This window comes from Cornus florida, unplaced genomic scaffold (genome assembly GCF_030987335.1).
Source record: "Cornus florida cultivar Cherokee Brave unplaced genomic scaffold, ASM3098733v1 CherokeeBrave_3.0.0_Hap2_Chr03, whole genome shotgun sequence".
In the NCBI taxonomy this organism is placed as follows: domain Eukaryota; kingdom Viridiplantae; phylum Streptophyta; class Magnoliopsida; order Cornales; family Cornaceae; genus Cornus; species Cornus florida.
This window is the reverse complement of record NW_026775573.1, coordinates 57,940,271-58,220,998: the sequence shown is the minus strand read 5'-3', so window position 1 is coordinate 58,220,998 and position 280,728 is coordinate 57,940,271. Positions and strand designations below refer to the sequence as shown.

General features: G+C 36.1%; 5 protein-coding genes and 5 pseudogenes across 6 annotated transcripts; 5 read left to right on the top strand and 5 right to left on the bottom strand.

The window, feature by feature from the left end:
• Window positions 1–33,568: 33,568 nt before the first annotated feature.
• On the top strand, window positions 33,569–33,669 carry LOC132302054 (small nucleolar RNA R71; annotated as a pseudogene).
• Window positions 33,670–62,634: 28,965 nt separating this feature from the next.
• LOC132302053 (small nucleolar RNA R71) lies at window positions 62,635–62,733 on the top strand (annotated as a pseudogene).
• A 23,470-nt stretch (window positions 62,734–86,203) lies between these two features.
• On the top strand, window positions 86,204–87,754 carry LOC132301639 (uncharacterized). The gene is made up of 3 exons (XM_059798877.1): window positions 86,204–86,402; window positions 86,760–87,049; window positions 87,125–87,754. The coding sequence occupies exons 1-3, from the start codon at window positions 86,204–86,206 to the stop codon at window positions 87,752–87,754; spliced, it is 1,119 nt and encodes a 372-aa protein (XP_059654860.1).
• A 5,008-nt stretch (window positions 87,755–92,762) lies between these two features.
• On the bottom strand, window positions 92,763–101,743 carry LOC132300601 (disease resistance protein RPV1-like; annotated as a pseudogene).
• A 592-nt stretch (window positions 101,744–102,335) lies between these two features.
• Window positions 102,336–102,860, top strand: LOC132300600 (protein OXIDATIVE STRESS 3 LIKE 4-like). Its single transcript, XM_059797768.1, has 2 exons — window positions 102,336–102,439; window positions 102,535–102,860. Exons 1-2 carry the CDS (start codon window positions 102,372–102,374, stop codon window positions 102,749–102,751), a joined length of 285 nt encoding a protein of 94 aa, XP_059653751.1. The 5' UTR covers window positions 102,336–102,371; the 3' UTR covers window positions 102,752–102,860.
• A 91-nt stretch (window positions 102,861–102,951) lies between these two features.
• On the bottom strand, window positions 102,952–121,902 carry LOC132300599 (SUMO-activating enzyme subunit 2). Of its 2 annotated transcripts, XM_059797766.1 has the most exons (11): window positions 121,640–121,902; window positions 121,457–121,546; window positions 109,624–109,707; window positions 109,322–109,540; window positions 106,963–107,064; window positions 105,995–106,453; window positions 105,651–105,880; window positions 104,900–104,993; window positions 104,608–104,790; window positions 104,433–104,530; window positions 102,952–103,542 (listed from the first exon to the last, which is right to left on the bottom strand). In XM_059797766.1, the coding sequence occupies exons 1-11, from the start codon at window positions 121,670–121,672 to the stop codon at window positions 103,203–103,205; spliced, it is 1,932 nt and encodes a 643-aa protein (XP_059653749.1). In that variant the 5' UTR covers window positions 121,673–121,902; the 3' UTR covers window positions 102,952–103,202. The 2 variants fall into 2 exon arrangements, with proteins under 2 accessions (XP_059653749.1, XP_059653750.1); XM_059797767.1 differs by lacking the exon at window positions 121,640–121,902 and having other exon boundaries at window positions 121,453–121,546.
• Window positions 121,903–133,846: 11,944 nt separating this feature from the next.
• On the bottom strand, window positions 133,847–175,565 carry LOC132301638 (uncharacterized; annotated as a pseudogene).
• Window positions 175,566–212,931: 37,366 nt separating this feature from the next.
• LOC132301637 (uncharacterized) lies at window positions 212,932–218,835 on the bottom strand. Its single transcript, XM_059798875.1, has 5 exons — window positions 218,500–218,835; window positions 216,272–216,390; window positions 216,039–216,126; window positions 215,579–215,653; window positions 212,932–213,030 (listed from the first exon to the last, which is right to left on the bottom strand). Exons 1-5 carry the CDS (start codon window positions 218,833–218,835, stop codon window positions 212,932–212,934), a joined length of 717 nt encoding a protein of 238 aa, XP_059654858.1.
• Window positions 218,836–238,573: 19,738 nt separating this feature from the next.
• On the top strand, window positions 238,574–238,672 carry LOC132301884 (small nucleolar RNA R71; annotated as a pseudogene).
• Window positions 238,673–242,225: 3,553 nt separating this feature from the next.
• Window positions 242,226–243,129, bottom strand: LOC132301635 (uncharacterized). Its single transcript, XM_059798874.1, has 2 exons — window positions 242,845–243,129; window positions 242,226–242,570 (listed from the first exon to the last, which is right to left on the bottom strand). Exons 1-2 carry the CDS (start codon window positions 243,127–243,129, stop codon window positions 242,226–242,228), a joined length of 630 nt encoding a protein of 209 aa, XP_059654857.1.
• Between the last annotated feature and the right edge of the window lie 37,599 nt (window positions 243,130–280,728).

The window sequence follows — 280,728 nt, the reverse complement described above, 5'->3', positions numbered from 1 at the left end:
TTTTTTTGAAATTTTACGGATAAATTTTTTTCCGTTTAATTTTCTTTTCTGAGTTCTGTTTCTCGTCGTTTAGTGTCGTCTCGAGTGCTTAGAAATGGTTTCTGAGACTCTTTCGTGTGGATTGACAACTTCCTTTAAGGACCGAGTCATTTCCACATTTTCACGTTTCGGACACTATGCATTTTTTCGTACTTTTCCCTATTTCATCTTATCTCCGTTTGTCACTTTTTGGTACAACCTCACTTTTCGTACTCGGATTTAGTTTTTGACTTCACGTGCCTTCATCTTGAGTGGTTTTCACGAAATACGTATCTTTACTTTTGTAAGAAAGTACTCTGGTTGCTCCCGGTATCCATAGGGGCATGGATGCACAGTTCTTTGGAATCTTTTTCTTTCTTGGGGTGTTTTTCGTAAATATCTTTTAAAGATATTTTATTTTAGGGGTTTCTAAGAAAATATCTTTTAGAAGATATTTTCATTCTTGGGCAGTTTTGTAGTTAACCCTTTTTGTAGGGGCCATTGTGCAATTAACGAAAGTTATTGCAAAATACCTCGTCTGAAGCCTGGATCCTCTTACAAGATTCATTTTCACATTTCGTTGTGTTGTGTGCTCATAGGATTTCGTTCTGGTCATTTTTCTCCAGTTTCAGGGTTTTTGGACCCCGTTGTCGCCGAACTTGTTCAGGGCATAACTTTCTGCTTGGGATTTAGTTTTTAACGTTGTTTCTTTCGTTGTTCATATTTTATCATTTTGAACCTTTTTTCATTCATAGAGTTTTGCCGTTTGAGCGCGTCTGCTCAAAATCCACTTTTCCGGACCCAACGGGACCCCTTCGGGGCACTTTTTGAGATTTTCTATAAATAGGGGGGTCTTAAGTCAAAAAGTCAGATCTCTCTCTCTCTCTCCTCTCTTCTGGCTGGAATCCATGGTAGCCATGGCTGCCACCTTCTCTCTCCTCCTTTGAACTACTTTTCCTTGGCGAAAAGTCTTCGGCTTTAACGTTTAATGCTTCTCTTGGCGATGCGCATCTTTCACCCTTATTAGAACCTGTTTTTGGCCAAATTTTGAGTTTTGATTTGAAGTCAAGTCATGATTTTCATGGGGCTTCTTGGGAATTCTTGTTCATCGTGTTGTCCCCAACAAAACCCTTCGGTATCGTCGGATTCAGAGCACTTTTTTTTCGGTGGGCCTTTGAGGTTTTCATCTCAAATTGAGGTAGGGGTGTTATAATTTACTTTCTTGTTATATAGCATGCTATGGATGCTTATACAACTTGTTTACATGCTAGGATATTAAATCTAGAACTTTTGATTATTTATTTTCTAGTATGAGATTTAGTTTTTCCGGTTGCTCATAGCCTTGTTTAAACATGTGGCATGATATTAAATTAACCCTTGACGTGATTATTGACATATATTAAATTGAGAGCTTTTGGGCAAGTAATGAAGTTTTTATTTAATATTTATCTTAAGTGAAAGATTAATTCATGTGGCCTTAACTAACTTGAAATCAATGTGTGTTAGCATATTATATTAGGCCCTAACATGCTCTTCAACATAGATGAATTTGAGAGAAATCGGAGATGTTTTGAAATCTAGTAATATTTAATTAATTTATTCCGAGTGTACTATTCACTCTATTGGATTTTCGGCTTCATTTTATTGATATGCATGCCATATGGTTTCACATATATTTAATCTAGAATATTTGATTAGGTTTTGAAACCTTTCATTTATTATTTTTCTAGTATTAGAGTTTAATACGCATGGTCGTACCTTGCATGAAATGTACTTGTATCGTGTTCTTAAATCAAGTATTGACATGTCTAATAACATACATTAATTTGAGATTAATTGGATAAGTTTCAAATTCTAGAGATTTTAATTAAAGGAATTAATTAAAATCCATTCAATGGTTCTAAAAGCATGATTAAGTTTCTAACTTGATATTGAACTTGTCCTTGACATGATCCTTGACATAACTTGTTCGTAGAACAATTGGACTTGCCTTGTAACTTTGACAATTTAATCCCTTTAGTTGATTAAATTTCCATTCATGCTTCCATCGAGTTAATTGTACCTTGATCTTGAATCCTTGTTAAACTCATGAATTTGACTTGTATTACATGGACTTGTATCCCTTGTATCTTAATCTCATTAAGGTAGTTAATGAACTAGTATGATTGCCTTGGAATGATTTATACTCATGTGTTGTTTAATAAGTAATTGAATCATGTATCTTATACTTGTGCTATACATCTTGGTTTTGATCTATATAGATACATACTTTGAATTCTTGACATTTCACATGCCATTGTAGTTAAGAACTTATGGCATGACTTGTGTGTTCTAAAATCTTGGTTGTGCATGAAATGTGGCTAATGCATTTACTTGTATCTTGATACTATCTTGATTTGCACAACTTGTTGATTTTGGGACTTGGAATATCAATCAAGAATTGACATGGCTAGGATTTGGTTCTAATACGGGGGAATGTCCCTCTACAACCATAGTGCGCACTAGGGGAAAGGTACCCATGGGTCAGTAGCCCTAAAGTGATCTCAAGAGTACGGTTTTAATCCGAGCGATATCTGAGTTTTCCACATTGGTTGATTTCACTCTTTAAATTTCAAGTTGCTATTCCTTGAAGATTTAAAGTTGTCATGTATGTGAAATGCTCCAATCTTGTTTACTTGCATAGATATTATGCCTTGTTCTTGATTTCATGTATAACTCTCTTCGTGTTTCATGGAATGTTCCATCTTTGTTTCATTTCATAAATATTATGTCTTGTTCTTGATTTCGTGTATTACTCCTATCGTGTTAATTAGAATGCTCCAATAATGTTAATTGCATGGATAATGTAATTCTTATTAACTCATATCCATGTACACTTCTTGTCATGTTAAATTGGAATGTTCCAATCATGTAAATTGCCTTGACAATTTGATCTTCGTATTCTAGTATCTTCTTGTTGTGTTCCTTGGGTTATCCCAACCTTGATTCGTTTCATAAATGTATGTATATCATGATTCTTGTTGACGTTGCTCTATGGTAGCTTAGGATGATCCCTGAGTCTCATCTTGACGTAGACATTAGGTAGTATGATCCTTTTAAACTATTTCATGTCAGTCTAAAAATCTCTAAAAAAATCGAGTCAATGCATGCTCATTCTCTACGAGTAAACTTGTTTACTCACCCTGAAGTTACTGGGGGTTTTGATCAGGTACAGGATTCAAGCTTCGGAGATTTGCACTAGCCTTTGGTGCTTTGGAGATTTGAAGTTTCTTTAAATGCATTCTAGTTCACATGCAAATGTTAGCATGCTTGATTTTTACTTTTAAAGTTATAATTCATAGTTAGGTCAAAAATATTATTTTTGCCTTAAGACTTGTAACGTGTGCCTCAGCACACTTTTTGATGTTCATTTCGTGTATATGATATGTGGCCAAGGGCCAAACTTCATTTGAAATCCATGTATATTGAAAAATGTAGAATTCTGCCCTTAATGAGAAAAGTATGAAAATTAGGGTATTAACATGTCATTTTTGTACCGGAGCGTGCATTGTGTATGAAATTCAGTATTTGCCATTCATTTACCATGTGTGAGGTGTGGCCAAGGGCCAAACACCATTTTGTTTCCACTTTTGTATTCTTGTTTCACATATTGCATTTTTGGGGCTAAATAGTATAATTCGAGCCTTTAAGGGTTCATTTTCAAATCGGGTGGCGTAACGTGTGTTACAGCACATCCACTAGGACCTATTTCATATGCATGAAGTGTGGTCAAGGGAAAAATGGTAATTTCCAATCATTTGTTAATTTTGGTTTTCAAAATTTCCATTTCAAGTTTATTTTTGCCTTTTTGGCCGTCGGGGGTCGGATTTGGTATCGGCCATTTTCGGGAGCCATGGGCCGTCTTCGCACGCTCAAAATCGCTTATTACATTTACGTACATGTTCGTTTCAGCTTAGAAGTGCATTTGGGGTCAAATGTATGCTTAGTCCAAAGTTGCATTTTCGCCCTTTTTGAGCCTAATCTGGTCGAGGGGCATCTTAGACATTTCATAGTAGTTTTTTTTGTTTCCGTTCACATGGTCGTGTAGAAAACATGATTTTGGGGGGGAGGGGGGGGGGGTGTTTCTTCTTTGTGTTTTTTTCAAAAAGGCCCAGAAAGTCCTCAAAATCACATATCAAACTCAGAAATTTGCTAAGCCTTTAGCAGAACGAGCGCTCGTACATGTCGCACGAGCGCTCGTAAATGGGGCAGTGGGTTTTTACCCTGGGGTGTGTGCTGCACGAGCTCTTGTAGCCTCTCATGAGCGCTCGTAGTACTGTTCATGTGTGTGTGTATGTGTGTGTCTTGGTTCAGCACTGCACTTCCAACTTTAAGTTATTGTATCTTCTTCGTTTTAACTTCGAATTGGTTCGTTCTTGAGTCTAAATTAACCGCGTCAAAATACGATTTCCAATGGTACCAATTTCAGCTTTATATTCCACTTGTAGCTTGAGATATTCAAGTTTTAGTGAAGTAGTGTTAGTTTTTGGTTCGAACCGGGATAGGGTTTCCCTTCCTTCGACTTTAGAACTTGATATCTTTGCCATCCGGACTCCGAATCAAGTGATTCTTGAGTCCATCTTGGTTAATTTTTCGTTGTCTATCTAATGGTGTACACGGGGTTACCCATTTCAGTTGGAATTACCATTTTAATCTTTTAGCCTTAAGTGTTCGTCTTTTTTCATCTTATCGTTTCTTTTTCATCCAGACTCCGAATCATGCGATTCTTAAGTCCGTCTTGATTAGTTTTTCATTGTATTTCTAGCTATGTGCTCAGTGGCATCTGAATCCATATTTTCAGAAATGACTATTTTGCCCCTGGGGCTTAATTGTTATATTTCCGATCTTTTGCTTCCGCGTCAGTCCTTATTGAGTTCCACGACCTCATGGAAGGTCATCTTAGGGTCTTAAAGGTGTGTTATGCCTTGGAAGACCATTGTCTTGCTTCTTGCTTCTGCATCTGGATCCATTATCGGGTCAATCCTCGGTTCATCACTGACCCACTGGGTTGAATCAAAACCCGGGTCATTACATATCAGGGCCCAAATGACTCTGCGGAGGTACCAACAATCAGGGATATTAGCCAATTCTTCTCTCGTATCGCTGCGGAGTCACCAACGAACGGGTTATATTAATAGTTTGAAAAGTGATGGATTTGGATTTTGAAAATGGGGAGTGACATACATGGCATTGCATTTCACGACATGAAATTGTTCTATTATGACTTGAGTTTGTATGGTATTTTCCCCGGCATAGTATAACCCCGTTACCTTATTTCTATTCATTGTTTGGATTCACGGGATCATAAGAGGTGTGTCTTAGGCACCTCCTATTGAGCTTTATGCTCATCCCTTTATTATTAACATTTTTCAGGGTATGGCAAACTAGTGGCGGACGATAATCCACCACCGATGTAGACAGGTTAACGGACTTGGACTCTTTAGTGCTTAATGTTTACTTCACCCCTTTTCATTGTAAATAGTATTAGGGATCATTTTGTATCTTCTACATGATTAGAAATAGTCTTAAGACCATTCTCTTGTATTTTGTGGTCTCATTAGGATTTCAATATCCATGTAAGGCTTTAAGGCTATATTTTTTTATTTATAATAGATTCGCTTAATTTTAATGATGTATCGGATTAGAGTATGGCCTTATTTAAATTCATTATCATCTAATTGTGTTAGTTTCATCATCAAATGGAAGAATTGGGACTGGTTTGGCTTTGTATAAGGTCACCAAAGAACCAAAGAAGTGCCAAGGAGTATAAGATTTCAATTTTTGGCTGTTTGGGGCGAATTTGAGGTTCTAGGCATCTTGAACCGGTTCAGCCCCATTAAACCGGTTCAAGGGGGGTCTTTGGGTTCAAGAATGAGCATTATACCCATCTTGAACCGGTTCAAGATTCTTGAACCGGTTCAAGTCCCCCAATGCACTGTGTTGTTTTCTTCAATTGACAGCTTGGAACGTTTGACTTCGGACAGTCATAACTTCTTCGTTCGAAACCCAAATATGGTAAATCTTAAGTCCATTTTCAAGGATTTTGAGTTAGATTTCCAATGAGACCAACCCCATCCTCAAAATCTATCCATGTTGGGAGTTATAACTATTTTAGTCGAACAGTGTTAGAATTTCCTTTGAACCGGGTAAGGGTACTTTTGGGAAATCACATCCAATGACTGTAGAACCTTTTCAAGTGTCATGAAATGATTAAGAATGATTATTTTAAACCTAATTTGATTATTTTAAGGATAGATTACCCTCTTACAGTGTAAAATGACCTATTTGCCCCTAGTGTGTCCTCGGGTTTGGTTAAAGACCCGGTTAGCGAGTAATATTATGAGTTATTTACCTGGTATGGGTGTTATGAGGAAATTAGAGATCTCTCGTGCTGGTAGAGGATTGTGATGTTTGGTGCCGTGTTATTTTTAGCTTGTTATGAGTTATATGATTGAGGAATGATTGAGATTCTTAGTGCTGGTATGTGATTGTATAGTTGTTAAGGTTACATATAGCAATGGATGGATAGTGAGTGGATCTTATGGTTGTTTTGTAGACTGTGTTTGAGGTTTGGACCTGAGGATTGGAATGATGTCTGTGTCGAGGTTGGATTGAGGATAAGAATGGCCTGGCCAACCATTTCTCCTGAATCAATCCTTCTTTAGCACGATGCCGGGTCAAAAGTCAATGATTGTTTTGAATTGTCATAAATAGTGAGAGTATGGTATTGAGTGTTATGTCAGTGTGATGGTGTGGATTCAGGAAGTTGACTCGGGTGACGAGGTGTGTTAGGTGGGACCAAGTGTCCAATCCGCTTGATTTTTAAAGATCTTGTTTTGAGTATTTAAGTCCTGGGCACATGATAGTACGCTTTATTGGCTTGGTGACTCATGATTGTATAGTTTTTAGGAGATTCATTATTTAGTTATCTTGAGATTGATCAGTATAATAATTGCCGGTTGGTGGTCGTTGTATGATTATGTAGTGGTATAGCCGTGTGTTGGATGGACAGTGTTGGTCTGACTAAGAGGTGTAGATTTGAGTTTGAGCTTGATTGTGAGATGGACAGGGTTCCTTGTTTGGGGTCTTGTGTGTCCCTTAGAAGATGAGTTGAGTTTGGACGTGGTCATGTTCGGTGGTTTGACGACCTTTTTTCTTTCGGGCATTGGAGCCTTTTGTGACACCCTAGAGTAGACTGATGTCCATTTTAAGTCAGATGTAAGGTCTAGTTGGTTTTGTGTTATGATAAGGTGAGAGATTGGTACCCGCATTAGGTTTTAGTGGCAATGGTATGTGATTGCCTGGTGACGTTTGGTGTCAAAGGCAATAATGTCGGTGAGTTCATGGTCTTGGGATTTTATGAGGTTTTCTTTAGAAGGTTTGTGGCCATGAACCTCTTTCTTTTAAGGGGGGTAGATTTTAAGGACAAAATCTTTTAGGGATAGTAGATTGTAGTGATTCCAATTTTTGCTATTTTTCATTTTTTGGAATTTTCTGATTTATTGAGGGTATTTTCGTCTTTTTTCGTTTTATGTGTTAGACACCGTGAAGTGTGCCAATGGTGTCTGAGAGTTGTTTGTGGCATTTCATTGAGTTCAGGACTCTTTGGAATGCAAGGTTTGACATTCTAGCATTTTTCAATTTTTCGGGCCGGACGGTTTGATGTGGGACCCGCTACCGAAACTGTTACATACGGGGGTATTGGTTGGGTCCAATTGCATCATGTTCATTTTTATTTAAGGTGTTGCATGTGGTTGTGATTTAATATGTGACTATATTATAGTTAGTGTATATATATATAAATTATGGTGTGAATTAATAAGAAAATATAAAAGGGAAATAAATTATTTTGGTGGGGCCCACCATTAGCACCTTTTAGAGTCCAAAAAGGCATTGAAGCCTCATATATTCTCTCCCTCTCCGGCAAGTCTCCCTCTCTCTCCCATTCTAGACTTTTCTTTTTTCTTCTTTTGGTTACAAAGCTTCAAAGTTTGATTTCTCCCTCAATTCTTGGAAATTTTGAGTGCCGTTTGCGGTAAATTAAAGATCACGATGAGATCTACAAGTTGATCGGAGCAATTCCTTGATTGGTGCACTCTAGGAAATTCAAAATCTAGGGCATTAATTTGGGAATTTTTGCTTGATTTGAGGTAGGGGTTCCTAATCTACAAAATTTCTTATTCCTTTGTGAATTTTCTTTGTTAATTGTTGCCTAGTATGCTTATTTTGTGTTGATTACCTCTAAAATGATTTATTTGATGTGTATGAAGTTCATGAATATGTGGACAAGTTGATTTATATGAGAATCTTGCTTAAATGTTAATTTTCTATGCTTATTGTGTTGTCAACTTGCTACAATTGCTATATGAAAGCATGTTGTAATTTCCTTGGAATTTCTTACAAAGTATGTTATGTAGGTTATGTTGAATTAATTGTAAAATTATGATTATTGACATAGCATAATGCATTTTTGTATAAACATTGGGAAGAAAAAGGGGAAAATTGTTTTGAAATGAAAAAGGGGAATTCTTGGGACATAGTTTTGATAAAAAGAGTTTTGAGAAAACCCGGACACCACAGGGGTACCAAAGGTCCGTGGAGTTAATGTAACCTAGAGGGAACTGGGGAAATCACCCTAGCGTGGTTAAGCTATCTGGGCCCAAATGACGCTACGGAGGTACCAAAGGTTAGGGACAGCAGCTAATTCTTCTCTCGTGTCGTTGCGGAGTCACCAACGGACGGGTTATATTAATAGTTTGCAAATTGATAGATTTGGATTTTGAAAATGGGGAGTGACATACATGGCATAGCATTTCACGACATGAAATTGTTCTATTATGACTTGAGTTTGTATGGTATTTTCCTCGGCAAAGTATGACCCCGTTACCTTATTTATATTCATTGTTTGGATTCACGGGGTCTGTAATACCCCTAGTTTTCAAAAGGATACAATGGGAATTTAAATTTGATTTTATTGCATTTTTATTTCATTATGTGATTTATGTGCTCATTTGCGTAATTGTTTAATTGTTTCTTTATTTTAAATTAATTATGTATTTGTTTTTGATTCTAAATTACTTGTTTATTTGTTTTAAAGTAATTGTTTAATTTTAATTATTTAGTTGTCTAAATTAATTATTTTATTTGGTCTTGTATTTAATATAGGATTAGGGTTTTATTTTTATATGGTTTGGACGCCAACTTAGGTTAGGTTTTAATTAAACCTGGGACGGCTATATATATATTCTTAAGTCTGCTAGGGTTGGGAACAATCCTACTCCCGTAATATTTATGAGAAGGAAAATAGAGGCTCTAGACTAGTCTTGAGAGAAACATAGAGGGTCTCAGGTGATTTTCTGTGAGGCTAAAGGAGGAAGACTGGAGGAAGAACAGAGGGGTTGCTTCTGGATAGAACCAAGAAGCAATAGAGGAAGGGAACTGTGAGCAGAGCAGAGGGGAAACAGACTTAGAGAATTTTGAAACTTAGAGACAACGCTTAAGGTTTCAAACTGGAATCGTGAGGCAAGTTTCAGTCTATTCCTCTCCTGTAAACTTGTGTTTTGTGCATCTTATATAGACTCCAAGAACTTAATTAAACGTTTAAAAATGGACTTTATGCATGCTAGATGATTTCGGTAATCTGTTCTGTGTTTTTTTTAACGTTCAAAATTATTCTTGTATAAGCTGTTGTGTGTAGTTTAAGTTTTTTGTCAATTGGTTCACACTGGAATAGGAGGAGTCTCTAGGGGTTTAAGAGCTTTAATGGAACCCTAATAATCTTAAAAAGGTCTGGAATAGGACACTAGACTTCGCCGGAATCACAGACGACAACCGGACGAAGCAGAACGAAGCAGTTGAAGCAGATGAGGCTCTCAAAGAGAGAGAGAGCCGGCTCTAGGAAGCAAAGAGCCGGCTCCCCCTCTATTAGAGCCGGCTTTAAGGGTTATGGGAGCCGGCTCTATGCAGGTTAGAGCCTGCTCTATGTTTCTAAGAGCAGGCTCTGTGATTCTATGTACTTATTGGAGTGGTTTGTGCGTTGTTTGGCTCGTTGGTGATTTTTCTGAGCTGTGTTTGGGCTAGGCAGATGAAGTTATATATTAATTCATGAAATATTAGAGCCCTAGGATGCATTAATTTATTTATATGCTAATGTATTAAACGGTGGGAAAATCTAAGATAAGTCGCAGACTATTTACGGACATAACGGATTGTAAAGGTTTAATTGCTTAAACTGTTTCTAGCAATTAAAAGAGTTGGAACATGGATTCCAAACATTACACCATGCTATATTAGAGCCACTTCTAATAAATTAATGTCTTAGTACTCATGGAATTAACTGTAGGGAAGTATACAACGGTACAAGGTAAAAATATGCGACTTTGTACGCTGCTCACGGATAGGAAGGACTAATTCGCTAAGTCTTGTTTTAAAAATTTAACGGACTGTTGCATGGTGTCTAAATAGGATATTATGCTATATTAAGACTCACAATGCATAATTTATTCTAATATGCTAAAGGTTTTCACAGTGTGGGAGTTTTAAGTAATGACGCACATTGTTGGTGTTTATAAAGTATCTAGTTGTGTAAACTTAATTTAGCAACTTAGATGACTGGAGGATGGTTTTGAAATCTATGTTGGGTACAGAATAGGGTCATGTGTTTGGTAGACCTTATTTGTGCATAGGTTGGATTTTAATTAAGGAACTAATAAATTAGGTTTCATTAATTAAATGGAGATCGTTATTTTAATTGTTGAACCGTTCTATCTGTTCCAGCAAATATTGGTTAGAACTGTGGATTTTCTGAGTTATAGTTTGTCATTCTCAGATTTATAATTGACACTTTACTATTGTTAATGTTGCCAACTGCGGGATTGTACTATGGGTTAGCTGAAATTTCAGTTAAATGAATTAAATTGTCAATGACATGGATGGATACTGGATCTTAACTTGATGAATTATTAAACTTTGTCTCGTTAATCACATGGATGGATTCTAGATTGCAAGTTGATGAACTGTTTAAACTCTGTATATCAACTATTTGGATTACGTGGGTATGATTTGATGAACTGTTGAAAATGTTGCATCATTCAAGGATCATTTGCATTATATGTACCGGTATGGGACGGTGACATATCAGGGATGGATTAGATTAAAAAGCTAAGTCCTACCCCTTCATACATAAGGAATGGATTAACTAAAACAGTTAAATCCTACATAGATGCATGTCCTGTCAACTAAAACAGTTGAACGACATAATGGATATTTGTTTTATCTTTCTGCACTAGGAAGGAATTTATATATATATTTATGGTACCGTGATACGAGCTTGAGTCTCCTGATCACGGTTAGGATGCGTATATCTCAAAGGTTGAGTAGCTGGATATAGCTAGTGTACCCTGGTAGGTCTAGGTACTTGGCCGCTGAAAAGCGTGTTTTATATGTCACCTTATACCCAGGCTGAACTATGTTATAGGCTAGTGAGCATCCTATAGTATGTGTATATATATATATATATATATGGACTATTGTAGATATTGCCGAGCTATCTAGGATGTATCTGTGTATCGGGTTTATGTACGGATTGTAGTAGATTGGAACTTGCATGTGGGCCTGACCCACTCCTATTTTTCATGTATTTGCCAGTACCAGGCTTAGAGTTTGTTCGTGTTGATGCAGATACAGACACTCACTCTTCCGGTTACATAGGGTTTCCTTTCTATTTTGGTTTTGGATTTTAATACTGTAAATTTATTCAAGGATTTGGGATCAGGGGTCCGCTAGGTGGATTCCCGAGTTGTACAGATTTGAAGAATTTAAATGTTATTAATTTTATTATCTTAAGTTGAGGTTTTTTTTTAGAATTCTTTCAGCTTTTTGTTATTTTAATCTTAATTCAATTTTTTATTCCTGCTTGTTTACATATTAATTGTCTGATATCCCTCGGATCTGTGCTCGGACTTGATCACCCGTGGCTCTAGAATCGAGGGGTATCACAGTTGGTATCAGAGCACTCCAGGTTCTAGTGTCCTTAGGAGTGTCTTTTGTTAGAAGTCTTCCGCGTTGCGTCTCTTAAAAACTTAGAGCCATATTAGGATTCGTTGTACTCTTTTACAGTTCATTAGGAGGAGCTCCTGATGTCAATTATATTCCATAATTATGGAATGGTTGACACTAGAAGGAGGATGGGGTCTGCGGCGACAGCAAATCAGACCGAAGGAGTAGAGGAGTACGTTATCGAGTTCTCTATCAGAAGCAGAACTTGGGATTTAAGGTTTAGTTTCGGTTGGCACTACTTTTAGAAGTATAAGCCAATGAGGGATATAGGAGTGTGTTTTAGGTCCCCATATAAAGGGACTAACACGATTTTAGTTATTCTCATAAAGGAGACAACCGAGGAATAGGAGTCCAAAGAGGATTCTAGTGGAGGAGATTTCAACAAACCCAAGAAAGAGGGTATTAAATGTTGAAAATCAAGGATCACGTGAAAGTGATCTTGTTCGCTAATAGTATAGTGAACGATACTCATAGAGTTGAGGTGGATAGTTAACCTTGTGTATTACCTTTAAACGAGGTAGATAAAGGGAACTCTTCAGGGGTTTGGGAATCGGATGAAGTTCTTCTCAGAACGAAGCAAAGATTATATAGCATGTTCTGGGGAGTATGGGGATTAGGTTTTGACGATCTAAGTTGCTTTATACAGCTACATTAGACGGTTTGTATTCTGTGTATAAGGAGGATGAAGGTTAAGCCTTTGGCATTTGCTGAGGCAAATGGAGTTGGTTTTGAGCTATGTTTCGAGGTTGGATGATTACCTCTGAAACTGTAGAAAGGAGATTGTGAACCAACCGGGTAAAGTTGATTTCTAAGAGATATTTTTTTTGCTAGGAGGAATGATGTTTTTACGTAGGATTCTATTGTGTTTTATTGTGTGTGCCTTATGTGTTTCTTTTTCGTCAAGTATTCAGGATTGGGAATGCGGTTTAGTTGGGGACACAAGTGTGTGGTTAGCCAACCACCGTTTTGGAGGAATAGTGTTAATTACGCTAGGATCTTGGGCATGTGGTCATAGGATTGGGTAAGTATATCTAACTTTAGCCAATCTAATGAACCTAGGCATGCGTGGTTATAGTATGTGTTCAGGATACGATAAGTAAACCAGCAGTTTGAGTCAAATGATATAGATTCATTTGATAAGCTGTAACATCATGCTGGTTTATCGGAGGAACTGGCTTGGTTGAATATCTTCTAGGAAATTTTAAACAGGTGTTCCCAAGTCAGTGGGAGGATTTTGTACTGGTTTAAGTACTTAATGGAACGTCACCGACTGAGGATAGTATACGGATTAACTATTCATCAGTTTATCTTTAATTAAGAATTTTTTTTCATGAGGGGGTGTCATTAGGAGGAATTGCTGGAGGTGCATATTGAGGATGAAGCAAAGTCTTTTCATTGGCATAAATAATGTGGAAATTTTTTTTTTTTTAGGTCACAATTCGCAACAAATAGTTGTTGCTCAGAATTGTTGACTATTTGGAGGATGCAAGGATTTCATATGCGTTTACAGTTAGGCAGGATGTCTCATAGACACTTACTTGTGTTAGAAAAATAAGATGTCAAAGACTTGGAAGATGAGACTAAACATCTAATTATGGAAGCTGGTGTTACCAGACTAACAATACTTTCATTAGACAAACTGGAAGGAGGATGAAAGGTCTGAGGTTCACAACTCTTAGTTCTTTAGGGGTCTTGGAGGAAACGTGATGTTTCGCAAAAGGAAGCAGATGTTTGGAAGACAGGTAGGAGGAGGGACGTGGTGATTTGTCTTGAAGTCTGATATCTGGTAAATAATCTAGATGGACCGTCAGAGATCATTAGATCCTTGCGGCCACTTCTCATGCTAGAGCGGGACTGACAGATTACTGATTCTACAAAAGGGTCAGGATTCTGGTTGGGATATTGTTGGCTGATAAAATTAAATCAGCTTTATTTTGTCTATTTTGGGAACTAGTAAGATATCAGTTCCTACGAATAGCACAGATCATGAGACGGCTTAGATGGATAGATGTGGTGATTCACACTTTGCATTAAGCTTCGTCTGGTGAAAGTAATAGGGACGAGGGTGATCTTATCAACCGATATGGTAATTGAACATTTGGTGGTTATTGCGCAATTCGTTGCGGTTTAACATGTGAAAATTATAACACCCGCTGTTACCAGGGAAATGGAAGTGGTCAACTTAGAATATTTGAGCTGACCCCACAGGAGGTAGTACCTTCCTCCGATGAGTTTAAGGTACTGAAGGAGGATTGATAGTGGTCTTTCTGCTTCTAGGAAGGTCGGAGTGACTGAGATGTAAAATTCCTAACTTTTGCAGTGTAGTCAAATGGATAGGAGTTACAACACGACATGCCAGGTTCGTTTTGGTGAGCCGGTACGGATAGGGACAAGTATATTACTGTCTCCAAGTGTCACCTGTTAACAAGGTGGAAAGTTGATACTTGGATATCATTGGAGGTTTTAGCCACTCCCTATCTCAACACGGAAGTAGGATTCATCAGGAGGTGGATGGTTGGTAGACAGTACCGTCATTGGTTGGAATTTTAATTCCATATGGATTAAGAATCGTGGATCAAGCAAGTTCGATTGTGGACATTATTGTTAGTCGAGTTTGTTTTGACGCGTTGTGTCAGTTCTACATTACGCTGCTAATGGAGTTGTAGTATGTGGTTATCTCTTATAAGAGTTAGACACTGCTATGTCAACGGAGTTTTTGAAGGTGTGGGAGCAACAACTATGCTTCACATCTCTAGATAAAAAATTTGATTGGGATGTAAATTTTGATCATGGCAAATATGCTTAGGATATATATCTTAGGATGGTATGGATAATTAAAAGCGGTACTTAGCTTTTCCGTATTATCTGTGCTATTGTCGGTACAAGGAGGTTAGTGCGACAATGTTTGGAATTTTGGATAGTATGTTGTACAGATCTCGCCCGGGTTGGTCTGGCACGGAAGCAAGGTTATATAATAATACCTTGTTTTTAGTAAGGGTACATTGGAGATAAATACTCTCTTTTGGTAATGATTGCGCACGGTTTGGAGGCAGCAGTCGGATTTTGTAGATAGTTGAACTCGTACATGAGCGTTTTCTATCAGGAAATGGTTGTTGGGAGGACTTTCGTATTGGAAACAATGTTTTTAGAGGAAGGTCAGTTTTATGTATTACACTGACTTTTCCAGGATGTTGTCTCTCGAGTTAGGCTGTAGCCTATTGTTTAGCGTTACTAAATAACTAGCGCTGGATGCATGGGAATTTTATGCGTCTGTTCTATGGAACTTAGAGGCACAGGGATGGTTACCCTTCGTTAACTATTGGGTAAGATTGGATCGTTGATCGATACAACCTAAGAGTTGTACATTTATGCTATTGCTTATACATAAACACTTAGTACATGGTTAGACATGTTGGAATCTGGTGGGGCTCATCTCAAGAGGCTGTGCCACATGAAAACTGAAATGAATTTTGCAAGGGCATTAGTTCAGAATTTCGTGAATTCCGAGGACTGAATTCCTTTTGTTAGGGGGGAAGACTGTAATACCCCTAGTTTTCAAAAGGATACAATGGGAATTTAAATTTGATTTTATTGCATTTTTATTTCATTATGTGATTTATGTGCTCATTTGCGTAATTGTTTAATTGTTTCTTTATTTTAAATTAATTGTGTAGTTGTTTTCGATTCTAAATCACTTGTTTATTTGTTTTAAAGTAATTATTTAATTTTAATTATTTAGTTGTCTAAATTAATTATTTTATTTGGTCTTGTATTTAATATAGGATTAGGGTTTTATTTTTATATGGTTTGGACGCCAACTTAGGTTAGGTTTTAATTAAACCTGGGACGGCTATATATATATTCTTAAGTCTGCTAGGGTTGGGAACAATCCTACTCACGTAATATTTATGAGAAGGAAAACAGAGGCTCTAGACTGGTCTTGAAAGAAACATAGAGGGTCTCAGGTGATTTTCTGTGAGGCTAAAGGAGGAAGACTGGAGGAAGAACAGAGGGGTTGCTTCTGGATAGAACCAAGAAGCAATAGAGGAAGGGAACTGTGAGCAGAGCAGAGGGAAAATAGACTTGGAGAATTCTGAAACTTAGAGACGACGCATAAGGTTTCAAACTAGAATCGTGAGGCAAGTTTTAGTCTATTCCTCTCCTGTAAACTTGTGTTCTGTGCATATTATATAGACTCCAGGAACTTAATTAAACGTTTAAAAATGGACTTTATGCATGCTAGATGATTTCGGTAATCTGTTCTGTGTTTTTTTAACATTCAAACTTATTCTTGCATAAGCTGTTGTGTGTAGTTTAAGTTTTTTGTCAATTGGTTCACACTGTAATAGGAGGAGTCTCTAGGGTTTTAAGAGCTTTAATGGAACCCTAATAATCTTAAAAAGGTCTGGAATAGGACACTAGACTTCGCCGAAATCACAGACGACAACCGGACGAAGCAGAACGAAGCAGTTGAAGCAGAGGAGGCTCTCAAAGAGAGAGAGAGCCGGCTCTAGGAAGCAAAGAGCCGGCTCCCCCTCTATTAGAGCCGGCTTTAAGGGTTATGGAAGCCGGCTCTATGTAGGTTAGAGCCTGCTCTATGTTTCTAAGAGCAGGCTCTGTGATTCTATGTACTTATTGGAGTGGTTTGTGCGTTGTTTGGCTCGTTGGTGATTTTTCTGAGCTGTGTTTGGGCTAGGCAGATGAAGTTATATATTAATTCATGAAATATTAGAGCCCTAGGATGCATTAATTTATTTATATGCTAATGTATTAAACGGTGGGAAAATCTAAGATAAGTCGTAGACTATTTACGGACATAACGGATTGTAAAGGTTTAATTGCTTAAACTGTTTCTAGCAATTAAAAGAGTTGGAACATGGATTCCAAACATTACACCATGCTATATTAGAGCCACTTCTAATAAATTAATGTCTTAGTACTCATGGAATTAACTGTAGGGAAGTATACAACGGTACAAGGCAAAAATATGCGACTTTGTACGCTGCTCACGGATAGGAAGGACTAATTCGCTAAGTTTTGTTTTAAAAATTTAACGGACTGTTGCATGGTGTCTAAACATGATATTATGCTATATTAAGACTCACAATGCATAATTTATTCTAATATGCTAAAGGTTTTCACAGTGTGGGAGTTTTAAGTAATGACGCACATTGTTGGTGTTTATAAAGTATCTAGTTGTGTAAACTTAATTTAGCAACTTAGATGACTGGAGGATGGTTTTGAAATCTATGTTGGGTACAGAATAGGGTCATGTGTTTGTTAGACCTTATTTGTGCATAGGTTGGATTTTAATTAAGGAACTAATAAATTAGGTTTCATTAATTAAATGGAGATCGTTATTTTAATTGTTGAACCGTTCTATCTGTTCCAGCAAATATTGGTTAGAACTGTGGATTTTCTGAGTTATAGTTTGTCATTCTCAGATTTATAATTGACACTTTACTATTGTTAATGTTGCCAACTGCGGGATTGTACTATGGGTTAGCTGAAATTTCAGTTAAATGAATTAAATTGTCAATGACATGGATGGATACTGGATCTTAACTTGATGAATTATTAAACTTTGTCTCGTTAATCACATGGATGGATTTTGGATTGCAAGTTGATGAACTGTTTAAACTCTGTATATCAATTATTTGGATTACGTGGGTATGATTTGATGAACTGTTGAAAATGTTGCATCATTCAAGGATCATTTGCATTATATGTACTGATCGGTTGGTCAATTATACATCAACCTTCGCAATAGCACAAATCATTGTAAAATAGGGCTATTGGTCGGGTAAGTCGAACCACTGGGACTGCGCTAGTCTATGGCAACCTAAGAGTCTAGACTACTTTTAGAATGATGAGGGGGTATATAGAGTTTTGTTGGTTTGTCACTTATACTATGAGTTGAAATATGCATTAATGAAAAACTTGCAAGAATTTAAGAGATGAAAGATGAGCAAAGAAGACTAAGGAAGTGAATCCGCCTCCATCCCTATACACATGCTAGATTAGACCTAAATTAGGGGAAAAACAACATATGATGGTCAAAAACTACATAGCAACACATAGTTGCCATGTAAGTAATCAAGAGGTACATTAGGTCTCAAACAAGTATAATCCATCAAAAGGGTAAACATGTTGAGACTACCTAACTAAGGTGTAGCTTATACACGTTTACTTAAATGAAAGACTATCAAATTCTTGACAAAATGATGAAGCACATGGAGCTAGAGATTAAGCATACACCATCAAAGGATTTCCTAAGCAATGGTCTATCAAAGTCACCTATCAACATGCCATTAAATCATTTCATAACCTTGTTTCCATTCTCACCATGTAAACTCAAGCAAAAAGATTAATACAAGACATCACCTAACATAAGATAATGAGCTTGAAGAAATCATCCATACTTATATAAACATTCATTACACCAAATGAAGTGCTCTTAGCTATGAAAAAAACCATAAATATACATTGCAATCCCCCAATATAGACTACCCCAGGACATGCTTACAAGGGAGGGACTTCATCACCTCCCTAGAGAAAGAGTTAGTTACCCATTGCTAAGCTAGAAGAAGGAAGAAGCTCCATCTTCATGGCCATTTTCGTGCAACCTTCTTGGAGCTTGAAGAACACCCCTCTTTTGCTCTCTTCTCTCTCCTCTAATCTTGTAGAAAAATGTAGGATAGGAAGTGTGTGGCCTTTGGTAGCTTTTTATTCTCCAACAAAACCCTCTCTCTCCTCCAAGGAACACCTTCAACCACTTCATAAAGAAGGAAGATGGCATTGAGGAAACCAATGTGCAAGTGGCTGAAATTGAGCCATTTCCGAGTGCAATCTGCCTGATTTTCGAGCACTCGAAAAGTGGTCTCGAGCACTCTAAATTAGTGCAATGTGCAACATGCTCTTCTTGCTCAGCGCTGACCTACTTTGGTAAAACTACTATAACTTTGTGCCCCAAACTCCGAATGATGATCTGTTTGAAGATTTGGAGAGCCGATTCAGTGCTTTAAAAACTTCATGTTTTGATGAAGACCCAATTCTCAAGTCTGATTGGTCGAAAATGGGGAGAAAGGCAGTACTTCAGTGCTGCCAGGCAGTTCTGCGCACCTCTGTTACGAAGATCATAACTCTCTGCTCCGAACTCCGAATGATGAACCGCTTGAAGATTTAGAAAGCTGATTCATAGATCTAAATCTTTCATGTTATGATGGAAGTCCAGTTCTTGAGTTTGATAGGTCGAAAATGGCGACAAAAGTCAGGATCACTGCTGCCAGAAATTCAGAAATGGCATCCTTTTTGTTCAAAATTCCACAAGGCATCATTTTTGCTTCCTTTTTGCACTTTAACCTGAAAATGCATAAAAACATGCAAATGGAGTTAATCTACATAAAATAATTAATAACTGGACTTTGTTAATGTAATTTAGGGCGCTTGAATATACAGTATTTAGCGCTTATCATGTACCGGTATGGGACGGTGACATATCAGGGATGGATTAGATCAAAAAGCTAAGTCCTACCCCTTCATACATAAGGAATGGATTAACTAAAACAGTTAAATCCTACATAGATGCATGTCCTGTCAACTAAAACAGTTGAACGACATAATGGATATTTGTTTTATCTTTCTGCACTAGGAAGGAATTTATATATATATTTATGGTACCGTGATACGAGCTTGAGTCTCCTGATCACAGTTAGGATGCGTATATCTCAAAGGTTGAGTAGCTGGATATAGCTAGTGTACCCTGGTAGGTCTAGGTACTTGGCCGCTGAAAAACGTGTTTTATATGTCACCTTCTACCCAGGCTGAACTATGTTATAGGCTAGTGAGCATCCTATAGTATGTGTATATATATATATATGGACTATTGTAGATATTGCCGAGCTATCTAGGATGTATCTGCGTATCGGGTTTATGTACGGATTGTAGTAGATTGGAACTTGCATGTGGGCCTGACCCACTCCTATTTTTCAGGTATTTGCCAGTACCATGCTTAGAGTTTGTTCGTGTTGATGCAGATACAGACACTCACTCTTTCGGTTACATAGGGTTTCCTTTCTATTTTGGTTTTGGATTTTAATACTATAAATTTATTCAAGGATTTGGGATCAAGGGTCCGTTAGGTGGATTCCCGAGTTGTACAGATTTGAAGAATTTAAATGTTATTAATTTTATTATCTTAAGTTAAGGTTTTTTTTTAGAATTGTTTCAGCGTTTTGTTATTTTAATCTTAATTCAATTTTTTATTCCTGCTTGTTTACATATTAATGGTCTGATATCCCTCGGATCTGTGCTCGGACTTGATCAACCGTGGCTCTAGAATCGAGGGGTATCACAGGGTCACAAAAGGTGTGTCTTAGGCACCTCTTACTGAGCTTTGTGCTCACCCCTTTATTATTAACATTTTTTATGGATGGGAAAGTAATGGCGGACGATAATCCACCACCGATGTAGATGTGCTAACGGACTTGGACTCTTTAGTGCTTAATGTTTATTTCACCCCTTTTCATTGTAAATAGTATTAGGGATCATTTTGTATCTTCTACATGATTGGAAATAGTCTTAAGACCATTCTCTTGTATTTTGTGGTCTCATTAGGATTTTAATATCCATGTAAGGCCTCAAGGCCATACATTTTATGTATAATAGATTCGCTTAATTTTAATGATGTATTGGACTAGAGTATGGCCTTATTTAAATTCATTACCATCTAATTGTATTAGTTTCATCATCAAATGGAAGAATTGGGACTGGTTTGGGCTTTGTGTAAGGTCACCAAAAAACCAAAGAAGTGCTAAGGAGCATAAGATTTCAATTTTTGGCTGTTTAGGGAGAATTTGAGGTTTTGGGCATCTTGAACCAGTTTAGCCCCATTGAACGAGTTCAAGGGAGTCCTTGGGTTCAAGAATGAGCATTCTACCCATCTTGAACCGGTTCAAGTCCCCTAGTGCACTGTGTTGTTTTCTTCAATTGACAGCTTGGAACGTTTGACTTCGGACGGTCATAACTTCTTCGTTTGGAACCCAAATAAAGTAAATCTTAAGTCCATTTTCAATGATTTTGAGTTAGCTTTCCAATGAGACCAACCCCATCCTCAAAATCCATCCATGTTGGGGTTTTATATTTATAGAAGCCACTACTACCTTTCACTATAAATATAGCTAGGGTAAATAAGGATCGTCCCAAGGGATTGTGAGGGTCGGACAAGGTTGTGAAATCGCTATTAGGGCTATTAGGTCGAGTAATCAAACAATTGGTTGGTTGGTTGGTTGATTAGAGAGCAACTAAATTGAATTAAGTAATAACAAAAGAATGCAACTAAGAGTAAGTAAGAGAGAGAAGAGTCTTGGGGTTTAGAGATCACCACCAAGCAATGCATTTCTATACCGTTGACAAGTGACTAACGAGGGCAAATGGTGTGTTGCAATATTGGTGTGTGTGTGTTTGGTTGATTCAACAAGCAAGGATGACTATTTAAGCATGTATTGTCTAAACATCATGTAAAAGGCACAATATATCTAAGTAATGAAGCATATATTGTCTAAACAACATGTGAAAGGCACAATAGATCAAAACAAGTCATTAATCCTTTCATTAAGCTCACAATCCAAATACAACACAAGGTTAGAGACATATGCTACTTGCATTCAAAAGCTTGGATCATCAAACAACAAGCATGGATTGTGCTCCTATTTAACACTATGCTATAACTACACTACATCTACACTACTAGCGTGAAAATAAACTAGGGGAGAGGCACAATCCATCAAGGAATAAGTATGAACCATCAAGAAAATCACAAGAGCATTCTTTTAAGTACTATATTTTGACAATCTCTAAATCTATAGCATCAATACACATAGACATGCATCAATAACACAAAATCTAGAGACAAGCACATGAACATCTATTCTAGCATACATAGACATATGGATAGAATGAAATGATCAATTGGAAGCATTAAACCACATAAATCATTGAATAAACAAGATCTATATATATCCAAGTGTCAAAACATTAATTACAACACTAATCCCTCAACAATACACAAGATTAAGATATAGAAAGCATGCTTGGGGCTAACTCTAGCCCCAATAGGATGTCTAACCACTCATGGTGATGTTACTCCAACCCTCAAGGGCTAACTCTATGGTTGAAATCTACTCCTTGTTGATGAAGAACTCCAATGGTGTCTCTAGCCTCCTCCTCTTTTCTTCTACACTAAGAATAGCCTCTAAAGTTGTATCTACCAAATGCTAAAATCTCTCCCCTCAAATAGTGCATCATATTCCTTTTATAGGTAGGTCAAGTGACACACCAAATGAGCTAGGGTCGTGCAAAGAATATTCTCTAATTATTGTATAGAGGACGGATTAAATAAGCTAGCTTTTTAACTTTTTCGCACTAGAGAAAGTTCGATCGATCGAACCTTGGACTTGGATCGATCGAACTTGTTGAGATCCATCGAACTTAGGCTAGATCGATCCAACTGGGTGAGCTTTTTAGGAAAAGACAAATCCGAGATATTTTGAGAGATATTTTTGGGAAAAGGACAAAAGTGGTTAGTGGGTGGTACAACTGTGGATATGATCAATTATTTGGATAAGGACAAAAGTGTTCAATCGATAAAAGGGTGGTGTTGGATCGATCGAACTTTGGACTTTATGCTTTGGGTCAAGGTTTGGATCTATCTTGAAGTACTGAGATCGATCAATGTTCGATAGATCGAACCTTGAAGTTGGATCGATCGAACTTTGCTGCTTCCCACCTTTGGCTTCATTTGCTTCTTTCTTTCTCCACTTTGCTCATTTCTTTGTTTAATCCCAGAATTGCTTCAATTAAGCTCTTATTTGGCTGAGTTAGCTTATTTTCGAGATAAGTGCCTGAACATAGAAATAATTCGAAATCAATCTAAAACGCTAAAGTAAGATAGATAAAGATACTAGAATACTTAAGCTTAAGGAGTTTAAATACGCACTTTTCAGCGCTCATCACACCCCCAAACTTAAATATTACTAGTCCCTAGCAATGAACTAGAAAGTAAAGGAATGAAATGAACAACTATACAAGTATGAATCTAGAAAACAATAAATGGATAACGCCACTTTTGTAGGGAACACGATTGCACTTAACACATGCAACAAGCCTTTTAAACCCCTAGGTTACTCCTAGTGGACAAGTGAAGTCTCGTGAGGATTTCTAAAAATGGTACCCACAAACATTAAGCTCATTCTTTCAAAAGAGGTACCAATATTGCAAACAAGCATTGGGAGAAAACTACCTCAAGTATGCAATGTTCCAAATATTTTTGAGCAATCTCCTAAAATCTCAACATCAAGCAAGCAAGTATGGTCCTCCACACATCAAGACAATGATCATGCAAATCAAAACAACTCTAGAATCATTTTTGAGTGGACCAGCATCAAATATGTTACTATCTTAGCCAACTAGAGAAATGATCACATCCTTACCCTCTAAAACAAGCACACAAATCTAGTGCCGATCATCAAGACAAAAAGTGGACCTTTTATTAAAGTTTTATTGTTCTAGGTGCGCTTATTCTTTTCACTCGATTTTTTTTATTTTTTATTTTATTTATTTATTTTTTTTTATAGGATCAAAGATGGAAGCATGGTGCAATGTGTTGATCTATTAAGCTTTCTAGCGATCCATGAGGTCGAGCGTTAGGTCAATGACTCCCAAACCAAATGATTTTAGGGCATTAGGCATTCAAATACCCCTACGGACTTACAAGCTCAAATCAACTAGGTTACAAATCAAGACAACCTCCATCTAATCATTTCCCACTTCTCACCTTTTGGGAGAAATCCTCTCTTTTTTATTGCTTTTTCAACTTCTTCTTCTTTTTTCTTTTTTTTTTTTTTTTTTTGAATCAAGTTCAATTATTAACCTAGAGTTTGGGCCCTCCACCTTTCGGCGCGAGAAGTTCAATGCTTGATGAGGCTAGAATCCCAGCTACTTAGTGAAAAGGGGTTGTTATCCACCTTTATCAAGAATGAAAGCTTTCAATACATTACTAGTTCAATTGGGATATAACCAATTCAATAATCAACAAAGCATGTACCCCACAAATAAATGCTAGTGTGCGCCTGTGCTAGTGTAGAATATTAGAGTGAATCTCAAAACAATCACAAAATCAGGATGATGTGGACCACAAGTGCAAGCAAGATATCAATTTTTTGAAAAATTTACTCCTAAATGGCATCCATAAGGCATACAAGGAGTATTGGACTCTCAAGTCAAGCAATTTTTAAATTTTAAGCAATATAGTCCTCAAAAGATCAAAATTATAGCTAGATATGGACCAATCATAGAAATATCCCTCAAATACACAAGTCATGCTCAAAATCTTGAAATTTAAGGCTAACACTGCAAAGCACCATTCCCCCCAAACTTAAATGGCACAATGTCCTCAATGTGCAAGAGAACAAAGGAAAGAGTATACTAGTGCAACTAAGCAAGAATGATCGGGACTGAAGTATCCAAAGTGGGTGGCATGGCCCCCCCAAACTTGGGATGAACTATGGTCCTGAAAATTGGCACTTGGATAAACTCATCAGATAACAAAATGGGATAATTAGTGCACAGTGGACATGCAAGTTTAAATGGGATAATGAAATAAAATAGGAAGAGAGATATAAGGGTGGTCTTGAAAATTGTGAAGTACTCTCTCACTGAAGTCACTGTGATGCACCTGATGGAGTCAAACATATAGATATGAGAATATAATATATGACATCCATAGCAAAAACAGATATATATATAAAACAGATAAAGTGCAGGTACAACAGAAATATCAAAGCCGACAGACCGGCTGCAAAAATAATATTATTGTACAGTGACAAAAATAAAGTATCAATAGAAGAGAGGGATCATAAGATAGAAGGAACTGGGAACTCAGGAGGATGAGGTAGGACGAGCAGGTCGAGCTCCGCAGATATCTCTGGATAGATCTTGGAACATAGTCGCGACGTCCATGCGGAAGGCAGCAAAATCAGCTCTATGGGCTATAAGATCAGCTCGTATGGCAACAACAGCATCCTCAAGAGTCTGCAGGCGTACTCCAAAGCCGGGGGTCAGATCTGGAGCCTCAGGTATAGATGAATCAGAAGAAAGCTCCTGAGCCTGCTCCTGCTCGTGAATGGGCAACCCAGCTGGAGAGTACTGCTCTGTGTCATCCGTAGGGCGCTCTAAGTCAATATCTATATGCTCGGCTGTGATACCCCTCGATTCTAGAGCCATGGGTGATCAAGTCCGGGCACAGACCTGCGAGATATCAAACAATTAATATGTAAACAAGCAGGAATAAAAACTGAATTAAGAATAAATTAATAATACGCTGAAAGAAATCTAAAATAAAAATCCTCAAACTTTAAATAATAAATTATTGTCATTTAAATCCTTCAAATCCGTACAACTCGGGAATCCATCTAGTGGACCCCTAATAATTCCAACTGATAAAACGTTTACAAAATTAAAATCCAAAACTAAAGTAAGAAAGAAAATCCTATGTAGTCGGAATAGTGAGAGTCTGTATCTGCATCAACACGATCCAGCTCTAAGCCTGGTATTGGCAAACACCTGAAAAATAAGAGTGGGTCAGGCCCACATGCAAGTTCCAATCTACTACAATCCGTATATAAACCCGATACGCAGATATATCCTAGATAGCTCAACAATAGCTAAAGTAGTCCATATAGATATAAGTACAGACTATAGGATGTTCACCAGCCCACATAATCCGTCTCAACCCGAGTAGAACAACCATGGAAACATCAGTAGGCCTAGTTATCCATCCTAGGTGATATACGCACCCTAACCGTGATCAGGAGACTCAAGCTCGTATCATGGCATCATAAGTATATATTTAAATCCTTCCTAATACAGAAAAGTAAAGCAACCATCCGTTATGTCGTTCAACTATTTTAGTTGACAGGACATGCATCCATGTAGGAGTTAACTGTTTTAGTTAATCCATTCCGTATGTATGAAGGGGTAGGACTTAGCTTTTGGATCTAATCCATCCCTGATATGTCACCGTCCCATACCGGTACATATAATGCAAATGCTCCAATAAAAGATGAACACACATTTGGACATCAAATCCATCAAAAAATAAATATAATAGAAATCTGATATATGTAAGGTTCTATTACACCTCCAGTACAATCACAAGTCCTCCTTTTAAATTGTTAAAGTAATGGCAAACAATTTAAACCATCTATTTCCATATAATTGACAGAACAAAAATTATAACAGTTCAGCAATTAACAACCATAGCACGATATAATGCTAAACAAAATTGTAACTAAACACATTATACCAAAATGCAAAAAAAAACAATACGTCCATATAGGTCCATGTATTTTGCTAAAGCAACCCTAGCAATTAAATCCTCCTCAATCCTTGACGGCATGCAAATTAATATTCAAATTTCATAACGTCATTTAATCCTCAAATATAAATCCAGAGCATAATATATTGAGACACAGAAGTATAAACTGAACACATTATATTTGAATGCCAAAACTACCTCCATACTAGTCCATTTAGTTTTCTAAAGCGAGACTAGCAATTACAACTTCCACTACTCCTGACAGCATATAATTTAGTATCTAAATTTCATGATGTCTATAACTATAGTAGAAACCAACATTCCTGGGACTTAATAATGTTATATAAATTATTGATATAAAATCCCAAAATTACCTTTCAATTCAGTATATTTAATTTGCTAAACAACTAGCAATTAAATATTCCTCCTTCTTTGACAACATGAATATTATTTTTCTATATTTCATGATGTCCATTCCCATAGCCTACACCAATAAGCCTAGGTCTTCAATGTGTTATAAACATCATTTAAGAACCCCCATCAAAGTTCAGCACTGCCTTTTAGCCCATGGAGTAACAAAAATCCCAAAAATCCACGTACTAGGCACTTACAAAAATTGGAGTCGCCTCCAATTTTAAGTTGAGCCACCTCAACATTTTGTGGAGCCGGCTCCACTTCTCCAGCCATCGTTTTTCCTTCTCTGCTTCCTCTGTGTTACTTTCTTCGCGTCCGGCCAAGTCTCAATCCTCTATCCCAACTTTGTTAAAGATTTTTAAGCTTCAAATTAAGTCCTAACAAGCCTAGGAATGTATTTAATTCCAGCATGAATTACTTAGCAAAAGCTTAAACCATGATCGCAACAGTTTATGTTTTCTCCGTTTGTCTTCTTCGCGTCTGGTGAAGTTCAACCCTCCGTTCTAGAATTTTTCTTAAATTCCTAGGGTTCAATTCAGGTTCATTCAATCCTAGAAACTCTTCAAATTCCCTTGTGAAAATATTGACAAAAATTTTAAACAAAAACACAACAGTTCATAGTTTCAAAAGCGAACAGGGATTTAAAATTGTACGGAGACTCTATCACACCATTTTGATAATTAAATTAGATTCCTGGAGACTACAGAGAATGCACAGAACACAAGTTTACAGGAAGGAGATAGAATGAAACTTGCCTTTAGGTTTCGGTTTGAAACCTTACAACGCCGTTTATGGAGTTTCCGACGAACTCCTACTGCTCAATTCTATCTCACAGTAACCATACCTTCCTCCTTGACATGAGCTTCAATCCAAAGCCCTTTCCCAGTTCCCTTCATGTTTTCCCCTCAACCTCTCTATTTTTCCTCTCTCCAGACACTACGTGAATACGGTTTTCTCAAACCCTTGCGGACACATATATTGTTCTATATATAGACTTTTATTTAAACCTACGTCTAATTCTAATATGACTTAAAAGTCGGTTAAACCTAACTTCTTAACCCAATATGAATACATAAAACATAAAACCCTAATTCAAAGAGGTAAATAAAACAAAGAAAATAAATAAACAAATTTTATAGCTACCAATTAAACACTTCCAAATATAAGCTACCAAATACACGTCAAATAAAACATCAATAATCAATTAACAATTAACTTAGAACAAACTCAATTTAAACAATTAAACTAAAATAAATACACCCTTAATTAATTAAGCAAATAATAAAAGAAAAACCATTAATCAATTAAGAAAACAAAACACAAAAGTCATATAAAAACAATGCAATAAAAACCAAAATTTAATTCGCATTCCCATTTCATCCTTTTGAAAACTAGGGGTATTACATCGGCAGCTGGATCGACTGGTGCGTCGTCTATTGCAAGATCTGTTGCTGCTGCCTCAGTTGCTGCCTGAGCTACTACCTCTGCCTCCTCAGCCTCAAGCTCCTCTGCAGCCACTACTGCGTGGTCCTGCAGTCTAGTAATAATGGCGTTGTAGCTCTTGGTCCAGTCCTTCTTCAGAAAGTGACAGGAACCTCTCTCGGGGTGCTCCCGAGGATGAATAGGGTAGTGCTGGTCAATAAGAATCTGGGTGATGAGGTGGCTGAATGGGAGAGACTTAGCCCGTTCGGGCGTCTCATTGCTAATATACTCATCATATAGCTTCCTCATCATGCTCTAGATGAGCGCGGGAATGGACACCCAATGGCCGGTGTAGAAGGCGTAGAGGGCTGTCAAATAATCTCCCCTCCTCTGAATCTTGTGCCCTGCCATATAGATGTTCCGGAAGAGCACGGAATCAGTGAACCACAGGTTATCTGAAAGGAATGTCCGGGTGGCGAAGGTCTCGCCAGCGGCATGGTGACCTGTAAGAAAGACTGCCATATCGGTATAAGAAGGCCTGTATAGCCTCGGATATGTCTCTTGAAGCTCTGGAGGACGGCGGTGTAGGTAGTAGCAAGATCGGGCTAGCGAGTCCACTGTGATAGTGATCTGATGGCCATCTACAGAAGTGACCAACTCTGTTATGGTACGCGGGGATGGTTGGAGGTTCTGGTAGAACAACCGTACCAGTCGCTGGTAGACTGGCTCTGTGACTGGGGCAAGAATAGCTGTCAGGCCCCTTTGAATGATATCGTGGTAAGCTGATCGGGTTAGCACCGATCTGGAGAAAAAGGCCATGTCGAACACTGACTCATGGTCGACCACCTTATACGCATATCTAGGCACGGGCCTATCACGCTCCTGAGCTGGCTGGCGTGGTGGAGATGGTATGGGTGAATGCTCAGCTCCAGCACGTGGTGGAAATAGTGATGGTGTAAATGCAGGCGGAGCTGCAGAGGTGGATGAAATATGATCAGCCTCTGCCTTAGCCTCGTGAGATGGTGACTAAGGTTAGGTAGCCTGTGCTGGCTCCTGCTGTGCATGAGAGGGCTCTGCTGGCTCCTCTATCCGTGGTCTGATATAGCGCTGAGGCCCGTGTTGCCTGTTGGCAATGGTCTTCCTCTTAACCATGGCCTGTAAAAAGAAAAAGAAAAACTTGCAATGCGAGTTAGTGCCAGAATAAGAAATTTTAAGCACAATATAGAAACATGCATGTCAGATAAGATAGACAAAACATATATGACATGTATCTATGCAAATGGCAGGATGTGAAGCATGCTAAACAATGTAAGTATGAAATGCATCCAATGTGGAATATCATAGGCATTGGGCATATATGAGATAGCATGAACATAAGATATGAAGAATGAAGTGTGTGTGTGAGATCTGTGAAATTCGATTGATCAGAAAAAAAAAAGTGAGATCGATCACAAAAGTTGGATCGATCGAAAATAAGTGAGATCGATCTCACAACTTCGATCGATCTGAGACATGAGTTTGATCGATCTCTCAAGATCGATCTGAGATACAAGTTCGATCGATCGAACTGTGTGATAAATATAAACAGTCACAGATCTGTGACTTTGGAAGCACGGGGTCCACACAAACGTGTTCGTGGGCCCATCAACACAACACATCAACAAATATCATCACCCAATCATGGCCCATCCTCCCAAAAATAGATCAAACACACATATATATATATATATATATACGAAGCATATACATATATATATAAACATGTAAACTCAGTGCTTCGAAGCTTCAAAAATGGAGATTCAATCATGTATGAAGCACGAATGTAACATATAAAGCATGTAATCATCATATCGAAGCTTAAATCATATATAAGATCTCAGATTTTACCTCAAATCGAAGGGAGAGAAGTGGATGCGAAGATTGGATGAGAAATCCGAGATGAGGGAGAGAGTGTAGCTTGGATCTCACCGGAGATCTCGCCGAAAATGAGGAAGATAGAGAGTGGATGTGGCGGCGATGAGGGAAGCAAGGGTTTGGAGGGTTGGATCGATCTAAATGATCAATTTTGAAACCCTCCAGGTTTAATTTAAAAACATTCCCGACAGAATTCGATCGATCGAACTTCAACTGAGATCGATCGAACTTTGATGAACTCTCCTTAAAGTATTTTTGGATTTTTGAAATTTTTGAAAAATGCAAAACTAAAATTAAAAATTGTAAAATAAAATAAAATAGAATAAAATATTTTTGGATTTTTGTTTTTTGTTTGAAAAATAAATAAAATAAAAAAAAAATCTTTTTGTATTTTTGAAATATTTTTGAGAAATAAAATAAAATGAAATGAAATGAAAATAAAATAAAGTAAAATAAAAATAAAAATATTTTTGGATTTTTGAAAATTGAAAAAGTCAAAACAAAGTCAAGCATTGAAATGGAGAATTGAGATCGATCAGAACAAGAGTTCGATCGATCAGACAGAGGGCAAAAATATGCAGGTTTATGGTTCAAAAATTTGGCTAAGTGTTGGAACATGAAGATCGATCGAACTTGGAAGTTAGATTGATCGAAGAACTTCAGATCGATCTTGAAATGTTTCGATCGATGAGACATTGAGCAAAAATATGCAGGTTGATGCAAGCTCAAAATTTTTCTAAGTGTTGAATCATGAGATCGATTAAACTTTGAAGTTGGATTGATTAAAGGTCTCCTGATCGATCTAAGAATAAGTTCAAACGATGGGACAGAGAGGTGATTTGGATGCAAGTTTCTGCAGGTCGAAATTTTTTTCTAAGTGTTGGATGCAGAATGGAGTTCGATTGATCGAACTTAGGTTTGAGATCGATCGAACTATACAGAATGCTCAATAATGACATGAAAGCTCATGCAATCCTCACCAAAGTTCCTTGCAATGCATATGAAAACCAAAAACAAGTATCTAGACTTCACAAGAAATGAAATTTAAGATAAAATGAGGGAGGAATAGGGTTTTGACACCCTACGAAATGTTTTGCTAGTCTTTAACGTCTCTAGCAAGACATTGGGCTCTTTTAGCTCGGATCAAAGATCTTGTAATGCATCCCCTCCTTGTTGGGGTGATAGATGTTTTAAACTCCACCCAATAAATGGTTCTTTGAAGAACATGTTGGATTGAGCTCAAAAGAAACTTTTGATCCTTTGTCCATGCAATCACAACCTTTGGGCTTCCATGCCCTTTCAAAGCAAGAATTTGAAACAACACCTTGAGAATTCAAGGTTAAAGATGATCATTTGCAAGTTTTGGTCTTACACAAAAACTCACTTCCTTGACATTGAAGATCATGACATTTATCTACAACATTAACCTCTCCTTTATATTTGGGTGTGGGATTAAAGATATTCAACTTCACCTTCATGTGGCTAAATGAGATCTTCATTATCCCCATCCTACAATTGATGTTGGCATTAGCGGTTGCCAAGAAAGGATGGCCAAGGATAACGGGAATTTGGCTTTTAGGATTGGGGACCGATTCCATGTCAATGACAACGAAATCAACCGGGAAAAAGAATTTATCAATTTTAATCAAAACATCCTCAATTATACCCCTAGGGTTCTTGATAGATCGGTCGGCAAGTTGCAAAACTACCGACGTTGGTTTTAGTTCACCTAGGCCCAATTTGACATAAACCGAGTATGGAAGAAGGTTAACACTTGCTCTTAAGTCAAGAAGCACTCGATTAATGATATGATCACCAATAATGCATGATGTAGTAGGTGAACCAGGGTCCTTAAACTTTGGCAAAGTGTTATTTTGCAAAATTGAGCTTACTTGCTCGGTCAAAACCACTTTTCTTAGTGCTTGGCTCTTGTTCTTTCGCTTTTGGGTGCACAAGTCTTTCAAGAATTTGGCATAAGCCGAAATTTGCTTGATTGCATCCAGAAATGGAAGATTAACTTTTACTTGCCTAAACATTTCCATAATTTTATTGGTTTTTGCCTTTTGCTTGTCTTTTGAAAGGGATCCTTTTAAGGCATCCGGAAATGGAACTTTTGGTTCAAACACTTTTTTAGAATTTTCTTTTGAACTCTCTCCAACACAAAAAGTTTTTAAATCACTTTGTTTCAAATCATTTTTCAACAAAACTTTTTCAACATCATTTTTCAAAACTTCTTTTTCAAACACATTTTTCAAGACTTTCTCATTCACAAGATCATGTATATGTAATGAAGGAGGAATGGGATGTGAAACGGGACGGGTGACAACTTGAGGTTGCACCGGTTCACTCTCTTCATGGGACCTTTCAACTTGATTGTCCATAATCCTACCACTCCGCAAGGTAGTCACCGCATTAACATGTTCAATAGTGTGGCCTTCCGATGAGGAATGGGTTTCCACAACACATTGTTGCTTAGGTAGGGCATTAATAGGCATCTTTCCCTTCTCTCTTGCATTAAGAGTGCTTGTTATTTGCCCTACTTGGGTTTCTACCTTAGCAATAGATTGAGAGTGAGAATGGAGCAATTGTGTGTTAGCCTCTAAAGTGCCCAAAGCATTCAAAACTTTTTCTTCAAAGGTGGGACTTATAGTATTTCCTTGGGAATAAGATTGGTTGGGAAAATAAGAATTAGTAAATTGATTCCCTTGTGATTGATAAGGTCTATAACATTGGGATCCTTGGTTTTGAAGTGGAGGTGGAATGTACTTCCCTTGAAAACCGTCTTGGGAAGGGTTTGAGCCCTCTCCTTGGTTTTTCCAAGAGAAATTCGGATGGTTCCTCCAACTTGGATTATAGTGACTACCATAAGGATTGTTCCCTTGGTTCACAAAAGCTGCATTGACTTGTTCATTAGGTTCATTTTGGACTTGTCCGTGAGGACAATGAGAAGTAGAATGAAGAACACTAGAACAAGTCATACATATTTCATTTGATGCACGATGAGAATGGTTAGGGAAAGAAGATACTTGGTTCGCCGAGTTTTGGTTAATCAAAAATTGATCAAACCTTTGAGATAAAGACTTCATTTCAGCGGCTATTTCATTTGAATGGTCGACTTGATGTAAGCCAACACTCTTCCTACCTTGTGAATTTCTACCATTCTTGGATGATAATGTTCTATGCAAAGAATTTTCACTCATACTCTGGTAAAGACGCCACACGTCATCCTCATGCCTATCAATGTATGAGCCATCCATGGAAGCATCAACTATACCCTTATAGTTGTCCGATAAGCTCTCAATGAAATATTGAACTAATTGTCATTTGGGCATGTCTTGATGTGGACACTTCCTAAGTAATTCATTGAAGCGTTCCCATGCCTCATGAAACGTTTCTCCATCCCCATGTGAAAATTCTCGAATTGAGGTTCTCATGGCATTGGTCTTTGAAACCAGATAGTACTTCTTTAAGAACTCTTGTTGCATTTCTGCCCAAGAAGTGATTGAAAAAGGCCTAAGATTGTTAAACCAATACTTTGCCTTGTCTTTTAAGGTGAATGGAAAAATTTTGAGTCTTAAAACCTCTTCCAGCATGTCCGTATATTTTACGATGGAACATACTTCAAGAAACTCATCCAGATGCTTGTAAGGTTCTTCACTTCGAAGTCCACGATAGTTAGGAAGCATTTGAATGGTTTGTAGCTTAATTTCATAATGATGTGCTCTAAATGGAGGCAATTGGATGCATATAGGTGCATTATACTCATTAGGCACATAATGGTCTCTTAAAGCAAGAGGTGGATTAGCTACTTGAGGTGCAACATGAACACCTTGGTTTTAAATTCCTTGATTGATGATGGGAGGTTATGGAGTATACATTGGCCTTGTTGTTATGGTGGTTGGTGAATGAATGGCCTAGGCATGCCTAATGGTACTTGTATGTTCTCATTGTGCACATTAGGATGAAGAATACCTTGTTAGTCTATGTGACAAGGTCCTCAACATGATCATTATTATGGTCATCCATTGATAGATTGGTTCTATTCGAACTTCCTCTTCCCTTAGGATTTCTAATTACGGATTCAAGATACAAATCAAGAGGGACAAGAGTTGGTCTCAATGAACGACGTCTATGCATGCATAATGCAAAACACAACAAGCACAAAGAATGACAAACACTATGCCTTCACAACAATTTCAATGAAACTTCCTCCACAAACATTTAATTCATACTCCCATGCTTTAACAACAATGATGCAAAGAACAATTAAAAACAAGCCTCCACGTGGGCCGACGATTTAACTAAGTAATTGAGTAAATAAAGTCTCACAAAGGTCCTTTAGCACTTCAACTCCAAATTTAAAGCTTAGCTAGGCAAATTTTTAGAATTTTTAGCTTTTTTCCTTGCTTGCTTAGCTTGAATGCTCCTTTGTTTGCCTCCTCTCCAACAATGCACCTAGTCAAGTAAGAACAACACAATAAGTAACCAAAAAGAAAAATAAAAGTAAAGTAAAGACACGATCAAAAGAGTACTAATCCTAATTGATTCCACAAATCCAATGTTACCAAATCAAATCGATCAATCCCCGGTAATAGCGCCAAAAACTGATGGACGGAGGCCGCACTACCACCAAGTTTGAGAGTATGAAATTTAAGGCGAGGGCCAAGAGTTTTACATTTATAGAAGCCATTACTACCTTTCACTATAAATATAGCTAGGGCGAGTAGGGATCGTCCCAAGGGATTGTGAGGGTCGGACAAGGTTGTGGAATCGCTATTAGGGCTAGTAGGTCGAGTGATCAAACAATTGGTTGGTTGGTTGATTAAAGAGCAACTAAATTGAATTAAGTAATAACAAAAGAATGCAACTAAGAGTAAGTAAGAGAGAGAAGAGTCTTGGGGTTTAGAGATCACCACCAAGCAATGCATTTCTATACCGTTGACAAGTAACTAATGAGGGCAAATGGTGTGTTACAATACTGGTGTGTGTGTGTTTGGTTGATTCAACAAGCAAAGATGACTAGTTAAGCATGTTTTGTCTAAACATCATGTGAAAGGCACAATATATCTAAGCAGTGAAGCATATATTATCTAAACAACATGTGAAAGGCACAATAGATTAAAACAAGTCATTAATCCTTTTATTAAGCTCACAATCCAAATACAACACAAGGTTAGAGACATATGCTACTTGTATTCAAAAGCTTGGATCATCAAACAACAAGCATAGATTGTTCTCCCATTTAACACTACGCTATAACTACACTACATCTACACTACTAGCATGAAAATAAACTAGGGGAGAGGCATAATCCATCAAGGAATAAGTATGAACCATCAAGAAAATCACAAGAGAATTCTTTTAAGCACTATATTTTGACAATCTCTAAACTATAGTATCAATACACATAGACATGCATCAATAACACAAAATCTAGAGATAAGTACATGAACATCTATTCTAGCATACATAGACATATGGATAGAATGAAATGATCAATTGGAAGCATTAAACCACATAAATCATTGAATAAACAAGATCTATATATATCCAAGTGTCAAAACATTAATTACAACACTAATCCCTCAACAATACACAAGATTAAGATATAGAAAGCATGCTTGGGGTAACTCTAGCCCCAATAGGATGTCTAGCCACTCATGGTGATGTTGCTCCAACCCTCAAGGGCTAACTCCATGGTTGAAATCTGCTCCTTGTTGATGAAGAACTCCAATGGTGTCTCTAGCCTCCTCCTCTTTTCTTCTACACTAAGAATAGCCTCTAAAGTTGTATCTACCAAATGCTAAAATCTCTCCCCTCAAATAGTGCATCATATTCCTTTTATAGGTAGGTCAAGTGACACACCAAATGAGCTAGGGTTGTGCAAAGAATATTCTCTAATTATTGTATAGAGGACGGATTAAATAAGCTAGCTTTTTAACTTTTTCGCACTAGAGGAAGTTCGATCGATCGAACCTTGGACTTGGATCGATTGAACTTGTTGAGATCCATCGAACTTAGGCTGGATCGATCCAACTGGTTGAGCTTTTTAGGAAAAGACAAATCCGAGATATTTTGAGAGATATTTTTGGGAAAAAGACAAAAGTGGTTAGTGGGTGGTACAATTGTGGATAGGATCAATTATTTGGATAAGGACAAAAGTGTTCAATCGATCGAAGGGTGGTGTTGGATAGATCGAACTTTGGACTTTATGCTTTGGGTCAAGGTTTGGATCTATCTTGAAGTACTAATATCGATCAATGTTCGATCGATCGAACCTTGAAGTTGGATCGATTGAACTTTGCTGCTTCCCACCTTTGGCTTCATTTGCTTCTTTCTTTCTCCACTTTGCTCCTTTCTTTGTTTAATCCCAGAATTACTTCAATTAAGCTCTTATTTGGCTGAGTTAGCTTATTTTCGGGATAAGTGCCTGAACATAAAAATAATTCGAAATCAATCTAAAATGCTAAAGTAAGATAGATAAAGGTACTAGAATACTTAAGCTTAAGGGGTTTAAATACGCACTTTTCAACGCTCATCAATTATTTTAAACCTCATTTGATTATTTTAAGGATGGATTACCCTCTCACAATGTAAAATGACTAATTTTTCCCTAGTGTGTCCTCGGGTTTGGGTATGGACCCGGTTAGCGATCCAGATCCCCGGTTTGGGTGGTCGTTACAGGGTAGCTCGGGACTGACCCTGTGATGAATTTTGGGTATGGTCTTGGACCTGCCTATTTGGGAGTGCACTACCCTATTATTATGGCCATTGGGTTTTATATGCCCTTATTGTGTGAACGTGGTCCGGGATCATTTGGGAAGTAGACGTACAACCCAGCCACACGTGTATTTTCAGTAATCTGGAATTATACGATTCACACCACTTTATTGGAGGGGAGCTCAGGGCTCATGTGAGATATATGGATTTAATAAAAGTTAAATGATGGTTATTGAGTTTATATTTATTAATTGGAGTAATGCATCTTTGATTAATGCACTTATTAGAGTTACTTATATATATGGGAATACAAAGTAAGGTTAGCTTACTGAACGAAGATTATGTTTAGCATTTCTTGTTGAGCTTTTAAGTACATGTTGAGTATGAAGGTGATAGGATCACATGAGGGCGATGGATTTTAGCTCATTGCGCTTTTATTTTCCTTTAGCTTAACTTTTCTCTATTATGATCATTGTAATAAGGATTATGTTATTTTGTGGAACTATATTTAGTTGGCCTAAAGAACGTAGATTTATTTAGACGATGTTAGTGTATCTCAGAAGTTTTTATATAATAAATTGTTAGATGGAGGTTCACCTCGATTTATTATTTATTGTGGATGATTGTTAAGAATTGATGCAAGTTAAACTTCAAATTTTTTATACGAGACAAAGGGTTCTTGTGTTAAAATTTGGGGTGTGACAAGCACTCTTATGACCCAATTAGTAACCGCCAAATATGATGGTATTTGTGGTGTGCGTGAGTATATCTTGAAAATGACTGTTATTACTTGTCAATTGAAAAATCTGGATATGGAAGTTAGTGATTTTTTTTTATTATTATGACTTCTCTTCCTGCGTAATTCGATATTTTTAGAACTACTTATAACGCGCAGAAAGATAAGTGAAAATTAATAGAATTAATTAGTATGTGTGCATAAGAGGAAGAGCGAACTCGACACAATAAGCCCTATATGGTACACATTGTGGATTAGAAAACAGTTATGAAAATAATAAGAAAACTGGGAAAAAGGGTAGAAAGGTTAATGATGTTAGACCTAGGTTAATGATGTCGGACCTAATCAGGCACATAAAGTGGGGAAAAAGAAAGTTCAATGCTTCCGGTGTCACAAGCCAGGCCATGTCAGCGAGGCCATGTCAAAAAGGAATGTTTTGGTTACAAAAACTGGTTAGCAAAGAAAGGTAACACGCATTGTTTAGTGTATTCAGAATCTAATTTAGCCATTATTCCGCCAAATACTTGGGGGATTAATTCTGGTGCTACTATTTATATTTCTAATTCCTTGCAAGAAAACTTCCAACTCAACCTGTGGTGAACTCGAAAGGGCAGTATATGATTGATGAGATCACTCCTCCGAGTGGATCAAATCTTGAGCAAGTTCAAGCAATCACCACACTTCGGAGTGGAAGAGTTGTGGACAATAAGGTTGATGAAAAAGCTAAAATTCTTGCTCTCAGGGATTCAACTTTTTCATCCAAAAATCTGAAAGATAGTCCAGAAATTCTAAATTCGCCAATCCAAAATATTGAGACATCTTATGAGCCTAAGGCTCCTTTTCCTCAATGCCTTATAGAGTCCACACATTTTGGGAAAAGGGCAATAAAATTCAGGATATGTTTGAAGTCTTTAAGTAAGTAAAGATCAACATTCCTCTCCTTAATGCCATTAAGCAAATTCCACCTTATATAAAATTTCTTAAAGATTTGTGTACTCAAAAACGCATTTCTAAAAGCAATATTCTAAAGAAGGTGAGGTTAACTGAGTAAGCAAGTGCTATCATTCAGCATAATACACTTCCAAAGTTTAAGTATCCGGGTGCTCCGACAATCTCGTGTGTCATTGGAGACAACAAGATAGAAAAAGCCCTCCTTGACTTAGGATCAAGTGTAAATCTAATTTCTTACTCTATATACTTGTAACTTGGCTTAGGAGAACTCAAATCCACTTCGGTTGTCCTGTAATTTACGGATAGATCTGTAAAGCAACCTCGTGGTATTATTGAAGATGTACTTATCAAGGTGGACAATTTCTACTTTCCAGTAGACATTGTGGTTCTAGAAACCGAACCAGTTCATAATCCAATAAAACATATTCCTGTAATCCTTGGTCGGCCTTTCTTAGCTACAGCTAATGCTTTAATTAATTGCCAAACCGGGGTGATGGATATTTCTTTTGGAAATATGAAGGTGAAGCTTAACATCTTTAGTGCTTCTCAACATCCTCAAGGGGAATATGACTGTTTCTATCTTGACATCATTGATGAAATGGTTGAAGAATCTCTCCCATTTATTTTTAAGTCAAGATCCTCTTGAAACTTGCTTTGCTCATTTTGACTTTGAAAATTATGATATTGATCAATTCATTTGTGAAGTCAACACTTTGGTTGAAGCCAATGTAATCTTAAACTTTCCTTCTTGGAAAGTGCCAAAGGAACCTCTTCAATTAATTTCCAGCACTCCTCCTGTCCCTTCATTGAAATCTCCACCTTAACTTGAGTTAAAACCGCTTCCGGTCAATCTCAAGTATGTATTTCTTGGTGTAAACAAAACTCTTCCGATCATCATTGCATCAGATCTTTCAAAAGATCAAGAAAGTAGCCTTGTAGTAGTGCTACAAAAGCACAAAGAAGCTATTAGTTGGTCAGTAGCTGATTTAAAAGGAATTGACCCTTCCATTTGCATGCACCGCATTCTTTTGGAGGAAGAAGCTAAACCTTCTCGAGAGGTGCAGCGTCGGTTGAATCCAAATATGAAGGAGGTTGTCATGAAAAAGGTAATCAAGCTATTAGATACGGGAATCATTTACCCTATCTCGGATAGCAAGTGGGTGAGTCCCACTCAAGTTATTCCAAAGAATTTTGGCCTCACCGTTGTTAAAAATTCAGTGGGAGAACTCGTGCCATAACGTACTACCACTGGTTGGCATGTGTGCATTGATTACAGAAAACTAAACTTTGTAATTAGGAAAAATCATTTTCCACTCCCATTCATTGATCAAATCCTAAAGAGGTTAGCTGGTCAGAGTTACTATTATTTTCTTGATGGTTATTCTGGTTATAACCAAGTGTCTATAGATCCTCAAGATCAAGAGAAGACCACCTTCACTTGCCATTTTGGAACTTTCGCTTATCGTCGCATGCCCTTTGGGTTGTGTAAGGCGCCGGCCACTTTTCAAAGATGTATGATGTCCATATTTTCTAATATGGTCGAAAATTTTCTTGAAGTTCATAGATGATTTTTCTATCTTTGGATCTTCTTTTGACTCTTGTCTCCAAATCTATCACTCGTCCTTCAAAGATATAAAGAAACCAATCTGATTTTAAGTTGGGAAAAGAATCACTTCATGGTGCAAGAAGGGATTGTCCTGGGACATATTATCTCTAAAAGAGGGATTGAGGTTGATAAGGCAAAAGTTGAATTAATTCATAGCCTTCTCCTCCATCTTCAATGAGACAAATTCAATCATTTCTTGGTCATGCAGGCTTTTACCGCCATTTCATTAAAGATTTTAGTAAGATATCTCAGCCTTTGTGCCACCTTCTTAAAAAGGACACTAATTTTAACTTTGATGAAGCATGTTTGGAAGTTTTTAAGAAGCTCCGTTCACTACTCTCTTCTGCGCCAATCATGAAACCACCTAATTGGTCTCTACCCTTAGAGATCATGTGCGATGCATCCGATTATGCATTAGGTGCTGTTTTGGGCCAGCGTGTGGATAGAACTCCTCATGCTATCTATTATGCTAGCAAGACTCTTTTAGATGCTCAAATGAATTACACAACAACTGAGAAAGAATTACTAGCGGTTGTCTATGCCTTGGATAAATTTCGTTTATATCTTCTTGGATCCAAGGCCATCGTTTTCACGGATCATGACGCGTTAAGGCATCTACTTGCGAAGAAAGAGACCAAACCTGGTCTTATTCGTTGGATACCCTTACTCCAAGAATTCAACATTGAGATTAAGAACAAGAAAGGAACTGATAATGCAGTTGTAGACCATCTTTCTAGGCTTTTAATTGAGAACACTTCTGATTTTTCTCCAATTCATGACTCATTCTCGGATGAGCAACTATTCCAGATTTCTCATGAATCACCTCCTTGGTTTGTTGACATTGTCAACTATCTTGCAGTTGGGAAAATTCCATCAAAATGGTCTAAAGCAAAAGAAAGGCCGGTTCTTTGCTCAAATCAAAAATTTCTTTTGGGAAGACCCGGAATTATTCAAGTACTGTCCGGATCAAATAATCCGGAGATGTATTCCTGAATCCAAAGTCCAAAACATATTGAAATTCTACCACACTCTTGAATGTGGAGGACATTTCAGTGCCAAAAAGACTTCATCTAAAGTTCTTTAGAGTGGATTTTATTGGCCTTCATTATTCAGGGATGCCTACAACTTTTACAAGTCTTGTACGCGATATCAAAAGCTTAGGGCCATGTCAAAAAGGGACATAATGCCATTGAACTCCATTTTAATCATCGAAATCTTTGATGTCTAGGGAATAGATTTTATGGAACCATTTCCATCTTCGTATGGTAATTTTTACATTCTCCTAGCAGTGGATTATGTATCTAAATGGATAGAAGCTTAGGCGACCATAACCAATGGCCATACTGCAGTGGTCCAGTTCATTTAAAAGAACATATTCAGTCGGTTTGGCATATCTCGAGCACTCTTGAGTGATGGAGGATCTCATTTCTGCAATCGTTATCTTCGATCGGTTCTACTTAAATACTTTGTCAGTCATAAGCTTGCCACACCTTACCATCCTCAATCGAGTGGTCAAGTGAAAGTTTATAATCAGGAAATTAAGCATATTCTTGAAAAAATGGTTTAACCAGACCATAAAGATTGGTCTTTACGACTAAACGATGCGCTTTAGGCCTACCGAACTGCGTTTAAAACGCCAATTAGCATTTCACCATACCGGATTGTTTACGGTAAAGCATGTCATCTTCCAGTTAAATTAAAGCATCGTGCATTTTGGGTCATAAAGCGGTTTAATTTTAATCTTAATCAGGCCAGCTCTAATAGAAAATTACAGCTCAATGAGCTAGAAAAAATCCGGAATGAGGCTTATGAAATGTAAAAATTTATAAAGCAAAAACTAAAGCATTCCATGATATTCATATCATCAATAAGTCTTTTACTTTATGTCAAAAGGTTGGCTTTTCAATTCCAGATTGTAACTTTTCCCAGGAAAGCTTCGATCACTATCTTGACGGATCCAATATATGAGGACTAAAAGGATTCCCATAACGTCTAGCTATCGACGTTAACTTTAGCACTTTAACGAAGTAAATTCTTTCCATTCCAAGCTTCCTTAATTGCTTGTAGTAAACCAAAAATCTCTAAAAATGCCTATTTAGAAACTCTACTTTGCATTCTTAAAGAATCATTTAGATTTCCATTCCAGAGATCATCGTGGATTTTTTATAAATCATAAAAGGTTTTGGTAACTTTTTCAGCAGTTTATCAAGCAGGAATCAATCTAAGGTACTAGGCAAATGTCGCGTTTGGACGCCACTTTCGGCGTCCAGATGCCATCACCTGCTTCATGCTGCATCCGGATGCCATTTCCGGCGTCCGGACGCCATCGCCTACTTCATACTGTGTCCAAACGCCACTTCCGGTGTCCGGACGCCGTCACCTGCTCTCTCTCACGTCTGGACGCCACATCCGGCGTCCAGACGCCATTATGCATATGCCAAATCCCAAACCTCATTGCTGCTAGATTTTACACCCCGCTACAGTACACGTCCGAACGCCATGCCTTACGTCCGGACACGAAGGCCCATGAAGCCAACCCGAGCCTAGCTCGGGATTTTATATCCTCTACTCTTTTCTTCCTCATTCACAACCTACACCTTCCACTTCCTAACCCTACCTTTCCAATCCATATCATAATCATATTTCACTCTTTCCATCTCCATTTTTCCTCTATCCATCATCTATAATCATCCTTATCCATCGTAATCATAATCTTTCAATCAAAGAAGGTAAATTTTCAAACTCCAAATTAAGGTAAGTTCTTTTCTCTTCTATATTTCAACTATTGATTATTTCATAGAGATTAGAACTTGATTTTGTGGGGGATTAATTTATTTAGTGAGAAGTTGGTGTGTTTCAATTTTAGATTCATACTTGTTGGATTCAAATAATCTAATCTTCACAAGTGTTCTTTACTTTTCAATCTTGCACACCACGTGTTCGACAAAAGTTTTAAACCAACTTTTATCACTCGAATGGCATCTTCTTCCACTTTTAAGCACCCTCGCACTTCCGAGGGGTCTTCTGAGGACACTCCTACCTCGGATTGGACTGACTGTCCTATTGAATATGAGACCGAATTCACAATTGAGCATGAATTTGAAGACCATTCGGAAATGGTTTGGTCTATTTTAGAGCTAAAAAATCGTGGTCTTGAAGCTTTATTTAATCCATGCGCTCGTGTTTTCTTTCCGCGGATTGTCCGGTAATTCTATGCCAACATGTCACACTCTTGTGCTGAGCCAAATGTGATACGGACAACAATTGATGGCACACCCTTCGCATTCACCATTACTGACATTGCTACAGCTTGGGATGTTCCTATGACTTCTCCCTTGAATGATGATAATGAGCCAATTTATGGTGTTTGTCCGGATACAATTACTTTGGCAGACATTATGCGTGAAATTTGTCACAATAACTTTACATATCGTCAATAAGCACCAACAAATCCTACATTCTATGCCAGATTTGGTTCTTAGACTCTGTCCTTACTCAGAATGTCTTTCCGATTGCTAGGCATTTAGAAAGAAAAGGTGTGCTTTTCTAACTACCCTTTATGTTACCGAAAGAGGTTTTTGGTTTTGCGTTCCACAGCTCATTTGGGATCAAATCCTGAAACTATATCGTGATCTCATTGTCAAGCAAATGGATAATGCTTTGACATGGGCATTTCCATTTCCTTATTTGATCACAAAAATACTAAAGAAAAAGGGACTTAAAGTGCCCCGAATGGAGGAGAAATTGGAAGATGTGTATCTCTATAATCTCACTGAATGGAAGAAGAGTCGTTCTCAATTGAAAAAGGGTAGACAACTACGCATTGGTGATGAGTTCAATTAGGTTGATGTGAATATTCCTCTGGAGGCTGAGCATGATGACCCTGTGCCTGCTGGTCCAATGCCACCTGCAATGACTAGGGCAGAGTATGACTCTCTTAGCACTCGGCTTGATGCTTTTCAACTGCAGATCGGTAACATAGAGGGAAATCTTACGAATTTTCGTAAGGAAACAAGAGAAGGACAACAACTTCTGCAGGCTATGATGTAGTCACTTATTGACCGTGGTGGTGCCGCTTCGGGTCCATCTCCTTCCACCTTTATGGAGGATTGAACATTGTGTTGCTCTTTAGTTTATTTAGTTCATGCTATTTACTTTTGTTTTGTGTGTTTTGAATAATTTTAGGATTTGGGCCATGTTTGGTATGACAATTATGGGTACACTTTTTGATGTGCACATATTTTGGTTTTCTTTCCCAGTTTTGAATAAAGCATGACATATTAATTCATATTAATTCATATTTATATTTTTATATATGTCTATGCTTTTATGCTTGGTATATAGTTTTTGTGAACAGATTATCAGGTCCAAGTTTGGGGGAAGAAATTTCATTTTTTCACTACGATTGGTGATGAGCGTTAAAAAGTGCGCAATTAAACCCCTTGAGCTTAGGTATTCTAGGACCTTTATCTATATTACTTTCCCGTTTTAGACTAATTTCATGTTATTGCCCTTTTCAGGCACTTATCCCAAAAATAAGTTAATTCAGCCAAATAAGAGTATTAAAGAAGCTAACTCAAGCTGGATGGAAGAAAGGAGCAAAGTGGAAGCAGAATGTAGCAAAGTGTGGAAATCAGAATGTTCGATCGATCTTAGAAATGCTTCAATTGATCGAAACAACATCAATCTGGACACATCAAGATGGATCCAAGCCTTTGTTCTTATCTAAAAGAATCCACCATGTTCGATCGATCCAACTTCTCTTCGATCGATCGAAAATATTCGATCTTATCCACACCTACCACTTTTGTCTCTTTCCCAAAATATCTTAGAGATTTGTCTTTATTCAAAAAGGCACCGCCAAGGATGGATCGATGGATCTCAGCACAGTTCGATCGATCTCAGAATAGTTCGATCAATCGAACTTCCTCAAGTTCGAAAAAAAATAAGTTCCAGCTCATTAAAAGTTGGCTCATGGTACAATCATTGCAAGGACCCTAGTGCACGAATCCAGACCATTGGGTGTGACACTTAACCTACCTATATAAGGATTTTGAGCCTCTTTTGCATCATATATCTCATATATCATCTCATAAACTAAGAGAAACATTCTTAAAGAGGAAGAAAAGAGAGGAGGAGAAGCTAGAGACACATTCTTGGGAGTTCTTCCATTCTTCTAGGGTTTCCATCAAGAAGGAGGTCATTCTTACCATGGAGATAGCCCTTGAGGGTTGGATGACTACTTCAATAAGTAGCTAAACATCTTCTTGGGGCTAGAGTTACCCCTAAGCATGCCTTCTAGACTCTAATGCTTTGTATTTTGAGGGGATTTGTGTTGTAACCTTGTCTTGACACTTATTTTATATATGAATCTTGTTTATTCAATGATTTGTGTGGTTTAATACTTCCAATTGATCATTTCATTCTATCCATATATCTATGTATGCTAGAATAGATGTTCATGTGTTTATCTCTAGTTTTTGTGTTATTGATGCATGTCTATGTGTGTTGATGCTATGGATCTAGAGATTGTCAAGGCATAGTGCTTAATAGAATACTATTGTGGTTTATTTGATGGTTCATACTCATGTCTTGATGGATTGTGCTTCTCCCTTAGTTTCTTTAGTTTAATTTTCATGCCCTTAGCTTAGTTGTAGTGTAGTTGGCTTAGTTGTTAGATGGAAGGACAATCCATGCTTGTTGTTTGATGTTCCATGCTTATGAATGCAAGTAGTATTATTCTCTAACCATGTGATGTGTTTGGATTATGTAATACCCCTAGTTTTCAAAAGGATAAAAATGAAATTTATTTATTTATTTTATTACATTTTATTTAATTATGTGATTATATGCTTACGTGGCTAGGTGTTTATGTGGCTACATGATTATATGCTTATTATCTTAATTGCTTATGTGATTTATTTGAATTAATTAGGTGTTTGTGTAGTTAATTAATTGAGTGTTTTACTTGCTAAATTGATGTGTGGTTTAATTGTAGTTATTATTTATTTTATCTCTGGGTAAAGTGGAAAAAATTAGATATATCAAGAATGTACAAGAAAACAACAAGGGCATCCCCTTGGACAGCACATCACAATGTAGCTACAAATATGTACTACGAAGTGTAGAAAACATAAGCCAAAGAATGAAAGAAGAAAATAAATAAATAAAATTCAAACATGCAAAGAAGTTGCCCCAAATTCCCCTAATTCCATATCTGAAAGAAGTAAAACCTCTCCACATATAGCTTGAGCAATGTGTACGGCAGATCTCTGATGTTCCTGATGCAAACGCTTATTCCTTTCATCCCATAAAAACCACAATGTTGTAACACAGATTCGCTTTTGAGCTTTGTGCTTTATTCTCTGCTGGACAAACCAAAAAATAAACTGTGCTAATGTATCGAACTGAGGCATGTTCCATCCTAGAAGCACAGACAACCACTGCCAAATATCTCTCGCTAGACAGCATGTAACAAAAAGATAATCCAGATCATCCTCAGCTTTCATGCAATTATGACAGATAGCTACAGTCGGGATTCCCCTTCTCTTTAGATTAACAAAACACAACAGCCTATTCTAGATTGCTAGAACATAAATCAGCGACGCCCTTGGTCTGGAGCCATTCCAACATTCCACAATTGGATTTTGAACTCTCCATTTGTCCCAAACATTCCGAAGAGAAAAACAACCATGTCTCCATTGTACTCACATCCTTGTTTCAAATTCTGAAGCAGCAGTGCTTATAGGGAATTGCCATTGCCTATTTTGAAGAATTCTAGAAATGAAGGATTGTTTGGGGATTCCAAAGTCCCTATAAACTCTGTCTCCCAATTTAGTTAACATACACTCACCTTGAATCCAAGGATCTGTGAACAGAAAAGTCGAAGCTCCATCTCCAATTTGGAAATCAACATTAGTTAGTAAGAATTCCCTCATCTCAATCATCCTCCTCCACAGCAAGGAATCTGTGATTTTGTAATGGTAATTCCAATAAGACACTCTTTTAATATACTTCCATTTGAACCAAGCCACCCATAAACAATCTTTTGAATGTAGAAATTTTCAAACTGATACACAAGTAGCTGTTTTGTTTATATCCCCAATCCATCTCACCCCAAAACCAGTCTCTGATTTAGGTCTTGTCACTCTATTCCACCCTAAGGCATGCAATTTTCTTTGTTCAGTAGTTGATCCCCACAAGAAGTCTCTCATTTTCTTCTCCATATATTTAATAATAGCCTTTGGAAGAGTAAAGATAGAACACCAATAATAAACAAATGATGTAAGAACTAATTTCACAAGTTCCAGCCTACCAGCCACAAAAAGGCACTTACCATTCCAGGCATTAATTCTGGAAGTGAATTTGTCAATCAAGCTCTTGCAATGGATCCTCCTTAAACTTGTTGGAAGAAGTGGCAGCCCCAAGTAAATGATAGGAAAAGATCTTATATAGCATTGAAACAACCTCCTCAATCTTCTTCTCCCCCTAACAGATTTACAAAAGAAAACTGTGCTTTTTTCTTTGTTGACTTTCAATCCTGAATTAGTTGCAAAACTCCCAAGAGCAGTGACTAAGTTCCTAGTAGTTCTAGGATCAGCTTTAAGTACAACTAATAGGTCATCAGCAAAAAAACATGTGTGAGACATGCATACCTGCTTTAGAAATTCCTTTATACAGAATAATCCTACCTTCCCTCTCCAGCTTAGCCATTTAAGTAGAGAATTGTTCAGTGATTAAAGTAAATAAGAGAGGAGAGATAGGGCATCCTTAGCGCAGACCTTTTCTTGGTTGGAAGAAGCCATATGGTGAACCATTTATAAGAATGGAGAACCATGCTGAAGACAAACATTCCAGCACCTATTTGATCCATAAGTTTCCAAAACCATAAGACAGTAACAATTTCTGCAGAAAATCCCAGTGCACTGAATCATACGCCTTCTTCAAATCCACCTTTAAAGCAAATAGTGGGGAGTAGTTCTTCCTAGAGAAACCTTTAAGCATTTCATGAGCAAGGATAACATTATCTTGAATTCTTCTGCTCTTGATAAAAGCAGATTGTTCCCCTCCCACAAGCTTATTTAATACTCCACACAATCTAGTAGCCAAGATCTTAGTAATCACCTTATACACGACATTACATAAAGCTATGGGTCTGAAATCCTCCACCCCAACACTTTCATTCTTCTTTGGAATAAGAGTAACGAATGAGCTATTAATTGATTTTGAGAGTTTTGAATTCTCAAAGAAAAATTGTACTGCCTGAGTGAGGTCCTTACCAATAACATGCCAATAATGTTGATAAAACCTAGGGGGGAAGCCATCAGGACCTGGAGCCTTGTCTGGCCCCATTTCTTGTAAAGCCTCCTTCACCTCTAACTCTGTACACTGCCTCTCTAACATCCCAGCTTCTTCCATAGTTAAAGTTCTTCTAGGAGTTTCAATCTGAATTTCCTCTTCTCTTCTGTCTTCAGCAACAAACAAGCCTTGATAGTAATCCACTATCATAGTTTTGATAAAATCTTGGTCTTGAATCAGTTCACCTCCAGTATCCTGAATCATTATAATAGCATTTATGGATCTGTGTTGAGCTATTCGTTTGTAAAAAAATTATGTGCAGCTGCCATTCTCCTTAATCCATCTGATTCTAGATTTTTATGCAACTAATATCTCCTCATTAGCAAGAGCTAACTCCATATCTTTCCTAGCCTCCTCCTCCTTTGCAATCAAATCAGTGTCCAAAGGATGTTGTAGCAAATCCATTTGTAGACCTTCCAAATGATGTCTAGTTGTAGTTACTTTTGCATAGACAGAGCCAAATTTATTTGTGTTCTAGACCTTAACTGCCTCCTTATTGTAAACTTATACATAGGATCGCCCCCCATAGCTGTCTGCCAAGCCTCAGTTACAATAGCTTCTAAACCCTCTTGCATCTGCCACACCTTTAAAAACTTGAAAGGTTTAGGACTAGAGGACATCCCCACACCTTGTTGAACTATCATAGCATAATGATCAGAAATAGATGCAGCTGTAAGGAAAATTTTGGAGTTTGGGTAGGCATCAAACCACTGCAAGTTCCCCAATCCCCTATCCAATCTAGCATAGATTCTACGCGTAATATACTGTCTATTGCACCAAGTTAAACTGCCATTAACAATGGGAAGGTCGACCATTCCAACTTCATGCATTGTATCATTAAATTCATCCAAGATTCTCTGTGGAACTTGATTCCCCCCAATCTTTTCCCCATGTTCTCTAACAACATTCCAATCCCCCAAAGTGAGCCATGCACCCCCAACAAAATTAGCATATTGCTTTAGGGTGGTCCACAATAATTTCCTTTCATTCTCAATATTCACTGCCTATATTGGAGATAACCATGATGTAGTGAAGGACTCTAGGTAATCTACTTTTAGTAGCATAGTCTGAGCACTAGCCTCCACCAAAGATATATCAACCTTACTTGGATCCCATCCAATCCATATTCTTCTTAGATGATGGTGAGAATAATTATGTAACCATTTCCATCTATTGTTAATCCTCCTTGAAATGACATAAAATTTTCCTACCTTAACTCTCGTTTCAAGCAAACAAACAGCAAAAAGAGAGTGGTGTCCCATCCAAAACCGCACCTCTTTTTGCATCTTTGGCCTATTTAGGCCACGAACATTCCAGTATCCAATCATAGAACTGGTGGGTTGGAAGTAAACCCTTCCATGGCCACCATATTTCGTGTCACTCTTTGGGACACTTGTACCTCTATCTTTTTCCTCATCCTCTTCATTTTGCTTACAGAAGTTAGAGCTGAGTCCATTGGTTCAGCATTGTCCTCCACAGCCACCACCTCATCTTCTAGCAAATTAAAGGAATTATAAACCTGTACCTTCAGAGACTGGGATCGTTGGGCCATAGCATTCACTTATATAGAGTCCACCACTGAATCTCTTTCCATAGAGGTTTCTACATTTTTGTCTTGGCTAATTGTATCCTGTACACAATTTTTAAAAGTACTTCCAGAATGTTGAGTAGTCCTTTCTTCAATCTGATTTGGTCCCGGGTTCCCATCAGCCACCGGCACATCATTTCCTACTTCTCGGTGAGACTTTAGATCAAGCACTTCATCTGCATCCACCAATTTCCCCTTCTGCTTAGCAACCCATTTATTGACAGTCTTCTTTGTCTTAGTATGCAGAGTTTGCTTTGGGCATTTAGCTCTCACATGGTCAATTTGCTGACATAGTGTACACACTTGAGGTTTCCATTCGTATTCAAGGACAACAGGGCAGTCACTCCCATGAATATCAACCACCATTGAATCTGGTAGTTCCTCCTTAACATCTACCTCTACCATGACATGCACAAATCTGCCTTTATCCCTCTGTGTAGATGATTCATCCATTTATATTGGTTTAGCAAAGTTTGAACAGACCATCGAGATCACTTGTGATTTCCTACAGTGGAATGGTAAATCATAGATCCGTAGCCAAATTGATAACATCTCCAAAACCTCTTTAACTAAATTCGCATTCTTATTCCACCGTTTGAGTATAATAAGTCTACCCTCAAAAGTATAAATACGGGATAATACATTCATGACTTCAGTCTCATCTGGTAATCGTACCAAGAAAAACCCATCTTTGAGATAGAGTAGAGTTGAGTCCTTAGACCATCGGCTATCAACAAATGATTTGAAATGATGATAATATGGTTTCTTCCCCATAACATAGCCTACTACCGAGGATTTCTGATGAGCACTGAAAAGTGTATATTTAAACTCCTTAAGTTTAGGCATTCTAGTACCTTTATCTATCTTACTTTACCGTTTTAGATTGATTTCGTATTATTTCCATTTTCAGGCACTTATCCCAAAAATAAGCTAACTCAGCCAAATAAGAGCTTAATTGAAGCAATTTTGGGATTAATCAAAGGAAAGAGCAAAGTGAAGGAAGAAGGAAGCAAATGAAGCCAAAGGTGGCAAGCAGCAAAGTTCGATCGATCCAAGTTCAAGGTTCGATCAATCGAACAATGATCGATCTCAGCACTTCAAGATAGATCCAAGCCTTGACCCAAAAGCATAAAGTTCCAAAAGTTTGATCGATCCAACACCATCCTTCGATCGATCGAACACTTTTGTCCTTATTCAAATGATTAATCCTATCCACAGCTGTACCACCCACTAACCACTTTTGTCCTTTTCCCATAAATATCTCCCATAAATATCTCAAATTTGTCTTTTTCCAAAAAGCTCAGCCAGATGGATCGATCTAGCCTAAGTTCGATCGATCTCACTTACTTTCGATCGATCAAACTTCTTTTAATGTGAAAAAGTTAAAATTTCATCTCATTGAAAGTTGTCCTTTATCCAATCATTAGGGAATATTGTGTGCACGACCCCATCTCATTTTGGGTGTCATTTTGACCTACCTATATAAGGATAAGGATTGTTTTTTTCAAGGGGAGCCAACATTACTTTCATATCATCTCTTGGAGAGGAAGCTTAGAGGATGAGGAGGCTAGAGACACCATTGGAGACTCTTCATCAACAAGGAGCAGATTTCAACCATGGAGTTAGCCCTTGAGGGTTGGAGTATCATCACCATGAGTGGCTAGACATCCTCTTAGGGCTAGAGTTAGCCCCAAGCATGCTTTCTATATCTTAATCTTGTGTATTATTGAGGGATTAGTGTTGTAATTAATGTTTTGACACTTTTATACATATAGATCTTGTTTATTCAATGATTTGTGTGGTTTAATGCTTCTAATCAATCATTTCATTCTATCCATATGTCTATGTATGCTAGAATAGATGTTCATGTGTTTACCTCTATTTCTTGTGTAATTGATGCATGTCTATGTGTATTAATGCTATGGATTTAGGGATTGTCAAAACATTATGCTTAAAAGAATGCTCTTGTGATTTTCTAGATGGTCCATGCTCACTTCTTGATGGATTGTACCTCTCCCTTAGCTTAGTTAGTTTAATTTCATGCCACTAGTTTAATTGTAGTGTAGTGATAGCATAATTGTTAGATGAAAGGATAATCTATGCTAGTTGTTTGATGTTCCATACTTTTGAATGCAAGTAGCATATGTCTCTAATCTTATGGTGTGTTTGGCTTGTGAACTTAATGGAAAGATTAATGACTTGCTAGATATGTTGTGCTTCTCACATGGTATTTAGACAATATATACTTAATTGCTAGATATATTGTGTTTTTCACATGTTGATTAGACAATGTATGCTTAAATTGGTCACCCCTGCTAATTGAATCAACCAAGCACATACACACAAATATTGCAACACACTTTACCCTTTTTAGTCACTAGTTGGAAGTGTAGAAAAGCATTGCTTAGTGGTGATCTTTAAACCCCAAGATCTCTCTCTCTCTCTCTTGCTTACTCTTGTTACATTCAATCACTTAGTTTAATTTAGTTGCTCTCTAGTTTACTTAACCAACCAACCATTTGTTGATCACTCAACCTACTGACCCTAGTTGCATTTTCACATTCAAGTACGACTCCAATCCCTTGGGACGATCCCTTCTCACTCATACTACATAGTATAGGTGTTAAGCGGTTTATAAATTTAACTGTGATGCCCACTTGACACTAATTTCCAATCTCAAGGTGTTGTGCATTATTTTGTGCACACCTAGAGGAAGAGCCATCACCAATTTTTGGCGCCGTTGCCGGGAATTAGGCAATGTTGTATTTATGGAATCAATTAGGAATTAGTACTCTTTTGATCGTGTCTTTACTTTGTTTTTCCTTTAGATTACTTATTGTGTTTGTTCATCTTTGACAAGGAGTACTGAGCTAAGAGGCAAGCAAAAGAGCTAAGCAAAGAAAGGAAAAGTACTAAAATAAATAAAAAAAAATTGCTAAGCTAAGCTTTAAATTTGGAGTTGAAGTGCTAAAGGACCTTTGTGAGACTTTCTTACTCAATCCCTTAGTTAAATCGTCAGCCCGCATGGAGGCTTGTTTTTGAATTCTTAGATAAATCGTGAGCCCGCGTTGAGGCTATTTACTTTACTCTGCATCATTATCAAAGCATGGGAGTATGGGAACATTGTATGTGGAGGAAGTTTGTTGATTGTTGATTGTTGATTTGTGCGAAGGAGGAGTGTTTGCTTGTTTTGTGGTGATTTGTGTGTCATTTGTAGCCTTGTATAAACCTTGTCCTATCATACATTCTAGGCATTCACATGGAAAATCTAGAGGGTAGTCTTGGCTACTTAGACCCACGTTTCATGCAAAACCCACCTCTTAATCAACATGGCCCTGGAGTCCAAGCTCCAATTCCTCCAATGGTTCTTCGTAATCATTATAATCTTCATCCATACCATATACCTACTTGCATTGTGTTGCCTAATTTTGAGGCTAATCAATATGAAATTAAGCCCGAAACCATTCAAATGTGTCCACTCTTTTATGGCTTAGATGAAGAGGAACCATATAGGCATCTTAATGAATTTCTTGAACTATGTTCCACCGTGAGGTACATGAATGTCCCGGAGGAAGTTCTTAAATTACTCCTCTTCCCTTTTACACTTAAAAATAAAGCAAAGCATTGGTTCAATACTTTAGGGGTGAATTCAATAACATCTTGGGCACAAATGCAAAATGAGTTTTTAAAAAAAATTTACCCCGTAAGTTTGACCAATGTAATGTGTGCTTCAATTAGAAAATTTTCTCAAAGGGAAGGAGAGTTGTTGCATGAGGCGTGGGAGAGATTGAATGACTTGCTAAGAAAATGTCCACACCATGGTATCCCAAAATGGCAAGTTGTCCAATACTTCTATGAAAGCCTATCCGACATGCAAAAGGACATAGTTGATACCTCATGTGGGGGTTCATATTTTGAAAAACATGAAGATGACATTTGGCACCTCTTTGAAAAAATGAGTGAAAATTCTTTGCACAAATATTACACTTCTCGGCTTGACCATGGTTTTACTAAAAAAGAGGAAAGTGTAACAGTGTGTCAAATTGATAATTCAAAGGAAATTGTAGCCGAGGTTAAAACTCTTTCTCAAAAACTTGATCAATTCTTGTTGAATCAAAAACCGGCTACCAATGTGTCCCCTTTTCACCATACAACTCATCTTTGTGAGCCTTGCATGACATGTTCAAGTGTTTTGCATACTACTTTCAATTGTCCCCATGGACATGTTGTTAATGAACGCTTTGAACAAGTTAATGCCACATTTACTCACCCTTATTCAAAAGCATATGTTCCCTTGTGGAATGAAAACCATTATCAAGCTAAAAATCTCCAAAGAAAATACATTCCACCTCATAAAAGAAATGGAGGTTCTCAAGGGTTCGTTTCTTCTTCTTTTCATCATCAAAGAATGAATGACTTCTCACATCCTCAAATGTATGATTCCCAAGTTGGCTTTCATTATCTTCAAGCACTTTTTAGTAATTCCACATTTGAGGATAAGGTCTTGATGGCTTTAGGTAGCTTAGAAAAGGATACCAACTTGTTGCATTCCCACTCCCAATCTATATCAAAGCTTGAATCCCAAATTGGGACCATAGCTAATGCATTGAATGCAAGAGAAATTAGGAAATTACCTAGTCAACCTGAGGAATCCAAAGGCCCAATTTTTTGTGGAAGCAAACCCTACATCGGGGTATTCCTCCCAAGCTCAAGCGCAAGCCATCACCACCTTGAGAAGTGGTAGAATAGTGGACAATAGGGTTAAGCTACCGAAGGAAGATAGTGAATCGGTGCAACCTAAAGTTGTCACCCATCCAATTTCCAATTCTACTCCTAGCCCTTTGAATGAAAATGAGCCTAATCGGAATTCTCAATCTTCTCCATCATCCTCTCAAATCACAAAGTCTTGTGAGCCAAAGGCTCTATTCCCTTATGCTTTAAAGGAAACTTCGCCTCATGGGAGGCAAGAAGGGAAAACTCATGACATGATGGAAGTTTTTAAGCAAGTCAATATCAATCTTCCTCTTTTGGATGCCATTAAGCAAATACCACCCTATGCAAAATTCTTGAAAGATCTTTGCACACAAAAGAGGAAGAGCAAGGGACCAAGCCCTAAAAAAGTGTTCCTCACGGAGCAAGTGAGCTCCATTCTTCAACAAAACACTCCACTTAAGTTCAAAGATCCCGGTGCTCCGACTATTTCTTGTGTAATTGGAACACATGAAATTCGTAGAGCTCTTCTTGACTTAGGTGCTAGTGTCAACTTGATTCCTTACTCCGTATATGTCCAATTAGGGTTTAATGATTTGAAGCCAACCTCGGTGGTACTACAAATGGCCGATAGATCCGTCAAAACACCTAGGGGCATGGTAGAGGACATCCTTGTAAAAGTGGATAAATTCTACTTTTCGGTTGATTTTGTAGTTCTTGATACCGAGCCGGTTGCCAATCCTTCCACCCACATCCCAATCATCTTGGGAAGACCATTCCTTGCCACTACAAATGCAACAATTAATTGTAGATCCGGGATAATGGACCTCTTTTTTGGCAATATGATGATCAAACTTAATGTTTTCCATGCAAGTAGACATCCCATGGATGAGGAGGAGTGTGGCCTTGTAGATGTGTTAGATGAGGTTGTTGAGGAAGCAATTCCAACAATGGTAATGAAACAACCAATTGAGGATAGTCTTTCATCTCTGTTATCCGATGATCCTCTAGCCTCTTGCCTTCTTGAAATGTATGGAAGTTGTGGATTTGATAATGAAAATTCAATGAATGAGGTAAGCAATCTCATGGAATCTATGGCAAGCTTAGATTTTCCATCTTGGAAAACTCCAATAGAACCTCTCCCTCCACTCTCTAGCACTCCACCGGTCTCATCTTTAGTCTCTCCACCAACTCTTGAGCTTAAAACTCTACCTTCCAATCTCAAGTATGCATTCTTAGGTCCAAAAGAGACTCTTCCGGTAATCATTTCTTCAAGTCTTGAAAAAGATCAAGAAGAGGCTCTCTTAAATGTGCTTAAAGAAAATAAGGAAGCCATAGGATGGAGTGTGGCGGATCTTAAGGGAATTGACCATTCTATTTGTATGCATTGCATACTTATGGAAGATGAGACAAAACCCTTTAGGGACACCCAAAGGAGATTTAATCTAAACATGAAGGAGGTAGTCAAGAAGGAAGTAGTCAAACTCTTAGATGCTGGAATCATTTATCCAATCTCCGATAGCAAGTGGGTGAGTCTAACTCAAGTAGTTCCCAAAAAATCGGGGATTACGGTGGTTGAAAATGCAAAAGGTGAGGAAATCTCTAAGCGTACCGCCAATTCATGGCGTGTATGCATTGATTACCGTAAATTTAATGCCGCCACTAGAAAGGATCATTTTCCTTTGCCATTCATTGATCAAATTCTAGAGAGATTGGTCAGGCAACAATATTATTGCTTCCTTGATGGTTATTCGGGGTACAATCAAGTAGCCCTCGACCCATTAGACCAAGAGAAAACCACTTTTACATGTCCATTCGGCACATTTGCTTATAGACGAATGCCTTTTGGTTTGTGCAATGCACCCGCCACATTCCAAAGGTGTATGATATCAATTTTCTCAGATATGGTGGAAGAGTATCTAGAGGTCTTCATGGATGATTTTTCTATTTTTGGATCTTCATTTGATGCATGCCTCAAAAACTTAGATCTAGTGCTTAAGAGATGTCGTGAAACCAACCTTGTACTTAGCTGGGAAAAGAGCCATTTCATGGTTCAAGAAGGTATTGTTTTAGGTCACGTTATCTCAAGGAGAGGAATAAAGGTAGATAAAGCGAAGGTCGAGCTTATTTCTGAATTGCCTCCACCTTCAACGGTGAGAGAGGTTCGCTCCTTTCTAGGTCATGCCGGCTTCTATCACCATTTCATCAAGGACTTTAGCACAATTGCTCGACCCTTGTGCAATCTTCTTGCTAAGGAAACTCCTTTCGTCTTTGATCAAGCATGCCTAGACGCTTTTCATAAATTGCGTGAATTATTATCATCTGCTCCTATCATGCAACCTCCAAATTGGTCATTGCCATTTGAAATCATGTGTGATGCTTCTGATTATGCCATGGGGGTAGTTTTGGGACAAAGAGTGGGTAAGCTTCCTTGTGCCATATACTATGCAAGTAAAACTTTCTCAGGAGCTCAATTGAATTACTTCACTACCGAGAAGGAATTACTTGTTGTAGTATATGCTCTTGATAAATTTCGTTCATATCTCTTAGGGTCCAAGGTTATCATTTATTCTGATCATGCCGCCTTGAGGCACTCCAGGTTCAAGTGTCCTTAGGAGTGTCTTTCGTTATTTGACTTCCGCGTTGCGTCTCTTAAAACTTAGAGCCCATATTAGGATTCGTTGTACTCTATTTACGGTTCGTTAGGAGGAGTTAATGTCAATTATATTCTGTAGTCACAGAATGGTTGGCACAGGGAGGAGGATTGGGTCCAAGGTGAAAGTGATAATGACTCAAAGAAGTAAAGAAGTACGTGCGATACCCCCGGATTCCTGGATACGGGTTGGCAAGGCCCACGCCCGATTACCCGAGGATATCAAACCAATTAGCAATAAATGAACACATAATACAATTAAGAAAACAGGAATAAATAAATTGCTAAAAAGAAACTAGAATGATAACCCAAATACCGAAACCTCAGAATAAAATTTTATTAATAAAGAATTATTCTGATACATCCAAATTCTCCATTTCTAATACAACTCGGGAATCCATTTGGTGGACCCCTAATAAACTCCAACACTGAAATCAACAACTGAAGAACTCCAATGCTAAATCCCGAAGAAACTCCTACGTCGTCGGATGAGTGAGTGACCGTCTCTGCTCAGCACGAACAAACTCTAAAACCTGCAACTGTCTGATACCTGAAAAAATAATAGTAGGTCAGGCCCACGAACAAGTTATATCCTAACTACAATCCAAGCAGAGACCCGATACGCAGATACACCCTATATGTCTCAACCATATCAATATAGTCCGTAAAATATATATATCCACACTAAGGGACATTCACTGAGCTACAATAGGGGTCTTAACCTGAATAGAAGGCAACATGCGAAAACGCACCCAAAGGTAGGCATGAGTACCTAGACCTAACAGGGTACACCTCAACCTACTATAGCCATCTACGCATCCACTGCATATACGCACCCTAACCAACGATCCTGAGACTCAAGCTCATATCGCGGTATCGTAAATACATATATAACCTCCATCCAAATACAATATCGTACCGGTCAACTATTCGTCGCTCAGATACGACATATAATTAGGATTTAAATGATTTAATTAAATCCCTATCCTTCCCAATACAGAAATATAAACAACCAGCCGTTATGTCATTCAACTGTTTTAGTTGACAGGACATGCATCCATATAGGATTTAACTATTTTAGTTAATCCATTCCGTACATATGAATGGGTTGGAATTAGCGTTTTGATCCAATCCGTCCCTCCGTATACCACCGTCCCATACCGGTGCATACCATGCATATGATCCGTAAATGATGCAATAACTCAATCAGTACATCACATAAATCCACATAATCCAAATAGTTAATAAAACAAAATTAAAACAGTACATCAACTATAATCGCAAAATACCATCCCTGTAATTGCTAAAATAGTTTTATAGTCCAGCAATACAAATCTAAATCCATAATCCAAGTAATTGCATAAACAGTTTAATAATCCAACAATTAAAATCCCAACATTTAATCCAAGTAATTGCATAAACAGTTTGATAATCCATCAATTATAATCCGAGCATTTAATCCAAGTAATTGCATAAACAGTTTGATAATCCAGCAATTATAATCCAAGCATTTAATCCAAGTAATTGCATAAACAGTTTAATAGTCTAGCAATTAAAATCCAAATCCATAGTCTAAGTAATTCGCAGAAAAGAATAGTATTTCAACTATTAACATCCAAGATATGCATAGATCAAACTTGTTAATTAAATGATCCTAGCATGCAACCTAAGTAGGATTTATAAATATATACACACTCTGTGAAATTGCAAAAATTAAATTAGGCAATTAAACTCCTTCCATCCGTTAACTGCCTATACCGTTGTATACTTTCCTACAGATAAATCCATGAGTACTAGGACCTTAATTTATTAAAGGTGGCTCTAATATAGCATGGTAATATTGTTTGGAATCCATGTTCCAACCCTTTCTAATTTCTAGACACAGTTTGCACCATTAAATCCTTCCGGTCCGTTAAGTCCGTAAACTGCCTCCGACTTGTTTTAGATTTTCCTACGGTTTAAGACATTAGCATATAAATAAATTAATGCATACCATCACTAACCAAACACAGTGGAGAAAACACAGTTTGAAACAAACAACTCACAAACAGCTTCAGTACACACATAGGATCACAGAGCCTGCTCCCAAAACAATTGGAGCAGGCTCCAACCTGCCTAGAGCCAGCTCCCATAACCTTGGAGCCGGCTCTAATAGAGTGGGAGCCGGCTCTTTGCTTCCCAGAGCTGGCTCTCTCTCTCAGAGAGCCTTCTCCGTCCATTTTTTTGCTCTGGTGCTCCGTCTCGACTATCAGCTTCGTCTTCGACCATTCCCAACCTTTGGTTCATCTTTAATACTAAGTTTAAGAGTCCTATTTACACCCAATATCATCCCCATAACTTGTTCACAATAGTTTAAATCAATTACAGTGATTAAAGTCGTTACCGATTTAACATGCTTTTAAAGCAGAATAGAACACAAAGATACAAGAACTATAACAGAACAATTCTATGCATACAGATATCTAATTTAGCATATAACAAGCATGTAAATTTTAATTAATGATCAATTAAAACCCTAGAGACAGTCTAAGGATGCACAGAACATAGGCAATGGGAGAGAGAAAGGAAAGAACTTGCCTCTATGGTTTTTGAATAAAAACCTTATCGCCGTTTTCCTAGATTTTCCGACGATGTCCAATTCACTGTCAATCTCCTATTGCTCCACCTTCCCTTCTCCTAGGTCCATCCTTTAATCCGCAGCCGAACATTGACGGCAACTCCCTCTGTTTTCCTTACCATCTCTCTCTTTGTTTTCTCTCTATAACTCTCTGTTTGTGAACGAGTGTTTGTGAATGAAGTTTTTATTGATTCCTAACCCTAAGCCAATGTCTAATGATATATTTATAGGTTTAGAAAACTAAAACCCTAATTCTAAGTTTAATCCGAGAAAGAAAAGAATAACCACAAAAGTTATATTCTCAGTCGGCTAAATACATGAGAATATACGTAACCCTAAAATTATAACATATATTACATTATGATTAATAAAACAAGTTTAATTATTAATATATACCAATAATTAAAACTAACTCTAAATACATATATACCCATATATATACATGGATATACCTCCATGGGTAAAAGCTGCACCCATTTACACTATCCAAATAGTCCGTTAATCCTATCCAAGCCCAACCTCGTTTTAAAGATAATAACTAAAATAACACATTTAATTCCACATTCAAATTCCACCTAAGCATATAATTCAATTAAAACAAACAATTCAATTAACCAATTAAACATTTAGACAATCAAGCAAATATTTAAAATTGTAATTAAAAAAAATTAAACAATTAATTTAAAAAAAAACACTTAAGCACACACAAACAACTAAAATACAATAAAATAAAATAATTAATTGCTAATTATATCCTTTTGAAACTAAGGGTATTACAGTACGTTATTGATTTCTTTGCTAAAAGACAAAATTAGGGATCGAAGGTTTAGTTTCGGGTGGCGCTACTTTAAAGTGTAAGCCAAGGATAGATTTAGGTGTATGTGATAGGTCACTGCATCTTGGGTCCTACACAACTTCAATTATTCTCAAAAAAGAGAAAAGCGAGGAGGAGGATCCCGAAGAGGATCCTAATGGAGGAGATTTTAGGATATTCAAGAAAGAGGGTACTGAATCTTGAAAATGAATGATCGTGCGAGGGTGATTGGTGCTTGGCTCTTGTTCTTCCACTTTTGGGTGCAGAAGTCTTCCAAGAATTTCGCATAAGCCGGAATTTGCTTGATTGCATCCAATAGTGGAAGATTAACTTTTACTTGCCTAAACATTTCCATAATTTCATTGGTTTTTGCCTTTTGCTTGTCTTTTGAAATGGATCCTTTTAAAGCATCCGGAAATGGAACTTTTGGTTCAAACACTTTTTCAGAATTTTCTTTTAAACTCTCTTCAACACAAGAAGTTTTTAAGTCATTTTGTTTCAAATCATTTTTCAACAAAACCTTTTCAACATCATTTTTCAAAACTTCTTTTTCAAACACTTTTTTCAAAACTTTCTCATTTACAAGCTCATGTACATGCAATGAAGGAGGAATGGGATGTGAAACGGGACGGGTGATAACTTGAGGTTACACCGGTTCACTCTCTTCATTGGACATTCCAACTTGATTGTCCACAATCCTACCACTCCGCAAGGTAGTCACCGCATTAACATATTCAATGGTGTGGCCTTCCGATGAGGAATGGGTTTCCACAACACATCATTGCTTAGGTGGGGCATTAATAGGCATCTTTCCCTTCTCTCTTGCATTAAGAGTGCTTGTTATTTGCCCTACTTGGGTTTCTAGCTTCGCAATAGATTGAGAGTGAGAATGAAACAATTGTGTGTTAGCCTCTAAAGTGCCCAAAGCATTCAAAACTTTTTCTTTAAAGGCGGGACTTCTAGTATTACCTTGGGAATAAGATTGGGTGGGAAAATGAGAATTAGCAAATTGATTCCCTTGTGATTGATAAGGTCTATAACCTTGGGATCCTTGGTTTTGAAGTGGAGGTGGAATGTACTTCCCTTGAAAACTGCCTTGGGAAGGGTTTGAGCCCTCTCCTTGGTTTTTCCAAGAGAAATTCAGATGATTCCTCCAACTTGGATTATAGTGAGTGCCATAAGGATTATTCCCTTGGTTCACAAAAGCTGCATTGACTTGTTCATGAGGTTCATTTTGCACTTGTCCGTGAGGACAATGAGAAGTAGAATGAAGAACACTAGAACAATTCATACATGTTTCATTTGATGCACGATGAGAATGGTTAGGGAAGGAAGATACTTGGTTCACTGAGTTTTGGTTAATCAAAAATTGATCAAACCTTTGAGATAAAGACTTCATTTCAGCGGCTATTTCATTTGAATGGTCGACTTGATGTAAGCCACCACTCTTCCTACCTTGTAAATTTCTACCATTCTTGGATGATAATGTTCTATGCAAAGAATTTTCACTCATGCTCTCATAAAGACACCACACGTCATCTTCATACATATCAATGTATGAGCCACCCATGGAAGCATCAACCATACCCTTATAGTTGTCCCATAAGCTTTCAAAGAAGTATTGAACTAATTACCATTTGGGCATGTCATGATGTGGACACTTCCTAAGCAACTCATTGAAGCGTTCCCATGCCTCATGAAACGTTTCTCCATCCCCATTTGAAAATTCTCGAATTGAGGTTCTTATGGCATTGGTCTTTGAAACCGGATAGTACTTCTTCAAGAACTCTTGTTGCATTTTTGCCCAAGAAGTGATTGAAAAAGGCCTAAGATTGTTAAACCAATACTTTGCCTTATCTTTTAAGGTGAATGGAAAAAGTTTGAGTCTTAAAACCTCTTCCGGCATGTCCGTATATTTTACGGTGGAACATACTTCAAGAAACTCATCCAAATGCTTGTAAGGTTCTTCACTTCGAAGTCCATGATAGTTAGGAAGCATTTGAATGGTTTGTGGGTTAATTTCATAATAATGTGCTCTAAATACATGTAGGTGCATTATACTCATTAAGCACATAATGGTCTTTTAAAGCAAGAGGTGGATTAGCTACTGGAGGTGCAACATGAACACCTTGGTTTTGAATTCCTTGATTGATGATGGGAGGTTGTGGAGCATACATTGGCCTTGGCATTCCATATGGAACTTGGCCTTATTGTTGTGGTGGTTGGTGAATGAATGGCCTAGGCATGCCTAATGGTACTTATATGTTTTTATTGTGCACATTAGGATGAAGAATACTTTGTTGGTCTATGTGACCAAGGTCCTCAACATGATCATTATTATGGTCATCCATTGATAGATTGGTTCTATTTGAACTTCCTCTTCCCCTATGATTTCTAACGATGGATTCAAGATGCAAATCAAGATGGACAAGAGTGGGTCTCAATGAACGACGTCCATGCATCCACAGTGCAAAACACAATAAGCACAAAGAATGACAAACACTATGCCTTCACAACAATACAATTAAACTTCTTCCACAAACATTTAATTCATACTCCCATGCTTTAACAACAATGATGCAAGAACAATTAAAAACAAGCCTCCACGTAGGCAGACGATTTAACTAAGGGATTGAGTAAAGAAAGTCTCACAAAGGTCCTTTAGCACTTCAACTCCAAATTTAAAGCTTAGCTTAGCAAATTTTTAAATTTTCAGCACTTTTTTTTTTGCTTGCCTAGCTCCTTTGCTTGATTGCTCCTTTGCTTGGATCCTAGCTCAATGCTCCTTGTCAAAGATGAACAAACACAATAAGTAATCTAAAGAAAAATAAAAACAAAGTAAAGACACGATCAAAAGAGTACTAATCCTAATTGATTCCACAATTCCGACGTTGCATAATCAAATCAATCAATCCCCAGCAACGGCGCCAAAAACTAATGCGGTCTGCCACACTACCGTCAAGTTTGAAAGTGTGTGCATTTTAAGGCGAGGGCCAAGAGTTTTACATTTATAGAAGCCACTACTACCTTCACTAAAAATATAGCTAAGGCGAGTAGAGATAGTCCCAAGGGATTGTAAGGATTGAACAAGGTCGTGGAATCGCTATTAGGGCTAGTAGGTCGAGTTATCAAACAATTGGTTGGTTGGTTGATTAGAGAGCAACTAAATTAAACTAAGTGATAACAAAAGAATGCAACTAAGAGTAAGTAAGAGAGAGAGATCTTGGGGTTTAGAGGTCACCACCAAGTAATGCATTTCTATACCACTGACAAGTGATTAATGAGGGCAAATGGTGTGTTGCAATATTGGTGTGTGTGTGTGTTTGGTTGATTCAACAAGCAAGGATGACCAATTAAGCATGTATTGTCTAAACATCATGTGAAAGGCACAATATATCTAACCAATGAAGCATATATTATCTAAACAACATGTGAAAGGCACAATAAATCAAAACAAATCATTAATCCTTTCATTAAGCTCACAATCCAAATACAACATAAGGTTAGAGACATATGCTACTTGCATTCAAAAGCTTGGATCATCAAACAACAGGAATAGATTGTCCTCCCATTTAACACTACACTACATCTACACTACTAGCACGAAAATTAACTAGGGGAGAGGCACAATCCATCAAGGAATAAGTATGAACCATCAAGAAAATCACAAGAGCATTCTTTTAAGCACTATGTTTTGACATCCCTAAATCTATAGCATCAATAGACATAGACATGCATCAATAACACAAAATCTAGAGACAAGCACATGAACATTTATTCTAGCATACATAGACATATGGATATAATGAAATGATCAATTGGAAGCATTAAACCACAGAAATCATTTGAATAAACAAGATCTATATATATCAAAGTGTCAAAACATTAATTACAACACTAATCCCTCAATAATACACAAGATGAAGATATAGAAAGCATGTTTGGAGCTAACTCTAGCCCCAAGAGGATGTCTAGCCACTCATGGTGATGTTGTTCCAACCCTCAAGGACTAACTCCATGGAAGAGATTTGCTCCTTGGTTGATGAAGAGTCTCCAATGGTGTCTCTAGCCTCCTCCTCCTCTAAGCTTGCTCTCCAAGAGATGATATGAAAATGATATTAGCCTCTTTTGTAAAAAGCAATCCTTATCCTTATATAGATAGGTCAAATGACACCCAAAATGAGTTGGGGTTGTGCACACAATATTCCCTAATAATTTGATAAAGGACAACTTTCAATGAGATGAAAATTTAACTTTTTCACATTAGAGGAAATTCGATTGATCGAACCTTGGACTTGGATCGATCAACTGGCTGAGATCCATTGAACATAGGCTAGATCGATCCAACTGGTTGAGCTTTTTGGGAAAAGACAAATCCGAGATATTTTGGGAGATATTTTTGGGAAAAGGGCAAAAGTGGTTAGTGGGTGGTACAATTGTGGATAGGATCAATCATTTGAATAAGGACAAAAGTGTTCGATCGACCGAAGGGTGGTGTTGGATCGATCGAACTTTTGGACTTTATGCTTTTGGGCCAAGGCTTGGATCTATCTTGAAGTGCTAAGATCGATCATTGTTCGATCGATCGAACCTTGAAGTTGGATCGATCGAACTTTGCTGCTTCCCACCTTTGGCTTCATTTGCTTTCTTCTTTCTCCACTTTGCTCCTTTCTTTGTTTAATCCCAGAATTGCTTCAATTAAGCTCTTATTTGGCTAAGTTAGCTTATTTTTGGGATAAGTGCCTGAAAATGGAAATAATACGAAATCAATCTAAAACGGTAAAGTAAGATATATAAAGGTGCTAGAATGCCTAAGCTTAAGGGGTTTAAATACGCACTTTTCAGCGCTCATCAGTGATCTTAATTGCTAGTAGTATAGCGAATGATACAAGTAGAGTTAGTGTTGATCAATCTACATATATCTAAATTTCTTATTATCTCTAAAAGAGATATATAAGAAGTACTTTTCAGGAGTTTGGGAATCGGATGGAGTTCTTATCAGAACGAAATACATAATTTTATATCACGTTCAAGAGAGCATGTGGATTATGCTATGACGTTCTATTTGTTTTATAAAGCCACGTTAGACAGGTTACATTTTCGTGTGTGAGGAGGATTAGGGTTAAGCCCTTGGTATTTGCTTAGGAAAACATATGTCGCTTTTAAGCAATGTTTAAAGGATAAGTTTCGAGGTTGGAGGATTACCTACGAAACTATAAAAGGAAATTATGTAAAACAATTTTTTCAAATTGATTTCTGAGGAGATTTTTCCCTAAAAAGAACGATGTCTTAAGTAGGAGTATATTTTGTAATATTGTGTATGTCATACGTGTTTTATTTTCGTTAATTATTCGGGATTTGGTATGTGGTTTAGTTGGGGACATAAGTATATGATCAGTTAACTACTGTTTTTCATAACATGGAGTAATAGCGCTATTTACGCTTAGATTGTGAGCATGTGGTCATAAGATTTGGTAAATGTATATAATTCTAGCCAATCTATTGGACCTAGTTAAACCATCATTATGAGTCAAATAATCTGGTACGATTAGTTTGATATTTTTACGCTAGGTCTGGGTACGTATCTTATTACAATGCCATGATAATGGTGGTTGTTAATGTTTCGGTATTCGTGAGGTTGTGGTAAATAAAGACCACTGTAACACCACAATGGGTTATCAGAGGTGCCAGATTTACTAAACATCCTCTTAGAAATTCTAGGAGTTGTTACTAAGTCAGAATGAGGATTTAGTACTGGTTTAGGTATATATGGGAATGACGCCGAATGAGGATCGTAGACTATACGAACTTTCATCAGTCTATTCTTAAACAGGAATTTATTCATGAGAACGTGTCATTAGGGTGAGTTACCGGTGTTGCACATGGAGGAGGAAACTAAGTCTTAATCACTTGCGTAAATAATATGAAATTTTTTTAGGGCATAATTCGCAACAATTAGTTGTTGCTAGGAAATTGATGACTTATTTGGAGGATGGAAAGGTTTCATATTCATTTAATGTTACATAATAAGTCTGATTGACACTTACTTTCGTTAAAGAAACAGGGTGTGTCAAAGACAGGAGGATGAGACTGATCACCTATATATAAAGAAGAGGTGCACGGTGTGTATGGAAAGGTCGTGGTTGTTGACTTTTGTTGAGTGAAAATGATAGTTAACTTTTGATAAATGGAAGTACTGATTGACTTTCAATATCAGTAAGGTTATCATGGATTAGTAGCGGATAGATTTAGTTGCAGAATTAGCTTTTGAAGATGCTCCACTTTAAACACTGGGTGTAGACGAAAGCTGGTGGTACCGGACTAACGGTACTTTCTGCAGACAAATTAGAAAGAGGATGCAAGGACTGAGGTTCGCAACTCTTAGTTCTCTATTTCATATAGGTAAAGATATGATGCATCACGCTATGAAGCAGATGTTTAGAGCACATGTAGGAGGAGGGACATAGTGATTTTGTCTCCAAGTCTACTATTTATTAGATAGTCGAGATGGACCATCAGAGATCACTAGATCCTTACAGCTATTTCTTATACTAAAATGGAAATGACAGAGCATTTTCCACGAATTTAGTTGAGGGATTGCTGATGTTACATAAGGATCAGGATTCTAGTTGGGATATTAGTTTGACTGATAAATTATGTCAGCTTAATTATTGTCTATTTTGAACTGGTATGACATCAGTTCATACGAATGGAACGGATCACAAGACGGCATTGATGGATAGAAGTGGTGATTCACACTTTGTATCAAGTTCTGTCTAATGGAAGCAAATTTAGAAGTGGATGCTCTCAACAACCGATATGGTATTAAATCTTTCGGTTAGTTGTTGAGTTATCAGTTGAGTTTATAGCATGTGTAATAATGACACTTGCTATTACCAAGGTAATTAAGGAGGTCAACTTAGAATTTCGGAGCTGACCTTGGAGGAGGTGTTACCTTACTCAAATAAAGCTTAAGGTACTGGCGGAGGATTAGTAGGTTTTGTAAATGATGCCTGAGTGACTGAGATGCAAAATTTGTGATTTTTTCTCGGTGCACTCAGACGGTTATAAGTTACATCAAGACATCAAATGTCAGTTTGGGTGAACAAGAATGGGTAGGGACATATACAAAATTATCTCTAAAAGTAATGCCTGTTAGAAAGGTGAAAAATTGATAATTGGATATCATTGGAGATTTTTACCACTTCATATCAAAGTGGGAGTCGGACTAATCAAGAGTGAATAGTCGGTAGGAATTATCAACATTGAATTGGAATTTTAATTCCATGTGGGTAAAGAGTGCTGGATTGAGCAAGTTCACTTATGGACATTAATTGGGGTAATGTTCATTTTAGAGCTTCATATCAGTTCTACATTGCACTGATAGTGGTGTTATAACATGTGGATATCCATTATAGTGGATGAAAAATGCTATTTAGAAGGAGTTCTCTGAAGATTTTGGAGCCGCAACTTTGCTTCATATCTCTAGATGGAGGACTTGATCGAGAAATTAACTTAGATTGTGGAGGATATGCTTAAGGCATATATCTTAGGTTTTCGTGGACAATTTGAAAGCATTTATTTCACTTTTCAGGATCTTGTTGCGATGATGTTGGCACAAAGAATTTGGTGTGACAATTTTTTTTAGGTTCTGTATATTACATGTGCAAACCTCTAATTTGTTGGTTTGAAATGGAAGTAAGGGGGATACAATTAGACCTTGACTTCATTTATAGACACGTCGAAGAGAAATACTCTCTTTTGTAGTGGGCTGTGCGCGGTTGGGAGGCGGCGGTAGGTTTTGGAAGTAGTGGAACTCATATAATAGAGTTTTCTATTAGGACGTAGTTGTTCGTGTTGTTTTCCATATAAGAAGCAAGGCGCTTTTTAGAGGAAGGTCAGTTTTACTTATTAAATTGACTTTTTGAGGATTTTGTTTATCAATTGAGGCAGTAGCCTATAGATTTGCATTACCAAATCATTAACGCTGAGTGCATAAGAGTTTTGTGCATATATGCTATGAAACTTGGAGGATTATATATCATTACCCTTGACTAAATATCGGGTAAGATTGAGTTGTTGATAGATACAATTTACATATGGTAAGGTTTTTTTTTGGGTTTCTTAAAAAATAGGAATCATAAATTTTTATTGGATGCTTTGGAATTCAGTGGAGCCCATACACAGAGGTAGAGTCCATGTGAAATGGAAATGAATTTAAAAGAAATATAATTCAGAATTTCGTGAATTCCGAGGATAGAATTCCTTTTGTTGGGGGGGAAGAATGTAATACCCCTATTTTTCAAAAGGATATAAAGGAAATTTATTTATTTATTTTATTACATTTTATTTAATTATGTGATTATGTACTTACGTGGCTAGGTGTTTACGTGGCTACATGATTATATGCTTATTGTCTTAATTGCTTATGTGATTTATTTGAATTAATTAGGTGCTTGTGTAGTTAATTAATTGGGTGTTTTAATTGTAGTTATTTATTTGGATTAAATCATTTAATTATTTTGTGTTGTATTTTATTTTAAAGGAGTTGAATATAAATAGTAGTAATAGACCAACTCAATGGGTCACATGGACTACTTGGATAGGAGTTGGTTGGGTACGAATGTTTACCCATGGATGGATGTACATATATATATGGGTATATATGTATATAAAGATTTTATATTCATTAGTATTATAAATAGTTAATAGTAATTTAACTATAATCAGATATATATTATATATATAGTTAGAAGGTTATATAGTATATATATATATATATATATGTATATATGCTTATTCACGTGAGTTTTATAACAGACTTATATATATATATATATATAATTATTTTTATTTTCCTTTTTCCTGATTTTTTCCTTAAGGCAAACTTAGGGTTTGATTTGGATTACGGTTATATTGGATTACTATTTATATAATAGTATAGGTCTGTGGGAGGCCAGGTTTTCATATACGTGATATATTTTATACTTAGAGGCAGAGAGATACATAGAGGAAAACGTGAGGGGAAAGAAGGAGGCTTTGGCCAAGGGTTCAAGGCCAAACCCTATGAGGAAGAAGGAGAGCATGTTCGTGGGGTTAGGACTGAGCAACAAAAGGTTCGACAGCAACCAAGGTCGCCAGAATCAGAGGAAGAACACAGAGAAGGAAATTTGGGATTTTCAATCTGAAATCCTAAGGCAAGTTCTTCTCTTACTCTCTTCCTTTGATTTGTATTTCTATACATGCCTAAGATATTCCAGGAGACTTAAACAATTAAACTGAAGTATTATGCATGCTTAATTGAACTAAAACAAAGGATTGTATGTTTTTAGTTTCATATTCTTGTTTTGAATGATTCTGGAATTTTTGATGCATAATTGATGTTTAAGTTTAATCTTTACATGTCAAAACATCTAAAATAATTTAGTATGGATGTATGAGACTTAGGTTGAAGCTTAAAGGCTTCAACTATGGAGTTTTAGGGTTTACAGAGGCTGAACAGACGAAAAAGACGACTTCAACACCAACTCAGCCAACTAAGTTGGGAACTCAGCCGACTAAGTTGGGAACTCAGCCTGCTAAGTTAAGAACTCAGCCTGCTCAATTGGAAACTCAGCCTGCTCAGTTGGAAACTCAGCCTACTCAGTTGGGAACTCAGCCTGCCTAGTTGGACCACGACCTGGATGTTGGTTTTAATTGCCTAAAATTATTTTTAAACCTATTTTAATTAATTTAAATGGGTTAAATGGACTTTGGAAGGTTCTAGAATGCATAATACACTTCATATGCTTAAGGAATTAGACAATACTGATTTATAAATAATTTTTATAAATTATTTAATGGATGATTAGTTATTTAATTGTTTTAACAATTGAATTAAATGTTTAAAGGACTTTATTCATGATTAGGAGTTTATATTATTTATCTGAAATGTAGGTTAATTACGTGGAATGTAAGTTAACTACATGCTATTTAAATTGTTGTATTTGCTTAAATAAATACAAATGGTTATGTGTATGATTTATATCATGCTAGGTATGGATTAATTGGTGTACTAATTTATATTTACATCATTTATTATGGATGGATGGATTGTATGCACCGGTATGGGACGGTGGCATAATAGGGACGGATTAGTTTTAAAATACTATATCGTACCTATACGGAATAAGTGAATGGGTTATAAAGATAGAATCCTACTTATATTTAGTCTGTGCAGTTGAACAAGCTGAACGACTAACTGGATTTCCTCTGGATGTTTAGTCTGTGCAGTTGAACAAGCTGAACGACTAACTGGATTTTCTCTGGATGTTTAGTCTATGCAGTTGAACAAGCTGAACGACTAACTGTATTTCTTATGGATGGATAGGATAGGATTTTAAATATATATTTATGGTACCGTGACATAAGCTTGAGTCTCAGTGTCAACGATTAGGGAGCGTATATGCAGTTGGATGCGTAGCTGGCTATGATGGTAGAGGTATACCCTGTTAGGCTTAGGTACTCATGCCCACTCAGGTGCATTTTGCATGTTACCTTCTATTCAGGTTGAGACCCCTTTGTAGTCTAGTGAGAGTACCTTAGTGTGGATATATCTATGTACGGACTATATAGCCATTATTGAGTTGATTAGGATGTATACGTGTATCGGATCTCTGCTTGGACTGTAGTAGAGTAGAACTTGTTTGTGTGCTTGACCCACCATTATTTTTCAGGTGTTCGTTAGGAGTAGAGGTTGTTCGTGGTGAGCAGGGATCAGTCTACTTCATTCTTCCGCTTCCATTTAGAAGATTTGTTTATGTTTCTGTTTTCAGATGTAGACATTATTTCAGTTACTTATTTAGTTTGGATTTCTAGGGGTCCACATTGTATGGATTCCCGAGTTGTATATTTTTGGAGGATTAGTTGTATCAGAAGGATTTATTAATCAATGAAAATTTATTCTGAGGATTAATTATTGGATTATTATTTTAGTTTCCCTTCAGCATTTTATTTTTAATTTTTTTTTATCATATTTGTACTCTATGTTCATTTATTACCGAATTATTTTTGATATCCTCGGGTATTCGGACGTGGGCCTGGCCAACCCGCATTCGAAAATCCGGGGGTATCACAGATTGTGAGCTTAAAGGAAGGATTAATGGTTTAATTTGATGTATTGTGCTATTCACTAGGTTGCTTAGACAATATATGCTTAATTGGTGATCCATACTTGTTGAAACAATCAATCACACACTCTTAAATTGCAACACATGTACATTGAATATCTAGAATGGTGATGTTTAGTGGTGACCTCTAGACCCCAAGACCTCACTCTCTTGTTTTCTCTAAATTTCATTTAAATTGTTTATTTTACATTGAACTTGTTTAGTTTAATTCGTAGTCTAATCAACTAAACACACCACTCTTTGATCACTCGACCTACTAACCTGATACATTGTTTCCATTACAAGTACGCCTAAAAATCCCTTGAGACGATCCCTACTCACCCTAGCTATCTTTTTAGTTAGAGGAAGTAGTGGCATTTATAAATTTAGAACTTGGCCACACTCTTTTGCACAAATTTGGTTGTACCCCACGACAGGCCACCAATTGGTTGCACTGAAGTTATCATATCACACTCAGTAGTCTCTCTCTTTTTACATCTCTTAGCTTGCTTAATTTCTATACATGTTTTCATACATTCAGGACAATGTATCATTTAAGTTTGGGGGTGTTAAGAGTTAGCTATTCACAAGTAGATTGTCATTATTGAATAAGGTTGAATTGTTTATAGTTGAATTGATTTGTAAAAAAAATAAATAAATAAATAATAAAAATAAAAATAATAAAATTGTATGTTTAGGCAAATGATTTTTGGCGTTGTTGGAACTAAGTTTGGGGGGAATTTATGTGATTAATACAGCTTGTATGCTTATATAGGATATCAAGGAATGATTGAAAGTTATCAGCATGTTTGTTCAAATGAAAAAAGGTCCATTGCATGATTTAAATGTTTTATTTTGGAGTCTTTTATCTCTAAGTGACTTCACAATGCACATTGAGCACACCGAAAATTGCATTCCATTCCTTGTGGTTTTACTTAATTGACTCCCTGAATTGGTAGGTCGGATGAATGAAATAATCCTTGGTATTAAAAAAAAAAAAAAATGAATAACACTGCATTCTTTCAACATATCAACTGATTAAAAAGGAAGACAAGGAAAGAATGTAAGATGTATGATTAGTTTGAGTTCGCAGCCTAGCCATTCCGAGTCATTACACCCTAGGAGTGTCTGTACACTTAACACCCTAAGACCATCTGGTTTGGGAGTCGTTGGCTCAACGCTTGTTACGTGGGGTGGTTAGAGAGCTTAAGGAACTTGGACATTGCACATGGTCATACATAAATAAAAAAATAAAATAAAAAAAACACAAAATGTGTTCAAATAAATGTATGCCTTGGATTATGATTTCAAAAGATAGATTAAGGATGGGAAAATGTTGAATGGGCCATAAAAGGGTTAAAAGTGCATTTTAAAATAAAATGAAATTTCGGTTCACTTCTAAGGAACTTAAGATGAAATTCTATTATAAATGAGATGTTGAAGATCATATATGTGGACTAGTTTGTTGATGCATGAGGGCTGGGAATTGAATATTATTTTAAGATGTCACTGTATGCATACTTGTTGTAGTCTTCTTGATAGAGTCTTTCCCCAAAGTCATATATTTAATGTACACTAGAATGAGCCTTGTTGTTTAGTGTTTGTGGGTATCATTTCTGGTAAACCCTCACGAGACTTCGCTCGTCCTCTAGGGATACCTAGGGGTTTAAAAGGCTTGTTGCATATGCTAAATGTAATCGTCACTTCCACGAAAAAGGAGAAGTCTGTGTTTCAATTTTGTTTTGCTAAAGGACTAGTAAAATGTAAGTTTGGAGGTCAGATAAGCGTCAAATATTGCATATTTAAGCGCCCTTAGTTGTATTAGTTAAGCCCATTATTTGCTCTATTCATATATATTAACTCCATTTTTATGTTTTTGTGTTTTTGCAAGTCTAATTGCGAAAAAGGAATAAAAATAAGGTTTTAAAGGGTTTTGAAGTACAAGTCATTTCGAGCTTACATTTCAAGTAATCATCAAAAGGAAATGACATGAAGAGGCGAAAGATGCAACCGGAGCTAAAGAAATGATTCTATGCCAGAGTAGCAAGCCTGGCTTCCGAATGCAAGAACTGGCGTCCGGACGCCACCTTCCATAGAGCTTGCATCCGGACGCATGCTATGGCATCCGAACGCCACATCATCAGGGGCTTGCATCCGGATGCCGGTTCTCGCATCCGAACGTGAAACCACGGGCCCCCATGTTATTTTAATCCGATTTTGTCTATCTTAAGTGGGGGATTTGAATTTTAAACGTGGGATTTTGTATTTTGAACTCACGGGAGGATAAAGAGGGGGAAAGGCTAAAGGAGTCTATGTCTTATTTTTGTTTTGAAAAGAAATACAGAGAGAAGGGAGGATTTTTAGGGTTCTTGGAGGCTAAGCTTGCAACAATGGTGAGAGAGGGAATTCTATTCTCTTCTTCAATCCTGGAGGTTGTAGCCATATTCATAAGAGGCTAAATCCCTTTTCTAGGGAGTTGATGTAACCTAGACCAAGTAAACATGGTTTGATTTGTATTTCAATTTGGGGTTTTTTATTGTATATATTTAGTTTTATAAATTAGAAGTATTTTCATTAACTTGATGTTCTTTACATTGAATTGATGCATGTGTTTATTATATGAATATATATATTTGTGTTGATTTGTTATCTTGTCTTAAAAATCATATTGATACAAGTATTACACTTGATTTCCTATAGTGACAATGGGAAAGAATTTATGGAATGGTTATATTAGCATGAAGTTGAGCATTTATATAGGTTATACCTAAGAAAAATGGACCATGCTACACCCTTAGATTAATGTAGTTAGGTAGATGGTCCATACAAACTAAAAATAATCTATGATATTTAATTGATTTCATGTGCTGCAACATACTATTGAAGGACCTTGATAGGCCATGCCTAGGGAAGATCGTTCATATCACAATCTAGTTTAGGTGGATGAACCATGCTAACCAAAGATGGGTTATTACTTAGTCCTGAATGTATAATCTTCTTGACAATGTTGTGGTAGTTTTATGCTCCTACACATCATTTTATATATATAATTGTCAATCCCCAAGTTGAGTGCAAGTTCTACATGTTTATGAGGTTGAGGTGAAGTCAATTCCCTAGCCTTTTCTTTATAAATTCAATCCATCTTATTCACATTATTTACTGTTTTCTGAAAGTTAAATTCGTAGGTTAAATGACAAACCAATCGATTTATCATTTCTTTTATCAAATAGAGAAAGTAGTTTTATAATTCTGTTTACCATAAACTAGCAATCCTTGTGGTTCGACAACCCCGTACTCTAGCATTAATCTGCAATGATGAATGTGTTATTGTTATAAGTGGTATTTTTAAGTGGTACACATTTGTGCGCATCATGTTTTACAAAATTTATTTTAGTCTATTATGTCAAATTTTTTTATATATATTCAATTTTTATTTGCAATTATGCATGATACTGTCTTGAGAAAGGAAGGTTGTAGCTGTCTCCCTTAATTGGGCTTCTACTAGTTCTCTTAAATAGTTGTCCACCATTGGAATTCCCTGGTAGTGCTGCCAGCATGCATGGAAAATATAATCCTTCCAGAGGCATCATCGTCTGAAAAGGAAGAATATGCTATCCCTGCTTAAGCCTGAAAAGTCACTCCTAAAAGGTCCATAGGCGCTTTATTACAAGCCAGTTGTTTCTTAAAATGGAATCTCCCAGCTGTTACTTGCTTCTTCGAGGTCTCTACGTCAATTTTCAACCTAGTGCTGCAATGGTCTTTTAACTGATAATATTGTTAAGTTTTTTACAATAAAGTTTTTAAAACTTCTTTAATCATAAAATGTTTGAATGGATATGAAAAGTTAATGGTGAAAAGTCTTTTGAGAAAAAATATATCTTTTCTTGAATAGGCATGTAGTAGCCTATAAATAGTAAGAGTATTCCAACAAATATACGAGATCTTATTCCTCTTGTTTCTTTTTCTAAAAACTCACTCCTTCATTCTTCAACCAAATATTATATATATATATATATATATACATCTAAGTTTATGGCAACGTGACACTACAAGACTTGGTGATTGTCACTCTGTGAACGTGCACATGGAGGACATTGGAGTTGTATCTTGGAGCCTTTCATAGTCATCACAACCTGCACGTAGGGAGGCTGTAAAGTCTTTAGGACAGCACAGTATTGCGTGCCTTTCCATTAAACAGGCCAGAAGTTTCTTACTCTCTACTACTTTAATGTGTTTGTTATTATTTTACTCGCTTATTATTTTAGTATAATGTTTTATTTATACTATATATATTGTGATATGATTATACTGTAATTTGAATATATAAGTGTTTCAGTTCAAGTGAATTTTAATAAGATTATGTGAATGGAAGATTGTATTAAAATATCCAAAAGCCCGAACAATTTAAAGCCTTTATTAGTCTTTAAAGTGTTTATATATTATTGCATGATTATTCTGTCCTATTTTGTTTTATACAAAATTGTTGTTTGTGTTTTTGAATCTCTGCCCTGTTTATTTATTTGAATAGCCATTTGGAGACACTATTTATTTTGAAGTAAATTACTTTTAAAGTAATTGTGAATTTTGTGTCTCTAATTTTGTGGAAAAATTAATTAGAGTTGGAGGCCGAATCTAATCAATCTATCGGTTAAATACCAAAAAATAGATAATCTATTTGTACATGAAAAATAAAGGTCAGATAATAACTAGAATAAAATAATATATATATTTATATATTGATTTCGTGTATATATGCACACAACACTCTGAGAGTTGTTTACTCATGTTGAAATTGTCCTTTACTAAATTTTTATATTCGTGAAACTGATTCTTCTTTAATATATTAAGAATTTAAGACTTCTTACCTGAATATATTAAGACTTATTAGTTAAAATCCTTGATTGAGTATTACAGTACAAAACCAAGTAACAATAAGTGGATTGAAATCCAGTAAAACCTACATATATACCCTTCCACATAAGAAGTACATACTCATTCAATTTCTTCTTCATATAAGATGACGCCCTTCCCGGAGTACTCTGAAACTAAATTTCAATTGAAGAGGTATGTCGTTTAGAAGAAAGTCGTTAAAATTGTTATCATTGTAAATATTAATAATAATAATAATAATAATAAAATGATAGGATAATGTATTGCATTCATGCAATGATAATCTGAGTGATAATATAAGTATATTTCATGTGTATTGAATCTTTTTTCAGTCATTGCCTATTATGCCTCATATAGAATTGAATTAATACATTGATATATGTTACTGTTAATTGTTCCTTGTTTGAGCATTTGTTTGATATGTTGTATTGAGTAAGGTACGAGTAAAAAAAAGAAAAAAAAGCCTTCAGAGCCATTATATTGTCAACACTATAATGTCACGTTGTTGTTGTTTATTTTTATTTTTTATTTTTCTATTTTACAAAAGAGTTGTATAAAGTGTCCTATTAAATAAAATTATTGTCTTTTAGAAAAGTTGTATAAGGATATAATCTGGAGACAGTTTACTTCTAAATTTTTAACGTCCTTATATGAAAGAGTGAAAAGTCACGTCTCTTTGCACAGACGTATAACCTGATACTCTTTCTTAAATCTAGAAGAATATTAGAGAAAGTTTGGTTTGATATATCTATTGGATCTCTATATAGTTATTTAATTTGATTAAAATTAAAATTGTTTTTATTATGAATAATTACAACGTTATTGAAAGACTGACTCTGAGCAGCGTTGGGACTTGGGAGACACATAGTATAAATTATTTTTAAGATCGTTTTTATATTCTGGTATCTACCTCCCTGATAATTTTGTTAACGGTTAGTTGAAAAATAATGAAACGTCGTGTCTTAAAAAATACAATAAGCAAATTGTATAAATTGATATTAATTCAGGAAGTTTATTACCATTGTTAAAGTTAAAATTTTATTGATTAATTTTTCTTTTAAAAAAAATAATAAATAAAATAAAATTATATACTGTCTCACATATAAATAGAATTACATTTGAATGAAAATCAGTCTTTATCTTTTTAGTCCAATAGTAGATGAAAATGTAAATTTGTAGTCTAGTGTTAGTTTATGTACGCGTGACATTGACTTTTCTAAATAGTTCAATTTTTTTGTATAGACTTGAATACAGAGAAAGGCTATGCTTCTTCTGAAATCTTAAACATATCTTGTAATGATTTTACAGTGGTCATAGTTACATAATGTCAATTTGAGGTTAATTTAGTTATAACATGAATGACAGCGAGACTATTAATGATGTTAGCAACTTGACAGTATTTAATCATACTTCCTTCATACATATATGAAAAGGTAGACATATATGTATATATATAAAAATACATATATATAATAAAAAAATGATATTTGTTATCTGTATTATAACTGTGAAATGTGGGGGTAAGTCCAGTGGGAATTGTACATAATTCCATTTGAGAATGCATTTATGTGACACAACTTAGAGACATTATTTCAATGCCTTATTTTATGTGGTAGAAGTGATGGAGGTGTCACTTGAAGAATTCAGAATTATTTATGGTATACATCGGCATATAAATATACAATTACACTTCTTTATATTATTTCAAAAGAAAATTCTATGTTTGAGTTAACCCCTATTTTGTTTTAAGCCTTTAAGACAGGTTAAGTCAACGGCTATTGATACAAGTTGAAAGTTTGCATGCATTTCAAAGATTAATTAAAATAGAAAGACCAAGTGTCTTTTCCCTCTAAGAGCGTAGTCCTAGAATTATCTTGAGAAAGAAAATTATAATGAGACCGGGGATGTCTTATTTTTCTAGGAGTGTAGTCCTAGAAGTGTCGAGGGGGATGGGCCTAAGCCCCAAGGGAGTCACCTTCGGAAGTAACCCGTCCTTTGTGATTGGAGATCCCATGAATTAGGTTCAACGGGTAGAAATAATCCGCACTGCGTGACTTATTTATAGCACTATCTTTTAGGAGGTTTCTCATGAAGATCCACTCCTACCCATCCCTGTGGCACTAGTGCTGTTTAATGTGATGTTAGGAAGGGTTTTGCCCTGAATGAGCCCGAGGCAAGCAAACTCTTGCAAGGTATAGGTCACATGTATCTTTGGAGGACTCACCTAAGTGAGAGATGTCGTGAGGCCGCAACTATGAGAATTGGGTTGTTCTCTAGTAACTCTCATGAGAATCAAGATACCAGCGCATGGCCATTAATAACGCTATACCACTAACCAAGTCTTAAGTCAATATTATATGTGTTACATGTTGAAGTCTGATTAAAGGGGCCGAGTTCAAAACCTAGTCTCTCAGGTTCCTCAGATAGAGATAGTAACACTAAGTGCAAGTTCAAGTCGGAAAGATTCTTGCACCTATTGCATAGTATTCAGTTGCCCAATTATTTTATTTCTTATATACTTATATTTACATTTAAATCTCCAAGTGATTTTTCTTAAAAGTTTTAAAAACTTGTGGGGGATTGTTAAGTTTTTTACAATAAAGTTTTTAAAACTTCTTTAATCATAAAATGTTTGAATGGATATGAAAAGTTAATGGTGAAAAGTCTTTTCAGAAAAGACAAGTCTTTTCGTGAATAGGCATGTAGTAGCCTAGTAAGAGTATTCCAACAAATATGCGAGATCTTATTTCTCTTGTTTCTTTTTCTAAAAACTCATTCCTTCATTCTTCAACCAAATATTATATTATATTATATATATATATATATATATATATATATATATATATATATATCTGAGTTTATGGGCAACGTGACACTACAAGACTTGGTGATCGTCACTTTGTGAACGTGCGCATGGAGGACATTGGAGTTGTATCTTTGAGCCTTTCATAGTCATCACAACCTGCACGTAGGGAGGCTGTAAAGGCTTTAGGACAACGCAGTATTGCGTGCCTTTCCATTAAACAGGTCAGAAGTTTCTTACTCTCTACTACTTTAATGTGTGTTTGTTATTATTTTACTGCCTATTATTTTAGTATATTGTTTTATTTATACTATATATATTGTGATATGATTATACTGTAATATGAATATATAAGTGTTTTAGTCCAAGTGAATTTTAATAAGATTATATGAATGGAAGATTGTATAAAATATCCAAAATCCCGAACAAATATTGCTCAAATCTCACATTTGAAGAGGTCAAGTGGCAGTCTCATGCCCATAAAAGAATTTCTCTTAAAAGTCTTAAACGAGGATATACTCATATAGAGCACGAACATCAAATTCTCTATGATAAGATGTTTTGTTGTCCTCTTTTATATAGGTATTTTTACTTGTTTCCTTTCTTTGGGTCCGTGTTTTGTGCTAGTGAATTTCAGCATGGTATCGGATCAATTCATGGATAAATGAATCTTTTTCAAAGTTATTAGTAAAGATTATCATCATAGATTCATATAGCTGATGTAAATAGTCGGGATAAAGTTCTATTTAGTATTTTTGTAAATTTATATAATAGATAACAATGTCCATTAATTCCCTACACCCACGCTAATATGATCAAACAGATGCCCTGGCAGAGAGATGGGTTTGTTTTAAGAAAACATTATGTTACATAGTTACACCTTCATCAATTTTTGGTTCTTTATTAAAACAGCTGTGTTAGGTGCTGAATGTTATACATTTTAGCACCTTTACTTGCATGTTTTATTCTCTTAGTAGTAGTTTACTTGTGATTTTATATTGTTTTATTATTTTTATTTATTTCAGGGCTTTAATTATAATATCAGTCAAAACAAGTGATTTCAAGCTTTAAAAGATGACATTCCGTGGGACCGAACAATGTTGAAGATCCAAGTCCAATTACACTTAGAAAAGAGTCCAAAAGAAGCCACAAGGTGATGAGAATGGAAAAAAGAAGAAAAGGAAGAATCCATCTCTAACTAGGAAACTTTCTCCAAAGTTGATAACTTGAAACCGTTTTGGTAATCTGCCTTTATGTCTCTCCTCGAGTATCAAAATAGCTAAATTACCACTTATGTTGATAGGAAATTCGAAGTTTTATAACTTTTTATTTCACAAGAATTTCATAAAACAGCTGTTTACCTTGTTAAAATTGGGCTAGAAGTCTGTACAAATTTTGGAGTCCTTATTTGGCAGAATTTACATATATGTCTTTTATGTGAAAAATGGAACTTTAGAGCCGATTACTCTTATTTAAAGGGAGTTCTCTACGTCATTAGAGCATATCATATACAGAGGAGATTGAGGTTGAGATCAGAAGAGAAGCATTAAGAAGAAAGAAGGGATCAATCCATGGCGGTGAAGACGTCTTCCTCAACCATGAAGAATTCTATTCCAAAGATGCTCGGCTAAACGCTTTGCTAGGGTTGTGATGTAGCCCTAGCTTAGCACCACTGGTTTGATTATATTTATTTATTAGAGAACATTTATTATCATGCATGATTGTGTATTCTATAGATTTTTTAATTGACTTTTCAATAAAAATCGGATTTAAAGTTTTAATTCAATTACAAATATTTTTCTCTATTGTCTTTGATATTGGAATTTTGTGATTGAACACAACTCATTCACTTCTTGTAGTTGTGAATGAGATGATTATACAATGGTTTTTCTCTGAATATAATGTTAGAGATTTGATGGATTATGCCTAGAAAAGATAGACCATACTACACCCTAGAGTAAAGTAGTTAGGTAGATACTTTATGCGAATCGAAGATAGTCCATACTTAACTTTAAATTATATTATCTTCTAGCTGAATTAATATGTGTTTATAGCCATAATTAATTTTTCTTTGCATGTTATATGTTATATTTCCAATAAATTGATGCAATTGACTTGTGGTGCGACGTTAGTGGTGAAGTCATTCCCCTAGTCCTTGCTCTCTATTTTCTACATCATATTTATTTAATCATTGTTCTTATTTTATTTTCCCACTTAGTTAATTTAGAATAAATCATCAAAATCTGATTATCCTACTTTCAAGTTAATTTAGAATTTAAGAAATCTATTGACAAACTTATTTTACACAAGTCCCTTGGGTACGACACCCTTACAAGTAAGCCCTATCTGCAAAGATTCGTACACTTGCGAGTGATACATATAAATCTCACAACAAGTTTTTGGCGCCGTTACCGGGGACTTGTTTTAGTTCTTGACAGCTTATATTAAATTTTACAATTAATTTCAATTAGGATCTTAGTAAGGATTTTATTTTATTTTATTTTTATTTTTATTATGCTGACTATTTCAAGTGACTATTTCAAACACTTGAAGAAGGATTTTGGAGACCTTGAAAAGGAAAAGATGGCGGATAATTTGGAGAACAACAGGGCTGTTGTAGGAGCAGTTCGCCGTTTAATAGATCACTATGAACCAGGTACATATAACTCTTTATCTGCAGTTCGGTATCCTAAAGTAAGGGCCTATCACTACGAAATTAAGGCTAGTACTCTTCAATTACTGCCTTCTTTTTACGGCCTATCAAAAGAGGATCCATACCGACACTTGGATGACTTTGCACAGGTGTGCAGAACAATAAAAATCCAGAGTTTTGATGATGATGTGCTCAAGCTATACTTTTCTCCTTTTCATTGAAGGACAAGGCGAATGACTGGTTTAATTCCTTTCCAACAAACTCCATCACTACATTGGCAAAGTTGAGACAGAAATTTTTGAACAAGTACTTCCCCATGGTGAGAACTACTCAATATCAAGATGCCATTACTAGTTTTGCTCAAGGGCCTGACGAGCCTTTTCATGAGGCTTGGGATAGATTCAGAGACCTCCTTTGAAAGTGTCCTCATCACGACATGCCAAAATGGCAGCTTGTCAACTTCTTTCATAAGGGGCTCAATAAGGCACAAAGGTATATGGTGGATGCATCATGTTGTGGAAATTTTATGTTAAAAAGTGAAAAGGAGGCATGACAGCTCTTCAAAAATATATTTGATAATTCTACACAACATGTCTTACCTCCAGTAGTAAGGCCTCCTACCATATTAAGGAAAGCAGAAAGTATGAATGAAGCAGGAGTAAATCAATGGCTAGTGAGCCAGATGGAGTGTGATACCCCCGGATTTCCGGATGCGGGTTGGCCAGGCCCACGCCCGACTACCCGAGGATATCAAACAAATTAGCAATAATCGAACACAGAATATAATTAAGATAAACATGAGTAAATAAAATTCGCTGGAGAGAAACTAAACGAAAATCCTTTATTGAAAACTTCAGAATAAATCTTATAAATAAGAACTAGTTTGTTACATCCAACTTCTCCAATTATAATACAACTCGGGAATCCATCTAGTGGACCCCTAATCAAAAGCCAATACTGGAAAGCGAACAACTAAAAAGAAGTCCACTGCTAAACCATGAAGAACCTCGGACATCGTCGGTAGAATGAGTAGTCGTCTCTGCTCAGCACGAACAAGCTCTAAGACCTGAAACCGTCCGTTACCTGAAAAATAATGGTGGGTCAGGCCCACGAACAAGTTCTATCCTAAGTACAATCCAAACAGAGTCCCGATACGCTGATACATCCTAGACGTCCCAATCATATCTATATAGTCCGTAATAGATAAATATATATCCACACTACAGGACTCTCACTAACTATGCTGAGGGTCTCAACCTGAATAGAAGGTAACATACAATACGCACCTGAGTGGGCATGACTACCTAAGCCTAACAGGGTATACCTCAACCAACATAGCTAGCTACGCATCCTACTGCATATACGCACCCTAACCGTCGACTATGAGACTCAAGCTCAAATCGCGGTACCATAATTTATATATATAAATTCCCATCCAAACCAATGTAGTGCCGCTCAACTGATTCATTGCCATGACACGACATAAAATTAGGATTTAAATGTTTTAATTAAATCCCTACTCCAATTATATATATAAGTTCCTTCCAAATACAATGTTGTGCCGGTCAATAGTTCATTGGTCAAGACACAACATATAATCAGGATTTAAACGTTTTAGTTAAAACCCTATCCATCCTAACGCAGAAATATAAACAACCATCCAGTATGTCGTTCAACTGTTTTAGTTGACAGGACATGAAACCATGTAGGATTTAACTGTTTTAGTTAATCCATTCCGTATGTATGAATGAGTTGGAATTAGTGTTTTAATCTAATCCGTCCCTCCGTATGTCACCATCCCATACCGGTACATACCATGCATATGATCCGTAAATGATGCATCATTATAAGCAGTACATCAAATAAAGTCCACATTATCCATATAGTTGACAAACACAGAATTTAAACAAGTCATCAACTAAATATCCAGAATCCATCCATGTAATTAAATAAGACAAAGTTTACTAATTTGTCAAGTTAAAATCCAAAATCCGTCCATGTAATTAACGAGACAAAGTTTAATGTTTCATCAAGTTGAAATACAGAATTCATCCATGTCATTGATACTTTAATTTATCTAACTTAAAGTTCAACTAACCCCTAATACAGTCTAGCAGTTGACAACATTATCAATAGTAAAGTGTCAATTTATAAATTTGAGAAGGAAAAAAAATATAACTCAGGAAATCAACAGCTCTAACCAATAATTAAATAAACAGAAGAACATTTCAACAATTAAAATAACAAACTCCATTTAATTAATGAAACCTATTTTACTAGCTCCTCAATTAAGATCCAACCTATGCGCAAATAAGGTCTAACAATTACATGACCCTATTACACATCTAAAATAGATTTTAAATCATAAATTAGTCATTTACATTGCTACATCAACTTAAGCAATTAAATTATCTCCATTCGTTAATAGTATACAACTTGTTCTTAATCTTCTATACTGTTCAAGATCCTTAGCATAAAGTTCAAATTATGCATCCTAATGGTTTTAATACATCATGACTTAATGTTTATAACTTTGATAACATCCACAACAAATTCTGGAACCCCATTTGTCCCAACAGTACGCAAAAACCCCTAGAAACACACTGAAACAAGAGAGCCTGCTCTCAAAATTGGAGAGCAGGCTCACAAAAACCATGGAGCCGCCTCCTAGAAAGGTAGAGCCGGCTCTATCTCTCCTAGAGCCGGCTCTACAATGGGGGGGAGCTGGCTCTTTGCCTTCCAGAGCCAGCTCTCCCTCTCTGCGAGCCTTCTCTCTTTCATTATTGCTCCGTCTGACTACCAGCTTCGTTTCCGACCATTCTTGACCCTCTGTTCACCTTAATACTGAACCTAAGAGTCCTATTTATACCCTAACTCATTCCCATGACTTGATCACAAAATTTCAGATCAATTACAATGTTTAAATCCTTAACCGATTAAACATGCTTCCATTCCAAACTGGAAACCAGAGATACAAGAATCATAACCGAATAATATCACACATATAAACATCTGATTTAGCATATAACAGGCATGTATAATTTAATTAATGAACAATTAAAACCCTAGAGACAGTCTAAGGATGCATAGAACACAGGCAACGGGAGAGAGAAATGAAAGAACTTGCCTTTACAGTTCTGGATTCAAAACTCTGTTGCCTTCGTTCTAAGTTTTTCCAGCGATCCAACTCACTGTTAAATCTCCTATTGCTCCATCTTCCCTTCTCCTACGTCTGTCCTTCAAGCCACGGCCAAACCCTCACCAAAGTGGCTCTATTTGTTTCTCACAACCTCTCTCTGTTCCTCTCTGTTTTCTCTCTCTCAACTGTACGTGTATAGGGTTCTAAACCCTTTTGAGAGTATAACAGAATATATATATATAAGCACCAAGGAACCCTAAATCCTAACCTCCGATGGAAAACCTAATTAACCCTACAATTTAAAACACTAATAATATAAACCTAATTAACTCATTCAATTAAAATAACAAATAGTTTAAACAATTAAAAAAAAAACGAATATAATTCAAATAAAGAAAATAAAACTACAATTAAGCAATTAATTAAAACAAACCATTTAAATAAAACAATTAATTAAAACAAACCACTAATCAAATTAAAATCTGACACCTAAGCACATATCCATAAAAATCAAATTAAAATTTCACATAAAATAAAATTTAAATTCCAATCGTATCCTTTTGAAAACTAGGGGTATTACATGGAGGCATTGACCAAAAGAGTTGAACAATTGATGACTTCACAGTTAAATTTTACTCCTCATTCGACTAATGCTCAAGGCTTTGAAGTGTGTTGTTTCTGTTCCAGCCCATCTCACCATGTGTCCATTTGTCCAAATGTAGCTCAATATTCAGAAATTCCACAAAAGCAAGTTAATGCTACCTATGGAAGGCCCGGAGGTAATATATTTTCCAACACTTATAATCCGGCTTGGAAAAACCACCCTAACTTATCATAGAGAAGTCCAGCCACAGAGCCATTAGCTCCTCCACCTTAAGTACCTCAGGTGCAAGGCAACTTTCAATCTCAAGTTCAGACTTCAAATCTTCAAAGGTTCACTCCTATGAATGCCTTCAGTCAACCTCAACAATTCTTATTAATGCTCGAGGCAATGATGGCAAAGCAGTTATAGCCAACTAATCAACTTGTGCAGTCTCATTCTCAATCTCAATCCCTTGCCAAGTTAGAGACTTAAGTTAGCCAACTAGCGCAAGTCTTGAATAGAAGAGAAGATGGCAAGCTTCCTAGTCAACCAGTGGCTAATCCAAGAGGTGTGCATATAATTGATGACATTACTGGCCAAGAGGTTCACCATGAACAAGTGCAAGGAACTACTGCTCTAAGAAGTGGTAAGAGAGTTGAAAACAAGGTGGAAGAAGAAGAAGCAAAGAATGATGAAAATTGGAAGAAAAGAGTTGAAGAAAAGAAGGAGCGTAATAAAGAAGCACAAGAAACACCTCCAACTACTAGGCCATCTCCTGAGTCAATGCATGCAATTGTGCCATTCCCTCGAAAACTACAAGCAACATCAAAGATGGGGGAGCAAGCAAGCAAACTTCAGGATATAATGGAGATATTTAAGTAGGTGAAGATTAATCTCCCGTTGCTTGATGCAATTCAGCAAATTCCAGCTTACGCCAAATTTTTGAAAGATATATGTACTCAGAAGAGGCGTTTAAATAGTCAAACTCCCAAGAAGGTACTACTAACTGAGCAAACGAGTTCCATAATCCAGCACTGCAATGCTCCAAAATTCAAGGATCCAGGTGCTCCAACAATTTTATGTACAATAGGGAACCATCAAGTGGATCGAGCTCTTCTAGATTTGGGTGCAAGTATAAACCTTCTTCCTTATTCGGTTTACTTGCAACTTAGATTGGGAGAATTGAAGTCTACCTCAATTATTATCCAATTGGCAGATAGGTCAACTAAGCAACCTCATGGGATCATCGAAGAAGTGATCATCAAAGTAGATAAATTCTACTTCCCGATGGATTTTATTGTGCTAGATACTAAGCCAGTTCCAGAGCCAAGGAGGCACATTCCAGTAATCTTTGGTCGTTCTTTCCTTGCAAAAGCAAATGCAAGCATAAATTATAGGACTGGCATCATGGACTTATCTTTTGGCAATATGAAGGTTCGCTTAAATATTTTCAATGCCATTCAATTCCCTTCAGACAATAGTGATTGCTTTCTTGTCTATGCCATCGACGAATGTGTTGAAGAGGTGGCTCCATTTGCCTTAACATAAGATCCGCTGGAAGCATGCCTATCTTACTTTGATGCAGAGTCATTTAATGTGGAGAAAAGCATTGAAGAGGTGAATGACATACTTGATGTAGTCAGTATGCACAACATTCCACCATAGAAGATTCCTATTGAGCCATTTCCACCATGGTATGATGCTATTATGAATTGGAAGGTGTCAAGAAAGAAGATAGTTCGGTCGGATCGGAAGGATTGGTACAATGAAGATTCCGTGCCTACGAAAGGAGTTGAATCCGTCACTTTGACGGATCTCATCTACTCCACCTAAGCATCCAGGTACCTCGTTGCCTACCAACGTTAAATGTAGGAATTGTAGATAGGATTTTTTTTTTTCATTTATGTATTTTTTTTCTCTCTTTAATTTCATCTTTTGTTTTAGTAGATTAAGAAGATTTAATGTGTTTCGTAGGATTTTTTAGTTACTTGTGTAGGATACAATGATGGACATGATGCACGCGCTTATGATTTATAACGGGCTTAATCCTGATGCTCCACCTCTTCCATTTTCGCTATCCTATCAGGTGTTTTCATTCTTTGTTTTTATTTTTATTTTTTTATTTTTTTGTTGTTATTTTTCTTGCTTTTGATTTTTACCCAGTGAGAACACTGTCCAATTCAAGTTTGGGGGCATGGAGTCTACTCTAGTTGCTTTTTTGAAAAATAATAATAATAATAAATACATAAATAAAATTTCTTTGGCATATTGACTTTAATTCAAGTATTTGAGCATTGTTGGGGGGATTAAGACACTTAACTAATTTTTAAAATTCTTTTTTGAGATCATTTTGAATCCCTACTATTTGTGATTTATCTTATGTGGGTCCCATTATCTAGTATGATAGGAGTTCTGGTATTTGCCAATCCCTGATGGATTTCACATGCACGCTAGAATTTTATCTATGGGTATTTATATTTTTGGTTGAATTCTGATAACTATGGATGGATATGAATTGGTGAACTTTGAAGGTTACTATGGCATATATAAAGTTTAAAAAAATTAAATATCTAAACCCTTTCATGGAGTAATTGGGCCTCATGTCTCATAAGCATAAAGTGTTCGCATGAAGAAGTAGGGGGTAAGGAAAAAAGAAAATTGAAATAAATTGATTTGGTTTGTCTAGGTTTGTAGCCTAGTTAACTTGAGCAATTAAGTCCTTAGGGGTGTCTTTACACCTAATGCCCTAAGATTGTCTAGTATGGGAGTCATTGGCTGAAAGCTTGCTACATGAGTCTTCTAGAAAGCTTAATAGATAGGACATTGCACAACCAATCAATACAATGTGTGTGAAAAGAAAAAAAATAATATATTTTGCCATAGAAAGATAACTTGAGAAGGGATCTGAGGAATTGAAATTATAGAAGTTGGATTCAATTGAAAAGACATTACTACATAGGTGATTTGCTAGTTCACAAATTTCACAACATTGGGGATTGATTTTTGTTATTATTCTTGTTATATAAAGTGTGTGGGAAACATTGAGATGAAGTATGAAAATAGGGACTAAGGAGTATTGTCAGTTTATAAATTTTTAAAGTACTTTTGTGTAGTCTTCCCCTTGATAATTATGATGATATAAGAATAAGTCGATTGTCGGAGGATTGAATTATTTTGTATGTTTGTGGGTATCATCTCTGGAAACCTTCATGAGATTTCACTGTTCCACTAGGGGTAACCCATGGGTTTAAAAGGCTTGTTGCATACGCTAAATGCAATCGTGATTCCCACGAAAATGGCATTTTATGTTTCTTTAGTTTTATTACTATGGGACTAGCAATATGTAAGTTTGGGAGTGTGTTAGGCGCTGAATGTTATACATTTTAGCCCCTTTACTTGCATATTTTATTCTCTTAATAGTAGTTTACTTGTGATTTTACATTGTTTTATTATTTTTATTTATTTCAGGGCTTTAATTATAATATCAGTCAAGACTAGTGATTTCGAGCCTTAAAAGATGACATTCCGTGGGACCGAACAATGTTGAAGATTCAAGTCCAATTACACTTAAAAAAGAGTCTAAAATAAGCCACAATGTGATGAGAATGGAAAGAAGAAGAAAAGGAAAAATCATTCTCCAACTAGGAAACTTTCTCCAAAGTTGGTAACTTGAACTTGTTTTGGTAATCTTCCTATATCTTTCTCCTCGAGTATCAAAATAGCTACATTCCCATAATGGTTGATCGGAAATTTGAAGTGCTACAACTTTGTATTTCATGAGGATTTCATAAAACAGTTGTTTATTTTGTCAAAATTGGGCTGGAAATCTGTACGAATTTTGGAGTCCTTATTTGGCAGAATTTCCATATATGTCTTCTATGTGAAAAATGGAACTTTAGGGCTAATTTCTCTTTTTTAAAAGGAGTTCTCTACATCATTAGAGCATATCATATACAGAGGAGATTGAGGCAGAGATCAGAAGGGAAGCATTAACAGAAAGAAGGGATCAATCCATGGCGATGAAGATGTCTTCCTCAACCATGAAGAATTCTATTCCAAAGATGCTCGGCTAAACGCTTTGCTAGGGTTGTGATGTAGCCCTAGCTTAGCACCACTGGTTTGATTGTATTTATTTATTGGATAACATTTATTATTATGCATGATTGTGTACTCTATAGGATTTTTAATTGACTTTTCAATAAAAATCGGATTTAAAGTTTTAATTCAATTACAAATATTTTTCTATCTTGTCTTTGATATTTGAATTTTGTGATTGAACATAACTCATTCACTTCTTGTAGTTGTGAATGAGATAATTACACAATGGTTTTCCTCTAAATATAATGTTAGAGATTTAATGGATTATGCCTAAAAAAGATAAACCATACTACACCCTAGAGTAAAGTAGTTAGGTAGATGGTTTATGCCAATCGAAAATAGTTCATGCTTAGCTTTAAATTATATTATCTTCTAGCTGAATTAATATGTGCTTGTAGCCATGATTACTTTTCCTATGCATGTTATATGTTATATCTCCAATAAATTGATGCAATTGACTGGTGGTGCGGCATTAGTGGTGAAGTCATTCACATAGTCTTCTCTCTCTATTTTCTACATCCTATTTATTTAATCATTGTTCTTATTTTATTTTCCCACTTAGTTAATTTAGAATAAATCATCAAAATCTGATTATCATACTTTCAAGTTAATTTAGAATTTAAGAAATCTATTGACAAACTTATTTTACACAAGTTCCTTGGGTACGACACCCTTACAAGTAAGCCCTATCTGCAAAGATTCGTACACTTGCGAGTGGTACATATAAATCTCACAACAAGCTGTCAACATTGTTCCAAAATTAAAGTATGTTCAGCACTTGATATTGTTTTCATTCAAAACTTTTTTCTTCTAACTTGGCTTCTAATGCCTACAAGAACTTGTATTCTTTTTGACAGAGCTTCAGGCATCTCGGCTGAAACTGTCCATCGGCTTATTCCGGATCATGCTCGAAAGCACAATTTGTTCATGGCTCTGAACGACTAGCAACTATTCGGTATTTCTCGTCTTCTACATGCCTTGCAGCAATAGCCTATCGGCCTTGTGTCATATGTAAATTGTAAAATTAGTTTCTCCACGTATTTATCTTTCGAGTAAAATTTGCAAATGGAGTAACCAGGACCACCACAAGAAGTGAGGCTCTGAATTTGAGTGTTAATGATTGTTTTTCTTTTTCTTTGTCCATACTACAGGATGAGAATGTATTTATTTTCATCTTAGATAATGTACTATGTTTTAGCAAATCTTTCTCGTACCCTGTGTAGGTGGGACCGGCTTTAAACTGTTGTTATGTTGGTTATTAAGAAAAAAGTTAGAAAGTACAGAAATCAGGGTTGAGTGGATAATCAAAGGTGGATGGGATTAAGTTTGGCTCGTGTGAACATGAACTCGTATAAACTCGTTTATGTTAGTGAATATTAGCTCGTATATGTTTATAGGTCTCAAGATCGATTCCTGTTTGGTGCAAACAATTCATCTCAAGAATACCGTATATGTACCATGTATGTAGTACTCTGGCCTAGTAAATATGTTTAAGTTGGGGGTACTCTATAATTGGTACCACCCTAGAGTATTTAATATTTTTTTCTCTATTAGGTTATTACATGTTCATGAATAAAATAAAACCTATCTCGAGATTTATCTTGAAACACAAATATGATATCAAGATTTATTTATTTTATTAAAACAAAATCATTTTAGCCAGGTCCGCCAATTTCAAAATAATGATGAGCCGAGTTTGAGTTCAACTTTTAGAGTCCGTTCTGATCAACCACAAAAAGCCCAGATGTGGCATCCACTTAATTCAAAAGTTGAAAACTGAAGTTTCAAGCTCATCACAATTATAAGACCTTGTCTCATCAATGGATATGGTTGCATTTGTGAGTAATGTGCCCAATGGTCCTTTTATGATTGATGGTGTGCTGATAGCCGTTTTATAATGGACACAGCAATTAGAAATTCAAAAATCAAGAAAGTCGAGAATGAAGTACCTTACGAGTATAATACAGATAAATCAAGAAAGTCGAGAACGAAGTACTACTTTACGAGTACAATACATCTGTCTCAATTAAGAACATTTTCTTTTTGCTGAGAAGTAGTTATTTATGTGTGTGTTGTTCTCTAGCAGTCAATATTCAACAACATTAAGTAAGGGTCTATTTGGTACCCATTTTGTTTTTGTGTTTTCGTTTTAATCCAAAACAAAACAAGCGTTTTGTTGTATGGTATTTTGAATAGTATTTTTGGAAGTAAAAACATACAAACATGTTTGGTAAAAAAAAATTTAAGTTTAAAAAATATAATAGTTAGTTTAAAAAATTCATTTAAGAGTTTAAAAACATACAAACATTCACAAGGTGGAGAAAAAGTTATCCTTAGTATCAAAATAAAATGGTTTTTGTGTTTTAAATTGTTGGGAAAAAGAATTTGGTCCATATAATCAACTAAGTTTGTATAGTTATAAAAAAAATTATTGACAAATTAATCATTATGCCGTTAATATCATTCGTTAAAAACGAGTAATGGTATATTTAGCTATTTTGCAATAAACAAGATAATACAAGAATAAGTAATGGTGATTTACGAGTGGCCAATTTTTTTAATGACTAAGCAACATCTGACATGTGCACCCATCTTTTTCGTAACTCTAAATACTTGAGAGGGGTTTTTCCTCTCAAGTATATATGTCTTGAGATTACTTATCAAAAAAAAGTATATATGTCTTGAGAAGTCTCCGGCTCTCCAAATATGAAGTCATCCGAAGCCCAGAACGGTTTATAATAATGGCAGAGGAAGTATCGACCTTTGGAAACCTGGTATGCTGATAAATCAGGACAAGAAGTATAGTTATTAAGCTGGGTATCCTTCTCCTCTTCTTCATACACAATGTCCACTCCTAACTCCTTTACTTGATATCCGACACGTATGGCTGCTGAAACATCCACTTCATCACCAACTTCCAACTGATTCCCAATCTTCCAATGGCTTGACCATCTCATACTTTCCCCCTCATCTAGAATCCCTACACACACCGGGTCATAGGCCCACTTCACATCCTTGGTCTTGTTGATGATTGTAATCATACATGTATTGAATATATTGTACTCCTTATTGGTGGCAGGCTCGTCTTCATAAACAACGCATACATTCAAGCCTCGGATCTTGAGATTAGGAAGTGAAGGAACATTGAAACGTATGGAGGACATTGTAGTACTCTTTTTGCTGAACCAACATGGACCCTCATTTCCAGGATGAAATATGCTGACTATTCCGCTTTCATACAGTGCCTGATCCATGCAAATCATCATAACTTCAATTACAATAGGAGAGAGCGAGAGACAGATATATATATATATATATATAGAGTGAGAGAGAGACAGCACCTGGATGGGACCAATATTGCGCTGATCTATCAGGCGATTGAACAATTTCACCTCAACCTTTCCCATGGATTCCAACTCAACCAATCCCCAATTCTTGATCATTTCCGCATCAATGTTACAAATAGGTTCTAACCTGAACAAGTTCTGAACCTCTACTAGTTTTTCACATCCAAACGCGTTCATGGACAGTGATCTAAATAGATTTGGAAGATTTATCATTACTTCCAGTGACCTACAATCGGCTAAATGCAATATTTGTAAACTCATTGGTAGCTCTGGAAGCATTTGGAGTCTTGTGCACTCCTCTAACTTAAGTCTGTGGAGCATGGTGAGACCCTTGATGCTCTCTGGAAGTCTACTGATTGGATTTCCCCCTAGATTCAAGTTCTGCAACAGGGACAGGCTACCAAGATCCCTCGGAATGGCATTATCTGACAAATTGCAGTGTGCAAGATTCAAGCTTACTAATGAGCGTGGCAAGCAAACCAATGAAGAACTGATCGATTCTGGAGATTTTCTTGGTCTAAGAACCCAAGAGAACCAGCGTGAATGCCATGATTCTATGTCACTGCTGCTATAGGGTAGTAGTTTTATTGCAACACCATCGGCAAGAACCTTTAAAGGTTCCATGTTAAGATTTGAGCAACCAGAGAGTATGAGTTTCTCAGGAGATTTTAGCTGACCAATTTTTGTAGGAAGATTCCTGAGATTCTTGCAGCCTTCTAGATTTAACAGAACAAGTCTCTCTAATTTTGCAATGGATTCGTGAACCTCCATCAAATTTATGCAATCTTTAAGAAACAATCTCTCAAGATTTGGGACTTCTGAGAAATTGGGCGTATTTGTAAGGCCATGGGAATGGCTAAGGTCGAGGATTCTCAATGATGGGAGCACCTGTTGTCAAAAAGTAGGAAATTGATTAAAATGAATATTTACATCAATCCTTCAGAAAAGGAAAAAGATAAATAAGTTAGTATTATACCTTGATTCCCTTCCAAACTTGTTTCAAACAGCTATATCGCATATCGAGAGCGACTAGGCTCTCTAAAATGAACTCATTGGGTATCGATTTTAAAGGAAACCCTTGCCAACACAACCATCTTAACTTCCTTGGAAATTCTTTGTAATCACCAGTTACAAATGCATTGTTGAGATGGAGTATTCTTAATTTGGGCATCCTTGAAAATTCATCAGTTTTTAAGTATACTTCCTTTGATGTGGACAATGATTCTGTCGAGGCAGAGTTCGTGGGGAACCAAGAGAAGATGCCTAAACGACGGCGCTCTGATGAATTGCTTCCACAAGAAAATGTTAATTTGTCAAGAAATCTTCAGAATGACGTCCTTTTGAATTATCTAAACTAAATAAATTATGAGCAGGCCAGTCTTGCCTGGACACATGCAAATTTAGGATGAGGCCTTCAATCTTTTCCGTGCCCTGATCATAAGAGAGGTTGATAAGTAACAGACTAGTAAAAAAATTTTAAAAAAAATAAAAATAAAAAAGACATGAGAGGCATGTTTCTTACAGTTTTTTCTCTTAATAAATTTAAGGCATCCTTATGGTGCCACACTCTGCTACGCTTCCCAGGTTCCTTCGGTGATTCTTGGCGTACAATCTCTCTTCCCATATCTCTAATCAACTGATGCATTGTCAACTTGTTTTGTCCATCGATTGTTTAAGAGACATCTATCGATGAGATTCTGAATCCCAACCTTTGTGCAAAAATCACATTCATCTAATATTGTAATTATGAAATCTTTGTCCATTCTAACAAAGAAACAAGAAATGTCAAGAAATAAATTTTTATCATGGTCATCTTGTAAAGAATCAAAGCTTATTTTGAACTTTTTTAGGATCTGGCTGTCAGGAATTGCTTCCAGTTTCTTTATTGCACTTTCCCACACATCTACACTTCTCCCACATAGAGAAGAACCCAAAATTTGAAGAGCTAAAGGATGCCCACTGCAGTACTGGACAACCTTTTTTGTGTGCTCCATATATCCTTCAATGGGGTGGTCTTGTCCAAAGGCATGCCAATTGAAGAGTTGAAACGATTCATCATCAGTTAAATCCTTGACTTCATACTGAATTTGCAGTTCATGTGCCCTGAGCAATTGTTCATTTGTAGTTGTTATGATAATTTTACTTCCTTGTTGAAACCAACTCCTCATTGTGAGTAGAGCATTTAATTGGTCTCGGTCATCCACATCATCAAGAACAAGTAAAATTCTTTTGCAGCAAATAGCTTCTCTTATCTTTATGATTCCTTCATCAACATTGCTAATTTTTATTTTTTTCCCCTTTAAAATATCTGAAAGAAGTTGTCTTTGTAAGCAGATCAGACCACTGGCTTCTTCTGATGTTTCTCTTACATTTGCAAGAAAACTGCAACCTTCAAATCTGTCAAAGTTTAGGTTATATACAATTTTTGCAATGGTTGTTTTCCCTATTCCACGCATCCCACAGATTGCCACTATTCCGACTTTGTTTGATCCATCTTGCAACCACAAATTAATGTCTTTTATACGAAAATCTAATCCAACTGGATATGAACAAACACTCAATATTGTGCGATTCAATTTGCTTCCAATATCTTTAACAATTCCTTGAATAAAATTTGACTCATACCTAAAAATTGCAAACTCCTTGTCAGCTGAAAGGAATCAAGGAGTTAATGAAAACGCAAACAAGAGATAATAATGATTCCTTGGATAAAAATTGACTCGAACCTCTAAATAACAATTGGAATGGGAAAGGGAACCAAAAGAAAGAATACAAACATAATGTATTTTGAAATGAATCAAGAAGTTAAATGAAAATGAAATATTTATACACACACAATAAATTTCATGTTGTTTAGTTTAGCCATTACCACTCAAATATATTCATGCAGCATGTTAAATATTCTAAAATCTTGAATTAATAGAATTACATAGTCAGTGATTGTTAAAGATATTTATCAGAAAGGGAAAAAAAGTATTTGTAGCAAAATGCAAGAATATCCACGAAATTCCGAATCTAGCTTGAGAAAGGAATTTCAAGGGCCTATTTGGTGTTTGTTCTACCATATTCTGTGTTGTTCCCTACAGTGCTACAGTAGCCCATTTCAGAACACATGTTGTTTGGCCCGTCTTGTTATGTTCTCAACAGTAGTGGAACACTTTCAAAACACATCCACTATTTGGCCCAAAAGGTGGAACAACAATTTGGTATTCTATGTTGTTCCAGGCCCATCTTTTTTACTGTAGCGGAGATAATTTTTATTCGGGCAAATCATTTCAGCCTCCCAATCACATCCGTTTCTATTATCGTTCTCAACTCTGGAACTTGCTCCCTCTCTCTCTATGCAACTGCAAACACAAAATCTACAAGGATCAAAAGTTCAAAACCCGCCCCCCCCCCCCCCCCCCCCCCCCCCCTCTCGCTCTCTCTCTGTGCAACTGCAAACTACAAAATCTACAAGAATCAGAAGTTCAAAATCTAAAATTTTTTTGAACTCTGCAATTTAGATTGTGAGTATGGGTTTTGTTTTAATTTTTTTTAGGGCAAATCATTTCAGCCTCCCAAACGCCTCCATCTCTATTCTCGATCTCTCTCTCTGCAACTACAAACTGTTATGGGTTTTGTTTTATTTTTTTTTAGGGAAAATCATTTCAGCCTCCCAAATGCCTCCATCTCTATTCTCACTCTCTCTCTCTCTGCAACGGCAAACTTGTATGGGATTTGTTTTAATTTTTTTTAGGGCAAATCATTTCCACCTCCCAAACGCCTCCATCTCTATTCTCGCTCTCTCTCTGCAACTGCGAACTTGCATGGGTTTTGTTTTATTTTTTTTTTAGGGCAAATCATTTCAGCCTCCCAAACGCCTCCATCTCTATACTCATTCTCAACTTTGCAATATTTTTTTTAGGGCAAATCATTTCAGCCTCCCAATTGCCCTAGTCTCTCTCTCTCTGCAACTGCAATTCTGTGTGTATGGGTTTTGTTTTAATTTTTTTTCTAACTCAACTAATCAAGCTCTATAATTCTTGTTTTGCAAACTAATCAAGCTTTGTAATTAATTTATTTTAATCATCAAAAAAATAATAATAATAATTTCTATTCCAAAATTCTCACTCTAGGGTTTCGTATTGTTCACAAACTTAAACAACATTTCCATTCTTAAAGTTTAATCTTCTAATTTCTATTTATTAATTATTGACTTTATTCTTCCACGTGGTTTCATGTCATTTAAAACATCTAGATTTGATTCATTGAAGCAATTTAAATTCATGTTTTCAAAGAAATATTTTTTTAAAGAATAAAAAATGTGAGTCCTACAATTTATACATTTTGTAGTAGTCTCTTTCAAAAGTTAATTTGAAAATTGGTCTTATTTTGCTAACCAAACCATTACTCTAATGAGTACCAACTATTGATAGAAGAGAGTTAACAGACTTAGTTAATTGATTAAGAGTAAGTATCTAAAGCTGTTAAGATTTTGTGACTCGGGACCAAGCCTATTGGGCTTAAACTACTCTGTGGACTGATCCAATAAAAATTATCACACCGAGGCCCACGCCATAGGTTGAAGTAAAATCAGGTTATTGGGCTTTAACTTCGATCCATGCTCTTCCAGGCTTGTAGTCGAACTCAATTATAGGCCTAGAAGGGGCTACAACCTATCTCAAATTGAGTTAGTTTGAACCAATAACATCCAGACTAAGTTAATTCAGACCAATAATAGTCCTTTATTGAGAGTAATTCAGGACATATAAATATATAAATAGACAATTGTGTTTAATTACTTATGATTACCTAGAAAAATATATTTGTAGATTCTTAATTACTACGATATATATATATATATGATTAATAAGTTAGTACTAGTATACTTATATATTGAAGTATATTTAATACTACCAAGTATCATATTTATTAGGTTTTGATGTAAATATTTAACGTTATTATAGTTTCACCATGTTGATCTTAACCAGTGATAAGGGGTTGGAAGAGATCCGGTGTCTTAATAATAGATTGTAAAAGCACACCATACGACGACTTTAAGACTGTATAGTCTTTGTAAGTTTATGGTAACGAGAAGTGAGTTATTTGGATCCCTACCATAGTGAGGAAAAAAAAAGACGGGGGGCTTTCTAACCGACTTGGGTACGTGTGTCGAGTGCAGGTATATATCCACAAGTCAGAATTGTCAAATTTCAAATAAAAGGACCCATGCTAAATATTTATATTATTTACTATTTTTATTTTATTTTCTTAATAAAATAATGTCTTTATGTAACAAAGTGTTTAGTATAGGCATTTCACTCATTTTGAAGCAATAATATAATAAAATTAAATTATTGGACATGTTTTTTTAAGACTATGTCTAACCAAAAGCATTGGACACATATCCCATACCCATGTCCAAATAATGTATGTCGCAATGGGTACTTCACCTACTTTTAAAGAATCCATGTACCATAGTTTCGAACATCTCAATAAAAGATCGTTTAGCAATGGTGTCTATTTTTTTTTTTTTTTTTGATAAGTAGTTTGGGAACGTTCAGAAGAGCACGATGACTCTTTTAACAAAGGCCAAATGGTCCTTTCCCTGTCCACCTTTCCATTGACTAGGGAGCCAAAATAGAGCTAAATTCGGTTGCGTCTAGAACAAGATCAATTGGGCTTTAACCCAATCCAAACCAACATCAACACCTAAGTTCCAGCCTATTAATTTATTGGGTAGGTTTGGGTTTTGGATCTCGGGCCTTTTAAATTGCTAAACAAGTTTGTTAAAAAACGAGAATCACTCCTAATTAAAATTTTTAAAATGAATCAATATAAAGATGCATAAGAAATTGCACACAAATTATGTTTAGGAAATTATATAGATATGTAGCTTTGAAGTCCTCATTGCTTTATACCGTATTGTTAACATATGATGTACAATTCCCCTTATATTCTAAGCAATTTCTAGTTTTTCAAGCAATGTAGAAAAGTTCCTGATCATATAAGAAGGATTGCACACCATATGTTAGCTTTGAATCAATAACTTTTCTATAATCAATTTTCCAACATTAAAACATCTAAAATGAGTGAATTTAATTTTTTAATGTAAGGTGCTTTTGTAAAATATCTGTCAACACTTATAAATAAGATAAGAGGAATGGATAATAATGTAAGCATCTAAAGACATGCAGCTAATGAATTGAGTAGCAATGTATATTCAATTTTATGAACACTTGAATCAAATGATGTCAAAGTAAATGAATTAGACAAGCTTACCTATCTCCTAAAACATGCCCGGCCAAATTTGCAACTTCTGTCAAAGCTTCCTTCCACTTCTTTATCTTGTTCATTCCCTGCTCTTTTCTTTCATCGGACTCGGACATAAAGTTCTCTTCACGTTTAACAAATGCTTTTGCAAAACTTCCATTTTGCTTTCTAACATGAGATGGATCTACATGGTAGAACACGGGCACAATCGTATGACCAACACTCTTCTTGCGTTCAAGGATCTTTAGAAGTTCATCAAGGCACCATGTTGAAGATGTATAGTCTTTTGAGAAGACAATTATTGAAATCTTCGACTCTTCAATTGCCTTTATCAGTTCTTTGGAGATATCATCTCCTCTCGCAAGTCCATCATCATCCCTAAATGTGCGTAATCCAGCATGTAGCAGAGCTGTATAAAGGTGATCGGCAAAGGTCTTTCGGGTGTCTTCACCTCTAAAGCTCAAGAAAATATGATAAGAACACCGAATTGAGGACGGTTCTTGGGATCTTATAGCAGCCATTGAACAAAATCAAGGAGATGAATGAACAAGGTTATATGCAATCTGTACAAGCACAATAAGTATTTTTTTAAGAATTCAATAAATAAATAAAGGAATAAACTATAGGCCAAACTTCTTCTTTTTTTTTCTATATATATAATAAAAAATAAATAAATAAAATAAAAAATAAAAAAAAGCCCTTACAATATTGTAGATAACCCCTAGTGTGACAAATACCCCCTAAATAAATCCTGACTTCCAAGGTTTTGTTATTTCCACATTTTGCTTTTCTTCTTCTAATCTGGAGAGGCATAGAGATTTACGGGGTTTGGTGTGTTCTATTTTAATTCTGATCTATCACAGTGTGACCTATGATCTCTAAATCTCTTCCTCCCTATTCAATGGGTTCGTTTGTGAAGATTGGGGGAAAAATAAGTTGTAGATATATATATTTTGATCATGAACTTCGTATAGGTATTGCATCGTTGGGAGCGAATATCTGTTCCCCGATTTTATGTATTCGATTCAGAGTGTTCATATCACCGGAGCCCGTCTCTTTTGTATCTAGTATCTACTGATGATCATGAAGATTCCTTTGCATAGCAGCTTTCTTAAGTGATATATATGTATAACATATGATTGTTCTCCCAGATAGATTTACTATTACATATACATATGATTGTTCTCCCAGATAGATTTACCATTACATATATTAACTTTATGGTTTCTCTTACACAACAAATTGAAGTAGAAAGAAGACAAAACATACCAATAAATAAATAATAATAAATAAATGTGTAATGATATATATGTAATTAACTTGTAATACAGAGCAAGTGTGTTGCAAAGGTAGAACTTTGTACCTGTAATTCCGGAAGAAATTAAGATTCCTCCTTCCTTGATCAATTAATCAGTTGACAGACGGAGAGGGGCAGAGCTTAGTGAGCCGATATAAATAAAGAAAAGAGGAAAATGTTCTTCCTTGTAAATGTTCTTCACACTTTAACAACAAATAAACACAAATATTGAAGTTTGTACTTTACCCAGACCTTGGAAGTCAAAGTTTGTGTGCTGAATTTTATTTTATTTATTTTATTGTTTTTTGCCCCAACCTTTTTCTTCTTTTCTTACCATCTTCCGTGGCAAAATTACATTAGCAGGTCCACTAAATTAGGCCATGTTTGATAATTGTTTTTGTTTTTTGTTTAAACTCAAACACAATGAGTATTTATATGTAACTTTTGTTTATCGATAAATACATATATTGTTTAATAATGTAAATGTTTGTCTTATTTTAAAAATAATAAACAGAAAAACATGTTTGTTAACATTAAATTATTTTTAAAAAATTTAACACTAATTTTAAACAAATAATAAAAAATAAAAATAAAAAGACTTCAATACTGGAAAGGATAAAGTTATGTTTTTGTTAATACTATTCCAAAAATGTATGCATTCAATGATGAAGAAGCATGAAAAATGCAACAATGTAAATAATTTCATTTAATTATTCACAAAGACAACCACAATTTTGTATCAAAACTCAATTATTTAACCTTTCTTTAACGTTTTTCCCCTTTTTATCTTTTCTTTAACTAAATTAGACCAAAAATGAACCATCAACTTTGATCAATGCTTGTGGTCTCATTTTAAAAAATAAATAAATAAAACAAAAATATTTTAATCCAAGCTACATAATAATGTGATGTATGCATTATTTTTTACCTTAATAAATAACCATGAGGTCCACCTCGAAAATACTACGATTTGTGGATAAGTTTATCAAAACCGTGAACTGAAAAAACAAGCATAGTTTTAATTAGATGCTCTGAACCAATTCATATTTGTCGCGTGAACCCTTATCCCTATCATTATCATATTCCCTATAACCGTTAATAACCCCGACTTTCATCCCCATTCAAACATACTATAGACCTCTCTCTCTCTCTCTCTCTCAACACCAGTATGGAGAAAGAAGCTGATGACATGAGGACCTTCGACATGGGTGCTCTGAGGACCAACCTTCCACAAAAGTAAGAATTATTACAGTCATTGATATGTTTTTGATCCTTTGATTGTGAATCCATTTCTAGTAACACAACTGTAATGGAACTCTGTTGTTCAGCAGAAGAGGCTTGTCCAGATACTACTCGGGGAAATCCAAAACATTTAGATGCATCGCTGACGCTCACTGTATGGAAGATCTCAAGAAACAAGAACATCACGAAGCGAAGAGGAGGAAGAAGCAGCACACGGACCATCAGAGAACGCTTGTTCCTCCTTTGTCGTGTCGGGAAGTGTCAACTAGCACCCAGTGTGCTTCACCTGCTGTTGTTGGCATGTAAACACAGAAGGAGAAGCAATTTATGATACTTCCTAGTTTGTTTTCAGTGAATTATGAGACATGTTGAGTTATGTATTCAGAAATTATAAAACAAGGTAACAGACAGAAATTTAGAAGCTTTCATGTGTTAATAAACATTGTACAGCAAAGCTTTCCTGAACTTCTATCATTACCTTAAACTTTCCAGAAAATCCCCTGAAAGAATAGAAACAGTTTAATCTACTTTCCAACAAAATGTTCTGATAATTACAATGTTCAACCCAACTGTTAAACTAGGACGGCTACAAATTGTTGCTATGCTTGAACTAAGAGTGAAAACAAAAACAATTACATGTATCTGACTGAAGATAATGTAACAATCTAAGTTACAAGCATCAAAAGAATTGTCAGTCTCTATAATGGTACAAAATTAGGATGTGAGAGGCCGTCAAAAGTCAATGTGCGAGCAATACCTATAGCGACCTCTTCTTGATCATGTTGGCATTCCCATCATCGTGCACGACAACAGCATCGTCAACGTCATCTTTATCAGAAACAGTGGAGAGATCAGAAGTGACGGTGGTAAAACTTGCAGGCAGCTTTCTTTTCTTCCCAGCGAGAACATTCGTGGTTTCTGTTGGCATTATTTCTATGTCCCCGTCTTCTACGGTCTCGAGTGAAACCACTTGAGATACATTTGATGTGCTTCCACCATTGTCAGTAGATACATCATTCTTCTTCTCTTTCGCAGGAACTTGAGTCCATCCAGAAAGAATCATCTCATCCGGTTCCTCCTTTTCATCAAATTCCTCCCTGTAAAAATTAAAAAGCAAATCCACTTTTTAATTACTGAACAGTAAAATGATTCCTTATTGCTAATTTACCAACTTCGATGATGAAAAACCTTGAATCAATGAATACGACAAGATGATCATGAACCTACACTACACTCACCTCAAAAAGCATGATAAAACTGCGCCGTAGAAAGAACACATGTACATGAATATGGGACGTATGTCCAACAAATATGGTTGGACACGCACATAATCCAATAATTCAATTTTTAATACTATTATATGAAATCTTCTATCATGTTCCTTTTGCTTCAAAAATGAGTAAATACATTGTTTTTCTTTAAAAAATAAAATAAATAATAAATAATAAGAATATTACTCTTGTCCCATGTCCTTAGTTTTGGAAAATTGATATATACAACACCTAGACAAATTCTAGAACCCATCACGCGCATCCGAGTCCATATAAAAAAATAGTTGATTGATTAGAAACTCATCATCCACAAATTGCTTCCAAATGGATACCAGAGTTCAACTGATGCAGCTAAGTGAATAATTTTAGACAGAGGTTCCGGTTACAAAATTCCGCAATCAATATAGAGTTCAAGCAATACTCAGAAGACAACTTCCAACATCCTTTTTTTCATATAGTACATTAAACTGTTTGGCTTTAGTAAGGAATGCTCCAGTGTCAATCCCACACAAAATATTCGCAAATTATAAATTGGTATAAATTTGCAACAGGTTAGGTCATAAATACTAAAAAAAACAGCAAAAAGAAGCAATTCAATAAACAGCAACACACTATTGACTCCAGCAATCTCAGGTGCTTGAACATTTTTTTTTTTTTTTTTGTGAAATTAAACTTGCTTAAAACCAAAACCCAAGTAGTAAATTGCCAAGACAAACCTATGTTTGATATTGATATTGCACTTCAGTTCTTGCTGAAGATCCTCAACTGTAAGCATCGTTCCACCAATCACTGGAGAAGGAAGCTCGGATAGCACCTAAGGAAAAGACATCAGCACTCGACATAGAATATCCCAAAGAATAAAACCATGACAACACAGAGCGAGACATGTACCTTCTCAAAATTTGCTGCATAGTTGGCTACCATATCTTCATCAAGATCATCACCAACCTCATAAAGAAGGGCAGGCCCGTGCATTATCAAGGGAAGACTCATACCAAGCTTCGCTTTAACAATCTTTTCAACGAAATCCCTCAACTTTGAACGGTGAGTATTAACCTCAAGCAATAGAGGTGTCTATTTCCAAATATATTGCATAAAATCAGAAGGCAGTTGTGGACCAATACTTGGAAGGAAAAAAAAAAAAGGAAAGAAAATACAGGAAAGAAAAGAATGTTAAACACACCTCAGAACAAACATAACATGATTTGTTTGGCTCAAAAGGCTCCACTGGCATAAGAAGCATCTTTTTTGATGGATGTTCAAGACAATATGTCATCCTATACACATTCAGAATTAGCCACTTAAAGACTCATAAGAATTTTGAGCTTACTGCATTATAGATACTACTCAGAAAAATTAACTTCCCAATCTCATGAAGTTTTGCAGACAAAAACAATCTAATGACACTTCTAAGAAGAGAAAGAAAGAGAACAGATAAATTATTTTGATATAATGAAAACTTGTTTATCAATCAGAAACATCCAGCATTCAAATCTAAGTCTCCATATTGACTAATCAAGGAATCAGAACAATTGTGCCCATTAAGGAAAAATTGGACAATAGATTTAAAGATCATAAGTTCATAAGAGTACAGCCCGTATATGCAACCCAATTGAATCCACATTTTGTATAAAAAAAAAAAAATGACGCCAGCACTAGTAAAGAATCTCTCATTTAAATAAAAAGGACTGGAATTTCAGATTCTAAGTTCAAAATTAAAGCAACCATCCTGTTATGTTTCAGTGGCTTCAGAATTAGCATGGAAAAGTACACTGGCCAACCATGAAATTAATGGAATTCCAGTAACATAGACTGAATCACGCATTAAAATGCATAAGTTAACTATATCTACTGGAAAGAAGAGGTTCAGAACATGATTCATAAAAGAAAATACAGTCCACAGCTCATATAAAGGTAAAGGAAGTGAGCCCCACCTATAGCTGTTTATATCCTGTTGCAGCACCTTAATTGCTTCAATAACAATTAACCCAGCAATCACAGCATTTGTTGTTGCAACAGCATGTACAATATTACCAGCAATACCTTTAGCTTCAAAAAGGCTATGCAAAGGAATCCCAAAAGAAGAAGCACGAATATTTGCAGCGGCTGCTACGAATTCTACAGCCAAGTGATCATCCTTATCAAAACTCAAGTTCCCAATCTCCTGCCAGAGAGAGAGAGAGACTTCAGTGTCCTATGGATTTAGGTATATAAACAAACAAAAAATTCAAGGGCTGTAACTGTAAAAGAACTTGGAAAGCAAGGGGCCCAATGAAACCTTCTCTCTTTTAAGAAAAAATAGCTTCAGCGCTTCAAGAAATATTTTTGAATTCTCAACTAGGCTCCATACATCTTGAGGATTTTTCAGACCCAGAGATGCCATTGCAGATACAGATGAGGGATCATCAGATACAATAATTTTATCGGCGGTACCATTAAGCTGAGTCATTTCAGCAGGCAGGACATCTTTAGTATATATAGGCCTTGGCCTGTTACGGTTTTTCCATGTCTCTTCATTAGATAAAGCTACTTCAATGTTATGACCAAAAACATGGTCATATATTCTCCTTCCATATTGCTCAATTTCTTCATCCTTTTTACGTACAAAAACATCTTCAGCATGTTCTGATGAACTAGAAGCATCACTAGAACGCACATTCAGATCATTTTCCTGATTCTTATCCCCAAACAGCTTTGCAAAGAGCAAGTCCTTTGCCCATACAATACAGTGAACAAACTGCAACATCAAAACTATAATGTCAGAGCAGAAAGTTAAGGAACTGCAACATTGAAAAAATGATCTCAAAGCATACAACTAGTGGAATAGGAATCATCTTCAAAATGAGGCAGACACCATGTACTCAAGTCTGATGACTAATGGCATTCTCTTCAACTTCTAGAATAGCAATTAAATATCAATAAAAATTCTTTTAAAAAAGTGCAAACTTGATGCCCTTCCAAAACATACACAAAACCAACCAAGATGAACTCATTAGAACACAATTTCATGTGCTATCGTATTTTGAACTAATTAAATTTGAACCCAGTTTAAAATAACTTATCCATCTATTTTATTGGTGTGCCAGATATATGAACCATCTAATTATAAAGCAGTAACCACACAACTAAAAGGACTCACGGTCTGGAGCATACTTAATCACAATAGCATATAGTCTTAGTAAAGCTCACATGGGACTCTTCACACAGGAAAAATGGAGACAAGACAGTACATCTAGATGCCAATACCTTTGATGGAGTACTTGTAATAGTACACACAGGATAAGTTTTTGGAGCCGGTTTTGGCTGGCATTCATAACATTCTGTTTTACCCTTCACGTGTACAGTGACCTGCATCCCAAAAAAAAACAAACAAAAAAAAAGGAAAAAGAAATGAATAAACAGAACTTTATCACAACCAACCATAGAAACCAATTAGGATAGGTGAAAACAAAGTATATATAGTCAGAAGAAGATGCATTAGAGTATTTCAATAATATCTGCAACCGGAGCTAAATTAATAAGGTACAAACAGGAAGAACTGTATTGGCACTATAAGCACAGGTACATCAGGAGGGACAGACCCAAGAAATTATGAGGGGGGCAATAGGGGGATTTTTATTTACAAATATAGGGATATTCTTGACAATTTGATCAAGATGTCGACTACAATGTCAAAATGGACACTACGAGAAGTTTCCTATCCAAATTTATTATTCTCCCTCGATCATTATACAATAGCAGGAGCTTTTTCCCCTCTAAGGTAGGCTGGGAAGATAGATGTCGCAGTCACGGAAGATATTGTTCAACGAGCAGTAGTTGACTAGATCATTCAATACAATTTAGTAACTCATATTGCACTACTTATATACCAATAGAAATTTGCAGAAATTCATCTTGCTGTCGACAGGTAAATACTCAAATCACAGACTACGCATATCCATCACCAAGTGAGATAATCCTAGAAAGCTTCATTTTTCAACATGCTGTCAGAGAAGCTGCCATCTTCCAAATCAAACAAAAATCCTGTAAGGCCGGATAAGAAGTTTATACCTTAATAAGATCAAGCCATTTCTCACTTAAATCCTTTTTCCAACTTGCATTTCAGATTCTGGTTCAAAATTTTCCCTACCAGACTTTCGAGATCCCAGAAGTTCCATGATTGTTTCCTTCTTCGTGCTTGATGCAGAAAGCAAAGGAAAGAACCTTCCTACAAGCTTTTAATACCAAATCCGTGTAACCGCTTGCAATTGGTTTTATGGTGGTCTTGGGTTATGGAAAGCTTGTAGAGCTAGGGTTTTAGAAAATAGAACAATAGGTATTCAGTTGTTAGATGAAAAAAAAGCCGGAATTCGCTTGATTAAGAAAAGATAGGTTGCTCAACCTTTAGAAAGAAAGCTCATGAAAACTCTAAACAACTAATGATAATGTTTATGTTAAACTGAAGAAAAAAAAGTTCTGAAGTTTTGTTCAAAGATATGCATTTTGGAATTCACTTGGTTAAGAAATTGATAGGTTGCTACCTAGGACCTTCAAAACTAATCTAAAATAACAACACTTCAGAACTTTTTGACCACTAAGAATATTCTAAACTTACCAAGGCCAAAAATAAGACCCAAACAACAAAACTGGACCCCAATTACAACCCATGAACTATGATCCCAACCAAACTCAAAATTAGCAACATTACCCCGACTCCTAAACCCTAATAAAGTATAGAAATAATATAATACCAGTAGCATACCTATTCAAAATAAACTTAAATTAAATTTGAATAAAAAACTTGAACATAGAATGTCCAATATACATTCCATATAAAATTCCCAGTTCGTCCCTTCTCCTGTTATAGAAATAATATAATAGCAGCAGCATACCTATTCAAAATAAACTTAAATTAAAACCCGTTTGATTAAAAAACTTGATCATAGAATGTCCAATATACATCCCATATAAAATTCCCAGTTCGTCCCTTCTCCTGTTCAAATTCTCTGCATCAGTGTGGTTATCAGCAGCGGAAAATCTTGAAAATGGTCCGTCTTATATCCAAAGACGGATTATCACTATGAGTTGATCAAACATAAATTTAGCATTGAGACAATTCTCCGAGTCTCATTATTTTGCCCAGGTCCTAATAGGCCAAACCACTTATCTTTGTCTGTTTGTTCAGACAAACAAAATAGCAGTCACACATTAGAAACAAAAAAGTCAGTACTATTTTGTGTTTACTGTTTAATTATAACATTCTCCCATGTTTGGTTCTCGACAAGTATGCCTTTTAGGTAAATAATGCACAATTATTACTATTGGTAAGTAATAATGCACAATTATTACTATTGGTAAGTAATAATGCACACTTATTTCAGTTATGGATAGACTCTTAAATAATTATCAAGGGAGCCTTGAAAATCAGTTGACAGTATTGCCCGCTTCAAGCAGCATGCTCTTTTAGCCAACAATTTAATGAACATTATTAATGCATAATTGTTCAAAGTTGTAAGACATATATGAATAAATACTTACAATGTAATGATATGAAACATAGATAGAACAACCATCATTTATGAAACATAGATAGAACAACCATATGCAAGTTGAACTTGGAAATCACCTGACCCAGAAACCCTGTAGTCCCACTCTCAACCAATGGAACATCAGCCGCCAAACAAAGGCGGTTCACATGTCGCCTTGCATCTAAGTTGTCGAGTCCATTCAAAACAACATTGAATTGCTTGAAAAAGTCCACATTGAAGTCAGGATCTTTAACATTTGCATGGTAAGGTGTAATGCTAATATGGGGTTTAAATCTTAACACAGCATCCCGTGCAACCTGTTTGGAAAGTCAGCAAAATCAAATCAAGAGACCAAACTGTACATATATCAACAATGAATCTATGAATATTATTTACTCACTTTAGCCTTAGATTGACCAACATGCAACTGTCGGAACAAGAACTGTCTATTAAGATTACTCACTTCTATTGTGTCCATGTCAATCTGCAAAAGGAACCAAGAATTGTTTCAAACAAAAATTAAACCACCGAGAGAAACCCCCAAAAAAAAGATGATAAAAATAAACACCAAAATACTAGCAAATACAATATATGAAATTCACAAGTTCACAATAAATAGGGTGGCAAAATTTGACATAAACCATCAACACGACTAGAACTCAATACGAAATTAGCAGGTCATACTCATGTCAACTTGATCAACTCGCTAAAATAAACATGTCATTTTTTGGGTTTGTAGACCCAACCCTATTATAACCTAATTTGCCCCCTTCACTTTAACTAATTGTGCCAGATTAACCTCATTGGCCTGTTTCAATCTATATATAGTAATATGTTTAATTAGTATCTTAATATAGTGAAACCCTAGTTGAGCTAAAATTAAAATTCTAGTTATTAAATATAATTTAAATCAATGTTTAAATTTCCCTATTCTATTCACATTTTGAGATTAAGAAAAAAATAGGAAATAGAAAATCCGAATAATAGACAGAGTGTTCAGATTGACCCATATAGCATGATACCCGTCTTGACACGACGCAAACATGGCCTGTTAACACGAATAGACTACATTGTTAACATGATCTCAAGAAATGCAAACAAAACAATAGACGATATCAAAAACATAATTTAATTAAAAAAAAAAGAGGAGGAATGGCGGCAAGACTCAAGCAGACTCTCTACCCGTGGCAAGTGCCTATTTTGCTTTAGGATGTACCAGAGCAAAGTTTTGGGTAATCCCTTCCAATTTCTTCTAATTCTCTTCTTGCGCCATATCCAAGGTTGACTGTAGTAATGGTGGACATATATTTCTTGACAACCAGAATCATTTAAGCTGCTAGTTGGATTTTCAAAATAGTACACTCTACAATAACTTATTTTGGTGGGTCAAGACTCAAAAAATTTTAAGGTTTGCAAAGCTGGAAAGAAAGTATCATGGCTTGTAGATGGAAGAAGGTTAGAAAACAATAGGTTTGATAACGCTTCCTTCTTAAATTCCAGAAAATTTCTTATTAAAAACCTGTGTAGTTCAATGGAAAAACAAATGTGAAGAAGAATTAGCAGAAGAATGCAAGAAGACAGAAAAACACCAATTATGTCAATTTCTTCCATCAGATGATCGGCCGCAAAGCGTGAGATGCAGGTACAAGTCTTTCAGCCATCATTTTCAGTAATTAATCCCAATATTAATGTCAGCATCCATTATGCCCCTTCCAGCAGCCATGAATAAAGACTACTCCAGGTACTACATTTTTTTTAATTCCACCAGACTAAGGCTTCCATCAACTGAATTTTCTTTCTTCACCAGGTTAAGACTAATTTACGTACTTCGCTTCAACTCATTACAGGAAGACAATACGCAGTTCTGCAACCCATTACTCATTACTTCTTGTATCAAAAAGGATTGGGATCTTAAAAAGGAACACTAATTCGCATCTAAGGAAATGGCGTGGGCTATGATTGATACAATGAAGAATCCTTTATTCTGTATTCCCTAGTCCTTTCCACTAGCTTGCACAAACACTTCAACATCAATCTCAGTTCCCTAGTCCTTTCCACTAGCTTGTGTACAGGTCTCCGACTGATTTTTTCAGCAATTTCCCGCCTGAGGCAGGGAACCCGCTCTCCACTTTTTTGTTCATTATTGTGATGGAAACTCTCCGTAGGTTGATGAGGAGGGCAGTGGAGCTGGGTTTCATCAAAGGCTTTAGGGTAGGCAGTGACTCTTCCAGTTAGTTGGAGATATCCCACTTGTTGTTTGCAGATGACACCTTGTAGTTCTGTGATTTCTAATGAGTCTCAAATGAGATATTTCAGGTGTGTGATTTGCTTAGCTTTTCAGACATTCTTCAGCCTAAAAATCAATGTGGATAAGAGCATGTTGCTTCCAGTGGGGGAAGTTGCGGAGATCTCCGTAGTGACTGACATCCTTGGTTACAGTGTTGGATCTTTCCCTATCACATATCTTGGTCTGCCGTTGGGATCGCCTTCGAGGAGAGCGAGTAGATGGGATCTTTTGGTTAAGAGGTCTGAGAGGAGGCTTGCAGGGTGGAAGAAGCAGTATCTTGCAAAAGGTGGGAGGATAGAGAGGCGGAACTTTCTATGGGGTGGTATGGAAGAGGAGTTCAAATACCATCTTGTTTGCTGGGAGCAAGTGTGCAGGACGATTCAATCGGGCAATCTAGGAATCAAGAGGTTGGTGCCTTTCAATTAGGCGCTCCTAGGGAAGTAGTTGTGGAGGTTTAGGAAGGAGAGGCATAAACTTTGGAGGAGGCTTATTTCCAACAAGTTTGGGAAGGAGAGAGGAGGTTGGTGCTCTTTGGAGGTGAGGAGTCCCTGTGGTGTAGGTGTTTGGAAATTCATCCAGAAGGGGTGGGATGAATTTTCTAAACACTTCATATTCAGAGTTGGGGATGGCAGGGGCACTCGTTTTTGGGAGAATACTTGATGTGGTGACCGTTCATTGGCATGCACCTCCCCCGCACCCTTCTGGATTGCTTTGGATAGACGCGCTTTGGTTGTCGACTGTTATCAGCTTGATAACAGAAGGATGACTTGGGATGTGAGCTTTTCAAGACATTTTCAGGATTGGGAGTTGGATGATGCCATTGGCTTCTTGGAGATGCTTTATTGGCAGTAGGTGGATGGTGGCAGGCCTAATTCATTTGTGTGGGTGCCTTCGCCTCAGGGGAGGTTTGACGTTCACTCTTTCTTTAAGAGTTTCTTGGATGTCTTGGGGCCTGCCTTCCCGTGGAAGGCTGTTTGGCGCACAAAGGTCCCTCTTAAGGGGGCCTTTTTAGGTTGGACGACTATTAAAAGGAGGATTCTTAACTCTGGACAATTTGACGAGGAGACGGATTATTATTGATGGGTGTTGCATGTGTAAGAGAGATGAAGAGTCATTAGATCACCTTTTGTTGCATTGTCCAGTGACCTGGGACAGTTGGAGTTTGCTTTTGGGGTTGTTTGGGGTCCAGTGGGTCATGCCTCTTTCTGCTAGAGGCTTAGAGAAGTTGTATGATGGGTCTCCAAGTCCATGAATTTTGGAGGGTGGCGCCCTTGTTGAGGGAACGGAATAGGATATCTTTTGATGGCGAGGAGACTCCTATTGGGGCACTGAAATTCTCTATTCTTAGCTCTCTTTTTTCGTTGGGTTCTTAGGATATATTGTAAATCCATGGGGGGATAGTAGATTCTTTTGACATATTAGAGTTTAGGGGCCCCATTTGGCCCTTGTGTAGTTTTTGCGGGATGCGTTCCCCATTTGAACACTTTCTAATACAACCTTAATTATCGGAGGAAAAAAAAAAATGGTACCTTATAAATGAATTTAGCCAGCCCCAATTATATATACCTCTGCCCCTCCTAGCAGCCTCAGATTGGGGTCTACACAGAACTAAATTTTCTTTTTAAATCTTTATCAACTGAATTTTCATTTTCTTCACCTGCTTAAGACTAACATAGCTGCTCCGCTCCGATCAGATACAAGAAGACTAGGAAGCACGGACACTCCAAAATAGGCGAAGAATCCGTGTCCGACACGTGTCGGACACGCCCCAACACGTGTCGGACACGCCAAAAAACGTGTCTGGAATTTTTTTATTTGTTTTAATTTTCGGACACGGCTCGGACACGGCTCAGATAGCTCGGACACGGCTTGGACACGGCTTAGACAGCTCTGACACAGCTCGGACACGGCTCGGACACACTTTTCTGGATTTTTTTTTAAAAAAAATTTTTAATGCTGATATGTTAATTTTTTTTTATTTTTTTTTTTTTTTAAATTTTTAATGCTGATATGTTCTATTTTTTGTTTTGTACTACCCTAAAGATGCTGATATATATATATACTATCCTAAAGATGCCACAATTCGCCGTGTCCGTGTCCTAAAGATGCTGATATATATATATACTAACATATCAGTGATATATATATATATTCCAACCTAAACATATCAGTGTTTTTTTTAAAAAATTATTAATGCTGATATATATATATATATATACTATTCGCCGTGTCCGTGTCCTAATTTTTTTGGATTTGCCGTGTCCGTGTCGTGTCGTATCCGTGTCCCGTATCCATATCCGTGCCTCTTAGCAAGAAGACCATACCTGATTCCGCGACCTACCACTCATTACTTCTTATATCAATAAGGATTGCAATCTTAGAAAGGAACGATGTCCTTATTCTGCTACCAAATGGAGTAATGAAGACTGTTTTCTCGCGGTCTTCTTATACTCAGTTCATTCTAGTTTTGTTTTTTGTATAATTGGACCCTATAAATAAACTCTAGGAAACTTCCTAGATAATTCTAAAAGCAGAACTAGAAATATTAGAGACCGGGAACAAAAATAACCTTCAAAACCTATAGTATATTAAACACTACTTTTTGAAGCCAAATCAACAGCTGGTGAAACTGTTTTTACACAAATCCAAATGTCTCAAAACCAACACAAGCAACTTGTGCCTATGTAAACTTGTAGAGAAGAGTATCAGAAAAGTACAACTAGATTGCAAAATATGCGAAAGTAAGGAAGAATGGAGAAAAGGAAAAAGCATTTCAAAGAAAATGAATACTTTGTGAAGTGATACATTTATCACAAAAGCTCACAAAATAATGCCCTTTTTGCAATGGAAGATTTCTTGTTGCGAGAATTCTATATTTATTTTTTTAATAAATAAAAAAATAAATAAACAAAACTATTTGTGAAAAATGATATTCATCCCAAAAGAGTTTACTTATGCAATTATTGCAACAAAAAAGATATTGTCACAAAAAGTGTATTTCTTTTTTAGTTCACAATATAATAAAAACACTTTTCACGTGATGAGACTTTGTCACAAAGGTAAAAAAAGATGTTTAAATTAATAAAATTGATATGCTACGATATGTATAATATATGCAACAAATTTGTTTCCAATTGGCATGAAATAATTTGTTGCAAGTGGACTACTTCTGATGATCGGTTTTGGCATTAAAAGATTGAGTAGTTCCAACGATATTTTGCTCTAATTGCAAAATACCATTTAAGACCAGGTACTTGCAACAACATAGAAATGACAAACATTTATCTCGTAAAATAAGTTCCTTTTTGAGAAGTTGCATCAGGAGATTACCCATGTCATGTAGTGCTGGGAAGAAATAATGGAAGCAAGCATAAGCTTTCACATTATTTTGCACAAAATAGTTGATCTTAAGACTTGAACATGCTTAGATTGGCATAATAAGCTTTGACCATTATACTAAGCAATGATTATTAGCCCTTCATAAGATTATTAGGCCTTCCTGACAAATTAGGTGGTTGCAAAATTGCCTTTTATGGCAGTAGTTGTAGCAAACATTTTTTGATATGGGTAAGAATGTAATTTTATTTTTATAACTTGAACCCTTGACAATAGAGACAAAGAACCCACTTGGATACCAATTGGTAAAGAAAGTCTATTACGCAGTGCTAATTCATTTTAATCGAGGATGCTAGTAGGGATGTACTATGTATAAACCTAACCTTTAACATTATTTATAAAAAATAAAATTTAAAAAAAAAAACGTACAAGAAACTTTACAACCTGATCTTTTTCCCTTTTTTTTTTTTTTTTTTGATAAGTAATAATCGATTAGAAGAGCGTTCGAAAGGGGAACGCGTCCCTAATACAAAAACGGAAGCTGAACCTAAGGACCCATAGAGTCCAAAAGATCAACTAAGTCAGCAGTAGAGGAGCAAGTGCTTCCTTTCACATAACAAAAAGTTTACAACCTGATCTTTAAGCAGTGGACAGGCAATGACCACTGCTTACAAAACTAATCAGTGTAGACTATAGGCTATACCAGGGCTAATTAGTGACCCGTGTTCAAACTTGGCGTACACCATATGAAACCTTATTTATTTAGAAATAATGTTAAGTACTTAACATGCAGATAAAGGGATGATCAGATTTCTTGATTGACTTTATACTTACAAACAAGTCACTAAGGTTTTGTTCTTTATGCACATCTGGTTCAAGATGAAGAATGGGAGGCAGATAAGGTTTTGGTTGGATGCTTGGTGTGAGGATAGACCCCTTGCACATATCTTCCCTAGATTGTTCAGTTTGGCGATTAACAAACATAGCACGGAGGCCGACTGCTAACGCCTTGCTAATGGTGCGCTGACATGGGATGTTCAGTTTGCCAAGTCAGCCAGGATTGGGAGGTGGAAGAGGTTATAGCTTTTTGTCATTGATGCATCGGCAGCCGGTGGACATGGATGGGTGGGGCTTGAGAGGAGAAAGGCAGGATGACTTTGCGGTCAAAACATTTTATCAAGCACTTGGTGATACGGATATTGCTTTTCCATGGAAAGCATTGTGGAAGACAAAAGCTCCTCTCCTCTCAAGGTGGTTTTCTTCGAATGGACAACTTGAAGAAACGACATCAGATTGTAGTCAATTGGTGTTGTATGAACAAGAGAAACAACTTATCCCTTATAGCATTGCCTAGTATCGAGGGATGTTTGGGCTATGTTCCTATCCATTTTCCGGATACAGTGGGTATTACCGGCTACCCCTGCGGAAGTTTATGAGTCTTGGAAGGGATGTATAATGGTCAGCCAGAATGAGAAGCTTGGAGGGTTAGTCCGTTATATATTTGATGAGGTATATGGAGGGGAAGGAATAGGAGACTTTTGAGGGTGTGGAAGGACCAATTTGGGTGAGCGTTCTATTTTGAATTTTTTTTCCCCTTTTTTTTTGGGTGGGGGGGGGGAAGGGTGTTTAAGCAAACCCGTAGAGGATTTTGTTGATTTTTTGGATAGCTTTAGGGTATAGGGTATGGTGCTTTCTTTTGTGAAGTTGTACCACAGGTTCACTCCCCTTTGAGTTTTCTTTAATGATAGTATAGATGAGCTTCTTACCTTGAAAGAAGGATGAGTAGAACGATAGGCTTTTTACCGAGCAGGACGCTTGCATGACTGTAAGCTTGCATCACAGATTTTACTTATCAATAAAAAATGTCACTGAAAATGATTTGGTCATAGGTCTCTTTAAATGCTAAATTGTCATTAATCATACTCATATACACTATCAATTTGCATATGTATGCATTAAACTATATCAGTTGATTGAAACAATTCAACACATATAATACAAAACTTGTTAAAAAATAAAAAATAAAAATTTCTGGAATATCAACCAAGGGAATTAGGTAAATCAATGTTTACATATCTTTTAATTTTGTACTTGCATCAACTATATAAAAATACCAGTGTAAATGTGCAACGATAGAAGGTATAATAATGTAGAATAAGGAGGTGATGGAGACCATATGCTATTTCCATGAGCATGGGCAGTTTGAGAAGAACACTAATGCATTTTTCATTGCTTTAATACCACAAAGGGAGGAGCAATAGAGGCATAGGACTCTAAGCCAAACAGCCTTTTGGGCAGTGTTTACAAGTTAATAGCCAAAGTTCTTACTTCGACATATTAATCCCCTGCAAGTTTCTTTAGTAGCTCTAGACGATTGATACAAGGCAGCCCTTTGTCACCACTCATTTTTATTGTGGTGATGGATACGGATGATAAGGAGGGCAGAGGCTCTTGACTTCATGAGGGGGTTTGGGGTGGGAAGGACAATCACTCAGCTAGAAGTAACACGTCTTTTTGCAAATGATACCATTGTATTATGTGAAGCGCTTGAGGACCAGCTGAGGTATTTGAGATGTGTATTGGTGTTGACCCCAGCAATGTCGAGGCTGAAGATAAATATTAGAAAGAATGAGATTGTTCCTGGTAGGGGAGGTAGACAACATACCAACTCTTGCCAGCATTGTAGGTTGTTGTGTTAGGGCCTTCCTAGTATCATATTTGGGTTTACCTTTGGGAACTTCATGGAAGGTGTTATCAAGGTTCTAGAAAAAGCTAGCTGGGTGGAAGAAACAATATCTTTCGAAGGAGGTTTACTCTAATCAAGAGTACCCTCTCAAACCTTCCAACATTCTTTCTCTATTCCAAATTCCCTCATTATAGTAAAGATTGAAAGGAGGCAAATATGTGCGAGAAAGGGGAGTTGAATTCAAATTCCACTTGGTGAATTGGGAGAAGACGAGAAGGATTGTAAACCTCTTCAACTATGAAGAGTGGGTGTAAGAAAATCTAACTTGTTTAACCAAGACTTGATGGGGAAATGGCATTGGAGATATGGTCTGGAAAGAGAGAGATTGTGGAGGAGAATTATAGAGATAAAAATTGTAGAGGACAGAGGCAGGTGGTGCTCCAAGGAAGTGAATACCCTAGTAGGAATGCACTTATGTGAAAAAATCGTTAAGGGTTGGACTGAATTCTCTAAGCATGTTCAGTTCAAGGTGGGAAGTGGGAGACAATCGATTTTGAATTTATGTTTGTCATGGGGACAAGCCTCCCAAGACTGTTAAGATTGCGGTGGACAAGCAAATCATGGTGGCCATCTGCTATCGTCATACTCTGTTATCGTCTTGATAGTGGGAGGGTGACATGGGATGTGCAAATTGGGAGGCAAATTTTTATTATTATTATTATAAGTACTTTGGGAGGCAAATTTAAGACTACAAAATGGAGAATATCATATCTATCTTTGGTTTGCTCTATTACCAGGCATGGAGGATTTGTTGTGAGATATTTTTATCAAGTGTTACAAGGTAACCAGACAGCATCTTTCACGTGGAACGCGATTGGAGAACAGGATTCCACCTCAAGGTGGCTTCTTTTGCATGAATATCCGGGAAGGATATTGGCGCTTGATAATTTGAGGAAGAGGAAGCAGATTGTGATCGAATGGTGTTGCAAAGGAGATGAGGCATCGGTGAGTCGCCTTCTTTTGTATTGCTCAGTTACAAGGGATGTTTAGGATCCTATTTGCAGTCTTCGGGGTGCAATGGGTATTCTAACTTCATAGAGGGCATGTTTGAGCCTTGGATAGTATGGTTCAATGGGAAGACAAGTTCAAGAAGCATGGAGGCAAGTCCACTTTGTGTTTGTTGGGGTCTGTCGTATGAGAGAAATAGGAGGTTTTTTTATGGTATGGAAGCTCCGATATGGATGATAAAGAATTATATTGTGAGCTCTCTCTTCTTTTGGGATTAAAGGGAGTTTTTGTAAATCTGTAGAAGATTTTGTTGATTGTTAGGATAGTTAAAGGATGTATAATTGTATTCTTTTATGCCATTGTTTCATTAGGAGTGCTCACCCCTTCGAGCGCATTTTAATGAATTATTAAAAAATGTGTTGTAAAAATATGCTCTACAAATATTCATAATAAAGCACAAGACACATATGATTTAAGCAGTCAACATAAGCCCATGAATCCAACATTAAAATATCTATCATAAGTAAAATAAATGAACTATCACATAAGCTAAAACATGATACATGCATAGCAATCAATGGTTGTTGAGAGAGAGGGGGGAGAGAGCTGACAGGTGATTAAAACATCAAGATGCAGTTTTTTAGCCAATAGGCTGCTCAAAAGCATTTGTTTAAGGGATTTACAGTTGCTTAATTGAACAGGCATCTTGCATAAAACAAGGCGTTTTAGTTGTCTTAGACATGCCTTTAACAACTACAGTTCAAACTACACAAAAGAGTAATACAGACTAATAAACACTTCTCTAGAAAATGTCAATAAATAGTTTTTTGTAAAGAAAATTAGATGATATCTGTTCTATTCAAATTTGCAAATTGACCAAGTGTTTATAGCAGTAGCGATATGAGAAATGGAATGTAGAGGCCAAGCAGTCTCCAATATAGCCCAAGAATCTCAACTGTCTGACATCTGTTATATTTGTACCTTAAACAAGCTCCGGTGGGTTTTAGGATTCATTCTTAATAACTTGATGCTGATTTTTTTTTACAGAAAATCATAATTAAATGGTGGATCAATTTAAGTTCCATATTAATTCAAACTTTTTTCAAGTTATTTTGTTCTTTAGTCGTGTCAATATCCCGATTTATTGATGAGAATTGCTCATCCAAGATTCTAAACAAGCAGCATATGATCACAATTTGAAAAGCATGAGCATTGCTGCTATCAAAGGCTCCACAAACTAAAGGACACACCACAGACTTAATTGTGTCAATTTCAAGTAGTACACAACACAACTTAAGGTCAAGAGAAGATTTGGAAAATTAAAAGCCAATGAAACTAGTCCTATCAGAACTCCAGAAGTACAAAATCCCACATACAAAAGCATGCATTAACTATTAAAAGAACCACGAAAATGAATATTATAATAAAATAAACCAATCCATCTGCAAAAAACCTTCACAAAGACCATGCACATCTAGAAGACAAGTAGAGCATACAAAATGCCTCGTTCAAAATAATTGCTGCCCACAACAAGAATGCCAGGTTTGCATCAGGGAAGTATAATGTCATTCAGCTTACAACACAAATCAATAGTCTAATAAAGTTATCATGTTAAAAACTTGACCTTTATGCACAGATGTAGAAATAGCAGAATTCCAAAACTGGATAACTTGACGCTTCATTCAATTCTTACCCCTCATGTGGGAAGGGGAATCAAATTTGTAATGGATAAAATGAATTACTCATTACATTCATTGAGGGCAACATCAAAACAAGTCATAGAGCACCAGAATAAGACACGAGAACATGCTAAGGGATGAATAGCTAGTAAGGGCAAACTTTCTACCAATGAATTACTAACTAAGTGTTCAGACCAGTTCCAACAATTGCAGCAAGACAATCAGTCAGCAACAAATACACAGATGCATTTTACATGCTGGTGTTGCAATTGGAGATAAAAGGCAATGAAGAAGTGCCAGTGCATTATACAATTAGAGTTGACACCAAATCCAACCAGCCCCTCCACCCATCTATCAACAGCAAAAAATAACTAAGGAACCAATTCTCCCTTACGCACTAGCACAATAAAGTGAAGGTGAGAAGAATACCCATGATACCATTGCATTCCACCCTAAAATGGACAAGCATGACTTCTGAACAGGGGAACATAAAAAGTTCTATTATTGCATATAACTAACCTTAGAATGTCCTAGCCATCAATTTGCCTTTCAACAGTAGAGACTCTATGCAAAAAAAGCTAATGGTCAACGGCTAGCAGGAATTTACCACGAAAAAACCCCTAGTGATTGTATCTGCTGCAATTTCTTTCAATTTAACCATAGCTGCAACTTAAATCAACCCCGCATATAACTTGATTTTAAAATAAAATGAACTGCAATCAATATATAGAGCCATTATTATCATGGTTTTGAGCTTACATGAACTCGAGAGTGATACACTAACTCCATGATAAATTTCCCCAATTAGAAATACACAAAAGCAACTAGGAAAAAAATTACACACAAGTAGGTACAAAAATGTCTGCATGTTTGAAGAATCTTCCACTATTTGTTTGTTTGTGTGTGAATTTCCCCCAAAAAATGTTATTTTCCATCACAACAAATGGGTTTCAGGTTTGCAGCAGTAACAATACAAGTTCATTAACAAACCCTTAAATCACAATTAGTCATTCATAAACACTTCAATTAGTCAACACTTTAAAACCCTTCAAACTAGCATTAGTTAAATCCTAACCTCAAACCCTAGGCGTAAACCCACAAGCTAGAACCGCAGAAACCCTAGTTAAAAACCTAAACTTTCAGGCTAATCACGCATGAAATTGGTGAGAATTTCTGGCTGCAATAACCATAAACAAGTGAAAACTGAAGATATAAAAGAGATTAAAGGCGTACTCACTATGTGAATGTCTTGAAAACCAGACAAAGCAAGCGTTTTGAGAAGCTCACACCCGATACCGCCAGCACCAACCATGAGCACTTTCGAGCCCTAAACAGCAAAAAATTGCTCAATAGCAACTAAATCAAGTGAGAATAGGAAACTAAAGCGAAGAAAAATAGGGTTTTTGCGAGATTTATATACCATGATTGCAGATAATTGTTGCTCAGACGCCATTGTAGAGAGAGAGTATGTGAAGAGAGTAATTATATGTTCGAAGATGTGTGTATATCATATACGAGGTAAGAGAGATATAAAGAGTTGTGTGTTGTGGGGAATCGAACACGGTATGGAAAGAGAATGGGGAATCTCGACGGTCTCCGCACCCGACGACGTCAAGGAAAGGGCGCCAAAAAGAACACTTTCTCTCTCTAAAATGCGCTCTCTAAGCAAGAAGCAACCCTTTTAACGGTGGTTTTGGGTATATATATATTAACTATAAATAAGAAAAAGAAAAAATATACTACTCCCTAATTAATTGGGGTTACAAGAGGAAATAAAGAAAATTATAGACAATTATAACTTTTTTTTGGGTAGAAAGAAAATTTAATAGTGGCCTCCAAAATATGATAACAAAAAATAAATTTGGGCTTCAATTCACAAAAAAAATTTCGAAAAGGAAAAATGGAGGTAAAAACAAATTATGAATTCATTAGTTATTAAAAGTGGGGACAAATTGGGAACTTATTGGCTCTATTATTCTCTCTCCCTCTTGTGTTTGGATTGAGAGAATCAAAAGAAAATGGGTGAAAAGATTAGGGAGTGCTTGTTGTTTCTAAAAAGGTGAAAGAACAGAAGTACAAGTATGAAAGAGAGTGACTAACTACTTGAATAGTAAATTCACCATTCTCCAAACTCATGCCCAATTTAAGCAAATGATGTAATGCCCATTTTATGCCTTCATTTTTCCTTATTTATCAAACTCATGACACCCACTTTTTCTTGAGAAAAAGTGGTTAAAATCTTTAGACAAATCCATCTATGTTGACCCAATTAAATTCTTAAATTATTTGACCTAATTTTATCCTCCATTAATTTAGCCCATATATAAATGTTGATGTCTGACCTTTAAACAAGTCATGTACATTACACATGACACATGAATTAATCATTTTTGACAACATTACCCATACAAATGCTCATTGTACCATGTCTAATTGATTTACCAAAAGACATGATATTTCATGGAGTTTAGAGTTTCTCCATTATTCATGGTGAACAAGGTGAACAATATTATGGACGGATTCAATATAGATAAATATTACATTTTTTTTTTTAATAGGATAAATATTATACATATAAGTTAAAATAAGTTAACTTTGATTTTTTTAATCTCTCTTTATAGGTTGTTGTAACGAGTAGGCGCTTACTCATTTATCCAAAATCTTAATTTTTTTAGTAGTGCTACATACCCACCCATTTATACCTAAATACTTTCTCATTCAAATCCGATGTGGGACAAATGACCCTTTTTACATTCTCACCCACCCAAACTTACAACGCCCTCGTTGCTGCTCGGGCCACCCTGCCTAACCGGACTAGCTCACCCGAACGCCTTTCAGGTCGGGCACTTGGCGTGACACCGGATCAAGGATTGGATCTAACTCTAATACCAACTGTAACAAGTGAGCGCCTGCCCATTTACCCAAAAGTTTAAACTGTTGGGTTGTACTGTATACCCACTCATTTATAGCCAATCACTTTTCCATCCGGATCCAATGTGGGACAAATGACCCTTGTTACAGTTATCCACTAGGGAAAGACAGGTGAAAGAAACATTTACTTTTATGTCGTGTTCAGTGTGCAAGAATTGAATGAAATGAATGCCCATTTCAACCATTTATTTGTTTGGTATGCAATTTAAAGTAGGAATGACCATTCCATTAGAATAAAAATTAATTATTGTGAATGAAAAATCATTTCACAATTAAACCTATGGAATGGTTATTCAATTCCCAAATAAAGTTTATAAAAAAAAAATCAAGTTCTTAAAAAACTCTCATGTTCTATGTCCAAAAATAACCACCGTCGCTACCGCCGCCACCACCACCACAACCACCGTCACCTTTCACCAACACCACCTACATTGCCTCTCACCACCATAACTACCACCACCACCGTTGTTGTTGTCTTCATCCACCATACCGCCATCGCCTCCATTGTCTTCCGCCACCGCCACCACCACCAACTTCCACCATTGCTACCATCTTCCACCACTACCACATTCCACCACCGCAACCTCCATTGCCTTCCACCACCGTCATTACCACCACCACCATTGCCACCGCCATCACCACCTACACCAAAATCACCTTCCACCACCACCAACACACTGCCGCCGCCCTCACCACCTACACCAAAATCACCTTCCACCACTACCACTACACTGTCGCCACCATCACCACCTACCTTCCACCACCACCACCACCACACTGCCGTCGCCTCCACCGCCTTCCACCACCACCACCACCACTGTCGCCTCAACTGCCTTCCACCACCACCACCACTGTCACCTCAACTGCCTTCCACCACCACCGCCACTGTCACTTCCATTACCTTCCACCATCACCATAACCACCACTTACGCCACTACCACATTCCACCATCACTGCCTTCTACAATCATCGCCTACCCCACTAATGCATACCGCCACCACCTTCCACCAACACCACTGTTGTCTACCACCACCGCCACCTTCCAACATCACCTCCTCCACCTACACCACTGCCGCTTTCCACCTTCACCACCACCTTCACCACCATCTAGCACCACCATCTTTTCTTTTAAAAAAATTATAAAAGAATATTATTTTGTTAATTTCATTTATTTATCTCTAAGAAGGGTATTTTAGATAATTAAATTTAAATTTATTCCATTCTAAATTTTAAATTGGTGGAATCAAATAGTAGAATGGTTATTATCATTTTATTTATATACATTTCATATTTACAACCAAACAATAGAATAAGAATGATTAGTCAACTCCCATTCTCATTTCATTTCTACTTGCATTTCATTTCATTCCTACACACCAAACACAGCATTAAGGGATCGTACATCGTGGCCAAATCTACTACTTTTGTGTGGATAAAATTCCCTTAATAAGTAATTAATAAATTAAAATGTTATTAGACATATATAGTTATGCATTATATGTATACATTATACATATATGTATATATATGTATGTATATATATATATATATATATATATATATATATTATTCTGTATAAAAATTAGTTTCATTGGTACTTTACTTAGAGCATCTCCAATAGTTGTTTATTTATTTATTTAAAAAATTTAGACTAATTATTTTTTGCTCCAGCCATTGTTTTATACTTTTTGCGTAAAAATATATATGTCAATAACAATCAACCATGTGACATGCCCAAGACCCCACATAACTTTTATAAACCTGATTTGATAATGAAATGAGAAAAATGGAGGAGAGAGAAAATATGTTGATGTAGCTGTGTAAAAGGATTATACAAAATACACAATAATTTTACACATTGGTAGGTGGCAATGTATTTTAACATACTATTAGAGATAATAATAATAATAATAATAATAATAATAATAATAATAAATAATAAAATTTACACATTATGTATATTTTTACACAAAAATATCTTTTAACACACTGTTGGAGATGTTCTTGTATGTCCACTAGTTTTGTTATACAGAAGTGGGTTTTTGTTATGATTTTTTTTTTCTAAAATATTTATTTATTTATTTTAATTTAATTTCCTTATTATGGGTATTTATGTAAGTTTGTTTCATCCTTTAATGGCAATTAATTCTTCATTAGCCCAAGAGGGTAATTTGCAATAATTTAGTGTTCCCCCCACCCAAAAAAAAAAAAAAAAAAAAAAAAAAAAATTAGAGGATGGTATTGTGCAACTTTTTCAAACTCCAGACCGAGCAAATAAGATTTAAAGACTCCGAAAAAGAAAAAAAAAAAAAAATGGATCGAAAGACATTTGAGGAGATCAAAACATTCAAGAGGGATTCAACTGAGATCATTTATGGAGAATTCTAGAAGATTTCTAGAAAAAATTCAGTAAGCAAAAAACATTTCAAAAATTATTTTGAAGAAAGAAAGTTTCATATTCTATTTTGAAAAGAAATCTAGAGGGAAAGTTCTGAAGTTATCTTAGTAAATCCCCCAAAGCTTTTGACTCAGATAGTAAAATTAATACTTAAAATTCGTCATTTTTGTATCATAAGAAGTTAATGAAAAGTAATTAAAGTTAAGAGTTTGTCTTTAAGTATAATTCAAAAAAATTATTTATAAAAGAACAAAAATTCAAAAAAAAATTTTGCACTTTACCTAAATTGTATCAAGAAAATCTGTGTTGGACCATAATGCAACACAAAATTGTGTAATTTGAAAGATGACACAATAACGTTGTCCATTAACTAAAATAAAAGTTTGAAATCACTTAGTCGTTTGGCATTACAAGGGACATTAAACCCAAAAATAAATAAACAATATTAAAAACTAGACCCCATCATGACTTTAATGGTCATTAATGAGTATTTTAATTTTTTCAGGTAAACAACTAACAACTTAAACCCATTCGCACCTACACAATTTTCAATTTTGTCGTAGGTGATGCTCAAACATTGCATGTGCCCTTTTTGGAAATTAAAAAAAGGTTAAGTGCATAAAATCTTTTTTTACTATTAATATAGTTCATATCAGTCCTCGTGGGATAAAAAAAAAAACCCTCTATATTATCAATTTGGTGCGAAGAGGTCCCTAAATGATGTAAAATGATGATAATACCCTCACTTCAGTTGAATAAATTAATAATTATAAATACAGGCCATATAAAATGATCATTTTGTCCAAATTTGTATAAAATGGGGTTTGTTTGGCAGAAGGATAAAATAAATCTCAAATTGTATAAAATAGGGATAACCTAAACCTGAATATAATTAAATCTAAAACCAAACATGCCCTTTCATATTTTAAAATATAAATAAATTTGTCATATATATATATATGTGTGTGTGTGTGTGTGTGTGTGTGTGTGTGCACATCATATATCATTAGGGCATGGATGATGGGTTTTAAGGTAAATCATTTCAGCCTCCGCCTCCATCGTTGTCTTCATCCCTTCAAACCCATCCACTATCTTCATCTCTCAAACCCATCTACTTCAACTCTCTGATCCAAATGGGTCTCTTGCTCTCTCCGTCCGTGAGAGTTATCAATTCTCCCTCCCATCCGTGAGGGTTCTCTCCGTCCGTGAGAGTGGGTGGGTTTTTCCTTTCCTTCCTTTGTTTGCCCGGTGCTCGTGAGTTTGGTGTTCTGAGCTTCCTGGTGGTGCTGGTGTTGTTCCCCCTCTGTGGTTTTGTGCTTATTGGGTGTTGCGGTTGTTCTGCTTTTGGGGTTAATCGGATGGGGTTGGTTGGTGGTTGGGTTTTTGGTACCTATTCTTTGGGTTTTCCTTTCGATCCCGGTATTTGGGTGATTTATTTGGCTTTTCTGGTCGTCCTCCTATTGTCTCGCCTTTTGCTTGTTGGCGTAGGGTGGTTGTCTGTGCTAATGCTTTCTGTGGCCCAGACTTTTGGGTTTTGGTTGGATGCTGCAAGGGCTATTCTGTCGTCGAGTTCGCTATTTGGGACCGTTGCGTTGTTTTCTTGGTCATGCGTGTTGGATGTTCTCTCCTGTTTCGGGTTGTTGTGCGTTGGCCGTGATATTGAAGCAGGTTCACTGCTCCTTCTTCTTGCTCTGTTCAGAGCTACCTCGCTTCCGGCCGCCATTGACTTTGGGTCGTGGCTTGTTATTGCCGGTTGTCGTTATGGGGTTGGTTTTCCTTTGGTGCTTTGGTTATCGTGCGTTTTTCATTATTAGTGGTGTTTTGTTTCCGACGCTGTTGTCCTTGCTCGTGGTTCGCCGGCGCTTAGTTCCTTCCCGTGTTCCTCCTCGGTGTTCTGGGTCGCTACGTCTGCTCTCCATCCTTCTGCCGTGTGTTTGGCCCGGTTGCTTTTGCGTGTCTGGTGTTCGTATGGTTCGCGTGTTTTGCTGGGCTAGTGTTTAGGCCTTGTGGTGCTCACTGGGGTGTGGTTTTTGTGGTCTTCGGTTGTTTGTTTGTTTGTGGCTTTTGTTGGTTTGGTGGGATCTAGGTTGTTTGTTTGCTTGGGATGTGGTTTGTGTCTAGTTTGCTTTATCTCTTGTAGGTGCCGTTAGGCTTGTGTTTATCTATGCTAAAAAAAAAATTAAAAAAAAAAAAAAAAACTCATCTACTTCGTTTTAATTTCTCTTCTGTTTTAGATTCAATGATCCCTAAATTGTATGCCCTTCAAACCCATCCACTATTTTCATCTCCAAGTCCATCTCAACTCCCACAAATCAACACTTATATACTGTAAATTACCTCATAAATTCATGTGGGCTAAGTCCAGAAGTTACTATTTCAGCTTCCAAACACGTCAATTTTAAAACCCTAGATAGACCAGATTCGGTTCTCAACTTATTCAATAGCCATGGATTCAGCAAAACCCAGATCTCAACTCTCACCAGAAAAATCCTGAAACTTTTCTTATCGGATCCCAATGAAACCATTTTGCCTAATTTTGAGTTCTTTTACTCCACTAGCATTTCCAGCACTGAGCTCGCGAAAATAATGTCCAAAAGCCCAAGCATATTGGAACGTAGCTCGAAGAACCAAATCATACCGTCTTTCAATTTGTTGAAGAATATATTTCATTTAGATGATAAGTTTATGGCTGCCTTTAAACAATTCCCTGTGATGGTAAACCGTGATCATAGTGTTATTACAAGTCCCCAACACCGAAATTTTGAGACAACATGGCTTTCAATTTGTTTGAGGAACTTATCCATTTTGAATTTGGATAAGATATTAGATTTAGATAAGATTCTGGTATAAATTTGATTGCATGGTCTAGCACATAGAATTGAAGCAGACATGGAGAGAGAGAGAGAGAGACGAATTGGGCTTAGGGGTGGGGGTCTTATATGCACAATTGGTGAGGGCCTTATATGCACAAATGGATGAGGGGCAAAATGGGAAACAAAATGATAAAATGGGGTTTCCAGTTTTACTTTTTGTAAAAAAGTGGTCAGAAGAACTAGTTCTGCACCATTTTTTTAATTTTGCGGACTTGTATGCACATCAGGGGAGTTTTTTGCACTTAACCCATTAAAAAATTATACAACTTAGATATATAACCAATTGATAATAGTCATTTCAAAGTTAGATTAAATAATATACATATGATTACACTCTGAAAATTTGTTCATAGCATATGAACTAATTATTGCAATTATATTTTTAGAAAGTGGGGATGAGGAGAAAATTTTAATGATTTGTTATTACACCTTATTAGATATTTAACAGTAGTGATAAAAATAAAGTGCTTTTTATTTATGTAACATTATATAATTGGTTGATGATACAGACAACAACTAATATTAAAGATGCAAGGAAGTCTTTATTGGGAATGAGTTATGAATAAGACAAAGAGTAGTGATACTCACACCATAGATTTAGATTGATTATTTATGCTAAATACAAGTAAGTAGAAGACCTCAATGGGAGCGATTTTGAGGAACCGATTATGTAAATGGGACAGGGATGGAGGCTGCTTTGAAAAACCCAAGGAATTTTGGGGCTGTTTAGGAGAATGGTTGCCCCACACCGAATATAATATAAATTTATTAAATTACCCTTACATATTATGATATATTACTAAAATAGATTAAGTATATATATTAGGGATAACAAAAATCACTACCCCGACGGAACCTGTCCACTTTGGGGGCGATTTTGAGGAACAGATTATGTAAATGGGGATGGGGATGAGGATGGGGATGCTTTGAAATACTCGGCAAGTTTTGGGGTGAAAAAATTAAACGGGATGGAAATGGGGATGGGTTCGGGGATGGGGATGGGGAATGAGATCCCTACCCCAAATCACCACATTGCCTTCCTTACGCCACTGTCTTATATTCCCTACCCCACTCTTTTATTTGTTATATAAATGACTAATTACAAAATAGTAAATTTAGTAATTCGGTGCAATTAAACAAAAATTATTTTTCTAAGACAAATATTAATTATTATTTATGAATAAAAAGAGGGTGGACCTCGCATAAAGACCCGAATCTTATCCCAAAGGTAAAGTTTCACATATCAACATCTACAACTTTAATTGGATTAAAAAATTAAAAGTTTTGAATCAAAAGGTAAGAAAATGAAATAAGAACTTAAGGTTATAATAATAATAAAAATAAAATAAAATAAAATAAAACAAACCATTAGATTTCTAACAACGAGAAAAATATTAAAGAAAAGATATATAAGATAAATTGTTGTCCAAAGTTCCATACTTGCTGGTGCACCAGAAATGTGACTTATAAAGAAGAAATATAGTGGTGGAATAGCAAAATACAATAAGCACTTAATAATTTTTTTTTACTAATTTTTAAATAGCCTTTCCACATTCTTTTTTACCTAATTTTTCACTCAAAAGATCTAATGCTTTTAAAAAAAAAAATTTATTTACTTAGATTTTTTTGTTGCGCCAGTAATGCCCCCAAACCGGTTTGTGGGTGGTCAGAAAGTGATATTTGAGTGTGAAAGGTCAATAATATTCTTATATTATAATAATATATTATATTATATTTTAATCAAGAAAATGGTAAAATTAATATTTTTAAACATTTTTCTGTTTGATCTTCCATCTTCCTCTTTCTCAATCGCATGTCTTCTTGTTCCATATATTTCGATTGGACATTAATGGGGGTGCTTTCAACTTTTGTAAGTGATTTCTACCATCAGGTTTTCTTCCTTCTTGACGAAACCGAAGCCTTCCAACTTCTCTTTTAGTGGAGAGAATTTCACGCTTCCACTAGTCGAGTTACTCCTCAGCTTCTTGGTAGCCCAGGCTTCTCCAGTAGCAGCTCCTTCAAGTACCTTATGTGCTTCCTTATCTTCCCTTTTAGTTTCTAAAGCTCTCGGTGATCCAATGTCACCTTTGGATTTACGCTTTCTTGAATTCTTGTTTGGGTGCTCATCAGAGGTATGTGTCTCATTATTCTGCTGCACATTTTCTGCACCTTTGCCAGAACCTTGTTGCTGAGTTTGGAGCTTATCTTTACGGAGCTTCAACCTTTGGACATTATCAACAGCACCCAAAAAAAAAAAAGAAAAAGGAGAGGATGGTACTGTGTAACTTTTTGAAACTAGAAGGGGGGTTTAATGTACCACGGGCCTATATTTTATCTGCAAAATTATATTTGTTACTATTTTATTATATTTTATTTTAATTGTTAAATGAATTTTTATATTTTTTTAGGTTATTGATAATTTTCACAAAATAAGATATTATTTAGGTCATTTTAGTCACAGAAAACCAATTGAGCAAATAAGATTTAAAGACTCAAAAAAAAAAAAAAAATTAAAAGACATTTGAGGAGATCAAAACATTCAAGAGGAATTTTTTTTTTTTTTTTAACAAGCAACGGAAGAACATTTTATAGAGAAATTGAATTAAGGTCAACAATAATGAGATTTCAATATCATCTAAAACTGTAATATTTTAAGAGAGTAAGTAATTCTATAGAATTATTTGTAAAAGAACAAGAATTGAAAGGAATTTAAATTTTTTTTTTTTTTTTTTTTTTTTTGTACTTTACCTAAATTATATCAAGAAAATCTTTAGGTAATTTAAAAGATGACACAATAACCTTGTCCATTAACTAAAATAAAATTTTGAAATCATTTAGACGTTTGGCAGACATTAAACCCAAAAATAAATAAATAATATTAAAAACTAGACTCCATCATGACTTTAATGGTGATTTTTGAGTACTTTAATTTTTTCAGGTCAACAACTAACAACTACACACATTCACACCTACACAATTTTCAATTTTGTCGTAAGTGATGCCCAAACATTGCATGTGCCCTTTTTGACAATTAAAAAATTATACAACTTAGATATATAGCCGATGGATAATAGTCATTTCAAAGTTAGATTAAATAATAACAATTCATATATACATATGATTACACTCCCATATGAACTAATTATTACAATTATATTTTTAGAAAGTGGGGATGAGGAGAAAAAATTAATTGCAGATTGTATTAATGACGGGTTATCACGACAAGATTAGATATTTATATGTAGTAATATGATTCACTTGGTTGATGACACATGAAAGTTTTTATCTTGAATGTGGTATGAATAAGATATTTGCAGTGAATTGTCTAATGGAATAGTTTGATACTCACACCGAAAATTTACAGTGAATTGTTTAATCGAATAGTCTCAAATGGGTTATTTATGCTAAATACAAGTAAGTGTAGGATCCCACTTAGGGATGACAAAAATCTCCAGTTTGGGAGCGATTTTGGGGAATGATTATATAAATAAGAACATGGATGGAGACTGCTTTGAAAAACTCAGCCGTTCGGGGATGGTTGCCCCACCCAAATATAATATAAATTTATTAAATTACTCTTGCATATTATGATATATTACTAAAATAAATTAAGTACATATATTAGGAATGGTAAAAATCGCTACCTTGTTGGGCGGTCCCGTTTGGGAATGTTTTGGGGAACCGATTATGTAAATGAGGATGAGAATAGGGGCTGCTTTGGGGTGATTATGAGAGTGAAAAAATTAAATGGGGATGGAGAATGAGATCTCGCCCCCAAACTGCCACATTGCCATCCCTATGCCACTTTTATATTTGTTCCATAAATAATTAATTAAAAAAATAATAAGTCTAGTAATTCAATGAAACTACTAACTCCAAAACTCATTTTGTTTACACATATATTAATTATTATTTATGAATAAAAAGAGGGTGGACATGGCGTAAATACCCTAATCTAATCCCAAAAGTAAAGTTTTACATATCAACATCTACAACTTTAATTGGATTAAAAAATTAAAAGTTTTGAATCAAAAGCCAAAAGGTAAGAAAATGATATAATAACTTAAGGTTATAATAATAATAATAATAAAATAAAACAAAACATTAGATTTTTATCAATGAGAAAAATATTGAAGAAAAGATATATAAGATAAATTGTGGTCCAAAGTTCCAAACTTGCTGGTGCATAAGTAAGAAGTGTGACTTCTAAAGAAGAAATATAGTGGTGTGGAATAGCAAAATACAACAAGCACTTAGAATTTTATTTTATTTTATACTAATTTTTAAATAGCCTTTTCACATTCTTTTAGTTGAGTTGGATAAAGTAATTGATATTATTAGTAACTGATATTATTAGTCCGGGAAGCATTTAGCAAATATCAAAACTCCGTTGAGTCATTCAACTCCTTCAATCTTAATGGTGATTATAATTTTTCTTTTTCTTTTTCTTTTTCTCTTCTCTTTGTATTGTATGCTTTGAGTTTAATTTTGGGATTTTATTTATTTTTTTATATTTTGTGTTGTTTAAGTGACTAATTTAAGAATATCTCTTGAAGTGTGCCTTGTTTTGATAAAAATTCTATCTGTTTTGATAATAAAATCATAAGAATAAGATTTGGTAAAAAAAAATAAAAATAAAAATTCAATTCAATTCTATTAATGTTTTTAGCTATCTTTATATCTTATGCAACACTTCAACTTAGAAGTGGCAATTCGTGTTAACCAGTTGTGTCAAGACATGTGTATCTTATTTTTTTTAGATTTTAATATTTTTGTTCTTTGTAAATATTTTACGACAATCAAATACCAGAAAACACAACAAATATTTTTTGAAAAATATTTTAGGCTCAAACAAACAAACGGAGCATAGCCTTTTTCAATCAATTATTTCTAACAATTGAGTATGAGTCGTCTTTTCTTCTTTTATTAATTTTCCAGTTTGCATCATTTTCAGTGGTAACTTTTAGGAAGATACATCAACAGATTGTGTGATTGTATTCCGTTAATACAACGTGGTTTCTTACTTTTTATTGAAAAATATTTGATACCCAAAATTAAAGTTGATATATGACTGATATATTTGATGGCCTTTATGCAAATTTTACGGACGAAAAAAGGAAAGAAGAAATGGGCACAAAAGATCAGCGAATCATATAGTTGGGTGAAAAGTTTCAAATCAGTTCAAAAATTTATTAGTTGGGACTAACACCCAATCCATTCAACGCCCTCCTTACAGTTAGGCTAGGAGGGAGGCACGCCCGGACACCTCCGGGCCAGATGGTTAGCGTGAACCTCTGCCACCTTCCCTGAAGCTAGCCTCTGTAAAATCCAACCTAAGAAATGAAGCCCAAGCATTCAATGTACACAGACAAAAGATTGTATCATTGCAAAGTACCCAAAACTATTCAAAATTTTGGAATCCACAAAGTGAAAAGTACATGCATTATCAGCTCATCTTATATAAAAATTTAAAAAGTCAATTATGAAGCTACAAAACTGTAACAGTGAGTTTGTCCTGCTTAGTTTTACTGCTGTAACCAATGATTATTAGGCCACTCCTGTAGATCCTTTTACAATATATATACTTTGCTTCACTTTCCGGCCCAAAAAAGAAAAAGAAAAAAAAAAATCGCTGTAACAATGTTAAGATTGGAACCATCTCCTGATCTGTTTAGAACCTTGCTTCTCATCGTTAGATTTACCAGAAGTTGTCCGCTGTGAAAATTTGGATCTATATTGTTCGATCAGCACGTCAAGTTTGTCCACCACATCTCGCCCTAAAGGGTCTTTATTCTTTTGTGTCTTTTTTCCTTTCTTTGACCTTGAGTCATCTTCCTCTTTCTCAATCGCTTGTCTTCTTGCTTCATATATTTCGATTGGACATTAATGGGGGTGCTTTCAACTTTTGTAAGTGATTTTCTACCATCAGGTTTTCTTCCTTCTTGACGATTCTTTGGCTTCGGTTTTGAGCCTTCCAACTTCTCTTTTAGTGGAGAGAATTTCACGCTTCCACTAGTCGAGTTACTCCTCTGCTTCTTGGTAGCCCAGCCTTCTCCAGTAGCAGCTCCTTCAAGTACCTTATTTGCCTCCTTATCTTCCCTTTTAGTTTCTGAAGCTCTCGGTGATCCAATGTCACCTTTGGATTTACGCTTTCTTGAATTCTTGTTTGGGTGCTCGTCAGAAGTATGTGTCTCATTATTCTGCTGCACATTTTCTGCACCTTTGCCAGAACCTTGTTGCTGAGTTTGGAGCTTATCTTTACGGAGCTTCAACCTTTGGACATTATCAACAGCAAACTCGACAATAGGGCGATGCTCAGGACCAAAAGTTTCTGTCAAATAGTAGAAGATTTCAATAAATTAGAAACATGAAAAAAAAATAATGGCCAAATTAGGTAAACATCTGCCAAAGTATATAAATGCATTTAACATTTTTCTGTTCTGAACCGCCAAAATAAAAGTATGACAGGTAATTATTTGGTGTACCAAAATGCTACCAATAACTAGTATGACAGGAGTTTGTGGAGTTCAACTTGCTAAAGAGATACATTACCAGGGTTATTGTTAAGCACTCTCAGAGCCACAAGTGCATGTTGATGCTCTGTAAACTCAACAAAAGCAACTCCACGTGAATAGTTATTTGTGACGACCTTTCCTTTCTTTGAATCCTTCAAAAACTTTATCTGCAAGAGCAGCATCGAAGTTGGGGGAAGTACACTATTAGCACAGAGGAAGTTATACAACTTGTTACGGACAATGACAACCAACCTGCCGAATTACAGGTTTTTGCTTGGTCGCTCGGGAGGTAACGGCATCAATTAAACGCTTCTAAAGTTGTTTTTCAGTCATTGACTTCGGTATATTGTATATAATGAGTCTAATCCTTGAAATGTGGAAATTTGGAGATTGAAGCTTGGTCGTCTTTCTCCTTTCCAGCCTGCAAAGCATCTCAATGGCATTAGAAACCCATGCAAGGAAAAGTGAAATTTCACGAAAGAAAACAACCACCAACATTTGGAAATGGAAATTCATCATTATTGCCTTTGTTACAACCATGATAAAAGATGCAATAAATGGATAGGACAGCCATAATATCGTTATTACATCTCTCTTTCATGGTAGTCCTCAGGGGTACTCTCAAGAGGCTTCTTCTTCTTTTTTTTTTCAAAATTTTAATATTCTATGGTTGCAATTGTGAAATTCTAGTAGTCCATAAGAACTCTACCCATAATAAAATTGGAGACACTTCTAAATAACTTTACTAAGGAGAATCCGATAACCAAAATAAGCATATTACAAGTAGAACTAAAAAGATGCACATGAAACTTGCATAATACATAGAAATTTGATTAATTTATCTAATTTGACGTACTAATAGTATGAATGGTTTTAAACTCGATAAATCTGAGGACCGTTACCCAAGGCTCTGAAAGGTTAGAGTACACGACTACGCGCTATGAACTAGACCAGGGGATGAATAGGTCTTATTCATATTATTTTGAATCTAACTAGTGTTTTGAATCTCTATTGATCTTTGTTAAATTTTAGTTAATCCATTCAAATATATATATATATATATATATGTACATGTATATATATGGAATGCATCTACATAAACATTAAAAAAATAAAAAAAGAGAAAAAAAAAAACACCAGATGTGTACGTGGAAAATCCTAAACAGGGAAAAATCATGGGACCTCGTCCAACCATGAACAATCCACTATGAGGAAGAGATTTTACAAACAAGTTATCAGATGCCCACCTAAAATCCCCTAATAACCTTAACACATTACACACCAAACTCCCACTCAAGTCTCCAAGTTGCCCGCTTTGTCAACAGATTCACTCACGCAATCTAAGTCTCCAAGGTTTTTTCAATCCTTCGGCTCTTGATCGATTAAATTGCTCTTTGATGATAATTTGATAATCACCTTGTTTAAAACTCTCGATCACATATAATGGTCAAACTCTATGAAATCCTAGATTGAGAAACAAGGCTCTCTCTACAATATAGATTCTCTAGAATATGCAGACTTGGTTAGAGATCCTAGACTGACTATAATCCCATATTTATAGCCAACATGGAGACCATGTAGTGCGGTAAGTTGAATTTAATTAGAAAGTCTGACTTGAAAGAGTTTCCAAAAATAAGTTTCAATAAGATTCAATTGATCGAGCCTTTGGTCGTCGACTCACATTGAACGTTCTTAAATTGATTGAGCCATCAGTTGAAGCATACTAGTTTTCAAAATACTCTTTACTAAGGACATGTCAATTGATCCACCTATCAATCAAGGCACACTATGTTCCCTTGAACGATCAACCTATCAATCAAGCTATTATGTTTTGTAAAAATCTCCAATTTTCAAAACCACTTGAGAAAACTTAAAATTAGAACCCTAAATGAAAAACTTGATCAAAACATAATTTTGGGCAAATTTAAGATAAATCTAAGTCAAATATGGTCTCTAAGGTCTAATTTACCTTTATGCTAAATGTGATTGAGTCATGAGAGATTAGCGTTGTGTTCTTCGTTGATCTTCATCTATATCATCGTCTAAAGTTGTAGACGAATAGCTGATGACACTTAGACACTAACCCAAGTTTTGAGTAAAAATACCAACACATGACTTAGAATACAAACGGAACTTTTAGGGTCCATTGGTTAATGCAAAGGTTAAACTTAGAGCTTACGAGCATGAGAAATCAAAAATCTAAACTAGTCACTCTTTTTGAACCCCGACCTTTCGATTCAATAGTTGAACCCAAATTATTGAAATGGACTGATCTTGAAATCCCACGAAATTGGTTATTCGAAGCTCTCAATCCTGAAAAGAAAGTGCAGTTGCTCGAACCAACAGTTACTACTCTTCAAGCATCTGGACCTAATCTCTATATTACAAATACAGAGAAACCTCTGCTGCAACGGTCTATTTCAGCCCGACAGCCTCGAGAACCGACAGGATGGGATAAGTTAATTCCCCCTAGACTGTCGAATGCCCAACTTTGGATTTACCTCCTCGGCGACGATACACTGAGGCCGAAAAAGGAAAGTATCCTATAGGAGCACCAATCCTTCCAGGATCAAATCACTCTGCTAAAGCTGCAACATTTTTTCATATCAACCCTGGAAAAGATGAATTTCTTCTTGCTCCATCACAAGGGAAAAAGAGAAAATATACTTATGTTAACGGTATTCTTAATTTCAAAGGTTATAAACCCTATAGTCTTTGTGTTCTCATTGATAGTGGAGCTACCACTAGCTGCTGCAGATATAATGCCATACCAGCAGAAAAATGGAGACAGATGAAACATCCTATAGGAGTTCAAGGTATCGATGCGGAAGCACTGCATACAATTATTCAATTTAAAGCAAAAGACATTGCTATTTGGCTTAATGACAAAAAATTCATTATTCCCAAATTACTCTGCTTTCCATTCATGCATGGTTATTTCATATTAGGATGTAATTTTATTTACACCTATTTACCTTTGCATTTAGAAGAAAAAACAATCTCTATCACTGCAAAAGACAATACAGTAGTTGCTATCCCCATCCAGGAAAATTTAGCTGTTGTATGTGATAGCAAATTTTCACCACCAAAACGTGAAAACAGTGATGTTTTTGTCTTACATGATACACACTGGTTATATTCCATCTTAAGACAAAATTTCTCTGAAAACCCGTTAAATCTCTGGAAACGAAGTCCTCGGTTTTGTAGATTAAAACTTAAAGATTCTAGTGTTATCATCAGAGTAAAACCAATGATATATCTTAAAACGATATAGATGAGTTTGATGATCAGCTTCAAGAACTTCTAGAAAAGAAGCTTATTGAACATACTAAAAGCCCTCATAGTAGCCCTGTTTTTATGGTACAAAACCATAGTGAGGTCAAAAGAGGCAAAGCTCGCATGGTAATCAACTATAAGCGGTTTAATGAACATTTAGTTTTTGATGGTTATTTTATTCCTCGAAAAGATGTTCTAATTAATCAAACTCGCGGAGCAAAAATCTACAAGAAGTTTGATTATAAAGCAGGATTTTGGCAATTAAAATTAAGGAAAAAATCCAAGCCATTAACTGCTTTTAGCACACCACGAGGTCATTATCAGTGGACTGTAATGCCATTCGGTCTCAATACTGCACCTTAAATATATTAACGATGGATGGATAAGATCTTTAATGACCTTAAAGATTTTGTCGTTGTTTACATCGACGATATTTTGGTCTTCTCTAAAACAAGGGAAGAACACAAAAAACATCTTCAACTTCTCTCTGACAAACTAAAAAAGCATGGAATTATTTTATCACCTAACAAGATAGAAGTTGACTAAAAAACTATTGACTTCTTAGGCCTAGTTTTAACCCAAAAAGGGATAAAACTACAGGATCACATCATTATAAAAATCCGTGATTTTCCTGATGATATTCAAGATAAAAAGCAACTTCAAAGTTTTCTCAGTATCTTGAATTATGGTCGTACTTTTATTAAAGGTTTGTCTCAAATAGAAATTCCTTTAATAAAGAAACTTCAAAACGATAAAGTCTTTGAATGGACTAATGAAGACAAACGCACTGTTCAACAGATCAAACAAGATCTTGTGAACATCCCTGAAGTTTATTTTCCTCAAACCGGAGATAAACTTATTCTAGAAACAGATGCATCATATTTATGTTGGGGATGTGTTTTAAAAGCCATTCCACAAGAAAAATGGACTGAAACAGTTTTCACAAATCACCAGATACGAGCCCGAACCGCTCCTATCCCAAAAAAACTTCAAAAAGAAGAATTGATTTGTGGTTATAATTCAGGAAAATTTAAACTAAATGAACAAAATTATATTATTTATGAAAAAGAACTTCAGGCTATTAAATTAGTAATAAAAAGATTTCATATTTATCTTGTACCAGAAGATTTTATTATTCGTACTGATAACCAAGCAGTTAAAGACTACCTTACTAGGGAGCACGGACACTCCAAAATGGGTGAAAAATCTGTGTCTGACACTTGTCGGACACGCCCCGACACGTGTCAGACACACCAAAAAACGTGTCTGTAATTTTTTATTTATTTTCGGACACGGCATGGACACTCCGCGGACACGGACACGGCACGGACACTCCGCGTGTCTGGAATTTTTTTTTTTTTTGAATGCTGATATGTTCTGTTTTTTGTTTTGTACTACCCTTTTGGTATTGTAAATGGTAAAAGTCCTAGGTCAAATGATGGATGGGAATAGGTGATAGTACACTGACTTGTTTTTATATCTTTTTTGTGGACTAGCCTTTAGGTTGTTGTGAATGTTAAGTGCTAACAGTAAAGTCCTGAATGTTAAACAGTCATAAATGTTAATATTCCTTTCTGTCTATGCTTTTGTATTTGGAGTAAAGTTGCAATGATGATTAAATGATACTAGTTATTATTCTAATGTCTTGTTTTTTATTTGGTTTTATAACTCTGCAACATTGTTCTTTTATAGTTTATTAGTTATGAGTTATGATTTGTGTTTTTTTTTCATTGTGAGATTGATAAAAAAATAATAACACTCAGTAATTTTTAAAGTACTATATCATATATATATATATATATATACTATTCGCCGTGTCCCTGCCGTGTCCGTGTCCTAATTTTTTTGGATTTTCCGTGTCGCCGTATCCGTGTCGTGTCGTATCCATGTCCCATATCCGTGTCCGTGCTTCTTAGCTTCCTTATCAATACAAAGAATTGTTTAGAAGGAAGACGTTTAAAATGGTATAATGTTATTGCTCAATATTCCTTTGCTATTGAACATATTAAAGGAACTAATAATTTTCTTGCAGACTTTCTCAGCAGAAATTACACAGAAAAAAATAACAGTATTTCTGTTTCCACAGATGAGTGATTGAGGTAAAAAACCTCAGAAAGAAGGTTGGACTACAGTCGTTAAAAAAGGCGACTAAACCACCTGTGCAACCAACACAACTATCACAACAATGGTATGTAGTCTTTGCAGGATTCCAACCAGGCATCTATGCATAATGGTATGACTGCCATACTCAGCTAAAAGGTTTTCATGGGTCATGCTTCAAAGCTTACGACACACTTGCAGAAGCTCAACAAGCATTCTACAATGTGGGTAAAGCTTCACAAAATATTTTTGCAAATTTTGCAAAACGCCAGGAAACTGTAGACGTAAAAGACTTTTACAATCCTGGACTTCCAACCTATATCTATGATGCAATAAATGGGGTATGGAAAATGCATCAGTTAGACTGCAATAAGAAATTCAGGCAACACCTGAGTGCTCTTACTTCTCTCATTGCTGAACAAACAACTATGACCGAAGAGCTTAAAAAGCTTTGCGTCCAAATATGTCTAACAATTGACTGGGACAAAGATTTTTCTTTAACTCATATAAATTGTTTTTTAAAGCTTGCCCAGTTAGTTGGCGAAAATGATTTTCCACAAAACACTTCTGCGAAAATCAATAGAATATGTCTTCTTGAAAAAGCAAAAGACATGTTTCCTCCTAAATTGGTTAAAATAATCCTCTCCAAAATAGATGATCATTTTAACACAATTTCATCATTCTATCTCAATAATCATGAAGAAATAAACCATTTTGACATGATTTATAATCGACAATTTCCAAAACTCACTCTTTTTATTGTCCCTGGTTTTGAATGGTCAATGGACCCTGTTGATTGGGGAGTAATTAATAAATTACCTTCTCCTCTCATGACTGCACATCTTGGAATGCTTTCCCAGCAATGATAAAATCCATGATTTACAAGACTACAACTCATTGGAAATTCAGTCGCAACATGACATTCTGGATCTCCAGCTCTCTTGGTTCGCGAGAGAAAACAAAATTTTTTTAGCCTTACCAAATCTGGTTTCTCAAAACCATAGAAGATAGTGAATTCGATCATCATCCATTATTGAATTCATCTCAGATTGCCGACAAGATTAAACCATTTGAGTTGGCGATTAAAAGCCTTTTGCACCTAAAGCATAAAGCTAATATAGTCCGCATCTCTCAAACAGAGGATATCTATCTGCATACTGTCTGTGACGGAAGAAGACTTATTGTCACCCAGCTCTTTATGGACTATCCAGAATATGGTCCTGCACAGCGTCTTGAGGCCTCTGAATTTTTAAAACAAATTCAGAATTTTGCCCTCGACGTACACCCTGACGTCATCATGGTTGCCGAAAAAAATGAGAATGACTGGAACGACCAGTTTGCTCAAAGCCCAGTCAGCAGCCCTCCTTTAGATGAGTATGAACTCCATAATCTCATCAATGCCATGGAAGATTGACATCATCTTCTTAATGATCGACTACACATTACTTCAGCACACGACAAGAAGAAATGTCAGATTTACTACTCATCAACAGTGAAAGTAGACGACACACTATTCTTCAACAGTGAAAGGTGCCGACATATCACTATTCATGAACAGTGAAAAAGAGATTCTATCTTATCCAAACACTATTCATAAACAGTAACATGTACTTTTAAGTTCTTTTTAAACTGAAGCTCCATCGAGCAATAGGTATCGGTTTTCTATCTGAAGTTTATCTGAAGTTTTCATTTTCTCTTTGCTCTTTCCCTCTTGTAAAACATTCTCAGTTTCGATCCACCCCTCTTACTAACCTATCTAGGAGGTATCATGATGCGAATTTATGTAAATATGTATAGGGAAGAATGTTAGGTAGTTATGAAATAACATATGCATAAAGCGAGTAGTGGAAATACGAATGTGAAGATTGATATGTAGTAAGACTAGAAAGTAGAAATGGTCACATTCGTGAGATGGTTGGAGTAGCGCCAGTTGGAGATAAAATCAAAGAAAACCGGTTAAAATGGCTTGGACATATACAAGGAAGACCTTTAAGTGCCCCAATTAGAAAGAGTGACACAAGTCCACATTGAGGGTAATACTATGGAAAGAGGAAGGCCAAAGTTACCATGGGTTAGTAAGGAAGGATATGGAAACATGCAGTTTGACAGAGGCCATGGCCTTGGACAAAGTGGAATGGAAATATAGGATTCATGTAGGCGACCCCAAATAGTAGGGAAAATTGTTGTTGTCATTGTATATTCTCACCTATGCTATTACTGAACTTTTTTAGACATAAATCAAACATCTCAAGAAAAGCACTTTGATTTGATTAGGGCATGTATTGCCCTACAAGATGAACTCCATTCTACTAATTCTGCTTCGGCAACTTGTGCATTTCAGCAAGATGAACACCATTCTGTTGTGTCAAGGAAAGACACATATTTAAACTAGTATAATGACTTTTGCCAAAGGACAAAAAAAAAAATTAAAAAAAATAAATAAATCAAAGGCTTTTGCCATCTCTACTAATTAAAACTGATATCTTCAATTAACGATGTTGCCTAAACAATGACTCAAGAGGGGGGTGAATTGAGTCTTTAGGCAAACTATTGTAGTTCTTGGCCTTTTTCTCAAACACTTGGTGTGCAATCAAATATAGTAATTAAAATGAGCAACTACCAAATGTAAAAGAGATAGGGATAGAGAGATGTAAACACCAGGACAAGCGATTTTCTGTGGTTCAGCCCCTCGTGCCTATATCCACGACTCGAGCACCACTCTCGAGATTTTCAAACCTCAGCTATTAAGACCCTTACAAAGCTTCACAAGCTTGTTTCTTCTTTGTTAAGTGAGCACCTCCCACCTAGACTTCAAGGGTTCACCTACCCTTTTACAGCAATCTCAAAGATATACAAGTTTGAGAATTGAGTACAAGTTGTATTCTCTTCAAAGAATCAACCTATACAATCAAAACTCTCTTTCTCAAGTAGTAGAAAACTCAACTCTAGATGATTGTGGCTAAATTGTAAAAGATATACAAATGTGTATCACACTCTAGCAATGATCTCTCTAAGAATATGAATGAGATTGTAGAGATCTTTGGCTCTCTTTAGCTTTCAAAGAATGAGAATGAATGAGCTTAGCTTTTCAAAATATTTCAAACGTTTTCTCAATGCTTGGATTCTTCCCGAAAGGATAGAGTGCTCTCTTTATAGCAGGAGTGAGAAATATAACCATTTGGCAACATTAGAGTATGTTTGAAAATTTTATTCTGAAATCCTCAACAACCATAGACGTCTTCCTATGAAGCATAGACGTCTAAGAGACTTTGAGCCAAAATACGCACTCTCGGTACTTTTGAAAAAACACGAAGATATAGACGTCAATCCTGAAGACTATAGAAATCTCTCTTCTAGTTCTGAAATTGTCTCACTCTCGATCATTTCTAAAATCACAGAGCCATAGACATCTGTCCTGAAACAGAGCCGCCCATCTATACATTTTCAGAAAAGGTGAAAGGATAAAGTTGCTTGCTCACAGACGTTTCTCATAGGTGTCTTACCTTTATCTGAAAATACTATCTCGGTACTTGGCCAAAACGCTAAAACATAGACGGCTGTCTATTTTCATAGACATTTGTTCTTCTAGGATTTTACAATTTTAAGTCCTGAGGCCATACAGACATCTCCTTGACATCTTAGTCACTTGCATTCTCTAGATATGAGCTTGTATAAGCACATAGTGACTGTCTCATAGTCAAACAACTATCTTCCCCTTAAGATATATTTCATCCAAGTCTAAGGATCAACTGATCAAGTCATCCTAGGGTCCATGTATGAAATGCATATATAAATAATTTTAGTCCTAATTCAATTATACTGCCCTAGACTACATTTACCACTTTACAATCAAGTCCTAGCACACACCCACCTATACTACCCATGTCTTGAACTTTTGTGCTCCTTTGTCATCACGATTTGACTACTATGTCATTCACAAGTAAAAGACCTGAAGCCCACGATTATGTAACAAAATCCATTAGCCCAAGAATACATATTATCACATACTAATCAAAATAGAAAAAGAAAAAAAGAATACATATTATCAAATAAACCCTAATCTTTTATTAGCCCAAGCAAATAATATCACACAACCCTAAAGTTCACTTTAGTTCATTGTATTCTGTTCCAGAAAAGACATCATAGTGGCAGTGCAGTCTCCAACGCAACAACCACCACCAACCTCATTCACCGGTGATCGCAAGGATTTCACCCTCAATCAATGCCGACAGCGGGGACCAACCTTACTCGCTGATGACTACCACAGCCTAGTCATCCAACAAGCTCTCTCTCTCTCTCTCTCTATACACACACACACATCGTATCCATCTCTCATCTAGTTTCTCCTCTCATATCTCACATGTCAACATCATTGAAGAATCACAAACATCCTGATGGAGATTGGGAATCAATGAATACCGTGTCTACGAGCTCAAGCTCACTGAAAAATTGTCATGTCAAGACAAGCTTGAACTTGGTTATGATAAGCTCGTCCAAACACAAGGCGAGCCTAGACACCTCCTTGGCTCAGCCGAGCTGAGCCAGAACATGGAGCTCAGTTTGACTCAGCACATCTGCAGCTCTACTCCTCTAGCCCAAACCTACCATTGAAGTCCATTTCCATAGTTTACAGTGAAAAGAGTTAAAACACTTCTGATTGATCATTTTCTACATTCACACTCGAGAGTCCTGTATATGCTGTTGATCCTACATGTAAACTCAGAAGTCGTGTATATGCTTATTTAGCCAGAAAGGGTCTATAATCAATTTATGTGTTGTGTATGTTCATGGAACCTTCTTTAGATGGAGACACCATCATAAGAAGAAGCAACAGTTTCATGTGTCTACAAGGTTGTTTGAACCAAATGGGAGCAATTATTCCATCAAGGAGGGATCAAACTGCATGGTAAGCAAGCAAGAATTCCTGTTTTGTCCAAACTGTTGATTATCTGTTTTTATTTATTTATGTATTTATTATTATTGTTATTGTTGTTGTTATTATTATTATTATTATAATTTATTTTCCTTTCATTATCTTTGTAAACCTACTACACTAATCAACTATTTCCATCTTAATACCAGCCCTAATTTTCCAATTAAATGCCCCTCCATAATTGAACTCACTAACTTTCCAATTAGACAACCTACTTTACCCATTAGTTAGTGTCAACACAACAATATCATTAAAAATTATATAAGGAGTAAATTCATCCACAAGTGTTATGATTAGATTCAATCTCACAGAATGGAAAAACCAAACAACAGGAGGCAATATTGAAACCTTGAATACAACTGACCCAGTGAGCAGAGTGGCAGAACTCGTATATGACATGCCCTAACCAATGTTTTGTGATTTACAGCACTAAAAAATACCAAAAAGTTAATGTCTAACAGCTATAAAGAAATCCATTTTGCTATATCAAAATAAAAAATAAAAGAAAAATACAGGAAGGAGCACTCCTTACCTGCTGCTTCAGAAAACCATTCAATTTAATCAAAACCTATGTTACATGGAAACATGCATCAGGCACATGTGTATATTTAAGTGTCAGATCTAAAATCCCAAACATAAAGACATATGAGGGCATGGTTAAATTTTGATACTAGTTAATATTCTTCTTTTGTTTTCTAGAGTAAAATAATGTTTTTATGTAATATGCAATGTTCAAAATAGTTATTTGACTCATTTTGAAACAATAATGTAACAAAAAGAACACAACAAGAGGGTTTTATGCACAATTACATAATAAACTTGACTTATTCAATATTCTTGACAAATGCATGTCCAACTTGAGGTGTCTGACACTTATCCCATAGTCATGAACAAGTATTATTGGTCATAAATGAGTACTTATCATTGGTAGTAAATGAGTTCTTCCTGCATTTTTAAAGAGTCCATGTAAATAGATCTTAGCTAATTATCTAACTTTGGTTCTATCTCCATTTAGAACAAAAAGAGTTTGGTTCCGTCGTGTGTTTGGGATTTTGACAAAACAAATCTTCTAGTAAGGACCCATTGTATAGTCAGTCTTAAACCTGTCCTATTTTTACAAGATATAAGCGACAGAGAGCATAATATTACTTCTATATATGAATTTTTCTTCTCATACTGAATTAGATACTTACATTTGGCGCTTCAACATATCATTAGTCGAAACACCTTCGGCAGCCGGGGTCCTCTCAACAATAAGACCTTCCTATTAGAAAAACAGTATAAAGGTAAACCAAACAAGAAATGGATCGTCTACAAGCACATCAAATTGCAAAAACAAAAAAGAAAAAAAAAAAAAAATTAATATGATAATGATAATAGAAATGACCTATACATCATTAGAAACCTTGCTCCAAAATGAAAGACTGGTTGGGGATTTAATAAACCAACCTTTGCGAGGTAAAGGTTCCTGTGATCATGATCCTCCTTTTTGGTCTTCTCCACTTCCTTATCATGAGCTGATTTCTTGTCCAAAGCCTTCAAGACTTTCAATTGCCTACCTCTTAGGAAGATTCCCAAACCAGCTGCAGCATTGGCTGCTGAAAATGCAGCATCAGCAGCATCCACTGTTTTAAATTTGAGAAAACCAGTTCCTCTTGGCTGCCTGCCCACATGTACAACAAGATCATATGGAAATATAGTTAATCAACAGAGGTATTATAGTCTGTAAAGCTATAAATTATCCCATACTTGGTCACTTGATGAGGAACTGAGACGAGGGATTGTACTTCTCCAAATCCAGAAAAACGTTGTTTCACTTCTTCATTATCGATATCAAAAGGAAGGTTTCTTATAAAAATTGTTCTCCACAAGTCATCTTCTCCTTCTTCCGGTTTTAGATCTGTTGGATCACTTTTGCCAGAGCTTCCAGGCTTTGTTATACCTAATACTATCTATAGATGTACAATTTCGCCCATTCACCCAAAAGAATAAAGACAATATATTATATTTGAGAGACCAAATATGAGACTCTTCCCCATAAAAAATCTCCTATTTCTCTCGCGCCACAGACCCCACCAAATACAAAGGGGAGTGGCACTCCAAGCATCTTTGACTTGGCTCTCCACTATACACCCTTTCCAAGCCTCTAATAAATCAACCGTTGACTCAGGAAACACCCAAGCCACCCCAAAAGCAACCAACAACATAGCCCAAATAGGGCAGTGAAGCAGAAGGTGGTTCAGAGATTCCCCCGACTTCTTACACATACAACACCAGTTCACCACAAACTGACGTCTCCTTCTGAGGTTGTCGAGAGTGAAGATGCTTCCAAGGGCAGCAGAGCATGCAAAGAAAGCCACCTTCAAAGGGGCTTTTGTCCAAACAGCTCTCCAAGGGAAAGAGGGGCCAGGTCTCCATAAGACTTTGATAAAAGGATCTAACCTCAAACACCACCTCTCAAGGATCCCTCCCACACCATCTCATCCATATCCACACCCTCCACCACCTGGTTGTATATCAAGGCAAGGAAGTCTGTAACCTCCATAAGCTCCCAATCATGGAACTCTCTGCAAAACTGCACATCCCAAGTCACCCTTCCATTATCAAGCCAATAACAGTCAGCAACTGCAGCATGTTTGTTCACAGAAATTCTGAAGAGGCTAGGAAATCTACGAGACAACACAAAGTCCCCCCACCATGGCCCTCCCAAAATCTGACGTGCCTCCCGCTCCTAACTCTGAACTGGATACGTTTGCTCATCCCAGCCCTTCGGAATAAGTTTCCAAGATCCCACCTTTTTAAAGTCTCAATCTCCATTCATACCCATTTTAAATTAGAGCTAGAATTTTGCAGCTGTATCTTTGTTCAGAAATTGATTCTTTTACGAAAATATTTTTAAAATATTCAACATGTTTAATATTTTATTAGAATTGATTTTTTTGTCAACTTTTAAACTTTAACTGTTAAATAATTAGTCCATTTTCTAAAAATATAAGAAAATTATTCAAATTTTCAAATAAAAATCACTATTGTTTATAGAATAAACGAAAACTTTAAACAGGATTCAAATTGATTCAGTATATCATAAATTGAAAATATAAAGGGTTAAAATCACAAAAACTCCCTCTACTTTCAAAATCATGCATAAAAGCCCCAATAAAATTAAAAAAAACCCCTGAATTAACAAAACTTATCAAGTTACCCCCAAACCCGGGACCGACCCATTAAATGGGTTGTAAAATTTTCCCAAGGAAAAACCATCTCTCAAGTACCAAACTAATCAATTAGGGTTTTTATTTGAGCATTCAAATCTTGTGTCGTTGCGATGAGGAGACAGTGGATCACCTTCTGTTGCATTGCAATATGGCCAGAGATTGTTGGGATTTGATGATTGGGTTATTTGGGGTTCCCTAGGTTATGCCCTGTTCCTCTAGAGGGTTGATTGAGCCTTAGAGAGGTGTCTCTGTTGAGACGCTCATCAGGGATGCTTGGAGGGCTACCCCTCTCTGTGCTTGGTGGTGCATTTGGCTCGAAAGGAATCGAAGATACTTCGATGGCAAGGAGAAACCCATTTCTATGCTTAAGTTCTCTATTATTTCTACTCTCTTTTGTTGGGTCTCAGGGAGAGATTATCGTTCTGTTGAGGAGATTGTTATTTTTTTGGTCTCTTTGAAGGCTTGAGGCTCTTTATGGTTTTTTTCATCTTGTTTCCTTGGGTTTCGCTCCCCTTTGAGCGTTTTTTTTTATAAAATTCTTAATTATCAAAAAAAAAAAAAAAAAAAATTTGAAAATCAAGGTTTTTTTATTTTTTATTATTTTTTATCAGGGCATTCCATCAATTACTCAATTGACCCTGTTAATCATTCCTTTCCGTCAGAGTTTGACCGACTGACCCAATAGATAGACCGATTGAACATTGCAGAAAGAGAGGAGGGAAAGAAAGCAAAAGTATCAAATAAATACGTGATACCAAATTTAACCTTCAATTATATATAAATATGGAACGAATATTTACTTTTTACAAGTTTCAAAAATGTTTGTCTTTTTTATGTTCCTAAATTTTTAGATTTATTCACTCAAAAAAAAAAAAGTTTCAATAATGAGGGTATACTGGTAAAAAAAAAAAACATAAAAACTCTCCTTTCCTTCTTTCCAACCAAATAAAAAAAGGTGTCACCCCATCTATTCTTTCCATTCAACCAAACAAAAAGTGAGGAAAATACCTCCCCTTCCCTAGGTATGCCTCATCCAGCCCTCCCCCTCCTCACTTCCATCCATTTTTCCATCCCTCCAACCAAATGGGACATAAAACTCTAATTCTTTCAGCCCATAAACATATATCATTATGAACATAGGAGCATTATTGCATCCTTAGAGAGCATACAGACTATTGTGAGTGAATTCTCTCTCTTTTTTCACCATATTGCATTAGATGATGAGAGAAACCTTGTCATGTTGATATATTCAATTTTGAACTTAAAAGAGTCAACAACAATCTTACAAACAGCAAGAAGATGGATGGCTAGCAAAAGGAGAACAAATAAGGAAAAAGAAGCGAATCACGTGAGGAAATATTCGTTGTCCAACAAAAACAAAATTCCAGTTAGAACATCTGAGGTAAGTCTATAACAAAGGTAGCTTATGTGATTCTGAGATATAAGAATCTGAGAATTGTTAGTGGATTGTTTCTGTCTGGCCTAAGGTCCCACGGTTTTTCGTTATTTGAGTTCTACATTAAAAAATTGTTGTTCTTTGTTTGAATACTCTATTTAGTTTTTGTTCGTACTCATGATGAGATAGAGAGAGAGAGAGAGAGAGAGAGAGAGAGAGAGAGAGAGAGACAAAATGTATATTCTGTATATTTCCTTCAGCCCACACATGAGGCTTATATAAAGAACAAGAGTTATACCCTAATTACACAATATTGCTTAATTACACAATAATCCTACCTATTATGGGTAATTACATAATGACCCAACATTATAGAGGATATACATTCTAACCCTCCCCCTCAAGCTGGAGAATATATATCAAATAATCCCAGCTTGAAATAGATAGTCCTTAACCGATTATGACCCAGTGCTTTGGTAAACATATCAGCTAGTTAATCTTCAGACTTCACAAATGGAGTAGAGATGCTACCACTTAATATTTTTTCCCGAATAAAGTGACAATCAACCTTAATATGTTTGGCTCTCTCATGAAACACAGGATTCGATGCAATGTGAATAGCTGCTTGGTTATCACAGAACAATGGAGTAGGAGTTTCAACTGTCAACCCAAGTTCCTTTAGAAAATGTTGTATCTATGTCAACTTACTAGTGGTATGGGCCATTGCCCTGTACTCAACTTTAGCACTAGATCGAGTTACCACCGTTTGCTTTTTACTTTTCCACGTAACAAGATTTCCTCCTACAAATGTACAGTAGCCTATAGTAGATCTCCTATCTGAAGGAGAACCAGCCCAGTCAGCATTTGTAAAACCTTCCACCCTGAGATGACCATTTGATTTGTATAGTAACCCAAAACCTGGAGCTTGCTTGAGATATCGGATAATCCGAAGAATAGCAATCTAATGTGGCATTCTAGGAGCTCCCATAAACTGACTTACAACACTAACTGCATATGAATTATCAGGTTGAGTGATAGTGAGATAAATTAATTTCCCAACAAGGCGACGAAATCTGCCTGGGTCATTAAATAGATCACCCTCATCAGACACAAGTTTTGTATTTGAATCCATAGGAGCATCAACCAGACGACCACCTAACATACCCGTTTCTTCTAGCAAATCCAACACATATTTGCATTGAGATAAACTTGTACCTTCCTTGGATCTAGCAACTTCAATACCCAAGAAGTACCTAAGTTTACCTAAGTCTTTAGTGTGGAATCGATTTTGCAGAAACAACTTCAACTTAGCAATGCCTGCAGAATCATCACCTGTGATCACAATATCATCTACATACACCACAAGAAAAATGAAGCCAGCTTTAGTGCTCAAATGAAATACCTAATGATCGGTTTGGCATCTGTTAAGACCAAATTCTAATGCCGCCTCAGAGAATTTTCCAAACCAAGCCCGTGGAGATTGTTTCAATCCATACAGGGCCTTTTTAAGGCGACAAACAGTGTAACGATACTCCCCTTGAGCAACAAACCAAGGTGGTTGCTCCATATAAACTTCTTCAACCAGATCACCATGTAAGAAGGCATTTTTGACATCTAATTGGAACAACGGCCAATTACAATTGGCAGCAATGGAAATAAGAACCCGAATAGAAGAAATCTTAGCAACAGGGGGAAAAAGTCTCATCATAATCAACACCATAAGTCTGAGTGTACCCCTTTGCCACTAGACGAGCCTTCAACCGCTCAATAGACCCATCTTGAAGGTATTTAACTGTGTAGACCCACTTACAACCAACCGGTGTGGAGCCCGGAGGTAAGGGAACAAGATCCCATGTTCCATGAAGGGCATCCATATCATCCACCATGGCTTGTCGCCAACCCAAATCAGAGAGAGCATCCTGCAAAGTCTTGGGAACAAAAGTAGCAAATACTTTGGATAAAAAACAAGATAAAGAGGATGAAATATGACGGTAGGAGACAAAGTTAGAAATGGGATGTGCAGTAACACACGACCGAATACCTTTACGGAGAGCAATAGACAAATCATCAAGTAAAGGCGTCGGATCCGAAGACTCTGAAGGAGATGGAGGGAGTGAAGTAGGCGGTCGAGGTCGTCGAGTATAAACCTGCAGTGGGACAGCAGAGCGAGGAGGTGCGGAAGTAGGAAACTGAGATGGAACAGTTGGCAAAGGTGGCTCAGAAGTAATATCGAGAGGAGTAGTAGAATTAGAAAAATATGGGAGAGACTCAAAAAATGCTACATCAGCACTAGTGAAATAGCGTTGAAAATGAGGACTGTAACAACGATAGCCCTTATGAGTGCGTGAATACCCAAGAAAAACATATTTAGTGGCACGAGGATTGAGTTTATCAAGATCAGGTCCAAGATTATGGACATAACACACACAACCAAAGATCCGCGGAGTCAGATTAAACGATACGGAGTCGGGAAATAGAACGGAATGAGGAGATTTTCCTTTGAGCACTGACGAGGGCATCCGATTAATAAGATGATATGCCGTAAGAACATCATCACTCCAAAAACGTTTGGGAACATGCATATGAAATAAAAGGGCACGACAGACTTCCAGAAGATGACGATTTTTACGTTCAGCTACTCCGTTTTGCTACGGAGTATAAGTACAAGAGGATTGATGAATGATGCCTTTAGCATGAAAATAAGTCTCAAAGGGTCCGAGAAATATTCTTTGGCATTGTCAGAACGTAAAACTTTAATGGAACACCCAAATTGAGTTTTTATTTCTTTGTGAAATATTTGAAAAATAGAAAACAACTCAGAACGATTTTTCATTAAAAACAACTAAGTCATCCGAGAATGATCATCCACAAAAGTCACAAAATAACGAAATCCATTAATAGAAATATGTTTTATTGGTCCCCATACATCTGAATGAACTAATTGAAAAGGACTAGCCACACGATTATTAGCTCTTGGTTTAAAAGATACACGACAATGCTTACTAAGCTGACATGTGTCACAAGACATGGACTCAACATGACTAAGACCGAGAACTTGATGCTGCAGAATTGATAGTGAGGGATGGCCGAGACGACAGTGCCACTGGAAAGAAGACAAAGATGATTGAAGAGCCGTGGGAGATGGTGCAAGATCGAAGTAATGCAAGCCACCTACTTCATGTCCCGTACCAATCCTCTTCTTCGTCTTGAGATCCTGAAAAAGACAACATGTGGGATAAAATGTTACAGAACAGTTAAGAGATTTAGTAATTTTGCTAATGGACAACAAATTAAAAGGGAATTGAGGAACATATAACACAGAGGAAAGGGACATAGAAGAGGTAAGAGGAACAGTTCCCAAACCCAAAACTTTAGTTGATGATCCATTAGCAAGAGTAACACTTTGAGAGGAAGGAACAGATTAAACCTGTCAATGGAGCGGATCCTGATCCGGATCCGATCCGATTAGTCGGATATAAATTGAACAAAAAATCTGATAACCCGGTTACGATCCGAATCCGATAATCCGTTAGCTTAACAAATCAGATGTGGATTATGCTGATCCGATCCAATAAAAATTCGATCCGATCCGATTGAAATTATATATATAAATAATTATATATATAAATAATTATATATATATATATATATATATATATAATTATTTATCAATAATTTTACACATATATATATCAACACTCCTATTAGAATTGTATTAAAGGTAACCCAAAAATCCAAAATAATAATAATGTTATAAAAAAATATTGTGGTGTTCTCATCTACATGGTAATAAATCTCTTAATACACATACTAATAAAATCATACTCTTTATAATTATATATGTTAGTAAATATTAATTTAATCCGATTTCGAATCCGATCTGATCCGAGTTCGAGCTAAATAGGATATGGATTGGGACATTCAGTCCGAGAACCTGTTAGTGATCCGAATCTGATAATCCGTTTGCTTAACAAATAGGATATGGATTTGATCGATCCGATCCAAATCCGATCCATTGACAGGTCTAAAACAGACTGAAAATCAGATAAGAGATGAGAACTACCAGTCATGTGATTGGATGCGCCAGAGTCAAGAATTCAGGGACTTTGACTAGAGGACAAAAGACATGCAGGGGCACTACCTAATTGAGCCAGGGACCCCATGGAAGATGAGGTGGAAGTCCGTTGTTGAGACAAAAACTGAGCATACTCATCACGGGGAATCATGACCAGAGCAGTCTTAACAGCCACATGTGGAGCAGTGGATGTGGCAGAGAGAAGAATCCCCATCATTAGAATTTACTTGATGTGCATAGGAAGAAGATGACGGTTTTCCATGAAGATCCCAACAGTAATTGACAATGTAACGACCACCACCGCCACGAGAAGACTGAAAGCCACCCTAGTTCACAACTAAGGCAGAACGTTCACTGTTAAAAGGTGCAGTGACACCACTGGAAGCACTTCCTGAAGCGCCACTAGATAAAGTGGCACGCTGGAGTCTGGATAACATATCAGGTAGAGAGGGAAGTGTAGGGCTACCCAAAATCTATGCACGAACAGGTTCATACTCTTGTGACAATCTTGTGAGAACCCGAACAACATTAAAATCCTCACGTTGCTACTACATGCTTTTCACATCAGAGGTGATGGGTTGATACATATTCATTTCTTCACACAGTCCCATTGCCCGTGAGAGGTATTCTTCTAAACTTTGATTCCCTTGCTGGAGGTCAAAAAATTGTCTACACACCTCATAAACTCTGGTTATATTACCAGCACCAGAATATAACTGCTGGAGTCGGGTCCATATCTCCTTGGCAGTGTCGAGATATAACAAGTTGGAGCTAATATGAGGTTCAATACAATTCAGCATTAAGGAGATGATTTGAGCATCCCTTTGTTCCCATGAACTAAAATCAGCATCACTGCTTTTGGGTTTATCCTGAACCAAATGAGCGCCAAAGCCTTTGGCTTTCAGGAAAATGGCCACTGACTTGGCCCATAAAATGTAATTCTTTCCATTAAGCTTGACTGAAGTCATGGGAGGATTGAAGGAGGCGGTAGATGGGAGATTTGAATTGGAAGCCATGGAGAAGGTAAAAAAAAAACGAACCTGGGAAAAAAAAAAAATTTGCAGAATCGGAACCGGGTAGGATCTGGAACCGGGCCGGATCTAGGCTATCCCTGGTTTAGTAAACCAGAATTGGAATAGTTATCCCAGGTTTAGTAAACCAGGGTTGGGATAGCATAACCGTGTAGCCAAACACAGGTCGTCTTCTTCACACCTTCACAAACACCGGTGAACAACGCGGCGGAGGCGACGGCAACCCAATCACAAGCAGTGGCCGAATCAACAAGCAGCGACCGCTGCAACTTTCGGCCAAAAAACCAACCTCACCTCTGCAAATCAAGATGGTAGATGTCGGCAAGCTTGCTGACGACCACCGCGGCAACAACACAAGCGATCAAAGGGGCTTCAGATCTGACGGCGACAAAGGAGGTTGCAGATCTGACGGCAACGAAGGAGGCTACAGATTTGACGGCGACAACTACAAGTGGTGTTCTTAACCCGCCGGCGACAAGAACTTCTGGCAAAGACACCCAACGCGACAACACACTCACGATTCCAATCTCATACAAGGGCAACACAATTGTTGTTTCCCACACCCATGAATCCATATTGCTCTGATACCATGTTCGTACTCATGATGAGATAGAGAGAGATAGAGAGAGAGAGAGACAAAATGTATATTCTACATATTTCCTTTAGCCCACACATGAGGCTTATATAAAGAACAAGAGTTATACCCTAATTACACAATATTGCTTAATTACACAATAATCCTAACTACTATGGGTAATTACATAATGACCCAACATTATGGAGGATATACATTCTAACATTTTTTCTACCCTATTAATTGCTATATTTGATTGATATATTTATAATTTTTTAAATAAAGTTAGTGTTCGTTAAATTTTTAAGACCTATTCACCTTGACTCTTGTTTGGGCTTAGCATACTCTAATGTATCAAAGCCTAGGGTCTCCTCCTTTCAATTCTAAAGAAAACATATATGATGCATCAGAGTTACCCTATGTCTAAAATATGCAAATGACTAGAGGCTGAGCTTTGGATTGCCCTAGGTCTAAAGAATTTTGACACAGGCAGCTCAAAGATGACTTGATATTGTTCAGCCAAGCAGCTTGGACTTGGCTAAGCTCAGCCCAAGCTCATTTGCATCACATACGTTTATGTTTTTTATATATATTTATATAGTGAAATTTGAATGTGCTTATATATATATATATATATATATATATATATATATATATATATATATATATATATATATATATAATATGTACATGCATATAATAGACCATGTATAAACAGATAAGACAGTTTTTGTTATCACATGCCCAATGAAGAGCTTCATTCTCTGTGAAACCCTTGGTGGCATCAATAATACTGGATATAGTATATGAGATGCTGGGCAGGAGAAAGCAGACATTGTCTATGCCAGAAGAGCAGATGAGATTTGAAGGTTGCATGCTGATGACTGCGATCTCTTCCATGAAACCTAGGGTACTGGTGTCAATAATATCGGATAGAATATATGACGGTGCAGGAGAAGGCGGACAAAGTCTATGCCAGAGAGAAGATTGCAAGCTGACGAAATAGAGATCATAAGAGAAGAGGAAGAACTAGGGTAACATAATTAATGAGTGAGAGATAAGAATGGCTAGGGCACCATTCTTTTCTGTAGGGTTTAATTGTAGCCTTTAGATTGTATGAAATTTAATGGTCAACAATCACTCTTAAAATCCTGACATGATGTAAGCCTTTAATAAATAAGTTCAACAGAATATACGCCGTGTCTAGATTTCCTTATTCTGAAATTACCTAAGGAATATTAAGTGATAAACCCAGATATCTCATACGAGTTGTAAATGTTCATAAGTTTGGCATACCGAGCTTGGGTCCATTCAATCTCGGTTCACTTATGAAATGAGCTTAAAAATTGTGCTTGATTTCGGCTTATAACTAAATTCAACAAGCTCATGAATTAGTTGAGCTTGTGTCGTCCATGACCAACTCTATTCACTTGCAGCCATAAATATCACTAATCATATATATGGGGGATCACAACATAACTCAAATTAGAATTATTTGGTTATTCTGATTAAAACTGTTTTTGGCCAGTTGGAATGTTTCAACCATGCTTCCAGCTGCCATTTTTTCTCTTAGCCACAATGGCAGGCATGAGGGAAGGTAGAGGTATTGTTAACTAAACCTGTACGTCAAAGTTCTCACTATTTGGTTTGCAAAATCAACTGCTAAAACAGGATAAGCACTTATCAGATTAGTAATGCAGCAGTCCACTTTCGAAGAAAAATAAGAGGAATAATGGCTCAAGCTTCAAGTTACGAAAGATCCAAAAAGGAATTGTAATAATAAAATAAGCTTACATCCACAGGTAATACACATTACAGCGAAATTTCTACTCAAATTCTGACTCTAGTAAAAGGTCTTGCAAAATTTCCTTCAAAGTATCATAGTTGTCCAATAGTGGAAGAACAAAAACATTAGCAACTAACCACTAAAGATAAGGAACTGAAACTTTAAAAAAAAAATTAAAATTAAAAAAAGGAAGAAGTAGAAAAAAAAAAAAAAAATTAAATTTACTGGAAGACAAATTTACAATGCGAAGGAAACAATTACCATCTTTTGAAGGAACAATATTATGAGCACCAGTCGCAAAAAATTTCTTCGGAACAGCCCAATCAACTGCAATTGGCCTTTTAACAAAAATTTTCCCATTGAACTTCTCGATGGCCTGAGAAGGGGAAAACAGAAGATGAAAAGGCAAAAAAAAAAAAGTTGCAGAAAGAGTGATCTGATCTGACAACACTCAAATGCTTTCACCATGCTTCATGTAAAGGATTACATTCATACATTTTCAGCATCTTGCTTGCACGTGAATTTAACAAATGCGAATCCCTTAGATAACCTGCAAAAGAGAAAATCGCATGAACATACAAAAATATCACATTTCACTGGTTGAAAAGAATGGTGATGGGATATCGAAATACCCTGTCTCAGTATTTTGTGGAATAAATACATCCCATACAAAGCCTGCTGATGAGAACATATCTTTTATCTCATTAACTTTAGCCTGCATTCAAGTTTAGAAATTAATTCCGAAGTAGAACTTCCCCCAATATATATTTATATATTTGTATGGATATATTAAAATGAAAAAGTTGTCTTAATGGTACCGTCGACAGAAACAACCTTGAAAGGAAGATTTCTAACTATAATTTTCCATTTCCGAGTCTTCGATCCCTGGTCAACACATTCAAGCAGAAAGAAAATGTCTTAGACTCCCCCAAACACACAGATGTGTGTGCACGCACAAACACATATATAAACCAAATAATGTAAGTGCTCATGGCAGATGTTTAACTGTACGAACAGAATATGTTCAAAACAATTAGCCTGGTCTGAGTGATGGCTACACAGACTCCTTGAGATCTTTTCTTCTCCCGAGTCCCAATAGACTAGTCATTTTTTTTTTTTGATAAGTAAGTCCCAATAGACTAGTCATGGTACATGGTAGATTTACTATTGCTAAAATTATAATCAATTGACATTTAAACAATCTGATATCAAACAGAATGTATTACAAGGAAACTATTCAAAACCTGTTTTGCTGAGAACAACAAATAAAGCAAGAAATCAAATGGAAAAGCATCAGAAATATGAAACAAAGATGGGTTCCCTTGGGGAAACCAAGGAGAAGAGGGGAGGAAAAAAAAAGGAAAGAGAAAGAGAGAGAGGAGAAAAGGGGGTGAAACACAAGGTATGCTATTGATATCTAGCCTTAATAACAATAATGACGGCAATTTAGCCATAACAAGCAAAGTGAATTGGGAATTCAGCGCTGACGGCCTGACTAAGTTTTTTCACCATGCTGTTAGAGATGGTTCATTGACAGGAATTAGTGTAGATGCTCAGCAGTGACTAGTGATACGCTTTTTGCTGATGATTTCCTACTATTTTGTAGATTTCAAATAGGGAATTAATTCAGTTGAGGGGAATACTTGAGATAGATATGAAAGCTTGACCGACGGTTTATTTATTTATTTTGATAAGTAAAAAAGCTTGACCGACTTATAAAAATAAAATAAAAATAAAAATAGATATGAAAGCTTGGCTGGTCAAGTTGCTAATGTTGATGAGTCTTCGATCATGTTTAATTGGAATGTGAGTGGACATGAAAAAGGAAAGGTTGAGTAGAATTTTATGAATTTCTATAGAAGGGAGACATGACATATTCCTGGGCCTGCCTCTTAAATTGGTAGAACGAAGAGGCAGCTCTTTAGATTTTTGGAAGAAATGGACTCCAGAATTAAAGGGTGGAAGACTTCCTTCTTTTCTACAGCTGGAAAGGAGGCATTGGTGAAATCAGTAGTGCAAGCAATCCCTACTTGCACCATGAGTTGTTTCAAGTTCCCACTTGGTGTTAGCAAGAAGTTAAGAAGAAATATTATAAAGTTCTGGCAGTCAGGCTCTAGTGAAGACAATAGAATGTGTTGGGTTGGATGGGATTCCATTTGTCTAGCAAATCAGAGGGAAGGCTGGAATTTATAGAGAGCTGGAAGCTTTTACTATGCTTTGTTGGCCAAACAAGGGTGGAGGATGGAAGGTGATGATGCTAGTCTTCCGGTTAAAGTGTTCAAGAGAATATTTCCCAAAAACCTCGCTATTGGAAGGTAGAGTGAGGGCTGGATCTGTTTGGGGCCTGGAAGAGCATCTGTTCAAGCGAGGAAGTTGTGAAACAAGGGGCGAGATGGAGGGTTGCCCAGGGGAATTTGATCAACATCCATCCGGACTGATACCTAGATCCTAGATGCCATTGATTTCAAGATCACCTCTCATATTTGAGTGGGTTGCCCTCATAGTCCAATGAATTGTTGTAATGGGTTCTTGTCCCGCATCGGATCTGAATGGGGAGGGTCTTGAGCTTATAAGGGCGGGTATGCAGTACACCTAACAACTCAAGTTTTTGGGTTGGATGGCAAGCACTCGGTCCGTTACAAGTGGTATCAGAGCAGGTTCAGTCCTTGATCTGATGTCACGCCAAGCGCCCACACGAAGAGCTGGGTTGAAACCAGGTCCTCTTGCTGTTAGGGTGGATGGGTAGGCAGCAGGATGGTCTGACCATAACGAAGCCGTTGCGAGTTCAAGTGGGGAAAAATGTAATGGATACACATCGGATCCGAATGGAGACCTTGGGCTTATAAGGGCGTGTATGCAGCACCATCTATCAGCTTAAGCTTTTTGGTCGGATGGCAAGTGCCTAGACCATTACAATTGTCCAGTTCAGAAAGCAATTGAACTAGTGGATTCACAGACTAATATGTCTCTCTTTTCCAATGGCAGAGGAAAATTATCACAATATTCCAAGAATTCCAATTGGTGAGTTTTCCAACAGGGGCAGGAAGGTGTGGACATTCTCATGTGATGCGGATAGTCTTGTAAATCAGCTTATAGAGTGGCACTTCAAGTTATCAAATCTAGAAGGAACATTCAGAATTGTGCTGAGGCAGGACCTATTACTGATGTTATGGAAAATTCAAGGGGAAAGTTAAGAAATAATCAAGCTAAAAGGAAATTGTTTCATTTCTTATGGAGTTGTCGCAAGGCAAAATTCCTTTTTTTTTTTTTTTATAAGCTTGAAGAACAAGGGGATTGAGGTCGATGTGGTGTGTAAAAGATGTGGACTTGAACATGAATCAACAGAGCATTTGTTACTGAAATGCCCGGTAGCTTTGAAGGTTTGGAAATTGAGTCCAATTCAAATTGATGTTGAGAGTTGTTATTTTTCATCTTGGGCACAGTGGTTTAAAACTTTGCTATTATTATAAGATAAATCAGACCTTTCAAAAACAAAAACAAAAAAAAAAAAAGAAAAAAGATGAATCAGAAGATAAATAAATTTTTTTTGATAATTAAGATTGGTCTAGTGGCATATATTCGTTGGAACCATTGGAAGAGCAGAAATTAATTTATGTTTGAACATGGGTAAATTGAGATCAACATTCTTCCAACTCTATCAAACAGTAGGAAGAGTTCAAAGAGGTCCTTCTGGATCAAAAACAGCTGGTGATAGGATTGTAAGTTCGGAATATCTCCACTAGGTTCCCCCTACTGCTGGTTGTTACAAATTGACCTTTAATGCTGCAAATAACAGTCAAACCATGGAGGATGCTGGGAGGGTAGTGCTACGAGATCACTGTGGTCGTATAATTAAAGCAGCCATGTGCTTTTTTCAAAATGATTCAACTGCAATTATCACTGAACCCTTGGTTGCAAGACAAGCATTTATTTGGCTACTTAAGGGGATTTCCATATTACAGAAGTTGAAGGGGACAGTTGCACAGTTATCCAAACCTCTAACCTCATATTTCAATTGTTGTGATATTGGAGGACCTACAATCTTTAATTGTTCAGTACCATGACTTGAAGTAGAGGTGCAAAAAGTTCGGTTTGGTTCAATATAGAGGGTAAATCAGAAATCAACTGATTTATAAGCGCTCCAAAAATATTGGAAACAAACTAAACCGGTGGAACCATCTAAACTGAACAATCTCAAACAGTACAAGATTGGGTTGGATCGATTGCGGATTCAGCTTTACTTACGAACATAATTCAATCATAATTAAGTTAGCTTAAATCAAGCCTTATGCCCAATTGAACCAATGACTTACGACTATTTCTTAGGACCTATGATGTACATAAAGTTTTCTTTATTGCCTACCCAATATTGCATTTCTAGTTTCAAATATATATATATATATATATATATATATATATATATATATATATAGTTTCATCAGGTACGTACTCACACACACTTTTGCTTTTTCATTTCAAAACTCTCATTTTCTTTCAAAGTTTCTAACTTTATACATTAAAACACTCTCGTCACTTCAAAGGTAAAGAATAAGGTCATTTTTAATTCAAAACTCTCATTTTCTTTCAAAGTTTCTAATTTTATACATTAAAACATTTTCGTGACTTCAAAGGTACCTTGAATAAGTAATTTATAATTCAAAACTCTCATACTTTCAAAGTTTCTAACTTTATATATTAAAACACTTTCTTCAAGGACACTTATCAAAAAAAAAAAAACACTCTCTTCGAGGATGGGGAGGTTATACCATTAGGCTAGAGACCCGTTGGTTAGTTTCAAATATATATGTAATAACATAGCATACAACAACTATAATACTATTTTATTAATATGTTTATGTAAATGGCGGTTAAGGTTAGGAAAATGGATATATATAAACTTAATTCAATGTGATGTAATTATTGACGGATCAAATGAAAACAAATATTCATATACTTTAATATTACAGTTTGTTCATTTTTTTAAACATCTAAACTGTGAACCTAACCAATTTTAATGATTCCACTACTTCTGGAACCAGAACCAAACCACCATAGAACCAACCAAATATTTGGTTTTGGATCACATTGATGATTTCAACAGATTTGTGTGCACCACCAACTTTAAGCTGGTTTGGACCAAGAGAGAAGGAACTGGTAGCTCATGGGTTAGCCAAACTTGCTATCCAAAGGAAAGTTAATGTTGTTGTTGATGGTACCATTCCTTTGTCTACAAAGGAATTGGCTCTTCCTGATTGTTCTGTTTGACATTGTTTTGATGAAGTCTTTGCATCTTGCCTTGGAAAAAAATGTCAAAATTCTATAAGTAGCTGATAACTTAAAACCTCAAGGTAGGTCTAATTACCAAAATCTTGATGATATTTGTATAATATTATCCGCCACATGTGCAATTATCGGTATAAAAGATATAATATTAATCAGAGTTTTATATTTGCCTTAAACAACATATGTAACCAACAAAATTCATATTTATATATTGCCATGTCCACACTGTGTCCATATCCTACTTTCTTAAGATTTGACGTATCAACTTTAGTATCATATCCATGTTTGTGCTACATAGGGTAAAAATATGTGTCATAATAAAATTGTCAAAGACACATAGGAAAAGTAATGAAATTACTACAAACATTCAAATTTATTATATATCCCACTGATCAAATAAATGTAGTACAAGAGTAAGTAATGAAATTCCTTCAGACACTCAAATTTATTATATATCCCACAAAAACTTTACCTCTCCACCAAGCTGGCGCGCCCAAACAAGTCCCCCACTTATCTCTTTTTGGTGTAACATCGCAACACAAGCACGGGCTGATTTGACACTAGTATAAAGTACAGATGAAGCATTTACTTCGCAACCATCTTGAGCAAGCCCTGATACAATTTCAAATGTTTGTGTCCTAGTAAGTATCCCATAATGAACAAAATTAAATGCACAAGAGTATGTAGATGAATGAAACTCCAACTGGGGAACCATCTGCTTAACATTTCACACAAACTCACTTTTCCAGCTTGCATATCAGATAGTTCCTTTTTATTTTTATTTTTTATAAGTAAAATTTCATAAAGAAAGCACAGAGGGAAGCGAACTCTAGAACAATTACACAAAAGCTATAGCTATAAATCTCTATATTCTCAGCCATCCAAATATCAGAATAGTTAGTATTAAAGTTAATTTAAAACAGGAAAAACAAAACAAAAAAATGTAAATATTGGGTTTTGATAGATCCCAGGCAGCAGATCAAGGACAGAGGAAGTAAGCACCAAAGCCTCTGCGTTGACGACCTATAACAGCTGCTTTTAGAACCATAAAATGCCAACAAGAAATGACATAGAATCCATATGGAAGCAGCCAACATAGCCAGTTTCCAGACGTTTGGAGTTGTGTTAATTGGCTACTACAAATTTATGTTTGACATGGTAAAAGATTAAAAATTAACTTCTCCCTTCTTTTTTTCTTTTTTTTTTTCCTAGTTGAAATTAACCTCTCCTTTCCTATATATATTTTCCAATCTTGACAACGTGTCTTATTTGTGATTATAGTGAGCAAAGTCACTGAAAGAGACGGTAAACCTGAATTGTGGCATGAAAAAGAGTGGAGACCAGAAGATAATCAGAAGACGTATAGCCACATACAAAATTGGCCAATATGCTATACTGGAATAATAGAACTTCCCGGATCATTGAATGAGAAACCACAGAAAATTTAGACGTAACTAACCGAAAGGGCAAAATTGAAGTATGTTTGATCAAGTAAAAAATAACAATACTTTTTTTTTTTATAAGTAAAGATTGTAAAAAAAGTGTTCAAAAGGGGAACGTATCCCTCAAAAGCTAGAGATGTATGGAGCCTGATTCTTTCCATTTTGATGTTTAGTGGGTTATGCTAAGACCACTAAGAATGCTCTTGAATTTTGGCAGACATTCTCAATGCGGGCTCATGTTCGGGAGGCATGGAAGGCAGCTCCTCTTTGCCTTTGGTGGAGACTTTGAAGGGAGAGAAATTGGAGACGCTACAATGGTGATGAAGATCCTATTTGGGCAATTAAATTCAATATGCTTATTTCTTTATTTTTTGGGTAATATGGGAATATTTGTAAATCAATGGGGGAGTTAGTAGATTGTGTGGATAGTCGGGAGGAATATTGTTTTTTTGGGCCTTGTGCTGTTGTTTCAGGATGTAATACCCCTAATTTTAAAAGGATAGTCTCGGTATTTATTTATTTGTTTTAATTGTATTGTTAATTATTTAATTGATTATTTGACTAATTGCTTATGTGTTTAATTAAATTAGGTATTACTTGATTATTTGATTATGTGTCTATGTATTATTTGTATTTTTCTATGTGTTAATTGTTTAATTAGATTATGTGCTTAAATTGTGTTTTGATTAATCGTAAATTAAATGTTTTCTTTTCTTTTATTATTTTATTTTTTTTTTTTTTTTTATGGTTATGGTTAGTAGTAATGGGCCAACCAATTGGGTCCCACGGACTACTTGGATAGGAGGTTGAATGTGTATGGATTATTACCCATGATTAGTTGTGCATGTATATATATAGATATATATTATATACATATATAACATATTTTATTTACCTTTTTTATATTTTATTTTTTATTTTTTAAGTTGACTTGGATTGGGAAAAGGGTTAGGATTATTTTATTTAGCCTATAAATATATAGCTATAGGTTGTAAAAGGGGTTAGAAATATTCACGTGATATATTCTAGAGAGAGAGAGAGAGAGGAGAGTTAGAGAGGGAAGGAGGAAAAATACCCTGTAGAGAGAAGATCAAGGAAGAAGAAGTTTAACTTTCGATCCGAAAGTTTAAGGCAAGTTCTTCTTCTATCTTTTTCCCTTTGATTCGTGTTTCTATGTATGCCTAGGAAATTCCAGGATTTATTAAACACATAAAATTAAATAATTATGCATGTTTAATTAGATTAGAACATAGGTTTTATGAAATTGGTTCATATTTGTTCTTGTGTTATGAATTGATAAATGCATGATTTTGATGTGATTTCCGGTGTGAATTTTTATATGTTTACATTATGTATTTTTCATATCTGTGGAATGATGGAACGTAGAAACATGCCTAGGATTCCTGAACATTAAATAGGAACTAGGCTTGGGTTTAAATAAATTTAAATAGACTCAATCATAATGATGCTTGCTATTTGAATGTTTTAAACAAACGAATCGATTTAATCTTTTAAAATGTTTTAGCAATTGAGATTAAATGTGTAGGATGAATTGGATACGGAGAATGCTTATTTGACGGTATAATAAAATATCATCATGTATAAGATTCAGTTTGTGTAGGACATATGATATAGGAAGCTTAAATAAATAATAAGTCATTCCTATTTTGTGATAACTTGATATCATATTATCATAATTATTTCTGGATTGTTTGATGTATTTCCTTAATCGTTACATCAATTGTTAGATTGTGTGGTTTAATGCACCGGTATGGGACGGTGGCATTCTAGGGACGGATTAACTTATCAGTTAAGTCCTACCTATTTTATATAAGGGAATGGATTAACTAAAATGTTAAGTCCTACTTATATTCAAGTCAGGTCAACTGAACAAGTTGAATGACTTATGGAGGATTGATTTATACTGGATAGGATGGTTACTAAATTATATATATATAAGTATGGTGCCATGATATGAGCTTGAGTCTCAGGATCAGTGGTTAGGGCGCGTATATCGCCAGGGATGTGTAGCTAGATATAGTGTAGTTGTGTACCTTGGTAGGTATAGGTACTCATGCCCACTATATGTGCATTTTGCATGTTGCCTACTATTCAGGTTGAGACAACCTTATAGTTTAGTGAGGTTCCTTTAGTGTGTATATATATATATATATACGGACTACTAGTTACTGTTGGATTGACTAGGATGTATACGTGTATCAGATTTCTGCTTGGACTGTAGTAGAGTAGAACTTGTTTGTGGCCTGACCCACCATTATTTTTCAGGTGTTCGTCAGGAGTAGAGGTTGTTCGTGCTGAGTAGGGATCAGTCTACTTCATTCTTCCGATGCTACATAGGAGTTCCTTTATGATTCAGTTTCTTGATTTAGACAGTTATTGTTGTCATTTGTTTAGTTTGAATTTTCTAGGGGTCCACACAATATGGATTCCCGAGTTGTATTTTGGAGGATCAGTTGTATCAGAAGAGTTTATTAATTAATGGAAATATATTCTGAGGTTTATTATTAGATTATCATTTTAGTTTCTTATCAGCATTTTATTTATTCTTTTTTATTCTTTTGTACTCTGTGTTCATTTATTGCCGATTTGTTTTTGATATCCTCGGGTATTCGGGCGTGGGCCTGGCCAACTCGCATTCGGAAATCCGGGGGTATCACACAGGATGCACTCCTCTTTTGAGTGCCTTTCCATGAAAATTACAAGGAGAATGAAGCATAAGAGTACATAATAATTTAATTTAATGCCCACAATGAAGTTCTTAAAAAAAGGAAGATATACTAAAATCCTGAAAGCAAAGTGAATGTTGAGGCCAAGTCAAGCAAGTAAACATATTGTATTCAAAAGCAATCTATAAGGCTACAAACACACACACACACACACAAAGTCAGTATGTTAGAATCAAGCAGAGACGGAAGTACAATTACTAAGTTACGCAGTTATAAACTCAAGGGAAAGCTATGACTTATGCATAAAAATCTAACATGACACATTGTAAAATATATGCAAGCAACCAATTCAATATACATGAAAGTCTACTATATTACAATTGAGTAATTTCTATTGTTCTTTCTAAAACATTTAAGCATTATAAAAAGCAAGCAGAGAAAACTCAGTTGAATCCGTTTGGAAAATCATAAATAGGAAGGAAGAAGAAAATTTTTATCATCAGGGGGTAAAAAAATAGAATTGTTCTTACCATGGTGTTCAAACGCTTCTTTTGGAAGAGGGTAAGATACAGAACAGACAGTCCCACATTCTCTAGCATGACGATGAACATTCTCCGCCATATCAGCATTAAGAAGCCCACCAAAAATGACTGTCCTAGCAACCCTTTTTAAAATGAAGAGGAAACATAAAGTATATTTAATAACTGTTAGCTCTGGAAAATGTAACAGCTTCTAGGACTAGAAGTCAGGACCTAGAAACATAGCACATCCACTTATTAACATCCATAAGAATTTCAGGAAAAGAAAAACTTAAAGAGGAGAAAGTTTTATGAAATTGGTTCAATCTCAAGGGAAAACCTACTTAATAATGCCCCTTGATTTATTTGTTTGTTTATTTTTAATTTAACTTTATGTGATGTTGATTCAGTTCTATAGATGATTTATCTAGATTTAGGATCATGGCTATTTTTAGCTTAAAATTTTCTAATACAGGCTGCAGTGGTGGCCCACGGAAATTTATATTTGGTCATATTATGCCAATGGGTCATAAGTATTTCTATAGTAGGTTTAGATAAATTTGATTATTCAAAATCTTAAATTTCAAATTTTGGAGTGATCTAAATCCTAATTCATGTAGGAAACCTCCAGAAGCCTTATTCACATATGTAATTCTTCAAATTCAATAGAATAATTAAAATAGAGAATTTTGTCAGAGCTCTTTAAGCCTTCAGCAATTGTGTGATGGAACCCTAAATTGTATGAAACCTAGCTTCTTTAAGGTTGCATCATTCTCCAACCTAGGATAATTATATAATTAATAGAAACCTCAAGGAAACAAAACTTAACTACATGAACAATTTTGCACAACAGTCAACTTTAAGGCGGAATCCACTTGGGAACTCTTGAAACTGAATTCTAGTTTGATTCAGATCTTACACTATATTTTGCACAATAGTCAACTTTAAGGTGGAATCCTCTTTGGAACCCTTGAAACTAATTATAGTTTGATTCAGATCTTACACCACATCTTCTTTAAGTTTATATAATGCTGGTTCTTTTTTATAGCTGATCTATTTCGGTTTTTTTTTTTTTTTTTCATTATTTCAATATTTAATTTAGGTCATATTATGCTATTAGGTCATACCATATGGTCTTCAATTGGTTTAGATGAGTTTTCTTACTCAAAATCTTAAGTTTCTATTTATACAGTTATAAAGTCACAGTCCTAATTGATTCAAGATATCTGCAGTATCCTACATCTTCATGTGTCTTTCTTCAAATTCAAAAGAGATCAATTTTGAAATACATCAGAGCTTATGAAGCATTTTTATTGTTTTATCCAACCAAACCATAGTTGTGATGCTTAAAGGAATCTAGAAGTGGTTTATTAAATTCTTCTTCTTTTCTTTTGTTGTCTGCAGTTCTATGCTTCTAATTAGATCTTCTTAACTATTTCTTTCAAAATTACAAACCCTATTTTGAACAGCCCAATTATTCTTTGATCCAATATTAAACCCTTGAAACCCCAAAACCACAACAAATCAAAGTCACTGTTCATGGGACAAGCTCAGCCACAAAACCCTTCTTTTCTATTACCAAAATCTTATCCAACCATTCGCTAATCAACTTTAATCCTTCCCCTAAAAGCCTTTTTGGCCTTCAATCTAGCAACTAAACCATAAAATGACCACTATATAGAATTTCAGCAATGTAATTCCAAATTCTAGCAACTAAATTATTTTAGAAAGAAAGTCAGTTCCAGTCTAGGAAGCATGGATACTTCTAGGAGAGCAACGTACCCATATCGGATACGTGTCGGATACCGATACTCCACGGATACATGTCCGATACTTCTTAAACGTATCCATAATTTTAAAATATATTTTTTAATTTCTAACACATATCCAATACTTCTTAGGTATTTCAATTGCGTATCCGACACTTCTCAGACACGTCATAACACATTTTTAACAAGTTTGAACATTAAAATGCATCTTTTCCAACAATAATAACATAATATAATTGTTAAGAAAAGTTCAAATTTTATTAAGTGATGACTAGGGATGCTTGTTTTATGTGTTGTGAGACGAACTTCTATGTTATATTAATGATTGCATTAACATTCATAATATTTTTTAAAAATAGATCAAAATTTTATTTTATATATATATATATATATATATATATATATATATATATTGCTGTATCCTGTCATACCCGTATCTTGTTTTTTTGAGATTAGCCGTATTGCCATACCTGTTTCATGTCGTATCCGATCATAGCAAGAATATGAGGACAAATATTTGGACCACCAGACCTTCCACCAAGGAACTTATCTTAAGCTCCATACAGTGATCTAGCCATTGATTGATTGAAATGTTGAAGAAGACTAAACAACTAGGATGGTAAACTATGGACTCAAATATCGTTAAAATGAAATGTTCTTAAAACCTCGGATCTGCCTCTTCAAGAGGCCCATTATCTAATACAGACAAAACTCCAAATCTACCAGATTTTTATATTTTTTGTTTGGAAATTGTGTCTCAAATTCCTATTCTAATTAGGTTTCTATTTTAGAGTATTCTGTAAGGAAATTTCTTGTTAAGCAAGTAATCCTTGTCCAAAAAGGAATTGGGTTTTGAAATCTATAAATAGATACCTAGGTTTTGGGTTGAGACTTATGAGATTGAGAGAGATGTAGCCTCAAGAGGGAGTTGATGGGTAGAGGTAGTTTATGGGCTGATAGAGTAGGGAAAACACCGACGACACTCCTAGCGAGGAGATAGGTTCGTGGAGTGGTACATAGTAAAAAGACATGTACGTGGTGTTGATACTCTAGTGTTATATTATCTCTACGAATCATAGCGGAATCTCTTCCATCCATGGATGTAGCCCCGAGTTTGGGTGAACCATGTAAATCTAGTGTTTGTGTGTGATTGCTTTGTTGGCTTTCATTGGATATTTGTGCTCGCGCACTTCCACTGCCCCAACATTTTTTATTCCTAAAATTCTATCTTCAAAAAGCTGAACTGCACTCGTCATCAAAGCTCATCTAAGTTGCTATAAACTGCTCTTTGCAACCGTGCAAAACCTCCAAAAAGGAAAACTAATGGTTTCAAAAAACAAACATAGAATAACATCCTAAGTTCGGATCCTCTTCGGTGCAAACAATTCCTTGAGAGGGGGGGGGGGGGGGGGGGGGGGGTGGATGGAGAGTACCAACTAGGGGGAAAAAAAGAAAAAAAGAAATAACAATATGAATAATCTTCCTTTCTCTTAATTATGTTCAAAGCACCCATAACCTAAAGTACAATGAAGCACATAAGCCACCTGAAGAAAACCCAACAAGTCTAGATAGACAATTCGATACCTCTGCTTTTGCGAACAATTTTTTTCATCGGCAATATCCTTGCAAACCTTTGTTTCTTTCCTGGGTTCCAGATATTTATCTACAATAAAATAGAAAGGGACAAAAAAAAAAAAAAAGAGTTAACAATAGTAATAGCAAATAAATTAAAAATACAAACATTTTTTGACAGGAGAATCATAGTTCAGAACCTATTTCTTGATGGTTTGAAGCCTGTTCATGCTTGACTTCTTCGGTGGGAAAACCACCCTCGTCATTCTTTGTGTTAATACTGGAATCTGAGCGAACCACCATATAAAAAGATTACGAGGAGAGAAATTATAGTGGTAACATGAATTTGCAAAATGTGTGCTTATGTTTGAGCGGAGGTGATAAAAGTGCAAAACACCTTGAGTTCCTTTTGATCGACGCTGCTCAAGAGGAGCACGATGCATGGCATGTTTAACTCCAATTTTCTGACCACCAACAGGTGAACCATTTTTCAGCTCAATAGCACGGTTTGCATCTTCAGTAACGGCACTACAATTGAATGCAAAATACAATGGAGGTAAAAGTGATAAGCCTAATTATATGGCAATTGAAGATGAAAAAAACAATATATCAACAAGAATTTTCAAAATACAGCTATGTGTAAACAGATGCTACATAATTTGTTCAACTAACATTACATTAGACAATACAGAAATGCACTCTAATGCATGCACTTGCAATATAACCAATGAGAAACCAACAAACTTGAAGGTGAACTGAAAACTGGGGCATAGTTAAAAAATCAGACATCAAGAAAGAACAAAGAGATTAATCTGCTCCAACCAAACAAGTTATTTTTCCAATCCACATCAGACAACTACATATAGTGCATTTTTCCTTTTTTTCTTTAAATAAGCACAACATAGACACCTGCGTTCTGATAGGTGCATCTCACCCTTGGAAGTGGGAGGAGCTAAGCTAACAGCTGGAGGCACATCCAATGCTATATAACTCAGAAATGTCGAAAGAAGCAAATTTTGTATCCTAGCTGCCAGACCCATGGTTATATCTTATTTCCTAAGTGAAAAATGGAAGACCAAAAAGAAAAGGAAGAATCCTACTAGCCTAATACATTGTTTAGTGATGTTTCCTACCGCATGTTACTTTTTAATAAATGTAGTTTTTTTTTTTTTTTTTCATTCGAATATATTTATTTTATTAATTTGTTTTATAATGAATTTTAGGCAAAGGAGGCCTAACTAGTATACAAGTGAAGTATGCAGGAGCTACAAACCTAAGCTCCTTCTATACAGCTCAAATATCTTACAACATCTGAAAAAGAGTATAGAGTCTAAAATTCCTCCATACAACCAAAACTAAAAGGAATTCAACACCATAATCTTAACCCCTACGAGCCGGCTAGTCCACATCCACAAATGTAGGTCTTGTCTGTTCCCTCCTCACACACGAGTCAAAGAAGCGCGACCTACCAAGCCAAGGGAATTCTTTTGGGGACACATCCTTCAGCCCAATAGTCAACCCCTTTACCAACCAAGGCGTGACCATAATTACACTCAACATGAGAAAAGAATATGCACCTCATATGCCGCTGCATACTGAAAGAAATTATACGTAGTTTCCTCTACCTTTCTACACATGCATTATCAATGTAAAAATATGCACCCTCAATGTAAATTATATGCACCCTCACCCAAGATTATCCCTAGTCACAAATATCTCCAACTTAGCCAACCTAACGGAGATGAAAAACTTCCGAACGCCTTTTATCCTTCCAACAATCCATTCCAAAGGAACTTAGTACTCTCCCTGCATATAATACCTTGTAAAACGATCCCACTACAAACTGACTACTCTTATCAGAACACCACCTCAAGACATCCCATCTATCCCCATATATCAATAAACCACATAAAATCTCAAAAAATAAAAATAAAAATTTGTATTTGCAGACACTTACCTCCCAATCCTGAAAAGCCCACAAGAAGCATGACTCCCTAACAATGCAACTCTCCATGAACCTCTCATAATTCGATGGAAGTGCCGGGACTTCCAAAGGATCATTCCACACCATCTATCATGCTAGAACCTCAAGCTACTGCCAACATACCTCACAAAGCCCAGATATTTGGAGATTCCTTCCAACCTTAACGAATCGCATCCCAGAGCCCAACCTCATAAGAGCATGTAACATCTCTCAATGTCCACCCTCTATTCCTAATCCTTGGATTTTCTCTTCACCAGTCCTTCACATGCTAGCCATTTCCACTACACATCTTCATAACGATTTGCCTAATAATGCCTACATGAATTGTCTGAAATTCCTCGCTCCAAGGTTCCATCAAGTACAAAAAAGAAGAAATAGAAGATCCCAAGCCACAAGTTGATATTTGAATTCCTCGCTCCATTTTTTTTTTTTAGTTTATGAGTTCCTGAAATTTATGTGGTTTATTTATTAATTTTTTTCTTATTTATTTTATGTTATATAGACTTACTTATTATTTTTCTCTATAACCATAGTAATAATTATTATAAGTTCTAAACTAAGAAAGTTTGAAACTTGGAGTATGTATAATCTATTCATCTTAATCTTTTAATAACTAAATAGTAGACAACTAAGGGGAATGCTTGGGAAACAGCAAAACCAAAACTAAAATGGGTTAAGATATTACGGAAATATATGATACCAGGTAGCTTAATTGAGATTATGACCTTAGAGAGAAGTTGTGAAACAAGATTTATGTAACCAACTCAAAGAGTTGGGAAAAAGTTTTGTTGAGTTATGCAGAATGTATTTGTGTGCATAAAATGAGAAAACAACAAGAATTTAACTCCATCCGCCATCAATAAAAGGAGAGGAGGGAAACAATCTTTTAATATTAGGCTTCATGAATTTAACTTACGTATATACATATTCATGTACATATAGTACGCTGGCAAATGTTCTCAAATTTGCAGTATGATTTGAGATACAAAGGACAGTGAATATAAGTATAGTGTAGGGATTCACAGTCTCAACAGTGAGCATATATTAAACAATTGATTTATTAATGTCAGAAATACATAACTTGAAACTGAGCAAAACACACACTGAACATACAATGCAGAAAACGAAAAATTGAGAAGCGAAATAAACTTACAATTGAACAAAACCAAAGCCACGGTGTTCAGCTGACCCTGCGAACATGAAAAGACTTTTAAACATAAAACAATATCTAGCATAAATGATAAGAACTAAAGTCAAGTCCAACAACACAATAAGGCTCTGCTTGGTGGCTGAGAAAATTTAGGAAAACAAAATAAACAAATTCAAGATATTGAAACACCCAATTCAACTCCTTGGCTCAGTTTCGTTGAATTCTCAGTTCTAAGAAACAACATGAAAAACTGAAATTTCTTTTGTTTTCTTTCCTCCTCATCTATTCTTCTTAGCAACAATGTTTTTTTTTTTTTTTGATAAGTAAGAAATATATAAAAAGGCATTCAAGAGGAGAACGCGTCCCTTATACAAAAGTGGAACCGAGGGCTAAGGCCCCAAAGAATCCAAAAAAATGATTAAATCATCGAAAGAGGAACAAGAACTCCTCTTCACATAATTGAAAAGAGAGCAAATAATATATAGTTTCAGCGTCGCCATAGACGACTCCTTCCCTTCAAACATTTTGTTATTTCTCTCCTTCCAGATGCACCGCCAAATGCAATGTGGGACAATTATCCAGTAATCGCGTACGCCTCAGGAGCAATGTTAACGAAATAAATATACAAATTGGGCATAAAGAGCTAAGAAATCTGAAAAATACATACAATGGAAGCTCGAAGTAGCTTTTACTGAAACAAATTGACACTGTTTGATTCATAGACTCACCTTTCTGAGTTACCATAAAGCATGTAATCGGGACTACATCACTGAATGTTTCTTCGAGCTGATATATCAAGGAAGCAGTCGATAATATTACATTCTTTTTTAGACATTATATAACATAAATATATATATATATGCGTACATACAAGAAAGAGGAGTACCTGAGAGTTAGTGAAAGAGTAGGGAAAAATGGAGACGAAGACAGTGGAAGGACAGTGATTGCTTTTGCTACCCTCATCCGCCGTCGTTTTCTTTTCTCCCCCATTTGTCCGGCTCTTGCTTCAATTTGGCTTCTTCGATTGCGTTGGTAAAAAACTGATTGCCTCTTAATTTCAAATTTGTTGGGTACAGAGTGTAGGGTTTCTGCAACTTCAGTTTTTGAAGAAGGCCGTGGATGGAGGTAGAAGGAGGTGGCAGGTGGTGGTGGCGGTGGTGGTTGAACACAGAGGTTTCGAAGAGGGTTTTGGGGGCTTTGCGAATGTGGTCACTGGACTCAAGTTCCTAACCGTTGAAGTAGCGGTCAGTTTGTTTGCCTTATGGTTCAGTTGTGTGCGCCCTTATGGCAGTTGTTGGGCATCCATGTTTTTGGGCTGTTCTTTTTGAGGGGCTAAAGATAATATATTGGGTGTGCTCGGTGCACCGGGCAATTAGAGTTTTTTGTGCTTAGGGATGACAACAGAGCGGAATTGGAGTGAAGTTGGCTCAATCTTACTCCGTCCTGTTAAAAAATTCGTCATATCAACTCCGTCCCAACTCCATGACGGGTTTGTAATTGTTATACCATTCTCATCTTACTCCAACAACGAAGTACCGACTCTATCCCACGTACTCTATTTAATTGCGGGGTGGGGCCGATTATGCTACTTTTATTATTTAATATAAAAAATAGCCCAAATTGGGCTGATAAATAAGCTGGCCAGGTTTTAAATTACTAAGTAGTGAATATTAATATATTAATTCACACTTCCGGAGGGTCTTAAAATTATTAAATATATATGTATATAAAAATTTTAGAGGTACATATATAAACGGGGTGGGTTCATCACTAAATTCACCCCGTCCCAAATCTGCTTCGAATTTTCAATTGTTTTACCGTACCTGTCCCAAACTCATTTAGGGGACTATCAAATTCGGTCCATTAGGGGCGGGGCGGATACCCGCCGAGTCGGGAGAAATTGTCATTCCTGATTATTTTTGCATTATTGTGTACTCGCAGCACGTGTTGTACACAGACGACTCTGATATGCCCTGTGCACGGTGCACCAAGCATACAGAACACCTTCTAATGGGATAATCCTTAGTTATGCTTTATATTTTGTGGGTTGGGCTAGTTATCCCTCCCCCAGTCTTGTAATATGGGTCCTTGAGCCCTTATACATTTTTCATACTATGTATAAATAATAAATAAATATTTGAAATTAGAAGTATTGGATTAATTATACCATGATAATGATGTCGGTCTCTACTAATATGAAATTAATCAAATTTATGTGACTGCCATACTCACTATCATTACTCTTTATAAATGGCTTAACTTTCAAGAAAAAGAAGAAGAAAAAAAAAATAGAAGAGAGAGAGCGGTCGAAAGGGATTTGGGTTTTTTTTTTTCCTAAATAATATAGTATATGATAGCAAACTGATAAAATCATACAAAACAAATACACGAGACGCTAGGGTGTTCATAGTAATTGTTATAAGTGGAGATATGTCCCACATCGGATCCGAATGTGAAGTGAAACGGGGTATATATATGGGTTAGGTGTTGGTCTTACACTTAATAGTTTAAACTTTTGGGCCAAATCGCGAAATACCCGCTCGTTACGGTTGGTATTAGACTCAAACTCAGTCCTTAGTTCGGTGTCACACCAATCCCCTATTCCAGAGGTGTCCAAGTGGCCAACCCAAGTAGACAAAAGTGGCCCGACCGCAACAAGTGCGTTGCGAGTTCGGGTGGGGGAGAATGTTACAAGGGGAGATTTGTTCCACACCGGATCCGAATATGAAGTGAAAAGGGTATATATAGGTTGTTTGTTACGCGTTTTATTTTTGTGTTTTTGTTTCAACTTGAAACAAAACAAGTGTTTTTTGTAGAATGTTTTGAATAGTAATCGGAAGCATGTTCGGTAACATCTGTTTGTTGTAAAATTTTTAGAAGCAAAAACAAGAAAACATATTTAGTAAAAAAGTATTGCAAGTTTAAAAAATATAATGATTAGTTTTAAAATGTCATTGAAGAGTTTTTTATTTTTTTTAAAAAAAATGGTCATCATTACAACACCCGTTTGTACATTGCACAAACATATAAAAACACCTAATTGGTGTTTCGAATTTTGGCTACTATTCACGAAATGTCTCGGCACTATACAAAATAAAACATTTTTTTACCAAACGTGTTATTTTTCCAAAAACATTACTATGGTACTTGACCTAAAACAAAAGCACCAAAAATAAAACGTGCACCAAACAACCTCATATGAATAAAGAACTTGACCTGTACTTCTTTTTAAGTTTATTAATATTCAACAAAATGCGTACCAACAACAGTACTTTAAAAATTGAATAAAGAACTTGAGTTGTACTTATTCAACGTTTATAACTAGTTTCCTCTTATAAATGTCAAACTAATATAGTACTCGAATCGTATGATCTCTTACTATTTTTACAATTTAATTGTCTCTTTTTTTTATTTAAAAAAGAATTTAATCACAATACACAGCCACTTAAGCAACCCTCATAAAGATTTCATTTTGTTTCAAACCTACCATACCCAACTATACACATTCTTAAGCTATTGATGCATGATGAAACTGAGAAACTAAAATAGCATAGCCTAAGTTATAATTAGTTTTATGGTGGATGTTAGTTAAAGACCAAACTTGCATGTTTACAGTCTTAAGAGGTAGAAGAAATGTGGTTGAGTTTTTTTTTTTTTTTTTTTGATAACCGGAATGTTCGGAGTTTTTCCCTGATTAATCCACGGGACCCTTGCAAGGCGCCCTTCCCTACACAAATTGGGAAAAAATGTGGTAGAGTTTGTTAGTTGGAAGGTTGAAATTTTTGGGATTATATGCCCTACAAGCCAATTATTTATTATTAATTCGAAATTTTATTAATAAATATGATATTCATGCATTGGGCTTTACATATATTTGTATGAGATGTATTATTGTCCTCAAGTTGCATTATAGGTGACTTAAGTGTGTAAATAAGATTTGCACGAAGGAGATTTGGGCTCACCGGTTTTCTTGCATCTTGGCATTATTCGCAATCAGTGATAAAAGTTGGGCATTTTTATCTGTAAGATTGTAACACACTTGACTTCTATAAGATAGGATGGTTTGTCTCGACCATTGGGGTAGTTGACTCAAGGCAGTATGTTAGTGTGGTTGGAGTACACTGAACTAGATCACCGTAAGTTCACACCATACAAATTACTGTTATTATTTTGGTGTGATTCTTATCTACTAGATACATTAAGCTCTAAATCTTGAGAGGTTTAATGGACTCAAGTTTCAGTATTGGTCACTTTGATTTACTAACGTATGAGATCTTTTAAGGTTAATACCATAGTATCTTAGGTGGCTAATGTTGGAGCTCTGGGAACACAAATGCTCAACATGGAATCCATACTTTATAAGAGTTAGAATATCCCCTTGGTGTAATTTAATAAGTTTGATCACTGGAACCTGGCCAGGACATTTTAGTAAAATGTTTACTAAATTAATTTTCTATTATTTATTGAGAAAAATATTTATTTTGAAAAATTCTTTTATAAAAGAAATTCAGTGATTTACTCAAGGAATATAAGAAGTAAGCATGCCTTAGGTAGGACAATATTTATTTTTCTTGGGGCTACTTATGGATATTCGGTAGTGGAGGGACTTATTTGTAGTTATTTAGTATGACAGGGCCTTGTTGTAATTTTTGAATCCTAGAGTGCAATTACAATATTATTGTGGTGCTTATTGTAATTAATTAGATATGATAGAGTTATGTCTAATTAGAGCAAGGATAAGAATCCCTTTTGATCCTCATCTCTAGCCCTATCTCTATACACGATATATCTCTTAGATTGAGATTCAGGAATTCACACACAATCTTATAGAATATAGAATAATGAGAGTGAGAGATATAGGGTATCCACAAACTTATGTATTACGGGGATATAGAGGTGACGGTTTACTGGTGTTCAAGGCCAAAGGAGGACTAATCTAATTCACTGTTATTCTCGGAGTGTTGACGATTATTCAATCATCCAAAGGTATGAAATCTTTTACAAATACTCCAGTTATTAATTTGGTGAAATATCATGTAATTATGCTCCTAAAATTTTATAGTCGCTTCCATTGTGCCTTCAGAAATTTACTAAATGAGGTTTCAAAGAAAGATCATAACCCAAATTTTGTTTTACAAGTATTAAGAGATTTAATTCCATGGCTCAAGGTATGTGATCTATTTTAGGCGTTATATTTGTTACATTTGGTATCAAAGTGATACCTTTAAGCTATGTTAACGTTTTGCTTATATGGCTGTAATATTTGTTTGGTGGCTATGTTGTCGTTCTCTTTCTCTGGCATGTAACTCTCTGGTATGTAATCTTTCCTTGGTATTTCTGTTTGGCCTGTATTATTTTTGGTGAGTGTGGTTTAATTCCTGTCTGTAATATTTTCTGGTACTGCTTTATCGTTTTGATTACTTTGGTCGGTAAAATGTTTTGGTTACAAAATGAAGTGATAATGGAATGTTACACCTAAATGGATTGCATTGAATAAAGTGTTTAGACTCGAGTGGTTTAAGGACTGCTTTAAATATGGAAAAATCTCATTGTGAATTCATAGAGTGGGTACAACCTTGGCCTTTTGATGGTAAAAGTGATTGAGACTCAAGCGGTTTTACGACTGCTTTAAAGATAGGAGAATTTCATCCGAAGTCCATAAAGAATGGTTTTCATAATGAATAGTTAAATGTCTATATATGCGTGGAATGTTATAGAATTTTTAGTTATGTAAAATACTTTGGAGTTGTATAGTTTTAAAAATATCTATACAAATGAAATATTTCAGAGTTGTACAGTTACTGCATATTAAAGTTTAGGGTAAATGAAGAATATGTGAAAAGTCTACTTTACTCTTTATTATTTGATTAATTTTAATTGTAAGATATTAAAATAATTAGATGACCGAATTACCCTTTTCCTCTCTACACGCGCGCGGATGCACGCACGGAGAAATCTAACACCCCTCTTTTATGGGGATGATAAGATTATCCTATATTTGTTTCGACAAACATAACCACACTAGAGTATGCCACATCATAAAACATATGGGCACTAATGTAATCTTAGAGCAAAGCCCCACCCAATCTGAACTCCAAAAACTCAATCCCCTCTCTCTCTCTCAACATTCTCTCTCTGTTTTAAATCACCGTCAACTATGGAGACAGCGGCGGTGGTTGTCTGCAATGGGAATGATGGCGGTGATTATCGACTATGGGGATGGTGGCAATGGTTGTCGATTATGGGGATGGTGGTGTCGGTTGCGGTTGTTGACTATGGGGATGATGGTTGCGGTAGTTGTGTGGTGGGGAATAGGGATGGTGGCGGTAACGTCTGTTGGTGGTGGTGGTGTTATTGATTTTGCTGGTGGTGGGTTTTGTTATGGAGATATGGTTTATTGGCCGGATTTGCATAGACGAGGACAATATGTAGTGACGGCGAGGTCTACGACTGGATCGGCGATGGGTGATGAGGACTACCATCATCGTGAAGAAACCGCCACCGTCTTACAGCGCCGTTGTCATGAGGCTACCGTTCAAAGACATCAAGAGTCCCTATCAGATCTCTTGTAGTCGTCTTGAAGCCATCGATTCCTCTTTCCCCCTCTCTCTCTCTCAGACACACACACATATATGCTTTTGGTGTTTTTCTGGATTTTCGGTGAATTCCGGGTTTTATTTGTGGGAATGAATAGTGATGGTGGTCGTGGTTGTGTGGGTTGGGATATTGGTAGTTATGGAGGTGGACGTGGCGGCGCTGGTTGTGGTGGTGGCAGCAGCGGCGATGGGTGAATACACAATGGTGGTGGTTTTGGGAATAGAGACGATGGTGGTGGTTTTGGGGATGAAGATGGTGGTGGTGGTTCATTCGCCAAGAGGTGAAGGGCGATGGCTTTGTTGGTGGAGATGACAGCGACAACGCTGAGGGGTTTAGGGGCGGAGAAGGTTAGGGATTTGGTAGTGGGTTTGAGGGAGAGGCTATGGATTGACTAGTAGAGTAGTGGTGGCTTGTTTGGGCTCAGGTTTGAGAGGGGAAATAGAAGAAGATAGTGAGGAGAGAGAAAATTTGGATTTCTCACACCCATTAAAACTATTTAATTCAAGAGTATTTAAGTTAATAAAAAAGGTTGTATTGTTTAAATTAAAATTTTAATGTGTTAAAGGGTAATAAAATTAAATAATCATTGTCGGGTGTCTTTGTTAATTTTATCAAACTTGAGCGGTGTCATTATCCAAAATGCCAAACTTTAGGGGGTGTCATTGTATTTTACCCTAAAGTTTATGTGCATCATACTCTTATATATGCAGTTTATAAAAGTATGAGTATGACTATTGTCTTAATGCGTATTCATAACTAGAGAGTAGCCATAACATCTTTGGTTGTTTAGTTCTGTGATATAAAATAAATTTTTACTATATGATATTTATATCATATAAAGATTATGCATTAAAGGGTCATAGTTCATTCATAAAAAAATTATTTTATTCTTCTCCACAGGGAAATAATCATTGTTTATGAATGAATAGGGATAAAATGAATTTTGATTAAACTAGCAATGAATACAAATGCCCATATGACTATATCATTAACAGTTTAATGACATTAAAAAATATTTTATCCCATTATGGTTATATTTTCAAAACATTATTGTTTTAAAACCTCTATCCACACGAAGGTTATAATGACACATTATTTTGATATGAAAATTTTAACATGGGTTAAGAATTTCAGTAAAGTTTATGTGTATAGTGGAGTAATGTTTGGCATATTTTTTCTTTTTGCAGTAATTCCATTTGGTTCTGGCAATATTGGTTCATCTCATATCCCATTTTTAATTGGTGATAATTATTTTGATTGGAAGGAGAAAATTCTTCTAATATTGGGGTGCACGGATATTGATTTGGCACTTTATGTGGATGAACCATCCATCCCCACAAAATCAAGTACGCTAAGTGAAAAAGGCTTCTTATGAGAGGTGAGAGCGATCAAATCGCTTAAGTATGTGTCTCATTAAAATTCATGTTGGGAAAGATGTAAGGAGTTCAATTTCTGAATGAAATAAGGCAAAAGAATACATGACAACAATTGAACAACAGTTTGTTAGACTCTTTGTTTCGGGAACCTTAGTGTTCATTCTAGGAGATGATTCATTTCCTTGCTGTGAGGGATTGGACTCATCTGGGTTTTTGGGATTCACTTTAGTGAGTTTGTTCTTCTGAGAGGCATTTCATCCCTTCTTGCTTGTGATTTTGCGGGATTGTTATTTGGATAGTCATTCCTACATGTTTATATGCCTTGTTGTTTTGTGCATGCCTTAGAAATATGTTAGGGGATGTGACTATTTGGTAGTTATGTGATGATATAGGTGATGTGTTTTCATTTACTATATCTGCTTGTCATGCTAGCGTCATAGGTGATGTGTAGCATGTCTCTGATACTTGACCCCTATGTGATAGGTAGCATACTTAATTGCCCTTGTACACTATGTGTTTAGTTGTTTGGTGCATGGATTTTCATTACGTTTAGTATACTTGTACCTAGTATGCTTGTACATTGCTTATTTCATTTCGTTTTGGTTTAATATACTTGAGCCGTATACTTGTCTACCATGGACTTAGTACTGCTTAGTATACTTGTAGAGTGTATATTTGTGTATATACATATATTGTATTTCCATTTTGATATTTCTTAGTATACTTGTGAATGTATACTTGTATAGATATATATATATGTTTCATGACTAATTGCCTAATTAGTTCATTTCTTTTATTATTCCTGTACTGTACTTGGGGTTGTATAACCTTGGTTGTCGGGATTGTGTGTGTGAGCTTGATCCGATGTCTTGATTCTTAGGCGTAGCCTTGTAGTAGGTCAATTTTAGCATGACGTGAAGGATTTTGGGTGCATTGTCTTGTTGGGAGTCATTGTGACTAAGGCGATGATGATGTTGTTTGATTTGTAAAGTCCGATCCATTGGCTTGAAGGCATAGACTTGTTAGGCTTTGGATTCATGACTGGTGTGGTTGACAACAGTATTTTGAGACTTGTGGTTGTCAGTTTTTCCAGTATTGAGGATTTAAGGCCTTAAGCGTAGCGGTACCTATGACATTGTTGTTAGAGTTTTGGATTGGCCAGAATGGTCTGGCTAGACATTTTGGACCATATCGCAACTCTCGCAGAATGCCTCGTTCTCGTGGTACTTTTGGTAATGATCATTTTGACATTGATGTTATTTGTATCGATAGGTTTTACGGGTAAGTTTGTTGGAGGCAGGTGATGAATTAGGGCTTTCTACTGTTATGATACTATACAGGTTGTGTGTGGTCGAGTGTTAGTTGCCGTCGATGCTACCCTGCATTACCTAGCTAGTAATGTAAGTGTGGGCGGGCACTCGACACTGTGGATGTTACCACACCTTGGGTACGTTGTGGGTGGGTTCTAGTCAGTATTCGTGCTACCATGTTGCTTCTGGTTGTGTTCCTTGTTTCGATGTGTAGTTGCCTTGATCTCCTTGGGATGGTTGACATTGGGTTAGTATGTCAATTTGTTGGAGAGGTGTCTCACGGTTCGTGGTTTCGTGTCCTTTCGTTGATCTTGAGACCTTTGGAGTTGTCCTTTGGTACTTTATGATCTATTCCTTGGTGTGACCTTATGTACGGTCCTTGTTCGGTTCTTCTGGGAATGTTCCTGATTTCGGGGACGAAATCTCTTTAAGGAGGGTAGGTTGTAATGACCCGGTCATTTCCTTCCTTTTCTTTTTCATCAGAATTTTACGGATGAATTTTTTTCGTTGAAATTCCTTTTATAAGTTCAGTTTCTCGTCGTTTAGTGTCGTCTTGAGTGCTCGGAAATGGCTTCTGAGACTCTTTCCTTTGGATTGATAACTTCCTTTAGAGATTATGTTATCAGAGGTTATGGTTATTTAATTATTAATTTAGATTTCCTTTTCAGTGATATATATATATTTTTTATTATTTGTTTTCCTGTTGTATTCTGTGCTTACTTATTATTGATTGGATGATATTCCCTGATTTTGTGCTCGAATTTGATCAACCCGTGTTTCGAAATTAAGAGGTATCACAGTGCACTACATAGTAGTATTGTGTTTTGATGATTTAGTTATCCACGATACGGATTTTGAACCAGCTTTTTATCTTCTATAAGTAGCTTTACAATAGGTTTGCTTCAGGTCGGTGCTTAGGTTTTAAGTTTTTTGGAGTCCGATCCATTGGCTTAAGAACACAGACTTGTCAGGCTTTGGATTCATGATTGGAGGTTGTTGATAAGAGTGTTTTGCAATGTAGGAGCTACTGGATCTATTTACACTATGGATTTAAGGCCTTAAGTGTAACGGTGCCTATAACATTGTTATCAGAGTTTTGGGATTAGCTACCCCAACTTTCACAAAATGCCTGGTTCCTGTAGTGCTTTTGGTAATGATCATTTTTGACATTGATGTCATTTGTATCGAGAAGTTGGGGCAGGTTGTGAGTTGGTGCCTTATACTATCATGCTACCGTACAAAGTTTTGTGTTATAGGCGTGTACTAGTTGCCGTCGATGCTACCTTATTGACGAGTAAGTGTGGGCGGGCACAAGATGCTGTCGTTATTACCACGCACTTGAGTATGTTGTGGGCGGGTTTTGGTCACTACTCTTTCTGCCATACCACTTTTGGCTAGGTGTTTATTTTCGACGTGTCATTGTCTTGGGGATTCCTTTGGTGTTTGATGTTGAGTTGTTTCGTTGGTCCATTTTGAGAGGTGTCTCTCGGTTCATGGTTTCGTGTTCCTTCGTTTGATTTCGAGGCTTTTAGAGTTGTCTTTTAGCACCTTATGATCAGTCATTTGGTCTAACCTCGTGTTCGGTCCCAATTCGATTCTCCTTGGGATGTTCCTAATTTCGGGGATGAAATTTCTTTAAGGAAGGTAGGTTGTAATAACCCGGTTATTTTCCTTTCTTTCTTATTTCTCAAATTTTGCGGATATTTTTTTTTTCCGTTGATTTTTCCTTTCCGATTTCAGGTTTTTGTCAACTTGAGTTGTTTCGAATACTCGGGAATAGTTTCCAAGACTCTTTTCTTTAGATTGACAATATCTTTGTGAGGGTCGCGTCATTTCCACACTTTCGTTTTTTCTTTTTTATTTGTTTTTCATTTTTTTCTCAGTTTTGTTTTTCTTCGCGTGACCTCATTTTTTGTGCTCGGATTTGGTTTTGGTTTTGCATGCATCCATGATATTTAAATTCCAAGATATTTGTACTTTTACTTTTGTAGAAAAACATGCTTGTTACTTACTTTTCATAAAGGGCATGAATGCATAGTTTATTTGAAACATTCTTGATTTTTGGGGTTTTAGTGTAATTAAATTTTGTAACTAATTTTTCTCTTAGGGACCATTTTGTAATTTAATTTGGAAGATATTTTCAAGAAGGACCTTTTTGCAATTTCCAGAAAGTGTGAATAGTGTCATAACTCCATTGGTCCACTTGTTGGCATCTCATTGGTTCACACTTGGGAGCCATAGATGATGACATGTGGAAGGTGAGGATTCACCCACTTGTTGACCTAGGATAAATACACTTGTTGGCTTGGATGGTTGACAAGTGTAGGCTTAAGATTAAGCCTAGGATGGATGCTTGGATTAGTGACAAGTGTAGGCTCTAACATTAGTCTTGCATTAGTGTGTGTGAATTGTGGTGTAAGAACACATAGTGAGTGGAGAAATACACTAAAATTAGTTTAGGTATTTTCATTTTATTTTTATTTCATCTCTTTCCTCTTAAACCCCAACCTAGCCACCATTGAAGGAAAGCTTAACTTAGGCATAAAACATTGGAATACTAAAGCTTTGTCTCACCTTCCTCTACAAAACCCTTAAAGGAATTTTTGAAATTCCATTGCTTCCCTTGGATTCAAGAGGAACAATCCTCTTGTGAGATAGGGGATGATTTAGGTTTATAATTTATGTATTTTAATGTTTTTGTAGCTTAGAACAATTTGAAAGCATGTCTTTAACATAATTATAAAAATTCTTGGTAGTAGTACCTTATATGAAATTAAGATAAAGTATGATATTGTTAAATTCCATGACTTGATTTATAGTTTGTATTAGTTTAAAGTCATTTAGAGTTGTGTTAAAATCTAGAAAAATTAATTAAATAATTTTTATTTATATTTTTCTTTGATGTAAATTAAGTTTTGACTTAATATATGTAATGGTCATGATATATTCTTTAGCATATATTAAATTGGAAGCATTTGGAGTTGTTTTAAAATTTAGAGATTTAATTATTTTATTTTAATTAAATTCTACTTAATAGTTCCACTTATTTGATTATGTTTTTGATATGATATTAAATTTAAGTCTTGACTTGTTCTTTGGCATATACTAATTTGAGAATCTTTGGATGAGTTTTGAAATCTTTATTTAATTATTATTTTTATATAAAATTTAATTCACATAGTTGTATCTAGTGTGAAATTAACTTGTAATATGATATAAACTAGGCCTTGGTATGTTCATTAACATATATTAAATTAAGAATATTTGAATGAGTTTTGAAAATTTTATTTAATTATTTTCTTGTATGAAATTTTAATTCACATAGTTGTATCTTATGTGGAATTAACTTGTAACATGATATTAAATTAGGCCTTGACATATTCTTTGATAGATATTAATATGAGAATGTTTGGATAACTTGATATATGTAATGCCCTTGACTTGTTCCTTAGAATATATTAATTTGGAAGCATTTGGAGTTATTTTAAAATCTAGAGATTTAATTATTTTATTTTAATTAAATTATGTTTAATTGTTCTAATGATGTAATTAAGTTTTTGAGTAGATATATGCATTGACCATGATATAGTCTTTGATATATAATTATTTGGAGTTATTTGAAGTTGATTTGAAATCTTGAGAAATTAATTATTTTATTTAATTAATTTTCATTTGTATTGTATTAATGATTTTACCATGTGTATGAAGTTGTTTGTATATTTAAATCATAAATTCGGACTTGTATTGTATTCATGAGATTATATTTTCTATATTGAGTAATATTGTTATAGCGTGTAACGAATCGCACACTAAAGATTCGACATTTGTATGCCTTGTACGTGTAACGAATCGCACACTGAAGATTCGACATTTGTATGCCTTATATGTGGAACGAATCGTACATTGAAGATTCGACATTTTAAATGTCCTTTTAGATTTGAAACTCTAGGACATAGTTTGTGTAGTTTCTATACTTTATTTAATTTTGTATAATTTTTGGACTTATTTTGGAAACACTTGGGACATCACACAATTTAACATGGTTAGGGCGAGGTCCTAGCATGGGGGATAAGAGTTCCCTCTACAAATATAGTGCACACTTGGGTTGTTCCCGTGGGTTAATTGCCCGATTAACTTATGACGTCTAATGCGCACTTGGGTTGTTCCCGTGGGTTAGTAGCCCGATCAACTGCTACGTCTTGGTTCTATTCTAAGATTTGATGTCCAAGATATTCCGCTATTTGATTTCGCATTTATTTCCAAGTTGACAACCAATGCTTAATTATGACTTTTATAATTTTAGTATGCAAAAGTTCTAGAATTGTTTTAGAGACTTATGTATTTTGTACTACATTTCAATTGCTTAGAGTAGTTGAGATGATCCCTTAGTTCACTTTGGAACATAGATGCTAGGTGACATGAACCACTTTAGTTGATTTTGCAATTTAGATTTCAAATTGATAACTTCGATAATCTATATCTTGTTGTGTTGTATCATATGCTCCTATATTGTTTACATGCATTAATATTGTGATTTATGTTAGAAATGCTTTAAGGTAACTTAGGATGATCTCCGAGTCTCACTTTTGACATAGACGTTAGGTGGAATGTACCACATGGATTAATTCATAACAACTTGTAAAACGTTAGGTCTATGTATGTTTATCTTCCTACGAGTAACTTTAGTTGCTCACCTTCGTTGTTGTGATATTTTTCAGGTATGAGAATCATGTTTCAGGATACACAATACTCCTTAGTTGTATTGTTAATTTGAAGTACTTCATTCATGCACTTGTTAGAATGAAATGCCTTATTTTTAGTTTTTAAGTCAAAACATGTATGTTCGGTTTTAATTATGTAATGTGCACATAAGTGCACCCTTTGGAATATATTTGATGTGTATGTAATGAGGCCAAGGGCCATTTACTTTTAAGTTATTTCCTTTAAGTATTTTTGGTTTCATGAGTAATTATTTTAAAAAATAGGAAAATATGAAATTTTAAGTTGTCATTTTCAATTCGAATGGTGCAAAGTGTGCTAAGGCACATTCATTAGAACTCTTTTAATATGTTTGAGGTGTGGCCAAGGGCCAAAAGCCTTTTCGTTTTCATCTTTGTATTTTTGGTTTCAAGATTTGCTTTTAAAGGTCATTTTAAGCAAATTTTAGGTTTGATAGGTCGTATTTTGTATCGGCATATTTGGGGGCCGCGGATCATTTCTGCGTGCTTTAATACATTAATTACGTTTGCACGCATAATCGTTTTAGTACACAACTTCATATTCAGTCAAATGAACACTTGAAGCAATTTCATTTTTAGATTTTTTTGTCAAAACTGAGCATAAGGGCATTTTGGGGATTTAACATAAAAAATAAAATTTTCTTTTGGCATGGTCAGCTAGAAAACATGATTTCAAGGGGGGTTTCTTCTTTGTATTTTTCCAAAAAAATTCATTTAAGGGTCCAAAAAGCTCACTTTTTTGAAACAAATCAGAAAATTAGTTGCTATAAGCGCGCGCTTATGGGGGTTCTTCAAACTTCATTTTAGCCGTTCTTCTTTGTTATTTTTTTTGTCATCTATCTAATGGTGTGCTCAGTGCACCCATATATTTTTAAAAATTACCATTTTGCCCCTAGAGTTAAACTTACCCTTTTTAAAACATCGCTTCCGCGTTGTTTTCTTTTGAGTTCCGTGTCTTCATGGGAAGTCACACTTGTGTCTTAAGGGATGATGTACATCTATAGAGACTTTGATTCCGTGTGAAAGGACCATTTTTCCCTTGGGGGCATACTTGGTCTATTTTTGAACTTTTACTTCCGCGTTCATTCTTGTTGAGTTCCGTGGCCTCATGGAAGGTCACTTTGGCGTCTCAGAGATGTGTTGAATCTATAGAGACTTGGTTTCTATTTTCGCTTCTACATTTGGGATCCGTTATTAGGTCAAACGTCGGGTCATCGCAGGACACACTGGCTTAAAAAAAAAACCAGGGCCATCACAAATAGTGTGCAATCTAAGAAGTAGGGGAATATGTCAACTAGTAAAGTTGATGATAAGGGTACCGTTAAATGTTTCTTCTACAAAAAACAAAGAAAGGGCATATGTAAAAAGGAATGTTCTAAGTATAAGGATTGGCTACTTAAAAATGGTAATATTTTTTCCTTTGTGTGTTATGAATCAAATGTAGTTAATACATTTATTGATACTTGGTGGATTGATTCTGGTTCTACAATTCACATTGCCAATACCATACAGGGTTCAATTAACCTAAGGAGACCAATGAAAAGTGAACGTTTCATCTATTCGGGAAATTAGATGAGTTCACCTGTGGAGGCGGTTGGAACTTACAGATTCACTTTACCATTTGGCTTTACATTAGATTTTGAAAGAACTTTTTATATTCCAACATTTTCTATATATTTCAAAACTTGTTGGAATTGGTTTTAGTTTTAATTTTATTTGATACTTCTTTAAGTACTGTAAAAGGTTTTGTTATTATTGGTGACGGTGATTTGGTTGATGGTTTGTATAAATTAGATTTAAACCCTAATATTGATTATAATCACTTAACCTTGTATGGAAATATTGGCATCAAGTGTAAAGCTAAAACAAAGAAATCTTCTTTATTATGGCACAGGAGATTGAGACATATCTCCTTACAGAGAATATAAAGATTAGTTTATGATGGAGTACTTGATACACTGGATTTTTCTGGATTTTTCTGACTTTTGTATTTGTCTGGACTGCAAAAAAGGTTTGGCACTCAAGTTTTAGAAATCATACATACCGAGAAACAAGCACTGGCTTAAATTAAGATATTGCGATCGGATAGAGGAGGATAATATTATGGTAGATATACAGAGCAATGACAAAGACCAGATCCATTTGCAAAATTCCTTATGTAGAATGGTATTATAGTGCAATATTCGATGCCTGACATACCAGAACAAAATGGTGTAGTAGAAAGAAGGAATCGATCGTTAATGGACATGGTAAGAAGTATGTTAGTAATTATTCTCTCCCTTTATCTTTATGGAGTGAGGCCTTAAAATTGCTGTGTATATCTTAAATAGGGTTCTAAACCAAATAGGTTCCAAAAAACACCATTTGAGTTATGGAATGGTTGGAAACCAAGTTTAGGACACTTGCACATATGTGGTTGTCCAGTTGAGATCAGGGTGTACAATCCTATAGAGAAAAAGTTGGACTTAAAGACAATAAGTAGGTTTTTTATTGGTTTTGCAGAAAAGTCCAAGGGATTCAAGTTTTATTGTCTTTTATAAAAACCTATTATTGTTGATGTGCGAAATGCTAGGTTTCTTGAGGATGTTGACATTAGTGGGAGTGATAAACCTCGAAATTTAACTTTTTGAGGAAACACGGGTATTGGTTGATAGACCTGTGATTAAAGAACCTTTACCTGTACTTCAAGACATTTCTCAAACTGTTATTATGGAAGAACTTGTAAATCAAGAAGTTCCCACCCACAAGGATCCTATTGTCAATGAACCTATAGTAAATGAACAAATAGAGTTAAGAAGGTCCTTAAGGGTAAGAAAACTTGCAATTCCCCCTCATTATGTTGTATATCTATAAGAAATTGACCATGATATTGGAATTGATAAAGACCCAATTACATTTTCACAAGCCATTAGTGGAGAAAATTCAAGGTTATGATATGATGCCATGGTAGAGGATCTAGACTCTATGGCTAAAGATCAAGTGTAAGATTTAGTGCAATTGCCAGAAGGGGCTAATGTAGTTGGCTGAAATGGGTTTATAAGACTAAAAGATACCCAAAAGGCAAGATTGAATGATATAAGACCAGAATTGTAGCCAAAGGGAAGGCATTGATTACCATGATACATTTTTTCCTGTTTCTGCTGTAATGACCTTGTCAAATTTTTTTTTTATTTTTTATTTTTCCTTTGTTTTCTTTTCCGGCATTTTTCTTTTGCATAACTTTATTGGGATTTGATTTCCAACTTAACGAGTATCCATCTCATGTTATTTTAATGAAATGCGTAGCTTTACTTTCGTAGAAAAACTTGCTACTTGTTTACTTTTACCTTGTAAGGGTATGGATGCATAGTTTCTTCGGTAACATTTTCGCACTTTGGGGTACTTTGTGTAATTATGCTTTTTAATTATTTTTGTCCTAGGGATCATTTTGCAATTTAATTTGCAAGATATTTTGGAGAAGGACCATTTTGTAATTTTTGGAAAGTGTGACAAGTGTCACACTCTCCTTGGACCACTTGTTGTCATTGTAGTGGAGACACTTGGAAGCCTTGTTAGGTAACAAGTGTTAGGTGTAGATTCACCCACATGTTGTCCTTGGATTGGGACACTTGGTAGCTTGTGATGTTAACAAGTGTAAGGCTTAGATTAAGTCTTGTGAAGGGGCTTAGGATGATGACAAGTGTAGGCTTAGGATTGAACCTTGTGAGGAAGCCTAGGATCTTGACAAGTGTAGGGTGGAGACTCACCCATTTGTTGACTCTTGATTGGAGCACTTGTTGGCATTTGATTTTGACAAATGTAAAACCTAGATTTAATCTTGTGAGGGGGCTTAACATAGTGACAAGTGGAGGGTGAGGATGAGTTTGTGTGTGAAAGAGGTAGTGTTGGTATGGTTTTTGTGACTAACAAGTATACTTGTTAGTGGAATTTCTAGAGAAATTCCCTTCTTCTTCAACCTCTCACCTTGACCTCAAGAACCCTAATTACCATTACTTGATTTTGAACCTCTTCCACTAACCTTTAGGCTTAGGTCTTGGAAGACAAAACCTTCATCGCATCCACCTCTACAACACATTTGCTTGGTTTATTCATTTGCCTCTATTTGCTTTAGGATTCTAGAGATTCTATTCTCTAGCTAGGTAGGGGGTGTATTATGTTTATACTTTAAGTGTATCATGAGTTCTTGTAAATGATATAAGTTGTATGCATGTTTATTAAAGTTCTAGGGTTGTATATAGATGAAATTTGCTCTTATCTAACCTATGGTTTCATTTGGCGTAAAACTTGTATATGGTTGAACTCTTGTATTGTTGTAGTTCCATTTTGCGTAAGAATAAAATCTAGAGATTTCTTATATAATGCCTATGAAATTCTAATATTCTTCTTGCCTTGATCTTGTTACGAAACCTATGCTATATTGTTATCTATATTGATGTTTTAGGCTTATTATGTTATATGGATGAATCCCCTGTTTAATAAACTTGTTATAACATAGTTGATACTGTATTATAATCTTGACATTCATATGCCATTGTAGCTTGGAGACTTAGAGCATGGTTGTGTGTGATTACCAAATGTTGGTTGTGTATGGAAGTTGCTTAAATTGTATTGTTACACTTCTAGTTGTTATGACACTTGTTGATTTTGGAAATACTTAGGGCAAGAAACATTGAAATGGCTAGGGTTTGGCCTTAGTACGGGAGGTATGAGTTCTCCCTATAATATAGTGCGCAGTTAGGTAGTTCCTTGAGTGTTAATACCCGAGATTTATTGTATTGTCTCGTGTTGTGAAGTCTATAATCAGATGTCGCCTCTAGGTTTTCCACATTATTGATTCCGCATTCAATTTACAAGTTGATTTTACCTTGAGGTTATAACTTGTTCTTTATTGCATTGGATATTCTAATTGAGTTAAGTATATTACTTATTGTGGATTATTTTCGTTTGGCTTCAAATGTAGCTTAGGATGTTGCCATAGCTTATCCTTGAAATGTAGACATTAGGATGCATGATCCACATGAAATCGGTTTATATTATGCATGCAATGACCATTGAAACTTTAGGGTATACGCATACTCATTTTCTACGGAGTAACATTGATTACTCACCCTCATTGGCATTGTATTTTCAGGTAAAAAAGTTCTTTTCTTGGATGGTGTAACGACCCGTTACAGATGGACATCACACTTGACATGTTGTAGCTTGGCGTTATATGTATGCACTTGTTTAGCATGCTTTCTTTTGCTTATATTTTGCATACCATAAAGTATGGTATTTAGAAGCTTGGATTGCTTCTCTTGACATGTATAAAGTGTACCTAAGTACTTTATTTTGATGTTGTTTGAACATTTATGTAATGTGGCCAACAGCTAATCACTTTATATTTTTCATTCATGCCTTGTGGTTCCATGTTTTTACTTTTGAAATTGTTTTACAAACTTTGGAGGTTGGGCATGTGATATTTTTGTAATTGGCATGTATGAGGCCATGAGCCGTTATATTTCATTCATTTATGAAAATTATGTTTGTTGGCATGTTTGAATAGCTTAAAATCTTTGTTTTTGGACCAATTCAAGATGGGATTGAGGCTTGGGTGAAGCCTTAACATTTTGGTGCATAGCAGGTCATTTTTTTTTTTTTTTTTTTCCTGAATGGGATTTTTATTTTATATAAGAAAAAACCAAATAGTACAATTACAAAAACATGGAGGACATCCTCCAGTACAAAGTAAGTAATGGACTAAGTCTATTTTCAAAGTAGCAAACGAAAAATAAGCTAGCCTAGAGTGAACTAGAAGGAACAAAAACAAAATAAAACAGAAAAATCCTGCTCTAAAGCTTGCATCTTTGCAACAATCTTCCTCAAACCAGTAGCAAAAACCAACAACAAAGAAATTGAAAGGTCTTCTCAAAACATCAATCTTGAAATCCGCTGAGACAAAACTCCAATTCCACTTGATCAGCGACCAAAATTGAACAACATTAAAAAAGGCTAAGTAAGTCTTCCAAATGAATCTTGAAATGAGATAGAACCTCCCAAACAATAAATTGAGTAACATGTGTGGCTTGCTTGTGACCTCCCTTGTGCAAAGATTCATTTCTAACAGCCCAAATTTTCCAAATAGCAGTTGAAAAGATTGCACTCAACACTTTTGATTTAGTAGAATTGGTAGTGGTTTGCAAACCAAACCAATCGACCATCTGCAGCACAGAAGTACAGCTTGGATACACTATATGTAGCAAATAAAAAATCTCTGTCCAAACCTTATTTACATAGATACAAGTACAAAACAAATGGTCATTAGAATCCACATTCCTCATACAATTGTGACAGATTGTAGCTAACATAATGCCTCTTTTCTGCAAATTCACCAAAGATAAATTTTTGTTGTGTAAAATAATGCAAACCACCACAGCAATTCGAGGTCTGCAATGCTTCTAGCAAATGTCACTCCAATTCACAATTTGATGTGTATACTTACATAAATCCCAAGCTGATTTTAAAGAAAAGCCACTATGCTTCCAGCCAATAATATCTGAACCGGGTATAATTCTTATCTTTTGTATAACATTAAAAACTCTCTCAGGAATATAATCAGGCCTTTCCTATCTACCATCAACAATAATCTCTGCCAATAAAGCTTGTCTGTCCACCTGTCTAAACAAAGTAGCCCTAAATCTTTAGATTAAAGATTGGTTTTCACACCAAGGGTCGGTAAGCAGTTTGAATTTTATCCTATCTCCAATTCTAAACTTAATATTTTGTAAAATCAACTGCCTAACCCCTAAAGTTGCTTCCAAATAGGAGAATTAGTTGGTTTTGGGGCTGCATTCCAAAATGAAACTCTTTGAAGGTACATTGCATGCAGCCATTTGATCCAAAGCTTATCTTTCTTCTGAACAAAATCCCAACACAAGGTCATTTTTGCAGCTACATCTATGTCTTGAACTCTTCTAAGGTTGAAACCTCCCCCTGAAATTGGAAAAGTCACTTGACTCCATTTTAGCTGAGACATCTTTTTAACATCTTGTTTTCCACTCCACAAGAAATGTTTGAATTTCCTTTCTAATCCAACCTTGACCTCCCAGGGAATTTTAAAGCCAAAAACCCAATGGTAGAGATATGAGTATAGCACTGATCTTAACAATTCAATCCTCCCTGCTATAGACAAGTTGATAGTGTTCCAGTAAGTTAACTTCCCATTAATCTTATCCATAAGCATTCTGAAACCCCCAGTTCTCATATTATTGTTGGACAAAGGCAACCCAAGGTATTTGAAAGGAAAAGTTTCAGTTTGGAACTGCAATATATTAGAGATCCTTTTTCTACCTCTCACTGACAAAATAATTGAAATTTTCTCCTTATTTACCTTCAAACCAGTAACATTTTTGAACTGCTTGAACACTTCATCAATAGCCTTGACAGTTAGAATGTCTGCTTTTACCACCATTAAGAGATCATCTACATAAAAAGTGTGAGATATCTTCAGGTTTGTCTGTAACACAGCTTTGGACACTTTGATTCTACCTTCTTTAATAGCCTTCTCCATCAAATTACTGAAGTACTCTGTGACAAAAGCAAACAACAGTGGGGATAAATGATAGTCTTGCTTGATGCCTCTGGAAGCAGAAAAATAACCAGCAGGGACTCCATTGCACAGAACAGAAAATTTTGGAGAGTTGATGCAAACTGAAATCCATTTGATCCATTTATCACTGAACCCATGCCCTTGTAACACTCTCTGAATAAAATTCCAATCAACAGAATCATAAGCTTTCTTCAAATCAACCTTCAAAGCAATGGTTGGATCACCATATTTCTTACCAAACCCTTTGATTAAATTTGAAACAAGAAGGATGTTATCATGCAGCCTCCTATCTTTAATAAAACCAACTTGCTCAGGTCCAATAATATTGGGGAGAACTCTGTTCAGTCGATTTGCCAAGATCTTGGATATAATTTTGTAAGCCAGGTTACATAAGGCAATAGGTCTGTAATTTGCAATTTTATCACCATGATTAGCTTTTAGGATAAGAGTAAGGAAAGTTGAATTAATCCCTTGTGGAAGGGTACTCTCATTGAAAAAATGACTGATAGTGTTTATAACATCTTGTCCAATAAACCTCCAAAATTGTTGATAAAACCTGGCTGGAAATCCATCTGGACCTGGTGTTTTATCAGGGTGGAATTGCATCATAACCCTCTTTATTTCCTCTGGTGAAATACCACAATCCAAACTCTGATAATCGTCTTCACTTAACACCTTTCTCGAGTCATTTCAGACGATCGAAATGTTGCTTCGGACGATCGATTGCTTTTTGCAATTATTTAAACAGTAGACTTGCATTTCCAATAGCTAATGTTCAGTTTGGGTCACGACCGGACGACCAGTTCTCCATTTTGGATGACCAACATGATTTTCCTTCTTTTGTTAGACTTTTGGTGAAACTGGTTTCATTTCGGACGACCGAAATGCCTCAGGTTCACTTATCCTCAGTTTTGGGACAACTTTGTTGCTTGAACTTCAAACGGTCATATCTTTTTAATTTTAGTCCAAATGGGGTCATTCTTGAGCCTATCTTTAAGGATTTTGAGTTAGCTTTCCAATGGTACCAATTCCATCCTTAGATTCAAATCAAAGTGGGAGTTATTAATGTTTTTTTTGGGGATATTGTATGATTTTACTTAAACCGGGAATGGGCGTTTTGTGGGGGATATTCGGTATCACTAAGACACAAATATGGCTTCCTATAAAGCCACGGAACCAAAAGAAAACAAATGCGGAAGCAAAACAGCGAAAATAGACCAAGTGGGCTGGCGATGCGTCCTGGTCAGATTCTTGGCCAAAGTCCTTAGACTCTGTTGGAATGTTGTGAAATGAATAGATTAGGTTGCATGGATATCATTTGACTTGTTTGAAGTCAAATTTCTCTCTTTATTTGTGAAATGACCATTTTACCCATAATTAACGAATTTAACCCATTTTGACCTTTATTTCTGTTTTAGTTTTTCTCTTGAGTTCCGTGGCTTGTTGAAGTCCACTTTGGGTCTTAAGGTGGTACCAAACCCTAGTGACCACTTTATATTCATTGCTTCTGCGTTTCGGATCCGTTTTTGGATCATTCTTTTGGGTCACTCGTTGACACACGGGTTTATAAAACTTAGGCCGTCACATCTGCAAAGGATTTCCTTTGTATTATCATGGCATTGGTAGCTGATTTTGATTTAGAGTTACATTAAATGGATGTGAAAAAGACATTTCTTAATGGGGACTTAAACGAGGATGTATACATGAAACAACCTGAAGGTTTTCATTTAGATAAAGAAAACCATTTGTCCTGCAAACTCAAGAAATCCGTATATGAGTTGAAATAAGCCTCACATCATTGGTATTACAAATTTCATGATGTTATCTTTTTTATTTTTTTTTTGGGTTTAAAGAGAACATCATTGATTAATGTATATACCTTAAGGTTAGTGAGAGTAAGTTCATTTTCTTGATCCTATATGTGGATGATAGTTTGCCTACCAGTAGCGACTTAGGGTTGCTACATAAAGTTAAAGAATTTCTCACTAGAAATTTTGACATGAAAGATATGGGTGAAGTATCCTATGCCATTGGAATAGAAATTTTTAGGGAAAGATCCCAATGATTGATTGGATTATCCCAAAAGGCCTATATCAATAAAGTTTTAGAGAGATTTCGAATGCTGGGTTGTTCTTTAAGTGTTTCTCCTATTGTCAAGGGTGATAAATTTAGTCTAAATCAGTGCCCAATACAAGATTCAGAAAGGGAAGAGTGACGAATGTAAATTTATGGATTCTGTCGTTGCTCTTCTACACTTCATACAAAAATAAAAGAAATACCTGCAAAGACTAAATTAACAATTAAATAGTGATAAGTAGGATCGAACACACATCCAAGATTTGAACTCAAAATTAAACCAAAATTGAAGGAAGAACACTTTTAAAACAATTTAATGATTTTTTACTAATGAACTAAAAATAAAATAACTAAATAAGACGAAATAAATTCTGATCAAATAATAAGAAAAATTTCAAGAAAAGAATCCACCACCACAACTTATTAAAAATAAATTTGTATATTTCTCTTTATGTAATTTTTCCTATTGTAAGCAAATCACTTCACCAGTTCAATTACAACTTGGAAAGATGAAGGAAAATAATAACGTGAAATAACAATTGCTTGAGAACATATTTTACTTAATCTGATATATCTTTGATAAATAGAAATAGGCATTCTCCGAATTACCATTAATTGGCAAACATGAATAATCTTCTTTTTATTTTATTTTATTTTTTTTTTTATCAAAATAAGAACACAGAATAGAAGAGTAGAGTAATTCTCTCAAAAGAAAATTTCATAAAAGAATTAAACTAAATTTAATTATATTTCAGCCATGGTGGCTTCATCACTCCCTTTAGAAGGGGTGTTTAAGCTAGCATAATAAGAAAACAAAATAAAGAAATAAAAACAATCTTTATAACAAAAATTATAAGAAATAAATTGAAAACAAAAATTCTTTAACTTTTATTATTTTATCTCATTCACAATGTACATTTAACCTCCTCTACATATGTTCCTATTTATAGAGTTTAGAATGGAACGGGAGGGAAAAATTCTAATTACAGAAGTGAAAATAAAATAAAATAAAATAAAATCTTCCTAAAATCTTGCTGTTTTCCAATTAGGAATTATATGCTTTCCATCCTGGCTTGATATCTTTGACTTGATGTGCTTTCTAATTTCAAATGATATATTTTTCAATTTGGCTTGATCTTTGCTGATTTGATGAAAAAGTCAAATTTGAATTGGACTTTCATTGATCTTGTAATATCACATTTTTGCTATTTTTATCTATTTTCTTCTTATTCCGAAATCAGCCCATATAAAACATGAAAAGCAGGGATAAGAACATTTATCTAATAATAAATATTAATTAATAATTTCTTATTAAGTATAAAATAATAAGTTTTGTGTGCTTATCAAATTACTCCCAAACAAGCTTTTGCTAGTCCTCTAGCAAATAAAGGTAAAAAGAGATAAGTTGACAAAATTGTTACTTTAATTGACTCCTAATTAAAAATGTGCCACTTTCGTTTGTTACTTTCGATTGCATTTACCATATGCAATAAGGTCTTAAACCCCTAGCTTACCATAGTGGACGAGCTATAGCCTCGTGAGGGTTTCCAGATATGATACCCACAAAAATGGTGCACACATTGCACTTAGCTCAATTACTTCCATGGAATCAAAAACTATTACATACACATCATCATCAAGTTAGCTATCATGTCAATTAATATATCCAAGCAATCCCAAACCTCTAATTACATGTAATAATACTATGATCCCCACACAAAGTTCAATTCAACATATTCCCAATAACAATCAATCTCTAGTTTCCCTTTAAAGTGAACTAGCATCAAATTATATGTTTTACCCTTTTATCCTTATATTACATCACAATAGCTTCAACTCATTAATATTCTCTTCCAAGTTAGAGTATCCAAGGCATGAAGTCATGACTTAAATTATGCATGCGAATTTTTTCTTTTTCTTTTTCTTTTCTTTTCATTTTTTTTTTCAAAGATGGCAAGTTGTGCAATGTTTAAGTCCATTAAGCTTTCTAGATGACCCATGTAACGAGCTTTAGGCTAATGATTCCCAACAAGATGGTTTTAGGGCATTAGGTATAAAGACACCCCAAAGAGCTTATTAACTCAAGTCAACTAGGCTTCGAACCTAAACTAACATTACCAACACTTTCATATAAATATATATATATATATATATATATATATATATATATATATATTTTTTTTTTTTCTAACCCTCCACTTTTTGACCAAACACTCACTGCTTACTGAGGCAAGATGCCCTGTTACTTCGTAAAAGGTATTAACTAATCATGCATATTTCTATATCATCATTCCAAGGATATCTACTTTTCAAGGTCTACTAACTCATATCCAATACATGTAATATATCACATAAGGTTAGGCCTATACCCCACAAAAATATACTAGTGTGCATCTGTGAGAAGTGAAGTATGCTAGAGATTAATTATCATTAACAATAGTCAAACTGGACAATTATGTGGACCACATATACCAAAACATGAATTAAAGATTCAAAACTGCCCCAAAATACCAATTCCCAATCATACATGAACAATAATTCACCCAAATTTGACATGACATGCAATTCAACTTATAATTTCCATAGAAGCAAGATCATTGCCCCACCCCCAAACAAAAGACAACACTGTCCCTAGTGTTGGCACCAAAGAAATGGAAACTAAATGGAAAATATGGTGGAGATATATAAAGAAACATTGAAACATATTACCTCACTTGTTTCGATGTGGACGTACAAATTCTGCAAAGAGGTTATGGAAAACAATCAAAAACCATATCAAACAAATATTGTACCCCCAAACAAAATATAACCATATTAAAAAAAAACTAAACAGTTACAGCGCTAACGAGTATGAGTGAGATAACTGAATAGACATAACCGGCTGGGTTGCCTCCCAGGAGCGCTAAGCTTAACATCTTCAGCCAGACGCAATGAGGGAAGTGCCCCCAAAAGAGATTAATCGGAATAGACCGGATCGACGAGGAAAATTTTCTCAATGACGTGAACCTCAAGCTCAAAAAAAGGCTTTAAACGATGAGCATTGACTTTAAACAACTTTCTAGTTTTTAGATCTTATACCTCAATGGCACCATGACTAGCAACATGTTGTACATAATATGGACCAGACCATCGTGACCTTAACTTCCCAGGAAACAATGCAAGACGGGAGTTATATAAAAGAACCTTTTGGCCTTGGAAAAACTCATTTCTTAAAATTTGTTTGTCATGTTCCAATTTAGTCTTAGCTTTATAAAGCCTTGAATTCTTATAGGCATCATTGCTGATTTCTTCCAACTCATTGAGTTGAAGTGTCCTACATCGGCTTGATCATAGTCAAAGTTCATGGCCTTGATGCCCAATAAGCACGATGTACCAGTTCGACAGGTAAGTAATAGGCTTTGCCATAGATCAAACGGTATGAAGACATTCCTATAGGGGTTTTATAAGCAGTACGATAGGCCCATAAAACATCATGAAGGCGGAGACTCCAGTCATTTCTTATAGGTTTAACCGTTTTCTCTAAGATATGTTTGATCTCTCTATTGGATACCTCAGCCTGACCATTGGTTTGTGGGTGGTAAGATAGTGCTACCTTATGGGTGATCCCATATTTTGACATTAGGTTAGCAAAGACTTTGTTGCAGAATTGTGAACCATTATCACTAATTATAGCTTGAGGTATACCGAAGCGAGACAAAATCATGTCTTTCAAGAATTTCACCATAACCCTATGGTCTGCTGTCTTGGTGGCTAAGGCTTCTACCTATCTAGACATATAATCAACTACCAGAAGGATGTAGGTATACCCATATGAAGAGATAAAGGGTCCTATGAAGTCAATACCCTAAACATCAAAGATTTCAACCACTAGTATGTATTGTTGGGGCCATTCATTCCTTTTGGTAATCTTACCTAAAAGTTGGCAACTAGGACATGCTAGATAGTAGGTATGGGTGTCCTTAAAAAGGGTGGGCCAATAAAAACCTGATTGTAAGATTTTCGCAGCAGTCCATTTAGAGCTAAAATTGCCACCACAGGCCTGGTCATGACAGAATGAAATGATGGACTCTTGGTCTACCTCAGGGACACATCTACAGATGATTTGATCTTGACAATACTTAAACAGGTAGGTGTGATACCCCTCAATTCTAGAGTCATGGGTGATCAAGTCCGAGCACAGATCCAAGGGATACCAAATAATTAAGTATATAAACAAGTATAGAATACAAGAAGAATTTAAAGGATAAATAAGCTGAAAGAAATCTAAATAATAATCCTTAAAAATTTAATTTGATAATCTAATACTTCCAATACCTCCAATATTATTACAACTCGGGAATCAATCTAGTGGATCCCTAATAATATCCTAATTGAAAAATAAGCTGAACTAAAAAGAAAATCCAAAACTAAAGCAAAAATAAAAGTCCTATGTAGTCGAAAGAATGAGTGACTGTCTTTACTCAGCACGAACAAGCTATAAGACTGGAACCATCCGATACCTGAAAAATAATAGTGGTTCAGGCCCACGAACAAGTTCTACTCTATTACGATCCAAACAGAGACTTGATACGTAGATACATTCTAGACAACTCAACAATAGCTAAATAGTCCATATATGTATAAATATACACTATAGGACGCTCACTAGTCCATAGGTCTGTCTCAACCTGAATAGAAGGTAACATGCAAATCGCACATAAAATGGGCATGTATACCTAGACCTACCTATACCCAGATGTCTACTATATCCAGTTATCCATCCTAGGCGATATACGCACCCTAACCATGATCCTAAGACTCAAGCTCATATCATGGTTTATAACTATATATATATATAAATATAAATCCATCTTAATCCAGAATATAAAAATAAACATCCAATATGTCATCCAACTGTTCCGTTGATCTGACATGAATATAAGTAGGATTTAACATTGTAGTTAATCCATTCCCTTATTCCAAAATAGGTATTTAGTGTTTTGAACTAATCCATCCTTAATATGCCACCGTCCCATACAGGTGCATATAATCCACAAAATAATCCAATATGATAAAACAGAAATAGTAGTTCATCAATTAAAATCCAGAAAATGATATAATGCAAGTCAGATAAATAACTGAGCACATTATATTAAATTATTCAAGAATATATCCATGTTATTCCATTTAACTTGCTAGTACAAACAACAAGCAATTAAATCCTCCATAAACATTGACAGCATGCAAATCTGTATATAAATTTAATGATGTCCAATATTCTAGCCTAGTAGCATAGATTAATCAATTTCTGGGATTTTAACATGTTTATTTACATCATTTAAAACTCCCCATTAAAGTTCGGAAACACATTACAGCCCCTGAAAACCTAAAAATGCATCAAAATACACTTACTGGTGTATTCATAAAAGAGGATCCGCCTCCATTAAAGATGGAGCCGTGCCTCAACTCCTTCCAGACTCCATTTCTTCCGTCTCTGGCGAATTCCAATCCCTCTATCCTCCATTGCTAAGGTTCCTAGGTGTCTGAACTAGGTCCCAACACATCCCCATCATGTATATAACACAGTATGCATTACTAATACCAATTAAAACACACATTCATATAACTCAATTCAAGATTAAATAATTTCAAACAAAATCACATAATACTGTTTTAATTCGGAATTAACATGCAATCAAAACCAGTTTAAAAATCCAATTTAAATCCTGGAGATTAACTAGGCATGTATATAACACAAGTCTAGGGGAAAGAGTAAGCATAAGAACTTGCCTTTGATATTTCAGATTAAAACCTTAGCGTCGTCTTCTTAGATTTTTGATGAGGCCTCTTGTATACGCCAAAATAATGTAGTGAATGTGCGGTTCAAGAAAAGCCTTTTAAGTCAAGTTTAAATTTATAAAAACCACTACTACTAACGTAGCAAGAGTGAGTAGGGATCGTCCCAAGGGATTATACGTGTTGGAATTTAGCTTCAACTCTAGTGGATCACAAGATTGTAAAGGAGAGATTGATTGTTTACTCTAGAAAGTAATTAATTAAAATACAAGTAAAATAAAACTAAGTTGAGATAGGGATTTAAGGGATGAGAAGTGAGGTCTTGGGGTGCATTGGAATCGCCACCAAGCTTGTTCACCAAACCACACACTTTCAACTAATTTGGGGAAAACATTCATGTCAACAAAATGCGACTACCAATTGCAATATTAAGCATGGACCATCAAATTAAAGAATGAATTGTCTACCTAACCAACAAATAAACTAAGTGTAGCACAACCCATCAATTCTAAGCATGACCCATCAAATTAGTAACAATTGTAGCACACATCAATCTAGAGAATCATGGAATTTGCAATAATAAGCCATGAAATATCAAAGCAAGTAAAGATTGTCTACCTACTTACAAGCATAAATTAAATTGTAGAATAACCCATCAAGCATAAGAATAATCCATCAAATTAATTGACAAACCCATCTAATAAAAACCATGTCTAGCCATCACTAGATTCTTAATTAATCACACATAGACATGCAACCAACATAGATAAACTAGTGTAGAGATTAATTCCTAAATAATCACACATAAGACAACATGTAATCACAAAGAGAATCAATAAGAAGGATTAAACCATATGAATCATGTGAGACATAATTCTCAATTTAATCACATATAGACATGTAAATAAATTAAAGAATTAATAGGAAGAATTAAACCATAACAATCATAGAAATATACCAAGATTCATTAAATTCACAAGGTTAGAACACTAATCACAAGATATTATTCCCCAAAAAGTATGAAAAAGATACAGGTTTAGATTACAAACTTGGGGCTCATCCAAGCCCCAAGGAGAAGTCTAGCCAATCATGGAGGAGGTAGATGTGATCTTGGAACCCTCAAGGGCTATCCCCAAACATGGCTCCAACTTCTTCCTCTTCTTCTTTGTTGAATTCTAGAGAGATAGAGTATGTAGATCTAGAGATGTGTTCTTGATGCCTCCACTCTTCTCTTTTCTTCTAACCCTAATCTCTAACTTTTCTGGAGAGAGAAAATAAAATATTACAATGTAAAAATAAAATGATGAAAAGCTCTTTTACAAAAATTGTTCAATTCCCTTTGAATACAAGGTTCTTTTCTTAGTCACTAAGTCAGAAATACATCCCAAAAATATCTAATCCTGTACTATGTGGTAGGAGGAGTTCGGGCGCGCGGGAATAAGACGGCTCGCTGCCAGCACATTTTCGATCGATCCAATTTTTGATCGATCTCACTTGGTAGTTTTTCAGCATCAGCCTCCTTTTGCTTCTGAATCTCACCAAGACTTAGTTTGACTCCAAAAAGGCCTTAAGAAGCCATTTTTAGCTCGTTTTAACTTTATTGACCTAAAAAAGGAAATAACACGAAATTAGTCTAAAACGGGAAAATAAGATAGATAAAGGTTCTAGAATACTTAAGCTTAAGGGCTTTAAATGCGTACTTTTCAGCGCTCATCACACCCCTAAACTTAAATACTGCTAGTCCCTAACAATGAAATACAAAGTAAAGGAATGAAATTGACAACTAAACAACTATGAATTAGAAAGCAATAAATGAAAAGCGCCACTTTCGTAGGGAACTCGATTGCATTTAGCATATGCAACAAGCCTTTTAAACCCCTAGGTTGCCCCTAGTGGACGAGTGAAGTTTCGTGAGGGTTTCCAGAAATGTATCCACAAACATTAAGCTCATTCTCGCAAAAAGAGACACCAATATTGCAAACAAGCATTAAGAGAAAACTATCTCAAGTATGCAATTTTTCAACCATTTCCAAGCAATCTCCCAAAATCTCAATATCAAACAAGCAAGTATGGTCCTTCACACATCAAGAAAGTGATCATGCAAATCAAAACAACTCTAGAATCCTTTTTGAGTGGACCGGCATCAAATTTGTTGCTATCTTAGCCAACTAAAGAAATGATCACATCCTTACCCTCAAACTAGCACACAAATCTAGTATCGATCATCAAGACAAAGAGTGGACCTTTTATTAAAGCTTTATTGTTCTAGGTGCGCTTATTCTTTTCACTCAATTTTTATTTATTTATTTATTATTTATTTTATTTTTTTATTTTTTTATTTTTATCCTTAAGGATCAAATATGGAAGCATGGTGCAATGTGTTGATCTATTAAGCTTTTTAGCTATCCATGAGGTTGAGCGTTAGGTCAATGACTCCCAAACCGGACGGCTTTAGGGCATTAGGTGTTGAAACACCTCTAAGGACTTACAAGCTCAAATCAACTAGGCTACAAATCAAAATTACCTCCATTTAATCATTTCCCACTTCTCACCTTTTGGGAGAAGTTTTCACTTTTTTTATTGCTTTTGCAACTTTTTTTATTATTTATTTTTTTATACTTTTTTTTCAATTATTAACCTAGAGTTTGGGCCCTCCACATTTCGGCATGAGAAATTCAATGCTTGATGAGGCTAGAATTCCGGCTACTTAATGAAAAGGGTTTGTTATCCACTTTTATCAAGATGAAAGCTTTCAATGCACTACTAGCCTAATTGGAATATAACCAATTCAATAATCAACAAAGCATGTACCCCACAAATGAATGCTAGTGTGCGCCTGTGCTAGTGTAGAATCTTAGAGTGAATCTCAAAATAATCACAAAATCAGGATGATGTGGACCACAAATGCAAGCATGATATCAATTTTTCAAAAAATTTACTCCTAAATGGCATTCACAAGGCATACAAGGAATATTGGACTCTCAAGTCAAGCGATTACATTCACGGATCTCAAGGTCAAATTCCTAAAGGAGTAAGATCCATCGTATCAACCTAGGTTTGGCATCTTTCTTGGAGAGAAGATGTCTTAATGCAGCATGATCGGTATAAATGATGACCTTAAATCCTATCAAATAAGGGCAAAATTTGTCAAATGAGAACACTACCGCCAACAATTCCTTTTCAGTGGTTAAGTAGTTAAGTTGGGCATCATTCAGGGTCTTACTAGCATAGTAGATGATATAGGGTGCTTTATCAACTCTTTGCCCTAAAATAGCTCCGACTGCATAATCTAGCGTATCACACATGATCTCAAAAGTTAGGTTCCAATCAGGTGACTGGATTATAGGTGCAGTAGTGAGGGCAGATTTTAATTGCTCAAAAGTAGAGTGACAAACATCGGTAAACTCAAATAGGGCATCCTTAGCTAGAAGATGGGTCAAAGGTCGTGCTATCTTATTGAAGTCTTTGATGAAACGCCTATAGAAACCAGTATGACCTAGGAAAGCTCTATTGTCGCGAACAGTTTTGGGAATGGGTAAATTGGAGATAAGATCAATTTTTGCTTTATCTACCTCGATTCCGGCACTAGAGGTGGTATGAGCTAGGACAATTCCTTTTTGGACCATGAAATGACATTTTTCCCAATTAAGAATGAGGTTAGTATCATGACAATGCTGAAGCACGAGAGTAAGATAATGCAGACATTGTTCAAATGATTAGCCAAAGACAGAGAAATCATCCACGAAAATTTCTAGAAACTTATCAACCATGTCATTAAAGATACTGATCATGCACCACTGGAATGTAGTGGGTGCATTGCATAAGCCAAATAGTATACGACAATAAGTAAAAGTACCAAATGGGCACGTGAAAGTGGTCCTGTGCTAGTCATCAGGGTGGACAGGGATTTAATTATAACCAGAATAACCATCTAAGAAGCAATAGAATGATTGACCAGCCAATTTCTCTAACATTTGGTCAATAAATGGTAGAGGAAAATAATCCTTCCTAGTTACAATATTGAGCTTTCGATAGTCGATGCAAACTCGCCATCCTATTTGGACACGAGTAGGAACTAACTCATTACGATCATTGGGAACGACAGTGATGCCGGACTTCTTAGCAACCACTTAGACTGGACTTACCCACTGGCTATCAGAGATTGGATATATGATACCGACATCAAGGAGTTTGATAACTTCAGTACGAATAACTTCCTTCAAGTTAGGATTCAGTCTCCTCTGGGGTTGCCTACAGGTTTTAGCATCGTTCTCTAAATGAATATGATGTTGCACCACTAAAGGACTAATGCCTTTGATATCATCAATAGACCAACCCATGGCTTCTTTATTCGCCCTAGGAACCTCAAGTAGCTAGGTCTCTTGGTTATTGGTTAGGTCAGAGGCTATCACCACAGGAAAAGTATCAGATTCACCTAGGTAAGAGTATTTTAAAGTCTCAGGGAGAGGCTTTAATTCGACCTTAGGGGACTCTTTCACTATTTCAAATTTAGGGTTATGTGGTGAAGACAATGATTCAAAGTGGAGTTGGTACTTGGGTGTGTCAAAGATTAGAGTGGAATCTAACAAGGCATTGACCTCACTAATATAATTATCCTCATCAAAATCAGTACCAAAATGTGTTAGACACTGGTGGAGTGGATCCTCAGGGTAAGATTGCTTAAAGGTTTTAGCGGTTAACGACTCAACGAGACAAACTTCTTCAATAGAATCTGAGTCGAGGGGTTGTTTCATCAAACTAAACACATTCACTTCCATTTTCATATTTCCAAAGGTTAAGGTCATGTTCCCATTTCTACAATTGATCAATGCATTGGCGGTAGCTAAGAATGGTCGACCTAAAATGATGGGAATCTGTTTACCTTAAGTAGGTTGGGTGTTTAGAACAATGAAGTCAACTGGATAATAAAAATCTGCCACTTTGATAATCATATCCTCAATGATACCCCTTGGAATCTTAACTGATCGATTAGCTAATTGGATTCTAACATCGGTTTTCCTCAAATTGGTTAATCTTAACTCTTGGTACATAGAAAAAGGTAACAAGTTCACATTAGCACCTAAATCCAATAGGGCCTGGTCAGCAAAATTTTCGCCAATCCTACAAGTGATAGTCAGACTACCAGGGTTTTTATGTTTGACCACAGCTTGGTTTTGTAAGAATGAGGAATAATGTTGGGCTATGAAGGTTTCCTTCGGGATGTTGGTTTTCTTTGACTAAGTCTTTGATAAACTTTGCATAAGAAGGAATTTGCTTAATGGCAGTGAGAAATGGAATATTAATCTGAAGATTTTAAAAAATTTCTGAGATCTCACTGTATTGTAAAGCCTTTTTATTGTTAACTAGTCGGGAAGGGAAATGTGCAAGTGGAACATATGGCGAAAGAGTAAGATTATTAATTTGAGAGGCTTAGTCCTTTTTGGCTTTTGGAGGGTTTGATGGACGAGATTCTGATGGTTCAGGTTTATGTTGGGTGGGTAGGTCAACCTTATTATCAATTTGTTTCCTTGACCTAAGCATGATGATAGAATTCACATGGCCATTGGATTGGTCAGTGGAAAAAGGAAGTTTCAATGTGATTGACGACGGCCGTTCCAATACGCCAAACTAAATGTAGTGAATGTGTGGTTCAAGAAAAGCCCTTTATGTCAAATTTAAATTTATAAAAACCACTACCAACACTACTACTAACGTAGCAAGAGTGAGTAGGGATCGTCCCAAGGGATTATACGTGTTGGAATTTCAACTTCGACTCTAGCGTACCAAATGATTGCAAAAGAGAATTGGGTTGGTTGATTACTTCTAGAAAAGAATTAATTAAAATGCATTAAGATAAAGAGTAAGTAAGAAGGAAAGGTCTTGGGGTGTAGAGATCACCACCAAACAATACTATTCCAAACCATAATCAAGTGACTAATGAGGGAAATGAATGTGTTGCAACAATATTGTGTGTATAAAAGACATTCAATTGGTAAGGGTGACTCAACAAGTGCAAATTGTCTCAATCAACATGTGTGAGGCCACAATACATCTATTGGTAGAGGAATATATTGTCTAGACATCATGTGAAGAGAACAAAATATCAAATCAAGTCATTGAACCTTTCATTAAGCTCATAGTCCAAGCAATCCATAAGGATGACTTAGTTTAACATGCATTATCTAAACATCATGTGAGAGGCCACAATTTATCTATTAGGAGAGGAATAAATTGTCTAAACACATGTGAAAGATACAACATATCATAACTAGTCATTAATCCTTCATTAAGCTCACAATCCACATACAACACAATATTAGAGGAATATGCCATTTGGACTCACAAGCATGGAACATCAAACATCAAGAGTAGATTGTCCTCCCATCTAACATTATACTACCACTACACTAAATCTACACTACTAGCATGAAAATAAAGCTAACTAGACTAGGGGAAAGGCACAAACCATCAAGAATAGGCATAAACCATCAAATGAACCAAAATAGCATTCATTAAGCATATCATCTTGATAATCTCTAGATCTATAGCATCAATACACATAGACATGCATCAAAAACACTAAATCTAGAGATAAGCACATGAATATCCTACTTTAGCATACATAGACATATGGGTAGCATAGAATAGTCAATTGGAAGCATTAAACCATACAAACCATGAAATAATCAAGATTTATATATACATGAATATCAAGATGTATCATACAACACTAATCCCTGAATAATACACAAGATTAGAGTATAGAAAGCATGCTTTGGGCTAACTCTAGCCCCAAGAGGATGTCTAGACACTCATGGTAGTGATGATCCAACCCTCAAGGGCTAACTCCATGGCTGCTCCTTGTAGATGAAGATCTCCTCCAATGGTTGCTCTAGCTTCCTCCCTTCTTCCTCTCCAAGAATAGCCTCCAAGATGATTTTCAATGTGTGACAAGAGACTCTAGACTCCTCACCAAAAAGTGTATCATATTCCTTATATAGGTAGGTCAAATACACCCTATGATGAGCTGTGGTCGTGCAAGGCATATTCTCCAATGATTGGGTGAAGGACGGAATAAATGAGCTGGACTTTAACTTTTTCTCGCTGGAGGAAGTTCGATCGATCGAACCTTAACTTGGATCGATCGAAGATGGGTTCGATCGATCGAACTGCATCTTGGATCGATCGAACTGGTCTGACTCCTCCGGATAAGGACAAGGCTGAGATATTTCGAAGATATTTATGGGGAAAAGGACAAAAGTGGTTGGTAGGCGTACAGCTGTGGATAAGATCAATCATTTGAATAGGACAAAATAGGGTTCGATCGATCGAAGGTGATGTTGGATCGATCGAACTTGGAATTTCAACAAAGGCCAAGGTTGGATCTATGGAGAAGTACTGTGATCGATCATAGATGTTCGATCGATCGAACTCTAAGTTGGATTGATCGAACTTTTCAGCTGCACAACTTTGATTTCTTTTTGCTCCTTTCTTTTGCCACTTTGATCCCTCCTTTGGTTTATCTCAGGATTTCTTCAATTAAGCTCTTATTTGGCTGAGTTAGCTCAATTTTGGGATTAGTGCCTGAAAATATAAATAACATGTAATAAGTCTAAAACGGCAAAGTAAGATAGATAAAGGTAGTAGAATGCTTAAGCTTAACGGGTTTAAATGCGCGCTTTTCAGTGCTCATCAGTGATGAACCCCTTTGGCTTGAGGGTTGATTTCAGGTTAGCTAGGCAAGGTACCTCTTTGTCGTTCAAACAAAACTGAAGTGAGTTGACCCAACAGATTTTGCATGGACTGTTGCAGTTGGTTCTGAGTCAAAAGGTCAAAGTGACTTTCTAGCTTTCGAATTCTCTTATTAGATTTCTTATTTGATTGGTCGAGATTAAGGGCAAGCATCTTCAGAGTGTCTTCATAGTTGGAAACTTGTTGGTTCTGTGGGATAGGAGGAATATAATTGCTCATGGGATCAAGTGCTAGATCACGATTGTTACTCAACTGGGTGTTCGGTGGAAACTGACCTTGAGGATCGAGCAAACCTTGAGATTGAGGTTGCCTATTGGAATTCCCTTGAAAATTGAGTTGACCACCTAAGTTTTGGGGAGGCAAATTTTGTCGCCAAGAAAAATTAGGATGGTTTCTAGTATCAGGATGGTAAGTTTGGCTAAAGGTATTAACCGTCGGTCTTCTATAGGTATTAAAGGCACAACTTGAGCATTTGAAGGTTCAAAGGTATAATAGACATGACATGCTTCAGTAGGATGAGATGAACTAGAACACACATTGCATTGCACATTTGTGGACATGAGTGCAAAAACATCAAACTTTTTGGTCAAGTCTTTTACTCATTCAGTTAGACTATGCATCACAAATTTTAATTCATTTTCAGGTTTAATCTCATACCAAGAAGATGTTTTATTGGTTTGGTCATTCTTAGAAAATTCTTCAGTATTCGAATTCCAATTTTGGGCATTCTCAGTTAGTTCCTCTAAGAGTGTGTAGGCTTGGTCAGGGGTTTGGGCCTTGAATTTACCTTAGTGCATAGACTCGATCATGGTTCAGTTCATATGTGAAAGCCCCTTATAAAAAAATTGAACTAGCTGGGCTTTATCAAAGCTATGGTGTCAGCATTTAATAATTAAATTATGAAAACACTCCCAAGTTTGGTGAAATTGTTCCTCATTTTTCCCTCTAAAATTGCTTATGGAATCTCTCATGGACTCTGTCTTTTGCATGGGGTAAAATTTGTTCATGAATTTCTTTGCAAGTTCATCCCATAATCGAATAGAATTTGGAGAAATGAAGCCATGAGGTAGCCTTATCTTATAAGGATAGAGGAAAGAGACGCAATTTGACACCCTCTTCATTCAAATTCTGGTTTTTGAAAGTGTTGCAAATAGTTAAGAACTTTCCTAAATGGATATAGGGTTGCTCACTTTCAAAGCCATGAAATTTGGGTAAAAGGTGGATCGTAGCAGGTCTAATCTCAAACTGGGGTGCTTCTGTTGCAGGGAGAACTATGCAATTAGGTGGGTTGGCTGTGATGGGTGCAAAGTAATCATTCAAAGTCTTAGATTCAGCCATTGGAAATTGATGGGTGGTTGAAGAGAGCAAGAGGGGTTTCTTAAACTCAAAGAGTGAAGGATCACTAGAATAACGGATTAAACGTTTGTTAACCCGCCATAACTTGGGCATAAACAAGTAGACAATTCAGTTTTTTTTTTTTTTTTTTTTTAGGGAATGAGTTAAGTAAGTTAAATCCTAAAAGAGGGATAGACACGAGACAAAACACACAAACCACACAAATTTTTTTGGCTCTTTTATCTTGAGCTTAAATTTAAGGGTGATGAATTTTTAAATCTAATCGTAAAAAGAATTAATAAGATGGTATCCAAATTAATTCTCCCTAATTAGAGAGCTCTTACTCCTTTCCCGACTTAAGTTGAGAGATTACCAGTTAAGGACCATCAAACTAACAATGAAGTAATTCCAAGGAAAGAGTGGAGAGGCTTTTAACCTGCTTAATAATGGGTCGTCCACACTCCTAGTCAGAACTGGCCTATCGTTTATCAATTTGATAATGACTCATTAGAGTTACTAACAACTGCGTCCTTCCCAGAGGGCCTTGTACGCACAAATTTTGATTCCGGAAATTCAGGAACGAAAATAAATGCAATGAACAAATATTAAATAATATCAGAAAATAGATGAGTACAATTCTCTGTTTGGCGATTCTATTACAGTATAGAATCTCCCTCTGATTGAATCTCCTTGGAACGTTGGCGCAAGGGCTTCAGAAGCTTGATCTTGGCCGGTGGTTGAACTGTATTTGAGTTCTTCAAAATTGAAGAAAACTCAAATGGATTTCTAAACGAGGGCCGGTGAGGCTTGATCTCAAACGGTGGATTTGAAAGTCTTTAAATGAGAAAGGCACGTGTGTGCTTGTTGTTCTTCAGGATCTTTGAATGTTGAAGGGCTTTGATGGAGAACGGCGTAGGTGTGGCACGCTTGTTGTTCTTCTTCCTTAGAAACTTCGGAGTTTTTGTTGAGTCAGAGCTTCGGCAGAGTTTCAATGTTCTGTTTGTCTCTTTTCTCTGTGTATTTTGTCTCTGTATGTGTCCTTTCTCTTGTAAGGCCTTGTATTTATAGGCTAAGGAGTGGGTCATTTAATTTGGAAACTTCCCAATATTGTGCGATTCTTGCATAAATAAGGGATTTGTTTCCTTTTATATGAAAATCAATTCAAATTCAAATTCAAATTATTTGAATTTTACCGCACTTTTCTTTAAAGGTTTGAACCTGTAAGATTTTGACACGTGTCCATTGATGGGACCCATATTTGTGAAATTTAATTAATCAAGGAATATTTGACTTTTTGACCAATCCGACGGTGATTAGACCATCACAATTTTGAAGTGTCTACAAATTGCCCCCACTTCAAAGCTTGATGACATGCATGCATGGACAACAAGCTTTGAAGTATTAGCTTGGCCAAAGATATCTTCCACTTTTTGAATTTTTTTTTTCCATTTTTTTTTTTTTTTTTTTTTTTTTTCACTTTCAGGAAATGGTGAAAGAATTTGAGCCCACTCTAAATTCCGAAGTACCAGCTCCGGATGGCTTTTTTACCAAACTTGATTTCCATGTGTACATATGTTAAAGTGTAAGCCAGTTTAATTCATCTCTTGCTTGTTTGTGGGTGTACGCATGCACTTGGAAACTTCTAATTTGATCCTTGATATATATTGGGAATTTTAGGATATACTTTCTATGCTAATAATTCTAACCGAATATTTCAAAACCGCGCAAACATATTCTTACGTGGATCTCATGTATGAAAATGAGTAGACTGAAGTTTTGCATGGAGTCGATCGCGCACGAGAGATTCTTGCATATTTTCCAAATCCTTGTTTGAATATACACATTTACTTGCATATTTGTGACCGCCTTCAATTTCACGCATAAACCTCTTTACAAACTGAGTGACGAAAGTTGACCACATGCAACTCTTATATATGGTGCACCTTCAATTCACTCTTATATATATATATATTTTTTGTACCAAAGGAAATTGCTACTGAGAAAATATTTGAGAGGGGTTTTGTGCTGTCTCTTTTGCCAATGATTTCTCTCTTCACACAGCTGTTCCAACCTTAAACTCCTTGGTCAAGGAAAATTTCCAAACTTAGATTCATTTACATATTTTTTAAATCATAACCTTGTTTAGCACTACCAACCCTTCACGTGCATCTTGTCATGAAGAAAGAAAAGGTCAAAATTCTTGAATGGAAATAAACCCTTACTTTGGAAAGTTCAGCTAATATAATATATAGGGATTATTACATATAAATGGGGTTAGGACACCATATTTACTAAGAGGCTGAGTGAAAGTCCCATAATTTCTCTAAAATAAGTTTGACCCAAAAGCTGAGGTGGCACATGAAGAAATACTGTTTCATATTTCTGTTGCCTAAAATACCCTTCTTCCTATTTTATGTGTTGCCTAAAATGCCCTTTTCTACACTTATATAATTTCAAGCCCTAATGCCTCTTTCATATTCCATTCGTGCCGCCCTATCTCTCCCCCCTTCTCTGCAAACAGTGATCAACAAACCCCTAACCATTTCCGTACTTTTCGTGTGACGAAGAAGACGATGTACAGCGAATAGCGACCGGCGATCAGTGAGCAGCGACTACAGGGGAGCGACGGCCAGCGACCAGTTGTTCAGTTTTACCAGGACGAAGGTACCTTTTCATTCTTGAATGCTTTTTGTTCATCTTGTTCCTTTTGTTGCTTAACAAAATCATGAAAACGGTGTCATCCTTAGCAGGATTTTTGCTGATTTGGGTTCAAACTATTTTTTATTTTTTAGTTTTTAATTTCTGTGAAAAGAGAAGAATTTTTTTACTAGAAGGTGTTTAAAGTTCACACCCAATTTTTCTTGCCTTCTTTTAGTTTCTACCCGATTCGTCACCAACTGTTTGGCACTGAATAGACATTTTCTCTCTGGTTAGAATATAGTCTTTGGTGTGTTCATACCTATTTATTGTTATATATTCAAACATTTTTTAAAAAATTAAATCTTTATTCATTCTACTATGTTCACTAATTTTCTTCTCTAGTATGGATGCTAAAAAAATTTAACGATTTTTTTTTTAGGGGAAAAATTAGATTTCTGTGACCAAACTTGAACAAAATTGCTCTAAATTACGTACACAAATATTTTTAGATTATAATGGAATCGGTGATATTTGAGAAAAAGTCTAACGAAAATGTCCAAATTACGTACACAAATAAATATAAATGACCAAAATATACACATTGCCCCACTCAAGCAGTGTTACTATCAGTCCCTAATGTCCTAGTCGTGTCACCTAACCTACCTTGCCTAATAATAAGTTTATCAATCGACCAGAACGTATGAGTGCAGGATCCAAAATATCAGCTCTATTTGTTACCTGCAGTTCATGAGATTACGAAATACTGAATTACTAACTCAAATAATAATTTAAGTTAATTGAAATTTTATTAGTGAAGTAGCTATTTGTTGGTGGCATCTGAAGCATGGTTCATAGACACGGGCACAGATGAGTCTGCTATGACTCAACCGATGAGGAAAACTATAATCTGAAGACACTCAAAATGTAGAAACCATAGCCCAGAATTATATTTGACCCTTTAACAAAGTAAGAAGTTCTGAAGATACAATCTCCATGCCAAAAATATGGGGACCAAATAAAACTCTGCTAATTATTGAATTCAAAACCTTCTAAATGCTCACAATTGCTTGAACGTGTGACTAGAAAACTAAAAGTGTGTTTAATTAAAGGCAAACATAAAGACCTTTATCCGTTCATCACTACTAAATCCATCAAGCTGATTGAGTAACTCCAACATTGTCCGTTGGACCTCTCTATCCCCATTGACTTCACTGCATTGAAAGAAACAATTTACAATCAATTAGTCACATTATGACATAACTTCTTAAGTATTCAATCCAAAATTCATTACACCAAGATTCAGAAAATTGCCAGGGCGGATTAGAAAATTACACATAAAATAGAGATATGGCATACCTGTCAAACTGCTTTGTGCCTATAGCATCAATTTCATCAATAAAAATAATGCAAGGAGATTTCTCCTTCGCAAGCTGAAAAGTATCACGAACAAGTTTTGCTCCATCCCCAATGAACATCTATGAATAGTACAAGTATGATTTACTACTTCAATTGTAAAAACTAAATCCTAATAAACACTTAAATAAATCAACCAAGAGATATTCTTTGTTATGGATGTCAAAAAAGTATAGAAAATTTATTTTTATAATTCTGAATAATGTTCTTGTCAATTTTACCAACTGAAAAAGTGAGTTCCATATAACTAATCAAGTCATTTACACAAATGTCAACTCCTTAGTTTAAGACCAGATACACTTTAGCAGAATTTTTTTGTTTACGAGTCCAAACGTCTCTTAAGATCTAAACCAAAAGAGTAAATTTCCATTATACAAGCAACAAACAGAAACAAGAAACAATATATCCATTTCCTGATGTACCAAAAAAGATAAAAAGGGAAAAGATCAAGTACAAGAATACTTGATGCAAATTCATCAAAAGCAATCAAAATCCTAAACTAAAAAAAAAAAAACATATGTTTCGAAAACTGAATTGACAGGCTTTTCAGGAAGGGAAAACAAAAGTCTTTGGAATCTCCAAAGTTAAATATGATAGGGATTATTACATATAAATGGGGTTAGGGCACTATGTTTACTAAGAGGCTGAGTCATAGTCCCATAGTTTGCCTAAAATGAGTTTAACCCAAAAGCTGAGGTGGCACATGGATTTCAACAAACTCAACAAGAAGATTATGTTCCAACCACATAACTTACAACTTCAAAGACAATAAGAGGTGGACAAAAAAAAAAAAGGATGCCAAAAACTTCAAAGACAACATAAAGATCAAAAACTTTAAATTGTCCACTAATGGAAAAATAATACGTGTGTGTGTGTGTGTGTGTCAACAAGAGGTGGACAAAAAAAAGGATGCCAAAAACTTCAAAGACAACATAAAGATCAAAAACTTTAGTTTGTCCATTAATGGAAAAATAATGTGTGTGTGTGTGTGTGGATCAACAACTTTAATTTGTCCACTAATGGAAAAATAATGTGTGCGCGCGCGTGCGTGTGGGTGTGTGTGTGTGTGTGTGCATGCTTGTGTGTGAGTGCGTGTGTGTGTGTGTGAAATTAGAAACTTTCTAACAATGCAGCGATTGTCAGATAAGATAGATAGTTTTAGCAATTATCTAGAATGCAGCGACTGTCAGATAAGACAGATAGTTTTAGCAATTATCTAGAGATAAGTAAACCTTTGAGTCAATAGTCTCTTAGCTCTTACAAGATGTTTGGCTTCCAAAACATGATTCATATGTCAATGTTGACTAATTTGGTGTTCAATATGTCTAACAATCAAACCAATATTCAAAAAATATGTGCACCATGAAGATTATGTTCCAATCATAACTTAAAACTTCAAAGACAAGAAGAGGTGGACAAAAAAAAAAAGGTTGGCCCACAACTAAGACTAATATGATTTGCATTTAAATTCAGGGAAAAAAAACTTCAAAGACAACATAAAGATCAAATAAGCATCTCTATCATTCTTAAAATCATGATTTAATCAAAGGAAGAAAAAGTTCAGTCAATAGATAAAATTGAAAAACTGTCCTTCATACTTTGGCATGTTGTATAATCTTGAATCATGCAAGATTTGGGAATCAATTAAGGACAACTTCTAGATAGTCTAATTATTGCATGATCACAACAATTTATGTTGTTCTTATGGATGGCCAGGGAAAATACACCTCTAAGTCAGTGTACCAATCAAATGCATTTCCCTTAAGGGAACGAACGAATTATTTCACCAAAAGATCACCATCAGTTCTGGCGTTGTTACAAGTTTTAACAAAATGAACGATGTGTTGCTTAGGATTGCCCTTTCCATCAAACTGTTGTAACTTGGCAGGTTGGTATCTGACTGACTTTCTCATATTGTCGATACGCTTTATGTAAGGTTTCGAATACACGAGAGAACTGTAAGTTGCCCGGCCATATTATGACCTGATCGTGTTACTAATCATGTCTTGAAGTTGTTGGATAGACAATGAAGCGATAGAGGGGGTAAAGTTGGTTTGGTTTGCCCCATGTTCGGATGTGGTTGCATGATGAGTCTTGTTCGCCATGGTTGTTTGTGGCGTGAAACCAGGAGGGTGTGTGGGTCTTTGACTTGACTCGGCGGGCTTTTGTACTTTAAGCTTATTCATTAATGAAACAATTTGCAAGTCTTTATCTTCCACAGTCTTGGTGAGTTTCTCAATAGCACGGGCCATAGTCACAAGTTGTTCCTCTACTGATGCTGTGTCGGCCATCATGACTTGTATGTAAGTTGAATGTGAAGGATTCAGAGAATCAACATACCTTGGTGAAGTCGCACCTCTTGGAGATACCGGGGATGAGGCTGAGTGTGAGCCCGTGCTTGAACTGGAATCCAGAATGGATCGAGATAAATGAGGCGACATACTTCTCGAAGAGAAGCCTTCCATACCAGCGATGTCTTCCTCAGGGATCGCGGGGTTAATCTTCATGGCTCTCAATCATTCAAGGGTGATGAACGGTTGAGCCTTTGTATTCGTAGGCGTAGTGGAGTTGACATGCACTGTGCTTGGCTTCTGCGCTAAAGAAGTGGCCATTGCTTTGCTGCGGGTCGTTGGTCCCGTGGAGGTGCTGCTATCGCTTGATGGAGCGACGGTGTTCTTGGCGGCCTTTGAGGTGAGAGCCTTGTTGGTTGTCGCAACTGTGACATTCTTACCTGCATTCTTCGAGCCATGAGCGATTTGAATCTTCTTGGAGACCATTGATGCGAGTAAGAGAAGGTGTTGATGGAGTGATTAAGGAGATGGAGATGAGAGGTAGAGAGGTCCCACCGGGCGTGCCAAAAATTTGTACATATAAATTTTGATTCCGGAAATTCAAGAACGAAATGCGATGAACAATAACTTTATTAAATAATATCAGAAAATAAATGAGTACAATTCTCTGTTTGGCGATTCTATTACAGTATAAAATCTCCCTATGATTGAATCTCCTTGGAACGTGGCGCAAGGGCTTCAGAAACTTGATCTTGGGCTGGTGGTTGAACTGTATTTGAGTTCTTCAAAATTGAAGAAAACTCAAATAGATTTCTAAACAAGGGCCGGTGAGGCTTGATCTCGAATGGTAGATTTGAAAGTCTTTGAATGAGAACGGCACGTGTGTGCTTGTTGTTCTTTAGGATCTTTGAATGTTGAAGGGCTTTGATGGAGAACGGCGTAGGTGTGGCACGCTTGTTGTTCTTCTTCCTTAGAAACTTTGTAGTTTTTGTTGAGTCAGAGCTTTGGCAGAGTTTCAATCTTCTGTTTGTCTCTTTTCTCTGTGTATTTTCTGTGTCTCTGTAGGTGTCATTTCTCTTGTAAGGTGGCCTTGTATTTATAGGCCAAGGAGTGGGTCATTTAATTTGGAAACTTCCCAATATTGTGCGATTCTTGCATTAATAAGGGATTTGTTTCCTTTTATATGGAAATCAATTCAAATTCAAATTTGAATTATTTGAATTTTACCGCACTTTTCTTTAAAGGTTTGAACCTGTAAGATTTTGACACGTGTCCATTGATGTGTTCCGTATTTGTGAAATTTAGTTAATCAAGGATTATTTGACTTCTTGACCAATCCGACGGTGATTAGACCATCACAAATTTTAAGCATCTACAAGCCTATGAGCTCGTAACCCTAGAAATAGCTGATGTCTAAATAAATTTTAATTAAATTCAGCTCAGGGTTTGACAAATGCTCGAATTTTGTGATTTGTGGGCCATAGAAACGGGTGATGAAATCCCAACCGTATCTTGTTGGGGTTCTGTCCTTAAGTATCTTATGCAAATGCTAATTAAAATATGCATAGGAAAAACAACCAATAAAAAGAAAAAAGGGAGTGGAGTGTGTGAGTATTCTTCCTTTTTCTAAAAAAATAAAATAAAATAAAATAAATAATAATAAAATAAAAATAAAATGGAAGAAAGTGGAAACCTAAGGTTATTTTTAAATTATTTTATCGTAGAGTTCGCATGCAAAAGTTATACACCTAAAAATAAAAAAAAAACTATGTTTTCCTAATAGACAAAAAAAGATAAAAAGAAACCGCTTATTGGAGTTTCACGATGCAAGTAAGGTAGTTACATGGAAGAAGCAATCGCTCCAATAAGAATATCCAAATGTTGAATGCTCCCAAATTTGGCCTCCATCCGAATCAACAAATTTTGTTTTTTAAAAACTGGTGTACAACTCAAGGTTGTTAAACTGGTTTAGAATGTGGTCTAGTGCCTGAACGCGGACAGTACTGCACTTGTTGCCAAACAGGGTAATAATGTCCAATAATAATGTCAAAATATATGCCGTCGTTCTCCTTTTACAACCGCAGTTCCAGATTGCGATCCACAACGATTGCCAACAGAATCTGCGGCGGGAACACAAACCGAACAAGAGTGATGGACAGTTAAAAGTTGTGATGATTTCAACAACCCGCAATGATTTCAGTGACCATCCAACAAACTCCGACGAGCAAATTGGGCTGACTGGTGTCCAAGGACGGGTTCGGCGAGCAAGAATTCCGGTGACAAACCAGCAAGACTGAACCGGCGATCTGCACCGGCGAGACAGGTGTCACAAGTCCGGCGACAAAACCAGTAATTCCGGTGACGAAGATGGGAATGATATGGAGCAGTAACAGCCCCCTTTGTGCTCGATCTTTAATGCTTATGCTGATCTCTGCAACTCCCACTGAGTATATGAATAAAACACCAATCACAAGTAATTAATGAAGAAGAAACGGCAGTGCGATTTTATAGAAGTCAGTTTGACTCTTTTTTTTTATTTTTTAATTTAATTTTATTTTTTCTTCAAAGGAAGAAGAAAAGTAAAAGAAAATTAAGAAAAGAAAAATAAAACAAATAAAAAATCAAATAACAGTAGACTTGTGAATGGATCAATAAATTAAATTAAGCAAATTTTTTTTTTTTTTTTTTTAAATTTTGTTTTTTATCCAAAAGCCTACAAACCTAAAAGAAAGAACAATAAAAATAAGAATTAAAAAGAATGAAAGGGAGGGATAGAAAGTTTGGGTGGGCTCCCAAAAATTTCAGTTTTGAATTGATCTTGGAATTCTCAATCTTGATACGACAACGGCGGCGCCATTTTACGAATGTAAATTTATAGATTCTGTCGTTGCTCTTCTACACTTCGTACAAAAATAAAAGAAATACCTGCAAATATTAAATTAATAATTAAATAGTGATAAGTATGGTTGAACACACATTCAAGATTTGAACTCAAAATTAAAACCAAAATTGAAAAAAGAACACTTTTAAAACAATTTAATGATTTTTTACTAATGATCTAGAAATAAAATAACTAAATAAGACGAAATAAATTCTAATCAAATAATAAGAAAAATCTCAAGAAAAGAATCCACCACCACATCTTACTATAAATAAATTTGTATATTTCTCTTTATGTAAATTTTCCCATTGTAAGCAAATCACTTCACCAGTTTAATTACAACTTGGAAAGATGAAGGAAAATAATAAGGTGAAATAACAATTGCTTTAGAACATATTTTCCTTAATCTGATATATCTTTGGTAAATAGAAATAAGCATTCTCCGAATTACCATTAATTGGCAAACACGAAGAATCCTCTTTCCTTACATGATCAAGAATCTTTTATTTTAATTCCTTATGGTATAAAAAACCATTTTTTTTTATCTTAGTTTTGGAATTACATAATTAGGAAATTCCTTTCGACTCTCTAAACGCTTAAATGGTCTGCCCATTTGATATTTATTTTTTTTTTTTCCTGAATGGTTATATATATATATATATATATATATATATATAAGGTTCAAAACTACAATTACAAGGGAGACATATCTCCATTACATAGCAAAGAAGTGGAGCTAAATCCACAAAAAACCTCCAATTAAAATTGGGAAAAAAAAATACCAAAAATAAAATAAGAGAAGAGGCTTCTAAAAAAAAAATTTCTACTCTTTGAGAAGGCCACTCTTTTGTCAGAAGCTCACAAAACTGAGTTGAAGCAAATTCGAAATAGCCCTATTATCAGCCCAGAAACAAAGCCAAACTACACCACATCAAAAAGGATCATTAAGTCAGTAATTCACACTAAGAAGAATTGCAATACTTCCCAGTATTTGCAACAACTGAAGCTTGTTCCTTTGTTCCACCATGCAATGATGTATTTCTCTCCATCTAAATCTTCCAAATGAAAACACACAATATGCCTTTAAGGATTTTGGACTTAAGACATGCTATCTGAACCTGTAATAACAGCCATTCCACGAACTGATTAAAACCTTGAAACCTCACAACTGGTATATGCAACCTATCTGAAACATGCTACCATACTTCCATAGCATAAGAACACTTACAAAACAGATGATCGTTAGAATCTTCCTCCTTAAAACAGTTGTGACAAATGGCCGGACTAGAGAAACCTCTTTTTTTTTTTTTTTTTTTTTCAAATTGAACCAGGTCAAATTCTTATTATGCAATATAATGACATCCAAGACAACAACCCTGGGCCTGCAGAATTTTCAACATAAATCCTTCCAAGTAACAATTTGCCCTCTAGCTCGACAAACTCTCCACACATTTTTCAAGCTAAAACTGCCATGAGACCCAAAAACATGGTGGTTTGTCGCACACCGACCTAAAGTTTGTGCACCAAAAGGTAGTGGTGTAAAACTATGATGAATGTGGCCAAGTTTCACATTTAGAAATTGCCACTACTACCTTTCACTAAAAATATAGCTAGGGCAAGTAGGGATCATCCCAAGGGATTGGTGGGTCATACACGGTTGAGGAATCAAGATTAGGGTTAGTAGGTCGAGTGATCAAAATAGTGGTTGGTTGGTTGAATTACACTAGATGCAAATTAAACTAAAGTAAACAATAATGCAATAAAGAGAATAAAAGAGAGAGAGATCTTGGGGTTTAGAGATCATTACTATGCATACTTTTCTATACCCTTAATGAATGATCAATAAGGGGAAGATATGTGTTGCAATATTTGTGTGTGTGTGTGTGTTTGGTTGTTTCAATTAGCAAGGATGACCAATTAAGCATATATTGTCTAAGTAACATAGTGAAAAACACAATATATGAAACTAAGCCACTAATCCTTTCATTAAGCTCACAATCCAAACACATCACAAGGTTAGAGACATATGCTACTTGCATTCAAAAGCATAAAACATCAAACAACAAGCATTAATTGTCCTCCCATTTAACAACTACACTACAACTACACTACAACTAAGCTAATGACATGAAATTAAACTAATTAAATTAAGGGAGAGGCACAATCCATCAAGAAATGAGTATGAACCATCAAATAAACCACAAGAGCATTCTATTAAGCACTATGTCTTGACAATCTCTAGATCTATAGCATTAATACACATAGACATGCATCAATAACACAAGAAATAGAGACAAACATATGAACATCTACTCCAGCATACATAAACATATGGATAGAATGAAATGATCAATTGAAAGCATTAAACCCTATAAATCATTGAATAAACAAGATCTATATATATATAAGTATCAAAACATGTATCACAATACAAATCCCGTCAAAAATACATAAATCAAGATGTAGAAAGTATGCTTAGGGCTAACTCTAGCCCCAAAAGGATGTCTAGCCACTCATGGATGATGTCTTCCAACCCTCAAGGGCAAGCTCCATGGAAGAAATTTGCTCCTTGGTTGATGAAGAGCCTCCAATGGTGTCTCTAGCCTCCTCATCTCCTTTGCTTCCTCACTAAGAATTCTCTAAAAAATCTTCTCTCTATGGTTGTTGTTGAATCCCCCTCCCAAAAGTTGCTCAAATCCCTCTTTTTGGTAGGTTAGGTGACACCCAAAAATGATCGGGCACGTACTCCAATATTCTCCCAATGATTGGATAAGGATAACTTTTTATGAGCTGGCAATTTAACTTTTTCGCACTGGAGGAAGTTCGATCGATCAAACCTTAACCTTGGATTGATCGAACTTGGCTGAGATCTATCGAACTGAAGCTGGATCGATCCTCTATGGCGGCGCCTTTTTGGATAAAAACAAATTTGAGATATTTTGAAGTTATTTTTGGGAAAAGGACAAAAATGGTTGGCAGGGTGGTACAGCTGAATAAGATCAATCATTTGGATAAGGACAAGAATGTTTTATCGATCAGAGAATGAAGTTGGATCGATCGAACTTTGAGATCTTTGAATAGCGATAAACATGGCTCAGATCCATCTTGAAGTGCTGAGATCGATGAAAGTTGGATCGATCGAACTTTTCTTGAGATCAATCGAAGTTGCTGAAATTCCACCTTTTACTTCCTTTTGCTCTACTTTGCTCCTTTCTTTGATTCATCCTAGAATTGTTTCATTTCTGCTCTTATTTAGCTGAGTTAGCTTATTTTAAGGATAAGCACCTAAAAAAGGAGATAATACGAAATCAATCTAAAGCGGGAAAATAAAATAGATAAAGGTTCTAGATTACATAAGCTTAAGGGGTTTAAATGCGCACTTTTCAGCGTTCATCACACCCCTAAACTTAAATATTGCTAGTCTCTAGCAATAAACTAGAAAATAAAGGAATGAAATGAACAACTATACAAGTATAAACTAAAAAACATTAAAAAGATAATGCCACTTTCGTAGGGAACACAATTGCACTTTTCACATGCAAAAAGCCGTTTAAACCCCTAGGTTACTCATAGTGGACGAGTGAAGTCTCGTGAGGTTTTCCAAAAATGATACCCACAAACATTAAGCTCATTCTTTTAAAAGAGGTACCAATATTGCAAACAAGCATTGGGAGAAAACTACCTCAAGTATGCATTGTTTCAATCCTTTCCAAGCAATCTCCCAAAATTTTAACATCAAGCAAGCAAGTATGGTCCTCCACACATCAAGAAAATGATCATGAAAATCAAAACAACTCTAGAATCCTTTTTGAGTGGACCGGCATCAAATATGTTGCTATCTTAGCCAACTAAAGAAATGATCACATCCTTACCCTCAAACTAGCACACAAATCTAGTACCGATCATCAAGACAAAAAATGGACCTTTTATTAAAACTTTATTGTTCTAGGTGCGCTTATTCTTTTCACTCGATTTTTTTTTTTAATTTTTTTTAATTTTTTATCCCTAAGGATCAAAGATGGAAGCATAGTGCAATGTGTTGATCTATTAAGTTTTCTAGTAATTCATGAGGTCGAGCGTTAGGTCAATGACTCCCAAACCAGACGGCTTTAGGGCATTAGGCGTTCAAACATCCCTAAGGACTTACAAGCTCAAATCAACTAGGCTACAAATCAAAACAACCTCCATCTAATCATTTCTTACTTTTCACCTTTTGGGAGAAGTCCTTACTTTTTTATTGCTTTTGCAAATTTTTTTTTTTTAATTCAATTATTAACCTAGAGTTTGGTCCCTCTACCTTTCGGCACGGGAAATTCAGTGCTTGATGAGGCTAGAATCCCACGCTACTTAGTGAAAAGGGGTTGTTATCCACCTTTATCAAGAATGAAAGCTTTCAATGCACTACTATCAAGAATGAAAGCTTTCAATGCACTACTAGCTCAATTGGGATATAACCAATTCAATAATCAACAAAGCATGTACCCTACAAATGAATGCTAGTGTGTGCCTATGCTAGTGTAGAATACTAGAGTGAATCTCAAAATAATCACAAAATCAGGATAATGTGGACCACAAGTGCAAGCATGATATCAATCTTTCGAAAAATTTACTCCTAAATGGCATTCACAAGGCATACAAGGAGTATTGGACTTTCAAGTCAAGCAATTTTTAAATTTTAAGCAATATAGTCCTCAAAAGATCAAAATCATAGCTAATCATGGACCAATCATAGAAAATCCCTCAAATACACAAGTCATGCTCAAAATTTTAAATTTAAAAACAAATACTGTGAATCACCATTACCCCCAAACTTAAATGGCACATTGTCCTCAATGTGCAAAGAGAACAAAAAGGAAAGAGTATACCAGTGCAACTATAGCAAAGAATAGCTGGAACAGAAGTATCCAAAGTAGGTGGCATAGCCCCCTCAAACTTGGGATTAACTGTGGTCCTAAAATTTTGGCATTTGGATAAAACTCATCAGATAACAAAAGGGATAATAACAGTGCACAGTGGGCATGCAAGTGTAAATGGGATAGTAACGGAAAATAGAGAGAGGTATAAGGGTGGTCCTGAAAATTTTGGGCAGTACTCTCTCACACTGAAATCACTGGGATGCACCTGATGGACTCAATCATAAACAGATAGATATAAGAATATAAAAATAGGACATCCATAAAGAAAGCATATATAAACCAAAAATAATGTACAGTACATCCAGTATCATAGCTGATAGACACGGTTGCAAAAATAATATAACAGTATCAAAAATATGCAAATATCACAGAGATATAAGAGGAGTAAGAAGATATGGAAATCATGAGGAGGAGGTAGGACGGGCAGGGAGTGCTCCGCGGATGTCTCTAGATAAATCTCTGGATGCGGTCATGACATCCGTGAGGAGGGAAGCAATGTCAGCTCTAATGGAGACAGTCTCTGCGCGGACAGATACCATGACGTCCTCTAAAGTCTGAAGTCTCTCTCCGAAGTCGGTATGTGAGTAGGAGCCTCATGTGTGGCTGGATCGGAAGAATGATGATCCTGAGCCTGCTCTTCATCGTGAACGGGTGACCCAACTGGAGAGTGCTGCTCTAGGTCCTCTGTAGGCTGCTCCAAATCAATATCCATGTGTACGACAGCCGGATCGACTGCAACGTCGTCCGCTGCCGGGTCTGCTGCTGCTGCGGCCTGCTTCATCTCTTCTAAATCCTCAGTTGCGTCTACAACATCATCTTACAGACTCTTGATAAGAGCGTTGTTGCTCTTATCACAATCCTTCTTTTTGAATGAACAGGGCCCAGACTCAGACTTCTCCTGTGGCTGGAAGGGATAGCGCTGATCACGTAGAATCTATGTGATGAGATGGCTGAATGGGAGATACTTAGCCCTTTTGGGCTTGGCCTTGCTAATGTGGTCAACATATAGCTTTATCATGACGCTCCAGATGAGCACAGGAATGGACAGCCAACACCCTGTGTAGAATGCATATAGAGCTATCAGGTAGTCGCCGCGCCTCTGTGTCTTATGGCCGGCCATGAAAATGTTGCGGAACAAGACAGTCAAAAAACCACAGGTCATCTGGAAGATAGGTGCGGGTGGCGAAGGTTTCGCCATCAGCATAGTGACCTATGAGAAAAACTGCCATGTCCGCATATGATGGCCTGTAGAAAGTAGGATATGTGTCCTGTAGCTCTGGAGGGCAGACATGTGGACTGTGATGGCCCAAGTTTTTCAACCCGGTGCGTCAGTGATGAACCAAAAGATGACCCGATAATGGATCCGAAATGCGAAAGCAAAAGATAAAAAGATGGTCTCTAGAGATACAACATGACTCTAAGACACTAATGTGACACTCAATGAGGTCACAGAACCCAAAGGAAACAAATGCGGAAGCAACGTTTCAAAAACGAACGAGAATGAACCTAGGGGATAAAACGTCATTTCCAGCTTAAAAGTGGGTGTCACCGAGTATACCATTGGAAAGACAACGAAAAATTAATGAATTTAGACTCAAGAATCACTTGATTCAGAGTCCGGATGAAGAAGATATGGCTAACGGAAGAAGAAGGGGCAAAATAGTCAAAAAGTCAACCCAAGACCATCTAACCAGTTAGGAGACCCCTTCTAACTGGTTAGGAGGCCAAAAATAGTGACCAACTCACTGCCCACACTCATCTAACCGATTACGAGACCCCATCTAACCGGTTAGATGTGAAGGAAACAGAATAGGCGACAAGAAACCCTAGTAGCAGGGGTTTTCCGGGAAAAAATGGGATTTTGAGGCCCTAGATGAAATTTTCTGGAAAAACACAAAGAAGAAACCCCCCTTAAAATTGAGTTTTCTATATAATTTAAAAGAAAAATTGAAAAATACACACTGTAAAATGCCCAAAATTCCCTTCCAAGAAAACTGGTCCAGAGGGTCCAAAAAGCTACTAAATGGAAAAATAGAAGCTGAAATTTGCGATCAATTTCCAATATCAAGATGGCATTTTATGGAAAAACACGAAGAAGAAACCCTCCCTAAAATCACATTTTCTAAGTGACCAAGTGAAGAACGGAATTTATTTCCCGAAGGAAATTCCCAAAATACCCTTAGGTCAGAATATGTAACAAAAGTGTAAAATGAGTCCGTAGGAGACTCATTTCACCAAAGAAGAAGCTTTGCCCGGAAACGACCATGCACGCAAACTTAACTTACCTAATAAGATGTGCTACAATGGTCCGTGGCTCAAAAATATGGCCGACGCAAAATATGACCCCCCAACGGCCAAAATGCCAAAAATGAAGTTTGGAATGAAAACTTGGAATTTAAAATCACGAGATGGTTTCAAAATGCTGTTTGGCCCTTGGCCACACTTCATGCATGCTAAATGAATGCTAATGGAAGAAGTTCATACATAATGCACGCTCTGGTGCAAAATAGCATACTAAAACGCATGATTTTTCATATATTCTCATTGAAGGCAAAATTTAACATCCATGACATATATGTAATTCCAAAAGGAGTTTGGCCATTGGCCTCATGTCATATACATAAAATGAGAATCAAAAAGTTTGCTTAGGCACACATTACAAGTTTAGAAGCAAATATACACATTTAACATGTAAGGTTACAAATGGCTTTTCAAGCCAACCTTTACAAGAATTGAACCCTTCAAGTTCCCAAATCATCCAAGCATGGTGAGAATCTCTAACCTTGAATCTTGTACCTGAAATATGCTCCAGTAACTTTGGGGTGAGTAACATAAAGCTACTCGTAGGAAATGAGCATGCATCGACCTAGCATTTTACAATTTTATCACCTTAAGGTGAAACATACTAAATGAGCTCATGCCACCTAACGTCTATATCAAGATGAAACTCGGGGAGCATCCTAAGCTATCCTAGATTATTGCTAGCATAAATTACATCATTCATGCAATTCAAATGACATAGAAACATGCTATACAAGGCAACAGGATATAGATTCTCAAAGTTATCAACTTGAACTCTAACATACGAAAACAACAAAAGTGGTTCATGCCACCTAATGTCTATGTTCCAAATGAATCTATAGGATCATTCCTAAGCTACATTTGAACAACAAAACGTGATTCATAATATCTATACAACTCAACCAACATAGAAGCATGCTACACAAAGCAACTGGATATAGATTTTCAAGGTTATCAACTTGAAATCTAAAAGTATAAAAACAACTAAATATAGCAATTTAGTATAATTAGAATTCTGATACCACACATCAAAACATAGATTCTCAAAGTTATCAACTTGAAATCTAAAAGTGTGAAAATAACTAAATATAACAATTTAGTATAATTAGAATTTCTAATACCACACATCCAAACATAGATTCTCTAAGTTATCAACTAGAAATCTAAAAGTGTGAAATCAAATAGTGGAGGACTTGGACATCACGTCTCGGACTGAACCAAGAACAAATGGTTATTCCGGGCATTAACCCGCTGGGAAGACCACCCTAGTGCACACTATCTCGACGACTAAGAGGACTCTTGTCCCTGTACTAGAGCCGAACCCTAGCCATCAAATGTAACAATGTCCCAAGACTCCAAAATAGATACGTAATAGATAGTACACGAAACTACCTCCATGCACAAGTAGGTTGAAACTACACAATACATGCTCTAAATCCACAACTACTATAGGATGACAATGTCGAATCTTCAGAGTGCGATTCGTTACGCGTTATATAGCATCATATGTCGAATCTTCAGTGTGTGATTCGTTACACGCTATGGTAATATAATCCAATATTGAAAACACAATTTCATGAATCCATTACAAGTCAAAAATCATGCTTTAAACATACAACCATTGTCAAATACATGATTACATCATTAACGCAATAGAAACGGAAATTTATCAAATAACCAAATTAATTTCCCTAAGCTTCATACCTCAACCAAATGGCCTCTAATTAACACATGTTAAACAATATAGCATGGTCATTGCATACACCAATTCAAAACTTAATTAGGCCAATGGAGCCTTTAAATAGATTTTAATGAATCCTATTAATTAAAATCTCTAGATTTTCATACTCACCCAAATGCTCTCAAATTAAAGTATGTTAAACAACATGTCAAGACTTAATTTAAAAGCATGCTACAAGTTAATTTCATGCAAGGTACATCCATGATAATTAAACTTTCACAAAGGATAATTATTAACTAAAAGTGCAATTCTTATCTAAATAATTCCAATTTAATATATGCTAACACACATGTCAAAACATAATTTATCATCATGCCACTTTTCAATTTTAAGTTATATGCGTCATTGTAAATTTAATCTTATACAAGGAAATAAATATTACAAATTTTTGAGATTTAATACAAGTCATGCAATCAAGTTGTATAATCATAGAAAACACCCCATATTACACATACAAAATCCTAAAACATCCCCTACCTCCATTTGAGATGAAATCTCAAATTCCCACCGAAATGAAACGGCTCCGAATCTGACGTTCAAGGTTTTGTTGGGGACAACACGATCTACATGAACCCCCAAGAAGCCCCATCAAAAACACAACTTGACTTCAAACCCGAACTCAAGAAATGGCCAAAACGAGATTCCAATCGGTGGAATCGAAGGCCTCACCAAGATGAACACAAAACACTAATGCACTATGACTTTTCATTGAAGGGAAGAAGCTCAAAAGAAGAGAAGAAGCATGGTAGCCATGGCTTCCATGAGATCCGGCCAAGAGAGAGGAGAGAGAGAGTGAAATCTGATTTTTCCTTAGACTGATGGCCAGACCGAGAGGGTTAATCAGATCATGCGGATATGTTTCGTTCGTGTGTTCTTGATTTCAAAGGCCACTAGAAAGATCGTTCATGTAGAGTTCCATATAACAATAGTTTCTAGAATACTATTGGTATGGCATCATTTGAGGCATTGTACGGTCGATAATGTCGATCGCTTATTTGTTGGATAGAGGTTGGAGAGAGTAGGTTCTTGGGTCCCGTGTTTATTAAGGATACTTCTGAAAAGGGTGTTCTTATTAGGGATCGTATGCGCACGGCTCAGAGTTGGCAAAAGAGTTATGTAGCTCGTCATACTCATGTGTTAGAGTTTCAGGTTGGGGATCAGGTTCTACTCAAAGTGTCTCCTCTGAAAGGTGTTATGCACTTTGGGAAGAAAGGGAAGTTGTCACCGTGAGTTGTCGGTCCATTCATGATTATGGATTGAGTTGGAGCTTTCGCTTATCGGTTAGCACTTCCGGATAATTTGGATCGCGTCCACAATGTGTTTCATGTTTTCATGTTGCGAAAATATCTACGACATGAGAGTCTGTATCAACATATCGATGTTGGGAAGATTGAGTTGCAGCCGGATGTGACTTATTTGGAGTCACCGAGTTGTGTTGTCGACCGTAGGGATTAAATCCTTTGTAATAAGGTTATTTCTTTATTGCGTGTTCAGGGGAGTCATCACAATGAGGCTGAGTCCACTTGGGAATAGGGGGTTGGCAGTCGCTCGCAGTTTCCATAAATTTTGGAAGAAGGTAAGAGCGAATTCCGAAGACGGAATTCCTTTTGTTAAAGGGGAAAAATGTAATACCCCTAAATTCAAAAGGATAGGTTTGGTATTTAATTAACTGTTTATTTTGCATTTTTAAATTAATTAAGTGTGTATTTGCATTAATTGTTAAATTATTTGATTTAAATGTGTTAGTTGGGTGTTTAAATTTCATTTATTTGCTTATTTGATTTATTTTATTTTAATTCAATTAATTGTGTATTTGTTTTTCTTTAATTGATTGTCTAAAGTTATTTTCTTGCATTAACTATTAAATTGTATTTCTCTTGTACATGCACGTATAAATTTATAAACGCTAACCGACTTAGGTAGTGGATGGATTCTAGGGTTTTATGTTTGAACGTAGCCGACTTAGGGTTGGTGTAGGATTTAAATTATGGTTTCAATTAAAACCTATAAATATATAAGTATAGGTCTGCCAAGGGTTTTGGTTAACCCTATTCACGTAACAGAGTCCTACAGAGAGTTGTGAGAACAGAGAAAGAAAGGTTAGGGTTGGCTTAAAGTCAAGGGCTGAACCAAGGAGGAGGTGTTGATGCATGCTCGTGGATTGAATTAGGAGCAACGAAGGTCAGTAAAAACAACTAAGGTCGCCGGAGTTGCTAGAGACGGAGGTTTAAAGGTTTCTGAATTGAAATCGGAGGCAAGTCTTGTTCTAGCTCTTTCCCTTTAAGTCGTGTTCTGTGCATGCCTAGGTAGACTCTAGGGCTTTAATGGATGCTAAAACAAGTCTTTATTGCATGTTTGAAATATTTTTAGTTCCATTGAATTAAATTGATATGCGAAATTGTGTAATCTCTGTTAACTGGTTCATACCGTTGTTGTGTTTAAAGTATGTCTAATTGAGAACCTTGAGGCTTATTGATGTCTTAAAAATTAGTCTGGGACATTGATTGAATAATAGAACACGTAGTAAAAGATTTACAGAGGCCTGGGTAAACTGAAATGGCTTTGTTGGAATTAAACTGTATTACAAGTTCTTTCAGTTCGGTTAATTGATGCATGCTTCGTTTAAGTTTAAGCTTTATTTAATTGATGTCTTTGATGCATGTCAATGCTTTATAACTGTTGTAGGACACTAATTAAACCTTAGAGCAAGTATTAAAACAAATACAGAGGTCGTGGAACACGCTGGAGTCGAGGAAAACGAAGTAGAGACGGGGAGACGGCTCTTAGGGGTGAGAGAGACGGCTCCCAAAGGAGGGAGCCGCCTCCCACAATGCAAGAGCCGGCTCCCAAATGTAGGGAGCCAGCTCCCAAGGCCTTAGAGCCGGCTCCCAAGGGTGGGGAGCCGGCTCCCATATTTTGGAGAAGGCTCTAAATTTTTCTGAGCCTTCTCTTCCTCTGAAACACACAGTTATGTATTTTTAGGGTCTGTTTGGTCGGTGCAGGGTATTTCTACTTGGTTTAAACTATTTTAAATCATGTGTAGGAATGTTGTAAACCTATAAAAACAATAGGGAAACATCAATTCATAATTTGATTAAGGAATGGAGTGGGGTGAACCTGGGGAAAAACCTGTAGGTTGTGCACTGTTATGGTTAAGAAATTTATTACTGTAAATTGGAGATTGTTTTTATTTATGATTTAAATTTGTGAATCATATTTAGATGGAGTTATAAGTATAGTGACTTACCTGAAATTACCTATGCTTTGTTTGGATTAAAAATTGATATATGTTTGCTATTTAACTGCATCAATTTATGGACAAGTTGGAGAATGTAAATGCTTAGATTATTTTAGCAGTTTACATTATTGGAATGTTATTTTTAGGCCTTATATTTAATGCCTAATACTGATATATATGTATTAATTTATATTGATGCATAGTGTGGAGTATAATTGATGAATTGCTTAATACTGTTTAATCAATTTTATTATGTGGAGGTATGTATATGCACCGGTATGGGACGGTGGCATATTGGGGATGGATTAGTTCAAACAGTAAGTCTTACCTATTTTGAAATAAGATGGATTAACTGCAAAATGTTAAGTCCTACTTATATGTATGTATATGCACCGGTATGGGACGGTGGCATATTGGGGATGGATTAGTTCAAACACTAAGTCCTACCTATTTTGAAATAAGATGGATTAACTGAAAAATGTTAAGTCCTACTTATAAGTTAGTGTCAGGTCAATAAACCTTTTGAATGACACACCTTGAACGGACTTTATATATTTATGTTATGGTGCCATGGTATGAGCTTGAGTCTCAGGACTATGGTTAGGGTGCGTATATCGCCTAGGATGGATAACTAGACGGTGGTTTCTGTTCCCTGGTAGGTCTAGATACACATGACCACAGTATGTGCGATTTGCATGGTATCTCTACTTAGGCTGAGACGTACCACTTGGACTAGTGAGCGTCCTATAGTGTGTAATTATATATATATGGACTACTCTAGATATTATTGAGCTATCTAGGATGTATCTGCGTATCGGGTTTCTGATTGGATCGTAGTAGAATAGGACTTGCATGTGGGCCTGACCCACTCCTTTATTTTTTCAGGTGTTGTCAGTTCCAGGGCTAGGGCTTGGACGTGCAGAGCAGATATAGACACTCACTCCTCCGATAATGTAGGATTTCATTTTATATTATAGATTAGGATTTTGTCTTCAGCTGATTATTTCAGTTTGGATTTTAGGGGTCCATTAGATGGATTCCCGAGTTGTATCTATTTTGGAGATTTGGATTTTTGTTAATCTTTATCATTTGGAGGATTTTAAATTTAGTATTATTTCCAGCTTTAATATTTATTTCGTAAATCTATTTTGTTATCTGTGTTCGTTTATGTATTAATTGTTTGGTATCCCTCGGATCTGTGCTCGGACTTGATCACCCGTGGCTCTAGAATCGAGGGGTATCATAGCATGGAACACAATAAATGATGGATGAAGTGTGTGTTACAAATCTATAAAGTTTGATCGATCACAAAAGTTATTCGATCGATCTCACTTAGATTGATCTGAGAAAGATGTTCGATCGATCGAACTCTGTAACAGAAAATGAAAAGTCACAGATCTGTGACGTGGATGGCACGGGGCCTTCACAAACATGGTTGTGGGCCCATCAACACAGCATAACATTAATCCTAATCACTTTATGGGGCCCATACTCCTAAAAATCAAATCAAAAATTAAAAATCTAACAAAATATATATACATATATACATATATATACAAAGAAATTCAAACTTCATTAATGGAGAGTTTCAGCATCAAAATAGCTTACATCTAGCATTTAAAACATTTATTGAACAAATTGAAGCTTGAAATCACAAGAGGGAGGTTCAGATCTTACCCAAAACGAGAGAGAGAAGTGGAGATGCGAAGGAGGTTGAGATCCGAGATCCAAGAGGAGAGAGAGAGAGAAACGACATTCTAGATGCTCGCTGGAGATCTCACCTGAGATGGAGAAGATTAGGTGTAGCGGCGATGGGAACGAGGGTTTGAGAGGGTTGGATCAATCTTTGAATCGCTTTACAAACCCTTGATTTCTATTTTTAAAAACTTCCCCGAACCAGTTAGATCGATCGAACTGATACTTAAGATCGATCGAATTGTAATCGATCTCTCAAAATATTTTTGAAATTTTTTTTGAGATTTTTTTTTTATTTTTTTGAAAAATAAAATAAAGTAAAATATTTTTGGGATTTTTGAAAATTAAAAATTAAAAATTAAAAATTAAGAATTAAACTAAAAATTAAAATTTAAAAATATTTTTGGATTTTTGAGAAATAAAATAAAATAAAATAAAAGAAAATCTTTTTGGAATTTTAAAATAAAATAAAATAAAATATTTTTGGAATTTAAAATTAAAAAGTTAAAACAAAGTCAAAGTAATGAATTTTTAAAACTGAGATCGATCTAAACAAATGTTCGATCGATCTAACAGAGAGCCAAAAGTATGCAGGTTTTTGCGTTCAAAATTTTTCTAAATGTTGGGTACTGCAGATCAATCGAAGATAAAGTTGGATCGATATAAGAACTAAAGATCGATCTTGGAACAAGTTCAAACGATGGGACAGAGAGCTGAAATATGCAGGTTTTGTTTGAACCACTGGACAGAGAGTGATTTGGATGCAGGTTTGATGCAGGTGGGAAGTTAGATCGATCAAACTCATTTTGAGATCGATTGAACTTATGCAAAATGCTCAAGTTCAACATAAAAGTGCATGCAATCCTAATCACAGTTCCTAGCAATGCATATGAATCCAAAGCCAATATCTAGACTTCGCAAGAAATGAAATTAAAGATAGAAATGAGGGAGAAATAGGGTTTTGACACCCTACGAAATGTCTTGCTAGTTTTTAACGTCTCTAGCAAGACGTTGGGCTCTTTTAGCCCGGATCAAACATCTTATAATACATCCCCTCTTTGTTGGGATGATAAGTGTGTTGAACTCCACCCAACAAATGGTTCCCTAGAGAACTTGTTGAATTAAGCTCAAAAGAAGTTTTCAGTCCTTGGTCAATGCAATCTTTGGGCTTCCATGCCCTTTCAAAACACGACTTTGAAACAATTTTCTTAGAATGCAGGGTTGAAGATGAACCTTTTGAAACTTTGGTTTCACTTAAAAACTTTATATCTTCACTTTTAAGGTCATGACATTTTTCTACAACATTAACCTCTTCATGTTTGTCAAATGAGTTGGGGGTTGGATTGAAAATATTCAACTTCACCTTTATATGGCCATATGAGATCTTCATTATCCCCGTCCTACGATTGATGTTGGCATTCGCGGTTGCCAAGAAAGGACGGCCAAGGATAACGGGAATTTGGCTATTAGGATTTGGGACCGGTTCCGTGTCAATGACAACGAAATTAACGGGAAAGAAGAATTTATCAATTTTAATCAAGACATCCTCAATGATACCCCTAGGCTTTTTGATTGATCGATCGGCAAGTTGTAAAACCACCGACATCGGTTTCAAGTCTCCTAAGCCTAATTTGACATACACCGAGTATGGAAGAAGATTAACACTTGCTCCTAGGTTAAGGAAAGCCCGATTAATGATATGATCACCAATGATGCATAAGTGGTAGGTGAACCGGGGTTCTTAAACTTTGGAACAGTGTTATGTTGCAAAATTGAGCTCACTTGCTCGGTTAAGACCATTTTTCTAGGTGCTTGGCTTTTGTTCTTCCTCTTTTGGGTGCACAAGTCTTTCAAGAATTTGGCATAAGCTGGAATTTGCTTGATCGCATCCAAAAGCGGAAGATTAACTTTCACTTGCCTAAACACATCCTTAATTTCATTTGTTTTGGCCTTTTGCTTGTCAATTGAAATGGATCCTTTTAAGGCATCCGGAAATGGAGCTTTTGGTTCAAAAATCTTTTTAGAATTTTTCATTGAAGTCTCTTCAACACAAGAATTTTTAAAATCATGTTGCAAATCTTTCTTTTTAAAATCACTTTTCAAATCATTTTTCAACACATTCTCATTTGAAAGATCATGCATATGCAATGAAGGGGGAATAGAATGTGAAATGGGACGGGTGTCAACTTATAGTTGCACCGGTTCACTCTCTTCATTGGACATACCCACTTGGTTATCCACAATCCTACCACTTCTCAAGGTAGTCACCGCATTGACATGCTCTATTGTGTGACCTTCCAATGAGGAATGAGTCTCTACAACACATTGTTGCTTTTGTGGGGCATTCAAAGGCATTTTCCCTTTCTCTCTTGCATTCAAAGTACTAGCTATTTGCTCTACTTGGGTTTATAGCTTTGCAATGGATTGAGAGTGAGAATGAAGTAATTGTGTGTTTGCCTCTAAAGTGTCCAAAGCGGTCAAAACTCTCTCCTCAAAAGCGGGACTTCTAACATTTCCTTAGGAATATGATTGATTGGGAAAATGAGAATTTAAAAATTGGTTTCCTTGTGATTGGTATGATGATCTAAAACCTTGGGAACCTTGGCTTTGCATTGGAGGTGGAATGTACTTGGGAACCAATTAGCATTGTAGTGATTGCCATAAGGATTGTTCCCTTGATTAACAAAAGTTGCATTGACTTGTTCATGATGCTCACTTTGCACATGTCCATGGGGACAATTGGAAGTAGAATGTAAAACACTTGAACAAGTCATACATGTCTCATTAGATGCATGATGAGAATGGTTAGGGAAGGAAGATACTTGATTCGCCGAGTTTTTGTTGATCAAGAATTGATCAAACCTTTGAGATAATGATTTCATCTCGGCGGCAATTTCATTGGAGTGGTCGACTTGATGTAAGCCAACACTCTTCCTACCACTAGAATTTCTACCATTCTTCGAAGATAAAGTTCAATGCAAAGAATTTTCACTCATGCTCTCATAAAGACGCCACACGTCATCCTCATGCCTATCAATGTAAGAGCCACCCATGGAAGCATCAACCATGCCCTTGTAATTATCCGATAAGCTCTCAAAGAAATATTGAACTAATTGCCATTTGGGCATGTCATGATGTGGACACTTCCTAAGAAGAAATATTGAACTAATTGCCATTTGGGCATGTCAAGATGTGGACACTTCCTAAGCAATTCATTAAAGCGTTCCCATGCCTCATGAAATGTTTCCCCATTCCCATGTGAAAATTCCCTAATTGAAGTTCTCATGGCATTGGTCTTAGAAACTGGATAGTACTTCTTCAAGAACTCTTGTTGCATTTTTGTCCAAGAAGTTATTAAAAAAGGCCTAAGATTGTTAAACCAATATTTGGCCTTGTCTTTGAGGGTGAATGGAAAAAATTTAAGCCTTAAGACCTCTTCCGGCATGTCCGTGTATCTTACGGTGGAACATACTTCAAGAAACTCATCCAAATGCTTGTAAAGTTCTTCACTTAGAAGTCCATGATAATTAGGAAGTATTTGAATGGTTTGTGGCTTGATTTCATAATGATGTGCTCTAAATGGAGGAAATTGAATGCATGTGGGTGCATTATATTCATTAGGCACATAGTGGCCTCTTGAAGTAAAGGGAGGATTAACAATTGGAGGTGCAACATGGGCACCTTGGTTGCCTTGAATGATGGGAGGTGGTGGAGCATAGATTGGCCTTGGCATTCCCAATGGAACTTGGCCTTGTTGTTGTGGTGGATGAACAAATGGCCTCGGCATGCCTAATGGTACTTGCATGTTATCATAATGAACATTAGGGTGGAGAATACCTTGTTGGTCTATGTGACCGAGGTCCTCCACATGGTCCTCATTGTTAACTTCCTTTGATGAAATGGATTGACTAGAACTTCCTCTTCCCCTAGGGTTTCGAACAATAGATTCAAGATGAAAATTTAAAGGGACAAGAATGGGTCTCAATGATCTACGACCATGCATGTACAATGCAACACAATAAGCAATAATGACAAACACTTCACCTTCATAACAAATCAACAATCAACAAACTTCCTCCACATACAATGTTTCCATACTCCCACGCTTTCAAAAATATGCAAAGAACAATAAAATGCCTCCACATGGGCTCACGATTTGTCTAAGAATTGAAATACAAGCCTCCACGCGGGCCGACGATTTAACTAAGGATTGAGTAAAGGAAAGCTCACAAAAGGTCCTTTAGCACTTCGACTCCAATTTTTTTTTTAACTTTTAGCTTAGCAATTTTTTATGATTTTAGCCTTTTTCCTTGCTTGCTTAGCTCATTTGCTTGAATGCTCCTTTGCTTGCCTCCTAGCTTAATACACCTAGTCAAATAAGAACAAACATAATGAGTAAAGAAAAATAAAAATGAAAATAAAGTAAAGACATGATCAAAGGAGTACTAATTCCTAATTAATTCCATAAATATGACGTTACATTCAATCAATTCCCGGCAACGGCGCCAAAAACTTGGTGGTTTGTCGCACACCGACCCAAAATTTGTGCACCAAAAGGTAGTGGTGTAGAAATATGATAAATGTGGCCAAGTTTTACATTTAGAAATTGCCACTACTACCTTTCACTAAAAATATAGCTCGGGCAAGTAGGGATCGTCCCAAGGGATTAGTGGGTCATACACGGTTGAGGAATCAAGATTAGGGTTAGTAGGTCAAGTGATCAAAATAGTGGTTGGTTGGTTGAATTACACTAGATGCAAATTAAACTAAAGTAAACAATAATGCAATAAAGAGAATAAAAGAGAGAGAGAGATCTTGGGGTTTAGAGATCACCACTAAGCATACTTTTCTACACCCTTAATGAATGATCAATGAGGGGAAGATATGTGTTGCAATATTTGTGTGTGTGTGTGTGTGTGTGTGTGTGTGTGTGTGTTTGGTTGTTTCAATTAGTAAGGATGACCAATTAAGCATATATTGTCTAAGCAACATAATGAAAAACATAATATATGAAACTAAGCCATTAATCCTTTCATTAAGCTCACAATCCAAACACATCACAAGGTTAGAGACATATGCTACTTGCATTCAAAAGCATGGAACATCAAACAACAAGCATGAATTATCCTCCCATTTAACAACTACACTACAACTACACTACAACTAAGCTAATAACATGAAATTAAACTAATTAAACTAAGGGATAGGCACAATTCATCAAAAAATGAGTATGAACCATCAAATAAACCACAAGAGCATTCTATTAAGCACTATGTCTTAACAATCTCTAAATCTATAGCATTAATACACATAGACATGCATCAATAATACAAGAAATAGAGACAAACATATGAACATCTACTCTAGCATACATAGACATATGGATAGAATGAAATGATCAATTGGAAGCATTAAACCATATAAATCATTGAATAAATAAGATCTATATATATATATATATATATAAGTGTCAAAACATGTATCACAATACAAATCCCCTCAAAAATACATAAATCAAGATGTAGAAAGCATGCTTAGGGCTAACTCTAGCCCTAAGAGGATGTCTAGCCACTCATGGATGATGTCTTCCAACCCTCAAGGGCAAGCTCCATGGAAGAAATCTGCTCCTTGGTTGATGAAGAGCCTCCAATGGTGTCTCTAGCCTCTTCCTCTCCTTTGCTTCCTCACTAAGAATTCTCTAAAAAATCTTCTCTCTATGGTTGTTGTTGAATCCCCCTCCCAAAAGTTGCTGAAATCCCCCTTTTTGGTAGGTTAGGTGACACCCAAAAATGATCTGGCATGTACTCCAATATTCTCCAAATGATTCTATAAGGACAACTTTTTATGAGCTGGCAATTTAACTTTTTCACACTGGAGGAAGTTCGATCGATCGAACCTTGACCTTGGATCGATCGAACTTAGCTAAGATCTATCGAACTGAAGTTGGATCGAGTCTCTATGGCGGCGCCTTTTGGATAAAAACAAATATGAGATATTTTGAAGATATTTTTGGGAAAAGGACAAAAACGGTTGGCAGGGTGGTACAGCTGGATAAGATCAATAATTTAGATAAGGACAAGAATGTTCGATCGATCAGAGAATAAAGTTGGATCAATTGAACTTTGAGATCTTTGAATAGGGACAAACATGGCTCAGATCCATCTTGAAGTGCTGAGATCGATGAAAGTTGGATCGATCAAACTTTTCTTGAGATCGATCGAAATTGCTGAAATTCCACCTTTTGCTACCTTTTGCTCTACTTTGCTCCTTTCTTTGATTCAACCCAGAATTGCTTCATTTCTACTCTTATTTGGCTGAGTTAGCTTATTTTAGGGATAAGTACCTGAAAAAGGAAATAATACGAAATCAATCTAAAACGGGAAAATAAGATAGATAAAGGTTTTAGAATACCTAAGCTTAAGGGGTTTAAATGTGCACTTTTCAGGGCTTATCAAGACCATTCAATCACATCTTGCCCAGGAGTCATCACAATTTTACTTATGAAATTTGCCGCAGCAATAGGAAAGAAAAGGGGGAAGAACCACTATCCATTCACAATTAAAGTATCAACCTTGGCCTCCTTATCATAATTCCTAAATAGAGCATCCCCAAATCTCTGGACTAAAGATAACCCTGTACACCATGGATCAAACAACATATTAAATTGATTACCATTTCCAATTTTGAAAGTTGCATTTTCCTGAAGAAACTCTCTTGTATCTAAAATTTGTTACTAAATATTAGAATCCTGCACCTTAGGTTGAACCATCCAGAAATTACCCTACTGTAAGTATCTAGCATGCATCCACTAAACCGACAAGGCTTCCTTATTCTTCACAAAGTCCCAGCAACAATTTTTGCTGCATAATCAACATCTATTAATCTGCACAAATTGAAACCTCCTTCTGCATAAGGTAAAGTGACTTGACTCCATTTTAATTGTGACATCTTCTTTACATCAAGCTTCCCACTCCACAAAAAATGTTTGAACTTCCTCTCTAGTGTGATAATACACCCCCAAGGAATTTTGAAGCCAAAAATCCAATCGTACAAGAATGAATACAAAACAGATCTGAATAGTTCAATTCTTCTTGCAAGAGAGAGGTTAATTGTATTCCAATGGTCTAGTCTCGCAGTAACTTTGTCAAATAAACCCCTACAATCAGCACTCTTCAAACCCTATTCACCAAGGGAAACCCTGAATATGTAATAGGAAAAGACTCTACTTTCATCTGCAAAACATGCATAAGTCTCCTTTTGCTCCTAACAGCCTTAGAAAAAATTACAGCACTCTTATCTTTATTAACAACCAAACCAGACACAACATGAAAAGTTTTAAACACCTCATCAATAGCTTAGTAGTGGAAATATCAGCCTTGACAACAATGAATAGATCATTGGCATAGAAGGTATGAGAAACTGTCAATCCAGTCTTCTACACCATATTACACACCTTCAAGTGACCAGCAGCAATTTTTTCTTGCATCAGAGTTGAAAAATAATCTGTTATAAGAGTAAAGAGAAGGGGGGATAAAGGGCAACCTTGTCTCAACCCCCTCCCTGAAGAGAAGTAACCAGCTGGGACACCATTACACAGGACTGAAAATTTAGCAGTAGACACACAATTCATTATCCATTTACACCACTTCTCACTGAAACCATACACCTTCATGCTCTGTTGTAAGAAATTCCAATTGACTGAATCATAGGCTTTTTTAAGATCTACCTTCATGGCCATAGCAGGACCACTACTTTTCAATCCAAAATTTTTAATCAAATCTGTAACAAGCAGAATATTATCATGTTATCCTCCTACCCTTGCTAAAAGCTGATTGTTCCAAACCAACCAACTTAGGCAATAATAAACTCAATCTATTTGCCAAGATCTTAGTTATGATTTTGTAACATAAATTACATAAAGCTATAAGCCTATAATTCTCCATCTTGTCCCCATGATTATTATTTTATATCTATTTACAAAAGATATTCATACCAATCTACATAGTTAATCCGTAGATGCTCTCAACTATATTTTTTTGCTGTATTATTATCTTCATTTCTTGTTCAATATTTTTTTTGGATTAACTTGCTAAGGGAGAGAACACATTCCATCACTTTTGAATTTTATAAATTGTTACATATGTGATTCATATCTATATATAAGGATAAAAATATGTAAGATTTAGTTACTACAACTCTCCATCTAAATTATATACCTATTATAAATTCTATACTCTTCTGAAATCTTCATTAATTAATTAATTTTTACAAACTCTAGAATTATTTCTCGCTCTCTACAACACTCCACACTTTTTTAATTATTTCTAGTCTTTTATATTATTGAAATGAAAATATACAAAACATAAGAGAAGAAAAATAGAATATGCTAAAACTTCAATTTCTTTAGAAATTTTTTTACTACCATGAACTCATTAGGGCTAAAGAGTATAGTTCAGGTTATGTTTGAAATTTGTTCTTATTTTTTCAATCCTCAACCCAAATTTCGGTTGTGCAAAGTGAGAAATTATTAGATGATTATGGACCATTGACATTTGGTAGACCAGTTATATACAAACTATAGGATTGAAAAAATGATGCCACAATAGTGAATTATAATATATTACAAAGTGTCATGATCGGATGACTGTCATTGAATTAACCCACCAAGTGTCAAATAGAAGAACTATTTAATAATTTCTCGGAGATTCTGTGATGATCATGTGCACCAACGTTTTGATGCATGTTAGGTAGCCAAATACGAGTTGGGCAAAGAACCAACACAATCACTGAAATGACAATTTTTGGATGCACAAGACCACCATAGGATCACCTCCGCGCAGGAGACCCAAAACCCCAATAACCTGCAACTGCTATTCTTGGCTTCATAAGCCTGCAACTGCTATGCAGGCTTATGAAGATAAGTTTCATGGTAACCCATATTATAATGATTAAAAAAATAAAATAAAAAAGTTCCATATTACAAAATATGTTCGCTTACAAGTTTTTGCTTACAATCTCCCCTTAAATGTTATATTAAAAATAGTAAAAATAATCTCATATAGTCTAGTGTCAATAAAACAAAAATTCATTGCATTACTATAGTATATTTGTTGAAAATGGGATCATTTTACAATGCTCTTGACATTTATGAGGTTCGCACTGATTTTTGTAACTATGCTTTTCACACTCCATTGAGGCTATAATGAAAATGCATAATTAGCACATAAAGGATGAGGAACAAAAATGCAATGAGTTACTAAAATTGTTTTATACTTTATGTATATTATTATTGTTATTTTTTTGGAAAAACCATTATTGGCTTTAGATTGTTGGGGAGTTTTATGGATTTTATTCATACACAATACACAATGAAATAAATACAGGTGTTCACACCCTCTAAATTGACATGCTCAAAATTAAACGCATAGCTTACAGTATTAACTCGAAGATAACTAATAATAATAAAAAAAACAATATTTTCAATAATTGAATGAATAATACAACAATATGAACAAGTAGGATGAACATCAGTTTACAATATGAAATGAAAGCATAAAATTGACAGCAATACAAGTAATATCAACTTGAACACGATAAATAATATGATTATAATTATATAAATAAAGTAAAATTAAATTAGATAAGAATAAGAAAAAACTGTCTTTTGAGATTGAGAGGCATTCTTGGCATTGCCTTCAAGTATCGTTGAGGGTAGTACTGGGTCAGAAGAGAGCAAGAATAGTGAGACTTGGGTAAGTAATCCTCCTCTTATAAGAAGATGACCATATATGTAATAATATAAATTGTAACTGTTAATCGTCACATAATTATAGGAATTAACACACTAATAAAGTAGTAGGTAATAATTTATAATAAAACACACTAATAAAAAGAGTAATAAAGTATAATAAATCACACTAAATATTATTTTTAATATTTAAATACCACAATTTTAAAGTGATTCAAGATTGGCCAATGCCACATACTTGAAAAGAGATTAAGTGGATGAAAGAATGATCAACACTGCTATAGGTATATTTATTTCGATGATGTGAAATATTTTCAAATATACGCCCTAAATTTGAACACATTGCTACAATATAAAGTTTGAATATATGCAATCATCGGCTAACCATAGTAGTCCATTTACGAGCTTGCGTGAAGTGTAACTTTTATTTGAGAGCTATGAGTTTTGGTCAAAATACAGGTGTATTTTTACTGTTAGCAAAAACACAACTAGTTGTACTTCAGATGCACTTTTCTCAGGTTTAAAAGTAGCTCTTAGTAAAAACATCCACCGGTTGTGTTTGCTCGAACAAAAAAGAAAAGGTCTTTTTAAAGTCAAATTTGATTACCTTTTTTTATTAGGTCTTAGAGAGAAACTTTTGCACGAACACGTTACCTTTTGGGCTAACTACTAATACATGAGCTTAAGACTCCAATACTACTATATCATAGAGTCAAAGTCTTAGAGTTTCAATAAATGGGAAGACTACTCAACATATTTCTTAAAAATGAATCTAATTCAACTTTAGACCATACAACAATTTATTAATACCACAATGACCCAAAATGCTAACTTTTATGTCGCAAAAGCCTTAAATCATAACATATTTTTCTTTTTAACAAAGGAGATTAATATGGACTTATAGAATTCTTTAAACAAAATATTATAGATATATAAATTTCTTTTAACGAAATAGTATAGGCTCTGATACCAAAATTAAATTCAAACCTGCCAAATTGGAAGCATGCAATAACATTGAGATAAATTTAATAATAAAATCACATAAATGACTGCCGAACCTGATAACGCTCTGATAACGCCTTGTAAAAATGTCTAAACACCAGCAATAACGGGCTAACAAGCCAACAGTTCGAGTCAACTCACAGAAAAAATTATTAAATTAAAACAAAGGCAACTTGCACTGGCTGGTTTCAAAAAAATTCAAGGATCTACACTGTCTGGCTAAAGGAAATCTATATACTAAATCTTTTGTGGACAGAAGTCTTTTGCCCGAAAGAAAGAAAAGACTAAATTAAAGAAAAGAGACTCTGAAATAAGGCAAACTGGATTATTTTATTTCATGTACAATATATACATGGATACACACTGTTTATACATGGATTCACGCCTCACACAGTATTTTACAAAGGAAACTGAAAGAAATAAGAAGAAACACACTCTGAAGGCTGAAACGCTAGATGGCTCTAAACTTGGTTGCTTTAAAACTCGATGATCCTTTGCTTGAGCAGAGAGTCTCCTTTTATAGGAAAAGTGGGAGATAAATCTTCGGTTGAGATTGCAGATGTTGCATAGACGGTTGAGATGCAAGATACTTTAGAAATAAGATGGCTTGAATTATTGTTAAACTATTGATATATGTCTACTTCTTGAGATAAGATGCAAGATGATTTAGAGATAAGATGGCTTGAATTATTGCTGAACTATTGATGTCTGTTTCTGGAGAGTCTTATCAACTTTTACTGTTGAGAATTCGCTTTCGGTGGATCTACTTTTATCTGTACACTATTACGAATCCGCTTTTTCTTGGATGCTTTTTGCAATTATTAGAAATCTAGCATATTGGACAAATTTCTACCGGTATTGCTATCTGGTGGACTGTTATCTCTGCGAGCCACATATGCATCAGTGCTGTCTGGTGAACTGGTTTCTTCATTTCTGTAGGCGAGTTTGAACTATTCAAGCAACACCTTTTCTTCATTTATAATTTCTTCAACTTCTAGAGATATCTTAATTTTTGGGGGAGATCTGAGGACATAGGGAATTCTAGCTTTGATGAAAATTTTCATATTTATATTATGTCGTAGAGTCTGAAACCAGGGTTGCAGCTTGAGTTAACCTGACGATAGAATTTATAATAAACCAAATGGTTAAAGGTAGCTGGTTCTATATCATTATGAAAGTTATTTACAAAATCGATATGTCGTGTAAAAACTTGGACTTCTGTGGGATCAAAATGAATGTAAATTTGATGTTGTCCCAGAATTATAGCTCCATCTTTTACCCATTCCGGAGGAGTACTATGAATTTGAAGGAGAATTGGACTTTCTGGCATGAAATTATGGGTTGGTTTTTGTTCGAAAGTAATGGCTTGGTTTAATCGATTGGAAAAGTTACCTAAGGAGTTTAGATATTCTAATGGCATGTCTTTTGGTATGGAAATGCTGTTTGATGAGCGCTGAAAAGTACACTTGTAAACCCCTTAAGCTTGAGTATTCTAGGACCTTTATCTATCTTATTTACCCGTTTTAGTACTTATTTGTGTTTTTGTATATTTCAGGTCAATAATGTTAAAATAAGCTAAAAATGGTTTCTTAAGGCCTTTTTGGAGTCAAACTAAGTCTTGGAGAGGATTCGGAGCAAAAAGAGGCTGATTTGGAGCAAAAAGAGGCTGATCCTGAAAAGCTGCCAAGTGAGATCGATCATGAGATCGATTAGAAAAGTGAGATCGATCAAAGTCTGATCGATCGAACTTTTCTTTGATCGATCGAACTTTTTCTCTAATCGATCGAACATTACTAGTAGCGAGCTGTCTTATTCCCGTACGCGCCCAAAAGTCCACCAACCACATAGTACAGGATTAAATATTTTTGGAGCAATATTCCAGACTTAGTGACTAAGAAAAGGACCTTCTATATAAAGGGAAGTGACCCATTTGTAAAGAAGCTTTTTATCTTTTTATTTTTACATTGTAATTTTTATTTCTCTCTCTAGCAAAGTTAGAGATTAGGATTAGAAGAAAAAGGGGAAGTGGAGGCACATCTCAAGATCCATCTCTAGACTACTCTCTCTCTCCATCTCTAGAGCTTCAAAGAAGAAGAAGAGGAAGAAGAAGATGGAGCCATGTTTGGAGCTTGATTCCATAACCACATCCACCTCTTCCATGATTGGCTAGATCTATACTTAGGGCTTGGATGAGCCCTAAGTCTTATGTAATCTAAACCCTTGTATTTCTAATTTTGGGGATTTATATATATTGTTGTGATTTATGTTCTAGCCTTGTGAATTTAATGAATCTTGGCATATCTCTATGATTTCTATAGTTTAATTCTTCCTGTTAACTCTCTAGTTTATTTACATGTCTATGTGTGATTAAATTAGGAATTATTTCTTACATGATTCACGTGGATTAATTCTTTCTATTGATTCTCTATTTGATTACATGTTGTCTTATGTGTGATTATTTGGGAATTAATCTCTACACTAGTTTTTTTATATTAATTGCATGTCTATGTGTGGTTAATTGAGAATCTAGTGATGGCTAGACATGTGGTGTATTTGGATTGTGAGCTTAATGAAAGGATTAATGGCTTGCTAGATATGTTGTGCTTTTCACATGCTATTTAGACAATATATACTTAATTGCTAGATATATTGTGCTTTTCACATGTTAATTAGACAATGTATGCTTAAATTGGTCTTCGTGCTTATTGAATCAACCAATTACACACACACCCCAATATTGGCTAGACATGATTTTTCATTGAATGGGTTTGTCAATTAATTAGATGGTTTATACTTGTACTTGATGGGTTATTCTACAATTTAATTCATGCTTGTAGGTAGGTAGAAAATCTATACTTGCTTAGATATTCCATGGCTTATTATTGCAAATTCCATGATTCTCTAGATTGATGTGTGCTACAATTGTTACTACTTAGATGGGTCATGCTTAAACTAGATGGGTTGTGCTACAATTAATTTAGGTAAGACAATTCATGCTTAAATTAGATGGTCCATGCTTAATATTGAAATTGGTAGTCACATTTTGTTCACAACAATATATTCCCCATTAATGGAAAGCAAAGTGGTTAATTACATGAGCTTAGTGGTGATTCTAACACCCTAAGTCCTCTCTTCTCATCTCTTAAATCCCTATCTCAACTTAGTTTCTTTTAATTGCATTTTAATTTCATTGCACCTTAGTTTAATCAAACCAATCTCTATCTTTTGCAATCTTGCGATACGCTAGAGTTGAAGTTAAATTCCAACACGTATAATCTCTTGGGACGATCCCTTCTCACTTATACTACATAGTATAGGTGTTAAGCGGTTTATAAATTTAAAGTATGACGCCCACTTGACACTAATTTCCAAACTCAAAGTGTTGTGCATTATTTTGTGCACACGCTCGGGAAGTCATCACTGTTGACCATTCCTAACTGTTGCCGGGGATTAACGGTTTTGTTAGAATTAAACTAGACAATAGTGTTAATTTGATTGCTTCTATTTTTATTTTATTTTTCATTATATTCTTTTCTCTTGTTCTCATTATTATTTGTTCAATTAGGTACTTGACTACAAGGAAGGCAAACTTTGGAACTTGAAGCACTAATTGGAGGTTAAAGCTAATATTAAAAATTTGGAGTTGAAGTGCTAAAGGACCGTTGTGAACAATTCTTGGAACTCTTGTATTTTAATTGTTTCACTTCTTTGAATGCTTGTGATAGCCTTTATTGAGGCTTATTATATTGCTTTATCTTTGTCCAAGCATAGGCCCTTGTTGAGGCCATTATTTGTTGCATTTGGGTTTTAATTGTGAATGGAGGAATTGTTTGATCCAAGTTTGGGGGAAATTATATCCCTTCACCTTATGCTCCTCTATTATATTTTAATCCTTATGAGATTGTGTCCAATTCATTTCATGCATCACCTTATTATGGACTTGATCACTCATTCAATCCTTCTTATGACTATTGCCCTCCACCACCATTTTATGAAGAACCAAATCCACCACCTTCTAGGTATTCACCCGGATTTGAAGAAAAAGTGTTAGCTTTACTTGATGTGCATATTTCACAAGCTCTACTTATTAATTCTCATTCTCAAACTTTAGCCAAGTTAGAAGCTCAAGTTGAGCAAATTGCAAGTATTCTTTCTCGTCAAGAGGAGGAGGAAGAGGCAAATGAAAAAATGGCAAGAACTTTAATGTATATAGATGAGGATGATGAAAGTGAAGAGGAAAATGAAACAAGTGAGCTAATGCCTAGCACTCTATCTTGTATAGAGGAGGAAGTGGCAAGTGAGTTAGTGGCTAATCCAATAGAGCATAACATGATTAATGAGGACTTTTCTTGTTTTGATTATGATTTTATCTATGACATGGCTACTTTAGAGAGTGACGAAATGTTGACCACACTTGAGGTAGGAGAGAAGGAGGAGAAACTTGTTGAAGAGGGCCTTCCTTCTATTATCTCCAATGACCCTCTTGAGGAATTCCTTTTTGAAATGTATAAAAATTGTGGTTTTGACCTTGAAAGCTCCAAAAATGAAGTAAACTCTCTAATGGACTCCTTAGCTAACTTGGAAGGTGAGGAGATGGTTATTTTTGAGGAAGAGAAGAGGGATGAAGAGAAGATGTCTCTTGATATTCCAAATGAGTCTTTGAAAGACAATGCCTCACCAATTACCAAAGTGAATGATCATTTGAATGTGTTTCAAGAACACAACAAAGAGGCAAGCCTAACCATGATTGATTTTGTTTTCAAGACCGTGGATGAAAAGAACAATATCATCTCTTTCATTTCTTTTCAAGTCATTCTTTTGGAGGATAATTTCATTGTCATAAATGAGGCATCAAATAAGAAAATGCAAAAGAGGGTCAATAAGGATGTTTCATATCCAGTTTTTGATTCGTTTGATTAGTGAGTTGACCCAACGTCTTGCTAGAGACATTAAACGCTAGTATTCGTAGAGTTTCAAAACTTTATTCTTCCCTCATTTCTATTTTAAATTTCATTTCTTGCGACGTCTAGATATTTGTTTTGGGTTCATATGCATTTCAAGGAACTATGATAAGGATTGCATGCACTTTCATGTTATAATTGAGCATTTGGCATAAGTTCGATCGATCGAACTGTGGATTGCACTCAACACTTAAAAAAATTTTTGACCTGCATCCACCTGTATCCAAATCACCTCTCTGTCCAATCGATCGAAATTCATTCCTAGATCGATCAGAAGACCTTCGATCGATCCAAACATCAAGTTCGATCGATCTTGAGTTTCAACACTTAGAAAAATTTTGAACCTGCATAAACCTGCATATTAGCTCTTTGTCCCATTGATCGAAAATATTTCAAGATCGATCTGAAGTTCTTCGATCGATCCAACTTCATCGTTGGATCGATCTTGAGTTCCAACACTTAGAAAAATTCCTGAACCCAAAAATCTGCATATTTCACCTCTCTGTGAGATCGATCGAGCATTTTGTGAGATCGATCGAATATCTTTGCAGGTTTTTAAAATTTATTTTTACTTTTACTTTTATTTTTATTTTTGTTTATATTTCAAAAATCCCAAAAATATTTCTTTTCTTTTATTTTATTTTTCATTAAAAAAAAAATCCAAAAATATTTTGGTTAACTTTAATTTTAAATTTTTCTTAATTTTTAATTTTTAATTTCAATAAATAAATAAATAAATAAAATTTTTCTTTGCATCCCTTATTTCTTTGCGTTTTCATTCCTTGCATGTTTATTTGTTTTATTTTTGTGTGTGTGTACATACTTGTTATGTCTTTAAAAAAAAAAAAAAAAAAAAATGAAAAAAAAGTAAGAAAATTTTGTATATACTTGTATTGTACATATTATTTTTCATTTCTTGCATTATACATATTCTTTCATTGCCTTTTACCTTCTTTATTTTTCTTTTTATATTTTGTTTATGCATTTTACTCTTCGTTTTTCTTGCATTTTGTATATACTTACTTTCATTAAATGAAAAAAAAAAAAAAAAAAATTCACCATTGTGCCTTTATGTGTAGCCATGTATACTTTATGATTTATTTTGGGCTTGATCTCATATCTCTCTTTCATATTGTGTTATATTGTCATAGAATGCATGATTTTGTTATCTTTATCCCATTTGATATTTGATGTGAGTTTGCTAGTGTAGTTATTCAAATAGGTTGTTGATTCCAAGTTTGGGAGAGACGTCTTTCGAAGTGGATCACTACCGGGCTTCATGTTTTTGCCACCACGGTATACTCTTTCCATCTTTTCCATTATTCTCATTGCACATTGAGGACAATGTGCAGTTTAAGTTTGGGGGTAAGGTGTCTTTGTTGCATTCTATTTAAAGTTGAACTTTAAATGCATAATTGAGATTGGAGATCTATGTTAGCTATGATTTTGATCTTTTGAGGACTATATTGCTTAAAATTTAAAAATTGCTTGACTTGAGAGTTCAATACTCCTTGTATGCCCTTTGGAAGCCACTTAGGAGTAATTTTTTCGAAAGATTGATATCTTGCTTGCATTTGTGGTCCATATCATCCTGATTTTGTGATTGTTTTGAGATTTATTCTAGGATTCTACACTAACACCGATGCACACTAGCATTCATTTGTGGGGTACATGCTTTGTTGATTATTGAATTGGTTATATCCTAATTGAGTTAGTAGTGCATTGAAAACTTTCATTCTTGATAAAGGTAGATAACAACCCCTTTTCACTAAGTAGCCGGGATTCTAGCCTCATCAAACACTGAACTTCTTGCGCCAAAAGGTGGAGGGCCCAAACTCTAGGTTAATAATTGAACTTGCTTAAAAAAAAAAAAAAAAAAAAAAGGACTTCTCCAAAAAGGTGAGAAGTAGGAAATGATTAGATGGTTGTTGTCTTAATTTGTAGTCTAGTTGATTTGAGCTTGTTAGTCCGTAGGGGTATTTGAATGCCTAATGCCTTAAAGCCGTCTGATTTGGGAGTCATTGACCTAACGCTCGACCTCATGAATAGCTAGAAAGCTTAATAGATTGACACATTGCACATACTTCCATCTTTGATCCTCAATAAATAAATAAATAAATAAATAAATAAAAAATCGAGTGAAAAGAATAAGCGCACCTAGATGAATGAAACTTTAATAAAACGTCCACTTTTTGTCTTGATGATCGGTACTAAATTTGTGTGCTAGTTTGAGGATAAGGATGTGATTAATTCTTTAGTTGGCTTAGATAGCAACATATTTGATGCCGGTCCACTCAAAAGGATTCTAGAGTTGTTTTGATTTGCATGATCATTTTCTTGATGTGTGGAGGACCATATTTGCTTGCATGATGTTGAGATTTTGGGAGATTGCTTGGAAATGGTTGAAAAATTGCATACTTGAGGTAGTTTTCTCCCAATGTTGTTTGCAATATTGGTACCTCTTTTGAAAGAATAAGCTTAATGTTTATGGGTATGATTTCTGGAAATTCTCACGAGACTTCACTCGTCTACTAGGGGTAACCTAAGGGTTTAAAAGGCCTGTTGCATGTGCTAAGTGCAATCGTGTTCCTTACGAAAGTGGTGTTATCCATTTATTGCTTTCTAGTTATAATTGTTTAGTCGTTCATTTCATTTCTTTACTTCATAATTCATTGCTAGGGACTAGCAATATTTAAGTTTGGGGGTGTGATAAGCGTTGAAAAGTACACTTTTAAACCCCTTAAGCTTGAGTATTCTAGGACCTTTATCTATTTTATTTACCCGTTTTAGTACTTATTTGTGTTTTTGTATATTTCAGGTCAATAATGTTAAAATGGGCTAAAAATGGTTTCTTAAGGCTTTTTTAGAGTCAAACTAAGTCTTGGAGAGGATTCAGAGCAAAAAGAGGCTGATTTGGAGCAAAAAGAGGCTGATCCTGAAAAGCTGCCAAGTGAGATTGATCGTGAGATCGATTAGAAAAGTGGGATCGATCAAAGTCTGATCAATCAAACTTTTTTTTGATCAATCGAACTTTTCTTTGATAGATTGAACTTTTTCTCTGATCGATCGAACATTGCTGGCAACAAGCTGTCTTATTCCCGTGCGCGCCCAAAAGTCCACCAACGACATAGTACGGGATTAGATATTTTTGGAGCAATATTCCTGACTTAGTGACTAAGAAAATGGCCTTCTATATAAAGGGAAGTGACCCATTTGTAAAGAAGCTTTTTATCTTTTTATTTTTACATTGTAATTTTTATTTCTCTCTCTAGCAAAGTTAGAGATTAGTGTTAGAAGAAAAGGGGGAAGTGGAGGCACATCTCAAGATCCATCTCTAGACCACTCTCTCTCTCCATCTCTAGAGCTTCAAAGAAGAAGAAGAAGAAGAGGAAGAAGAAGATGTAGCCATGTTTGGAGCTTGATTCCATGACCACATCCACCTCCTCCATGATTGGCTAGATCTACACTTAGGGCTTGGATGAGCCCTAAGTCTTGTGTAATCTAAACCCTTGTATTTCTATTTTTGGGGATTTATATATATTGTTGTGATTTATGTTCTAGCCTTGTGAATTTAATGAATCTTGGTATATCTCTATGATTTCTATAGTTTAATTCTTCCTGTTAACTCTCTAGTTTATTTACATGTCTATGTGTGATTAAATTAGGAATTATTTCTTACATGATTCATGTGGATTAATTCTTTCTATTGATTCTCTATTTAATTACATGTTGTCTTATGTGTGATTATTTGAGAATTAATCTCCACACTAGTTTTTCTATATTAATTGCATGTCTATGTGTGGTTAATTAAGAATCTAGTGATGGCTAAACATGTGGTGTATTTGGATTGTGAGCTTAATGAAAGGATTAATGGCTTGCTAGATATGTTGTGCTTTTCACATGCTATTTAGACAATATATACTTAATTGCTAGATATATTGTGCTTTTCACATGTTAATTAGACAATGTATGCTTAAATTGGTCATCCTTGCTTATTGAATCAACCAATTACACACACACCCCAATATTGGCTAGACATGGTTTTTCATTGAATGGGTTTGTCAATTAATTAGGTGGTTTATACTTGTGCTTGATGGGTTGTTCTACAATTTAATTCATATTTGTAGGTAGGTAGACAATCTATGCTTGCTTAGATATTCCATGGCTTATTATTGCAAATTCCATGATTCTCTAGATTGACGTGTGCTACAATTGTTGCTACTTAGATGGGTCATGCTTAAACTAGATGGGTTGTGCTACAATTTGTTTAGGTAAGACAATTCATGCTTAAATTAGATGGTCCATGCTTAATATTACAATTGGTAGTCACATTTTGTTCATAACAATGTATTCCCCATTAATGGAAAGCAAGTGGTTAATTACATGAGTTTAGTGGTGATTCCAACACCCTAAGTCCTCTCTTCTCATCTCTTAAATCCCTATCTTAACTTAGTTTATTTTAATTGCATTTTAATTTCATTGCACCTTAGTTTAATCAAACCAATCTCTATCTTTTGCAATCTTGTGATACGCCAAAGGTGAAGTTAAATTCCAACACGTATAATCTCTTAGGACGATCCCTTCTCACTCATACTACATAGTATAGGTGTTAAGTGGTTTATAAATTTAAAGTATGATGCCCACTTGACATTAATTTCCAAACTCAAAGTGTTGTGCATTATTTTGTGCACACGCTCGGGAAGTCATCACTGTTGACCATTCCTAATTCTAAGAGCTTGCCTAAGTAACAGGTGGTAATTCTTTTAGAGAAATAGGTATTTCTGGTTATTTCAATAGGATAGAAGAAAATAATGTCTACGTCTAACAAGATGATGGTAGGTATGTAGTTGCCAGTTTGTATAAATCATAAGAAATAATAATGATATCTGGTTCCTTTGGGTGAACTTTTGTTTCTGAGGTAGTTTTGGATATCAACCCATTCTTTGAAACCATCCGACTTAGCTTCTTCAAGGATAAGTTCTTTGATGTCATTAGGGAAGAGCTCAACGTGTTCTCTTAGGATTTCTCTATAAGTTGGAGCAAAAATGGGTAATAACTTGGCATACTTAGTTTGTACCTACTGAAATTGAACTTTCTGAAGATTTTCATCTTCATTAGTCCTTTGTTCAGAAATGGTTAGTTTTGTGGGATTTGCTGTTGCTTTTTGATAAGCTAAATTCAACTTTTTAAAATGAGATATAAGCGTCTCATGTTCTTGCTGTAGATTATGATATGCTTTGTTAGATGCTACAAAATATTCACTTTAAGTATTTAAATTTCTAACGAGGGTTTTATCGGGATTATTTCTTGAAAACCAAATATTATCTAAAATAAGTTTTTGGTCAGGAAAAAGATTATGTCTAGCACGAAACTGTTGATCTGGGTTTTGGATAATCAAAAAAGGATTAGGAGTGCCTGGTATAAGGCTATAGCTGTTGCTACTCTTCGTTTCCATTCCTGCAAAGTTTAACAATCCATTAGTAAACGAGACAGAGTATCTGCTAAATAATTTTCTTTTCCTTTGCATTTTTGAATATAGGTTTAAAATCTCTTCCCGTAATGCAGTCAATAAAGGAAATCCATCTTTTTGTAGACATCCGATATTGCTTTGCTTTGTTTGCAAATTTGACTATGTTATCACAATCTGTTCTTATAAGAAATTCTTTATCAAGAAATATCTGAAATTTTTCAATAGAGTTGGTTACTCCTAAAATTTCTAGTTCTGTTAAGGGTAAAGTAGATTGTGCTTTATTAAAAGTTCTACTAGCATGGCGACAAATTTGTTCTTCGTCTCGAGAAGATTCTTTTGTAGGCCTTTGAAGAAGTAAACCTGTCCATCCTTGAGTTGAGGCATCTGCTTGAATTATTTTATAACTATTTTCAAGTGGGAGTTGTAAGGGTTTATGATACCCCTCGATTCTAGAGCCACGGGTAATCAAGTCCGAGCACAGATCCGAGGGATACCAGACAATTAATATGTAAACAAGCATGAGTACAAAAGAGAATTAAAGAAATAAATAATAAAGCTTAAAGAATACTAAATATTAAAATCCTCAAAAATAATTATAAATAATCTGGTAATCCAAACTTTCCAAAACCTCCAATAAACTTACAACTCGGGAATCCATCTAGTGGACCCCTAAAAATCCCAAAAGAAAGTAAAGTACGGAAATGAAATCCAACACTAAAAAATGGAAGAAAATTCTATATAGTCGGAGGAGTGAGTGACTATATCTGCTCTACATGATCAAGCTATAAGCCTGGAACTGACGAACACCTGACAAATAAGAGTGGGTCAGGCCCACATGCAAATTCTATCCTACTACATTCAAACAGAAACCCGATACGCAGATACATCATAGATATCTCAACAATAACTAAAGTAGTCTATATAGATATAGATACACACTATAAGACGCTCACTAGCCCACAGATCTGTCTCAGTCTGAATAGAAGGTAACATGCAAATCGCACATAACGTGGGCATGTATACCTAGACCTACCAGGGAACAACAACTAGGTCCAGTTATCCATCCTAGGTGATAAACGCACCCTAACCATGATCCTGAGACTCAAGCTCATATCACAATACCATAATTATATATATAAAATCCTAACTAAAACAAGGTATGCCATTCAACTGTTTATTGACTTGACATATAAATAAGTAGGACTTAACTTTTATAGTTAATCCAACATATTTCAGAATAAGTAGGACTTAGTGTTTTGAACTAATCCATCCCCAGAATAGGTTACTTAGTGTTTTGAACTAATGCATCCCTAATATGCCACCGTCCCATACCGGTGCATATACATATATATATGTAGGACTTAACTTTTATAGTTAATCTAACTTATTTCATAATAGGTATGACTTAGTATTTTGAACTAATCCGTCCTTAGTATGCCACCGTCCTATACCGGTACGTACAATTCATAAATCAAATAATTGATGCAGTAAACGATAAATTTAATTATCAACCATACTCCAAAATAAGCATAAATAAAGTCTAATATGTGTATGACCATATTATGCATCTAATACAAGATTTAAACATCATGTTCTAGTCCTTTAAATTGCTAGAATAAGACTAAGCATTTAAATTCTCCAAACAGTCCACTAATTGATGAAATTTACAATAAATTAAAACACCAATTAATCCAATCTAAGCATAATTATTTTCAGATAATTAACTACACTTATAACACTGCTGAAACATGATTAAATGCTATTAAATCGTGTAGAGAAGAATTGCTAAATTTCAGTAAGCAATTAAATCAACTAATCGATACTCCACATGCAAGTTTACTGTTTAACTTCTTGATATTCCATTCCTTAGCATATTAATGTAATAATGCTTCCCAGTATTTTTATAGGTCCATAACAGTTATTTAAATCATTTATTACAATTTAAACAACTTAAAAATACCCCAGACGGCCAAACAGAACCTTAAAAATCAATTTCTGCGCGTTCCAAGACGAGAGTAGGCTCCTAAACATTGAGAGCCGCCTCTGCCCTCTTGGGAGCCAGCTCCCCACAAGTGGGAGCCGACTCTATAGTGTTGGGAGCCAGCTCCCTCCATGTGGGAGCCGGCTCTCTCCATGTGGGAGCTGGCTCCCTCCTTTAGAGAGCCAGCTCTCTCCCTCTAAGAGCCGTAACTTCAAATTTGTTCATCTTCTTCGCCTCCAGTGAAGTTTAGAGCCTCTGTATTGTATTTATTAATATTCTTAGGGTTCAATCTCTATCCCAAATTAATTATAAGAAATTATCATGCATTAACGACATGAATTTAAACACAAGTTTATAATCCACAAACAAGTTTTAATTATGAACATCAATCAACCATGATACAGATTAATTCCACCAAGATAAATTCAATTCAAGCATGCTTAAAAGACGTATTTTAACATTAATTTAAACCCTGGAGTCTACCTAAGCATGCACATAATACAGGTTTAAGGGAAGGAGTTAGAATAGAAATTTGCCATCGGTTCAGTTTTGAAACCTTAAACCACCATCTTTGAGTTTTTCGACAAATTCCTAGTCCGCCATTCAAAACCTCCGTTACTCTTGGTTCAATCCAGAAGCAATCCCTTCCTTCCTCCTTGAGCCTCCCTGGTTTTCTCTCAAGTTTCTCTCTATTTTCCTCTCAAGTCTCTTTCTGTTTTTCTCTCAAGTTTCAATGTATGTGAATAGGGTTTTCCAACCCTAGACAGACGTATACGGTTATATTTATAGGCTTAGGAAAATACAAACTCTAATACGAATTATATTGAGAGAAGGAGGAAGAAAACAACTAAGTCTATAACCAAGTCGGCTATACCAAACGTGACTACCTAAATGAATACAAAACCCTAATTAAACAGTTAATGAAAACAAACAATTAAATTCCACATAAGCATACATTAATGAAAAACAAATAATTAAAACACATAACTCAATTAAATAAAAAAATTAATCAAAGAATTTAATTAAATAAAAATAATTAACAAATAGGCAAATAAACAAATAAGCAAAGAAAAATGCAATAAACCAATTAATCAAATAAAATTAAAATAAACCCATTAATTAAAATGTCGAGACTACCCTATTAAAATTAGGGGTATTACATTTTTCCCCCTTAACAAAAGGAATTCCGTCCTCGGAATTCGCTCTTACCTTCTTCTATGATTTCAGGAAACTGCAAGCAAATGACATCCTTCCGTTCCCAAGTAGACTCAGCCTTGTTATAGTGACTCCACTGGACACGCATTAAATGGATAACCTTATTACGAAGGATTTGATCCCCACGGTCGATAATACGACACGGTGGCTCCAAATATGTTGCATCCGGCTGCAACTCAATCTCCCCAATATCGATATATTGATACCAATCCTCATCTCGTAGAAATTTTCGCAACATGGAAACATGAAATACATTGTGTACACACTCCAAATGATCGGGAAGTGCCAACCGATAAGCGACAGCTCTAACTCAATCCGTAATCGTGAATGGACCGACAAACCGCGGTGACAACTTCCTTTTCTTCCTAAAGCGCATTACTTCTTTCATAGGAGACACTTTGAGTAGAACCTAATCGCCAACCTGAAACTCCAATGCACGAGTACGATGATCTGCATAACTCTTCTGCCTACTTTGAGCAGTATGCATGCGATCCCGTATAAGAGCAATCTTTTCAGAAGTATCCTTAATGAACTCATGACCCAAAAATCTGCTCTCACCAACCTCCATTCAACAAATAGGAGATCGACATGGCTGGCCATACAATGCTTCAAACGTTACCCTTCCAATAGTCTTCTGGAAGCTATTATTATACACAAACTCCATAAGTGGCAAATAATCCTCCCAATGGCCTTTGAAATCAAGAACACACGAACGAAGCATATCCTCTATGATCTGATTAACCCTTTCGGTCTGACCATCTGTCTGAGGATGATAAGCAGTGCTAAGATGTAATTCTATACCCAAAGCCTGCTGAAAACTCTTCCAAAATCCTGACACAAAGCTCAAATCCCTGTCAGATATAATAGACAACGGAATGCCATGCAGCTTTATAATCTTTGTAATGTAAAGTCTCGTCAACTGCTCCGAAGTGAAGTCAATGCGAATAGGCAAGAAATGAGCTAATTTAGTTAATCTATCAACGATGACCCAAATGGAATTGTGATCCTTAAAAGAATTAGGAAATCCCTCCACAAAATCCATAAAAATGCTCTCCCACTTCCACTCTGGTATAGGTAGTGGTTATAGAGATCCTGGCGGCCTCTGATGATCAATCTTGACCATCTGACAAGTACTACATTGAGAAACAAAAATAGCAATATCCCTCTTCATACCTGCCCCCAAAACTGCCGCTTCATATCTTGATACATTTTGTCTCCTCCTGGATGAACAGAAAACTCAGAATGATAAGTCTCAGTTATCACATCCTTCCTCAAATCATCAGTAGAAAGTACCACTAAACGTCCCTTATACCTCAAACCTCCATCAGTCCCAACATAATAAAATAGAACCTCTCCGGAAGCTATCTCTGCAACTTTGTCAATGCACTGCTGATCTGTGAGTTGTGCCTTCAAGACTTTGTGAATGATAAAAGGTATAACTACCATGCTAGCTATAAAAGCGTCAGACAACTCGTCAACTGTCTTCAAAGTATTCCACTCAGTGGTGAATAAAACAAAAAGACTAGCATCGGGTCGGCGACTAAGTGCATCTGATGAGCACTGAAAAGTGCGCATTTAAACCCGTTAAGCTTAAGCATTCTAGTACCTTTATCTATCTTACTTTGCCGTTTTAGACTTATTACGTGTTATTTATATTTTCAGGCACTAATCCCAAAATTGAGCTAACTTAGCCAAATAAGAGCTTAATTGAAGCAATCCTGAGATAAACCAAAGGAGGGAGCAAAGTGGAGAAAGAAAGGAGCAAAAAGGAATCAAAGTTGTGCAGCTGAAAAGTTCGATCGATCCAACTTAGAGTTTGATCGATCGAACATCTATGATCGATCACAGTACTTCTCGATAGATCCAACCTTGGCCTTTGCTGAAATTCCAAGTTCGATCGATCCAACATCACCTTCGATCGATCGAACCCTATTTTGTCCTATTCAAATGATTGATCTTATCCACAGCTGTACGCTTACCAACCACTTTTGTCCTTTTCCCCATAAATATCTTCGAAATATCTCAGCCTTGTCCTTATCCGGAGGAGTCAGACCACTTCGATCGATCCACGATGCAGTTCGATCGATCGAACCCATCTTCGATCGATCCAAGTTAAGGTTCGATCGATCGAACTTCCTCCAGCGAGAAAAAGTTAAAGTCCAGCTCATTTATTCCGTCCTTCACCCAATCATTGGAGAATATGCCTTGCACGACCACAGCTCATTATAGGGTGTATTTGACCTACCTATATAAGGAATATGATACACTTTTTGGAGAGGAGCTTAGAGTCTCTTGTCATACATTGAAAATCATCTTGGAGGCTATTCTTGGAGAGGAAGAAGGGAGGAAGCTAGAGCAACTATTGGAGGAGATCTTCATCTACAAGGAGCAGCCATGGAGTTAGCCCTTGAGGGTTGGATCATCACTACCATGAGTGGCTAGACATCTTCTTGGGGCTAGAGTTAGCCCCAAACATGCTTTCTTTACCTAATCTTGTGTAATTTTGAGGGATTTGTGTTGTAATGCATATTTTGATTCTTGAACTTATGAAGATCTTGATTATTCATTGAGTTCTATGGATTAATGCTTCTAATTGATCATTTTCTCTATCTATATGTCTATGTATGCTAGAGTAGATGCTCACCTCTAGATTTAATGTTATTGATGCATGTCTATGCGTATTAATGCCTTTAATCTTGAGATTGCCAAAATATAAAGTTCTTAATGTAATGCTCTTGTTATGTCTCTAGATGGTTCATACTTATTCCTTGATGGATTGTGTTTCTCTTTTAAGTAGTGTAGTGTTAGTTGGGGAAACAATTCATGCTTGTTCTTTGATGTTCCATGCTTTTGAATGCAAGAAGCATATGCTCTAATTTTGTGGTGTAAAGGAATTTTGAGCTTAATGAAGGATTAATGATTAGTTATGATATGTTGTATCTTTCACATGTGTTTAGACAATTTATTCCTCTCCCAATAGATATTTTGTACATCTCACATGATGATTAGATAATGCATGTTTAACTAAGTCATCCTTATGGATTGCTTGGACTATGAGCTTAATGAAAGGTTCAATGACTTGAATTGTTATTTTGTTATCTTCACATGATGTTTAGACAATATATTCCTCTACCAATAGATGTATTGTGGCCTCACATATGTTGATTGAGACAATTTGCAATTGTTGAGTCACCCTTACCAATTGAATGTCTTTTACACACACAACATTGTTGCAACACATTCATTTCCCTCATTAGTCACTTGATTATGGTTTGGAATAGTATTGTTTGGTGGTGATCTTTACACCCCAAGACCTTTCCTTCTTACTTACTCTTCATCTTATTGCATTGCTTTATTATAGTTTAGCTCATTTAGTATAATCAACCAACCAACCAATTGTGTGATCACTCGACCTACTAACCCTAATTACCATAGTTCACAATTCGATACACCATCAAATCCCTTGGGACGATCCCTACTCGCCCTATCTATATTTTATATAGAGAAAGGTAGTAGTGGCTTTTTATTAATGTAAAACTTGGCTACCTCCTAAACACACACAACTCTCAAGCTTTGTTGGTTGTGGCGACTCCATCAAGGAAACCGACACCAAGTTTTTGGTGCCGTTGCCGGGGATTTTAAATTGGCAACGTCGAATTGTGAAATTCAATTAGGATTAGTACTCTTTTGATCGTGTCTTTACTTTCTTTTTATTTTCTATTTTTGATTACTTATTAAGTTTGTTCTTCATTAACAAGGTGCATTGAGCAAGGAGCTAGCAAAGTAATTCCAAGCTAAGGAGCAAAGCAAAGCAAAGGAAAAATGCTTAAAATGAAGAGTTGCTAAAAATTTTTTGCTAAGCTAAGTTTTTAAATTTGGAGTTGAAGTGCTAAAGGACTATTGTGAGACCTTCTTACTCAATCTCCTTAGTTAAATCGGGGGCCCACATGGTGGCATTGCATATCATTGAAAGCATGGGAGTATGGGAATTATTGTATATGGAGGAAGTTGATGATATTTGACTTGTTGTGGAGGAGAAGTGTTTGTTTGATTGCTTTGTTGTGATTTGTGGTCTTTACTTGATCATTCACTCTAGGCATTCACATGGAAAACCTAGAGGGTAATCTTGGCTACCTAGACCCGCTTTTCATGCAAAACCTCCCTCCCGATCAATACGGTCTCGGAGCTCAAGCTCCAATGCCTCCAATGGTACTTCGTGACTAATATGATCTCCATGCATACCATACACCTTCTTGTATCATGTTGCCTAATTTCGAGACAAATCAATATGAAATCAAGCCCGAAACTATTCATTGTGTCCACTTTTCTATGGTCTAAATGATGAGGAGCCTTATAAGCATCTAAATGAATTCTTTGAAATATGTTCCACCATTAGATACATGAATGTCCCGGAGGAAGTGATTAGACTAGTCCTTTTCCCTTTCACACTCAAAAGCAAGGCAAAGCATTGGTTCAATACTTTGGAAGCAAATTCTATAACTTCTTGGATGCAAATGCAAAATGAATTTTTAAAAAAAATTTATCCCATGAGTTTGACCAATGCTATACGTACTTCAATTAGAACTTTTTCTCAAAAGGAAGGGGAATTATTACATGAGGCTTGGGAAAGATTGAATGACTTGCTAGGGAAATGCCCACATCATGGCATTCCAAAATGGCAAGTGGTTCAATCCTTCTATGAGAGCCTATCCGACATTCATAAAGACATTGTTGATACATCATGTGGAGGATCATATTTTGGGAAACATGAGGATGACATTTGGCAACTCTTTGAGAAGATGAGTGAAAACTCTTTACAAAAATTTTATACTTCTCAAATTGACCATGAACGAAAAGAGAAGAAGAAAAATTCTCAAGTTTGTCAAATAGAGAGTTCAATGGGAATTGTAGCCGAGATTAAAACTCTTTCTCAAAAGTTTGACCAATTCTTGTTAAATCAAAAACTGGCTAACAATTCCTATCCTCATCATCATACCTCTCAAATGAATGAGCCTTGTATGACATGTTCAAGTGTTTTGCACACTACTTTTGATTGTCCCTACGGACATGCTTATAATGAACACTATGAACAAGTCAATGCTACATTTGCTCATCCCTATTCCAATGCTTATGTTTCAAGGTGGAATGAACATCCAAATTCTTTTCAAGCTCAGAATTTTCAAAACAAGTACATTCCACCTCACAAGAGAAATGAAAGTTTTCAAGGGTTCACTCCTTCATATCATCAAAGAATGAATAATTCTTCACATCCTCAATTGTATGAATTCCAAATGGAGCATCATTCTCCTCATGCACTTCATAATGATTCTACATTTGAAGATAAGGTTTTAATGGCTTTGGATAGCCTAGAGAAGAACACAAATTTGTTGCATTCACACTCTCAATCTATATCAAAGCTAGAGTCCCAAATCGGGATCATAGCTAATGCATTGAATGCAATGGAAGTGGGTAAATTACCTAGTCAACCCGAGAGGAACCCAAAAGCTCAATTTTGTGTGGAGGCAAACTCTACGTCGGAGAATGTCTCACAAGTTCAAACACAAGCAATCACTACTTTGAGAAGTGGTAAGCAAGTTGACAATAAGGTTGAGTTGCCAAAGGAGGATAGTGAATCGGTGCAACCAAATGTTGTCACTCATCAAAATTCCAATTCCATACCTATCTCTTTGGATGAGAATGTTCCAAATCGGAATACTCAATCTTCATCATCTTCTCAAGTGCCAAAATGTCATGAGCCAAAAGCTCCTTTCCCTTATGCTTTGAAAGAAACCTCACCTCAAGAGAGGCAAGATGGGAAAATACTTGACATGATGGACGTTTTCAAGCAAGTGAACATAAATCTTCCCCTCTTAGATGCAATTAAGCAAATTCCGCCTTATGCCAAATTCTTGAAAGATCTTTGCACACAAAAGAGGAGGAACAAAGGACAAGGTCCTAAGAAAGTGTTCATCACGGAGCAAGTGAGCTCCATTCTTCAACAAAATACTCCACTCAAATGCAAAGACCCCGGTGCTCCAACCATTTCATGTGTAATTGGAAATCACGAGATCCGGAGAGATCTTCTTGACTTAGGTTCAAGTGTTAACCTGATTCCTTATTATGTGTATGTCCAATTGGGGTTAAATGAGTTAAAACCAACCTCGGTGGTGCTTCAAATGGCCGATAGATCCGTCAAAACACCTAGGGGTATGGTTGAGGACATCCTTGTCAAAGTAGATAAATTCTACTTTCCGGTTGATTTTGTAGTGTTAGACACTGAACCGGTTGCTAATTCCACTACTCAAATCCCAATCATCTTGGGAAGACCATTCCTTGCCACCGCCAATGCCACTATCAATTGTAGGTCCGGAATCATGGATCTTTCTTTTGGCAACATGATGGTCAAACTCAATGTTTTCAATGCAAGTCGACATCCCATAGATGAAGATGAGTGTTATGTTATTGATGTGTTAGATGAGGTTGTTGAGGAATCAATTCCCACAATGATCATGAAACAACCGCTTGAGGATGATCTCTCATCTCTTTTATCCGATGATCCTCTTGCCTCATGTCTTCTTGAAATGTATGAGAGTTGTGGGTTTGATAATGAAAATTCAATCAATGAAGTAAGCAATATAATGGAATCCGTAGCAAGTTTGAATTATCATGGAAAACTCCAATTGAGCCTCTTCCTTCACTTTCTAGTACACCTCCGGTTCCATCTTTGGTATCTCCACCAACTCTTGAGCTAAAAACTTTGCCTTCTAATCTTAAGTATGCATTTCTAGGTCCTCGCGACACTCTTCCGGTTATCATCTCTTCAAGCCTAGATGAGGACCAAGAAAATGCTCTACTTAATGTACTTAAAGAAAACAAAGAAGCTATAGGGTGGAGTGTGGCGGACCTTAAGGGAATTGATCCTTCCATTTGTATGCATCGTATACTCATGGAAGAGGATACAAAACCCTTTAGGGATGCCCAAAGGAGATTGAATCCTAACATGAAAGAGGTAGTTAAGAAAGAAGTAGTGAAACTTTTGGATGCCGGAATCATCTACCCAATCTCCGATAGCAAATGGGTGAGTCCTACACAAGTAGTTCCCAAAAAGTCGGGAATTACCGTGGTTGAAAATGCTAAAGGTGAGGAACTCTCTAAGCGCACCGCCAACTCATGGCGTGTGTGCATTGATTACCGAAAATTAAATGCCGCCACTAAAAAGGATCATTTCCCTTTACCCTTCATTGATCAAATCTTAGAGAGATTGGCGGGGCAACAATACTATTGCTTTCTAGATGGATATTCTGGTTACAACCAAGTGGCCCTTGACCCATTAGACCAAGAGAAAACCACCTTTACATGTCCATTTGGCACATTTGCTTATAGACGGATGCCTTTTGGTTTGTGCAATGCTCCTGCTACATTCCAAAGGTGTATGATGTCTATCTTTTCGGATATGGTGGAAGAGTATCTTGAGGTCTTCATGGATGATTTTTCTGTTTTTGGGTCTTCCTTTGATGCTTGCCTCAAAAATTTGGACTTAGTGCTTAAAAGATGCCGTGAAACAAACCTTATTCTTAGTTGGGAAAAGAGCCATTTCATGGTTCAAGAGGGAATTGTTTTGGGTCACGTCATATCTAGAAGAGGAATTGAGGTAGATAAGGCGAAAGTTGAACTCATCTCTGAACTACCCCCACCTTCAACGGTGAGGGAAGTTCGCTCTTTTCTAGGTCATGCCGGCTTCTATTGCCGCTTCATCAAGGACTTTAGCAAAATCACTAGACCTTTGTGCAATCTTCTTGCCAAGGATACTCCTTTCGTCTTTGATCAAGCATGCCTAGACGCCTTTCATAAATTGCGCACTTCATTGTCATCTGCTCTTATCATGCAACCTCCTAATTGGTCTTTGCCCTTTGAAATTATGTGTGATGCTTCTGACTATGCCATGGGGGCAGTTTTGGGCCAACGAGTAGGTAAGCTCCCTTGTGCCACATACTATGCAAGCAAAACCTTCTCAAGAGCTCAATTGAATTACTCCACTGACGAGAAGGAATTACTTGCTATAGTATATGCTCTTGATAAGTTCCGCTCTTATTTGTTAGGATGTAAGGTTGTTGTTTACTCTGATCATGCTGCATTGAGACATCTTTTAACAAAGAGGGAAACAAAACCTAGATTGATTAGATGGATTTTACTCCTCCAGGTATTCAATTTTGAAATTAAGGACAAAAAGGGCACCGAAAATGTGGTTGCTGATCATCTTTCCAGATTATAAATAGAGCCTTTCCCTAGTCCTCCAATTCATGACTCCTTCCCGGATGAACAACTTTTTCAAGTCTCAAATGGAATAATGCCTTGGTTCGCTGATATTGTGAATTATTTGGCAATAGGCAAGCTTCCAACCTCTTGGTCAAAGAACGACAAAAATCGTTTCTTTGCCAACATCCGGAATTACTATTGGGAAGACCCTGTTTTATACCGCTATTGTCCCGATCAAATTGTGAGAAGATGCATTTCGGAGAGTGAAATCCCAAGTGTCCTAGTGTTTTGCCACACACTTGCATGTGGTGGGCATTTTAGTGCAAAGAAGACCGCCCTAAAGGTTCTTCAAAGTGGGCTCTTTTGGCCCACTATTCATAGAGATGCCTACAACTTTTGCAAGTCGTGTGAGAGGTGTCAAAAGATGGGAACAATGTCTAAAAGAGATATGATGCCATTAACCAATATATTGGTTGTTGAAATTTTTGATATTTGGGGCATTGATTTCATGGGTCCATTTCCTATGTCATATGGTTATCAATACATTCTTCTTGCCGTTGATTATGTTTCTAAGTGGGTTGAGGCTTGTGCTACCAAAACGAATGATCACTCCGTGGTCATTCAATTCATTAAATCCAATATCTTTGCTCGTTTTGGTATGCCAAGGGCTATGATAAGTGATGGAGGAAAGCATTTTTGCAATCATTTCTTGAGGCAATTATTTCTTAAGTACTCCGTCACTCACAAAGTAGCCACTCCCTACCATCCTCAAACAAGTGGACAAGTTGAAGTGTCTAACCGGGAAATTAAGCATATCCTTGAGAAAACGGTTAACGCCACCCGGAAAGATTGGTCAAGAAAGCTAAATGATGCTTTGCGGGCTTATCGTATGGCATATAAGACTCCCATTGGCATGTCTCCTTATAGAATTGTTTATGGGAAGCCTTGCCATCTTCCAGTTGAGCTAGAACACAAAGCCTTTTGGGCAGTTAAAAAGCTCAATTTTGACCTAGCCAAAGCCAGAGAGAATAGGCTACTTCAATTGAGTGAATTGGAAGAGCTAAGGCACAATGCTTATGATAATGCCAAGCTCTACAAAGAAAGAACCAAAGCCTTCCATGATAAGCATATTGTGAAGAAGTCCTTAGAACCCGGTCAAAAAGCTTGGCTTTTCAACTCTAGGTTAAAACTCTTTCCCGGCAAATTGAGAACCAAGTGGGAAGGTCCCTATGAAATTATCTCGGTTGCACCGCATGGAGCGGTAGAGATACAAGACTTGAAGAAGGGGAACATCTTCAAGGTGAATGGGCAAAGATTGAAACCATACATAGAGGGTCAAGTCTTTCAAAGACATTTAGAGGCTGTAAATCTTATTGACCCGGTGTATGAACATATTGATGAAGATTTTGATAAGAATTTAAAAACATCTTTTGAGTTAAATCCAACAAGTTCTTCCAAGAACCATTTGTTGGGTGGAACTCAAAACATCTCTCATCCCAAAAAGGAGGGGATGCATTGCAAGATCTTTGATCCGGGTTAAAAGAATCCTAGGTCTTGCTAGAGACGTTAAAGACTAGCACCGAAATTCGTAGGATGTCAAAACCCTATTCCTCCCTCATTTCTATCTTGCATTTTGATTCTTGCGAAGTCTAGATACTGTTTTTGTGGTTCATATACATTAGAAGGAACTGAGTAAGGGATTGCATGAGCATTCAAGTCATTTTGAGCATTTAGACATAATTTCGATCGATCGAACTTTGGTTTGATCGATCCAACTATGGACTCGATCGATCCAGCTCTCATTTTGCGCCCAACACTTAGAAAAATTTTGGACCTGCATCCAAACTCCAAAATGCATGCTCTCGAGATCTCCAAATTTTCAAAAGTTCGATCGATCGTAAACCATTTCAATCGATCGAACTACCTTTCGATCGATCCAACATGTGGTTAGATCGATCATGAGTCCCAACACTTAGAAAAATTTTGGACCTGCATCCAAACTCCAAAATGCATGCTCTCGGGATCTCCAAATTTTCAAAAGTTCGATCGATCGTAAACCATTTCGATCGATCGAACTACCTTTCGATCGATCCAACATGTGGTTCGATCGATCATGAGTCCCAACACTTAGAAAAATTTTAGACCTGCATCCAAACTCCAAAATGCATGCTCTCGGGACTTTTCAAAATTTTTCATGTTCGATCGATCGAATTCCAAGTTCGATTGATCTAAGGTTCCAGCACATATCAACTCTTGAACCCTTAAACTTGTACATTCTTTATCCTCTTCGATCGATCGAAATCTTTCTTCGATCAATCGAAATTTGCATCTCATCAAAAAAAAAAAAAAAAAATTTCCATTAAGAGTGGAGACCTAAGTTCGATCGATCGAACTCCATCTTCGATCGATCGAACTTTGCATATCGTGTTTTTAAAAAATATAACCGAGTTGGATCGATCACTTTGGATCGATCCAACTTCAAAAAGAAACCAAACCCTAGTCTCCCTCTTCTCTCAATCTCATCTCAATCCGGCCAACCTCCATTTCAATCATCTTCCCCATCTCCGGCGAGCCAATTCCGGCAAGGTAGAGCCTTATTTTCACCGCCGCTTCGCACCCTCTCTCTCATCTCATCCCTCTCGGTTTTGAGGTAAACCGCGAGCCATTTCGTGATTTAAAAGTTTAATCAATGCATGATTCACGATTTTCTATATTCATTTATGTTGTATGTGTATTAATCATCCATTTTGAAGCATCAATTTCATGATTATGGTATACATATTCACACATGCATTCGGCTGAACCAAATTGGGGATTTTTGATTTGATTTGGCATTTGGGGAGTGTTTGGGTGTTGAGGATGGGATGTTTGGTGTGTAGATGGGCCCACAAACACGTTTGTGTGGGCCCCGTGCTCTAGATCTCACAGATTTGCGACTTTTCAGATTCGGCATTCGCACAGTTCGATCGATCGAACTTGTTCTTCGATCGATCGAAGTAGTGAACTTCATTTCACTATCTTCGATCGATCCAATCTTGTGCACTTTTATGCTTCGATCGATCCAAGTGTTGGATTGATCCAATTCACTTCGATCGATCCAACTTTTGAACATTTTTCACTTCGATCGATCGAAAATCTCTGTGATCGATCGAACTTAAAGTTCGATCGATCGAACTTTCACAGATCATACATACACACTCCATTCATCTTATGTTGTCTTCATGCCATCTTTATATGCACAATGCCTGTGATATTCCACATTAGATGCATTTCACACCTACATTGCTTAGCATAATTCATATTTCATCATCATCATAGATTCATGTCATCCGTATTTTATCTATCTTATTTGACATACATGTTTCTATTATGCACTTAAATTCTTATATCTGGCACTGACTTATATTGATATTTTCTTGTCTTTTTGCAGATCATGCCTCCGCGGTACAAGAGTACAGCCAGGAGATCTTCGGGGCCACAGCGACCCCGCAGACATATACGGCCCAGGATAGAGATGGTTGCAGAGCCATCTCATGCTCAGGCGGAGCCCGCACAGGCTACTCCCCCTCAGTCCCCATCCCACGAGGCTGAGGAGGGAGCTGACCACATGCCATCTACATCCCAGGCTCCTCCAGCCTTCACACCATCACCTTCTCCTGTGCGCCATCAGGCAGATGCAGCGGCCATGCCATCACCGCAGCCACCTCTACCGGCTCAGCGCCGTGACCAGTTGCTGCCGAGATATGCAGCCATGACCGTGGCTCAGGAGTCGTACTTCGATACTGCGTACTTCTCTGAGTCTATCCTAACCCGGTCTGGCTATCAGGATATCATACAGCGGGGCCTCTTAGCCATCTTTGCCCCAGTCACCGGCCTTGTATACCCGTGACTGGTGCGGCTATTCTTTCAGCATCTCCGGCCCTCGCCACGATCTACCGCGGAGATGATCACTACACTGGACGGCCACGAGATTGTCATCACAGTTGACACTCTGGCCCGTGCTTGCCGGTGCCCACACCGGTGTCCACCTGAGCTTGCAGAGATATACCCGAGGCTGCATAGGCCTTCATTTTCTGACATAGCTGTCTCCTTGACAGGCCATCATGCCGGTGGTCAGACATTCGCCACCAGGACCTTCTTGCCTGACGACCTCTGGTTCATCGACACAGTTCTTTTTCAGAACATTTACATGGCGGGCCACAAGATCCAGAGGTGTCATGATTACTTGACAGCTCTTTACGCTTTTTACACGGGCTACTGGGTATCTATCCCAGTCCTCATCTGAAGCGTGATGAGGTTGCTGTATGATTCCTTCATTTCCAGGAGGGACCCTAAGCGGTCCAAGGTCCTGCCCTTCGGACACCTCATCACGCAGATCCTTTTTGACCAGCGCTACAGAGTGCCCCCAGATGAGGAGCCCCTTGCACGGTCCAGCTTCTATAGGAGGAACGACTGGAATAAGAGCTACAATGCTCTTATTCGGAGTCTTCAGGAGCCAGCTGTAGAGGCAGCAGCTGACCTAGAGGAGGAGGAGGCAGCCCAGGCACAGCCGGCATCTCCAGCAGTAGCAGATATCGCAGCGGACGACGCACCAGTCGGTCCGGCTACCGATCGCATGGACATTGACCCGGAGCGACCTGCGGAGGAGTATGCTGATGCCGCTGATACTAGTGATCGAGCCGCTGCTCAGGAGCGAGTTCGGGAGTCTTCTTCAGAGGCACCTCTGCCTGAGTCTCCAGTTCCCACTCCCGGATTCGGAGCACGCTTGCAGACACTGGAGGAGGACGTAGCAGCCATGCGAGCCGACATCACTGCCCACCGAGCTGAGTTCACCTCTTTCAGGGCGGATGTCATGGCTTGCTTTGCCGATCTTTCCAACCGACTCCCTGCACCTCCAGCCACTGCAGATCTTCACGATCAGGCCTCCTAAAACTCCACTTCCAGTTATTTTATGCTTTCATTTCTTTTATTCTGGATCTGTATTATACTGTCACTGTTACTGTATTATACCTTGCGGCCGGTCTGTCGGCTTTATTATTTTATTGATGTACTTGCACTTTATATTCTCTATATATTGCTTTTTGATTATGGATGTCTCTTAGTATCTCATATTCGTATGTTTGACTCCATCAGGTACACCACAGTGACTTCAGTGAGAGAGTGCTGCCTAATTTTTCAGGACCACTCTTACACCTCTCTCTCTATTCTCTATTTATCCCATCTTACACTTGCATATCCACTGTGCACTGATTATCCTATCTTGTTATCTAATGAGTTTATCCGAGTGCAAACTTTTCAGGACCATAGTTTATCCCAAGTTTGGGGGGACCATGCCACCCACTTTGGATACTTCTATCCCGATCATTCATGTCTAAAGCACTGGTATACTCTTTCCTTTGTTCTCTTCACATATTGAGGACAATGTGCAGTTTAAGTTTGGGGGTATTGGTGTATGTTTCAGTGTTACTTTAAAATTCAAATTTTGAGCATGCCTTGTGTATTTGAGGGATATTTTTATACTTGGTCCATTTCTAGCTATGATTTTGATCTTTTGAGGACTATATTGCTTAAAATTTAAAAATTGCTTGACTTGAGAGTCCAATACTCCTTGTATGCCTTGAGGATGCCATTTTGGAGTAATTTTTTCAAAAGATTGATATCTTGCTTGCATTTGTGGTCCACATCATCCTGATTTTGTAATTGTTTTGAGATTCATTCTAGGATTCTACACTAGCATCGGCGCACGCTAGCATTCAATTGTGGGGTACATGCTTTGTTGATTATTGAATTGGTTATATCCCAATTGGGCTAGTAATGCATTGAAAGCTTTTATTCTTGATAAAGGTGGATAACAACCCCTTTTCATTGAGTAGCCGGGATTCTTGCCTCATTAAGCAGTGAACTTCTCGCGCCGAAAGGTGGAGGGCCCAAACTCTAGGTTAATAATTGAATTGAAAAAAAAAAAAGAAAAAAAAAGAAGAAGAAGAAGAAGTTGCAAAAAGCAATAAAAGTGAGGACTTCTCCTAAAAGGTGAGAAGTATGAAATGATTAGATGGTTGTTGTCTTGATTTGTAGCCTAGTTGATTTGAGTTTGTAAGTCCGTAGGGGTGTCTTAACACCTAATGCCCTAAAGCCATCTGGTTTGGGAGTCATTAACCTAAAGCTCGCTACATGAATCTTCTAAAAAGCTTAAGAGATCAACACACTGCACAATACTTCCATCTTTGATCCTCAATAAAAAAAAAAAAAAAAAAAAAAAAAATAGAGTGAAAAGAATAAGCGCACCTAGAACAATAAAGCTTTAATAAAATGTCCACTCTCTTATCTTGATGATCGGTACTAGATTTGTGTGCTAGTTTGAGGGTAAGGATGTGATTACTTCTCTAGTTAGCTAAGATAGTAACACACTTGATGCCGGACCTCTCACATGGATTTTAGACTTGTTTTGATTTTCATGATCATTTTCTTGATGTGTGGAGGACCATGCTTGCTTGCTTGATATTGAAATTTTGGGAGATTGCTTAGAAACGGTTGAAAAATTGCATACTTGAGGTAGTTTTCTCCCAATGCTTGTTTGCAATATTGGTGCCTCTTTTGAAAGGATAAGCTTAATGTTTGTGGGTACCATTTCTGGAAACCCTCACGAGACTTTACTCGTCCACTAGGGGTAACCTAGGGGTTTAAAAGGCTTGTTGCATATGCTAAATGCAATCGTGTTCCCTACGAAAGTGGCGCTATCATTTTACTTGCTTTCCAGTTTATACTTGTTTAGTTGTTCATTTCATTCCTTTACTTCTTAGTTCATTGCTAGGGACTAGCAATATTTAAGTTTGGGGGTGTGATGAGCACTGAAAAGTGCGCATTTAAACCCGTTAAGCTTAAGCATTCTAGTACCTTTATCTATCTTACTTTGCCGTTTTAGACTTATTACGTGTTATTTATATTTTCAGGCACTAATCCCAAAATTGAGCTAACTTAGCTAAATAAGAGCTTAATTGAAGTAATCCTGAGATAAACCAAAGGAGGGAGCAAAGTGGAGAAAGAAAGGAGCAAAAAGGAATCAAAGTTGTGCAGCTGAAAAGTTCGATCGATCCAACTTAGAGTTCGATCGATCGAACATCTATGATCGATCACAGTACTTCTCGATAGATCCAACCTTGGCCTTTGCTGAAATTCCAAGTTCGATCGATCCAACATCACCTTCGATCGATCGAACCCTATTTTGTCCTATTCAAATGATTGATCTTATCCACAGCTGTACGCCTACCAACCACTTTTGTCCTTTTCCCCATAAATATCTTCGAAATATCTCAGCCTTGTCCTTATCCGGAGGAGTCAGACCACTTCGATCGATCCAAGATGCAGTTCGATCGATCGATCCAAGTTAAGGTTCGATCGATCGAACTTCCTCTAGCGAGAAAAAGTTAAAGTCCAGCTCATTTATTCCGTCCTTCACCCAATCATTGGAGAATATGCCTTACACGACCACAGCTCATCATAGGGTGTATTTGACCTACCTATATAAGTAATATGATACACTTTTTGGAGAGGAGCCTAGAGTCTCTTGTCATACATTGAAAATCATCTTGGAGGCTATTCTTGGAGAGGAAGAAGGGAGGAAGCTAGAGCAACCATTGGAGGAGATCTTCATCTACAAGGAGCAGCTATGGAGTTAGCCCTTGAGGGTTGGATCATCACTACCATGAGTGGCTAGACATCTTCTTGGGGCTAGAGTTAGCCCCAAACATGCTTTCTTTACCTAATCTTGTGTAATTTTGAGGGATTTGTGTTGTAATGCATATTTTGATTCTTGAACTTATGAAGATCTTGATTATTCATTGAGTTCTATGGATTAATGCTTCTAATTGATCATTTTCTCTATCTATATGTCTATGTATGCTAGAGTAGATGCTCACCTCTAGATTTAATGTTATTGATGCATGTCTATGTGTATTAATGCCTTTAATCTTGAGATTGCCAAAATATGAAGTTCTTAATGTAATGCTCTTGTTATGTCTCTAGATGGTTCATACTTATTCCTTGATGGATTGTGTTTCTCTTTTAAGTAGTGTAGTGTTAGTTGGGGAAACAATTCATGCTTGTTCTTTGATGTTCCATGCTTTTGAATGCAAGAAGCATATGCTCTAATTTTGTGGTGTAAAGGAATTTTGAGCTTAATGAAGGATTAATGATTAGTTATGATATGTTGTATTTTTCAAATGTGTTTAGACAATTTATTCCTCTCCCAATAGATATTTTGTACCTCTCACATGATGATTAGATAATGCATGTTTAACTAAGTCATCCTTATGGATTGCTTGGACTATGAGCTTAATGAAAGGTTCAATGACTTGAATTGTTATTTTGTTATCTTCACATGATGTTTAGACAATATATTCCTCTACCAATAGATGTATTGTGGCCTCACACATGTTGATTGAGACAATTTGCAATTGTTGAGTCACCCTTACCAATTGAATGTCTTTTACACACACAACATTGTTGCAACACATTCATTTCCCTCATTAGTCACTTAATTATGGTTTGGAATAGTATTATTTGGTGGTGATCTCTACACCCTAAGACCTTTCCTTCTTACTTACTCTTTATCTTATTGCATTACTTTATTATAGTTTAGCTCATTTAGTATAATCAACCAACCAACCAATTGTGTGATCACTCGACCTACTAACCCTAATTACCATAGTTCACAATTCGATACACCATCAAATCCCTTGGGACGATCCCTACTCGCCCTATCTATATTTTATATAGAGAAAGGTAGTAGTGGCTTTTTATAAATGTAAAACTTGGCCACCTTCTAAACACACACCACTCTCAAGCTTTGTTGGTTGTGGCGACTCCATCAAGGAAACCGACACCAGCATCTGCCACCACATTCGCTTTCCTTGGATGGTACTGTATTAAGAAATGATAGTCTTTTACAAACTATAACCATCTACACTGTCTCATATTCAGATCCCGTTGAGTGAACAAATACTGAAGACTCTTTTGATCACTAAACAATCTGAAGGATTCTCCCAACAGATAATGCCTCCATATGCGTAAGGCAAAGACCACAGCTGCCAACTCTAAATCATGTGTTAGATAATTAAGCTCATGAGGCTTAAGCTTACGAGATCTATATGAAATCGGTCACTCCTCTTGCATCAAAACACATCCAAGACCTTGCAAAGAAGCATCTGTATAAACCAGATATTTTATCCCGCTTTGTGGAGAAGACGAAACCAGCGCAGAAGTCAACTTAGTCTTTAGCTCATCAAAAGCTTTCTGACAGTGCTCATCCCACACGAACCGTACACCCTTCTTAATCAAATGAGTGAGTGGTCCCGCTATCTTGGAGAACCCCCTATATGAACTGACGATAATATCCTGCCAATCTGAGGAAACTCTGAATCTTGGTAGGTGATGTAGGCTGTCCCCACTCGACCACTACTGAAACCTTGACTAGATCTACCACTATTCCCCTTTCTGACACCACGTGACCCAGAAAATTCACTTCCGCTGCCAAAATTCACATTTCTCGAACTTGGCAAATAACTGGTGTTCACGAAGCATCTGCAACACTATGTAAAGATATCTAGCATGATCATTTTCTGACTTAGAATAGATCAAGATATCATCAATGAAGACAATGAAGACTAATCCAAATAAGCCCTGAAGACTCTGTTCATTAGATCTATGAAGAGCGCTGGTGCGTTAGTCAATCCAAACGGCATGACACGAAACTCATAAGAACCATATCTAGTGAGAAACGCTGTCCTTGAAACATCCTTCTCCCTACCCCGAAGTTGATGATATCCAGAACACAGATCAATCTTAGAGAAGTACGTAGCTCCCTTCAACTGATCAAAAAGATTACCAATCCTGGGCAAAGGGTACTTATTACGAACAGTAACCTTGTTCAACTCCCTGTAATCTATACACAGGCGAAGCAAACCATCCTTCTACTTCACAAACAAAACCGATGCTCCCCAGGGTGAAGTACTCCTACGAATGAAACCTTGACTGAATAATTGCTGAATCTGATCCCCCAGGTCTCGCATCTCCACTGGTGCCATTTTATATGGTGCTCTAGCAATAGGCATAGTACCTGGAGCTAAGTCAATCACAAAGTCTATTTCTTGACTAGGTGGCAACCCTGAAATCTCCTGAAATACATCCTAAAATTCCTGTACAATTGGTATGCTATCCAATTACACAGTAATTTCCTCCTCCGTTTCCTCCTCCACATAGAACAAATAAGTGCTAATGGTCTCGTTAGAACGTGGCATAGCGACGACGTACATATCCTGACTAGGTATGGTGAAAATAATAGACCTATCATAACAATTAACTTGGGCATGGTAGTAAGATAACCAATTCATCTCAAGTATCACATCATAAGTGTGCATGTCCAAGACCAATAAATTGGCTAGAAATCTGAGTCTACCAATATCTAGTGTCACCGACCCATCACTCTCATATAAAATGGTAGTATTACCTAAAGGTTAGAAATACCCTGAGGTCTATCGCATATTCGCGTCGTTATCCCAGATAAAGCAACAAAAGATTGAGATACAAATGAGTGTGTAGCACCCGTATCAAATAAAACACGACCACATGTACTATGTATAGGAAACATACCCTCAAAATTTCTGCATACTCCGTAGAGCAAAACACATATGGTATACAAAAAAAACTCCAAAATCTACTCACCTTCAGAATATCGTTCTTTCTTAGGAATTCGTCCTTTGAAATCAAACTTACAATATCAATTTTCATAAGTTCGTTCATAAACCTATTGATAAACGTCTCATATCCACACAACAATGTTATAAGTAAAAATATGGTTGCTTGACTAAATACCAACCACTCCACTGTGATATTCCTTTATCATCGCAACATACATATTCCAATATAGTTTAATAAAACCATTTATGTAAATATCTCAAAAATACTCTTATAAAACACAATTGAGATACCAAAACCATTAGTTCACTTTATTAAGAACTTCCTTAATCCATAGACTACCAAAAGAATAAACATTATAAATTCTTTAAAATAATGCTTGTGTACGTGGTTTAACAGTACCACACTAACCAGACTTCCACTACTACTGGTACAAAATATCACTCTTAAAAGAGCAATCATCCTTGAACTCTGGTAACCTCCTTCTTGGATGTTCCGGTAACTCCTCCATCATGATCTTCTTCGGGGCCCTCTTCTCCATTTGGCTCAGTTTTGAGCACCACCGAAGTTGTGTTAGGTCCACAGTATGGTGGCCAATGTCGCACATAAGAAACCTTCCTTGACTTATACTCTGAGATAACACTGATTGGAAATAAGTCCTTGGTCTCCAAATCTGCCTTCTTAGTCTGCATTCGTAGGGGAATCGTCGAAGTAATCTTTTTCTTCCTTGAGTCCTTCTTTGCTTTTATCGCGGATCACATCATTTTCCTAGTGCCAAACATTCTAAAATTACAAAATAAGATTGACATAGTACGTTCTAAGCGAACCGAAAAGGAATACAATGAATCCTAAACTTAAGCTCTAAACAAGAGAATACGCTACACATAAGTCTTACTACGAAATACCCTAGAGACACTTGAACCTGGAGTGCTCTAAAACCAATTGTGATACCCCTCGATTCTAGAGCCATGGGTAATCAAGTCCGAACATAGATATGAGGGATACCAGACAATTAATATGTAAACAAACATGAGTACAAAAGATAATTAAAGAAATAATTAATAAAGCTGAAAGAATACTAAATATTAAAATCCTCAAAACAAAATAATTATAAATAATCCGGTAATCCAAACTTTCCAAAACCTCCAATAAACGTACAACTCGGGAATCCATTTAGTGGACCCTTAAAAATCCCAACAGAAAGTTAAGTACGGAAATGAAATCTAAAACTAAAACATGGAAGAAAATCCTACATAATCGGAGGAGTGAGTGACTGTATCTGCTCAGTACGATCAAGCTTTAAGCCTGGAATTGACGAACACCTGAAAAATAAGAGTGGGTCAGACCTACATGCAAGTTCTATCCTACTACAATCTAAACTGAAACCCGATACGTAGATACATCCTAGATATCTCAGCAATAATTAAAGTAGTCCATATAGATATAAATGCACACTATAGGACGCTTCTATCTCAGCCTGAATAGAAGGTAACATACAAATCACATATAATGTAATGACCCAGTCATTTTCTTCCTTTTCTTTTTCCTCAGAATTTCACGGATGAATTATTTATTTATTTATTTATTTATTTATTTTCGTTGAAATTTCTTTTCTGAGTTCAGTTTCTCATTGCTTAGTGTTGTCTCGAGTGCTCAGAAATGGTTTCTGAGACTCTTTCCTTTGGATTGACAACTTCATTTGAGGACCGAGTCATTTCCACATTTTTCATTTTTCGAGACTATTCACTTTTCGTCCTTTTTCCAGTTTTGTCCTCTTCCTTATTTTGTCTTTTTCCCGTTTGTCACTTTGTTGGCATAACTTCACTCCTTGTGTTCGGAGTTGGTTTTTGACTTCACATATCATCATTCTAAGTGGTTTTCACGAAATACGTGTCTTTACTTTTACAGTAAAGTACTCTAGTTGCTCCCAGTGTCCATAGGGGTATGGATACACAGTTTTTCAGAATCTTTTTCTTTTCTTGGGGTGTTTTTCGTAAATATCTTTTGAAGAT

Bases quoted from the DNA above. Each gene is read 5' to 3' on its own strand.
- LOC132301639 (XM_059798877.1), top strand. From the start codon at position 86,204: ATGGAGGCATTGACCAAAAGAGTTGAACAATTGATGACTTCACAGTTA. The intron at 86,403-86,759 runs GTAATATATTTT...CTAGTCAACCAG, and splicing joins TACCTATGGAAGGCCCGGAG to TGGCTAATCCAAGAGGTGTG. The intron at 87,050-87,124 runs GCAAGCAAACTT...GATGCAATTCAG, and splicing joins CATCAAAGATGGGGGAGCAA to CAAATTCCAGCTTACGCCAA.
- LOC132300600 (XM_059797768.1), top strand. From the start codon at position 102,372: ATGGAGAAAGAAGCTGATGACATGAGGACCTTCGACATGGGTGCTCTG. The intron at 102,440-102,534 runs GTAAGAATTATT...GTTGTTCAGCAG, and splicing joins AGGACCAACCTTCCACAAAA to AAGAGGCTTGTCCAGATACT.
- LOC132300599 (XM_059797766.1), bottom strand. From the start codon at position 121,672: ATGGCGTCTGAGCAACAATTATCTGCAATCATG. The intron at 106,454-106,962 runs GTATTGGCATCT...TTGATGTTGCAG, and splicing joins TTACAAGTACTCCATCAAAG to TTTGTTCACTGTATTGTATG. The intron at 104,531-104,607 runs GTACATGTCTCG...TCTTTTCCTTAG, and splicing joins ATGCAGCAAATTTTGAGAAG to GTGCTATCCGAGCTTCCTTC.
- LOC132301637 (XM_059798875.1), bottom strand. From the start codon at position 218,835: ATGAAGATTAACCCCGCGATCCCTGAGGAAGACATCGCTGGTATGGAA. The intron at 216,391-218,499 runs GTACAAAAGCCC...TACTATTCATAG, and splicing joins CATTAATGAATAAGCTTAAA to ATGTTCATTGGGGATGGAGC. The intron at 216,127-216,271 runs GTATGCCATATC...CTTTCAATGCAG, and splicing joins GGCACAAAGCAGTTTGACAG to TGAAGTCAATGGGGATAGAG.
- LOC132301635 (XM_059798874.1), bottom strand. From the start codon at position 243,129: ATGGCCATGAAGGTAGATCTTAAAAAAGCCTATGATTCAGTCAATTGG. The intron at 242,571-242,844 runs GTGTGTAATATG...CTTGGTGAATAG, and splicing joins TTGCTGCTGGTCACTTGAAG to GGTTTGAAGAGTGCTGATTG.